Below are 238,927 nucleotides of genomic sequence, written 5' to 3'. Positions count from 1 at the left end.
TCCCTGTGAAGTGAGAGGAGGGACCAAAGTCAGGGCATGTGTTCCCAGGTGGACACACAAGTCAGGGCAGGGGCTGCTGTCGGGGTGCTGACTGCTGGGATACCATGAAATCTGTCCCGCTTCCACTCTGATGCTTCCAGTTTTCACTTGGGAGTGAAAACACTTCCCTTGTCCTGGCAGAGAGGCCCCCCAGAGCAGCAGCGGCCGACCTGAACGCCCCCAAAGGGGCTGCTCTGGGAGAGGGCCTGAGCCCTGAATGCCTTGGGGCACCATACAGCATAGAGCACCCAGGAGCCCCGCTGGGCTCCGGGCAGGCCCTGCACGCTGTCCACGGGGTCCTTATCACAGAGGGGCAGGCGGGGGTCTTCCGACTCAGTGCTGGTGGGGAGCCTCAGCCCAGCGTCACCACCTCAAAGCCTGAAGCCAGCGTAGCCCTCACTTCGGGGGCCTGGAAGTGAGGGGCAGAGCTTTGCCCCCCAAGCCCCGGTCTGGCTTGACATCCAGGCCTCAGAACCCAGCAGAGGCCCCAGTTCTGGAGATACAAGTCATCCCAGGCACCCGCAGCCCCAGAGTGACTTTGCCGGTGGGGAAACTGAGGCACGGAACAGCCACCACCACCCCCCAGGACCTCCGCTAGCTTCCCTGCAGGTACCCCTACCCTTGACTCTGGTCTGAGCACGGAGAGAGGCCTGGATTGGCCCCCAGCCCCATGCCGGCGCTCACAGGTCCCTCCTCCGAGCCAGCCAAGCCTCCGGGGGGCTTCAGGGAAGGCTGGGTGGTCGGCCCCAGCCCAGCCCCGGCTCGCCTCCAGGAGCCCCGCTGGGCTCTGAGCAGTCCCTGAACCAGAGCAGGGAAGGCTGAGCCAGGGCCAGGGCAGCGCCCTGGGGACCGGACAGGCCGGGGGCGGTCGGGGGGGGGGGGGACTCTGAGCCCCGCTGGAGGGGCTGCAGGCAGACCCCGGCCTGGCTGGAAATTCTCTCTCATTTCTGAAAAACCCATCTAAATGCTTTTGCTTTGCCTCCCCCACCCCCCCCCCCACCCCCCAGCGGCCTTGCTTAAAATCTATTTTACAGTTTTCTTTCTTTCAATAGGTAAAACCGGCTCAGACCACGGAATTTACAATATGCCAAAGGGTGTTCCGAAAAAATCCCTCCCTCCGCAGCCGCCCCCCACCCCGGCCGCCTCCCCAGAGGCCGCCAGCCCGGTGTCTTGTTTCTCCTTCCAGCAATGTTCCACGCCGAAGCAAACACATCTGTATGTTTTCTTTTCCTCCTACAGAAAATCTGCGGCGCTGTCCCTGCTGTTTCCATAGGCCTGAGTCTGCCCGACACCACATCTGGGGCCCCTTCCTGCACAAGCGAAGCCCCGTCCCTTGCTTTTAACGGCCGCATAATATTCCAGCCCGTGGCTGCTGCGCCCCTGTCCCCGTGAAAGCACCCCTCTTTGTCCCCCGTGCTTGGCTACTCGCGAGGGCGAAGCGATGACGAAGCGATGACGAAGAGCCTGTTGTAAATGCCATTTCGCGTGTGGGTGAGTAACGCCCACGCGCTCCCTGAACTTCTTCCTAATTAACAATTAACAACTTGTGGGTTTTTTTTTTTTTTTAGAGCGGCTCTGGGTATACAGAAGAACTGAGAAGAGTCCAGAGTTCCTCTGTACCAACTTAGCCCCGCACACAGCACCCTCATTCCTTAGCAGCTTGCATCGCTGCGCTGCATTTGTTCCAACTGGTGAACCCCGACACTATAAAGTTCATCGATCCGACACTATAAAGTTCATCGTTGACAGTAGGGTTCACCCCTGCCAGTGGCGCCCATTCGGTGGGTTTGGACAGATGTGGCATGCCGGGTACCCACCTCCAGAGGATCGGAGTAGCCTCGCGGCCCTACATCTCCCCTGGGCTCTGGCCATCCATCCCTCCCCACCCACCCCAACCACCCTGGGGAGCCGCTGATCCTTTTACCGTCTCCAGATTTGCTTTTCCAGAATGTCACGGAGTTGGAATCCCATGGCGTGCGTGGCCTCTTCAGGTTGGCTTCTTTCACTCGGTCATGTGCGTGTAAGGATCCTCCGTGTCTTTTTGTGGCTTGATGGCTCATTTCTTTTTAGCGCCGAATAACATTCCATTGTCTGGATGTCTCACAGTTTATCCATCACCCACTGAAGGGTGTCTGGATTGCTTCCAAGTTTTGACAATTAGGAAAAAAAGCTGCCATAAACATCCGTGGGCAGGTTTTTGTGCGGACATAAGCTTTCAACTCGTTTGGGTAAATACCAAGGGGGTGCGATTGCTGGATCATACGGGAAGAGTATGTTTAGTTTTGCAAGAAGCCTCCAGAAGTGCCTTCCAGGGTGGCGGGACCATTTCGCATCCCCACAAGCAGGGACTGAGGGCCCCGTTGCTCTACATGGTCCCCAGCATCTGGTGCTGTCAGAGCTCCAGATTACAGCCGTTCCAGTAGGTGCATAGTGGTATCTATCTCGCGGTGGCTTTAATTTGTCTAAATGTTTAAATAACCATCTGTTGAGCCCCCACCTGGGATACAAGCATGGTTCCAATATCTTTTTTTTTTTTTTTTTTTGTAGATTTTATTTATTTGAGAGAGAGAGAAAGAGAGAACCAGTGTTGCGGGGCAGGGGGTGTTGCAGGGGGAGAGGGAGAAGCAGACGGCCCACTGACCAGGGAGCCTGTTACGGGGCTCAATCCCTAAGACCAACTGAGCTGAGGGCAGACGCTTAACTGACTGAGCCATGCAGGCGCCCCACACCACCCCCACCCCCACCCCCATATCTTTAATATGACATGATTTCTTTGCAATTCAGGCTAGGAAAGAGGTGACATAGTACCCCATTTTGGGACACCTGGGGGGCTCAGTGGTTAAGCATATGCCTTTGGCTCAAGGTGTGATCCCAGGATCCAGGGATCGAGTCCTGCAAAGGGCTCCCTGCAGGGAGGCTGCTTCTCCCTCTGCCTGTGTCTCTGCCTCTCTCTGTGTGTCTTTTATGAATAAATAAATAAATAAAATCTTTAAAAAAAAAAGAAAGAAAGAAAGAAAGAAAGAAAGAAAGAAAGAAAGAAAGAAAGAAAGAGGGATGCCTGGGTGGCTCAGCGGTTAGGCGTCTGCCTTCAGCTCAGTGGCGTAATCCTAGGATCCGGGATCGAGTCCCACATCGGGCTCCCTGCGGGCAGCCTGCTTCTCCCTCTGCCTGTATCTCTGCCTCTCTCTGTCTGTCTCTCATAAATAAATTTTAAAAATCTTAAAAAGGGGATCCCTGGGTGGCTCAGCAATTTAGCGCCTGCCTTTGGCCCAGGGCACGACCCTGGAGTCCCAGGATCGAGTCCCACGTCAGGCTCCCGGCATGGAGCCTGCTTCTCCCTCCTCCTGTGTCTCTGCTCCCCACCTCTCTCTCTCTCTGTCTATCATAAATAAATAAATAAATAAATAAATAAATAAATAAATAAATATTAAAAAAAAGAAATAGTACCCCATTTTACAGATGGAGAAACCAAGGCTCAGAGGGGGACAGCTTCTTGCCCAGGGTCATACAGCCAATGACGGTAGAGCCAGGGCCTGTGACTGACTCCAGAGCACTTCCACCTGCAGTGTCCCGGGTCCGGGGCACTGGGGACACAGTGGTGAGCAAGGTAGATTCAGTCTGGGGGATCTGGACCCTCCTGAGGCTCCCAGTCCAGTGGGGGAGACAGACACGTGACCAGGCATTAGAACTCAGCCTGCGTAGGACTGATGCCAACTAGAACCGTAATGGGGTTGAATGGGCAGAGAGGGACCCAGAGGACTCACCGGGCCCGGGCGTTGAAGGAGGCTTCCTGGAGGAGGGGGTGCTGAAGCATGTGGAGGGGCTTCCCAGGAGCAGGAGGAAAAGAGTGAGCCAGGCGGAGGAACAGCATGGAGGATGGCTCAGAAGAAAGAATGGGCTGTAGCCAAGAGCCCGGGCTCCGGCGTGGGAGTCCTGGTGTCCGATCCCAGCTGTCAGCCCCTTCCCTGGGCCTCGGGTTCCACTCCTCAGGGTGGCTGTGTGGATTCAGGAAAGTCCCACAGTGACACGCTTAGCTGAGGCTGGCATGTGGGGAGCCAGAGGGTGGGAGGGCGCCAGGAGAGCCGGGTGGCCCTGCACCCCTGGCCTGGGAGGACCCTGCCCGGGAAGGGGAGTCGCTACCAGGGGATGGGGGGGCAACAGGTAAAGGCATCCAGAGATGAAAGGAAATGGCAGAGTGTGGGTGAGCGTCTGCTTCCTGCCCCAGGCTGGCCCCTGGTGGGCCAGGACCCCCACCTTGCCCCCACTCACTCTCTAGCCCCCCTTTAGCGAGGCCACCTGCCGCGGGGCCTCAGTCCCAGGTGTTCCCTGCCCACATGCCACCCCAGTGACCACCATTAAAAATGAATAATGAGCCAGAGGGCCTGGACTGGGGGCTGAGAGGTCCCCGGGGCCCCCCCGCCCATCTGGCTCCCTCCCGCCCTCCACTCCAGCCCCTGGGAAACTCATCAGGAGTCACCTTGCTGAAAGGCCCTCTGAGCACCTTCTGTGGCTTAGTCACCCGCCCGCCCTCCCCAAGGAAGTCCCCCTTCCTTGCCAGGGAAAGTTGTCAGGTTCAGCAAACAAAAATGCAGATGGCCAGTTGAGTTCGAACCTTGGGTAAACCATGAAGCACGATTCAGTGTTTGTTAGCACGTGTCCCATCCAGTGTGGGGACACACTTCTCCGAAAACACGATCTATTGTTTATCCGAAGTTCAGATTCGGCTGGATGCTGTCTGGCGGCTGTTCCTAATCCCACCTGGACGGATCGTGGGCCTCAGTTGTCCTTTCTGTGTTACGGGTGAGTACCCAGGTGGTGATCAACACTGACCGGTCAGAGGGACCCTGCCCCTCAGAAAATGCTGGGGGGCTCCCATCAGGTGTATCCCCCCCAACTTGGAGCTCCGGGGTGGACCAGACTAGGGGCCCAGGTAGGATGGGAGAGGCTGAGGCCACAGCTGTCTGCCAACCGCAACGGTCGTGCTGAAATTGTGACTCCGGAGAAGAAAGCAGGGGCCCCGCGCCGCCTCCCCCAAGTATCCCCTGCATGAGGTCTGTTAGCTCCCTGACCCTCCGCACAGCCCCGATGGCGAGGGCACAGTCCCCAAATGCCACGTTTGAATCTCCGCTCTGCCCCTTGCGAGTTGTACAACCTAGAACCAAGTGTTCTTGCTCGGCCTCAGTCTCCTCGTCTGTGATATGGGGCTAACACTACTACTGAGAACAGTACCCAAGTCTCGAGGCCGTCGGGAGGCTTAGGTGCATTCATATATTCAAGGAGCTCGGCCTGGCACAAAGTTAGCCCTCACTTAAGCGATGGCCTATCCTGGCCTCTCTCCCGGCCCGGGAGGGAGGGACTGAGCGGGAATCAGAGGCTAATTTTAGCCCTGATGACACCCCTGGCCGCCTGCCTTGTCCAAACATCCTCAGCCAAGCGTGAGGTTCAAAGCACCCCCCCCCCCAACCTCTGACATCCAAGGAGCCTGTTTATTCATTCCTGTTGGCGAGGCATTCCTTGCCTGCCCGCGCCTGCCGCCCGGGGCCCCCTGTCGCCTGCCCTGTGTCACCCAGGGCAGCCACGTCTCACCTGTAGGCCACTCAGAGACAGGCACGGGCAGGGCGGTCAGGGTGGGGGCAAGGAAGAGGGTGGGCGAGCGTCCCTTCTGCCCCAGAGCCCGGAGTCCCCCCGAAGTCTTCATTAATCATTTCCCAAGTCGGATCCCAAGCTTCTGTCTGTGTTGAATCACAGATGCTGTAAATCATGCAGCACCTGCTCACCGAGCAGCGACAGGGTGTCAGGTCCTACTGGGATCCAGGCACCGTCCCACGGGGCGCCCAGCCTTGGGAGAAGGCAATGACAAGCCAGGAGACAGACTTTTCCAGCTGTGCTTAGTACTTTCACTCATTCATTCATTCATTCATTCAGGGCATGTTTATTCAGGCCCTCTTGTGTGTCCGGCAGGGTTCAAGGTGCTGGGGCTCAGCAGGAAACAAAGGGGCCCGGGATCCCTCATGGGGCTGACTTTCCGGTGGGAGAGAGGCAAGAGCAGATGAGGCCAATAAGTCGAACACGCGGTCTCGATGAATGGTAGTAGTGCTGTGGGCAGAAATAAAGCAGGGGGGTGGGGGGTACGGGCGGGGCGCAGGTAGACAACGAGTCAAGAGAGCGATACCTGAGGCAGCCATGTGGGTATCAGGGGGAGGGTGCCACGCCAAGGGAACAGTACATGTGCAAAGGTCCTGGGGTGTGAATAGTAGAGGCACGCGGGGAGACGGGGCCGGACCTGGGGGCTTTGCCCCTGAGACTGATGACAGCCACGGGAAGGTCTTGAGCAGAGGGCACATGAGATGGGCCCCCAAATTCCACCATCTGGCTCAACCCTTGTTCCCAGGCCAACCCCCAGTGCCCTCGGGGTTGAGGGCCGGGCAAGGGGCGGCAGCTGGGCCGGGAACCGAGTGGCTGCAGGTGGATTCCGACCGTGAAGGAGGACTTCCTGGGTAGGGGAGATCGCTGCTTGCCGGGGCGTGCGGGGGGGGGGGGGGGGGCGCAATCCTGGGCACATCTGCACGTGGCCTCTCCATCTGCTCCCTGCAGGCCCAGGCCCGGTGCCCAGGTCGCTGGCATTCCTGGCCCAGACTTTTGCCAGCGGAGGGACAGGTGTCAGAACTCTGGAAAACGTCCTCCAAAAACAAACCAACGAATTCTCTGCTTTTCTGTTTCCTTGTCCCAACAGATCTCGGAACCGCTCTCTGTCTTGCAAAACACCCCCATTGGCTTTCCTGATCCCAAAAGCGCCACACGCGCGCTCCACCAAAACCTGTCCCGGGTGAGAGGAGAAAGGGCCCTTTGTTCCCCGGCCCCTCGTCCCCCCTGGAACCTTCTGGCTCCCTGCGCCAGGCAGCGGCAGCGGCGCACCTCGGCACTGTGGTTTCTTCACGCAGAGTTTTGCAACAGCTTTTTTCCACTCGACAATAGAGGGCCCCACAGCTTTTATTTCCAGAAATTGGAAAATGAAGCGTGTCCGGCCCCCGCCGGCTCACCCACCTTGGGCTGAAATTTCAGCCACGTGAAGCGGCCGGGCTGGGGTGCCAGGGGGGCAGACCCCAACATGCCCGGGGCCAGGGCTGCCAGGTTCCCATCACCTGGCGCCTGCCCCTCCCTCCACGCAGCAGCCCCCAGCACCCTGATGATGGGCACGAAGAGGCTCTTAAAGATGACCTGGCAGGGGAAACTGAGGCCCAGCAAGGGGGGGTGGCCCAGGCCTGAGGGTGTCCAGCCCCTGCTCACAGTCCTGCCCCGCAGGGACCCTCCAGCGTTGCTGGGAGGATGATGGTGAGGCGCCGGGTCACCTGAAGAGGGCGCCAGCCCTGGCTTCCTTCTGCAGAGGAGGTGACCAGGACTGTGCGTGACAGGTACATAGGGAACTCACCTGACGGATGTCACACAGCTGTCAGAGCTCAAAGTCCGTTCTCCGAAGGCCTTTCGGTCAGGTTCCAGCCCAGCCTACCATCAGGGGCTGCAGGTGGATTCTGACTTTAAGAATTTTTATTTTATAAAAAAAAAAAAAAAAAAAAAGGGATCCCTGGGTGGCGCAGCGGTTTGGCGCCTGCCTTTGGCCCAGGGCGCGATCCTGGAGGCCCGGGATCGAATCCCACATCGGGCTCCCGGTGCATGGAGCCTGCTTCTCCCTCTGCCTGTGTCTCTGCCTCTCTCTCTCTCTCTGTGTGACTATCATAAATAAATAAATAAATAAATAAATTTAATAAATAAATAAATAAATAAATTTAAAAAAAAAAGAATTTTTATTTTAGGGCCGCCTGCCTCTTCTCCCTCTGCCTCTCTCTCTGTGTCTGTGTCTCTCATGAATAAATCAATAAAATCTTCAAAAAAATAATTTTTATTTTATGTATTTATTCATGAGAGACACAGAGACACAGGCAGAGGGAGAAGCAAGCTCCCTGCAGGAAGCCCGATGCGGGATTCGATCCCAGGACCCCGGGGTCACACCTGGGCCAAAGGCAGACGCTCAACCACTGAGCCATCCAGGCATCCTGGATTCTGACTTTAAATGAGGCCTTCCAGAACATTCTGGGGTCAGGGGAAATTGCTGTTCTCTGCAGAGAGCAAGAGCCCAGGGAGACTGAAGGGTCTTCTTGGTGGGGGGAGGAGATGGAGGAAGGTGAATTGCAGACACTCAGTGAGCCTCAGTTTCCCTGTCTGCACTGTGGACACTCGGTAATCCCTGCTATGCCTTCAACTGGGGGCCTAGGGGAGGACGGAGGCCCACCAGTGGGTGAGGGTGTGGGAGGCCTGGGGGACCCCTGCCAAGCCCGCCAGTAACCCCGGGGCTGAGCCAGCCGCACTGGGCCCATCGCTCACCTGCCACCCACATTACACACCTGGGGCCGCTCTCCCCCTGGCTGGCTGCAAGCCAGGGGTCCTGGGAGCCCAGGCCGGGGCGGCCTTGCAGGCTGGGGCAGGGCCAGTCCCGGGGTGGGGGGGAAGGTAAGGGTGGAGCTTAGGGACCCTTGGTCCCTAGGGCCACTGCCTCCCATTGAACATGATGTCTGAGAGCTGAACATTTCCCTCTTCCCGGAAGTTTCTCTGAGGCTCAGAGGGGAACCTTCCTTGGACCCCCAGCCACCTGGGCCAACATCGGGGGATGCTAGGGTGACCTCATCATGCCTGCACCCCCATCACCTTTTCACGTGCCTCAGATCACCCATGTGGTTCATTTCTTACCCCTCGCAGGCCAAGGGGCCCCCTGCCTGCCTCCTGAGCCGCCAGCCACCCTTGGCTCACAGCCCTGAGGCCCCAGGGGGAAAGAAATTTCCGGGAGGCTGGCATCTCCATCACTCACCCAGCCCAGGGAGCAAGGCACTGGGGGTCCGATGCAGGCAGAGACCCCAGGTAGGGCAATGAGGCCCTGCCTCATCCTGAACCCAGGGGAGGGGGTGCCCCCAATCTGGGCTCTGGGACCAGCTTCCTTCCAGGGAGGCCTGCCTGGCACTGGCTGGGCAAGCCTTGCCCAGAGAGGGTCAGGAAATCTCTCAGGTCACACAGCAAATTCAGGATAAGCACCGGGTCCCTCTGGCTTTAGGCAGGAGAGGTCCTCGGACCCCCAAAGCCCGGACCTTAGAGCTTGACTGCAGGTCCACTTGCACATCCTAAGGCCAGTAGGTTCCAATCCCAACCCCCCATCCCACTTGCCAGGTGTTTGAAGCAAACAATAAAAATAGCAATAGAGCCTGAAATAAAATTTTAGTAGTATGAGGCCATAACACTAAACGAAGGGAGGGGAGGCCCAATGGGTGAAGGCTCCCCGGGGCAGGTGGCATGTTGAGAAGGAAGAGAGAAAGGGAGGGGAGTGGAAGGTTCCAGGTGGAGGGAAGCAGCACGGAGGGCAGGAGGGAGGAGCCAGGGTGGGCCCTGGGCCGGATGTGCAAGCTGGCTGGGGGTGGGGGTGTTGAGCACTGTGCCAATCACGCAATGACCTGCCCCCCTGATACCCACGGGGGTCGTTGTTCTCAGTCCCTTCAAGTGGCGGATCGGGGTGGGGAGGGAGCGAGCAGAAGCAGAGTGACCAGGAGCCCTACTGAACCCATGAACCCCAATCACCAGCTTCCCCTTCCCTGTGGTTGGGGCAGCCTGACGTCAGGGGCTCAGCCTGGCTTCGGTCAGTGACCCCAGGAGCACCTCCAGCCTGCAGCCCTCGGACAGACAGCTTTGGGGGTACTGGTACAAGGGAAATCCGCGTCGGAGCCCCCCCAGCCTAGCGGCTCCTGCTTGAATCCCTGCCCCAGTCGTGACTCAGGGGGTTGGGGTACTGAGGTACTGTCGTGGGGTGGGGGGTGGGGCTCTGTGGACGGCACCACCTCTATCACCTGTCTGGCCACGGTGACAAGTGGATCCGAACCAGGGGGCCCAGAAGCAGGTTGGAGAGGAGCAACCCATTGGTTCATTGGTTCTTCAGCCCCCCCATCCGGCTGCAGTCCCAGCCCACCCAGAGCTTCAGGATGAAGCCTCTTGGAACCTTCCCGGCCCGGCCCAAGGGTCCTTCTGGGCTCCTCTGAGGCATCTCAAAGTGGTGACTTCTGCAGAAGAGCCATCCTGCTTGGATGCTCCCCTAGATGGGCTGCTCGCTCCCTCTGGAGACAGCAGCAGCGAGCACGGCCAGCGGCGCCCATACCTGCCCATGCATCCACTGCGGGAGAGAAGGGACCTGCTCTGGCCTTGTCCGAGGCTCAGCAGGGAACCTTCTGTGGACGCCAGCCGCCTGGGCCAACATCAGGGGACGTTAGGGTGACCCTGTCATGCCCAGGCGCTGGGCATTGAGAGTCCCAGGTCCCTCAGGGAGTGGAAGGCAGGACGGGGCTCCGACCCAACACACCTGAAGACACAGCCAGCCAAACTTTGATCACCCATGTGGAATAGGTAGAAACTTCTGGCCCCCCCACTAAACGCCTGCTTTGGGGTTTGTCGATTTGTTTGTTCGGCATTTTTTTGTTTGTTAAGATTTTATTTCTAAGTCCTCTCTGCCCCCAGTGTGGGGCTCGAACTCACAACCCCGAGATCACCGACGGAGCCAGCCAGGTCCTCCCCATGGGTCAAAATCCTTGACCCGCGACCTGATCTCTTATTCCCTCTTGCTCTTCCGCTTTCGCTTTCGTGTCCTGTGTCCTCGCAGGGCTGTGAGTGCAGCAGAAAAAGTGAGTGTGGTCCAAGCTCCCCGGGAGGTGGGGTGGGGACACTTCTCTGCACTGAACCAGGTGGACAAAAGGGGCAAGGGGCAAACAGTGTCTCCGGCAGAGCAGGCGCATCACCAGAGGCTCCTTAGTGTGCTTGGGAGTCCAGGTGACCTGCCGGAGGGAATCCCCTTTGGCCTGGTCTCCATTATCAGCAGGGTGGCTGTGGGAAGGCTCCAGTGTCGCCCTGGCCATGGGCCCGGTGACACTAAGATGGACAGCTCATGAGTTATAATTTAATAAGTCACCAGATAATCCCCCCCACACACAGCAGAGAGCGAGCCGCGAGCCAGGAGCAGATCTGGGGCAGCCTCCCATGCCCGGAGGTGCCCTGCCCTAGGAGACCGTCAGCCTCCCAGAACCTCCCAGAACCTCCAGTGGCCGGGACTGGCTACACGCTCAGATGCTGCAGCTCCGGGCAGCGTGAAGCAGCCTCCCGGAAGTGATGTCCTTCCCATCTGGGGACGGGGAAGGGTGACTCCCAGGAACTGGACTTCAGACTCTCAGCAGCCTGTACCAGCCTCCTCCTTCATGGTCTCCCTGCCTCTGCTCTGTCCCCAGGGGCCTGTCCCCTACATGGTGGCCTGAGAGAGTCTCAAAGCAGGAGTGGATGCCGTGACTGCTCTGTGGGAAGCCACATGTGGCTCCCTATCCGGCCACCGACTCCCTAATTATTAGTGCTGTTGAACATCTTTTTTGTGGTTATTTCCATATCTGTATATCTTCTTTGGAAAAATGTATATTCAAGTTCTTCACTCTTTTTTTTTTGAGTGGGCTTCAGACAGACAGATGTTCATTTTTTAATAAAGCTTTTTATTGGTCTGCCCGCCCCAGCACAGACCATAGTCAGGCCCCCCTCCTTGTGGCCTGGCCTCTGCTCCAGCTGTGACCTCAGCTCCAGCTCAGGAAGGCCCAGTCCTACTGAATTCCCCCATCCCTCCGTACCTTTGCTACCTCAGGGCCTTTGCACAGGTTGTTCACCTGCCCGGAAAGCCCTTCCCACCCTTTTGCAAAAGGAGTTCCTATGGCTTGAGCTCGCAGCTCACACAACCAGGAAGGCCAGACCAGGTCCCACCCTCCTCGCTCGTTAAAAAAGAAAATCTTCTGCTTACTTAGGAGTTCCGTGTGTTCTTTTTTTACCCACTTGCTTCCTGCAGTATCCCTGAGGCCCACCCAGCGCACAGCCTGTGGTCAAGAAATGTCTGTTGACTGACTATACACGAGAGTGGGATGTGGTGAAAGGGGAGGTTCGTAGCTGGAAATTGCTCGCCTCCCCCTTCCAAGGACCCCTGCCCACCCCTCGGCAGAACCCACTTCCAGAACCAGCGGCTTAGGTCACCCCTTCATGGATGGGTCAACAGTATGCCCACAGCCTCATAAGCCTTAGCGGCGGGAGGTGGGGGGTGGGGGGTCACTCTAGTCCCCCCCTTCCGGTACCACCCGTGATAGGACCATCGGGTCCCATGAAGTTAGGGTCTCACTCCTACTAGCCTGCCCTCTGCCCCCACCGCAGAAGCTGGCTGTAAGCCTAGGCGATCCCCTGTACTTTTTTTTTTTAAGATTTTATTTATTTATTTGAAAGAGAGAGAGAGGGGGGATCCCTGGGTGGCTCAGCGGTTTAGCGCCTGCCTTTGGCCCAGGGCGTGATCCTGGAGTCCAGGGATCGAGTCCCGCGTCGGGCTCCCTACATGGGGCCTGCTTCTCCCTCTGCCTGTGTCTCTGCCTCTCTCTCTCTCTCTCTCTCTCTGTCTCTCATTAATAAATAAATAAAATCTTTTAAAAAATTTTAAAGAGAGAGCCTGTGTGCACGGGGCCGGGGGGGGGCAGAGAGAAGCAGACTCCCCACTGAGCAGGGTGCCCCAGCGGGCCTCCATCCCAGGGCTTATGTTTATTAGATTATTAAAGGACCTGATAAACGACCCGAATCGATAGCGACACGGAGAGAGGCATGGGGCAGGGTACGGGCTTCCTCGCCTTTCCAGGCAAGTGAGTCCTGCCAGTCGCCAGCTGCTCACCAACCAGGGAGCTCCCAGGCCTGTCCTTCTGGGGGGTTCTGGAGGCTTCACACATAATGATGGCCTTACTCATCGGACGGGTGCTAATTCACCCTCCTGGCAACCAGCCCCAACTTGGGTAGGTCCAGACGTCACCTCCACTCACAAGACACCCATTTCACGGTTATGGCTCCCATGGCTGAAGGCTAAATCCATCCAAGAACTAGGTTTGGGTAATTTGGATGACCAGACACCCGGGCGCTTCTTATAAAGCCCTGTATCACAGAGGACACTGGGGGAGTCCCGCCGCTGGCTTTTCGGTGACGGCCGGGCTCCCGGGGCAGGGCACCTTGGGTCACCTGATGGCAGGCGTGGGGGTTGGACTGCACCTGAGCCGCCCCACCGCGGTAGCTCCATTTCCTTTTCCTCCCTGGTGTCTAATCCACACCCTGAGAAATCTGCTGCACCTCTGTGTTAAACCCCCTGGTCACCTGGCAGCTGCCCCTGCCCACCGCCGCCCCAGGTAAGGCCTCTTGGGAAGAACTCACCTCCCCCCCCAGAATGCAACAGAAGCCCCCCTGGGCGAGGCCTCGGGACTGTGCTCCTGGGGTCTTTCTAGGCCCAGGGGCCCCGAGGTGGAGTCGGGGGGAGTGGCAGGTTCCAATTAAGGGGCCAGACCACAGGTGTAGAGCCCCCAGGGGCCGGGACCCCATCGGCACCCCAGAGCCCTTGAGAGTTCTTGACCTTGGACTCTCTCCTGAATAAAGGGAGGTTTTGTGTTTGGTTTTGGTTTAGTTTCTTTCTTTCTCTGTTCCTTCCTTCCTTCCTTTCTTTCTTTTGTAAGATTTTTTTTTTTTTCTTTTGTAAGATTTTATTTATTTATTTGAGAGAGCGAGGAGGCAGAGGGAAAAGCAGGCTCCCCGCTGAGCAGGGAGCCCGATGCTGGATCCTGGGATCATGACCTGAGCCGAAGGCAGACGCTTTTTCACCGACTGAGCTACCCAGGTGCCCCAGTTTCTTTTGTTCTTTCTTTTTTTGTTTTGTTTTTTTCCTGATTTTTGGGGCATCCCAGCACAGCAGCATTTTTCATTCTATTTCTGAGAAAAATGTGTCTCAGGTTCAACTTGGCAGGGATTCCCCCATCCCCGGTAAATCTGTGGTTGCATTATTTTAAAATGTAGCATCCAGGGGATGCCTGGGTGGCTCAGTGGGTTAAGCTTCCAAATCTCCATGAATTCAAGGTCATGCACTGGGTGGGGGGCTGACTCTCCACTGCTCCCTCTGCCCTCCCAGTGCTCAGCGGCTCTCTCTCTCTCTCTCTCAAAAACTAAAAAAGTAAAGTAAATATAATAAAATGTAACCTTTCATGGGCCCTCCGGTGATTCAGTCAGTTAAGCACCTGCCTTCAGCTCAGGTCATGATCTCAGGGTCCTGGGTTCAAGGCCCGAGTCGGGCTCGGGCTCCCTGCTCAGCAGAGAGTCTGCTTCTCCCTCTCCCTCTGCCCCGTCCCCTTCCCACTCGTGTGTTCTCTCTCAAATAAGTAAATAAAATATTTTATAATAAATAAATATAAATAAATAAAATATAACATTTAAATTTTAAAATGTGTTATTGGGGCACGTGGCTGGCTCCAGGACAGGCAGGGTGGGAGGCGGTGAGGGGGACCCACGTTGGGTGTGGAGCCTACTTAAAAATAAATAAATAAATAAAATGTTGCATTATTTTAGAACTTGTGGCAAAATACATGTGACATACAATTTGCCCTTTTACCCATTATTTAGTGTACAATTCAGCGGTATTCAGTGCATTCTCGATGGGGGGCAGCCATCCCCACTGGTTCCGAAACTTCCTCATCACCCCACACGTGAGCTCTGGTCCCAATAGCAGAAACTTCCCATTCCCCGTCCACCCTCCCAGGCCCCTGATAATCTACCCCCCCCCCCCACCGCGGTAACATTTAAATGACCTCCCGTCCCTTTGAATTTACCTCTGCTAGATGTTTGGTGGAAGTGGACTCCAATAAGTCGGGTCCAACTGTCTTTTCCTCCTGCGCGCAGGCCCTCCAGGTTCCTCTTATTAGAGCCACTGTGAGGATGTCCTTCCTTCTAAAGCTCAGATTATTCCAGCATGTGGATGGACACCCTTCTGTTTATCCAGTCCCAACCTCAACGGGCATCTGGGCTGTTGCCAAATTTTGGCAGTTGAGAACTGTGCGATTATGAGAACAGCAGAGGTGTTTTGTGCAGAAGCGTACAAATATTTGAGCCCTTGCTTTCAGCTCCTTTGGGTGGAACTCGGGAAGTGGAATTGCTGGGGGCGATGGTAACTCTCAGTCCAGGATTCTTTCTTTAAAAAAAAAAAAAAGATTTATTTATGTATTTATTCGTGAGAGACACAGACACACACACAGAGAGAGAGAGAGAGAGAGAGAGAGGCAGAGACACAGGCAGAGGGAGAAGCAGGCTCCATGCAGGGAACCCAATGGGGGCCTCGATCCCAGGACCCCGGGATCACAGCCTGAACCCAAGGCAGATGCTCAGCCACTAACCCACTGACGCATCCAGGTGCCCCTACACTGTTCAGTTTTTAAATAACTGTTGAAATTAAATAATATTTATCTTTTCCAAAAAAAAAATATTTATCTTTTCCTCAGTTGCATTAGCCACATAACAAGTGTCACAACCATTGTGGGGCCACCATGCTTGTGTGCTTGGTTGCTTGCTCCCTCAAAAAAAAAAAAAAGAAGAAGAAGAAAAAGAAGAAGTATTGGTTTCTGGAAAACCTAGATCTACCCTGAGGCTCTGTGCTGATACGATGATTTTTTTTTTTTTAAGATTTATTTATTTATCCATGAGAGACACAGGCAGAGGGAGTAGCAGGCTCCATGCAGGGCGCCCGATTCGGGACTCCATGCAGGGACTTCCTGTGCTCTCCTCACAAAAGGGCCAGGCTCTCCTGCACCCCAGGCCTCTGCATGGGCTGTTCCCTTATGGGAACAACTTGTCCCTCAAGCTCTCCGGTACCTGGTGAGCACTTGCCTAACCTACAAGGCCCAAGACCACTGTAGCCTTCCCAGACAGAGACCTGGGTTCAAGCCTCCACTCCGGGGCAGTGGGGAAGAGTCTGGCAAAGGCTGGGAGGGGCAAGGGCAAGGGCAAGGTGGGACGTGAGAGCCCTGGGGGGCTTACTCCACCTCCCTGGGACCCCTCCCCGGATTCAGAGGCTGCAGAGCCTGGGCTCTGGGGCCAGACTCCACTGCTGGGATTCCAGCTATGCCTTGGTCTCCCACCGAGTCACCTGGCCTCAGGTGGCTCATCTGTAAACTTGCAAAGAGCAACAGTGCTCACCTCAGGACTCAAGAATGTCACTTGGGAAACCCAGGTTTGTGGGCAGGCGTGGGCTTCACGGTTCCTATCACTGATGCTGTCCCTGCTCCCCCCCACCCCACCCCCCAGCTGCACTGATCCATGGATCCACACAACCTGGCCAAGATCCGATGTCCCTGGCGCCACTATCTCTTCGGGGTGCTGTTCCAACTGCTTTTGGCTCTGTGTTTCTTCTCTTACATGCGTTGGTCCCAGGAAGAGCCCGTGTGGTCCTTCATGTCCAGGACCAACACAGCAGAGTCTCCCACCACGGCTCCCAACGGGTCGGCAGGCCCAGTGACCTCCCAAGGGGCACCCTGCCAAGCCACCGGTGGGTCCTCTGCCCGCGGGCCCCTGCTGCTCCTGCTGTGGACATGGCCATTCCACAACCCTGTGGCTCTGTCCCCCTGCTCAGATATGTGGCCGGGCACGACCGACTGCCGGCTGACTGCCAACCGCAGCGTGTACCCTGAGGCAGACGCAGTCCTGGTGCATCACCGAGAGGTCAGCTACAGGCCGAAGGAGCAGCTCCCGACGTCGCCCCGGCCACCTGGCCAGCGCTGGGTCTGGTTCAGCATGGAATCGCCCAGCCACTGCGCTCAGCTGAAGGCCTTGGATGGATATTTCAATCTCACCATGTCCTACCGCAGAGACTCGGACATCTTCACGCCCTACGGCTGGCTGGAGCCATGGCCGGGCCAGCCAGCCGCGCCCCCGGTCAACGTCTCGGCCAAGACAGAGCTGGTGGCCTGGGTGGTGTCCAACTGGAGGGAGGACTCGGTAAGGGTGCGGTACTACCACGGGCTGCAAGCTCACGTCCCAGTGGATGTGTACGGACAGCGCCACAAGCCTCTGCCGCAGAGGGACATGATGCAGACGCTGTCCCGATACAAGTTCTACCTGGCTTTCGAGAACTCCTTGCATCGCGACTACATCACGGAGAAGCTGTGGAGGAATGCCCTGGACGCCTGGGCCGTGCCCGTGGTGCTGGGCCCCAGCAGGAAGAGCTATGAACAATTCCTGCCTGCCGACGCCTTCATCCACGTCGACGACTTCCAGAGCCCCAAGGACCTGGCCCAGTATCTGCTGTCCCTGGACAAGGACGACGCCCGCTACCTCGCCTATTTCCGCTGGCGGGAGACACTGCGGCCTCGAACCTTCAGCTGGTCCCTGATGTTCTGCAAAGCCTGCTGGCGGCTGCAACAGGACTCCGCCTACCAGACGGTGCCCAGCATAGCTTCCTGGTTCACCTGACGGGCAGCTTGGGCCCGGGCTGCTCCGCACCACACCTGCTGGGCACCTCACCTGCCTGGGACTCATCCCCTGCGGGAGGGGCGTCTTCACCTCCTGGGAATGACACCTGCCAGGAATCCCACCTGCCTGGGACCTGGGTGGCTGGAGAGCTCACTGGCCTGGGACTTCAGCTACCACACTCTGAGCCAGGAGATGGGCTCCTTACCTGGATGGGGACCTTACCTGCTGGGGCCTCAATCCTGGGGGTCTCAGCTGCTGGGGACTTTGGCTGTCGGTGAGCACATGGCTGGGGATCGGCACCCAGACACCTAGCCTCACTGGGACTAGGGCTCCTCACCTGCGAGGAGCCCCACCAGCTGCGGTGCCCCTGCTACACACCTCGCCCACTAACGCCTCACCCCAGGCAACTGGCCGTGGGGTCCCGCTCCCCGGTGATGGGTCTGCTGGGTCTGGGAGTGGTCACCTTGCTGTTGTGGACTGCCCGGGGGGCACGCCGATGGGCAATACTGGCACCATTCTCCATATGGGAATGCTCTGGTAAACCCAGTGTCTTCTCCCTGATTCCAGAACAGCCGTTCTCACCCCAGGGTGACTCTGCCTTCCAGGGCGCCCTCGGCAAAGTGTTGGGAGGCTTGTGGTGGTCACAGCTGCACATGGCCTGATAGCACCCAGTGGGTGGGGGCCGGGGATGCCGATCCACAGCTCACAGGCCCCCCAGTGCCCCGACAACCAAGAGTGGCTTGGTTGCCAATGTCAAGAGGTGGAAAAACCCTGAGGTCAAGCCCCACAGTGGGGTGGGGGTGAAGACCAGGCAGTCTGGGTTCAGGGGGGCAGGCCCTGCCAGCAAAGGTGAGGGGGAAGACCGTGGGAGCCGTGAGAGTGTCTGACAAGTGGTGACCCATGAGTCTGCGAGTGAGACCACTGGCTCCAGTACCCCACGGGGTGCCGGCAAACACCTGACCCCTGTGATTTTGCCCACGAGAGCTGTGTCCCTTCTAGTGTGACGGTGAGTGACGACTCAGCATACGCATATGGACTGCATGAGCACATGTGATCCAATGGGCTCAGCCCCACGGAGCTCCACACTGTGCTGCCTGTGTGTGTGTGCGTGTGTGTGTGTTGTGCAAGGGAGTGCTGTGCACCACAGAGAATCCCAGGCCTGGGGTCCGTGGGGGCAGCTGAGTTCTGCTCCAATTCCCTGGTGGGCTGGGCCAGCGCCCTGTGGTTGGGCTGTTGGAACTGACTGGGAGACCAGGAGGCTGAGGTGCCAGGGGGCCTTGAGAGGGTGAGCACACAGCCGTCTCACACCCGCGTCCACACACACACACACACACACACTGGCCTCAGGGGCAGCCAACCTGCGTTCCAAGGTCACTTTCCCACTAGTGCATCAGGGGCTCAGTAACTTCCACCTCTGTGGCTCAGGATCATCTGGGATGGGGAAACTGAGGCTTGGCTTCTGCTCGAGCAGACGGGGACCCCGGCTTGTCTGCCACGGCTGGGCTGAGACAGCCCAAACAGAGGGGGCATCCACCACCCCAAAGCTCAGAGTCAGGAGACTGTGCAAGGCTGGGTGGGGAGCCCAGCCACCCTCAGCCCTGAACTGCCTTCCCAGCAGACCACCTATGGGCTGGGGCCTGGCTGCCAGGCCCTGCTCCCAGGAACCCCTGGAAGTCCTGCCTGTTACCTGCCTCGGGGTGTCAGCTGCAGCCGGGGACCGGGGTGGGGGGGAACTGGGGAGTGGCCTGCTGGGCTGGATCATCCTTCCCGGGGCAGCTTCTGCTTTGGGCCCTCAGGGTTGCCTATGGGGACCGGGTCTGGGAAGGGCCTGGTGCTGAGGAGGCGGCCCTGAGCTCAGTGTCAGGGAAGCAGGGGGGAGGTCATTCTAGGGGAACAGTGGGGAGGGAAGGGGCTGCTCCCTGGAGCCCCGGTGGGGGCGAGGGCAGAGGGGAAGAGCAGTGTGGGCTGCAGAGGGGCTTGTGCCCTCCAGGACCACTCTGACCCGCAGGAGCGGGGGCTCCCTGCCCACAGGTCTGCAGGGTGTCAGCCCCTGCCGCGCCCCTCCCGGGACCCACCCAGCCTCCCCTTGGTCTGGGAACCCAGCACCCCGCTGTGTCCCGGACCTGCCAAGCAGCAAGGTGACACCGCTTTTTCTGTCCTCCTCGCGGACGCGTCGTCAATCCCCCCGGAGCTGCGGCCTTGGCTTTTATGGGACCAGGACCTGGTCCCTGGGGACGGCTCCGCCCCAGCAGGCGCCGGTTTCGGCCTGGACGGGCCTGGCGGCCGCCCCAGACCTATCCCCACAGGGAGACGCGCAGCGCACATGTATTTTTAGCAAGTGAAAAGAGATAGTGGCTGTGAGTTCACGCCGGTGGGGGCGGATGGGGCCTGAGCACGCCCGTGGGGACGGAGGCCTGGTCCACCTGGACCTCTGACTCGTCATCGGCACCGGGTGCCCGTCCCATCCCGGGCCGCACCTTACGGGCGGGACCCGTCCCCTGTCCCCTGTCCCGGTGCAGCTGGTCCCCCCCCGCCACGCCCCGGGCCCCGGGACGCGGAATCACGAGCCAGGCTCCGTCTTCCACACTTTACTCGGTGCAGGTGCTGCAGACTCGCGAGGCCCCGGCGCCCCCGCCGCCCCCGCCGCGCACGCGCAGTCCCCCGCGGGGCTTGCCAGGCGGGACGCGGGGCGCCCTGGCCGCCGCCCGCCCGCCGCGGAGGTAGGGTCACACGCAGGCACACTCGCGCGCCGACAGCTCGTGCACCGTGTGGTAGCGGCTGTGCGCGTCCAGGAAGGACACCTCGTCCTCGTAGGCCGTCGGGCGGCAGCAGGGCTGCGCGCGCACCCGCTCCCGCCGCACGCGCCGCCGCTGGCGGAGCCGCCGCAGCCCCAGGTCGTAGACGCGCGCCGCCGCCTCGCAGGCGCCTGCGCAGTAGCGGAACAGCACCGTCTCGTCGGACGCGTAGCCCAGGCCCAGCTCGCTCACGCGCACCTCGAGCTCGCGCAGCCCGCACGGCCGACTCCCGGTCCGCGCGCGCCTCCGCCGGGGCCCCGCCCGCCGGCGCGGTCCTGCGGCCCCGCCGGCCCAGGGCGTCAGCTGGCGCAGCTCCACGGCGTCCGGGGCGCCCTGCAGCAGCGCTCGATCTGCGAGGACAGGGAGGGAAGGGGGTGGCTGGGGGCCGCCGGGTCCCCGACCGCAGGGCGCCCCCCCCTACAGCCCGCGCTGGGCCCGCTCGCTACCAGCAGCCCGCGCTGGACCCCGCCGACGGGGCCGCTCAGGGCCGGCGCCCCTCCCCGGGGCTCTGGCGCGCTTTGCACCTGCGCCACGGTGAGCCGAGCTGACCCTGGTGTCCCACTCCCTGTGGTCACCCCCTCCTCACTGTGACCTGTGCCTACGAAGCCTTGCACGGGGGGTTCTTCTCCGTTCACTGAGCTGCTCCCACCTCTTTGCAGAGAAGAGAGGGAAGACTCAGCTGGGGGGGTTGTGATCCCAATCCCTGTCCCTGCTTGGCCCCAGTGCCTCCCCCCACCCACCCCCCGTGCTGGGATGCCTCCCGAAACTGGTGTACCCTTTCGGACCGAATTCGGGAGCTACAGCCCATACTCCAAGCCGCTCACCCTTTGGCTGAGCTGTTGCAGTCTCTGGCTCACTATATGGGGGCCCCACCCCCAAACCCACGCAAGTCCCTCTTGCTGCACCGTGTGCAGGGATTCAGTTTCTCCAACCATAGCACCAAGTCGGGGGTTTGAGCAGGTCAGAACGTGCAGACGAGCCGCAGGCACTGAAGCCTGCATGTGAGGGTCCGGAGGGGTGGGGTCCTCGCTGAGGCAGCAGCCAATATCACCGTCCCCCCCCCCATAATACAGGACAGGTACCTGGGCATCCAATAGGGCAGAGACTTGCCCAAGGCCAAGCATTAGCAGGTGGCAGAGAGAGGGACGAGGCCAAACAGCCTTCTTCCCCATTCCAGCACGTGCCCAAGTTTGGCCCACGTCCAACCCTGTGCTCCCACGGTTGCCAGGAGGTGCCCGGAGTCACAGATTCCCAGGGCCCGGGAGCCTAAATTTATTTCCAGACAGCTGTGCTGCCCCCGTACTCTGCAGCCCTGGGACAAACGGGCAGATGTGGCAAATTCAGGGGCGCTAGGAGAGGAACTGCACTCAGGGGCTCCCAGCTGCTGAGCGGGTGGCAGGCATGCTTGCGGCTGGGAGAGGATCTTGAGTTGATCCCCCACGTCCCTAAGGTTGGCACCCCTGGCTCTCAAAGCAGAAAGCTCACATGAAGTCCCAAAGAGAGGGGACTGTGTGTGTGTGTGGGGGGGGGGGGTCTCATGAATCTGACAAACCTTGCTCTGAGCCTCGCTCTTCCACTTTAGGCCTGTATAAATTCAGGCATGTGATGGCCCTGCTCTGTGCCTCAGTTTACCTGTCTGCTCAAGGATTCTTGCAGAGTCCGATTTGGCTGAACTGGGTCAGGGGATGGCGGAGATCCACTGAGCAAGTCTCCAGTTCTTGAAGCCCAGGGGCCAGAGCTGGGTGGCCAAGCGGCCGCTCTGGGGTTAGGTTCAAGCCTGCCTCACCTTACCTAGGGTACCCTAACATCCCACCAGTAATGGCCTCACCCCTAAGGTATGCATCTACACAGTTATTCCAGGGGGCAGGGGCGGGGAGGGGGAGGCAGCCAGATACAGTACAGATGCCCAGCTGAATTTGAATTTCAGATAAACAGTGAATAATCTCTTAGTATATCTGTCCCTGCCTCCCTCCAGCAGGCCTGGCCACCTGCACAGGGTCTGGAGCACAAAGAGGAGATCAGCAGTAGCTCCCCCCACCCCCTCCCCATCCTGCGCTGCCACCCCCCGAGCCTGAAATTCCACCATCAGCGCTTTGGTCTCAGGCCCGCCCTTGAGACCCGGGGGGGGGGGGGGGGGGGGATCAGCGGCCACTCCTCCCCTTGGTTGGTAGGGCTGTGCCCAGGGACGGGATGCAGGGGGGCCAGCACCCGCCCATGGACCGAGACCCTTCCCGGTGCCTGAGTCCCGGAGGCGGTGCCCCCGGGTTCCACTCCCCGCACTGGGGTTTGGTGGCCCCACGCGGGGCTCCGGACCCGGGGTCCTGGACAGGGCTTCGGGGCCTGCAGGAGGAAGCGCGGGCGGAAGTGGAGCCCGTGCTCGAGGCCACCCTTGTCCATTGTGAGGACGAGAAAGGACTGTGTGGAGCGGCAGGGCGGGCGCCGACTCGCACGCGGGCCCCACGCACGCGCCGCGCCCTCACTTCAGGCTCCCGCGCGGACCGAGCGCGCGCGCCAGGTCCGGACCCCGCCCCGCCCCCAGGTGGGCGTGGCCTGAGCAGGGGCGGGGCCGGGCTGGGGGCGGGGCGGGGCGGCCTGGCCCCTGTGCGCCCGCACTTCCACGTGCGCGCCCCCGGCACCTCCCGCGGCGTCTCTCCCACCCTGGTGCGTGTCCCGGGCTCCGTGCGTCCCTGTCTCGGTCTCTCTCTGCATTTCTAGGTCTCTCGGGGTCTCCCCCACCCCGTCCCTGTCCACCCGCAGCGCGTTGGGCCTCGGGTCCTGCCTCCTCGTCCCCAGGCTCTGCGCTGCGCGGTGGAGGCCGCTGGGGTCTAATCTCCGGTGGCGCCCTGGCCCCGCAGCCCCGGAGCCTCGTTCCCGGTGACAGCGGAGCCCAGAGACCCAGCTCCCAGCACCCCGCCCCCCCCCGCCCGCCTTCCCCTGCCCACCCCCCCACCACCCCCGCCAGGCCGTTGCGCGGATTTGCGCCCTCCCTCCAGCCCGCTCCTCTCAGCCTGCTTGTGGCCCCTGCAGGAACTTCCACATCGGGCCGCCCCCCCGAGTCGGGGACCCGCTTACACTGGGCCAAGCGGGCGATCCGGGCGTCCAGGGTGCGAGGCGGCCGGCGCAGCGGGGCCAGCGCGGGTCCCAGGCGGTGGCTGAGGAGCAGGCCGTCGCGGCACATCCAGATGGAGAGCACCGAGCTGCAGAGTACCGAGGCCAAGGCTGCCGCCTTCCAGCGCTGCATCCTCGGCCTGCGGGCCCCGGGTGGTCAGCCACGCGGCCTCCGTCCGTCTGCCTGTAGGGAACGCACGCGAACAGGGCGCTGGGCCAGGCACCGGGGCACGGCGGGGCCCCTGATTTCCATCCACTTCTGCGTAATGATCAGTCACGACGTCCACACGATTCATCAAGAACCCGCTGCACAAGGTTGTGAAAAATGCTGCCCACGAAGAGGGCGGGTGCGGTGCGGGCGGTGCAGGGGGAGCACCCCCATGCGGGGTCCCACAGCGCTTCCCTGAATAGCCATGGAAGTTGAGACCCGAGCAAGGAGGAGGGCATCTCAGCCAGGCACAGGGCACTGGCATCGCTGCAGCGGAGAGCAGCCGGTGCAAGGGCCCGAGCCTGGACCAACGGGGGCCCATGCAGCCTGAGGCCGCGGTGGTGGAGCCCAGTAGGCTTGGGGGCAGCGTGGAGGGAGGTGTGGGCGCCCCAGCAGGGGGCACTGTGGGACCAGGGGGTGGAGCTGAGATGGTGCTTAGAGCACAGCTTGAGAGGCAGGAGCCCTGGGGTCGAGGGTGCCCCTTCCACGTTGGGGGCCTCGGGTGTGCAGCCCCGCCCCTCTCTGAGCAGGTAAAGTGACGCCCGCAAGCGGCCCCGGCACCCCGGCCTGTGCACTGTGCGGTCCTCCCAGCGGCACATCGCCCCTGCACCGCCTCGTCCCCTCTCCGCTCCCCTGCTCCGTCTCGCCTTGGACGGGGCGGGCGTCTCCCCCGAGGCCTCGCCCCCAGCCCCGGGCCCCCGGGGTGGCCTGAGCGTGCCCCATTCGGGCACCGACGCAGGGTGCCGGCCCGCAGGTCGCGGCGCGCTCGCTGCACACAGTAGGTGCCCTGACGCCTGCGCACCGGCGCCACCCCGCGGAGCCGCTCCCCGCCGCCGCCGCCGCCGCGGCCCCAGCCCGCGTTTACATTCCCGGGCGGCCGCCTGGTGTCGGGCCGCGCGGGGCCTGGCCGCCCGCCCGGTGTAAACATTTACACGGATCGCTGAGAGCCGGGCTGGACGCCGCTCAGCGCCCGCGCGGGGCTGTGGGGGGCCGGGCGCCCCCACGCGCTCCCCGGGCCACTGCGCCGAGCCCGCGCTTGCTGCGTTTGCATTTCGGTTTGCGTGGACCCCGCACGGGGGAGGGGGGTCGGCGCGTCTGGAGACGCCTGTCCCCGCCCCAGGGAAGCCCTGGAGCTGGACCGTAGCAGGGGACAGTGATTAAGCGCCTGCTGTGTACCAGCCCGGGTGCTGAGCCCCGAAGGAGGCACCCCGATCTCCGTCTTACAGCTGGGAAACTGAGGCCCCAACAGGTAGGGGCTTATCCAAGGGCGCAGCCAGTGGAGCTCTGGGATAGGAACCCGGGTTCTTGGGCAGGACGCCCGCATGGGCTCGGCCGGCTCCGGGCAGATGCTGTGGAGTCCCCCTGAGGACCGGCCAGGCTTGGGGGTGGGTCTGTGTTTGTTGGTGCAGCGAGAAGGAGCTCCCCACAGGGGGCCTGAGGGAAAGCTGGGGCCTCCTGGAGGTGCAGGCCGCTGGAGGGCGCCCGGCCTGCTGGGGGCACACTCTGGCCCATGTGGCTGGATCAGAGGGAGCAGGGGGCCGGGAGGGGCCCGGGGCAGGTCACCCAGGCCTCGCAGGCCTCGGGGAGAATATCCCATGATCAAGGTGATCCCAGCAGCCGGGACAGCCTCTCAGGTGTGGGTGCCCAAACCTGCCCCTCTGCCCTAAAGGAGGGCCTGCCCTGTGTCCCCAACCCCCTGCCCACTGTCCCAGGCGCGTCCTGCGGCGGTCTGCCTCGCTTCCCCGTTGGGCTGGATGGAGGCCCCTGCAGAGAGCCAGCCTCTGCTCCTGTGTGTGCCGAGGGCCTCCCATGGGCGGTGGTGCAGAGGCTGATGGGCCGCGGCCTAGAGCAGGCCCAGTCCAGGGCCCCCGGTGTCCTTGGAGCTGCAGCCCCCCTGGAGCTCTTGGGGGGGCAGGCAAGCGGAGGGCCCCGGGCGGAGTGGCCCCGGTAGGTGCGGCTGATAAGCGTCTCCTAACAATGGGCCTTTCAGGAAGGGGGTCACCCAACTGGTTTGTCTCTGGCAAGGGCCTGACCCAGAGGGGTACTGCGGGTGTGGGGTGTGGCATGTGACTCGGGGAGGGGGCCGCGTGTGCCCTCTGGGCTTCTCTGGGTCCTGGAGCTCCCTGGTCCTGGCTGGGGGGTGGGCGCTCACACTCCCTCACCCTTGGCCTTCATGTCCTCAGACACACACTTGGGTGCTCTCACTCCCGTGCACACCCAGACCCTCCTGGCCACACACACTGGGACAGGCTGTCCTCACTGCCCCAAATGCTGTCCCTCTTACATGCCGTGTTGTTGCTCACCAACTCCAATATGATGGGGCTTGCACACTCAGGTGTTTCACACCCACATGGACATTTTCACAAATGTGGTACGTGCATGACCCCGCTATCACACTCACACGGGTGGCTGGCTGATCTCACACTTGCATCCAAACAGGAGATCCTTTGCACAGGTGGGCATTGTCACACACATGCTCCACTATCACAAGCACATCCTGACTCGTGATTATAGGAACACACTGAAACACAATCATAGCCGCATACCTCAACAGTGTCACATCCACACATTGATGTCTTTGACTCACATACAGGAACACTCACAATTGGGCATGTTTATCCTCACACATCATGATGACAGTTGAAGATGTAGCTGTTCACACATCACTGTATTTCTTTTTTTTTTTTAATTTTTTTTTTAAATTTATTTATGATAGTCATAGAGAGAGAGAGAGAGAGAAGCAGAGACACAGGCGGAGGGAGAAGCAGGCTCCATGCACCCGGAGCCCGACGTGGGACTCGATCCCGGGTCTCCAGGATCGCGCCCCGGGCCAAAGACAGGCGCCAAACCGCTGCGCCACCCAGGGATCCCCTGTATTTCATCCTCTCACAGACTCCCACTTGAGCATTTTCCGTGATATTCACATGCTATCACTCTAGAAAAGTGGATTTTTAAAAAGATTCCAGGATAACTAACATACAGCATTCTGTTAGCTCCAGGTATACAATATTTTGATTCAACAATTTTGTAGATTTCTCACTGCTCCTCAGAATCCCCATCCCTCCTCCCCCTTCCCCTCTGGTAAGCACCGCAGTGTTCTCTATAGGCAAGAGTCTGTTTCTTTGTCTCTCTTTTTATTTGTTTTGTGTCTTAAATTCGACATATGAGTGAAATCATATGGTATCTGGCTCTCTCTGCCTGACTCATTTCACTTAGCATAATACCCTCTAGATCTATTCTTGTAGTCTGTGGCAGGAATTCATTCTTTTTTATGGTTGAGTTATATTCCACCGTATATATATATATTTGCATATATATGCATACATATATGGAAGATATATATATATATGGGAGATATATATAATGGGAGATACATATGTGAGATAAATATGGGAGATATATATATATGGGAGATATATATATGGGAGATATATAAATGTGAGTTGTATGTGAGACATATGTAAGATATATATATGTGAGATATATATAGGAGATATATATATGTGAGAGAGATATATATGGACGAGATATATATGGAGATATACATATATATGGGAGATATATAATAATGGGAGATATATATGTGAGATATATATAGGAGATATATTAATGGGAGATATAAAATGGGAATATTTATATATTGGAGATAAATATATAGGAGATATATATGGGATATATATATATACGGAAGATTATACATATGGGAGATTATATTTATATATGGGAGAGATATATATGAATATATTTTTTAAGATTTTATTTATTTATTCATGAGAGACACAGAGAGAGAGAGAGAGGCAGAGACACAGGCAGAGGGAGAAGCAGGCTCCGCGCAGGGAGCCCGATGTGGGACTCAATCCTGGGTCTCCAGGATCACACCCCAGGCTGCAGGCGGCGCCAAACCGCTGCGCCACCGGGGCTGCCCTATGGGAGAGATATATATAGGGAGAGAGATATATGGGAGAAATATATATATGGAAGAGATATATATGGAGATATACATAAATAAGGGAGATATATATAATGGGAGATATATATGTGAGATATATATATGAGATATATATGGGAGATTACATATATGGGAGATTATATTTATATATGGGAGATATATATATGGAGATATACATATATATGGGAGATACATAATAATGGGAGATATATAACAGGATATATATACATATGTGAGATATACATGTGTGAGATACATATTGAAGATATGTATATATATTGGAGATATATATTGGAGATATGTATATTGGAGATATATATATATGGGAGATATATATATATATGGGTGATATTTATATATATGTGACATATATATAGGAGATATATATATGGGATATATATATATGGGAGATATATATATATGGGAGATATATATACAAAGTATAGAAATATATAATGGGAGATATATGTGTGAGATATATATAAATGTGAGTTATATGTGAGATATATATGTGAGATGATATATATACATGTGAGACATATATGTGAGATATATATGTGTGAGTTACATATGGAGAGATATATATATGGGAGATATATATGTGATATATATGGGACATATATATATGGGATGTATATAGGAGGTATATATATGGGATATATATACACATATCATGCAGCATACATATACATATATATGCATATATATGGGATATATATATATGGGATATATACATGAGAAAGATATATATGGGAGATATATATATATACGTGAGATATATATGGGAAATATATATAGGAGATATATATATATATCGGATATATATGGGAGATGTATATATACACATATACACCATATATACAGATATATGTATATATGGGAGATATATATATGAGATATATATTGGAGATTTATATATGGAGATATATATATACAAAATGTAGATATATATATAATGGGAGATATATATAAATGTGAGTTATATGTGAGATATATATGTGAGATGATATATATACATGTGAGACATATATAGGTGAGATATATATGTGAGTTATATATGGAGATATATGTGTGTGATATATATATGGGAGATACATATGGGATATATATAGGAGATATATATGGGATATATATATATGAGATATATATACACATATCATGAAGCATAAATATACAGATATATATGCATATATATGGGAGATTATATATATGCAGATATATATATGGGAGATATATATGAGAGAGATATATATGGGAGAGATATATATGGGAGATATATAGAGACATATATATGTGAGTTATATATGGGAAACATATAGGAGATATATGGGATATAAATGGGAGATATATATATACATATACAGCATATATACAGTATATATATATGGCAGACACATATGGGAGAAATATATTATGTATGAGAGAGATATATATGGGAGATATATATTTATGGGAAATACATATATGGGACATATACAAATATGTATATATCATACATATATAGAGATATAAGGGAGATATATATATATGGAGATACATATATATATGGGAGATATATATATAACAGGAGATATATATATATGTGATATATATATATATGTAAGAGAGATATATGTATGTCCCATCTTATTTATCCATTCATCAGTGGATGGACACTTGGCTTCTTCCATAATTTGGCCATTGCAAATAATGCTGCAATAAACATAATGGTATCTTTGCAAATTAGTGTCTTCATCTTCTTTGCAAATACCTAGTAGAGGCATTCCTGGATCATATGGTACTTTCATTTTTACTTTTCTGAGGAACCTCCGTACTGTTTTCCACAGTGAACGCACCAGTTTTCATCCCCACCGACAGTACCTAAGGGTGCTTTTTCCCTACGTCCTCGCCATCAATGTTGTCTCTTGTGTTGTTGATTTTAGCCGTTCTGATGGTGTGAGCCGATATTGCATTGCCATTTGCATTTGCATTTCTCTGGTAATGTGTGACGCTGAGCACCTTTTCATGTGTCCGTTGGCCATCTGGACGTCTTCTTTGGAGAAACATCTGTTCGCGTCGTCTGCCCGTTTTTAAGTGGATTGTTGTTGTTTGGTGCTGTTTTGTGTTAGATGCTTATATATTTAGGGTGCTAACCCCTAATCAACTGTGTCACTTGCAAATACCTTCTCCCATCCCGTAGGTGTCTTGGTATGTTGGTTTGTGTCATTCATTGCACAGAAACTTTTTATTTTGATGTAGTCCCAATAGTTTATTTTTAATTTTATTTCCTTTGCCTCGGGAGTCCTATCTAGAAAAACGTTGCTATGGCTGATGTCAGAGACGTTACCGCCTGTGCTTTCTTCTAGGATTTTTATAGTTTCAGGTCTCACATTTAGGTCTTTAATCCATTTTGAGTTTATTTTGGGGCATACTGTACGAAAGTGGTCCAGTTTCATTCTTTTGCATGTAGCTGTCCAGCTTTCCCAACACCAAATGCAGAAGAGACTCTCCTTTTCCCCATTGCCTATGCTTGCCTCCTTTGTGGAAGATTAATTGACCATTTAATGATGGATTTATTTCTGGACTTGAATAAGTGGCTTTATTCACTCTTCGCAGCTGCCTAGTATTTTATTGTAACAAGAGACCCCAGTTTGACCAGTCCCACACTGACGGATGTGAAGCTCCTCCAGAACACCCTGGTAGGCACGTCTGGCATTTGGGCCAATCCCTCGACATAGGGTTGGTGCATTTTAAATTATGATATTTCCCACGAGCTATCCTTTCTTAGAAATTTTAGAGTAGCGTGTTACTTTTTTTTTTAAGACTTTATTTATTCATGAAAGACGCAGAGAGAGAGAGAGGGAGGCAGAGACACAGGCAGAGTGAGAGGGAGGCTCCCTACGGAGAGCCTGATGTGGGACTCGATCCCTGGACCCCAGGATCACCCCCTAGAGTATCACATACTTTTGATAGAAAAGTAATGGAAGCCACCCGTTGCTTAATATTTTTCTAGTAGCCACATTTGAAGAAATGCAAAACAACCAGTGAAATTAATTTTAGTAAGGTTGTCTTCAACTCAATAGATTCTAACTAGTATTATTTCCATGAGTAATTGATATAAAAATTATTAAGATATTTATATCGACTCTTTGTACACCAGGGAAAGCCGGTGGTCTTTTACACTTGGGTCATCCCGAATTTCAACACTCAGTTTTCATCGGCGATCCTCGCTGTGTATTTAGATTCCCTAAGGGGGACAGTTGAAGAAGCAGTTTGCACATCCAGGATGTTCCAAACATACTCCATTGAATTGACCATCCGAGGTGGTTTTTGGTTTTGTGTTTTCTCTTTTTATTTAAACATTTTACTTTTAAGTCATCTCTGTAACCAGCAAAAGGCTTGAACTCACAACCCCGACATCAAGACAGGCATGCTCTACCCACTGAGCCACGAGGGGACCTACTTTCTCTATTGAGGTTGTTTTAGATTCACAGAAGACAGTATCAGTTGTTAAATCTAAATCAGATTAAAATCTGCTGTTTCAAAGACCCCAGGGCCACCTGGCCCGGGCTCCACAGCCTTACGAGGCCAGCGGCCACTGACTTCCAAGGTGCGGGGACAGAGCCGTTCCCCATCCCAGAGAGCCCCGGGGTGGACGGTGCCCGCTCTATGTGGAGCTCCACCTGCAAAGTGGGAGAGGAGTTGGGGGGTTAGGTTAGGAGGGGAGACTTTGGGTCTGGATCCTAATGGCTCTAGCGGGGTGTACTTGGGCAAGAGCCGTGCACGTGTATCTGAACCTCACTATTGTCCTGTGTACAGTGGGCAATCCAGGGCGGCGGGAAGCCGGGCAGGCAGAGACAAGGTTCTAGATTTCTTACCCCAGGGGTTGGGGTCTGGATCCAGGGAGGACATTGTGACCGTCTGCGGGGTCAGCTAGGACCCAGGAAAGGAGGCACGTGGAACACCCGGGATCACCCAGGACAGGCCCAGGGGGCTCTCTCTCTGAGCACTACAGACCCAAGGCAGGTAACACATCAAGCTCACACTGGCATCCCTAACACTTCCTGCGCTCTCCCCACAAACGGGCCAGGCTCTCCTGCACCCCAGGCCTCTCACTGGGCTGTTCCCTTAGATAGGAACACCTTGTACCCCAAGCTCTCTGGTCCTGGTGAGCTCTTGCCTAACCTACAAGGCCCAAGCCCACTGTAGCCCTCCCAGACAGAGACCTGGGTTCAAGCCTCCACTCCGGGGCAGTAGGGAAGACTCTGGCAAAGGCTGGGAGGGGCAAGGGCAAGGGCAAGGTGGGACATGAGAGCCCTGGGGGCTACTCCACCTCCCTGGGACCCCTCCCCGGATTCAGAGGCTGCAGAGCCTGGGCTCTGGGGCCAGACTCCACTGCTGGGATTCCAGCTATGCCTTTGTCTCCCACCGAGTCACCTGGCCTCAGGTGGCTCATCTGTAAACTTGCAAAGAGCAACAGTGCTCACCTCAGGACTCAAGAATGTCACTTGGGAAACCCAGGTTTGTGGGCAGGCGTGGGCTTCACGGTTCCTATCACTGATGCTGTCCCTGCTCCCCCCACCCCTCCCCCAGCTGCACTGATCCATGGATCCACACAACCTGGCCAAGATCCGATGTCCCTGGCGCCACTATCTCTTCGGGGTGCTGTTCCAACTGCTTTTGGCTCTGTGTTTCTTCTCTTACATGCGTTGGTCCCAGGAAGAGCCCGTGTGGTCCTTCATGTCCAGGACCAACACAGCAGAGTCTCCCACCACGGCTCCCAACGGGTCGGCAGGCCCAGTGACCTCCCAAGGGGCACCCTGCCAAGCCACTGGTGGGTCCTCTGCCCGCGGGCCCCTGCTGCTCCTGCTGTGGACATGGCCATTCCACAACCCTGTGGCTCTGTCCCCCTGCTCAGATATGTGGCCGGGCACGACCGACTGCCGGCTGACTGCCAACCGCAGCGTGTACCCTGAGGCAGACGCAGTCCTGGTGCATCACCGAGAGGTCAGCTACAGGCCGAAGGAGCAGCTCCCGACGTCGCCCCGGCCACCTGGCCAGCGCTGGGTCTGGTTCAGCATGGAATCGCCCAGCCACTGCGCTCAGCTGAAGGCCTTGGATGGATATTTCAATCTCACCATGTCCTACCGCAGAGACTCGGACATCTTCACGCCCTACGGCTGGCTGGAGCCATGGCCGGGCCAGCCAGCCGTGCCCCCGGTCAACGTCTCGGCCAAGACAGAGCTGGTGGCCTGGGTGGTGTCCAACTGGAGGGAGGACTCGGTAAGGGTGCGGTACTACCACGGGCTGCAAGCTCACGTCCCAGTGGATGTGTACGGACAGCGCCACAAGCCTCTGCCGCAGAGGGACATGATGCAGACGCTGTCCCGATACAAGTTCTACCTGGCTTTCGAGAACTCCTTGCATCGCGACTACATCACGGAGAAGCTGTGGAGGAATGCCCTGGACGCCTGGGCCGTGCCCGTGGTGCTGGGCCCCAGCAGGAAGAGCTATGAGCAATTCCTGCCTGCCGACGCCTTCATCCACGTCGACGACTTCCAGAGCGCCAAGGACCTGGCCCAGTATCTGCTGTCCCTGGACAAGGACGACGCCCGCTACCTCGCCTACTTCCGCTGGCGGGAGACACTGCGGCCTCGAACCTTCAGCTGGTCCCTGATGTTCTGCAAAGCCTGCTGGCGGCTGCAACAGGAGTCCGCCTACCAGACGGTGCCCAGCATAGCCTCCTGGTTCACCTGACGGGCAGCTTGGGCCCGGGCTGCTCCGCACCACACCTGCTGGGCACCTCACCTGCCTGGGACTCATCCGCTGCGGGAGGGGCGTCTTCACCTCCTGGGAATGACACCTGCCAGGAATCCCACCTGCCTGGGACCTGGGTGGCTGGAGAGCTCACTGGCCTGGGACTTCAGCTACCACACTCTGAACCAGGAGATGGGCTCCTTACCTGGATTGGGGACCTTACCTGCTGGGGCCTCAATCCTGGGGGTCTCAGCTGCTGGGGACTTTGGCTGTCGGTGAGCACATGGCTGGGGATCGGCACCCAGACACCTAGCCTCACTGGGACTCACCTGCGAGGAGCCCCACCAGCTGCGGTGCCCCTGCTACACACCTCGCCCACTAACGCCTCACCCCAGGCAACTGGCCGTGGGGTCCCGCTCCCCGGTGATGGGTCAGCTGGGTCTGGGAGTGGTCACCTTGCTGTTGTGGACTGCCCGGGGGGCACGCCGATGGGCAATACTGGCACCATTCTCCAGATGGGAATGCTCTGGTAAACCCGGTGTCTTCTCCCTGATTCCAGAACAGCCGTTCTCACCCCAGGGTGACTCTGCCTTCCAGGGCGCCCTCGGCAAAGTGTTGGGAGGCTTGTGGTGGTCACAGCTGCACATGGCCTGATAGCACCCAGTGGGTGGGGGTCGGGGATGCCGATCCACAGCTCACAGGCCCCCCAGTGCCCCGACAACCAAGAGTGGCTTGGTCGCCAATGTCAAGAGGTGGAAAAACCCTGAGGTCAAGCCCGACAGTGGGGAGTGTGGGTGAAGACCAGGCAGTCTGGGTTCAGGGGGGCAGGCCCTGCCAGCAAAGGTGAGGGGGAAGACCGTGGGAGCCGTGAGAGTGTGTGACAAGTGGTGACCCATGAGTCTGCGAGTGAGACCACTGGCTCCAGTACCCCACGGGGTGCCGGCAAACACCTGACCCCTGTGATTTGCCCCCGAGGGCTGTGTCCCTTCTAGTGTGACGGTGAGTGACGACTCAGCATACGCATATGGACTGCGTGAGCGCATGTGATCCAATGGGCTCAGCCCCACGGAGCTCCACACTGTGCTGCCTGTGTGTGTGTGTGTGTGTGTGTGTGTGTTGTGCAAGGGAGTGCTGTGCACCACAGAGAATCCCAGGCCTGGGGTCCGTGGGGGCAGCTGAGTTCTGCTCCAATTCCCTGGTGGGCTGGGCCAGCGCCCTGTGGTTGGGCTGTTGGAACTGACTGGGAGACCAGGAGGCTGAGGTGCCAGGGGGCCTTGAGAGGGTGAGCACACAGCCGTCTCACACCCGCGTCCACACACGCACACACTGGCCTCAGGGGCAGCCAACCTGCGTTCCAAGGTCACTTTCCCACTAGTGCATCAGGGGCTCAGTAACTTCCACCTCTGTGGCTCAGGGCCATCTGGGATGGGGAAACTGAGGCTTGGCTTCTACTCGAGCAGACGGGGACCCCGGCTTGTCTGCCACGGCTGGGCTGAGACAGCCCAAACAGAGGGGGCATCCACCACCCCAAAGCTCAGAGTCAGGAGACTGTGCAAGGCTGGGTGGGGAGCCCAGCCACCCTCAGCCCTAAAACTGCCTTCCCAGCAGACCACCCATGGGCTGGGGCCTGGCTGCCAGGCCCTGCTCCCAGGAACCCCTGGAAGTCCTGCCTGTTACCTGCCTCGGGGTGTCAGCTGCAGCCGGGGACTGGGGTGGGGGGGAACTGGGGAGTGGCCTGCTGGGCTGGATCATCCTTCACGGGGCAGCTTCTGCTTTGGGCCCTCAGGGTTCCCAATGGGGACCGGGTCTGGGAAAGGCCTGGTGCTGAGGAGACGGCCCTGAGCTCAGTGTCAGGGAAGCAGGGGGGAGGTCATTCTAGGGGAACAGTGGGGAGGGAAGGGGCTGCTCCCGGAGCCCCGGTGGGGGCGAGGGCAGAGGGGAAGAGCAGTGTGGGCTGCAGAGGGGCTTGTGCCCTCCAGAGGCCACTCTGACCGGCAGGAGTGGGGGCTCCCTGCCCACAGGTCTGCAGGGTGTCAGCCCCTGCCGCGCCCCTCCCGGGACCCACCCAGCCTCCCCTTGGTCTGGGAACCCCAGCACCCCGCTGTGTCCCGGACCTGCCAAGCAGCAAGGTGACACCGCTTTTTCTGTCCTCCTCGCGGACGCGTCGTCAATCCCCCCGAGCTGCGGCCAGGGCTTTTATGGGACCAGGACCTGGTCCCTGGGGACGGCTCCGCCCCAGCAGGCGCCGGTTTCGGCCTGGACGGGCCTGGCGGCCGCCCCAGACCTATCCCCACAGGGAGACGCGCAGCGCACATGTATTTTTAGCAAGTGAAAAGAGATAGTGGCTGTGAGTTCACGCCGGTGGGGGCGGACGGGGCCTGAGCACGCCCGTGGGGACGGAGGCCTGGTCCACCTGGACCTCTGACTCGTCATCGGCACCGGGTGCCCGTCCCATCCCGGGCCGCACCTTACGGGCGGGACCCGTCCCCTGTCCCCTGTCCCGGTGCAGCTGGTCCCCCCCCGCCACGCCCCGGGCCCCGGGACGCGGAATCACGAGCCAGGCTCCGTCTTCCACACTTTACTCGGTGCAGGTGCTGCAGACTCGCGAGGCCCCCGCCGCCCCCGCCGCCCCCGCCGCGCACGCGCAGTCCCCCGCGGGGCTCGCCAGGCGGGACGCGGGGCGCCCTGGCCGCCGCCCGCCCGCCGCGGAGGTAGGGTCACACGCAGGCACACTCGCGCGCCGACAGCTCGTGCACCGTGTGGTAGCGGCTGTGCGCGTCCAGGAAGGACACCTCGTCCTCGTAGGCCGTCGGGCGGCAGCAGGGCTGCGCGCGCACCCGCTCCCGCCGCACGCGCCGCCGCTGGCGGAGCCGCCGCAGCCCCAGGTCGTAGACGCGCGCCGCCGCCTCGCAGGCGCCTGCGCAGTAGCGGAACAGCACCGTCTCGTCGGACGCGTAGCCCAGGCCCAGCTCGCTCACGCGCACCTCGAGCTCGCGCAGCCCGCACGGCCGACTCCCGGTCCGCGCGCGCCTCCGCCGGGGCCCCGCCCGCCGGCGCGGTCCTGCGGCCCCGCCGGCCCAGGGCGTCAGCTGGCGCAGCTCCACGGCGTCCGGGGCGCCCTGCAGCAGCGCTCGATCTGCGAGGACAGGGAGGGAAGGGGGTGGCTGGGGGCCGCCGGGTCCCCGACCGCAGGGCGCCCCCGCCTGCAGCCCGCGCTGGGCCCGCTCGCTACCAGCAGCCCGCGCTGGACCCCGCCGACGGGGCCGCTCAGGGCCGGCGCCCCTCCCCGGGGCTCTGGAGCGCTTTGCACCTGCGCCACGGTGAGCCGAGCTGACCCTGGTGTCCCACTCCCTGTGGTCACCCCCTCCTCACTGTGACCTGTGCCTACGAAGCCTTGCACGGGGGGTTCTTCTCCGTTCACTGAGCTGCTCCCACCTCTTTGCAGAGAAGAGAGGGAAGACTCAGCTGGGGGGGTTGTGATCCCAATCCCTGTCCCTGCTTGGCCCCAGTGCCTCCCCCCCCCACCCCCCGTGCTGGGATGCCTCCCGAAACTGGTGTACCCTTTCGGACCGAATTCGGGAGCTACAGCCCATGCTCCAAGCCGCTCACCCTTTGGCTGAGCTGTTGCAGTCTCTGGCTCACTATATGGGGGCCCCACCCCCAAACCCACGCAAGTCCCTCTTGCTGCACCGTGTGCAGGGATTCAGTTTCTCCAACCATAGCACCAAGTCGGGGGTTTGAGCAGGTCAGAACGTGCAGACGAGCCGCAGGCACTGAAGCCTGCATGTGAGGGTCCGGAGGGGTGGGGTCCTCGCTGAGGCAGCAGCCAATATCACCGTCCCCCCCCCCCCATAATACAGGACAGGTACCTGGGCATCCAATAGGGCAGAGACTTGCCCAAGGCCAAGCATTAGCAGGTGGCAGAGAGAGGGACGAGGCCAAACAGCCTTCTTCCCCATTCCAGCACGTGCCCAAGTTTGGCCCACGTCCAACCCTGTGCTCCCACGGTTGCCAGGAGGTGCCCGGAGTCACAGATTCCCAGGGCCCGGGAGCCTAAATTTATTTCCAGACAGCTGTGCTGCCCCCGTCCTCTGCAGCCCTGGGACAGATGGGCAGATGTGGCAAATTCAGGGGCGCTGGGAGAGGAACTGCACTCAGGGGCTCCCAGCTGCTGAGCGGGTGGCAGGCATGCTTGCGGCTGGGAGAGGATCTTGAGTTGATCCCCCACGTCCCTAAGGTTGGCACCCCTGGCTCTCAAAGCAGAAAGCTCACATGAAGTCCCAAAGAGAGGGGACTGTGTGTGTGTGTGTGTGTGGGGGGGGGGTCTCAGGAATCAGACAAACCTTGCTCTGAGCCTCGCTCTTCCACTTTAGGCCTGTATAAATTCAGGCATGTGATGGCCCTGCTCTGTGCCTCAGTTTACCTGTCTGCTCAAGGATTCTTGCAAAGTCCGATTTGGCTGAACTGGGTCAGTGGATGGCAGGGATCCACTGAGCAAGTCTCCAGTTCTTGAAGCCCAGGGGCCAGAGCTGGGTGGCCAAGCGGCCGCTCTGGGGTTAGGTTCAAGCCTGCCTCACCTTACCTAGGGTACCCTAACATCCCACCAGTAATGGCCTCACCCCTAAGGTATGCATCTACACAGTTATTCCAGGGGGCAGGGGCGGGGAGGGGGAGGCAGCCAGATACAGTACAGATGCCCAGCTGAATTTGAATTTCAGATAAACAGTGAATAATCTCTTAGTATATCTGTCCCTGCCTCCCTCCAGCAGGCCTGGCCACCTGCACAGGGTCTGGAGCACAAAGAGGAGATCAGCAGTAGCTCCCCCCACCCCCTCCCCATCCTGCGCTGCCACCCCCCGAGCCTGAAATTCCACCATCAGCGCTTTGGTCTCAGGCTCACCCTTGGGACCCCGGGGGGAGGGTGGGGGGGATCAGCGGCCACTCCTCCCCTTGGTGGGTAGGGCTGTGCCCAGGGACGGGATGCAGGGGGGCCAGCACCCGCCCATGGGCCTAGACCCTTCCTGGTGCCTGAGTCCCGGAGGCGGTGCCCCCGGGTTCCACTCCCCGCACTGGGGTTTGGTGGCCCCACGCGGGGCTCCGGACCCGGGGTCCTGGACAGGGCTTCGGGGCCTGCAGGAGGAAGCGCGGGCGGAAGTGGAGCCCGTGCCCGAGGCCACCCTTGTCCATTGTGAGGACGAGAAAGGACTGTGTGGAGCGGCAGGGCGGGCGCCGACTCGCACGCGGGCCCCACGCACGCGCTGCGCCCTCACCTCGGGCTCCCGCGCGGACCGAGCGCGCGCGCCAGGTCCGGACCCCGCCCCGCCCCCAGGTGGGCGTGGCCTGAGCAGGGGCGGGGCCGGGCTGGGGGCGGGGCGGCCTGGCCCCTGTGCGCCTGCACTTCCACGTGCGCGCCCCCGGCACCTCCCGCGGCGTCTCTCCCACCCTGGTGCGTGTCCCGGGCTCGGTGCGTCCCTGTCTCGGTCTCTCTCTGCATTTCTAGGTCTCTCGGGGTCTCCCCCCAACCCGTCCCTGTCCACCCGCAGAGCGTTGGGCCTCGGGTCCTGCCTCCTCGTCCCCACGCCCTGGGCTGCGCGGTGGAGGCCGCTGGGGTCTCATCTCCGGTGGCGCCCTGGCCCCGCAGCCCCGGAGCCTCGTTCCCGGTGACAGCGGAGCCCAGAGACCCAGCACCCAGCACCACGCCCCCACCCCGCCCGCCTTCCCCTGCCCACCCCCCCACCACCCCCGCCAGGCCGTTGCGCGGATTTGCGCCCTCCCTCCAGCCCGCTCCTCTCAGCCTGCTTGTGGCCCCTGCAGGAACTTCCACATCGGGCCGCCCCCCCGAGTCGGGGACCCGCTTACACTGGGCCAAGCGGGCGATCCGGGCGTCCAGGGTGCGAGGCGGCCGGCGCAGCGGGGCCAGCGCGGGTCCCAGGCGGTGGCTGAGGAGCAGGCCGTCGCGGCACATCCAGATGGAGAGCACCGAGCTGCAGAGTACCGAGGCCAAGGCTGCCGCCTTCCAGCGCTGCATCCTCGGCCTGCGGGCCCCGGGTGGTCAGCCACGCGGCCTCCGTCCGTCTGCCTGTAGGGAACGCACGCGAACAGGGCGCTGGGCCAGGCACCGGGGCACGGCGGGGCCCCTGATTTCCATCCACTTCTGCGTAATGATCAGTCACGACGTCCACACGATTCATCAAGAACCCGCTGCACAAGGTTGTGAAAAATGCTGCCCACGAAGAGGGCGGGTGCCGAGCGGGCCGCGGCAGGGGGAGCACCCCCATGCGGGGTCCCACAGCGCTTCCCTCAATAGCCATGGAAGTTGAGACCCGAGCAAGGAGGAGGGCATCTCAGCCAGGCACAGGGCACTGGCATCGCAGCAGCGGGGAGCAGCCGGTGCAAGGGCCCGAGCCTGGACCAACGGGGGCCCATGCAGCCTGAGGCCGCGGTGGTGGAGCCCAGTAGGCTTGGGGGCAGCGTGGAGGGAGGTGTGGGCGCCCCAGCAGGGGGCACTGTGGGACCAGGGGGTGGAGCTGAGATGGTGCTTAGAGCACAGCTTGAGAGGCAGGAGCCCTGGGGTCGAGGGTGCCCCTTCCACGTTGGGGGCCTCGGGTGTGCAGCCCCGCCCCTCTCTGAGCAGGTAAAGTGACGCCCGCAAGCGGCCCCGGCACCCCGGCCTGTGCACTGTGCGGTCCTCCCACCCGGCACATCGCCCCTGCACCGCCTCGTCCCCTCTCCGCTCCCTGCTCCGTCTCGCCTTGGACGGGGCGGGCGTCTCCCCCGAGGCCTCGCCCCCAGCCCCGGGCCCCCGGGGTGGCCTGAGCGTGCCCCATTCGGGCACCGACGCAGGGTGCCGGCCCGCAGGTCGCGGCGCGCTCGCTGCACACAGTAGGTGCCCTGACGCCTGCGCACCGGCGCCACCCCGCGGAGCCGCTCCCCGCCGCCGCCGCCGCCGCGGCCCCAGCCCGCGTTTACATTCCCGGGCGGCCGCCTGGTGTCGGGCCGCGCGGGGCCTGGCCGCCCGCCCGGTGTAAACATTTACACGGATCGCTGAGAGCCGGGCTGGACGCCGCTCAGCGCCCGCGCGGGGCTGTGGGGGGCCGGGCGCCCCCACGCGCTCCCCGGGCCACTGCGCCGAGCCCGCGCTTGCTGCGTTTGCATTTCGGTTTGCGTGGACCCTGCACGGGGGAGGGGGGTCGGCGCGTCTGGAGACGCCTGTCCCCGCCAGCCCCGCCCCCCGCCCGCCCCAGGGAAGCCCTGGAGCTGGACCGTAGCAGGGGACAGTGATTAAGCGCCTGCTGTGTACCAGCCCGGGTGCTGAGCCCCGAAGGAGGCACCCCGATCTCCGTCTTACAGCTGGGAAACTGAGGCCCCAACAGGTAGGGGCTTATCCAAGGGCGCAGCCAGAGGAGCTCTGGGATAGGAACCCGGGTTCTTGGGCAGGACGCCCGCATGGGCTCGGCCGGCTCCGGGCAGATGCTGTGGAGTCCCCCTGAGGACCGGCCAGGCTTGGGGGTGGGTCTGTGTTTGTTGGTGCAGCGAGAAGGAGCTCCCCACAGGGGGCCTGAGGGAAAGCTGGGGCCTCCTGGAGGTGCAGGCCGCTGGAGGGCGCCCGGCCTGCTGGGGGCACACTCTGGCCCGTGTGGCTGGATCAGAGGGAGCAGGGGGCCGGGAGGGGCCCGGGGCAGGTCACCCAGGCCTCGCAGGCCTCGGGGAGAATATCCCATGGTCAAGGTGATCCCGGCAGCCGGGACAGCCTCAGGTGTGGGTGCCCAAACCTGCCCCTCTGCCCTAAAGGAGGGCCTGCCCTGTGCCCCCAACCCCCTGCCCACTGTCCCAGGCGCGTCCTGCGGCGGTCTGCCTCGCTTCCCCGTTGGGCTGGATGGAGGCCCCTGCAGGGAGCCAGCCTCTGCTCCTGTGTGTGCCGAGGGCCTCCCATGGGCGGCGGTGCAGAGGCTGATGGGCCGCGGCCTAGAGCAGGCCCAGTCCAGGGCCCCCGGTGTCCTTGGAGCTGCAGCCCCCCTGGAGCTCTTGGGGGGCAGGCAAGCGGAGGGCCCCGGGCAGAGGGGGCCCAGTAGGTGCGGCTGATAAGCGTCTCCTAACAATGGGCCTTTCAGGAAGGGGGTCACCCAACTGGTTTGTCTCTGGCAAGGGCCTGACCCAGAGGGGTGCTGCGTGTGTGGGGTGTGGCACCGGCCTCGGGGAGGGGGCCACGTGTGCACTCTCAGCTTCTCTGGGTCCTGGAGCCCCCTGGTCCTGGTTGGGGGGTGGGCGCTCACACTCACCCACCCTCAGCTTTCTTGTCCTCAGACACACACTTGGGTGCTCTCACTCCCGTGCACACCCAGACCCTCCTGGCCACACACACTGGGACAGGCTGTCCTCACTGCCTCAAATGCTGTCCCTCTTACATGCCGTGTTGTTGCTCACCAACTCCAACATGATGGGGCTTGCACACTCAGGTGCTTCACATGCACCCGGGCATTTACACGTTGCAACACACACAAGCCCACTAACACACCTACATACACGGGTGGGTGTTTTCACACTTGCATCCAAACAGGAGCACACTTACACGGGAAGGCATTGTCATACACATATTCCAATATTATCACATTCCCAGAAGTTTTTACTATTCACATCTTCAAGTAATATCACGCTGACAGACTAATCACTAATTGGGTGTGTTCACAATCATATAATCAAACATGATTTTACTCCCATATTTGAACACAATCACACACTGTACCATTCTCATAACACACACCTGATCACTACTCGGCTCACATCCCAGTGTCCTGCACTCATATGCTTGAACCTCCACACACAGGCATGTTTACGCTGTCATACGTTATGACAGCCATGTTGACATGCCGGCGTATCTCACACTCACACATGCTCACATGTGAGCATTTTCCACCACACTCACAGGTTATCATATTTGAATACTACCATGCTCACAGACACTAGCATGTTTCCACACTTGTACACTCTCACACTGCACAGGCCAGCTGCCCTTGCCCTTTGGAGCTGTCACAGTCCCATTGTCTCACACTCCCGGCCACTCAGATGTTCTTAGCCTCTTGCACTCTTGGGAGCTCCCACACGAGCGTTTTCACGCTCGTGGGGAAAAATACACATTGTCTCTGGCGTGCTGGCATGGGGAAGAGGCACGGCCACACAGGTGTGCTGCTCCCGAGCCCTCCCCTGGGCCCTAGGACCTGTGCACGCTCATGCACACAAACCTGTGGGCCTGGGGTGTCCCGTATTGTTCACATGCTGGCCTGGCGCCAAACCGGGCCTGCCACCTGCTTGTCTCTGCCATTCTCACATCCTGGCCACACACCCAGACACTCGGGCACACACCTGTGAATGCCCCACTGGTGCCGTTGGGCTCTCAAGTACGGAGGTTCTAGGCACAGAGTGATGGGCACAGAGGCATGATGGGCTGTGAGGCGAAGGGAAGCAGAGGAGGCCGATGACCCAGGAGAGAACTGCCCCGTCCCGGGGACTGGTACGTGGCCCACCTCACCTGCCCGCATCTCAGGAGCCTCCGTGCTCCTGGACAGGGCCTGGCCAGTGGTCTCCTCTCACCTCCCAGAAAATGTCCAGACTCTGGAGGATTCTCACTGCCCAGGGAAGGGAGCACCCTCCTTTCCTGGGGCCGTGACAGCCTGAACTGCAGGAAGTGGTTTCAGGGAGGCCCTCACTTCTAGCTGGAGACCACAGAGTGCCTGGGGCTGAGACAAGGCTCAGACAGGGGTGATGAGTAACCCAGAGTCACACAGCCAGGCAAGCCCTTCCAATCATCCAAGGTAAAGATAGAGTGAGGGTGTGGGCATGTGGGTGTTTCTGGAAGCCTCCTTTGTAGGGCCAAGAAACTCTGCTCATTATCCTGGTGCCCAGGCAACGCCCTGAGGCTCCACCTTTCAGTGGAGCTCCCAGGAGACACAGGCCAGGCATACCTGTTCTCGAGGTCAACAGCCTCCTTCCTGCACAGCTCCTGGCCTCAGGGAGGCACCTGTTTCAGGTGAGGAAGGATGGAAGGGGACACTTCCGTCCATCCACTCATCTCTCCAGTCTGAGGGAGGCCTTGAATTGGGGTCTGCCCCCAGTTGGCAAACTCCTAGGCATCCCTCAGAGCCCTGGGTCCTATTGGTCCTCCTCCAGGAAGCCATCCTGGCTTCCCATCTTGGATCCCCGGCTGTGGGTCCCCCTCTTACCCAGCCAGGCTGGCATAGTTTCTGGGTTCACATCCATCTTCTCCGGACTGAGGGATTTTGGAGGGCTAGGCTGGGCGAGGTCCTTTCAAGGCAAGGGCTGGCTTCAATAATTCTGTTCACACAGGTGTGGGCCTGCTGCTGCTCCTCGGTCTCCACGTGGTGCCTCCCTCCATGTACACCCTCCTCCTCCTCCTCCATCGCACCCCAGGACACCTCCCTGGCCTTCCTATTGGGGATCTCCCTGAAAGGTGCCACCCAGCCCCGCGGGAACAGTAGGGGGGACCCAGAGGAGCTTGGCAGGGGTGCTCGTGGGGCTGTCGTAACTGCCCAAGGGCAGAGCGAGCCAGGCCAAGAAGCCATGAGGGCGGATGTGGGGGGGACCTGTGTCTGAACCCCACAGCGCCGGGGTTCTGGAAGGCTGTCTTCCTTGCTGGATGACACAGTGGCGGGGAGCCTCAGTTTCCCTACCCGTACAGTGAGCTGCCTGGGACACCCCTCCCTCATCTGGGGGGGCGGTGCCCAGCTAATTCAGTGAGGTCCTTTAGGCCTGGCCTCTGACGCGCTCCTGCCTCCAGCGCTGACAGCTCGGGGGCCGGCCCCGGGGCCAACTCCTGGGGCAGCTCTGCACCTCTCCTTCCCCCGACATGGGCCCTGGGGGTTCCAGGGATAGGGAAACTGAGATCGCAGGAGGGGCAGCACTTCGGCCTCTCTCAAGGCAAGACTCAATGGTCCTGCGAAACAAGAAACAAATTCCACAGCCCACAAAAATGTGCCCCCTCCCTGCGAGGCCCCAGGGCCCGGCCCCGCCCCATGGTGGAGATGGGGAGGCCAGGGCAGCCGCGAGCCGGCGACACACATCTGGGGGCAAACCAGGAACATCTGGCTAGTGCAGCTGGTTCCGATGCCGTGTCTGCAGGGGCCTCGTGGGGGGGGGGGTGCAGTCACAAACGCCCCCAGACAACCTTCCAGGCAGAGCCCAGCCTTGCTTCTTTCTCCCCCCCACCCAGAAGCTCTCTGTTGCCTGGTTGCTAGAATCATCGCTGGCTCCCTGCTATTCTGAGAATCAAGTCTGGGCTTCTGAACTTGTCCGAGGGGCTCTGCGTCTGTCTTTGCCAGAGTGAAGGTGAGGGGTGGTTAGACAGAGAGAGTGACTTCTGGGGAGGACTGTGCTGACTGCCCCATGGTAATAATAGTAGTAGTAGTAGTAGTAATAATAATAATAATAATAATAATAATAATAATAATAATAGGGACGCCTGAGCAGCTCAGTGGTTGAGCAAATGCCCGTCTGCCTTTGCTCAGGGCATGATCCCGGAGTCCTGGGATCCCCATAGGAAGCCTGCTTCTCCCTCTGCCTATGTCTCTGCCTCTCTCTGGGTGTCTCTCATGAATAAATAAGTAAAATATTTTTTAAAAATAATAATAATAGGGCAGCTCAGGTGGCTCAGCAGTTTAGTACCTGCCTTCGGCCCAGGGCGTGATCCTAAAGACCCGGGATCGAGTCCCACGTCGGGCTCCCGGCATGGAGCCTGCTTCTCCCTCTGCCTGTGTCTCTGCCTCTCTCTCTCTCTCTCTGTCTCTCAGGAATGAATAAATAAAATCTTAAAAAATAATAATAATAATAGCTAACACTAGCACTAGCACACAGCCCTATGGGTACTGTTCAAGCACTTTCTACATAATAACTCATAGCAAGGTATGGACTGTTTTCTCTCCATTTTGTAGGTCGGGAAACTGGGGTCCAAAGAAGCAAAGTGATTTGCTCCAGATCAAACGAGTGTAAGTGGCCAAGCTGGGATTTGAATACAGATAGTCAGGTGAACTCCTACTCATCCCTCAAAGTCCTGGCCCCAAGACCCCCTCCACGTTCTTCATCTCTGTACCACACAGCCTCTCTCACGGTAATAACATTAATGCCCCCACCACGTTGGCTATTACGCTTATTCAGTGGCGAGCACTGTGCTAAGTGCTTTCCACATGTTTAATGGTCCCCGCAGTCCCTGGAAAAGATGTCATTATTCCCCACGCCGGGAAACTGAGGCGCAGAGTAGAGTCACTTGCTCAAGGTGATACCAAAAATAAGAGGCACCTGGGTGGCTCAGTGGGTTAAGCGTCCAACTCTTGATTTCAGCTGAGGTCACGGTCTCAGGGTCATGGGATGGAGCCCTGCAGGGACCATGTGGAAAAAGCTTGGAAAGAAGAAAGAAGGAAAGGAAGATAGCGGCCGAGCTGAGGTTGAACTTGAGTCTGACTCCAAACTTGTTCTCTCAAATGCCTCCGCAGGCCCTGGGACCTGAGTGGCCCAGGGTAATGCTGAGGGGGACGGCAGCAGCCGGAGGGCATGGCAGGTCCTGCCGTTGGGGGAGTGAAGGGGCTGACGTCCACTGAGAGGACAGGTTTTCCCAAAGACACGCAGCAGAGCAGAACCAGCAAGTAAATAAAGTGCCCACGTGGCAGCAAGCCCAGTGTGCCAGGCCCAGCTCCGCCCCCGACACATCAGACCAAGCCTTCCTGGGCGCCTACTGTGTGCTGGGCCAGCCAGGGAGCTCAAGGGGACCTGTGCCCCACGCTTGCCAAGCTGCCTGTCCAATCAGGGTTTGGGGGGGGGGCGGGTAAGAGAGAAGACATAAATAAATAAATAAATAAATAAATAAATAAATAAATAAATAAATAAATAAAGTAATCTGGATGTCGGCAGCACGACAAAATGACAAAATAAAACAAGGTGAAGTCATAGTGACCGGAGGGGGGTGGGGTGGGTGGGGAGCCTTTTTACGTTGAGCGGCCAAGGGGGCTTCTTGTAGGAGGCAGCATTTGAGCTGAGACCAAGTGAAGATCTGGAGAGTGTTGTAGGCGGAGGGAGCTGCAGGAGCAAAGGGGGGGCAGGGGCAGCATGGGGAGATGAGGTGGGGGGACGACGGGGCCACGCGACCTGCAGGGTCAGCTCTCCATTCCCACCCCCACCCCCACCCCGATGCCCCCACGTGCCCGGGGCCCTCTTCGTGAACCTGCTGCCACGCGAGCGTGTTCTTAGGGAGGCCAGGCTGGGGAGTGTGTGTGGCTGGCCTGTAAAATTCCCACCTTGACCGCAGCAGGCCGGGCCGGGGGGGCAGGAGGGGGCTCCCTGGGGTGGGAGGGATAACAGGATCAGCCTAATCGGGCCTGGCACGGCTGAGCAGCTGCTGTGGGGCCTGGCGGGTGGCACAAGGGACATGGATCCCCGGGGGGGTGGCCAGGAGGGCACCGCACAAAGCGGGCCATGGGACAGCAGGGGGAACAGAGAGGCGCGGACCTCAGATGCCACTCGGACCCTGACATTGGCTTCCTGGGAAGGAGGGCACCCCGAGTCATCTCTTCTACCCCCGTCCCCCCAAGTTCAAAGTCCGCCTCGGGTCCCTGACGCACTGAGCTTTCCAGGCACAAACGGTGCCCTCCCTTTGGGTCTCGGTCTCCCTAACTGGGAAGCGAGACCCACTGGCTGCAGGCAGGACCCCCTTGTCTCATTTCTTCCAGAACCAGCCCGAAGCCTGGTTTCACTTGGACTTGAAGGGAAGATCTTTCCGCTCCTGAATACCTTTGCTTCCTGTCGCCCGCCGGGCTTCCTTCATAGCTGTTACCTCCCCTGAACGTAACCTCTCCCGGAAATAACCCCCCCAAAACCTTCGTGGGACAGTAGCGGTGTGGCCGTTGACGTCACGGCTGGTGGGCCTTGTTCTTCAAGGAAGATAGACTTAGACCGCAGGGCGGAGCCCAGAGTGGGGAACCAAGGGCCTACCAGCTCAGGGTAGGAGGGGTCAGAGGAGACTTCCTGGAGGAGGGACATCGGGGCTGGGGCTATGAAGGATGAGCAGGAGTTTTTGAAGACCTGGCTGGCTGGTCTGGGAGCCTCCCGTCCACTCCCTCACCCACCTCCAGGAGTACCAGGCCCCAGGCCTGTCCTATCCTGTGCGTCATCCTACCACAGAGCGTGGCACGCAGCAGCTCGTTGCTCAGGAAACACATGGGCATGAAGGAAAGATCCCTTTGGCTTGCCCAGTCTCAGTTTTCTCAGCTGCACACTGGGGAGAGCCAGCCTCCCGCCGGGCCCGCCCGATGCCTCCTTGGTGCTCGCTAGGCAGAGGGCAGACCCCAGCTGCCCCCCCCCATCTCCCCACGTGGGCCTCCCCCTGGAGGCCCAGACCGCTCGGCCCTACCTTGGGGACCAGGAAAGATGCGTCTGCAGAAGAATCTATGGTCACAGCAAAGAAGGCTGGGCCCAGGGATGCCAGATGCCTGAAAGACCCGTTCTTCCCTGCCCTGTTTCCAGCCCTAACCTCCAGGATCCGAATGCCCCAGCCCAGTTCTCCCCCTGCCCACCTCTCAGAGTGGTCTCTCCCTCCCACAGTCACCTGGACACTCTGGATTTTCTTTTTTTTTTTCTTTTTTTTTAAATTTATGATAGTCACAGAGAGAGAGAGAGAGAGAGGCAGAGACACAGGCAGAGGGAGAAGCAGGCTCCATGCACCGGGAGCCCGACGTGAGATTCGATCCTGGGTCTCCAGGATCGCGCCCTGGGCCAAAGGCAGGCGCTAAACCACTGCGCCACTCAGGGATCCCTACTCTGGATTTTCTAAAACGAGTCGTGTTATTTTCTGCCTCTGGATCTTTGTCCGTGCAGTTCCTGCTGCCTGGAAGGCCCTTTCTTTTCCCCACTTTGAAAACTCCTACTCATCCTTCACAGCCCCAGCCCCAATGCCCTCTCCTCCAGGAAGTCTCCCTCGATCCTCCTACCCTGAGGTAGGCCCTTTGCTCCCCACTCTGGGCTCCAGCCTGGGGTCTAAGTGTGTCTTCTTTAAAGGACAGGGCCTCCAAGCCCCGCCGCCAACAGTCAGCCACACCATCACCATCCAACATACATGTGGGCGAACAGTCTCTTGATTGTGTCCCTGTGCCTGGCTGCAAACTCGTTCCTTCACCTGCCCCAGACTCTTGAAAGCTGTGTCCTCTGCTTGTTTCCTGAAAGCAGTGATGGTGGAATTTCGGCCACGGTGCCCTGCCACAGAGGGGGATGTTGTGTTCGCGTCCCTGTACCTCTAGAACAATCTCTTTGCAGCTTGTCACTAGGACTAGGCTAGAAGGCCTGAAGGGGTAGGGGGGTTGGGTGGGCTTCGGAACCCTGAACCTCAGAAGATGAAGGGAATGGGGATTGGTGTCCAAAGGGCCCCGAGGCAAGGGGCTGGGGGTGAGGGGAAACGGGCAAAGCTGGGAGTCTTCCCTTGCCGACATCCGCCTAGACCAGTCACGCCCCATCGGGGCTTCCTCAGCCTGGGGCACTTGAAGACAAAGAGTGTCATGGAACACAGAGAGAAGGATTGAGCAGAGACAGGACAGGGCAGGCAGGCAGGAGTGAGTTAAAGTCAGGGGTCGGCCTCCAGCTCCCCCCTCCCAGGACCCTGGCCCTGCCCTTCGGATCTGGGCTGGGGTCCCAGCCTTGCAGGGAACCACAGGCCCAGAGCCCAGCCAGTGACACCACAGTATACGCTGTTGCTTCTTTGGGGACGCGGTCATGGTGCCACCCGGCCTTGCCAGTGGCCTTTTCTTCCTCCAGTCGCACCCCCCAAATCTGCCCAACTGTCTGCACCCGCCCCTGCCTAGTGACTCCTGACCCCACATGCACCTTCTGGGGGAATTCTGCGGCCACCCCGGGGAAGAGATGCCCTTTTTAAAAAAGCCGGGAAGGCACAGCCCCCTCGCCTTCAAAGCCCGTCTTTGCCCTTAAGGGACTACCCTCCCCCCAAAAAGGGTTTCGCGCCCTCTTGTGGCTGCACAGGCGGCTCCCGGAGCCGAGAGAGCCGGGCCCTTACCGGAGGACACCGTGTCCCCGGAGGCGGCGGGGGGAACGCGCCACTGACAGATGTTTACTTCTGCGGCAGCTGGGCCGACGGCGGCTCCCGGCTGGGGTCTGCGGGCCCGACGCCCCCCACGGCCCCCGCGCACCGCGAGGCAGCGCGGGCGCCTGGGGCTCGCCCTCCAGAGGCTGCGGAGGGGGTTCCGGCTGCCCCGCTCCAGCCCGCGTCCAGCCCGCTCCAGCCCGCTCCAGCCCGCTCCAGCCCGCTCCAGACGCACACTTGGAGGTCCGAGGGCGCAGAGGCGCGCCCGCCCCGTCGCACCGGGCCCGGGCCGCCCTGCCCACCTCGCCCCCCCGCCGTGCGCGGACCCGTGGCCCCCAGACCCCGCGCTCATCCACACGCCGGGGCGCGCCAGAGGAGGGAGCTACCGGCCTACCCCGGGCCCTGCAAGCCCCCCACCCCGTGCACCGGGCCGGGCTCCCCCAGCGCCGGCCCCCCCGGGGCCCCGCCTGCCCTTGCTTACCTGCTCGGGGTGCCCGACTGCCCGTCAGTGGTGGCCGCGCCTGCCGCCCGCGCCGGCCCCAGCCCCTGCCCCTGCCGCCGCCACCGCCATCCGGGCCGCCTGGGCCCGCGGCGCCCGGGGGGGCCCGGGCCGGAGGGGGCGGCCGCGGGGGGGACGCGGCGCGGGCCGGCCCATGGGGCCCCCCCGGGCTCGATCAGCCGCGGGCTGCGGCCATCCCGGCCGGGCTGGGGCGGGGGCTGGGGGTGCCCTGGACGGCGGGCGGCGCGGGGCGCGGGGCGCGGGGCGGGGCGGGGCGGGGGGCGCACGGACGGCGCGGGCGGCCTGGGGCGCGGCGCTGGGCTCGGGGCTGCGGCGCGGGGGGCCCGGGCTCTCGGAGCGGCTCCGCGGCGCGCTCTCCCGCCGCCTCCGCCGCTCCCGCCGCGGACGGCGGGGCCGGCTCGGGCCCGGGGGCGGGGCCGGGGGCGGGGCCAGGGGCGGTGGCTCGGGTTTCCCGGGACGGGAGCCGCCCCCGCCCGAGGGGGGGCGGGCGGCGCGCAGGTGGCGGCGGTGCGGGGGCCACGGCGCCCGGGGCAGGGGATGTCCCTGGGCCCCGCGGCCCCGCGGCGCCCCTCCCCAGGGGCTCCCTTCTGGGATAGGAGGCGCAGCGCCCCGACGCCAGGGCCGGCGGCCTTCGGCGCCCCACTCTGCCGGGATCCGGGCTCACCGTCAGACACCGGGCTCCTGCCGGGTCCCCTTCCGGAGGGCAGGGCCCCAGAAGTTCGCTCACCGAGGAGCCCTCCAGGGACCCTCCGGAGTCAGCGGCTGCCCCGCATCCACGGGCCAAGACGATCCGCCGGGGGGTGGGGGTGGGGGCATCCGAGGGCATCTCGGGCATCTTCCCTGAATCCCGGGTCTCCTCGGAGGATTAAGTCACAGCACGACCCAGACGGCGGTCACAGCGGCCGGAGCCCCCTCCTGCCCCGCTGAAGACGGTGGCGTCCTCCCGGTCCCGCCCCAGGCCCTCCTTCCAGAAATCCAGAGAAGCCCCCACGACAGAGCCGTCCTGGAGGGCTGAGACCCAAAGTCTTTCCCTAAGACAGCAAGTGGGACCCTAAGACTGAGGCCGGCCGCTGCCCACAGGGCCCCTCACGACGCGGCCGTTCTGCCCAGGCTGCACCCGGAGCCCCGCAGGGGCGCCCACTCCACCGCCGGCTCCCCCCGCGCTCTCTGCGCACCAGGACCCCGCGCGGCGCCCCCACCCGCGCGCCCAGACCCGCCGCGCCCCCGCCCCGACGGCTCCGCGTTCCTGCAGCGCCCCCTGGCGGCGCCAGGCGGCTCGGGGCGGGCGGGGTGGGCGGGGCTGGAGCCGCGCGGCCCCGCCCCGCCCCGCCGTGGCCTAGTTACCGAAAACACCCCCCGCCGCCCCGCCCTCGGGCCCCCGCAGCGGCCGTTTCCCGCGCGCTCCCGGCCGCCGCCGCCTGTGTTCCCGGGGCCCGGTGCTCTGGTTTCTCTCTCCTGCCGCCTGATTTCTTGGGGCCTCCTCGCTCCGGCTCCGGCCCAGGCCGCCTGCATTCCTCTGATCCCAGCAGCCCTGGGATTGGTCTGGGAAGGGACCTTCCTAGGGGCTCCCCCCTCCCCTCCCCTCCCTCCCCTCCCTCCCCTCCCCTCCCCTCCCCGCCAACACACACGCACACACACCCCAAGGGGCCTGTACAGCTTGCACTACTATGCCGCCTACGCGGTGATAGGAGACACAGTCTCACCCCCCGCACTGGGGCGCACCCGGGTGGGCGACGCCTGGGGCTGCGCACAGCCACCCAGGAGTAGGCCAGGATGTGAGCTTGCAGGTAGGGTGGGGGCACAAGAATGAGCAGGTGTCACGGAAGTGGCGGCGTTGGAGCCGCCGGTCGTGGTCCAGGATGGGAAGGACAGGTGTCTGCTCTGTGCGGCCTTGGGCGGGTACATCTTGAATGTGGCTCAGCTTCTCCGCCTGTAACACAGGGTATTATTAATAGACCCTAATAGGGTTGTAGTAAAGATTGAGTGAGTAAATATGAGTAACTGTCCCTGGCTGGTGTTGAGCAATAATGTCTGCCATCATCGGTGTCACCCCGTGCTCACTCCCAGTGACACGCACGTCCTGGCGTGACGAGAACGGTCTGACCTCCCCCGTGGCCACTCACACACAGACCCCCAAATGTTCCATCTGGCTGGGGTCACACCCTGGGCCATCCTTGTTCTCACACATCCTGGGACACCCTTTATGAGAACAGCACCACCCCTGTCCTTGCCCGAGGACATGCATGGACACACACACACAGGTGTCCTTGCTTCACTTCCAGCCAGACACACTTCTGCACATGGACACGAAGCTCACACTACCCTAACACACACACACACACATACACACATACACACACAGTGCCCAGTAGAGACACAGACACACCCAATATTGACATCCAAAGGACCCTCAGCCCATTGGCCCTCAAAGGATCTTCTTGGTTGCTCATGCACATTCATGCACACTCGGTGGATCGTTACACACTCCCATGCTACCTGGTGCCAATACACGTGTCACACGTTAATACGCACATTGGCACACAGTGTGACCCACTCCACGCTCGCTACTGGTACCCATGGCCACAGTGCAGGAGTACGCACTACCTATCCCACAGCCACACAGCGCAGGAGAGTCCGAGACACTGTCGTGCGTGTCCACACATGCACACGCACGTGCTAGGCCAGTCTGGGAGGCACAGCCCCCTCGCACACATGCAGCCCAGCCAGGAGCCTACCCCCACCCGACCAGCCACCATTAAGCTGTCACCAGCTGCCCCCTGGCCACCTCCTGCTCACCCCACACCGCCGATATCCCCCGCCCCGCCCTGGCTGGAGGCCCTGGCGGTGGGCGCCTGCAGACACATGGGGCGCGGGACACACACATGTGCCCACCATGTGGACGCTCGTAAAATGGTTGCCCTGGCAACAGTGACTTGAAAAACTCGGTTCTTCCTCTGGGGTGGGCAGGGGCAGGGGCAGGGGCGCCAGGGTGAGGCTGTGGGGGGCCAGCCCGGAGGCGGGACACCAGGACACACGCCCACCTTCCCCCCGCGGGTGGAGACCCCAGCACACTCGGGCCCCCGGGGAACCCTGTTCTGCTCGGGGCCAGCCCCACGGGGCCCCCGGTGGCTCACGTTCATTCCGTCCTGACAGCCTCACACACCGGTGTGTCGCCTCCCGCGACCCAGCACCTCTGGACACTGTCTGTTACCAGCCCACACACCCTGTCACCCCCTGGACAGACGGTGACAGACACCCTGTCGCACTGGCTGACTCACACGGCAGCTGGGAACTGGGGCGCACAGACACGCCCTCCCTGTGGCCCCCACCCCCCTCAGAGGAGCTGTCTGGGCCCGGCTGCCCGGGAGGCCAAGGGGATCCAGGGGCTGGTTCTATTTGCAGGAAACACGGGTATTTACAATGCTTTATTTTTAAACCTTCCTTCTCCCAGACTGTGGCTGCTGTGGGGCGGGGGTGGGTGGAACCGAGCCTTGAGCCACCCTGGCTTCCAGAGCAGCCCGGGGGTTGCGTGGGGTTGGGTCCCCCCAGAGCGCAAGTAGGTGTAGAGACAGGCTGGGCGAGGAGCGGGGGGCATGTGGGGGCGCGTAGCCCCTGCGGCTGGGGTCAAGGCCAAGGCAGGGGCGGGACAGTACAGGTGCACCCAGAACCCAGGCCCTGTCACCTGCCCGCCCTCCGCGGTGTTTGCCTGGCAATTAGTTCCGCTCCCTCCTTGCCTCCTCGGATGCCCCCCACCCCCACCCCCCGCCAAGGTAGCTCTGGGCGATGCCCCCGCCCCCGAGTGGCACTGTGCTCACTTGGCAGTTGTGAAACCTGGAGATCAGAGAAGCCCAGACGCTGGCCCGAGGTCACACAGTAGGGAAGAGGCTCAAATCTGGGGCTGGATGATTCTGGAACATTCAGCCACTGCCTTGGCCGCTCCCCCCACCCCTGACCCCCGAGGCTGGCCCCCTGCCCTTCCTGCACGGTCACTGCTCCCAAGGGGAATGCTCCGTTCACTGGTGGAGGCCCAGGCCGAGGTTCTGGGAGGCCAGCGGCTGCTGGCCAAGGCATGGACTTGGCTGGTGGAGAAGTTTCCATCTTAGCACCAGGAGCTGGTCCAGGCCCTGCTGGCCCAGGGCTGTACCTCACGACCCCCGGGAACCAGCGCTGCAGGGGTGGAGGTGGCCCGGAGCCCTCCGTGGCTTCTCTCTCCCGCCACCCCCAGCTGGAGCAGCTCTGGACCCTCAGCGTGCCCCCTCTTTCGTGAGCTGGTAACGGAGATTGCCGGGCCTCAGTTTACTCATCTGTGAAATTGCTCCCACATTCTTTCTGTGCCCAGTGCAGACCCTCAGGGAGTGGCAGTGTCGCTGTCACTGAAGTGAGAGGGCTTGCCGGGGGGGTCCCTGGGACAGTGCAGAGCCGCCCACGGCTAGCCAAGAGGCTCCCCGAAACTAGACTTCGGGGTTCTTAATGTGACAGTAGTCATCCTTGCCCCCAAGCTGGACCACGCTGAATGGAGAGGGGCCTCAGCCCTGACAGGGGACACAGCCCAGGGGCAGAGCAAGGGCCCTGGGGGCCAGGAGGAGCTGGTGGCCTTGGCCAGAAAGGGCCTCTGAGGCCCGTGGGCGGCAGGAAGATGCTGGCCAGTTCCAGGCAAGGGAGGATGGGAAAAGCAGGGCTGGCGGCCGTCCCTGTAGGGCCATTTGCAGCCACAGGCCACAGGCCAGGGGCGTTGTCCCCAAGGGCCACAGGTCAGCAAGGCGGGAAAGCCATCAGGCCAGCCCAAGGGAGCCAGGGCAGGCGGCCGGGTGGGGCCTGGGCCTGGGGTTGCACGGGCACCCGTGGGGCAGGGCCGAGGCTCACAGAGGCACAGGCTCACACACGTGCACAAAAAGCCACAAATGTGTACACACCGTCACAAACGAGAAACACAGACACGCACACAGACACACACACTCCCCCACACTCAGAAGCGACCGTATTCACCGACACCCCCAGTCACACACACTCTCCAGGCACAGCTGCAGATGTGTGTACACCATCACACAGGCAAAAGCCATAAATGGCACAAAGTGTCACACGAACACATCCGCTCACATGTGCAGCAGCCCCAGCTGCCAAGGCTTGAGGGTGCCCTGCGGCACACACACCCCCCAGCACCCTGGCTCTTGCCACCCGGCCGCCCAACCCTGCTGTCTCGCGTCCTTGGCCTGGGCTGCCCTAATCCCTGTCTCGTGTCCTGAAGCCAGAAGATAAGGGGCAGCTGCAGCCCCAGATAAAGGAGGCGCAGCCGCAAATCCGGGGTGGCCCCAGCTGAAACGGGCACTGAGCCCGGGGCCGCACCTGCCCTGCTGCTGCCACCCCATCCGGCCTGGCTAAGAGGGACAGGGAAAGGGTGAGGGAGAGACACAGGGAGGGAGCAGGGAGCCAGGGAAGAGGAACTCAGAGAGAGAGAGAGAGAGAGAGAGAGAGAGAGAGAGGTAGAGAAAAGCAGAAGAAGAGAGGGAGATGGAGACCAACAGACAGAGGGGGAGAGCGAGTGCACGCAGCGCACACAGCGACCCCGAGAAGGCCAGCTCCGCCTTCGCCAGGCCCTGCCTCCCCCCATCTGAGTGCCTCAGTGTCCCCATCCGTAAGAGGCCCCTGTGCCACCTGCCTCCTTTCTGCTTCTCTAAATAGGTCAAGGCAGGGGATTCAGAGTTCGACTCAGGTCTGGTTCAGGGTAGGAGGGACATCTTCCTGAGTGTCCCCCGCACTCTCCAGGGTGACACCGGGGAAGGTCTCATCCCCCCGCCACAGCCTCAGTGAAGGCAGGACCCTCTAGAGCAGGTCTCGGCCCCTCTGTGCCTCAGTCTCCCAGCCACAAGAAGATTCACTCACTCAGCAAATGTTCTTTGGGCACCTACTGTGTGCTGGGCCTGGTGCTGGGTGCTGGGGACACGGAGTGACTGCGGTGGACCCAATTCCCACCCTCTCTGAGCTCATAGTACAGTGGGGAAGATGGCATGTGGCCAGGTGGCACCAGGATGCTGAGGGCCATGATTCCCCGGGGAGGGGGGGGGGGATGCTCAGATAGCTGCAGAGCCTGAAGGGGGCAGTATCCCCAGCGGGGGCAGTTAGAGAGGCTTCTGGAGGAGGGGGGAGGAGGGACAGGGAGGGGGAAAGGAGGAGAGAACTAGAGGGTGAGTGGAATGAACAAGGTGATTGGGAGCAGGGAAGAGACTTCCTGCAAAAGGGAACAGCACATGCAGAGGCTGAGAGGTCCCACTGGCTCACGGGAGGTCTGGAATGAAATTGGTGCTTGAGTTTAGGGAGTCAGGGGGTGATGAGGAATGAAACTGGGGAAGGCAGCAGGGCTGGGTCCTGTAGGAACTTGGGGGCTCTGGGACAGGGCTGGGGCAGTAGGGAGACATGGAAGGATTGGGAGCAGGGGAATGCCCTGGTCAGATTTGTGGCTGGGAGGTGGGGCTTTGGGGGTAAGATGGAAGAATGAGGCCCTGAAGTGGGGGGGGGGGCAGTGATGGGAGAGGGGATGGACTAGAGAGAGACTCTGGAGGACAGGGGGCAGGACACAGGAACCCACGGCTATGTAGGGAGAGGCAGGGGGGACGCTGATTTCCTGGTCTCTGGCTCAGGGCGGTGGGGTGGTCCCTGGCCAGGGACCTCTGGGACCCATGGATTCAGGTGGATTTGGGATGAATGCCTGTTCCCTCTGCACAAGGTCAGAGAGTAGAATAAGTGAGTTAATGCCAGAAAAGGGCTTAGGGGGGACGCCTGGGTGGCTCAGCCATTGTGCGTCTGCCTTTGGCTCAGGGTGTGACCCTGGAGACCCAGAATCGAGTCCCAATCGGGCTCCCTGCATGGAGCCTGCTTCTCCCTCCGCCTATGCCTCTGCCTCTCTGTGTCTCATGCATAAATAAAAAATCTTTAAAAAGGAGGGGGGGTGCTTAGGGGATGCCTGGTTGGCTCAGCGGTTGAGCATCTGCCTTCGGATCAGAGCGCGACCCTGGGGTCCCAGGATGGAGTCCCACATTGGGCTCCCTGCATGGGGCCTGCTTCTCCCTCTGCCTCTCTCTCTGACTCTCATGAATAAAATCTTTATTTACAAAAAAAGGGCTTAGAAGTAAATGCTGAGTAATTGTCGAGCTACTGGCAAACGATTAAAACCATATCGTTACACTGAGCAGTTAACATTACATTATTAATTTTAATTTTGTTGTCAACGGCCAGTCCACACACACGCCCACCCCCGCTTACAGGAAGCCCTCCTTGATTGCCGCACACAGAAAGCGCAGGCCATTGCAAGGCAGAGAGCGGGGGAGCCCTTGGAGGCCCAGAGAGGGGAGGCTATGTTCAGACAGCCCTCTGTGGGCCTCAGTTTCCCCACCTATCCCACTGCCTCCCCCAGAGTGGCCTGGGATGCCTGTGGGACGGTGGGAGGAGACCCCTGGTGGAACCTCCGAGGGCTGCGGGGCGGGCACCTTGGGAGGGGGCCTCTGGGGAGGGACGAGCGAGCTCCGTGGGTGGAGGTGCCGGAGCACAGCTGGCCAGCGGGGCCTCAACCCCGGGCCGTCCCGCAGAGGGCAGCCGAGGCCCGCGACGGGAGCCGCCCCGCCCCCGCCCCTCGCGACCTCTCAGGGGCACGACTCGTCCGCTGCAGTCACAGCTGCACGTCTGGCCTAGAGCGCGGCCTCTGGCACGCAGACAGACGCTCAACTAGTTATCTGCCCTCAAGGCCTCGCGTCCGGTCGTCGGGGGGGAGGGGGGGGGTCCGTTTTTTTAAAGCTTGTAGAATACTCTCGTGGGCCGGCGGCGGCCGGTAGGGGAGCCACTGAGCACCTACGCGGCCCGCGGGCAGCTCCGCAGCGCTACCCTAGGTGCGACCCCCCCGCTCCATTCCCGTAGGTAGGAGGGAGCTCAGCAGCGCTACCCTAAGCGGGACCCGAGGCTGCACCCCGCAGACCGCTCAACCCCGCTACCCTAAGCGGGACCCGAGGCTGCACCCCGCAGGCCGCTCAGCAGCGCTACCCTAAGTGGAACCCGAGGCTGCACCCCGCAGGCCGCTCAACCCCGCTACCCTAAGCGGGACCTGAGGCTGCACCCCGCAGACCGCTCAACCCCGCTACCCTAAGCGGGACCCGAGGCTGCACCCCGCAGGCCGCTCAGCAGCGCTACCCTAAGTGGAACCCGAGGCTGCACCCCGCAGGCCGCTCAGCAGCGCTACCCTAAGTGGGACCCGAGGCTGCACCCCGCAGGCCGCTCAACCCCGCTACCCTAAGCGGGACCCGAGGCTGCACCCGCAGCCGCTCAACCCCGCTACCCTAAGCGGGACCCGAGGCTGCACCCCGCAGGCCGCTCAGCAGCGCTACCCTAAGTGGAACCCGAGGCTGCACCCCGCAGGCCGCTCAGCAGCGCTACCCTAAGTGGAACCCGAGGCTGCACCCCGCGGGCCGCTCAGCAGCGCTACCCTAAGTGGAACCCGAGGCTGCACCCCGCAGGCCGCTCAGCAGCGCTACCCTAAGCGGGACCCAAGGCTGCACCCTGCAGACCGCTCAGCAGCGCTACCCTAAGCGGGACCCGAGACTCCGCCCCGTACCCTAAGCGGGACCCGAGGCTGCACCCCGCAGGCCGCTCAGCAGCGCTACCCTAAGCGGGACCCGAGGCTCCGCCCCGTACCCTAAGCGGGACCCGAGGCTGCACCCCGCAGGCCGCTCAGCAGCGCTACCCTAAGCGGGACCCGAGGCTCCGCCCCGTACCCTAAGCGGGACCCGAGGCTGCACCCCGCAGGCCGCTCAGCCCCGCTACCCTAAACGGGACCCGAGGCTGCACCCCGCAGACCGCTCAGCCGCGCTACCCTAAGCGGGACCCGAGGCTCCGCCCCCCGCAGGCTCCGCCCCCTCACGTCGACGCGCGTACAATGGCGTCAGCTGGAGCGCCCCAGGCATGCGCGTTTCCCCGGCACGACCGGGAAGACGCACTCGCGACCCGGAAGCCCTTCCCGCCGCACTCCAGAGCGGGCGAGAGGGGGGCTGATGGCGGAGGGAGCGGCGGAGGCCCCGGCAGAAAGTGGTGGCGGCGGCGACACGGCGGCTGGCGCGCCGGAACGGGGCGTGGCGCCCATTAAGCCTCAGTGAGTCGCCGAGGCCGGGGACCCTCACGAGGCCTTCCCGGCACCTACAGGCAGTGCATGAGGGGCGGCGGGGCGGCGGCTCGGCGGGCAGCTCGCGGGCTCTTCAGTCCGGGCCGTTCCTGCGTCCGCGGGGTCGGGGCGGACCGCGCACGTTGGGGGCTGTCACGTGTGCGAAGGACACCGCGGTGTCCGCGGGGGCGGGCATGTTGGAGGCTTGGGCCGCAGTGCATGCTGGGGACTGTAGTCTCCGCCGTGGCGGGAGTAGCCTTGTGCACCTGCAGCCAGCCTCAGCGGCGGGCGGGGACTTGTGACCGAAGCGAGGGCCGTGGGGCATGCTGGGGAATGTGGCGGCCGTGGCCCCATTGCAAGGCACGCCGGGACATGTAGTTTTCTGTAGTTGGATGTGTCCAGGAATGTTCATGCCTGTTTGTAGCTTGGCTCAACCCCCTGGGCAGGGGGACACAGGGACAAAATAGGCTCTGCCTGTGGCCTTGAGGTGTGCCCTGGCTGGAGCTGGCCGTTCTCAGTAGTGCGGTACCCATCAGCCGAGGCACGGAAGCAGGGCCGGTGTTCTCAGCCCCTTCCCCCAGCATCCGTTGCATCTGAGCTGGAAAAAGGACTCTCTCCTCCAGCCCGTCTCCTTCTGCCTCTGTGCCGGCAGGTACCTCACCACCAAGGAGCAGTTCCACGAATTCCTGGAAGCCAAAGGGCAGGAGAAACCCAGCCAGGAAATCAAGGAGGGAGAGCCCGGTGGCAATGACCTGGCTGAGCCTGAGGCCAAGCGGATCCGACTGGAAGATGGGCAGGCGGGGGAGGCGGCTGAACTGGGGGAGCGGCCACAGGTTCAGAAGAGAGCCCGGGGCCAGAACAAGGGCCGACCCCACATGAAACCCACCCACTACGACAAGAATAGGCTCTGCCCCTCCCTGGTCCAGGTGAGTGGAACTGCCCCTTGGAAGTCCTAGAGTCGGAGTCTCTGCGCCCCCGGACTCAGTGCTCAGGAAGCTTTGATGTGTTATTGTTCCCCTCTCCCAGATGAAGACACTCAGACTTGCTGGGTGTCTGACCTGCACACGCAGGACACAGAGGAGGCGGGGAGGGGTTTGAGGTTCACACGCAGGCTGCCTGGCCTCTCCCTGCCCCCCCCTCACGGCCCCGTGGTTCCCTCGCAGGAATCAGCTGCAAAGTGTTTCTTTGGCGACCGCTGCCGTTTCCTGCACGACGTGGGCCGCTACCTGGAGACCAAGCCGTCGGACCTGGGCCCCCACTGTGTGCTTTTCGAGACTTTTGGCAGATGCCCCTACGGCGTGACCTGCCGCTTTGCTGGGGCCCACCTGGGGCCTGAAGGGCAGAACCTGGTGCGGGAAGAGCGGGTGCAGGCCCCGCCAGTCCGCAACGGCCTGGACAGAGCCCTGCAGCAGCAGCTGCGGAAGCGCCAGGTCCGCTTCGAGCGTGCTGAGCAGGCCCTACGCCAGCTGAGCAGGGGCCCCCACGCAGGCCCTTCCCCTGATGCTGCCACCCCTGAGGTGTCAGGGACTGAAGGGGCCCCGGGGCAGGATGGTGGTGACACCCAGCAGGCCCTCCCGGAGCCAGGCTCTGGTGCCCTTGCCAGCAGCTCGGTGCAGACCTGTGGGCCCCTGACGGATGAGGATATAGTGAGGCTGCGGCCTTGTGAGAAGAGAAAGGTACGTGGTCAGGGCTCCTTGCTGAGGCCACTGAGATTATGGGGGCAGAAGAACTACATGGGGATACCTGGGTGGCTCAGTCGGTTTAGCGTCTGCCTTTGGCTCAGGGCAGGATCCCGGCATCCTGGGATTGAGTCCCACGTCAGGCTCCCTGCTCAGTGGGGACCCTGCTTTCTTCTTCTGTCTGCTGGTCTTTCTGCTTGTGCTTTATCTCTGTCTGACAAATAAGGTCTTTTAGAAAAGAAAGAGCTGGACACCGCCTCCCCCAGCCCCAGGGAGTCAGGGCGGCGGGTGGAGAGGGTGAAGGAGGGGCACCGGGACTGTGGTTTTGCCTGTTGGGTGGAAGCTGTGCTGCAGAGGAGAGCACGGGGAATAGAACAGTCCTTACACGGGGAGTCGCCGCCTGGTGCGGAGGCCCGAGGTGCGGGAGGCTGGAGAGGCCGGGCAGGACGGGACAAAGCGTGACCTGGCCTGGGGCGAGGGGAGGCCCGTGAGCCAGGGCTGAAGGGCGAGCCTCACTGGGTTTTATCTTCCTCCAGCTGGACATCGGTGGCAAGCTGTACCTGGCCCCCCTCACCACGGTAGGTCGGCCTGGTGCCCAGTGTCTTCCCCTGCCCGGTGGGTGGTGCCGGGGGTCCCTGCCTGCTGCACCCTCACATGTGCGTGTCCCCTGCTGCCCCCAGTGCGGGAACCTGCCCTTCCGGCGGATCTGTAAACGCTTCGGGGCCGATGTGACGTGCGGGGAGATGGCCGTGTGCACCAATCTGCTGCAGGGCCAGACGTCTGAGTGGGCCCTGCTCCGACGCCACCCATGCGAGGACGTCTTTGGTGTCCAGGTTGGTGCCACCCCGAGGGAGGGAGGTGGGAAGGGCAGAGGGGTCTTGGCTGCCTGGCTTTGGGCCACGTTCAGGGTCGGATCTCCTCAACCCCAGGCCTGACTCAGTCACTCCCAGACCCCTCTTGCCTCAGCCGTGGGCCCGAGGGCTGAACCGATGCCCCCTTGAGGGCTGCTGGCCTTGGCGCAGGGCCACTTGGGGGAGGCAGGGCCACCAGCTTGATCCCCATAGTGGGCCGGGGCGGTCTGGACCAGCCCCTCAGCCCCTGCCCACCACCTGCCGCAGCTCGAGGGCGCCTTCCCTGACACCATGACCAAGTGTGCCGAGCTGCTCAACCGTACCATCGAGGTGGATTTCGTGGACATCAACGTCGGGTGCCCCATTGACCTCGTGTACAAGAAGGTAGTGGCCACGTGGCCCTGGGCCTCCACACTGTGGGAGGGACAGAAGCCTGGGACCTGGCGTTGCTCCCGCTTGTGGCTCTGGGACCTGTGGGAGCCACTGTGCCTTGGTTTCCCCATCTGGACAGCGAAGGCAGAGAAGGGGGTCAGGGCCAGCCTGCGTCCTGCCCTCTGTTGCTCCAGCCTACCCCACCTCACCCCCGTTTTTCCCAGGGTGGGGGCTGTGCCCTCATGAACCGCTCGGCCAAGTTCCAGCAGATTGTCCGCGGCATGAACCAGGTACGTGCTTGGACGCCCTCCCCGACCCCGCCCCCTACGCCCTCCCCACCTGGCCCCGGGCCCACTGACCCCAGTCACCACCGCAGGTGCTGGACGTGCCGCTGACAGTGAAGATCCGCACGGGTGTCCAGGAGCGCGTGAACCTGGCACACCGCTTGCTCCCCGAGCTGCGAGAGTGGGGTGCAGCCCTGGTCACGGTGGGTCTCGGGGCACCGAGGGTGTGGGGGCCTCGGGGGTGCTCGGCAGCCCTCCCTAACGGTGTCTCTCCCCCGGCCCCTCCCTCCTGCTCTCTTGGCTCCCCCTCTGTCTCTTTCTGTCTCTTTGTCTCCCTGTCTCTCCCTCTCAGCCTGTCCCTCTTGATCTCTCTGGGTCTCTCTCTCTGTGTCTGATCCTCCGCCTCCTGGATCCTCTCTCCCTCCCCATGCGTGGCTTCCCCTTCAGCTCCACGGTCGCTCTCGGGAGCAGCGCTACACCAAGCTGGCCGACTGGCAGTACATCGAGCAGTGTGTGACGGCAGCCAGTCCCATGCCCCTGTTCGGTGGGTCCCCAGCCGCTCCACTCCAACCTCCCACCGGCCCTGCTCTCAGGGGCCGCGTGCCTCGGCCACCCTCCCCCTGCCCTGGGACCCTGCCCTGCACTGCCCCACTGGGAGCCACTGGGCTGGCGAGAACTCCCCTGGAGCTCCTGCCTGCACACGGCTCCCTGAGACCCCAGCCTCTGTCCCTCAGGAAACGGGGACATCTTGTCGTACGAGGATGCCAACCGTGCCATGCAGACTGGCGTCGCCGGGGTGATGATTGCCCGGTAAGTGTGCTCTGTGCCGTGGGGGGTGGCTACAGAGAACCAGCCGGAGCCACCGCCGAGCACCCGGCCTGCGGTGTGGGCAAAGGTGAGGGTGCATCTGAGTCTTGTCCCAGCAGCCGCTGCTGAGCCCCAGCCTGTCTGCTTCCCTCTCCCTTGCACTTTGTCCCTAGCAGGTGGCTCTGCCAGGATGGGGGGCAGAGAGACAGTCATAGCCACTGGAGGAGAGGGGACTGGACACACGTGCACTTGTGGGTTGGAACTCTTGGGGTTAGAAGGTTGGCTGAGCGCAGTGGGGAGGCAGGGACCCAGGCTCCAACTGCCAGGCCGCTGATGTCACCCTGCCCTGCCCTCCTAGGGGTGCCCTGCTGAAGCCGTGGCTGTTCACGGAGATCAAGGAGCAGCGCCACTGGGACATCTCGTCGTCCGAGCGCCTGGCCATCCTGCAGGACTTCACCCGATACGGCCTGGAGCACTGGGGCTCCGACACGCAGGGCGTGGAGAAGACCCGCCGTTTCCTCCTCGAGTGGCTTTCCTTCCTGTGCAGGTGGCTGCTGGAGACCATGCGGGCGGAGGTGGAGGGTGGGGGCAGCTTGGCCTGACCCCATGCCCGCCCTCCCGCAGGTACGTGCCTGTGGGCCTCCTGGAGAGGCTCCCGCAGAGAATCAACGAGCGGCCGCCCTACTACCTGGGCCGAGACTATCTGGAGACGCTCATGGCCAGCCAGAAGGCGGCCGACTGGATCCGGATCAGGTGCCAGGAAACCGAGGTCTGCGGGTGTGGGAGGCCGAGGGGCCGGTGGGCCTGACCCCAGGCCTGACCCTGTCCCCTGCCCTCTTCACAGTGAGATGCTGCTGGGACCTGTGCCGCCCAACTTCGTCTTTCTGCCAAAGCACAAGGCCAACGCGTACAAGTAGTCACGGGGCGGGAGGGGGCGTCCGAGGGCCAGCAGGGCCTCTTGCTGCACGAGAAGACAATAAATTTTATTCTTTTAAAACCCTGGCCTTTCTGTGACCCCTGAGCCGTCCCCTTCCTGCTCTGGGGAGCCTGGTCTCCACACTGGGCTGGCCCTGTCCCCGGCAGTTACTTTTCCTTTCTTGTTGACAAGAGTCTCCCAGCTGCTCCCATGGGCCCAACCCTGTGCCTCCACTACTGTGGCCCAGAGAGGTTTTAGCCACTAAGAAACCACTAGGGCTCACGAGGCAGGGGCCTTGGCCTACGTGGGTGTGGATCAGGGCAGGCTACCGGGAGGAAGCAGCCCTGGAGCTGTCCAGAGCACTGCTGGCAAGGGCGGGAGGGAGCAGACTGAGTCCGGGGTCTGCCCCGCCCTGTGTGAGGCCTATCCATGGCTGCCTTGGTTTCTCCATCTGCTGTCTGCCCACCCCGCCCCACCCCCACCTCCTGATCCTCGGAATCCCGACCAGTGGGTGGGCCGCAGCCTGGAACCCGCCGCCCAGAGTAACCAGGCAAACAGAACTCTGTAGGACTCGGAACCTGTTGTCCGGGTGGGCCGCCTGTGCTCCCTCCTGCTGCCCTCCTGGCCTCCCCAGGCCGGGCCCCCTGCCTCCCCATGCAGCACCCCAAACCCTTCTATGCGCCTACAGCTCCCCAAGAAGGCTTCAGCCCCCAGGGCCTGGATGGCACCGAGGGGCGAGGCAGCCAGCCCGCTCCCGCCTGCACGGAGCCTCTTCCTACTGTGGGTACGCGTTGGAGGGTGTCGGTGTGAGGCGGGTGGGGGGTGCCTGACAGCGTGGGGGCCCAGGGCTCAGGACCCCCACCCACCCACCTGCTTTCATCCACAGGTTCCTCCAACCTGTATCAGCCCCCAAACCTGGATAAAGAGATCTTTCCAGCCCCTCCGGCAGGTACCAGCCTCCCCTCAACCCTTGATGCGACTCGGGTGGCTTAGAGGGATCTGGGCCTCTCTTGCCCGTGCACCTGGCCCTAGGAGGCCCCAAGCGGGTAAGGGCTGTGTCTCCTGTCCCTTAAACAGGCCTTCAAGGGCCAAGCTTGTACCCCCCATTCACTAGAAAGGTCCCCCAAATGATGCCGAGGGCCTCTGACACCCAGATGGGTCCCCAAAGGCAGAATTTCTGTCCCCATCCCACAGATGGGTCCCGGAGGTTTGGGCTGTGCCCCTCACCCCCTCCACCCTGTACTCCTTCCCCCAGGTGGGTCCCAGAGCTCCTCTCAGGGCTGCCCCTCCCTGGCCTGCAGGTTTCCAGATGGCACCCTGCGGGTGCTTCTTTGACCCTCGCATCTACCGAATCGAGTGGGCCACCACCGACTTCGGCCAATCGTCCCTGTACAAGCTGACAGCAGTGGGCGGTGGGGGACCGCCCGGGGCTCCGGCTGGGGGCCCCGCCTCGCCAGGCACCTACCTCCTAGAGCCCCAGCACTACCTCAAGGCCCCCGTGGCAGCGCCCCCACCCCCACCGTACCCCCACTACCAGCCGGTGCCCGGGGGCCCCCAGTACTTCCTGCCCTACTTCCCACCTGAGGGGCCTGGGCCAGAGGCCCTGGGCTTTGTGGGGGATGGGGGGCCCCCTGCCTACATGGAGCTGCCTCCACCCCTGCTCAAGGAAGGCCTGGGGCCGCCACCCCCACCACCTGTCCCCAAGGATAACAAGTTACCTTCCCTGCTCATCACACTCCCCACTGAGGCCACGCTGCCCCCCGGCGCCTATGGCCACCTCAAGGGCCGCCTCAGTCAGTTCCACGGGCCCAGTGAGCCCCTGGCCTTCCCCTCCAAGGAGCTGCAGGGTGGTGGGGCCGGGTCGGCCCTGCTGTACCCGCAGGGTGCCGCGGAGCCCAAGGTGGCTGAGGCAGAGGCAGCCCCACTGGGGGCGGGCGAGGCCAGGACCCCCGAGGCAGCCAGGGCCTTCGTGCTGCCTGAGAAGGTGCTTCTGGAAGATGCCATGAAGCTCTTCGACTGCTTGCCGGGCAACGCCGAGCCCGAGGGGTTCCCGCGCAAGGCCCCGGGGCCTGCCCTGCCGGACAGCAGGGGCGGCGGGGACGACTCATCCAGCGACATCCGCTCGCTGCACCTGCCGGACGAGCTGCTGTCCTTTGACTACAGCGTGCCCGAGATCCTGGACACCGTGTCCAACGTGGACTGCTTTTTCAACTTCAAAGCCCTCGATGAGGAGCCGCCGCCCCGCCCGGGGCCCCCAGCTGCCAACGTGGTGGCCCCCGTGGTGCGACCTGAGCTTCCCAAGAGGAAGGCCGGCTCCTCATCCAGCAAGAAGGGGAGGCAGGGAGGCAAGGGCAAGCAGGCTGTGGGCCTGGCCGGCGCCACCCCCTCGGGGCCCAGGCAGGACCTGGGAGCCACCCCCCATTAAAATGGATTTCACCTCTCAGCTCACTGTCCACTTGGTGGCATCAGGGCCCGGGGACCAGGGACAGTGGGCTGAGGCTGGACATGGAGGACGATCCCCTCCTCCGCCCCGGCACGGTGGGCCGGGGTCACGGGGTAAGGCCCAGCAGGGTAAAGCCCTCCTGGGGGATGGACTTCCAGAGCTGAGCTGGGGAGCCCGGCCGTCACAGGGAGTTCTGCATCCCTCTCCCAGCCCTAGAAAATTGGGAGTCAGCCGGCAGGGGTGGGGGTGGGGGCTGCTTCTGGAAGGTGGGGAGTCGCCATCCGGACTGCACTGTAAGGATCTCTTGCCCAAGTGTTTGGTGGGGAAAGGGCTGCCGGGAGAGGGACAGGAAATTTCCTGGAGATGAGGCCTACCCTCCCCCAGCCCCCAACCCCCACCCGTACTGCCACCTGCTTCTTTCCCCTGCAGAGGAGGAAGGGCCTCCTGCCCCGGGCCCTGGGCTGGGTCTCCAGGGCCCTGGTGGTTGGTCAGTCCATCGGGCTCTGCTGGGGCAGCCCGGGGGGTGTGGGGGGGTGGCTGGTGTGGGGAGGCGGGCTTGGTAGCTGAACCATGAGCCCGCTGGGCTCACCTCCCCGAACCCTCACTCCAGAGCTCCCTAGAGAGACGGGCAGAGCCTGCCCTGACCCGCACCCGGTCCCCTGATCTGTGCCCAGAGAAGCCTGGAGCCCACTTCCCTCAGCTTGCTCCTGAGCCCCCTCTACCCGCAGCCACATTTGGGGTATTTTTGAGACTAAAGCCAAGTGCACACGTGGTTTCCTTGAAGGTTAATGTGAGGGTCTGCCTCGAGGGGAGGCTGGATGGGGCAGGATGCGCTCCGGGAGGGCGGGAGGGTGGGGTAAGTGTCCCGGCACTGCCTGCGCCTAGAGGTTCTCCAGTCGGTTGGGATGACATCGGACCACTGAAGAGGACTGTGGCGTATACTTGATAGCCTAAGACTAATCGGGAAAGTCACAGGATCACCCCAGGCCTCACCTAAGGTGAGGCGGCCGTCCCGTGCCACCTGGGATTCAGAGGGAGCTGGTTGGTGGCGAGGGAACCCACCGAAAGCATGGGTAGGGTATACATATCCGTGTAAGCTGTATATACACGCACACGTGTGTGCATGCACTCAAATGTGCGCACGTATGCACACGTATGTACAAGCTAGTTGTGTTGCGTACCTAGGTATGCATATCTATAGGCGTGTATATGTGTGTGCACCTGCTCGTGTGTTCACGTCATAGGTAAATACACATGATGGGTGTGCATACGTTAGGAGAATGCATGCACCTGCGTGTATACACACACCTGTGCGTGTGCATCCATACTGTGCTTGCATGCATACGTGTGTGTGGGCACGCGTACTTGTGCCTGTGTGTAGCTATGGCCACACGTATGGACATGTGCATACACGTCTGCATGCCTCCACGTGTTTCTCCGTGTCTGTAGCAGAACATGCATGTACGTGCGTGTGTGTACACGTGAGGGTTTGTACCCCAGAAATGGAATCCCGCTGCAGACCCCTCCCTGCTTCTCTAACAGGACACGTTGCGGGGTCTTAGGCTTTTCAGAGGCTCGCCTCCTACCCCACGGGCTGCCCTGCACCCCGTCTCAGCCGGCGTGGATGCTGCAGTGCCAAGGAGCTCTGATGTGATGAGGTCGCGGGAGGCGGAGGCCGGAGGACAGAACACGCTGCACGCGGCCACTGGCTGTTTGACCGAACGCTTTACGACCGCCCTGCGCTCCCCTGGTGCGCTCAGTTTCCGCCTCGGAAACACGCCTTTCTGCACCTCCTGCACAGGTGAGCCCAGAAGCTCTTGAACCTGAGGCCCTTCTCAGTGTGCAGCAGTTTGGGGATCGCGTAGACCAGCCACACGGACAGCAGCATGACCACGAGCGGGATGATGATGACCGCCGTGGGGATGACGGACAGTGGGAAGGCCCCATAGACGTAGACGCTGAAGGTCGTTTCCAAGTGGCAGTAGCTGCAAAGGGGCATTTGGTGAGAGGCCATGGGGCACTGCCTTTGGGGCCCTACCCTCCACCCCAGTAAGTGTGTTAAAACCTAGAGAAAGGAGAGCCGGCCCCCGGGGGGGTGAGTTGGGACACCAAGTCCCAGTTCCATCTGCTTCAATTCCTACCCTGTCTGAGTCTGCTGTCCTGTCTTCTGGCAACAGTCCTGTTCCCCCCCAAGCCCCCCCCATGTTCCCCATGGTACCCTCCTCTGGGAACAGGGTGTCCCCCTGACTCCATACCCAGGCTCAATCTAGAAGGCAAACAAACCATCCCATTGCCGAGTGGAAGCAGAGGGCTGGCATCCATGAGGTGGGCAGGAAGCGGCAGGTGTAGCAAGCCGCTACATCCCAGGAGAGGGGACCAGGGTATAGGGGAACTTGCTGGGGCTCTGCTGGAAGCCGTGCAGAGAAAGAGGCTGATGGGCCCTCCCCCAGGGGGTGCCACCCCATGCCTTCCACCCATGGCCATCCCAGAGCTGGCCCCCTTAGGGTGCGGGGTCTCAAGGGCAGGCAGGGTCTCCATGTGCTTTTGGGGTGAACTTTGGAGGGAATAGATGATGGGGGGGGAAGGACATTGTCCTGTGTTCCCCCTTCCAGGGGGAGACCTTCGTAATGTAGGCCAGCACACCTAGAAACCTCTTCGAGCACGGGGGTAACTATTCCACAACCAGCTCTAAGGGGAAAGGCCGAATTTGTAGGCCGTGCCAACTCCCAGGGTGTAAAGTCTCCCGCCGTGGCTGATTTTAAGCTACCAGTGGAAAGACGGCTTGCAAAATCCCTGGAAATGGAAGAGTCGCTCGTGCACACCACCAATGAGATGCGGCTTGGGAGGGTGATTCTGGTCCCCGAGGGCAGGGACGTGGCTGCTGCTCATGGCTATTTCCCCAGCAACCAGCACGGGCTCTGAATCAGGACTTATTTTAGTGAGTGAACAAATGTCATCTAGAACTTAAATAGCACCCTTCCCAGGGACAGTCTGGGCCGCTGGGAAAATTGATGTTTATCCAGCACCTGCCAAGGGGAGGGAGAAAAGTGGGGGCCCCTCCCATGCATGTGACCTGCCCCAGGAGGCCCATCCATCCCCCCGAGGCCTCTGGCACAGGGCGATGCCCCCCTGCTCACCTGTAGTACGGGTCCACGATAGAAATGTAGAAGATGTAGATTCCGTTCCTCTGCTCGAAAATAACCTTGTTTGCCGTCGGGCCTCCCAAGATCTGATAGGGGACATCTGGCCACATCAAGGGCGCTTCGTTGTCGGGGTCATGGCAGCTGACGTAGTTCTGGGGAGAAGGACAGAAGCATGTCCGGGGGCTGGGGAGGCCGTGCCGGCGCCCACAGATGCACCCCCACTGTGTGCACGACCCCACCTGCAACACCCACAGGTGTGCGTCCAGGGCCAAGTGCCTGGGGGGCCGGTGGTTCATGACCTTCATGGGGGACACTGGACGGCTGCTCAGCCTTTACCCTGCCCTCCTGCGCCCGGGCCTTCCCACACGTCGGGTTAGTGGGCTTAGCCGCTCTGCTCGCCAGGATCCCTTACAGCCCCGCGTCCTGGGTGTGAATCCCACGCTGATGGTTTCTTGTACGCTTGGTGGTGTGGGCTGAGGCATCCCCACTGCCAGTCAGAGGCTGGAGTCCTAATCCTCAGAATGTGACTTTATTCAGGGAGAGGGTCTTTTTCAGTTAAAATGAGGTCTTTAGGGTGAGTCCTGATCCAATATGTCTGGTGTCCTTATAAAAAGGGGGAGATTTGGGGCACCTGGGTGGCTCAGTGGCTGAGTGTCTGTCTTTGGCTCAGGGTGTGATCCCGGGATCCTGAGATCGAGTCCCGCATCGGGCTCCCTGCAGGGAGCCTGCTTCTCCCTCTGCCTGTCTCTGCCTCTCTTCTCTGTATAAAATCTTTAAATAATTAATTAATTAGTTAATATATAAATATATAAAATAAATAAAATCATTATTAAAGGGGGAGGGTAGGGATCCCTGGGTGGCGCAGCAGTTTGGCGCCTGCCTTTGGCCCAGGGCGCGATCCTGGAGACCCGGGATTGAATCCCACGTCGGGCTCCTGGTGCATGGAGCCTGCTTCTCCCTCTGCCTGTGTCTCTGCCTCTCTCTCTCTCTGTGTGACTATCATAAATAATAAAAACAAAAATTAAAAGGGGAGGGGATCTGGACAAAGACACACACAGAACGTCCTGTGATGACATGGGCAGAGATTGGGGTGTAGGTCTACAAACAAAGAACACCAGAGATGGCCAGCAAACCTCCAGAAGCTGGGACAGCCTGGAACAGATCCACGCTCACTCTCAGAAGGAACCAACTTGGGACGCCTGGGTGGCTCAGTGGTGGAGCATCTGCCTTTGGCTCAGGGCATGACCCCAGAGTCCTGGGATGGAGTCCTGCATCAGGCTCCCTGCAGGAAGCCCGCTTCTCCCTCTGCCTGTGTCTCTGTGCCTCTCTCTCTCTCTCTCTCTTTCTCTCTCTCTGTCTCTCATGAATAAATAATAATCTTTAAAAAATGCCAACACTTTGATCTCAGACTTCTGGCTTCCAGAACCGGGAACAGAGAAATCTCAGGCATTTAAGCTGCCTGGTGTGTGGTGGTCTTGTGACGACAGCCCTAGCTAATCGACACGCCCGAGAAATTCGAAGGCGTAAATGAAACAGAGCCACCTTCCTCATTGGCGCTGCCACCAACCATGGTCGTGGCGTCAAGAGGGTGTCAGGTGGTGGCAGCAGCTTTTCCGGCCCACCTCCGGATCCCAGGATTTCATACAAAGGGAGAACATCCTTGGCCTCAACCACTTGCCCTGAACCAGACCATCATGCTGCTACCCTGAGCCGAGTACTTTGCCCTTCTGAGCTATTTGCTGGGGGACCTAGAAGGGGAGGCGATGTAAAAGCAAGAAAGTCAAAATGATGGTGAACCCAGCAACATAAAAAAGTGAAGGGCTTCTTGTGCATGGTGTAAGCCAAAGCCCAAAAGACCCAACCAACCACCTGAGGGAGGTATTTGCAAACTGTCTTGCAATAAAGGATTAATCTCTCAGCTCTACGGAGAGTTCTAGAAGAGCGAGGACATCTGAAACCCCAGGAGAAATGTGGGCATGGGCCATGAATGTGAACCCCAGGATAAAGGAGTGAAAGTGGCCCTCAAACAGGAAAAAGACTCAGCTTGGCCCATAGCAGAAGACAGGCACACGGACAATTTTGTCCCGGGGTGGTACACCTAGCTGGTGTGCCGTGGACATGGGCACGTGGTGGGAGGCACATGGTGCCCTCCCATGGAGGAGACCCTAGTGGCATCTCCCCAAACTGTGCATGCGTTGGCCTAGAACCCAGCCATCTCTTCCCTGCCTGCTGGCAGCCCCGCAGAACAAAGTGCCTCACACAGATGGATGGAAGTGAGGGACTGGGAATGGCCCAGGCCCATCAGGGGGGCAGCTGAACAACCCCGGAGCACCCACTCAGTCAAAGGAAGAATCTCTCCATGCCTCCACCCTGTGTGGAGCTGTGCCTCCTCCCCCTGTGTGGACACAGTTCTTTCCATCAGGAGGTGGGGTCTAGGTGGGTCCTGCAATCTGCTTCTGGCCAGTAGAATCTGGGGATGGGTGGCCTGAGCCTGGGCCTCCTGGGATCTGGAAGCTTCCACTCTTGGAACCCTGAGACCATGCTGTAAGGGAGCCCAAGCTACCCTGCTGGGGAGAGAGGCACATAGACAGCCCAGCTCCTGGCTACCAGAAACCCCACATAAAAAAGCCTTCTCTGACCTCCCAGCTGAGTGCCCCTGCGGGGGCGGCCCCGGCCTAGGCCTCCGGTCTGACGTGCTGAACCATGAGAAACAACCCTGCTGAGTTGGGGGTGATGGTTCTGCAGCACTCGGGAATGGCTAGCCTTCCATCTTACTGCTCTTTTGGCTTTTCTGGGGGTTCTAAAGTTCTCAGAATTAAAAAACAACAAAAATGCAGAAGCAATGTCCACAGTGAGGATGGCCACCTGGGCGCACACTGCCCATCCCCAGGCCCTGCCTCCGGGTCGAGGGATGGAGTGACGGCAGACACCTGATTTCAGCTGCGCCCTGACGCCAAGCTGCCCCTCAGATCTCAGCCCCCTGGGTGTTGGCCACAACAGGGCTTCCCGCTTGTCAGCGGCTCCCCATGGGGTGGATCTACACAGTGTCCCACAAAGCACCCCTTCTCTGGTCTCCCCAGCACAGTCCTCCAGTCACCCTGGTCCTTCCCCTGGCTTCACTGGCAGATGCATCCTTAAGTTAGCACCTCAACAGAGCTGGTTCTCAAACTCATGCCAGCCCTGACTTGTCCTCGGTGGCCCGTGTTTCACTAGCCATGGGGCTCCTCCATGCACCTCGAGTCTCCCATGTGCAAACAGAGCTCTGCATTTCCTTCCGCTGCCTGCTTCAGCCCTATGATGTAAGTGGCCCAAGCATCCACCTGCCTCCTGTTTCCGCGTGTTCAAGCTGGAAACAAGGGCAATGCTGGACTCTGCTCCTCTCACGTCATCTAGTCCCTCACCATGCCCTGTTGGTTGTTTTATTTTTTTTATCTTTTAAAAAAATTATTTATTCATGAGAGACACACAGAGGCAGAGACATAGGCAGAGGGAGAACCAGGCTCCCCTCAGAGAGCCCGATGTGGGACCCGATCCCCGAACTCCAGGATCACGCCCTGAGCTGAAAGCAGAGCCCAACCACTGAGCCATCCAGGCGTCCCGGCCCTGTTGGTTGTGTCCCTGTTAGGCGCTGATGTGTCCCACCCCAAATTCATATGTTGGAGCCCTAGCCCACAATGGGTGGGTCCTCTAGGAGGTCATTAGGTTTAGATGAGGTCCCGAGGGTGGAGACCCTAGGAAGAGATTAGTGCTCTTCAAAGAAGAGACACCAGAGAACTGAAAGCAGAGTCTCAAGGCCGTATTCGTATATCTGTGTTCATAGCAGCATTAGCCACGACGCCCAGAAGGTAGAATGACCCATGTCCATTGGCAGGTGAATGAGTGGTGTCCATCCACACGCTGGAATATTATCCAGCCTTAGAAAGGAAGGACATCCTGACACCTGCCCCCATGTGGATGGACCCCGAGGACCCTGGGCTCAGGGAGGGGACCCAGACCCAGAAGGACACCTCCTGCAGGACCCCACTCCCAGGAGGTCCCCAGAGGAGGCCCGTCCACAGAGACAGAGAGGAGGTGGTGGGAGCCAGGGGTGGGGCAGGGGGCGGGGGTCAGTGCTTTCTGGGGATGGGGTCTCTGTGTGGGGAGATAGATGGAAGGTTCTGGAGATGGAATGTGGGGGTGAGTGCATGACGATGTAAGTGTGCTCCATGCCACCGAGCTGTGCACTTAAAAATAATTACGAGGGTAGATTTTATGTTGCATATTTTACTACAATTGAAAAAACTTTTAAGAATCCTTAATTTAAAAAAAAAGAATCCGGGATCCCTGGGTGGCTCAGCGGTTTCGTGCCTGCCTTTGGCCCAGGGCGTGATCCTGGAGTCCCGGGATCGAGTCCCACATCAGGCTCCTGGCATGGAGCCTGCCTGTGTCTCTGCCCCACCCCCCCCTCTCTCTCTCATGTCTATCATAAGTAAAAATAAATCTTTAAAAAAAAAAAAGATCAGGGATGTGATGCTTGCACAGCATTGTGAATGCACGAAAGGCGTGAGTTTTGCATTTTAAAAGGGTTGCATTATACGTTAGGTGAATTTCTCCTCAGATTGGAAAAAAAATCGTCAGCTAACAAAATAAATGATCAAACTCAGGAGGAGTGTGAGAAAGCTTTGAAGGTGCCGACTAAGACAGGAAGCCCCAAAAAAGGAGCCAAGGGTCCGCACTTGGGAATGGGCTTCAGGTGTGGGGAGCGAGCGCCACCTGTTGGCGGCATCGCTGTGCTGCGCTGCGCTCGCGCCCCTGACACTGGGAGACGGAGGAGCCGCACCCAGTGAGCCCCATGGCTCGCAGCAGGACCAGCGGCTTCCCTTCCTTACACGGACACCACCACACCACCGTGCCCTGGTTTCTCCATGGTGCGCGAACCCGGGTGCACGATAGGAACGTGCTCGCGGGAGGAAAGACCATGACTTTTATCAGCCCCAAGAGGATAGGCATTTGGATGCTTCTGGAATTTTGCACATTGTGAGAATGCACCACCATCCACCCCGGATGCCTCGGTGCCGACATCCCCCGTCACTTGGCCACTTCCTGTGGGAGAGATTCCCGAAGGACTTGCTCGCCTCCCATGCCCAGATGCACCCTTCGGCCCCAGGTGTCCCCCTTGCTCTGGACTGAGCCTTCATGTCCCCCCAAATCCATATGCTGAAACTTACCCCCTAAAAGAGATGGTAGGGGAGGTGGGGCCTTAGGTAATGAGCGGGGGAGCCCCATGAATGGGATGAGCACCCTCTGAGAGGCCCCAGAAGGCTCCCTGCTGCCCCGCCCTGTGAGCACCCGGGCACAGGACAGTGGGCAGTGACCCAGGAAGAGGCCCTCACCAGACACTGAGTCAGCCAGTGCTTTGACCCTGGACTCCCAGCCTCCAGAGCCATGAGAAATAAATGTCCTTTGTCCTAAGCCATCCAGCATGTGCTGTGTTCTAGCAGCCACCGCCCCCCAAGCACTGAGACAACCCCCAAGCCCCCACCCCGGCGTGGCCGGTCTGACCGGTGACCCCCAGCGTGTTGCTCGCACCTGTTTGGGAAAAAGAGTAAGCGCTACCTCTCGGTTCCAGGAGAAGAGCCCTTTGTCGCCGGCGTCACTCATGATGGTGGTCCAGTTCTGTGGCTGCGACCTGCAGAGCGCTGTGTTTGCGGTCAGCGAGTACGTGTATGTGAACAGCCCGTTCACCTCCAGCAGGACGAACTCCGCCTGGATCACCTCCTGGAACTTCCCTTCCCGCCACCTGGAGGGCCACAGGCGCAGGGCTTGGCTGCAGGGGCCGCAGCCGTGCTGGGGGCAGCGGGGCGGGGAGCAAGGCGGGGGTCCCCCTTGTGTGGCCTCAGCAGGCCGACACTTCACAGACGGCCCACCCCCGGATTATTAATCAGTTGCCATTAAGTAAAACAGAAAAGCCACTTCCTCGGCAGGAAGGATGGAACGTTTCCGTAACTCAGAAAGTTCTACTGGGCAGTGCTGGGCTGGGGCTATAAGGAGGTAGCTGCTCCCCAGGGTGGCATGGTTTGGCCCCATGGGCCAGTGCTTCAGGCCTCCCCCCCACCCATGGAAGAGTAGAAACCACATGCACAGTGGGGTGCGGGGGGCTGTGATGAAGAAGGCAGTAGAATCCCTGAAGGGGGCAAAGTGAGCGTTCTGGGCTGTGTCCCCCGACTGGTGCATGTGGAAGCCCTAGGCTCCCAGTGTGACTGTGTTGGGGCATGCAGCCTTTAAAGAGGTGGCTGAGGTTGAGTGAGGTCGTAAGGGTGGCCCCGATCCCACAGGAGGGGATGAGAAGGATGGGTGTCCTCCCTCCGCCACGGCCACCCAAGCACCCAGGGGGAAGGGGGCCACCCATAAGCCAAGCAGGGAGCCCCACCTTGCCGGCACTCTGACCTTGGACCCCGGGCCCCAGGACTGTGAGAAAACCAGCGTCTGTTAGTTAAGCCCCTTGTGGGGGGAATCGTTATGGCCGAGTCAGGTGAGACTTCACGAAAGAAGGAGCGCTGGGTGGGTGACTGACTCTTGGTTTCAGCTCAGGTCATGATCTTAGAGCGGTGAGATCGAGCCCTGCATCGGGCTCCATGCTCAGTGGGAAGTCTGCCTCTCTCTCTCTCTCTCTCTCTCTCTGTCCCTCCCCCCACTCACACTCTCTAAAATTTAAAAGAAAGAAAGAAAGAAAGAAAGAAAGAAAGAAAGAAAGAAAGAAAGAAAGAAAGAAAGAAAGAAAGAAAGAAAGAAAGAAAGACATTGCAGGGAGAGGGCACAGCATGGGCAAGGCCCAGAGTGAGGGGCGGCTGGGGGGTCCAGGGTGTGCAGAGAGGGGTGGTGAGGGCGGCGGGGAGGAGGGAGCGCGTTCGGAGGCAATGGGGTGCTAAAGGGCCCGGCTGGGGACTTACAGCTCCACCACGGGCTTCCACGGGGTGTTGTAGTAGACGAGGTGGGGGCAGCCCAGCTTCTCGTAGTGGTAATGCACCACCAGGTCCTCACTGGCCTTCTGCCCCTGGAAGTTGGGGTCGTAGGCTTCCCTGGGGCAGAGATGGGGGTGGGCAGCGGGAGAGTGGTTGTGTTCAGAGCGGGGGTCAGCACGACCCAGGGCCCCCTGTGATGGGTCACGTCACGGGCCCGCCGTGTGGTCAGCCGCGACTCTGGATGTCACTGTGTGGGCACCGGTGGGTGAGACTGACATTCGAATCCGTGGGCTTGGAGTAGAGCGGAGGGTCCTCCCCGACGTGGGCGCGTTTGAAGGCCGCACGGAACGAGGACCGACTCCGGCAGGCCAGAAGGCCAGCACACGGCCTCTGGACCGGAACGGCGACGCCCCGCTGCGCCCCAGCCTCCCCCATCAGACGGCAGATGTGCCAAACCTGTGCAGTTCTGTGAACCAATTCCTTACGATCTCTGCCTCTCTCTCTGTCTCTCTGTCCCTTGTTCTCTGTCTCTGTGTATCTCTCCACGTGCATCCTGTCACTCCTCTTTCCCGGAGGCCCCGGCTCTTGCCCCCACGCGGTCTGACTGCAGGCCTACAGGTCAGCAGGCCCAGCAGCCCCAGGTTGGGCCTTGGCCGTGAGTGTGGACAGGGGGCCGACCCCTGCCTGGTATCCGAGGGGCTGTGGTGTGTAAAACACACATGTGTCTTCCCGTGCTGGGGGTCGGGGGCTCCCTGTGCCCAGGGTGCCAAGACAGGCCAAGTCCCAATCACCCCATGGCACCTCAGTGGCCCTCGGGACCAGCCACCCTGCACAGAGGGCCGCCCTAGCCCTCACCCCCTCCTGCCGGGGCTGGCAGTGTCTGGCTAACTCTGCTAGCCCAGGTGAGCAGGTGCCCAGGCTCCAAGAGCTGGTGGCAGGCTGGCAAGATGGCAGAAGGGTGGCCTGGTAGGGGGCAGACCTGGGCCAGGGGCCCAGCCATGTCACAGTGGCTCCCTGCAGACCCAGTACCAACCCTATCTGTCCTCTCCCTGCCTTCAGAATCCCCACTGTCCGGATATCAATTTAAAAATGATTTTTGGGGGCACCTGGGGGGCACGGTCGGTGAAGCATCTGCCTTCAGCTCAGGTCATGACCCTGGGGTCCCAGGATTGAGCCCCACAAGCTCAGCAGGGAGTCTGCTTCTCCCTCTCCCTCCCTCTGCTCCTCCCCCTGCTTGTGCTCCCTCTCTCTCCTTCCCTCTCAAATAAATAAAAAGAATAAAAATTATTTCTGATTCGCCTTTGGGGCTCAGGGGCCGTCATGGAGGGAGGGCGTGAAGGGAAATCCAGGCTCACCTCTCAATGACGTAGCTATAATTGTCCTGTAGGCCCACGGGGTCCAGGATGCCATTGTAACAGGCTGAGATTTCGCTGCAAGTGACAAAAGGTGGTGAGAAGCCCCCCCGCCCCGATGTGGCACCAAAGAACCGTGAATTCTTCCCTTGGACACGTATACCCCGCGCCGGTTTCATTTTTGAGAACTTTCCTACTTCCGGGCTCACCTTCCATCTTCCCCGCCAGGCCCAGAATCTCCCAGGAGCCCGAGTTCATGGGGGAGAATGATGATCAGAGGCCCAGACCTGGGCGCTGGGTGTCCTGACTCCTGAGACCATCATTTCCTGGATTTTCTTTGTAGGGTTAAATCTGTGCATGCTTCCTTAGGCGACGTGGTTCCTCTCTGCATGATTTGGGGTTTTAAAGACTAGAATGGGGGCACCCGGTGGCTCAGTGGTTGAGCATCTGCCTTTGGCTCAGGGCGTGATCCCAGGGTCCTGGGATTGAGTCCCGCATTGGGCTCCCTGCAGGAAGCCTGCTTCTCCCTTTGCCTGTGTCTCTGCCTCTCTGATAGTCGGATGCATCTGGCCACCGCACCTGTTTGTCCATCCTCCTGTCAATGGATTCGAGCTGGCTTGCTTCCAGCCAGGAGCTATTAGGAATAATACCGCCGAGAACATTCTGGAACCCTCGCCAATGTCCATGTGCGTGATTGGAATTGCTGAGTCAAAAGATGCGTTCTCTAGAGCAGCTGAAAAACATACAGTCCCACTCGTGAAGTCTGTGCGCCCCGGAGGCCTCCAGGGGCTCCCCGTACTTCCCAGTACTTGCCACTGGCCAGGCTTTGTCAATGTTACCACGCTGGTGGCAGAATAATGGCCTCTAAGGAAAGTTTTCGTTTTCCCTGTTAAATAAGTGAGGTTGGCCACGTTTTCAGCACTTTTTCACTGTTACCAGCCATGGGAGTTTCTTTCTTTTTTTCTTTTTTAGAAATGCCTCTTCAAGACTTTTGCCCTTTTCTAAAAAAAAAAAAAAAAAAAAAAAAAAAAAATTGTCCTAGGACACATGGGACAATTGAGGCAGTGGTTGAACATCTGCCTTTGGCTCAGGTTGTGATCCTGGAGTCCTGGAATCGAATCCTGCATTGGGCTCCCCACAGGGAACCTACTTCTCCCTCCACCTGTGTCTCTGCCTCTCTGTGTCTCTCATGAATAAATAAATAAAATCTTAAAAAAATAAAATTAAAATAAACATTTTAAAATTGTCAAAAAATTCTTAATTTGTAGGGATTCTTGATAAAGTCTGGACACGAGTCCTTTGTTGGTTGCACATGTGGCCAATTGGCCCACTCTCTTTGTGGCCAGAGCTATTTGTATATTGTTTAGAAAATGTTCCCCCCACACATGTCCTAAATATATAATTTATTGACTCAACAAAATGTTTCCATTTGGAGGGAAATGCGGTAAAATCGCCTGAGTTTATTATTGCCCTTGAGCAGTGGAGCGATAGCTGGCCCCAGCCAGCTCCCTAGAGCCAAGCCTTAAATCTTCCAGAATTTTGTGGGCCAGCGGATCATCACGTTGGTGCTTGACATGGGCAGGGAGGGCGAATTCACACCACAGGAACTGGCACGTGCGAGGACCCAGGCCTCCCCGTCCAAGGGTGGGAGATACATTTACCAGCACGCCACTGCCAGAAGGGGAAAAGTATGGCAATTTGGCCAGTCTCCTGGATTTTTTCTTTTTTGATTTGGATTCTCATGGCTGCATTCCCTGGAGGGTAACTAACTGGATACCAGCGGCAAAGCTGCCCCCAAATGTCAGCAGCCAATTAAAAGCAGAAACCCTAAGCAATTTCAATCAAAACGAGGAATTTGGGGACTCATAAAAGAAAGAGAACAAAGAAACAATTGGGGAAGAAGAGAAAAAGTGTAAACGTCACCAAATTGGTAAAGGAGGGGAGGTTCACTGTGCCAGGAACACAAACTTAACCTATTAGTATTTGTTATTTAAATATTTAAATATATGCACAAGTAGACAGGATGATGTCACTTGATTCTAACGGTCGTGAAGCAATTGTGACCAGGCTTGGCCCGTCCCCAGCCCCCACCCCGACATCAACACACTTACTTCTGAATGACGATCTTTTTCTCCTGGTCACAACCCACTGAAATGAGCGCCGTCTGTGGAGGAGAGAGGCAGGGATGCTGACCTGGGCCGGTGAGGGCCACTGATGGCTCAGCCACAGCAAAAATCCACATGGGGACACTCATACCCAGGAGAGACTGGACACGGTGCGCCCGGATTGTGACACGGTGACCTGGGTTCCTGGGGTTTCCTGTTGCCGAGCCTGGCCCCAAAGAGCTCAAGCCCTAAGAGCCCACCTCAGCTATAGGGTGCAGCTAAGTGTCCCCCATCACTGGCCTATGTCTTAGCTCCAACCTGAAACCAATTTAGAAATGCAGAACCAGGGGCACCTGGGGGGCTCAGTGGTTGAGCATCTGCCTTTGGCTCAGGGTGTGATCCCCGGGTCCTGGGATCGAGTCTTGCATCAGGCTCCCTACAGGGAGCCTGCTTCTCCCTCTGCCTGTGTCTCTGCCTCCCTCTGTGCGTCTCTCATGAATAAATAAATCTTTAAAAAAAGGAAATGCAGAACAATACTTGGCATATAGAAGGCAGAGGAAGAGAATCAATGAGTGGGCGGGCTTCAATAAATAAACAGAAAGGAGAAAAGAGAAAAAGCGATTTGGGGTTAGCCTGACAGTCTCGGGACATTCTTCTCAAACTGGAATATGGGGGCACCCTCAGGGATATAAAAGGGAGTCTAGGGGCACCTGGATGGTCCCATTGGTTAAGGGTCTGCCTTTGGCTTGGATCGTGATCTGGGGTCCTGGGATGGAGCCCCCCACATGGGGCTCTCTGCTCATGAGGAGCTTGCTTCTCCCTCTCCCTCTACCCCTCCCCCTGCTTGTCCACTCTCGAAAATAAATAAAACTTTTAAAATATAAAATAAAATGAAAAGAAGTCAAAAAAGCATAAGACAGGCTTTTGGTGTTGGAAAAAGAGCTTTAGGAATCCCCAGGTGGCTCAGCGGTCTAGCGCCTGCCTTTGGCCCAGGGCGTGATCCTAGAGTCCCGGATAGAGTCCTGCATTGGGCTCTCTGCAGGGAGCCTGTTTCTCCCTCTGCCTCTCTCTCTCTCTCTATGTCTCTCATGAATAAATAAAATCTTTTTATTTATTATTTATTTAATAAAATCTTTTTATTTATTTATTATTTATTTAATAAAATCTTTTTATTTATTTATTATTTATTTAATAAAATATTTTTATTTATTTATTATTTATTTAATAAAATCTTTTTATTTATTTATTATTTATTTAATAAAATATTTTTATTTATTTATTATTTATTTAATAAAATCTTTTTATTTATTATTTATTTAATAAAATATTTTATTTATTATTTATTTAATAAATATTTTTATTTATTTATTATTTATTTAATAAAATATTTTTATTTATTTATTATTTATTTAAGATTTAATTTATTTATTCATGAGAGACATAGAGAGAGAGAGAGAGAGGCAGAGACACAGACAGGGGGAGAAGCAGGCATCATACAGAGAGCCTGATGTGGGACTTGATCCAGGGTCTCCAGGATCACGCCCTGGGCTGCCGGTGGCGCTAAACTGCTGCACCACCGGGGCTGCCCTAAAATCTTTTTTAAAAAAAGGAAAAAGAGCTTTACATTAAGACAACACAGATTTACCGTGGCACAGAATGCAAGATTTGTATCAATTTTACAATTGTAGTAGAATATGCATAACATAAAATTCACCACCTTAACTGTCTCTAGGCGCACAGCTCAGGGCGCGGAACACACTCACCCCACCGTGTACCCCCCTACCGTCTCCAGAACCTTCCATCTCCCCACACGGAGACCCTGTCCCCAGGAAGCACTGACCCCCCTACCCCCTGCCCCACCCCTGGCTCCCACCACCTCCTCTGTCTCTGCGGACGGGCTTCCTCTGGGGACCTCCTGGGAGTGGGGTCCTGCAGAAGGTGTCCTTCTGGGTCTGGGTCCCCTCCCTGAGCCCAGTGTCCTCGGGGTCCGTCCATGTGGGGGCAGGTGTCAGGGTGTCCCTTCCCCCCCCTTTTTTTTTTTAAGATTTTATATTTTTATTCATGAGAGACACAGAGAGAGGCAGAGACACGCAGAGGGAGAAGCAGGCTCCATGCAGGGAGCCTGACGCGGGATTCAATCCCAGGACCCCAGGACCACGCCCTGGGCCAAAGGCAGGCACCAATCCGCTGAGCCACCCAGGGATCCCATCACACCACTACTCTTAACACTAACAACAACGAATATGGGACAGCAAAAATTAGGGACTTACCAGTGGCTTGAGGTCCACACACGAAATTTCTTTGTTGGCTATGTCCAGAGTGATGGTAGAGCCTGTGGGTCTCTTTATGCTGCAAGGCAATGGGAATGTGTGTTATCCCACACTTGTGTCACAAGTAATGTCAGTGTTAAAAATAATCACTGACCCATCGATTTATTTATCCATCCATCCATCCATCCATCCATCCATCTCTCCATTTGTCCATCTGTCCATCCATCTGTGTCTGTGTCTGCTCATCCATCCTTTTTTTTTTTTTTTTTTTTAGAGAAAGAGAGAATGAGTAGTGGGCAGGGGCAGAGGGAGAGAGAGAGAGAGAAACAGACTCCCTGCTGAGCAGGAAGCCCGATGTGGGGCTCGATCCCAGGGTCCAGGGTGTGATCAGGCCGTGATCCCGGGGTGCAGGACTGAGTCCCACATCGGGCTCCCTGCAGGGAGCCTGCTTCTCCCTCTGCCTGTGTCTCTGCCTCTCTCTCTCTCGCCTTTTCATTTTGCTGGTGGTTTCCTTCACCGGGCGGGAGCTTTTTGGTTTAAGGAAGTCCCTCCCACTATTCTTTCCATCCCTCCGATGTCCATACTTTTCATTTTCCATTCCCATTGTTCATTTCAATTCTCTCTCTCTCCTCTGTCACAATTGCGGGGTCTCATCTAGTGAACTGCTCTTCTGAAGAACCAGCCTTACGCCTTACTGTGACTTTTTTATTTTTAATATTTTTTATTTGTCAAACAGAGAGAGAGAGAGAGCACAAGCAGGGGGAGCTTGTCAAACAGGCAGAGGGAGAGGGAGAGGGAGAAGCAGACCCCCCGCTGAGCAGAGAGACCGATGTGGGGCTCGATCCCAGGCCCTCAAGATCATGACCTGAGCCAAAGGCACATGCTTAACCCACTGAGCCACCCAGGCGCCCATCACTGTGACTTTATACCACCTTTTGCTTTCTGTTTAATACATTTCGGATTGTACCATTGTTAATTCCCTTCTTTTTTTTTTTTTTTTTTAAAGATTTGTTTATTTATTCAGAGAGAGCGAAGAGAGAGGCAGAGACACAGGCAGAGGGAGAAGCAGGCTCCAGGCAGGAAGCCCGATGTGGGACTCAATCCTGGGTCCCCAGGATCACACCCCGGGCCTCAGGCGGCGCTAAACCGCTGCGCCACCGGGGCTGCCCTGTTAATTCCCTTCTTTTTGTGGTTTCTGTTAGTCCTTTAAGTTAAATATTTAGTTCGTGCATCTTTAGTTCCTGTCTCCCCTTAATAATAAAAGTGCTCAGGGTACATATTTTCCTCTGAGTATCCTCTAGCTGTCTTCCATGGATTCTAAGATTCAAGGACTATTTAGAAAAATGTTTCTCAATTTCCAAGGGGCTTTTTGTTATTGGTTTTGCTTTTCTGGGTGTTCAATTCTAGTTTTGTTGGATTAAAGTCTGAGCATATGGTCTCAAAACCTCTCCTGGGAGATCTGATGATCCTAATGGCCAAGTACAAAGAAAAAAAAATTGAGTGATTTTTAAATAAATTCAACATAAGTGTGAGAGAGGAGCACATATTCTGTATTAATAACATACAACGTACTTCTTTTTTAACCTTCCATTTACACTTTTCAGCTTTACTGAGGTATAGCTGATAAATTGTAAGGCCATTAAAGTATACAACGTAATTATTTGGTGTATGTACATATTGTAAAAGGATCTCCCTCCATGGAGTTAATTAACACATCCATCCCCTCACATATTTGCCTTTGGGGGGGGGAGGCTGAGAATATTTAGGTTCTACTTTTTTTTTTTAGATTTTATTTATTTATTCATGAGAGAGAGAGAGGCAGAGACACAGGCAGAGGGAGAAGCAGGCTCCCCGCAGGGAACCCGATGTAGGACTTGATCCTAGGACCCTAGGATGACACCCTAAGCCAAAGGCAGATGCTCAACCACTGAGCCACCCAGTGTCCCTAAGTTCTACTTTCTTTTAAAAAGATTTTTATTTATTTATTTGAGAGGGAGAGAGAGTGAAAGAGAGGGAGAATGAGCAAGGGGAGGGGCAGAGGGAGAAGCGGACTCCCCTCTGAGCAGGGAGCCCAATGTGGGGCTGGATCCCGGGACTCCAGGATCATGACCTGAGCTGAAAGCAGATGCTTGACCAACTGAGCCACCCAAGTGCCCCTCAAGTTCTACTTTCTTAGCAAATTTCAATTATATGATACAGTGGCGCAAAACTCTGTATCTAGAACTAAAATTTGTTGCTGAAATATATATACCCTGGGGACCTCCTGGGAGTGGGGTCCTGGAGGAGGTGTCCTTCTGGGTCTGGCTCCTCTCCCTGAGCTCAGTGTCCTCAACTGGTTTGTCCATGTGGTGGCAGGTGGCAGGATGTGTTGCTTTCTAAGGCTGAATCATATCCCAGTGTGTGGACGGACCACGTTGTGTTCATGCACTCGTCTGGGCACACGGGGGTGGCTGCCGTGTGTTGGTGATTATAAATCATGCTGCTGTGGACACGGTGGTGCAAGTACCTGAGTCCCTCCTTTCCATTCTCTCGAGTGTAGATAGGAAGCAGGATTGCTTGATCTGATAATAATTCTATGTTAAATTTTTTTGAGGAACCCACTGCTTAGAAAGTGTTTTCAATTGTTCTGACCTCACCGAACTTGGAGGGAGGGAGTCTGGATCCGTGCCCCATGTTCCCAGACCCTGTTAAGGGAACCCCATAGACAGCCTGGGCTGCCCCCTCCCCAACTCCGGTAGAGGCGACCACGGACCTGGAGGTGAAGTTGGGGTCGGCTCTGCCCCAATGGTGCTGCTGCCTCAGGGAAATGTTCTGTGGAATCAAGAGCAAACAGAGGGCCGAGCCCAGTCAGGGCTCAGGGGAGATGGAGGCAGGGCTTATGGGCATAGGGAGGATGACCCTGGAAAGTATCCAGGCCTCTCCTGATTCTAATTGTACCACCACCACCGGCGACCAAAGACTTCTAGAAGCTCATGGAAATGACCACCCCAAGCTCCTTCATTTCCTTGCTGCCATTGTCTGGGGGACCTGGAGTGAGGGGTGACTTTGTTTCCCCTCTTCTTTCAGAGGTGGCAGGGACTGGTCCACAGACCCTGTTGTGGTGGACTGATGCCTTGTCCCTGTCTGTCTCCCAACCCCGCCCTAGGCTTCTGGGATCAAGTGTAAACCTTATAGTGCGGCCGTGAGGCCTGGCTTCACCCTACGGATCCCCCAGACTCCTGTTTGGCCAAGCCCCTCCTGGTCTCCCTAGTTCACCTCCATCCTGATGCCTCGGTTTACCCAACCACCCCCATTTCCTTAGAGCCGTCTTGGGCTCTCTGCCGTGGCCTCTGTGCTTATCCCCTGTGACACTGTAATGACCTCACTTGTCTGGGTGACAGCTACCTGCCTGGGGGAGGGCCAGGGCCATGTCCTCTCTGGATTCTCCAGCACCTGAGGCTGCAGCTGCCAGGTGCAAGAAAGGAAAGGAGGGAGGAAGGTCAGGTCGAGGAGGACTCTAAGGTGGCCAGACCCAGTCAAGGCTGTGCCCTACATCCTGCAGACCTGGGCCTGGGGCAGGGGTGGGGGTGGGGGGCGCAGCTCACCAGTCTGTGTCTGGTGTTCCCGTCATAAGTGTAGCCATCCTCGTAGATGACGGCCTGCAGCCCCAGGGAGTGCGGGTTGCTCACCATTGCCTGGGGGGGCGGGGAGGAGAAGCACACGATGTACTGGGCCAGCAGACATAAAGGGAAGCCACTGGGGTCTCACCCATAGGTGACCCCCATGCACCTTCACACTGAAACCCGAGCTTGCTCTGCAAAGGCAGGGACCCCTCCAATCCCCAAACGTGCCCCCCAGCCCTCACCCACCCTCAGCTGTGGCCTCTGAGCCCCGTGCTGCAAGGCAGCCTGGAGCTGCACAGCTGAAGGACCCAGACCCATCCCTGGTTGCATGGGGAGGCTCAGAGGAGAGCCCGGGATAAGAGGGAGCCAGCCTGGCTGCCCCCCTTGCAGGTGCAGGTCCCTGCTGGCTGGACTTCATCCCCTGGCCTTATATCAGTCACGCCCCAAGTCATTTTCAGATGGGGTCTGGCTGGGCTAAGGGGAGGAGGAGCTTGTGGGGAGCATAGGGCAGCCCGGCAGAAGAGTGGAGAAGGAGGCCCACGGGCTGTGGGAAAGGAGACCAGACAGGCAGAAGCTCACCAAAGAGCAGGACCTGGTGTGTCTATGAAGCATCAGGGGCGAGGTTTCTCCCCAGGGGATCCCAGGGGACTCTCCGAGCCTGGCACACAAGGCAGTGCCCCATATCAGGAGTGCCTGTCAAACGCAGGAGGTGGCCTTACCAGCGGGACCAGGGACATGCCCGGCCGTGGTATCATCAGGGCGGTCAGCTCCAACTCGCTGTTCATGTCAATGGTGTACATTTTGTTGTCAAATTCTCCTTGCAGAAGCTCTACCTAGGTAGAAACACCAAACCATCGATTAATTAAATCAGGCTCCTGTTCCCAAAACAGAATGGGGGCAAGCAGGTGGGAGGCCTTCAGGGGTCTCCCCTAGGGATGGAACTTGTCAGTCTTTAGCTCACCCCTTGGTCTTTCCTGCTAGATCCTGCAGCCCCCAGAAGACCCTTGAGGTCCACCCATCACCCCATCGCAGGCCCTCCTCTCTCCAGAAGTGCACCCCTGACACCCACCCACCTGACTTTTACTATCATTGCTTCTTTGCCCCGTGGACATCCCTAGGTGATGAGACTTTAGCCCTGTCCATTTTAAAATGTTGTTCTGATTAAATCTTTCAATTCCCAGGCTCCCCCTTCATCCATTTATTTTTTTTTCATCCCTTTCTTTTAGATTCTCTTTATCTTTGAAGCACCCAGGTCACTGGACCTATAGTTCCCTTCAGTTTGGATTTTCCTGGTGCAGGTGGGTGCATTCCTCCATGCCCTGAGTTTCTGGCAGGTCAATGGCAGCTGGATGCATCAGTTTGGGTTGGGTCATGGGTGGTTGATCTACCATCAGCAGCACCTAGGGCTGGCTATCCCTCCTTTTTGACATTGGGGTTGTCACATGGCCATATTCTATCATTCTGTTTTCACACTTTGCTGGGATAATCTCATAGACACTTTCCCTCTTCTATGTTTTTGCTCGTAGAACAGTTGGAAGGGATGATGGGATAAACGAAGCCCAGCCTGCCCTGATGCCTGACATGGTGCCTGCCAGGTCTCTCCACGACCAAGTGGCTACTTCCCCTTTCCAGACTGTTCTTTGTGTGTGACTAAGTGACTAAGATCAGCCCACCCTCAGGCAGGGTGTTAAACTTCTCCTTCGGGAGGGAGAGTATCAAGGTACATCACTCGGAGTCCTTCTGTAGGGGGGACATGTCTCCGCTCCCTTTATTGATTCAATCACTTATTTATATCCCAGTGGACTCGTATTATCCAATCAATTGTCCCAGCTTTTATCTATGGGTATTTTTGTGTATGTTTGTTTGTTTGTTTGTTTTATAGTAGACCGTGTGTCCAACACCGGGCTTGAACTCACAATCCCGAGATCAAGAGTTCCAGGCTCTTCTACTATCCTGACTGAGCTGGCCAAGTGTTCCATCATTCATGGGTTTTTGTTATGCTATGTAGTTGCTGTTTTGGTGTTTTTTGTTTTTTGTTTTTGTTTTTGTTTGCTTTGCTTTGTTTTAGGTGGGATTTTGGAAAACTACTCGCTAGTAGCTCAACCATCTTCCTCAGAAGAGTTCAAGGGGCCAAACATTTGCACAAAAGCCTTATTCCTGCTCACTCTCACTCTCTCTCTTTTTCTGCTCCAAGTGTGCCTAAGTCAGGAATTTCCAGACATGTGATTTCAAGGGCACACAAGAAGATCCCCACGGTGGGAGATGGATATTTTACCACGGCAAGTCAAGAAAATAAATTAAAACACTACCATTTATTGGCACCATTGTTTCATAAAAAGGTATCTTAATAAACCAATATACTCATGTACGGCACAGATACTTTTATTTTCTCATATCACTAAATGCCATGGATCCAAAGGCTATTTGGCAATGGACACCCTAAAATCTTTTATTTTTTTGTAGCCCTCCAGAAGGGTAGTGGCCCAGCAGACACATAGCATTGAGTCTGCCTGGACTCCGTGGAGCATAGCACTGAGCTTATTTCAGATTTCATCGATTTCAGAGCATTGAGAGATAAGCTTCTCCCTCTGCCTATGTCTCTGCCTCTATCTCTGTCTCTCATTAATAAATAAAATTTTTTAAAAATTAAAAATATAGCTACCGTATGACCTAGCAATCCCACTTCCGGGTGTGTATCTATAGGAAATGAGAATCACCATCTTAAAGAGATATTTGTACTCCGGTGTTTACTACAGCATTATTCACAGTGTCCATGAATGGGCCGATGGATTAAAATATGTGATATATATCATGGAATATTATTCAGCCATAAAAAAATAAGGAAATCCTGCAATTGTGACAATATGGGTGGATTTGAAGACATCGTGCTACATGAGATAAGCCAGACGGGGAGAGATACATAACATATGAGCTCACTTTTTAAAAAGGTTTTTATTTATTTATTCATGAGAGACACACACACACAGAGGCAGAGACATAGGCAGAGGGAGAAGCAGGCTCCCTGCAGGGAGCCCGATATGGGACTCGATCCCAGAACCCTGGGATCATGCCCTGGGCCAAAGGCAGACTCTAAACCACTGAGCCACCCAGGTGCCCCCAAATGAGCTCACTTATATGTGGAATCTAGAAAAGCCAGACTCATAGATACTGAGAACAGACTGGTGGTTGCCAGGAGCAGGGGTGGACTGGGTGGGGGTGGAGGTGGGCAAAATGGGTGAAGTTGTTCAAAAGGTACAAACATTCAATTATAAATCAGTCCTGGGAGTGTCAAGTCCAGCATGGTGATTACAACTAAATAACACCGTCTGTGTATTTGGAAGTGCTAAGAGAGGAGGTCATAAAAGTTCTTTTTTTTTTTTAAGTTTTTCTTATAGGGGATCCCTGGGTGGCGCAGCGGTTTGGCACCTGCCTTTGGCCCAGGGCGCGATCCTGGAGACCCCGGATCGAATCCCACATCAGGCTCCCGGTGCATGGAGCCTGCTTCTCCCTCTGCCTGTGTCTCTGCCTCTCTCTCTCTCTCTCTCTGTGGCTATCATAAATAAAATTTTTTTTCATAAATAAATTTTTTAAAAAAAAGTTTTTCTTATTTATTCATGAGAGACACAGAGAGAGACACAAGCAGAGGGAGAAGCAGGCTCCATGCAGGGAGCCCGACGTGGGACTCGATTCCAGGGAATCCAGGATCACGTCGTGAGCAGAAGGCAGACGCTAAACCACTGAGCCACCCAGGCATCCCTAAAAGTTCCTATCACTAGAAAGAACCAATCTGTAATTACGGAAAGTGATGGATGTTAACGAGATCGATTGTGGTGATCATTTTGCAATACTATACATCAAATCATTACACTATACACCTTAAGCGAATGCATTCTTATATGTTAATAAACATACTTCCAGAAATTAGTTACAACTCAAGAAAACTGGGAACAATTTCAAAATAGGAAATAAGGGTGCCTGGGTGGCTCAGTTGGTTAAGCGTCTGCCTTCTGCTCAGGTCATGATATCAGGGTCCCAGGATCAAGCCCCACGTTGGGCTCCCTGCTCAGTGGGTAGTTTGCTTCTCCCTCTGCCTCTGCCTCTCCCCCTGCTCTGTGGTCTCTCTCTCTCTCTAAATAAATAAATAAATAAATAAATAAATAAATAAATAAATAAATAAACAAATAATTTTTTAAAATAAAAGGAATGGTGTTCTTTTGCACTTCTGATCATGTGATTGCCAGGGCCTGCGGGAGTGGACTGTGGACCGGCCCAGAGAAGATATTTTACTGCGTCTGTCCAGCAGCTGGTCCCCTTTCCCAAGGGTATCCTCGATCTCCTTTGGCCTATCAGCCCCTTTGCACATCCTTGGGCAGATGGCCTGGTGGGTCGACCTGATGACTCTTGAAGGACTGGACTCTGATCTGCTCAACTCCAGCCATGCGATTGGTGCAGGCGTGGATAAGGTGGATGACATCATCCCCTCTGAGCCAATGAGATGCAGAAGACCCTGCGGGAGGAGGGATTCCTCTTGGCTTCTGCAGAACCGTGATGAGAGACCCTCTCTCTTGCCTGGGACACTGGGGAGGATGCCAGTCTGCACAGGTGGCTGCCAGCTCGCTGCCAAGATACCAGAACCCAGAGCTTCGCAGAGGCATCTAGATGGCTCTTCAAGGATGAAGCATGGAGCACCCCAGCAGGCAGAGCATGGAGCACCCCAGCAGGCAGAGTGGACAGACGGACAGAAGCCAGCTCCTTGCTGGCATGACCTGAGTCACTAAATCAAGCCTCACCTGAGGGCACTCAAGACTTGTTGGCTGCATGAGTCAACAGTTGTTTATCCGGCTGAAGCTCATTCGAGTTGAACTTTCTGTTACTCACAAAACGACGAATCAAAATTGGTGCACATGCGTGTTTCCATCCTCTCTCTAGGCTGACCCCCAAGGCTCAGGAGAAAACTTGAGCCCAATCGACTCTCTCTCTCCAGAGCTCTCCAGGTAAGATTTTTTTTTTTAAGATTTTATTTGAGAGAGATGGAGAGTGGGGGGAGGGGCAGAGGACGGGGAGAGAGAGAATCTCAAGCAGACACAACACTGAGTGTGGAGCCTGATGTGGGGCTTGATCTCATGGTCCTGAGATCATGACCTGAGCCAAAGAGCCCAGCACTTAACCAGCTGAGCCAGCCAGGCAGCCCGTCTCTGGGTGATTGTGTAGAATGCTCGCTGACGGTTCGCTTGACTGCTTGAGGAGGGAGCAGTCCTGGCCAGCACACCCTTTGCTTTATTCTCCCCCAAACCATGGCAAGGATTGACCGGCTTCCTTGTTACAAAGAGAGTCTAACAATGTGATATATGTTTCTGTCTGAAATAAGGGGCAGGAAACCATCTGAGGGTACCAGCCTTTGGGGCAGTTGGTGGCTGGGTGTCAGATTGAGCCAATTACATGCAATTCAAGTATAGCTGCTCATCCCTTATTTTGCCCGACAACCCCCCCTTGGAGCCCGACAACCCCCCTTGGAGCCCTCATGCCTGGTTGTTGGTGACAAATTCCCAGCACTGGATCTGTGTGATTTGTCTTTTTTAGAAAGAATGCCCGGAACGTTGACCGAAACAGTGACGATCACATACTTTGCAAACGTCAACTTGGAGTTGAGGATCCATGAGAATCTCCTGGATGTTGATGGGGCACTTCTCGAAATCGAATGCTGGAAACACCGGGTCGGACAGCGGGACCAGTATCTCCACCCTCCCCACGTCAGTGAACATCAGGGCTGCCTCTTGGGACCAGATGTTTTGGCCTGTAAACTAAAGGGAAAGCGGTTTCGGAGATCAGGTCGTTCTTTTTTTTTTTTTTTTTTAAGATTTTATTTATATATTCATGAGAAATACAGAGAGAGGCAGAGACACAGGCAGAGGGAGAAGCAGGCTCCCCTCAGGGAGCCCAATGTGGGACTCGATCCTAGGACCCCGGGATCACTCCCTGAGCTGAAGGCAGATGCTCAACCACTGAGCCACCCAGGCGCCCCGAGATCAGGTTTTGGGGATGTCAGTTTTATCTCACGCTTCAGGTTGAATGAAGGTAGGCCAAACAATCAGAGGCACCAGTACACTGGCGGAGATACCTACCCTTCAGCTGCATTCACTCGTTGGTGATCAGTAATGGAAGCTCCATCTTTCCTCATCAGAGAGGATACGCAGGAAGTAGTCTAGACTTATGCACGGGTCCTGGACCGCCCTGGAGACTCCGACCAAGACTACAGACCCTCACCCAGAAAACGCCCTGGTCGCCAGAATGTCAGGGTGAAGCCTTCAACGATATGGTCCTGTTCCTCATGCTACCCTATTTCCATGCCAGGCAGCCTTCCAGAACATTGGCAGCTGCAGATCTAGCAGCAAAAGCACGGAGAGAGCGATCGGCACGCCTGGGGGGCTTTTCGGGCTCAGCTGCTAGTGAGTTATTGGGCCTTGGGAAAGAGGCAGATTTGAACTTCAGTTTTTCCTCCCTTGTAAAAGTTGGATGCTATGATCTCCTTCCTGGGGCTTTGTGAGGATGAAATAAGATCAGAAATGACCTCTACCTACCACCACTTCTTACCTCTCCATGCCTCAGCTTTTCTGTCTGTCCAATGGGGACAATATAAGACTCTACTTCTCTTGTTTTGGGTGGTTTTTTTTTTAAGAGATTTTATTTATTTATTTGACAGAGATAGGGGGTGAGAGAACAGAAGTAGGAGGGAGGGGCAGAGGGAGAGGAAGAAGCAGACTCCCTACTGAGCAGGGAGCCCAACATGGGGCTTAATCCCAGGACCCCAAGATCACGACCTAAGCCCTTCTTTCTGTTTTTTTTCTTAAGTTTATTTATTTATTTGGGGCGCCTGGGTGGTTCAGAGGTTGAGCACCAGCCTTTGGCTCAGGGTTTGATCCCCGGGTCCAGGATCGAGTCCCACATCAGGGAGCCTGCTTCTTCCTCTGCCTCTGTCTCTGCCTCTCTGTGTGCCTCTCATGAATAAATATTTTTTAAAAGTTTGTTTTATTTATTTTTAGTAATCTCTATGCTCAACGTGGGGCTCAAACTCATGACCCTGAGATCAAGAGTCACAAGCTCTTCCGACTGAGCCAGCTAGCCCCCCCAAAGTTCCACTTCTGAAGGTGGTGGTCGGGATTAAATGAGGTGACAGATGGAAAACACTCAGACCAGAACCTGCCATATTCTGAGTGCTCAGTAAATTTTAGCAGCTGTTGTCATAGCTTTCATAACTACTAAAATCACTTATTTTTTCCAAAATTAATTAATTCAATAGTAATTAAAATTAACATTAAATTATTACTATTGTTGGAATGCCTGGGTGGCTTGGCGGTTTAACCCCTGCCTTCAGCCCAGGATGTGATCCTGGAGACCTGGGATCAAGTCCTGCGTCGGGCTCCCTGCATTGGCCAGCTTCTCCCCTCTCTGACTGTGTCTCTGCCTCTCTCTCTCTCTGTGTCTCTTGTGAATAAATAACATATTAAAAATTATTACTATTGTTATTGAAGTACTACTATTATTTTAATAACCAAAGCAATTTCTAGCCTTCAGATAAAGGATCAGAAGTTTGAGAACAGGGATCCCTGGGTGGCTCAGCAGTTTAGCACCTGCCTTTGGCCCAGGGCATGATACTGGAGTCCCAGGATCGAGTCCCACATCGGGCTCCCTGTGTGGAGCCTGCTTCTCCCTCTCCCTATGTCTCTGCCTCTCTCTCTGTGTGTCTCTGATGAATAAATTAAAAAAAATTTTTTTAAAGATTTTATTTATTCATAGAGATGCAGAGAGAAAGAGAGAGGCAGAGACACAGGCAGAGGGAGAAGCAGACTCCATGCAGAGAGCCCAACATGGGACTCGATCCAGGGTCTCCAGGATCATGCCCTGGGCTGTAGGCGACGCTAAACTGCTGCACCACTGGGGCTACACCCCCCCTTTTTTTAAAGAAAGTTTGAGAACAATGCGGCGTCTGGTGGCTCAGTTTGTTAAGTGTCCAACTCTTGACTTGGGCTCAGGTCATGATCTCAGGGTTGGGGAATTAAGTCCTGTGTTGGGCTCCAAGTTGAGTGTGGAGCCTCCTCAAAATTCTTCCTCTCCCTCTGCCCTGTCTCCTGCTTGCTCTCTCTCTCTCAAAAAAAAAAAAAAAAAAAAAGTTTGAGAACAAGACCATTATACCTTACCAACAGGGTAATGACGCTACTTCAAATTTACCTACTTTGATTAGAGAACTTGACAGGATTCCCAGGCTGCCATAATACAAATTGTTCTCCTGAGTTAAAACTGCCAGTTCATATTCATCTAGGAAAAAAGCCGAACAAGACAGAACAACATTGAAATGAGGGTCATTTCAATGGACAAAAGTATAAAAAGTATAGAAAGCTTAACAAAAAATTACCCCAGATTCCACCATATGGACCAGGGGTCAGCAAACATCTTCTGTAAAGGACCAGATGGTAAATATTTTCTGCTCTTCTGGTCATGTGATATGTTTATAATGTTTAACTCTGTGAAAACAGCTAGAGACAGCTTGTAAATGAATGGGTGTGATTTTGTTCCAATAAAACTTTATTTACAAAAACAGGTGGTGGGCCACATTTGGCCCTTGGGCCATGGTTTGCTGACCTCTGACTTAGATAACCCCGGTTAAATGTTTTAGGAAACATCTTTTCTGGTAGTCTTGTATTCGTGGCATCATATTCTGGAACTCTCTCAAGCTTTCTAAGAAAAAAACTTAATTGTCTTCTTTCATGTGTATGAATGTACCCCAACGGGACTATAACGGACTTAACCAGTCCTCCATGGATGGACATTGAAGTTGTTTTTGGTCTTTGGGGACACAAAGTTTCAAGGAACATGGGACACCATTAAAAGTTTCTGTGAAAGGGTCAACCGAATCCAGTGCATATTTTAATTCTTTAAAAAAAAAGAAGGGAAGCTTTCAGAAAAAGCAAGGCTTAAGTTGAAACTTGGGGAAAGCATCTGGTGTAGAAAAGCAGAAGTGTGTTTGCAGAGCAAGGAGCTAATGAACCCAGCTCAGGGCTTCCCAACCTTGGCCTGAGGTTTGGGGCCAGATTCTGCTTTCGGGGGTGTTGGGGGGCGCCCCGTGTATTGTAGGATGCTGGGCAGCATCCTGGGCCGCCACCCAGTGGCTGCTGATAGCATATCCCCAGATCACACAACCACAGTTGTCCCAGGTTGAGGAAATGTGGGGTTGCTATTCAACAGGTATAACGTTCCAGGGGCGCAGGATGAGTCCGTTCCAGAGCTCGGCTGTGTGTCATACCTGTAGTTAATACTGCACCGGACACTTCACGATTTGTTAAGAAGGCAGATCTGTTACCTGTTCTCACCACAGTGGAATAGAACATGAGGTGTAGTGGAAGAGGTGGGTGGCAGAGGGAGTCACACTGTGACAGGACGCCACTTACGTACAAGCAAACGATCTGTGCGATGCTATGTTCTCAGCAGATCCATATTTAGTACACGCTGTGTGTCTTTCAACGGGGTGTCTTTCTCCCCGAATTCCTAACCAGGGTTACCTCCAGGGAGCCAAAGAGGACCTGGGTTTAGGGAGCCACTCCAAGGGACTTTATTTTTTCTATTTTTATTATATATTTTTTTAAGAGACAGAGAGCGAGCTGGGTCGGGGGGACAGAGGGAGAGGGAGAGAATGAATCTCAAGCAGATAGTGGAGTCTGATGTGGGTCTCGATCTCACGTCCCCGAGATCACGACCTAAGCCAAAATCAAGAGGCAGGTGCATAACTGACTAAACCACCCAGGAGTCCCAAGGGATTTTAACTGTACTTGTGATATTAAATAATAATAATAATAATAATTTAAAGGACCATGCACTACTAGTTTTAATTATAAGAACATTTTATATCATGAATTTCTGTAACTCTAAGTTCATTTTATTTTAAGATTTTTTAAAAAATTTATTCATGAGAGACACAGAGAGAGAGAGAGAGAGAGAGAGAGAGAGAGACAGAGACAGAGACAGGTAGAGGGAGAAGCAGGTTTCACGCAGGGAGCCCGACGTGGGACTTGATCCAGGGTCCCCAGGATCACACCCTGGGCTGAAGGCAGCACTAAACCGCTGAGCCACCCAGGCTGCCCTCTAAGTTCATTTTAAACAGCTACAGGGACATAGTTGGGAGGATATAACAAGATGATCACCAACAAGGGAGATACTGACTTAGCACCCAAGTGACACCCCCCGCCCCTGCCCTCAGCGTGTCTCACTATTTGCCTCTAAGTTTCCAACTTGGGAGCTGTCAGGGGAGAAATATTAGTCTGGTGAAGTTCATCTTTCAGGACGGCAGCAGGACATTTTAGTACCAAAGAAAGCCTGAGATGCCGGCACCTGTGGGGGCTCAGTCAGTTAAACATCTGCTTTCAGCTCAGGTCATGATCGTGTGGTCCTGGTACTGAGCCCCATGTTGGGCTCCCTGTTCCCCGGGGAGCCTGCTTCTCCCTCTCCCTTTGCCTCTCCCCTGCTTATGCTCGCTCTCTCTGTCAACTATTTATTTATCTAAATAAAATATTAAAAAAAAAAAGAAATCCTGAGATGCCATCTGTTATAGGTTGAAATGTGTCCTCTCCAAAAAAGATACAGCATAGTCCTAACCCCCAGGACCTCAGAAGGTGACTGTATTTGGAGATCAGCTCTTTACAGAGATGATTCAGTTAAAACGAGGCCATCAGAGTAGGTCCTAACCCAGGATGACTGGTGTCTTTGTAAAAAAGGGGGTGGTTTGGACACAGCCGTGCACAGAGGGAGCACATGGTGGTGAGGACAGCCGCCTGGAAGCCAGAGAAACAGGCCTGGGGCAGATCCTTCCCTGGAGCCTATGCAGGGAGCACAGCCCTGCTGACAACCTTGACTTCAGACTTCTGGCTTCCAGAACCATAACAGTTTGGGGGCATTTGTTGTAGTGGCCCCAGAAAGCCAACACCCAATTCATATTTCACTTCATGGTGAAAGGGTACAAAAGTTTATGCCAAGAGTTTTCCTCAAATGTGAGACAATCACATTTTGGTTCAGGTCTTGTTTGGTGTGGTTTGGTTTTGGCCGGACTGGATCTAGCAGGTCAGTGGTTAGTAAGGCCGGTATAAGGCACTTCTAGAAAGCTACCCATAGGTTGGGCACGCACTGGCGGCCACGCTGTAGATGGTGACGTTGGCCTCAGAAATGGAAGAGAGCAAGGTGTGGGGTCCTTCTTTCACCTGGAGAGGGTAAACCAGCTGACCTGTGAGACAATAGGGTAGAGTTGTGAGCAAAGGGACCCTCACTGCTGAAAGGCTGAGCGATCCCTGCCGCCTGCCCCAACCCTTAGTGCGTGACTCACACGATGCAGAATGGAGGGAAACACAGCACCAAGGTGCTCGGCTGTAAGAGCATCGTGTAGAATGAGCTTGGGTTCGAGAAAACCAACCCTGTGTGCCCCAAGGGACAGGAATGCAGCACATCGTTGGCTGCAGGGTTCACAGAAAATGCTGTCTTGCATGCTGGAATGCCTTTTGCTATATGGGCATATAGCTGGGGCATATGGGCTGTCTTGCACAGCATGGAATGCCTTTTGCTATATGGGCAGCGTGTAAGGAATAAGAGCTTCCCTTCTCGAATGAGCTCCCCAAATGGAGGGGAGCCCTGAGCCCTTCTCTTGCATGGGGTATGGGGCATGGTGTTCAAGTGGCCTGGCTGGTGCTCTTGCAGCCACACCTGTGTCCCAGGGCCTCCCTGGTGGTATCCCTTCCCCGGGCAGGGTGGAGGGCCTGCTGTTTGCTTCTCATCTCGTGCTGGCTGGCGGGCAGGGGCTCATGCAGTGTGGGCATTGCCCCGATTCGTCAGCGAGGCAGCCAGAGGTGCTGTGCCATTTCCCAAGTTCTCTCTGGCCAGGGGAAGTCCAACTGGACAGCCCCGAGCAACGTCCCAGAGTTGCTAACCTTGGCACCCAAACAAGACCTGTGGTTCCTGGAGGGGAGACTTGGGGCTCTGCCCTGGGTGACTGGAGGGTGACTTTCAGAACCTGCCCACGCGGCCCTAAAGACTCCAGGAAGTGGAAACTGGGGCAGGGAGAGAGATGGATGCAGTGAGGGCCCCGAGAGTGAGAATGGGCTGGTCCCCATCTGCTCGAGGCAGGGGAGAGACAAACCAGCTGTGCTCTCCCCGCCCAGAGGGGGACCTGGGCTTGGGTCTCACTCACCTGAGTTTCTGGAAAGCAACAGGCTCCTCTCAAACCAGAAGATCAGGATGCCCTTCTGGCCGGGGGTGATGAGGATGTTAAGGGTCCCGTTGTAGTCAAAAGGCAGCCCAAAACTGAAGTTCAGGGGGTGTTCCGAGTAGCTGAACCTAGCCTAAGAGGAAAAGCCCCCTGCATCTGGGCCTGAGAAAGAATCTGGGCTCAGCAGTAGCAGGGGGCTGTGTGCTTTGCTACTGGATTTCCTGCAAACATTATCTGGGCCAGTGGGTCTCAGTTTGGGGCGATGCTGCCCCCAGGGGATGCTGGGCAGTGTCCAGGGACATGTGGGGCCATCAGGACTGGCGGTGCTCCTGGCAGGGAGTGGGTGAGGCCAGGGGTGCTGCTCTATACCCTGCGGTGCCCAGGATGGCCCCAAAGAACTATTCCTCCCACAATGTGCACAGTTCCCCGGGCTGGGGAGCCAGAGACCCAGCACCCAGGGCAGGATGGATGGTGCTCCCAGCTCAGGCTGTGTCATGCACCTGCTGCCTCCAGTTCCCTGTCTTGAGGGGCTGAGCCACCTGGTGGCAGAGTAGCCAACTGAGGTGACACGCCCAACATGAAGGAGGGCAGCCTTGGATCGCTGACAGGTGAGGCCAGAGAAAGCGCTGAGCCGGAGAAAGCGTCCCTCCTCAACGCTGCTGGGTCAGATGAGGGGTGCAGCTCACTGCAGAGGGAGCCCCAAACCAAAGGCTCCACCAGTTTCAGGCACTAGGGGGCTGAAGTGAAGGGAGACTGGGAGTGGAAAAGTACTGGGTACTGAGCTCCACACAGAGAAACCTGCCCTGCAGCTCTCCTCCTCTGTGAGAAGGCGGAGGCACCTCAACGGGCCCTAAGAATGCAAACGTGCAGGGAGTGAGCCCCGAGGGACACTGCAGCGCATCGACACCCACCCCATCCCTGGAGTATGGAGACCTGCCAGCCAAAGCCTGTGGGCAGGCTGGGAAATCATGCATAGCCTGCAACCCTGGACACTGCGGTCACTCCGGAGCAGGGCAAGGCCCCGGGCACTTCAGGCAAATGAGGGCACTCTGGGCAGGGACAGGACCTAGCAGAGGGTGGGGGCTTCAGCCATGCAGGTCAGCGTCTTCCTAACTGCAGGGCTCCCCGAAACTCCAGAGCTGCACATCCTACCTGGGTGCTGACCGTACTTAATCTTTTTCTGCCTTAATCGTTTTTCTTCAAATGTGGTTTACATGGACTGACTCGTCTTCTTAACTCAGTCTTATTCTAAATGATATCTGTGAGGTCACAAGTTTCATGTACTGATTTTCTGAATACACATGAAAATAATCACTAAACAAAGACTTCAACACGAAGCATTTACAGCCATCTTGTCAGCGATATGTGCATCAAACTTTGTATTTTATCCCTAGTGTTCAGCGCAGTGCTTAGCACCTCCTAGACACTACATAAATATTGCCAAGTGCATGACTGTATCAGCAAATGAGAGGGGGAGGGGAGTGGTGGTGTGATGGATGGATGGATGGATGGATGGATGGATGGATGGATGGATGGATGGATGGATGGATGGATGGATGGATGGATGGATGGATGGATGGATGGATGGATGGATGGATGGATGGATGGATGGATGGATGGATGGATGGATGGATGGATGGATGGATGGATGGATGGATGGATGGATGGATGGATGGATGGATGGATGGATGGATGGATGGATGGATGGATGGATGGATGGATGGATGGATGGATGGATGGATGGATGGATGGATGGATGGATGGATGGATGGATGGATGGATGGATGGATGGATGGATGGATGGATGGATGGATGGATGGATGGATGGATGGATGGATGGATGGATGGATGGATGGATGGATGGATGGATGGATGGATGGATGGATGGATGGATGGATGGATGGATGGATGGATGGATGGATGGATGGATGGATGGATGGATGGATGGATGGATGGATGGATGGATGGATGGATGGATGGATGGAAGGATGAAGGATGGATGGATGGATGGATGGATAAGAAGGTAGGATATATGGATGAGTGGATGGATGGATGGATGGATGGATGGATAAGTAGCTAAGATATATGGATGGGTGGATGGATGGTAGGATGGATAGATGGATGAATAGATGGATACATGAATGGATAGATGAATGAAAACCTAGATGGATTTCAGGTATGAAAATCCAAGGGTATAACATAAAGACTCCTAACTCTGGGAAACGAACTAGGGGTGGTGGAAGGGGAGGAGGGCGGGGGGTGGGGGTGAATGGGTGACGGGCACTGAGGGGGGCACTTGACGGGATGAGCACTGGGTGTTATTCTGTATGTTGGCAAATTGAACACCAATAAAAAATAAATTTATTATAAATAAAAGAAAAGAAAATCCAAGTGTGTGACTCTTAACAAAAACCTGGCTTGGGGCAAAGGTCACTTAAACCTTTCTTCCCAGTCCAAAGCTACTCACCTTCCCTTGATCAATGAGAAGCAGCCCAACCTGTGACAAGGAGTGAAAGTAGAAGATCCCACCCAAAGACCCGACTAGTTCTGCCTGTGAAACAAACAAAAAACATCACATATGAATAAACCATTAAGGTGTTTGATTTAAACTCCAAATTACCTCATAAGCCAGAATGAGGGAAAGTCTTTTTAGTTACGATCTATTTCCCCTCTACGGAAATGTAGCATGTAGGACAGAACCTTGAATGAAAATACCTTGGTTTGGGGATGTTGGGAGGAAGTGGTGTGACCTCAGACTGCTAGACGCCTGCTTAAAGCCTTCACTCCTGCTGAGATTCCTTATTTTTGGTGGGTCTGCAAAGTGCCCAGAAGCCAAGTTGGAGCATGAGGCCACGGGCCCTATTCTAGGGACAGTGGGCTAACCCAGCTGGCTGTCTCCAGACATCTTTCAGGTAAGAGGGAGAAAGACTGCTGTTTCATTTAAGCCTCTTGGGTTCCTAGGGGGAGTTTTCCATCATAAACAGTGTTGTGGACTGAATTGTGTCTTCCCCCAATGTTCATATGTTCAAGTCCTAACACCTGCCTTAGTCCATGTTGGCTGCTCTCACAAAGTGCCACAGACAGAGTAGCTTAGAGACAATACAAGTTCGTTGCTCACAGTTGTGGAGGGCTGGAAATCTGAGATCAAGGTGCCAGCACAGCCAAGAGAGGGCCTGCTTCTGGGTTATGTTCTTCTTACTGTGTTCCCACATGGCAGAAGGAGGCTAGCAAACTCTCCATGGCTCCCTCTTTCAGAAGGGCACCGATCCCATTCACTGGGACTCCATCTTCATACTCTAAACACTCCTGGGGCACCTGGATGGCTCAGTGGTTGAGCTTCTGCCTTCAGCTCAGGGCGTGATCCCAGGGTCCTAGGACTGAGTCCGACATCAGGGTCCCCTCAGGGAGTCTGCTTCTCCCTCTGCCTATGTCTCTGCCTCTCTGTCTCTCATGAATAAATTAATAAAATCTTTAAAAAATAAACAAACATGCCCAAAGGCCCCAACTCCTAATACAATCACATCAGGCATTAGAATGGCAACATATAAATTTGAGGGGGGGAGACAAACATTCAAATTAGCCCCCCGTGGGATGGCCCTTGGGGGTGGGGCCTGTGGGAACTACGTAGGTTTAGATGAAGTCATGAGGGTGGGGCCCCAATGATGAGGTTAGTGCCTTTATAAGAAGAGACACCTGGAGCCCCTGGGTGGCTCAGTGGCTGAGTGTCTGCTTTCAGCTCAGATCACGAGCCGGGGTCCTGGGATCGAGCCCTGTATCAGGCTCCCTGCTCAGTGGGGAGTCTTCTTCTCCCTCTCTCTCTGTCCCTCCATCTGCTCGAGCTATCTCTCTCAAATAAAGAAAATATATTAAAAGGAAGACGAGATACCAAGCGTTCTCTCTTTGTTAGGTGAGGACACAGTAAGAAGGTGGCCATTTGCAAGCCAGGAAGACAGCCCTTACCAGGAGCTAAATCCCCTATTGTCTTGATCTTGGACTCTCCAGCCTCCAGAACTGTGAGAAATAAATTTCCATTGTTTAAGTCACCCAGATTGTGGCATCTGTTACGGTGGCACAAGCTGACCAAGACATATGGTCAATCCATCCCAGCTGGCATGGGTTGCTGGGCTTCCCAGTGGCCTGCTCATCACCTCCCCAGCAGATACCCCAACTCCTTCCCTGCTGGTGGAACTCCAAGGGATGAATCATGACTGCTCAGGAGTCTCAACCCTCTGGCCTCGAAAACAACAATAACACACACGTACACACTCGCACACACAGCAGATAGACTGTTGTATTTATAACTGGTGTTTGAGTGAGAGGACATCAAGAAGAGTAAACTTCACACAGGAGGAATCCCTTTTCAGTTGTACTGAGGACGGTTGGATTGTGTTGGGTGGAATTATGGCCTTGTTAGTGTCTTCATTTGGAGAGTAAGTATGGTTGAAGGAGATGCGGATGGCCGCCACGGCCACAAGGGGTGGACTTGTGTTGGTTCATTTTGTGTGTCAGCTGGACTGAGCTAAGGGATGCCCAGGTAGCTGGTAAGACATTATTTCTGTGTGTGTTTGTGAGGGTGATTCTGGAAGAATCATTTGATTCAGTAGACCCAGTGAAGATCACTCTCACCGGTGTGGGCAGGCATCACTCAATCCATTGGGGTCCTGCATAGAAGGAAGAAGGGGAGGTAAGGTGTGAATCTGAGATCTCTCACATTGAGCTGGGATGCCCATGTCCTCCTGCCCTCAGACATCAGAGCTTCTGTTCTTGGGCCTTCAGATGCCAGGACTTACACCAGTGGTTCCCTGGTCCTTCAGCTTTTGCACTTAAAGGGAACTATGGAACCAGACTTTCTGGTTCTCCAGCCCACAGATGGCAGATTGTGGGGCTTCTCTGTCCCTTAACCACGTGAATCAATTCCTATCACCTATTTGTCTATCTACCTACCTACCACCTATCAGGTTTTTTAGCCATGATTGTTTTCAACTAAGCGCACATGTTAATTCTGAGTCCTAGGCCTAATTTGGATGAAAATATGTGGTCACTTAGGTTCTAGGCTCCCTTGGGCCTCTTGGGCAGGGCAGAGAACCTGCATTTGGGACACTATGAATGCTCAAGAGCAGAGCAGACTCTTTCTGCTTTCCTTTACACATCCCTCCCAAGTGTTTGGGGACTCGGGACTCTCTCTGCATCAGAATAAAACTTTTTCATCTCTTAGAGCTCCCAAGGATCCCGTCCACTTCAGCATGTCCTCTCCCTCTTCTAAGGATACCAGTTGTTGGATTTAGGACCTACATTGATCCAGTATGATCTCCAGTATGATCAACGCAGTATGATCTCTGCATTGGGCATGCAACCCACTATAAACCCACTTTGTCAATCTGCAAAGACCCTATTTCCAAGTAAGGTTACACTCTGTGCTTCTGGATGAGTATAATTCGGGGAGGGTGGGAACTGACCCAGGACAGTTCTCTCATCTGTGTAATTAGAATGATGATGGCACCTGATGGTACTATGGTACTGATCTTCGGCTGGGCCTGGGGTTAAGTGCAGACTTTACCGTGGCACCAGGTTTATTTACATAAGTACTCCTTTTTTTTTTTTTTTTTTTTACATAAGTACTCCTAAAAAACCTCCTATGACCTAGAATTTTCCCTACTCTCCCAGCGCCTTAGGCTCCTAAAGAGAGAAAAGCTCTTGTTCACACAGTGATAGCTAATTATTCCTACCATGCAGATTACTCCTACCATGCAGAAGATAAACATATATTTTTGTTGTTCACTTTTTTATCAAATTGAACATACCTGTTTTTCATAGGCAAACTTCTGATATCTGAATCCCCCATTGTTTGAGAAATATATGTTGGTCTGAGATATTTGATCTCCATGCAAATAAGCAAAAACTGAGTTACTTATATCCTGGAATAACACACACAGAGAACAGTCTCTTTAAAAGGGGATACAGGGTTAGAGGGGTTGGGGAAATATTATTGAAGGGTACAAGCTCGCAACTGGTAGATAAATAAGTTCGAGAGATCTAATGCACAGCATAGTGATTACAGATAACAATACCATATTATACATTTCAAAGTTGCTAAGAGATTCATCTTAACTGTTCTCATCACAAAAAGGCAATGATGATCATGTGATGGAGGTTTAGGTAATACTATGGTGGTCATCATATTGTGGCCTATAAATGTATCAAATCAACACACCGTACACCTTAAATTTATACATGGTTGTATCTCAATTATATCTCAACTGAAAATAAAGGAGATAGAGGCCCATGATCACACTCCCGGGCATTTATCCCAGAGATGAAAACTTATGTGGAGACAAAAATGAATGTTCATAGCAGCTTTATTAGTAATAACCAAAAAGTGGGAACAACCAAACCCACTCCATGGAATATTATTTGATAAGAAGAGGGAATGGATTAGTTACACGCTATTGGTGGGTTGAGTCTCCAGAGCATTTTGTGAGAAAAGCTAATCCCCAGAGTTCGATATTGTACGATCCCATGTATAGATAGAACATTCTTGAAATGATGAGATTATAGAGATGGAAAATAGATTAGTATATGCCAGGGGTAGGGACAGCAAGGCAGGGATGTAAGGAGAGCTTTGGGGTCATTGAACAGTCTAGTGTTTTGAGGGCAGTAGTACTTCTGTGACTTCACACATGTGATAAATAACACAGAATTAGATCCACCCATTATTTCCAGGTCAGCTTCCCAGTTTCAGTTTTTTTTATTATAGTTACATAAGACAGAACCATTAGTGAAGGGGGTGTGGGACTTCCTATAGGGTCTATAAATATTTCATAATAACAAGTTTTAAAAAGGAAGGTTGGTGGATATATTCCTAATGTGTCAGCTAGGTGATCCCATTATCTCAGGTCCTCTTCTGAACCCTGAGGAAGGGACACTGCCCAGGTCCATCAAGGAACCTGATGCCCCAGCCTTCATGGATTACTCTGTCCATGTTTTAATTCATTACCTATGTTTAAAATAGAGTAAAAAATTGACGGTCTACTCACCACGCAAAAGGGATGTCCACTATAACAACAGTTGTCACCAGAAACATGTGAAACAGGGTGTTCTATACCTAAAAGGACAAGACCATTGTAAAAAACATGAGTTTCCAGGACGCCTGGCTGGCTCAGTCAGTGGGTCATGTGACTTTTCATCTTGGGGTCATGAGTGCAAGCCCTTTGTTGGGCATGCAACCCACTATAAACAAACCAACCAACCAGCCAACAAACCATGAGTTCCCTAAATTTCAGGGGAAAATATAAAGCAGGGTTTCTCGACCCTGACACTACTGACATTTGAGTCCAGATTGTTGTTGGTTGAGGGGCTGTCCTGTGTGCACTATACTATGTCTCTGCTAACTGGATGCCAGAAGCACCCTCCCCCAGTCTTAACAACTAAAGATATCTCCAGATATTGCCAGGTATCATCTGGAGGGCATTCCTGTCACAGTTGAGATCCAATGGTTTTGTGGGAACTCTTAGGACTCTGCCAAAATGGCTCCTTTCTCTTAGGGAGGCATTCTTTTTTAATTCTATTGTAAAAGCAGAAGCTTCAGCTCCAAATAAAATATACACGTGGCCAACAAGACAGGAGAAGATGCTCTCAACATCACTGATCATCTCTGATCAGTCACCCATCTCTGTGGGTGGCCCCCCACAGAGAATGACCTGGCCCTACATGTCAGCAGTGGTGGGGTTGAGAAACCTTGAACTGACTCCTTTTATTTTTTAGGTTTTTTTAAATTATGATTTTATTTATTTAAGAAGGAGGGGGCCTTAAAAAGGAACGAGCTGCTGACACACACTAAAATGGGAAGGAAGCTCCAAAACACGATGCTCAGCAAGAGAAGCCAGCACAAAAAAAGTCACAGAGTGTGTGATTCCACGTGTCTGATGTCCAGAACAGGCTCATCCAGAAAGACAGGAAGAGGGTATGTGGTTGTCAGGGGCTGGGGAGGGGGTGGGATATGACTGTTGATGGGGACGGTCTTTCTTCTTGGGGTGATGGAACGTTCTGAAACTAGATAGTGGTGATAGTTGCACAACACTGTGAATGTACTAAATGCCACTGAATTGTACACTTTAAAATGGTTAAAATGGTCAGTTTTATGTTAGTGTTATACCCCCCCCAAAAAAAGGAAAAAGAGGCATGAAGTGTGAGAGAGAAAAGAACTGACGTGGAGGTCAGGAGGGGGATGGAGGACTGGACAGCAAAGCAAGAACAAGCTCATGGGTGAATTTTGGAGGGAGGAAAGAGAGGGAGGAAGTTGGGAGGGCTTGGAGGCAGTTTGGCTGAGGGTGGTCGGTTCTGCTGAGAATGGATGGACTTGAGGTTTGGAGGCAGCTGCACGTTTGGTGTGGATGTGACAATTGAAGACATGGCCCCCAGATCAGTCAGAGCAGGTGTCTGTGGCTTGTTACTACAGACCCCAACAGAAGCCCTGGGGGCCCACTCCACCTGGGTTAGGTACCTTCTCTACCTGCCCACCTGACACTGCACTTGTGCCCAGTTCCCTCACCCCCTACCCCCCACCCCAGGCACCATTCACTCAGCATCATCCGGTCACCTGGTTGTTGAGGGTCCTGTCCAAACTAAGGTGTGGCTCCTCCGCTGTGCTCTCTGTCCCTCCTGGGGACTGTCAGCCCCTCACCTGCCAGGGTTCAGCAAGCACCTGGCAGGCAGGGCACTGGCTGGGCAAGGTTCCCCTTCCTGGGATCCACAATCCTTCACCAAAACCAATGTAAGTGAAGCAAAAGAATAAGGAACGAATTGCCAGATGGTGATTGACTAACCCTTGTGGCTCTCGACTGAGGAGATTTTGGCTCCCAGTGAACACTGGGTGACATCTGGGCACATTTGTGGGGTCAGGATGTGGTGGGAGAGAGGTGCTCCTGGCCGGGGGGGTGGATGGGGCCAGGGCTGCTGCCCCACATCCCTACAGTGACCAGGGAGGCCCCCCCCAGAGAATGACCTAGCCCTAAATGTCAGGGCTGGGGTTGAGAAACCTTGAACTGACCCCTTTCTTTTCTTTTCTGGTTTAAAACAATTTTTTAGGATTTTATTTATTTAAGAAGGAGGGGGCAGGAACAGAGGGAGAGAAATAGGCAGACTCCACTGACAGCAGAACCTTGTGGGGGGCTCAATCTCATGACCCTGAAATCACAACCAGGGCTGAAATCAAGAGTCAGACGCCCAAACGTCTGAGCCCCCCTCAGGTGCCCCAAACTGACCCCTTTCTCATCACAATGGGTACCCGAACATCCTTCTTTTCTAAAGAATGGCACCTCCCTTGTCTTCATTCTTGACCTCATCCCCTTGCCTCCTAGTGAGGGTCCTCTTCTTTCACTCTCTTCATGCGGCTTATCTTCTCTCCTATCCCCTGTCCCTAACGGGCAGTAGGTGAGACCGAATATTCTTATCTCTCAGCCTTGTCACCAAGCTTGTATGAGTCATTCCCAGCCTTCCTCCGTCCTCTCTGGCATCCACTCCAACGCAATTCCCATCAATGTCCTTGACTTACTCCAGTCACATCAGAGAAGGCTTTTGTGGTTTGTAACTACAATCCCTGACACTAGGTTCCCTACAACCCTATATTCATTTGAGCCCTACATTCAGCCCTACAACCAATATTCATTTGAATGAATATTGAATTCATATTGAATTCATTCAATATTCATTTTGAATTTTAAAGGACGAGGCAGTGTCTTGGGGCACGACATCCAAGTAGTGGCACTGTTTGCATTTCGAAAATGAATAACCTGTTCTTGGATGTTGGCGGGTTGCAAAAAATATTTTTAAAAATACAAAACACATGTACCTATAGATGTGTTCCAGTAATTGGCTTCATAATTGTAAATATAGACTTTTCGACTGACTACTAACAGCAGTACTGAGCCAGCGATGTGTGCCGATGTTACTTCCGGTAGGCCAGCCTAGAAATAATGACACACAGAGTATCAGCAAGTGCATCCTTTCAGACAATTCGGGAAGTAAGACATTGAGATGCAATTTAAGAAACCTGTGTGCCAGCAAGAGCTGTTTGGTTCCTAGGTGTTGGGAACTGAATATTTGGGGTCAGCTGGAACAGAAACTGAGAGCCTGGAATTGGTATTTGGTGCCTTGGATACCTCCTCCTTCCTTATCGATTCTCCTTCTTCCTTATCAAAACTTTCTCTGAGGATAAAGCCTAAAGTGTAAATCATGGACGATGAAAATACATGATAAGCGTGTTGCTTATAAGAGAAACCTTGGCATTTGAATAGATGGCAAAGCCTTCTTTAGTTGTAGGGGCCAGTGGTAGAATTTTTCAAGATGTTACCAAGAGAGTAAATAAAGGTTTTTCTGTTTTTGTTTAGGACAATTTAGGGAGGCCCTGAGATTAGTGCACCTAATCTATCCATTCACAACACACAAACCATTACAAGGAGCATTTCCAACAACTGTTCTTTGGGGGGAGGGGGGAGCCTATCTTAGTAATAAGAGCAGAATAGAATCAACCCTTCTGGCTTAGAAATTGCTCTCAATGTCTTTACTTTGTAATGTAATATACTTTACATTGTAATATAAGCCCTCAAACTAACAAAAATGGACTAGTGTGATATTTCCAAACTGTATCTTCCACCAAATGTTACTTATGTTGAGAATCCTTCAGATGATCCAGTAAAATAACTACCTTCATTGATGTAGGGATGGAAAGCGGAAGGAGACTACTTCTGAAATTATCTCTCGTGAAAAAAAGTCGTCTTCTGAAACAGACAACAAAAGAGTTAAATTAGAACAATTTCACACAAGAAAAAAAGATGACATCAGGCACGCTAAAAATGGTCTACTCAAACAAAATTCCTTTTTTAAAAACATTTATTTTAGGAGGGGTGCACATAGGAGCAGGAGGGAGAGGCAGAGGGAGAGAGAGCCCCATGTTTGGCTCCCCACTGAGCACGGAGCCAGACATGGGGTTCAATCTCATTACCCTGAGATCAAAACCTGAGCCGAAATCAAGAGTCAGATGCCCAACTGAATGAACCACTCACGTGCCCTCCCTCCACCTTTTTAAAAATGAAATTTAGGGGAACGCCTGGGTGGCTCAGCAGTTGAGCATCTGCCTTTAGCTTAGGGTGTGATCTCAGGATCTGGGATCGAGTCCCACATCAGGCTCCTTGCATGGAGCCTGCTTCTCCCTCTGCCTATGTCTCTGCCTCGTTCTCTGTGTCTCTCATGAATAAGTAAATAAAATATTTTTAAAAAATGACATTTAGGGCAGCCCCAGTGGCACAGTGGTTTAGCACCACCTGCAGCTCAGGGTGTGATCTTGGAGACCTGGGATCGAGTCCCATGTCAGGTTCCCTGCATGGAGCCTGCTTCTCCCTCTGCCTGTGTCTCTCTCTGTCTCTCATGAATAAATAAATAAAATCTTTAAAAAATAAAATAAATAAAATAAATAAAAAATGAGATTAGGTTAGGTTCTATCTATGTATTCAACTATCTATCATCTTTCATCTTTGCATGAGTAAACCTCTATAGACTGGGTGTTTGACTTTTTGAAATAACATTTTTAAAAAGTCATGTCACTTGACCACGTCAAATATAAAATTACATAAAATGTACATTAAGTGACAGCTTGCCTTACATAGGATGCACTCCACTTTTGTCACTTATATGGTTCTGATCCCACTAAAGTAAAAGGTTTCAGACCAGGAATGTGTATGCATGAAAGAAACAATGTGTTCCCTCAGGCAGAAAACGTTTAAGAAGTGAAAGGCCATCCATGAACATGGTATATCGCTTCCTTTTCCAGATCTCTTTCTCCTGCTCCCTCCAGCAGAGTTTTATGGTTTTAGACAGAAAGGAATTGCTGAGTTAATTCTTATGCGTCTTAAAGCTTTTGTTGCTATTCAGAATGATGTTTTTTTCCTAACTGCCTTTTCTGAGCATCCATGGCTAGTTTATAAGAGAGGTGTTGATGTTTTCAATGTCCGTGTTGTATTTGGCCATCTTGCTACACTCAGTTGTTCCTTCTGGTAGCTGATACTCTTGGATTTGGCAAATGTTGTCTCTTCCTTTCCAATGTGTTTTACATTTCAAGTTTTTCTCCTGTCATATTGCACTGGCTGGGACCTTTGATACAAAGTTGAATGAAAATGATATAATTCTCTGTTATTTTTACCTTTATATTGTCTCTTTTACAGGGTTGAACGCCTTCAGCAAGTATCCAGTTGACATCAAAATCAATAACACATTGGAGGCAAAAGGAACACTGAAGCATAAACTGTGGAATATTATTTTACCTGTTTACTTATTTTGGGGTTTTGTTTCTTTTTCTTTCTCTCTCTCTTTTTTTTTAACAGGCACTCTGTCCCACATGGAGCCCAATGTGGAGCTTGAACTCATGACCCTGAGATTGAGACTTGAGCTGAAATCAAGAGTCAGATGCTTAATGGCCTGAGCCAGCCAGGTGCCCTTGGGTTTTGTTTCTGTTTTAGAATCTGTCATTGAGGTGAGCTTTTTCCTCCTCCTCCTCTTCTTCTTCTTCTCTTCTTCTTCTTTTCTTCTTCTTCTTCTTCTTCTTCTTCTTCTTCTTCTTCTTCTTCTTCTTCTTCTTCTCTCTCTCCTCCTCTCCTCCTCCTCCTCCTCCTCCTCCTCCTCCTCCTCCTCCTCTTCTTCTTCTTCTTCCTCCTCCTCCTCCTCCTCCTCTTCTTCTTCTTCTTCCTTCTTCCTTCTCTTCTTCTTCTTCTTCTTCTTTTCTTTTCTTTTTTTAAAGAGAGAAAGAGAGCATGTGTGTGCACAAGCTAGGGATATGGGGGTTGGTGGGATGGAGGGGCAGAGGGAGAGGAAGACAGAGAATCTCAAACAAGCTCCACGCCCAGCATGGAGCCCAATGCAGGGCTCCATCTTATGATCCTGAGATATGACCTGAGCCAAAATCTAGAGTCAGGTGTTTAACCAACTGAACCACCTAGGCACCCCTGAGGTGAGTATTCTGAACAAGAGTTTTCTGAACTACTACAAGGTTTTCACCTATTTTGATCTTTAAAAAAAGAACTAATTCATTCATGCATCTGGCACACGTTTATTGGATACCAGGCTCTGGGGACATAAAGATGACCAAGCATTGCTTCTGCCCTACAAGACCTTCTTTAGTTCACTAGGAAAAAAAAATACAAAGAAACAAGTTTGGGGTTGAAATCAATATATAGTGGCTCAGTTTTCCAGGAACTAGAGCTATTAGAAACCTAGTTAAGAATCCAGAAGTAGGGAAAAAAAAAAAAAGATCCAGAAGTAGGGATCCCTGGGTGGCACAGTGGTTTAGCGCCTGCCTTTGGCCCGGGCGCGATCCTGGAGACCCGGGATCGAATCCCACATCGGGCTCCCGGTGCATGGAGCCTGCTTCTCCCTCTGCCTGTGTCTCTGCCTCTCTCTCTCTGTGTGACTATCATAATAATATAATAATAATAATAATAATAATAAAATCCAGAAGTAAAAAAAATAAAAGAATCCAAAAGTAAGTAATGACAAACTTTAGAACACGCAAAACCAACACTATGTTGTTCGCAGGCTAAAGGTCAAATGCCTCATTAATATGCTTTCCTCCAAGGTTTATGTGGTCTGGATTTAGACACAACTTTAAAACAGTAAATTAGAGGGGCACCTGGGTGGCTCAGCTGGTTAAGCATCTGACTCTTGGTTTTGACTCTGGTCAGGATGTCAGAGTTGTAAGATTGACCCCTGTGTCTGTGCTTCTCTCTCTGTCATATAAATAAATTAATTAATAAAATTAATTAATTTAAAAATGTTTGAAACAGTGAATTAGAAAGTAGGGGACTCTCGTGCCAGTCTTGCAGAAGATGGCATGCTGGCAGCAAAATAGGATGTCTATAAACAAGGGAAAGAAAACGGGAAACATATTTAAATTAGACATATTATAGCAAAAAATAACTGTCAACTCCAAAGGCAGTGGCTGCTGGCATCAATCAGAAATCAGAAATGCTCCCACTCAGAAATCTTGAGGGGCTACCTATATCCTGTAGGATCGCAGGCAAGACATCTTAACTGGTCTACAGGGTGGTCCATGATCTGAACTCTGTGTCCCTACCCCAGGGCTCCCTGGCCTTGGCACTGCTGACATTGGGGCCACATGACTCTCTCAGGGGGCAGTTCTTTGCACTGTAGGAGGCTGAGCAGCATCCCTGGCCTCTGCCCACCAGATGCCAGTAGCACCCCCAGTTGTGACAACCACCAATGCTTCCTGCTGTTGTGCAACCTCCCCTGGGAGGGGGGGGCAGGCCCAGAATCCTCCCCTCTCACTACCTTAGACTTCAGTTTTACACTCCAGCCTCACACATAGGGCGTCCCTCTTTCACGCCACCTGACGTGGCCTGTGCCCCCTCAAAGCCAACTCATATTCATCCCGGGAGGCACTCAGTCCTTACACTGAAAGAGAGGAGGCCAACTCTTAGCCAAGTAGAGCTCCGTGTCCTTCTCTGGGCTGATGCCCCACTGTTTCTCCCCAGCCAAGGTTCCACAACTCAATTCATTGCGTAACTGATGCCCTTTCCTCCATGCAGCCTTCCTTGATTCCCTTCCAGACCCTTCCTCCTCTGAACCACTAGATTTCATGTACTACTTTCCTACCACTGTCTCCCTCCAACACTGCCTCCCTGGTTTCTCACTGGACCACAGCCTCAGCCCCTCACTTGCGTCCTTCTGCCATCTCCCCTCTCTGCTTCCTCTTTGTCACCCAACAATCAGTGGCCCTCTAGAAGAGACATCAGATTGCGCCACTCCCCTCCATACCCTCTGGTGGCTTCCCCCTGAAATTCAAATTTGTCACCACACCTTACAAAGTCCCATGTGATCTGATACTGTTGACATCTCCTTTTGCTCCTCCCCCAATCACTGCACTTGAGCTGTTCCTCCCAACAATTCAAGCCAGGTCCTGCCTTGGAGGCCTTAGCACACGTTGCCCCTGCCACCTGGGATGCTCTTCCCCCTGACTGCAAGAAGGAAGGACATTCTAGGGAAAGGTTCCAGGTGGGACAAAGGTCTCAGGAAGCATACACATGAGCAACATAAACAAGTTACAAATTTAGGTTAACTGCCAAGAAATGGGATTTTTGTGTCTGAGAACGTGTTCAACATTTTGACAGATTCTCCAAAACTGCCCAGATACACTTAGCCTCATCCCCGTTTGCCCTCATCCTCACCAACACTGTAGGTGAAAAGTGACATTTTCACCATTTTATCTATTTTTTTTTCATTTTCACCATTTTATCGGGCATTATAGAATGTCTCATTTCCAGAAGCTGTTGGAATCAGAATTTGTCTCACTCCAATGTGTTCTTGGTATCTCATTTAAGGATGTTATGCTCTAAGCAGGGGGTCTGGCAAACTTTTTCTGTAAAAGGATAGATAGGAAATATTTTAGGGGCCACATCGCCTCTGTCTCGACCACTCAACTCTGCTATTGTAGCACAAAAGCTGCCATGGACAATATGCAACCCCGTGGATGTGGCTGCGTACCAATAAAACTTTACTATGGACATTGGGATTTGAATTTTTTTGTTTGTTTAAAGATTTTATTTATTTATTCATGAGAGCCAGAGAGAGAGAGAGAGAGAGAGGTAGAGACACAGGCAGAGGAAGAAGCAGGTTCCATGCAGGGAGCCCGACATGGGACTTGATCCCAGGACCCCAGGATCACATTCTGGACTAAAGGCAGGTGCCAAACTGCTGAGCTACCCAGGGATCCTGGGATTTGAGTTTCACATCATTTCACATGCCGCAGAATATGGTTTTATTTTTGATTTTTTTTCAATGTAAAGTGTAAAGACTATTCTTAACTCAGCAGCCATACAAAATCAGGTGGCAGGCTGAATTTGGCCCAGTGGGGGGGAGGGCATCATCTGTGACCCCTGCTCTAAAGCAGGTGTGATGATGGAAACACTCTGCTTCTGAACTGTCCGAGGTGGCTGCCGCTAGCTACACTGAGTGCTTGAAACATGGTTAGTTTGTGTGGATTTTTCACTGTATTTAATTTTAATTAATTAAAAATGTTTAAAATTGCAATAAAACTACACAACATAAAATGTGTATTTCACAATTTGTGAAAAAACAATACATAAAATACATCATTATAATCATTTTTTTAAGTGTCCATTTGGTGACATGAAACACCTGTCATGCACCCACCCCCACCACTGTCTCCAGAACCTTCCACCTCCCTACACAGAGACCCTGTCTCCAGGAAGTACTCACCCTTTGCCCCCTGCCCCACCCCCGGCTCCCACCATCTCCTCTCTTGTCTCTGTGGACGGGCCTCCTCTGGGGACTTCCTGGGATTGGAGTCACATAGGAGGTGTCCTTCTGGGTCTGGCTTATTTCAAATGAGCATAATATCCTCCAGGTTCATCCACATTGTGGCAGGAACTGGAATGTCTTGGCTTCTGGAGAGAGTGACATAAGCCTTGGGACCTCCGTGTCCCTGCTCTCTCTCCCATCTGCCCCACTGCTTTGTTGGCTGCTTCCCCACCCACGTGTCCTGCCTTTTCTGTGACATCCCTCCCCCAGGCTCCTGCTCTCCTTAGCTTCTAGGTCTCCTGCTTTCCAATTTCTCTTTCTCTTCTCCCACCTGCTGTATAAAAATCAAGATTCACCAGAACCTCTGGCTGCTGAACATGTGATCCCTGTGTGACTGCCCACAGCCAGAACCACCACTGACATACAGATGACGAACTTGTGTTCCTGTCTCTGGCCTCCTGTGTCCTTGGTGTCTTGCAGGCACCAAGCCATCCCAAGCTGCCATCTCTTGCCCCCCTCCCTCCCACGTTCCTTCCACCAGAAATTTGAGAGCCATCGTAAACTGCTTGCTCACCTCCATCCTCCACACCTCAGGAGGATTGACGAGTCCCGCTAAGCTCCCTCCTGCTCTTCTGTATGGCCTTGCCTTCTCTTTAGGCTTTTTCTTTGGGGGGGGGGGTTGGTTTTTTGTTGTTCTTGTTTAGGTTTTAGCATGTTGTTTTGCTTTGTTTTGGCCTGGGCTTTTGAAATCCTCCTGAACACAAACTGTGTGGCCCCAAACCCTCCACTGCTCTTAGGTTAAAGGGTGAACGTTTCAGTATGGTTTGCACACCTGTTGTTCTACCCCTTGCACAGTGATGATCCCAAGTGCACCCTGGGCATGGTGTTCCCAGTCCTTTGAATGCCCCCCCCCACTTCCACGATGATTAATTATATCCAGGATCTGTGACAGGTGGTACCATACTATTCACTCGTGATTCTATTTGCAGGTTTCTTCATTTCCCTTCCTTTGACCCCCACCTTGACTATGAACTCCCTACAGGCCAAGAAGCAGCAACCCAGGACAGAGCCACCTTCCTTAATGTCTGTTGAATGAATGAGGGCAAATATAATGCTTTAATAAAAGGGAAGGTAACAGTACATAAAATGGTCACTTACCCTAGATACAGGGCTATGTTTTTCTTGCAAGGATGCTTAATCAAGTGGGATGTCATAGATGAAAAATACAGTTGGTCCTAGAGAGAGAGAGACAAATCTTAATTTCCATAATAACGAACAGCTGAGAAAGACAATTTCCTAACATATAATACTGAAAATGTAAAGATGAAATTGAGGTAGGTGGATAAGAGGAATGTAATGTGATTTTTCTGTTTTCCTAGTATACTCTGGTGGCATCAGAGGTCAAAGGGGTGGGAGAAGCTGGGTGAAGGGTACCTGAGACACCTCTGTGCTATATTTGCAACTTGCTGTGTATCTAGAATTACATCAAAATTTAAAAATGAAGATTCACAAGATAATTATTGATATCACATTCATTCCTTGTACAGGTTACTGCTTATTTGCAAATCATTAGTTATTTGAAAGAGACGCCAGAGGACGAGGAATTGTAAAGCTAACATGTTAGGGACCAGGCGCTTGGAGGGGATTTAGAAATGCAGATATCACTTCTGAAATAATGCCATGTCAACGGAAATACATTTTAAAAGGTGAAATATTCCTCCCTGCATTTTAGACACACATGGAGTGGGGAAGAAAAAAAAAAAACACGTTCCCTCTTGCAGGATGTCATGTGAGCAAAGGAACTCATGTGCTTCATGTTACTCCAGAGCTACAATGCAGCAAATGAACGCTGGAAAAGGGGAGCTGCGTTCTAAACCCACTTCCATCTCCTGGCTTCCTTCATGTTATGTGATCACTTCCCATTAGTTTTTTAGTGAAGTGGGAAAGATTAAGCCTGCTTCAAAGTGCAATGGTAGGGATTAGATAATGTTCTATGCCTGACACAAAACTGACACCTGAGAAATACTGGCAAGTGTTAGTTTCGAAAGCGAAGAGCGAGAGGGAGGTATGGAGCCACGTACCCCTTGAATTTGCTGTCTGACATGAAACACCTTTCCTGTCCTCACCATGTGAGTACTAGAGGTAAGTGATGAGAGAGACCATCTGTCATTTTTTATTGAATATTCAACATGACTCCTACCAGGGTACCCCTGGGTTAATGCTCAAGTACCTGTTTTGATGCTTTAGGGTAACGGGAGCCCCGGGAAAATCTGATGACACTGTGGGCCTTCCTCTCCCTCTCACACACACGCAAATATGCAAAAATGGAGATTTAATTCCTGAGAGCTCATAAAGGCTCATTTGCAGACCCCAGATTAGGAACGCTTACTCCAAGGATTTTTCTTTCTCTCTTTAGCTGTGGCCAGGCACAGGGAGATGGATGGTATTGGTGGCTAGAGAGTGTTGGTACAGTTTATAGCTTAGAGCAGAGATTCTCCATCTTGACATGTGTCAGAAGCACCTGGAGGCTTGATAAACTGTTGATCGCTGGGCCCCACCTCCAAGTCTCTGATACAGTAGATCCGAGGATCGCAAGTCTAGCAAATTCCCAGGTGCTGCTGCTGGCGGTGGTCTAGCACCATGCTTGGAGAACCCATGTGAGGATATGGGATAATTGGATATCACCACCAATATTTCCAAACTTTGAAACAAATCTCATTGGTAAATCTTACTGGAAAACTTTTTGCTTACTAGCTAGGTCTTTAAGCCAGTGAGTAATTCCACTGGGTCTGTTTTCACATCTATAAGATACGGTTAAGGAATCACAGAACTGTTGTAAAGATCAAATTAGGCCATGCACCCCAAGTGCACATATACTATTTCATTGGCAAACAGGGGCCCTGCTGAGTATGACAGCTTACTCCAGGCAGCAGTTCCCCGAGGGATAAACCCTGTTAGCATTTATCTGTTTACCCCCCCTTGGCACCTATTATACAGTATTCACTAATATTTACTGAGATTCAAAATGTTCTGTACACAGAGATAAATACTCCACATCCTCGTGTAGCTAATCTACTGACAGCACTAGACAAAAAAAGGGGGGGGGTGTCAAAACAGTAACAGAAGTCAGTGACAGGAAAAAGCCATTATGGGGATTGGAGCCCTTTAAATAAAGAAATGTGCTATTTAAGTCAAGATCAGAATGACTTAAACCAGGATCGGGAACCAGCCATGGAGAAATCTGGAAGCAAAGTGTGCCAGGCAGAGGGTGTAGCAAGCGCCGTCTCCCCTGTCCCCAAGGCTGGCCGGAGTTGGGCTTGTTCAAGGGATGGGGTGACTGGAGCATTGACTCAGGGGTGGGCAGGTGCCAGATCCGTGCTTCTCAAATTTCCAAGGGGCAGTTGGCAGTGCCTAACTAGAGACATTTCTGATGGATTTTCAAGCCTGGGGGAGGAAGGACTACTGGCATCTATAGCGACTGGAGGCCAGGGATGCTGCTCAACCTCTCAAGGGCACAGGAAGGCCCCACCCCAGAGTGTCCTGAGTGCCAGACCGTGTGGGGAAATGCAGGCTGCACCAGGAGCTTGGGTTTTATCCCTGGCGCCACACAAACAGGGCCGGGGCATGTCCCATCGGATTCGTTTACGCACGATCCCTCCGGCTGCAGGAGTGGGTCGAAGAGCCCTCGGCTAGGGTGGCGGCGGCGCACGAGGCTCCGAGGGCGGGAATCGGGGCCAAGCTCTGAACGGCAATGGGGGACCTGGCGATGGGCTGGAGCAGTTGGGGTGAAAGAACGGGAAACACCGAGTGCGACTTCCCCAACAAGAAGCTAAGAAGCCTTAACGAGGCTGCGGAGGCTCAGCTCACGGTCGGGCCGGCGCCCGCTCCCCGACCCCGGGCAGCCCCCCTCCCCGGGGAGGCAGCCCCACCGGCACAGCTGCCGAGCGCTGGCCAGCAAGCAGGGCTGCAGGGTCGTCGCCGCCACCAGCATCGCCACCAGCATCAACACCAGCATCTTGTCCGAAGAACCAACGCCACCCAAGCGCTTCAACCGCCGCTGGGCGCCGCCTCACCGTCTGAGCATGCGCAGACTGGAACCTGAGCACGTGGCCCGCCCGCGGGAGGCCTGGCATCTGCGCATGCGCACCTAGTCTCCTGGGGACCCCGCTCCTCGAGCGCCTGACTGTGCGCGCGGTGACGCTCGCGCTCTCTCCATTCGGAGCATGCGTTGCGTTCACCGTCTCGCGAACCCTCCAGCAGGCCTCCGACTGGCGCACACGGCCACCCGTGGACGGGCTAGGTTGGGCATGTGCACAGGGTCTCCCGGGAAACGCTGCTCAACCAACCGGGAGCGTGAGCGCACGTCGCCCGCGCGCCTAAGCCCAAGTGCACGCACCGGGATGCTTATGCGTCCTCGCAACTGCGCTCGCAGCACCAGCGGTTCGCTTTCCAGGAGCCCTGGAGCCCGCGCACAGCCCTCCACGTGAGCCAGAGGCGCTTCCGGCCCCGCCCCCACGCTCCTGTAAGCCCCACCCCCGCCGCGTTCCGTTCCGGGTCACGCCCCCCGCGGGCCCCGGGGTACGCGCGGGGCCTCACGTGCGCACCAGCCCGGCGAGGGGAAGTGACGCAAGTCCTGTGCGTCGCCAGGATGGCCGGGCCATGGCGGCGGGCACAGGCTACGTGCGGCTGTGGGGTGCTGCGCGGTGTTGGGCGCTGCGGCGGCCGCTGCTGGCCGCTGCCTGGGGGCGGGTTCCGACTGCCGCCGAAGCGTGGTTGCCCCGCGGCCGGCGGGCCTGCGACGCCTCCCCTCCCTGGGCGCTGTGGGGCCGAGGCCCGGTTGCCGCGGGCCAGTGGCGGGGACTTTGGGAGGCGAACAGCCGCGGCGGCAGTGGTGCGTTCTCCAGCGGCGAGGATGCCTCCGAGGGCGGCGCGGAGGATGGGTCCGCGGGCGCGGGGGGCAGCGCGGGGGGCGGGGAGGGCCCCATCATAACGGCGCTGACGCCTATGACTATTCCGGACGTATTCCCGCACCTGCCGCTCATCGCCGTCACCCGCAACCCGGTGTTTCCGCGCTTCATCAAGATCATCGAGGTAATGCGCGCCCCCGCCGCGGCCGCCAGTTTCCCCGGCTCTGCAGGCAGCGGGTTGGACCGAGGGATCCTTGAGCGCTCTCGTGTCACGACGTTTTCCAGGCATGAAGCTTCTTAAAAGTTGGATTTCGAGTTCCTGTCTTCTCACTAATTCGGTGCACTGGAGCCGGATCCCTCCCCCTTTCAGATCCCTGTTGAACCCAGTGAGCTTCGGACTGCCCAGTTAGAGTCCTGGTCATAGACCTCTCCGATGCTGGGAAGGACCATAACGGTCTTGAGGCCCAGTTACTTTTTTTTTTTTTTTTAAGATTTTATTTATTCATTCATAGAGACACACACACACAGAGAGGCAGAGACACAGGCAGAGGGAGAAGCAGGCTTCATGCACCGGGAGCCTGACGTGGGACTTGATCCCGGGTCTCCAGGATCGCGCCCTGGGCCGAAGGCGGGGCTAAACCGCTGAGCCACCGGGGCTGCCCCCAGTTACTTTTTATGTGGGTTTTGGTAGATGTTTCATAACACTGTCACCCGGGGCGGTCTGCAGTCTGATGGCGAGCCCGTTTGGAATCAGGATGCATTCCTTCCCTAAACATTTCTTGACTGCTTACCAGGTGCCAGGTACAGTTCTTAGGGACACAGCAATAGCGAACAAGACTGATAAAAATTCCTGCCTTTGGAGCTTACATCCCAGCAGGTTATGAGAAGCCGTGAGCAAGATTAGTAAGTCAGTTATGCGTTGGAAGGCCGTGACTACTATAGGGATAATAGAGTCAGAAACTAGAGTACAGCAGACTTAGGAGGAAGGTAGGGGGGAAAGGATGTTCTCAGAGGGCTGCAACCGTGGTCTATTCAGAGTGTTCTTGACCTCCTGCCACATATGTAGCAGGCACTGGGGATTGATTTAGCAGCAAATAAGTCACATGCACTCCCTGTGCCTAAGAAACTTGTATGTTGGTGGAAGAGACAGGAAGCAAGATCGTTTCAGACTAAGAGCCAAGGGGTGGAGAGATGGACCCGGGTGATGTAATAGAAAGCAACGTGAGCAACATGAGTGCAAGGAACTTGAGGGTTTTTTTTTTTTTTCTTTTTTGAGACTTTATTTATTTATTAATGAGAGACAGAGAGCGGCAGAGACATAGGCAGAGGGAGAAGCAGGCTCCATGCAGGGAGCCCGATGTGGGACTCGATCCCGGGTCTCCAGGGTCGGGCCCTGAGCTGAAGGCAGATGCCCAACCGCTGAGCCACCCAGGCTGCCCAAACTTGAGTTTTTAGAGTAGGAAAGACCCAAATGCCTGCCTTCTTCCCTGCATGTCCTTTTTTTTTTTTTTTCTTTTTCTTTTTAATGATGTGGAAATGAGAGGCCATGGTGAAAGGTTATCTGTTAACTGAGCAAGGTCATATGATGAGTCAGCCTCTGCATTCACTGCCTCTCACTCATACTCTAGTCTCTGCTAAACAAATCTGAGGCCTGAAGGATTTCCTTCCGTCTCCTTGCCCACCTGCTGATTGTATGTGTCTGGGCTACCCTTCCAAGGGCCTTCCTTGGTTTGGAGTAGTGGTTACTTAGAGGCCCGAGAGCCTGTAGGTTCCTATCTTGGCTCCACCACCCATACATAGCTTCTTCACCTTCAGAAAGCTGTTCCTCTGGGCCTCCATTTTCTCATCAGCAAAATGGGCATCATAATCATACGTCAGTTCTTAGAGCTGGTCAGAGAGGTGAGTTCCCCTGTGTCAGGGATATAGCCTCCTACCTCAATCGGAAGCTGCTGCTGTTTCCTATGTGGTGGCTCTTGATGTTTCAGAAGCTTGCCCTGGAGCCTTTTTCCTGTCTTTGACCCCAGCCAGCCTCTGGGGTCAGGAGTGCTCAGGCAAGGTCCCCTCAGCCCTGCAAAGTGGCAGGTGCCTCTTGTCCCCCGTGCCCAGAGAGATTATTGCTCCAGCAAATTCTGTCTGCCTACCCAGAGTTGGGAGAGTGAAATGAATCACTGTGGAAAGCGTGAGACTGGCACACGGTACGCATTTTGTTTCTGTTGTTACCACGTAAATGATGACAAGGAATCCTGCCAAAGAGAGGGGACAAGTGCAGGGATGGCAGCAGTCAGCTGTTCTCAGAGAGGAATTAGGGAAACTTCCATGGCACCGGGTAAAGGTTTCTGAACCTGTTAGCAAAGCTCTCTTGACTGGATCCTGTGGTGGACATTGCTTGCGGCTAATTTGCCCCAGTAGTTTCTCCCCTTGAGTGGCCTCTCAGTATAGATCAGTAGCTCTTAATTTTTGGTGGTCTTATAGCACTCCTGGTGGCTGTGTTGGACCTTTTCTCTGGGAAAGATACGTCTGTGGGGTCAGAAATACCTGGACCATAAGTTAAGAGCCCCTCTTAAGGGAAGAGTTAGAACACTGGTTCTCAGAAGTGGTGCCGAACCCTGGGAGCATCACTTGGGAGCTCGTTTGAAATGCAGATTCTCAGGCCCACTCCAGACCGCCTCTGTCAGGAAATTCCAGGGCTGGAACCCAGCCATCTACGTTAGCAAGTCCTCCAGGTTAATTCCAATGCTTGCTGAAGTTTGAGGGCCCTGAAGTGTAATTAGGGCCTGGGGTGGGAATGAATGCCTGCTGGAAGGAAACCAGTGGAGCCTTATGTACATCTGTGCTCCTGCCCCCATCACAGGTTCCCTAGAAGATGTTAGCTGTCTCCCTGCCATTGAAATGACATCAGGATAATAGTTGTCATCCCAGGGCTTTCAGTCCTTGATGTATAGATGTGATTGGGAAATACTTTCAACGCAAGTTGGAGCAAGTTTCCAGCCTGTGAGATGGGCCACTGTTGAATTACGCACATTTGTGTTGTCGTCCTGACATTGATAAATTAGAATAGCCTAGATTTTCAAATAGGATATTTCACCTCTGAAACAGCTCTTGAAATTAGCTGTTACGAAAGATTTCTTGGTTCTGACCTTTGGTCTACTACTTTGAGTTTTCTTTCGGAAGGGGGGAAACCACCAAGGAATGCAGCCCTGTCAACCTGCCCCACTACATTCTCTACATCTGTTGGGGGCGGGGGCCAGTGAGGGCTTGCTTCCTGGGCTGTGTTGATTAGTGTCCTGGATCAGGTTAGCATATCCTCCAGCATCATAATAGAAAATGTTAGAGCTCTTGTCAAAACGTCAGCTAGAAAACCTGCCTTGTGTTTCACTTTGGGGTCCTTGTCATGCTAGGTTAAAAATAAGAAGTTGGTTGAGCTGCTAAGAAGGAAAGTCCGTCTTGCCCAGCCCTATGCTGGCGTCTTTCTGAAGAGAGATGACAAGTAAGTGTAACTTTACCTTCACTCCTTCGTTGAAGTTGCCCTGGAGTGTAGCTCACCACAAGTCCTGCCCCGTAGAGTAGCCTGGACCTTCGACCCGAAATCAAGCAAAACCTGCTGAGCACAGGCCAAGAACTGAGCATGCTTTTTTAGTCTGGGCTGAAGACTTGGCTCAGTTTCGTGTGTTTTTAGGTTGTGGCGGGGGCGGGAGGTGGGGCAGATATTAACCTCCAATGTTAGACCCACCTGGGAGACCACTTCAGAGCAGAGCTTGGTAGGCAGATAGTACAGCTTCAGGTACACCCACCTTGACTGCAGGGAGGAATCAGTCTGAGCAGGAAGGTACATTCTGAGCAGGCTCTGTAGTGGGAGGCGCGGATGAAATCCATTCTGTCCAATCAGGTCCTTACAGCTGACTTAGCCAGGAGCTTCTCACCTGTGGGAGCAAGGAGGTTGCCCTCGGTTTTCATTGGAGGTTGGCAGGGGTGTTTCTCTTCTCTTCCTCCTCCTCCTTCACCTGAGACATCCCACTGAGAATCAGGGCCTGTGATGATGTGCCTTTGTGTCCCTGTCCCTCAGCAACGAGTCTGACGTGGTTGAGAGCCTGGATGAGGTCTACCACACGGGCACGTTTGTCCAGATCCACGAGATGCAAGACCTTGGGGACAAGCTGCGCATGATCGTCATGGGACACAGAAGGTGCGGGGCCCCGAGTGTGTGGGATGGGGCAGGAGGAGAGCCCCTGAGTGTCCCCAGGTTCTGGTACTGACCATCCTTCTTGGTCAGCTGTCCTGCCTTGTCACTGCAGGGGCTAGCCCGAAGCTGGAGGTGGCTGAGACAGGCCACCTCTGGGTCCTTGTTAGAGTGGCAGTATGGGTGGTCAGTGACCGGTTGTACTTCTTAAGCACGCTATTCACAAAAGCAATCACAAATATAGTGGGTTGCCTTATATCCCAAGTTTAGGTGTGTCTAGATGTCAGCTGTTCCAAGTGCCCTTATCTGTGTCTGCCAGCAGACCGTGCTGGATATCCTGCTTGGCACCGCAGTTTTTCACTCAACTGGACACATTCCTTGTTGGTCTGTGTAGTTTCTATCTCCACTCCGCCAAAGGGCTCCATGCAGCCTGTGAGCTCAGTTGAAATACTTATCCTTTCACACTTATGAAAAATTTGCAGGAACAGCTGGGTTGAAGCTCTCCAGCTTTTCATGTGTGTTCCAAGAAATGTTGGTCCTCAGGGTGCTTGTCAAGAGTGCCACGGTCACATCCACATGGGAAGCATTTCTGAGTCCTGAGCCGTAACATAGTAGATGTTGTGAATAGCCCCTCATCAGACACGCTCGTTGGCACTCACTGAGGCTAGAGTTCTCTGTCCTTCCCTTCCTGGAGCTCCATTCTGGTATCAGCAGGCAGCACCCCCAGAACACAGGGGAAATGGGGTAGGCCGGGCATTGGTTCTCTGAAACCCCAGGGCCTTCCCACTCCATGAATCCCCCACACCCATCTTCCTCTATTTGCATTAGAGGCTGTTTGTAGGAAAGATGCTGCTGCTCTGCCTCCTGGGGGTGCCTCATGGGCTTGAGGGACTGGAAGGTGCAGCCCAAAGAATGAAAACATCAGTGGCTACCAAGTGTTGGTCTAGCCTCCGAGGTGCTTTATGGAAGGAGTTCTGGCTTCCAGATGCCAGGCCTACTTTTTCTGTGCAGCTTGCTTGTCATGGCCAGGCACTGGGTCCTAGTCCCTCTGGGGAGGGTGGCAGGCCGTTACCCTGTGGGGCGGGAGCCAGGTGATATGGCATGTTTGCAATCACTTGGCCCCTTGTGTCTGCTGGGTACTTGGGTAAGGGCAGAGAAACAGGCCAGGGGCCCGCACCCCACCCCAAGGAGGGGAGGACATAAGCCTCAAAACAGGTCACAAGCTGAATTCTGACGGTGGTGGGAGCTTTGGGGGGAAGCCAGGATGGACAGGGTGATGAGTAGGCATAGATGGGGGCAGGACCTCACATCAGAGGTCTGAGAGGAGTGGTCAGAGAGGGCCTCTTTGTGGAGGTGCCCTTCATTTGAGGCCTGAACAACACAAAGGAGCTACAGTCTGGTGAGCCCGAGGCTGAGGGAGGGACAGATGGAGTCCTCAAGTCAGGCTGTGCTTGGTTGAGCCCGCAGCTTGTGATGGGCCCCAGAGCTGGTTACTACTGACTTACCCATCACACTTCAGATGTTTCTGGGGGACAGTGGGGTGTTGGCTTGGAACATGGAATGGCTGGGTCAGCTGGAGGCCAACAGTGCTGGGGGAGAATGTGCTAGTCATGGGGTCCTGAGCAGCAGCTCGGTCTCCAGTTCCCAGACCTGTGGCCCCGGTGCCTAGCGAGACCCTTTGTCATCAGCACCAGAAGCCCTGGCAGCTTCACCTCTGTGTTTCTGCCTTCAGGATTCACATCAGCAGGCAGCTGGAGGTGGAGCTGGAGGAGGCCGAAGCCGAAAACAAGCAGAAGCCCCGCAGGAAGACGAAGCGGGGCAAGAAGGAGGTGGAGGAGGACCTGGGTGCTGGGCACCCGATGGAAGTGGTGGTGGAGCCTGCTTCGGGGTCCCCCGGCGAGGTGCTCATGGTGGAAGTTGAGAATGTTGTCCATGAGGACTTCCAGGTCACGGAAGAAGTGAAAGTAAGTCTCTGCAGCTGCCCAGGGAGCTCCCTGGGTACGGGTACGGGTTCACAGAAGCTCTAGCCTGTTATGGCTGTCAGGTTCTTGTGGAATGCAAAATGTGCTTTCACCCCAAAAGTCCTAGGAAGAAACGGGCATCCAGAAGGCCAAGGAAACGTGCTGGGCCCCTTAGCTCCTGTGAAGGAGGCAGGGTTTGAACCTGGGTCCAGCCCCAGCCTGTGGCCACTGCACAGGAGCCCCCTGCCTTCTTTCCTTGCTGGCTCCTTCCCCTCCAGCCCGGGGAGGATGGGAGCAGGGCCTGCTCACCATTACCAGTGGCATCGAGGCCACAAAGCCTTCTGGCCGCCTGGACCCCAGATGCAGGCTTGCCTGCCGCCTTCACAGCTTGCGAGCCACCTGTCAAGGTGGTGGGAGATGCCCTTTGCCCATTCTCCTAGTGTAAGTTAGAGGCAGGGGCCCTGCTTCCAATGGGTAGGGGTGAAGTCAGGCAAAGGTGATGGAAAGCTCCTTGCTTGAGCACCGACCGGCATTGTAGGCCTTCCTGAGGCCAGTGAGTGGCTGCAGCTCGATCCGATCCTGTGGCGCTGTGCTGAACGGAGTTCTGGGGCTTCTGAGCTTGGTGGGCAGGAGTCCTGCAGTCTGTTATAACATCTGCCCCGGGCGCTGGGAGGGGCTTGGCTGCATTTGCCACGGGCCCAGGCCAGCAGCCACACCCATGGGACTACGCTGTCCAGGAGGACTGCTGCGCTGGTGGAAATGTTCTCTGGTTCTGCACCATTAGCCCCGCCGGTTATCAAGCACTCGATCTCTGGCTGCTACAACTGAGGAACAAAATATTTGATTTTGTCACGGTTCTAATTTATTTGTGCATAGCTGCCAATGGCTGCTGGATGGGGCAGCAGAGCTTTAGAGTTTCCTGTGAGGATCACGTAGTGGGAGAAAGACCAGTGAAATTCATAAATGGTGCAGGGAAAAGAGTAGGGAGACTTGAGGAGGCTGTATGCTCAGGCTGGTCTGTGCAAGCACCATGGGGTCTCTACAGATTCCTTCTGGAAGATCAGCCCTGTCATTTCAGGGATGAACCCGCTAACCAGAGGCTGGGTGCTTGCGGTGAAGGAATGCATGGCAGTTGCTTTCTCTGCCCACCGGTGCCCTCACTGGGGTGTGGTATGCGGGGAGCTGCCTTCTGGAAATCATGAGGTTCCGGTGGTTATGCCATAAACTCTCCGTGGTCCCACCAGCATTACTGTCCTTGCTGTGGCCATGATACCCATGGTAGCTACAGCAGAGGGGGTCCTCCACTCCTCAGGGAGCCTGGGCCTGAGGTTCTGGAAGGGGACAGGCTGAAAGCCTGCTGACTCGTAGGCCTATCCCCAGAGGAGAATTCAAACCAGGGTGTGCTGAGGTTGAGACAGTGTCGGTTGTGAGACACATGTTTGAAATAAAGGAGCCCCCTGTACCCCCCTTGTCCTGGAAATGGCTCATTCTGAGGTCAAGTTTCAGAGTGGTATAGGGAGGTAGGTGTTGGTTTTCGTTTTTACTGTCTTGATCCTGAGTCCCCATGACTGGTGGATTTGACCTGTGCTCCTGGGCGTCTGACACCAGGCCAGAGGGGCTCCTCAGGCCCCAGGGACTGACAGCATCCTCCTTGTTTGCCAGGCCCTGACCGCTGAGATCGTGAAGACCATCCGTGACATCATTGCCTTGAACCCGCTCTACAGGTTGGTCCCTGGCGCCACACCCCAGTCCCAGTGTGTGGTCCACCCTCTGTGAGGCCAGGCTGGGGTCTGTCTGCCTCTTTCTGCAACTGGGTTGGTGGGAGGCTTTCTCATAGCGTCATCCTGATGGAAAACCTTGCCGGGGCAGATATCCAGGGTCCAGGGCCCAGCCCTGTGAGTAGACCCTGTTTCTGTTGTGGCAGAGGGGCCCTGTGGTGGGAGGTTGGAGGGACATAGCTTGCCCAGTGCAGGTTCTTTGCCCAGTTCATACTAACATGGGCTTGGGTTTGGCCGGAAGCCTTTTTGTCATCAGCTGGGGTGGAAGGAGGGAATCTCACAGAGGGGGGCACTGGAGGGGGTTTGTGTGTGGCCCTGGGGTCGTTAGTTTTGTGGCTCTAGGATGGGTGTCCCCACTGGCCCTGCACCTGGCTCTCTGCGGGCATCCCAGGGCCTGGACCCTCACTGCTGGGGAAAGACATAAGCCAGTGCTCCTGCCGGTGCCCAGCCCCTGCTGCTGCAGCACCCCTGCGCCTCTGGCAGCATCGCTCTGTCCCTTCCAGGGAGTCTGTGCTGCAAATGATGCAGGCGGGCCAGAGGGTGGTGGACAACCCCATCTACTTGAGTGACATGGGCGCTGCCCTGACCGGAGCCGAGTCCCACGAGCTGCAGGACGTCCTGGAGGAAACCAATGTGAGTGTGCCCCAGCCCCGGTGCTGATCTGCGTGGCGGGCAGCCTCCCAGCCTGGCTGCTTGTCCGCCACTCCTTTTTGTGATTTCACTTCACATTAGCCCTGGCCCGTCAGGCCGCGCATAGCTCCCTGTTCTCTGTCGAGGCTGCATGGCATTCCTCCAGGAGGTGACTTTTGGTTAATGGGTGGTGTATTTGGCTTGGGAGCAGCCTTTTGCTGTTATAAACACCACCACTCAGAATGTCCTCGACTATGGCTTGCAGACGTCCAGGAGTTTATCTGTGGGAGGTGTTTGTAGAACTGGGCTTGCTGGTCAGAGGCGGTGGCGTGCCTCCAGTGGTGACGCATGGCCAGGTCGATCTGCCCTGTTTGTGCTCCCCGACACCGAGAGATGCCGACTTCTGACTGACCGTTCGCATCTTCCCTTTCTTGGCAGATTCCCAAGCGGCTGTATAAGGCCCTCTCCCTCCTCAAGAAGGAGTTTGAGCTGAGCAAGCTGCAGCAGCGCCTGGGGCGTGAGGTGAGCCTGGGCTGAGGATACGCCTCTGTAGGGAGGGTGGCTTGCAGGTGTCACTCTCATTTGGGGCTGGGAAGCTCTGCACCACAACACTTAGAGCTGGTCCCAGCGCTGAGCCCAGAGCCCACGGTCTGGGGATGGCCTCCATTGGGGCAGAGCTTGCTCTGCCTTCGGCGTCCTGGGGAAATGCTGCACGTTGTGAACCAGCCCTATAGGGTTGAAAAGACTCCTCTTTGTGGTCTGCCTTCCTGATTGTGGGCAAAGCCATGGGCTACCTGGATTGTCAGTCGATTACCAGTCATGTTTTTCAAATTTACTCAGTTTTTCCATTTAGCTTTATTTTATTTTAAGATTTTATTTATTTATTTGTGAGAGACACAGAGAGAGGCAGAGACATAGGCCGAGGGAGAAGCAGGCTCCATGCAGGGAGCCCAATGTGAGACTCGATCCTGGATCCCGGGATCACTCCCTGAGCCAAAGGCAGATGCTCAACCACTGAGCCACCCAGGTGTCCATTTAGCTTTATTTTATTTTACTTTATTTTTTTTTAAGATTTATTTTTATTTATTTATGAGAGAGAGAGAGAGAGAGTGAGAGAGGCAGAGACACAGGCAGAGGGAGAAGCAGGCTCCATGCCGGGAGCCCCACGCGGGACTCGATCCCGGGACTCCAGGATCGCACCCTGGGCCAAAGGCAGGCGCTAAATCGCTGAGCCACCCAGGGATCCCCCATTTAGCTTTATTTTAAAAAGAAGTTTCACATTACATTTTTAACTGGAAAATATTTAATGCTTAGTTATTAGCTCAAGGCAACTCTTTTTTTTAACTTAAGAAATAGCACTAGGTGGGGAAGACAAAGGGAAGGGGACAAGCAGACTCCTTGCTGAATGGGGAGCCCAACGTGGGGCTTGATCCCAGGATCCTGGGATCATGACCTGAGCTGAAGGCAGATACTTAACTGATTGAGCCAGCCAGGCACACTGCTCCTCATTTTTAGTATTTATGTTATGTCTCCTCACAATGTGGGGCTCTGACTCATAACGCCAAGATCAGGAGTCGCATGCTGCAGTGACTGAGCCCTGCAGGGGCCCCAGCACAAGGTACTTCTTTCTTAATGCACCCCGGACGGGACGCAAGAGTGGGGGTGTAGGCGGCAATGGTCTTGGCTGGCCTCTGAGCCCTTGCCTGCGGCCTTGTCAGTCCAGGGGAGCTCCGTGCCCATGGGAGGCACACTGGTGTCAGGCGAGCTTCACCTGGCTGAGGTCAGGACCAAGAGCGAATCCCCTCCTCACCTGGAACTCTGCATGGTTTGTTTCCAGGCCCCACTGCTTGGGGAACCAGGGTCAGAGGGGAGGGAGCTGGAGGTGGCCACACGGTCTCTCCTCCCCCTATGTCTGCAGGAGGCCACTCCCTGTGTGACCCCCTGTGACCCTGTGTGACCATGGCCTCATGACCCTACAGGTGGAGGAGAAGATCAAGCAGACGCATCGCAAGTACCTCCTGCAGGAGCAGCTGAAAATCATCAAGAAGGAGTTGGGCCTAGAAAAGGACGACAAGGACGCCATTGAGGAGAAGTTCCGTGAGCGGCTCAAAGAGCTTGTGGTCCCCAAGCATGTCATGGACGTGGTGGACGAGGAGCTGAGCAAGCTGGGGCTGCTGGACAACCACTCATCAGAGTTCAAGTAAGCACCCTGGAGGCTGTGCCGGGTGGCCCCCCTCTCTCTCGTGCCCGGCCTCAGCCAAGCCTAGCGGGGTCTGGGAGGCTGGGTCTCCTGGCCACTCTGGTCACACTGGGGCCCTGAGAAGCACCTGGCCTGGGACGGTCCTCTCTGGGCGCCCCTGTGCAGAACACATTTTTCTTTGTCACCCATTTCCCAGGGAGTGTGTGTGTCACCCATTGCCTCGGTGTGGAGGGTTCAGAGAAGTCAAGTCAGGGACCAGGGTCTCCAAGCTGGGACAGGGATTTGAACCCAGGGATGTCTGGCTTTAAGCAGTGCTTCCAGCCGGGATGCCTGCCCTGCCTTCTTTGCGTGGCTTTGAGAGCCTGGAAGTCAACACGTCTTCCTGGGGGCCCATACTTGCCCAGCGAGTGTGCGGCTCCCTCTCTGGGGTCGCTTGGGGCAGTGCTGACCTGTCACCAGCCAGGCTGGTTTCGCATGTGCCCTGGGGAGGTCATCTCCCGTCTGCACCCCTGCCACCCCCGTGGTATAGGATTTGAGCAGTTCCTGTGTTCACCACATCTGATCCTGGAAATAGGCTGAACACCTGTGCTGGGAGCTGTGCCAGTTCCCACAGTGTGGCCTTTACCCAGATGGCTGATCGAGGCAGTTCCCAGCTCCTCCAGCCGCGATGTGGTTCGTGCTTCAGGCTCAGTGGGTGTCGGCAACGTGAGTTTGTAACAGCAGCACTGGGCAGCAGGCTGGGCCCCACTCACTGGCTCCTGTCTGTCCTGTGGCAGTGTCACGCGTAACTACCTGGACTGGCTGACGTCCATCCCGTGGGGCAAGTACAGCAACGAGAACCTGGACCTGGCCCGGGCCCAGGCGGTGCTGGAGGAGGACCACTATGGGATGGAGGATGTCAAGAAGCGCATCCTGGTGCGGCCCTTGCACCCCTCCCCTGGGTCCCAGGCCTCCCCAGGCCTCCCCCCACCCCCCCCCCGCCGCCATCCCATTGAGGCTCCCTGCACCCTTCCTGTAGGTCCTTGGGCACAGGCTGCTCTAAGCCTCCTCTGGTCACTTGTTCCATGCTCCCAAGGTGGGCAGAGAGAGGCAAGGTTTGTCATTTGGATTTGGGCACAGGTGGTGGGTGCCCCAGAGCCTGGCACCCAGGCTTCCCCCATACTGGGGGGTTCCTAGAGGAGCCCCTTGGGGAATTTCTGGTTTAGGGTGTGGTTTAGGGGAGGGCCTTGGCTGAGACAGGGCTGTGGGGATCAGCAGAGGCTGAGGAAGGAGAGGGGAAGGGTATCCGGTGGGGGGACTGGCATTGGAGCAGCTCAGGGGTGGTGGCAAGGGCAGCCTGGGCCAACCTGCCTTCTCCGGGGGCCTCAGGTTTCCAAGGATTATCGATACGGCCCAGCACGTGGGAGGAAGGGGTTACCACAGCTTGGGGTCATGGTCACCCACAGTCGGCCACTGCCCTTCTTGGTGCCAGTGACCCTTCTAGTCAGCGCAGGCCCTCTGGGATATACCTTGTCCCTTCCATGCCCCCAGAAACCTGAAAGGCAGCGTGCCAGTGGCGAGCCTTGCATCAGGCCGGGCCCTGGCCCCACAGAAAGGGTGGCGCGTGTCTCATGGGAACCCACCTCGGTCCGCAGGAGTTCATCGCTGTCAGCCAGCTCCGAGGCTCCACCCAGGGCAAGATCCTCTGCTTCTACGGTCCCCCTGGTGTGGGCAAGACCAGCATTGCCCGCTCCATTGCCCGTGCCCTGAACCGAGAGTACTTCCGCTTCAGCGTCGGGGGCATGACTGATGTGGCTGAGATCAAAGGGCACAGGTAGGCTTGGCCTGTCTCGCCCCGTGGTTCACCCACCTTCTGTCAGGCTTCATTCCGGCTCCGTTCTATGCTCATTAGAGGGGTGTCCCCAGTGCGCGGTGATCTGTGCTCACTCTGGGGTTCGTGACTGACAAGCCCCGGTATCCACGGACTCCAGGCCCGACTGCATCTAGCACTCAAACGTTGGCTCAGAACCTTGGCCTTTCAACCAGCAGGAACATTTCTTCGCCAGGCCATTGGCGGATGGTCTCCACTACTTTAATTCCCATCTCCCCAGCTCAGCTCCCCCAGCGCTGTGGCCAGGGTTCCGGGCCAAGGCGGTCTCCCCACTGAGAACGGGGTGGCGCGCCGTTGAAGCCCTCAGCAGCTCTCCTGGTTCTTCACGCTCTCGCCAGGCCCAAGCAAAGGCTGCTGCCCTGTGTCCAGGGCCTGAAAACCGCCTGGCTGTGCGTATGGCACCCTGACGTTGGGGCATTCATAATGGGCTCTCTTGGGGCTTCTTGCCACACGGCCCCTGCTTGGGGTGCTGCTTTGGGTAGCGTTGGTGAGACACAAGTGTAACAGGCACGCAGGTGTCTTGTGAGCTCCAGATCAGAGGCGGCACCTGGAGTGTGGCAGGGCCATGGGGCCAGAGGTGGACGAGGCTTCCATGGTGTCGGGTGAGGAGCCTCCAGGCTGGAGTGGTGCCAGGCACCCAGGCGGTGTGGGGCCTGCTCAGAGGGCAGCGGGGCAGGACAGGCGTGTGGGTTCTTGGCTCCCGGCTAGAGGATGAAGGCGGGGAAAGCAGAGGCAGGTTCTAGCGACCTCCGGGCCCCTGGCTCAGAGAATGCCCAAGAGTGTGGCCAAACCCCACTCATCCAGGCCAAGAAGAGGCATTGGGTGAGTTTGTTAACAAGTACACGTCTGTGACTTTGGAGGCTGTCCTCAAGGAAGAGGGGCCCAGGAGGGCAGGGGCAGGTGTTCTGTGCTGATGTTGCGCTGGGCTCCCCGACAAGGATAAGAACAGGGAACTTCCTGCTCTTACCCTGTTGGTAACAGTGAAACCCTCCTCTGCCCACAGCCCTCAGGGCTCCCTCCTTCCTTGGGGTAAAAGCCCAGATCCACACTGAGGCCTGCAAGGCCTGGCATACTCCACCCTTTTTACTCCTTCCCCTTTTCTCTCCTCGTTACTCCCTCTGCTCCAGCCATATGGGCTTCCAGCACACCAGGCCTGGTCCTGCCCCTGCCCCAGGACCTTTGCATAGGCTGTTCCCCTGACTCAGAAAACCCTCTTCCTTTGCATACCCACACGGTTGCCTCTTCACTTGTTTTGCTCAGGGCCTCTCCCCAAGACATTCCCTGTCCTCCCACTTATTGCCCCGGAAATGGCATTTTAAATCCCCCATCCTTATTTTTATAGCATATAAAGTTTATCTTATAATTTTCTCCCCCATTTGACATACTGTCTGTCTGTCCACCCCGCTGGGCCTTAGCTCAGGGGCACAGCACTGGTGTCTGCTTTATGCTCTGTGAGTGCTAGACACCCGCAGCTGAGCTGGGACAGTAGAACAGGGTCATCAAGAAACACTCCAGCAAGTGCCAGCCGGGTCCAGGCCCTGGGCCCAGTGGCCCCAAGGCCTGGTAGGCCACACTGTGCCTGGGAGGACCTGGTTGGGGGGAGCATTTCTGCTGCCAGCCCCGGGCTGCTCCTGAGTTTCCTTGTTCTGTTAGGTTGGGCAGTGCGGGCTGGGCTTCACCGTCTGGGTAGGAGGTGCTGGCTCGGGGGACAGGTCTGAGTGAGACCTGGTTCTGCATCTGCTCCCCTGCCCCGAGTCTGAGCGGGGGGACAATGCCCACATTCCCATTGTCGGAGAGCACAGGCCACCGGGGTAATGGTGCCCCGCGGACTCGCACAGTCGGCAGCTACCAGCATCTGTGCCGCCTGCACCAGGGCCGCTCTGTGTGCGTCTCGCCATTGCCACCCCTTGGCAGCCCTGGAGGGTGTGCGTGGATTCCCTGGGGTCCTGGTGCTGCCTGCGAGCTGGGCCTGTGGGTGCTGGGGTGCTGGCATGGCCAGCCGCAGACAGGTGAGGAGCTGCCGCTCCTGCTGTGCTCTGCCCCCCCCCAGGCGGACATATGTGGGTGCTATGCCAGGAAAGATCATCCAGTGCCTGAAGAAGACCAAGACGGAGAACCCCTTGATCCTGATAGATGAGGTGCGCATGGACGGAGGGCTGGGCGTGGGGCCGGCCTCGGAGCTGACAAGGCAGCACGGCTCTGTCCCTAGCATCCTTCCCCAAGGTCAGACACGGTCCCTTGGGCCTTCCTAGGTCAGAGCTTTGGCAGATTATGTATCCAAGATCAGACCTGTGTTCCCTGCCATTTTGATTGTCCCCAGTCACTGGGTGGCCTCACTGCAGCGTCTCTCCTGCCTCAGCAGATCCCCTGTGTGCCCTTGCACCCCTCACTCAGGGCTTGCCTGGTCCCCCTTCCCATCCCCGCACCCCACCACCCTGGTGCTGGTGAAATCTGGTCCCACCCAGCCACCTCCCACCAGGAGTGTCTGGCAGGCAGACGCGAGGAGCGGGCAAGGTACCCAAACTACCTGCCTTCTGCTGCCCCTTCAGGTGGACAAGATTGGCCGAGGCTACCAGGGGGACCCCTCGTCGGCACTGCTCGAGCTGCTGGACCCCGAGCAGAACGCCAACTTTCTGGATCATTACCTGGACGTGCCTGTGGACTTGTCCAAGGTGTGTGTCCTGCCGGGGAGCTGGGCCCAGTGGGGAGGGGCAGGGTGGCCAGGCATCCATACCTCCCTGCCGCCTTCCCCAGGTGCTGTTCATCTGCACGGCCAATGTCACCGAGACCATCCCAGAGCCACTGAGGGACCGGATGGAGATGATCAACGTGTCTGGCTATGTGGCCCAGGAGAAGCTCGCCATCGCAGAGGTGAGGGCAGGACCCTCACCCCAGCTCTAGACAGAAGAGGGTACCCCTAGCAGTGGGGGCTGGAGGCATGTTTGAGCACCCCCACGTGCCCAGGCTCCTAAGCAGAGCTGGGGTTTGGGGGGGGACAGTCCACAGTGGCCCTGCTCGGAGAGGGGATGGCCAGGCTCTGCCCACTTCTGTAGCCTGAGCATCACCAAGAGCAGAGGTGAGGCCTGCTGTGAACCATGTACCAGCACAGCTCTGACACCAGCGCAGGTGTCCCACCCCGCCCACCTCTCTGCCTGGGTGTCCAGGAGCTCAGAGTCCGGTTCTGCCTGGAGTTGGCGTCAGACCCCGCAGGCGGACTGCTCAGGACCACCGGCTGCCCCTGCCTCAGATGCCAGTTGCGCATCCCGGGGCTTCCTTTCCTCTGCCCTGCTGGCTGTGGGTGGGGCTTTCCCACAACCTGCTCTTGGGGTTTGATGGCTTACTGTAACAGCTCCTGGAACTTAGGTCATGTAGTTACTAGTTTATCATGAAGGCTACAACTAGGGAACAGCTGAAAAAGCTGCATCAAGCCCAGCAAGGGGGCAGGGGCTTCTGTGCGCTCCCTGGGTGCGCCACCCAGCACCTCCCAGCACCTCCGCTTTCTCCCAGCTCCATGGCCTACGATGTTTATAGAGGCTTCATTCCATGTGCATTGTTGAGTAAACTCTAGGCACTGGTGACTGGCTCCCCCTCCAGCCCTCCTCTCTCCCTGGGGGTCAGGGCTGAGGCTGAAGATTCCATCCCTTTGACCATCGAAGCCCTGCTCCAGGAGCTGCCTCACTGCGCAGGCTCAGGTGTGGTGGGGAGGGGCCGTAGCTACCAGCAGCCGCCCCGCTCACTCTGCCTCTCAGAGAAATCCAGGGTCTCAGGGCTCTGGTGTCAGGACCTGGGGTCAAAGTCCCACCTGGTACAGATTTCTGCTACCCCATTCTCCCGGGGCCCAGAACAGGAACAAGGGAGAGACTGCCCCCAAACGTGACAGAGAGAACAGTCTCTCCTGGGCTTTCAGGGTTCAGGCCTACCTGTGCACTGCTGGGGACTGTGTGCTCAGCCCTGATCATCACCTGCCCCATCAGCACGTCACCCCCATCCTGCAGCACACCTGTCGCTGGGGTGGCCCTGGGGCTGGGTGGCCGGGTTCAGTGCAGGTACACCTGCCCCCATTTTCCCACCAGCCGTGGGTGCCTGAGTTCTGTGACCGCATAACACGTGTCCTAGGCTGAGGCTCACCCGGGATTCTGCGTTTCCTAGACATCCGTGATCTCCCTAGGCTGGGGGCTGGATTTCTACCCTGAAGGATGCTAAGCAGAGCAGAGCAGATTCCGTCCAGAGGAAAGGGAAAGTGTTTTAACCCAGTGTTTCTGTTCTGTAAAGGGTTGAGCACTTTCTCCCTGAGCTCGGGTGCTGGGTCCCAGCCCTTAGGGCTTGTCTCCTGGGTTGGGTGGGGAGCCAGGTGAGCTCTAGGTAGATGTAGTTACAGGGGTTCTGGGACCTCCCCACCTGGCCAAGGAGGGGCGGGCTTGGGGACCTGGACAGGGGACTTTTAAACCTTTAAAATGATGACAAGAAGAACACGGACTCCCAGAGGCTTCAGGGCCAGGCCATGTCAGCCACCCCACGTACTGGCGTGCATGGTCGTGCCCTTCGTGTCTCAGGTGCCCTCCACCCCCAGTTAGTGCTCAGGACTGTCTGTCCCTAGAGTGTCCCTTGACTGCCGTGTGGCAGGAGTTGGGCTGGACTGTGGGTGTGACCTTGGAGCCTCTAGTGACCTTCCCATTCTTGTCTGCCCGGGGTGGCAGCCACTTACCCTGACTCGGATCCTCAGTGGGAATGGGCTGAGCCCAGGGATCAGGGGAGACCTTCCTGGAGGGGGGGTGTCTCAGGAAGGGCAGGAATGGAATCTGGGCAGACGATGCAGCAGGAGCAGAGGCCTGGGAGCTTCTGGAAGAGGCAGGCTGGGCACGTGTGCACTCACTATGGGGCATCCTGGCACCTGCCGTGCTCTCTGCCCAGACCCCCTGCCTCCCTCCTTGCCTTGCTGGTTCCTTACCCTTGGGTCTCAGCTTTGATGTCACCTCCTGGGGCAGCCTTCCCCTGGCTCACCCCCACCCTGGGGGCTGAGTCGAGCTCCCTGCAGGCAGGTGCTGGGCCCACCTCCATGGTCTTAGCCAGCCAGTCTTGGGAAGGTGTGATGGTAAGTGGGAGCCATGGAAGAGGCCCTGGGGTCCCAATGGCAGCATTCTCCTCCCTGCCAGCGGTACCTGGTGCCTCAGGCCCGTGCCCTGTGTGGCTTGGATGAGAGCAAAGCCAAGCTGTCATCAGACGTGCTGACCCTCCTCATCAAGCAGTACTGCCGGGAGAGTGGTGTGCGCAACCTGCAGAAGCAGGTGGAGAAGGTGAGCTGGGCAGACAGACCAGGAGGGCAGGGTCTGCAGCCTGTGCGGCGGAAGGAGGGCCTGGAAGACAGGATGCCACCCCAGGCAGGACACATCCTGCAGATCCCACCTTGGGGGGTCCCTAGAGGCATCCTGTCCACAGAGACAGGCGGTGGGAGCCAGGGGTGGAGCAGGAAGCCGGTGCTTCCTGGGGACAGGGTCTTAGTTTGGGGAGGTGGAAAGTTCTACAGCTGGACGGTAGAGATGGCTGCACGACCATGTGAATGCGCTTCATGCCGTGAAGCTGTAAGCTTACAAAGGGGTGAAATGATCATGTTTTGTATTTTACCACAATGTTAAAAATTAACTGGGGTGAGGGCCCATGCCCACTCGGCTGCCTTGCCTGCTCCAGGTGTTACGGAAGTCCGCCTACAAGATTGTCAGTGGGGAGGCGGACCTCGTAGAGGTGACGCCAGAGAATCTGCAGGACTTTGTGGGGAAGCCCGTGTTCACTGTGGAGCGCATGTACGACGTGACGCCCCCTGGCGTGGTCATGGGACTGGCCTGGACTGCCATGGGTGAGCAGCCTGGGCCAGGAGGTGGCCTGGGGCTGGGCGGGGTCGGGGGGATGGTGCCGCACTTCCTCCCTGGGAGCCACAGGAGGGCTGACAACTGCAGACCCCGAGTCCTGCACCCCTTCCCCCCTCCCCCCCACTCAGTGAAGTGAGTTGAGACACCAGGGGCTGATCAAGAAGGGTTATTTGCATTGAGGGAAATCCCTTTTGCCTTGTGGGGGGAAATGACACCCAGCAGGGGGCTTCCTTGTCCAGGTGACCTCACTCAGCAGGGAGGCTGGTCTCTCAGCTCCAGGGTGGCGGCAGGGTGGTGCTGTTGGGGGGGCTATGGGAAGCGCGCAGGCTCTGAAGGGTGCAGGGTCTGCTTACTTGGACTGGATTTCAAGGAATCAGGGTTTGGAGCTGGCAGGCTGCGCACTCGCGGTGTCCGTGTACACGGGGGCAGGCCGAAGCAGAGGCCAGCGGCAGTCTGACTGCAGGCCAGTGCAGGGGCCGGGACGGGCCAGTGCAGGGGCCGGGACGTGGAGGATGAGCGGGCAGTAGGCCAGGGAGAGCTAGGGGAGGGACAGTGTTGCAGGTGGGGGAGGGGTTCCTAGTGGCCCCACTGAGGGTCTGAGGGGTCCCACTGTTCAGTCTCTGCCTGCTGGTCTCCCAGGGGGCTCCACGCTGTTTGTTGAGACCTCCCCTCGGAGGCCAAGAGACAAGGATAGCAAGGGGGACAAGGATGGAAGCCTGGAGGTGACAGGCCAGCTGGGGGATGTGATGAAGGAGAGTGCTCGCATCGCCTACACCTTCGCCAGGGCCTTCCTTATGCAACACGACCCCACCAACGACTACCTGGTGACCTCCCACATCCACCTGCACGTCCCTGAGGTGAGGCCTCACCTCCCATCTCTAACCCCCAGCCCCCTGGCCTGGGCCCAGCCCCTATGCAGCCTGCCCACCCCCCACCTGCATCTCCCCACCAGGGCGCCACCCCCAAGGATGGCCCAAGTGCCGGCTGCACCATTGTCACGGCCCTGCTCTCCCTGGCCATGGACCGGCCAGTACGGCCCAACCTGGCCATGACGGGCGAGGTCTCCCTCACGGGCAAGATTCTGCCGGTGGGTGGCATCAAGGAGAAGACCATCGCAGTGAGTGTCACCCCTTCCCCCTGGGGTTGGGAACCCCAGCCCCTTGGAGAGAATCTGGACCAGAGACCCCACGTTGTGGCACTGTCCTGTCACTTTGCACCTGTGCTGTTGGTCTCAAGTGGCAGGAGGTGGCCGTAGCCCCAGGTGGAGCGGAGTGTCCCAGCTGACCCCACCCTGTAGTGGTCCTGAGCTTAGGGCTCCTGCTTCCCCCTCAACGAAGCACTGAGAGTGAGGGGTGCAGAAAGCAGGACGGGCTGGCATATGGGGCTGTAAGGAGAGGTCTACCCTGACCAGTTGACCCTCTGTTGGACTCCCCCCCCCGTCCCCCTTCGTTGACCCCTGCCATCTGAAACCTGGCCCTCCTGTGTCCCCTGCCCCTTGGACAAGGCAGGGTCTGTGGCTGGGACATGCACAGGCCCTCCACCCTGAGCCTTGCTTTCCTCCCTTGGGGGGGGGGTCAGAGGCAGCCATACAGCCCCTCACAGGTGAGTCAGCTCTACCCCCACAGCAGCCGTGGGGTCGCTGGCCTTGGTCCAGAGACTGGGCCCTTCCTAGGCCAGCTTCTCGGTTAGGGGAGCTCAGGAGCTCACAGGTGCTGGCAGGACGTGCACAAAGCCTCCCGGGGCCCTGGGAGAGCAGGTTCCAGGACCAGAGGCCAGGCGTGGGGTCCAGCTGCTGCTGCTGGGAGCCCCCGAGCGGGGGGAGCCAGGCTGGGGTCCTTCCCGCCAGGCCGACCTGCCGCACCTCCCTTCCAGGCAAAGCGTGCTGGAGTGACGTGCATCGTGCTGCCAGCCGAGAACAAGAAGGACTTCTACGACCTGGCGGCCTTCATCACCGAGGGCCTGGAGGTCCACTTCGTGGAGCACTACCGCGAGATCTTCAGCATCGCCTTCCCCGAGGAGCCCGCGGAGGCCCTGGCCGTGGAGCGGTGACGGCAGCCCGGGCTCCGCTGGCACGGGCGGCCCGGTGGGGCCACAGGGCACCGGGGCCGGAGCTCTGGGCAGCTGCGCCGCCAGGAGGCTCAGAGGCCCGCGCGCAAGGACTTGGCTTAATCACGGAGTCCGGCACAGATGAACTATTTAATGATGATTAAAACCCTTTCCAGTACTGCCGGCTGCCGCGTGTCTGTGCAGCGCCCCGATCCCGGCCCCGACACCCCCCCCCCGGTGCGCCGGACCAGCACAGGACCGCGAGGTTCCGAGAAGGCTTTATTATTACGGGGCTGGGGAGGGGCTCAGTCCTTCTTGGCGGCCGCTTTCCGCATGGCCGCCAGCACGTTGCTCAGCTCCTCTCTCTTCCTCTTGGCGCGGATGTGCGTCCCGACCTGCGGCGCGGGGAGAGCGGTCGGCGCGGGCCCGGGGTCGGGGTCCGGCTGCCCCGCCCCCCCCCGACCCCCACCTACCCGCTTCTTGATGAACTTGAGGGCGCGCTTGTCCTTGGACACCTTGAGCAGCTCCATGGCCCGCCGCTCGTACGGGGCGAAGCCGCACACCTCCCGGATCATGTCCCGCACGAACTTGGTGTGCTTGGTGAGGCGCTGCGGGGACGGGGCGCCGCCGGGCCGCGGTCAGGGGTCAGGGCTCGGGGCTCGGCGCTCGGGGCTCGGCGCGCGGGGCCCCGGTCCGCGCCCGCCCCCCGCCCCCCACCCCCGTCCCCGCCCGCACTCACCCCGCGGCGGCGGCTGTGCCTCGGCTTGCTCACGTTCTTCGTCACCTTGTGGCCCTTGTTGAGGCCCACGGCCATGGGGTAGCGCAGAGCCATGGCTGCAGACGGCTGGGGGGACGGACGCGGAGGTGAGTCCGGGCTCGGGCCCCCGCCGCCCGGAACCCCGCGTCCCGACTCCCCCGGACTCGCTCGCTGCGCCCGGCCACGGCCCTGAGCCGCCCCGGGGCCCCCGACAGGGGATGGCGGCGGATCCTACTCGGCCGGCGCCCACTGACCTGCTGCTGCTCGCGGCTCCGGCGGCGGAAGGGCCGTGGGCCCGCGGAACTCTGGGATATCTAGCTCCCGCGGGGCGGGCGGGCCAGAGGGCCGGGAGGCCGCGCGCTCCCCCTGGCGGCTGGAGGCCGCGCGGCCCCTGCGCGTGCGCGCTTGCACCCGCCGGCCCAAACCACGCTTCAGCCCCGGCTGCGCGTCCTTCCCCGGCGGTTGGGAGTTCGAATCCTCCTTCCGCAGCTGGCTGGCTGGAATCCCACCTCGGCCGCTGGCTTGCTGACCCTGCGCCAGGGGCTTCACCTCCCAGGACCTGACTTGCTTCATGTATAGGCTCAGGACAAAAAGAGCACCCACCCATTCCAAACTGTTCGGCTACGATACGATGGCACTGGCACAAAATAAAACTCATAAACAGGTATTGGTTTCATTCGATATGACGCCAAACTCTGACGCATTAGAACTCAAGAGGGCGATTTGGTATAGTGCCCTTTAATACATTTGATATCATTTGATGTAATTTCAGATGGTGCAGGGACCGGAGGCCCGGTAGAACCATAAAAAAAATTTTTTTTCCTGGTTTTTATCTTTCAGTCCTACTTATCCCCCAAACGATGGTCTGCCATTTGGAGCTAGTCTGTTTGGGGTTAACCCTCCTGACACTTGCTCGTTCTAGACCCTTGCACAGCCAACAGTAGCCAGCATTTTGTAATATTGCATTCATTCTACAGTTTTTATCCGGACAGCTGCTTTTTCTTTATGCAAACCACGCTGATTCGTCATTTTAGGGAGAGGATGTGTCGATTTTTCACTAGTTAATGTAAACATCAGTGATGTGCAGATAGATACAGCCCACACTTGGTTTAAAGTCCCATGTCAGAATCCCAGCTCCTATGCGGACTGCCTCTCTCCCTCTAAGCACGTGTCCTTACTTATAAAATGGAAACAACAGTAGCACCAACTTCCGGTTGTGAAGATGCCGCAAGATCACCGAAGTCAAGTGCTTGGTGTCTGATACACATGATCATTATTGGCGCCCAAACCACCACCCTTCATACCGCAAACAAGGCCTTCAGCCCGTCAGTACCCTTCCTTCCCCCCGACTTCCCCAGTGAGGTCTCCACTGTGAAATGGAGAAATGGAGGCTGGAGGAGTCTGCTCCCCGCACACACATCCCTCTTTACCTGCTCTCCACCAGCAAAATGGAAAAACTAAGCAATCTGAACCTATGTGCAAAAGAAGGGTTTTTATTGTGAAACAGAAGGCTGGGTCCAGCCCAGAGCACATCCTTTCCCTCCTCCACGCCCCGGACCCCATCCGCGGAGGGGCGGCCTCAAGGCTGTCACCTACGGGGGCAAGGGTAGGGGGCCGCTCCAAGGTTGAGCGAGCAGAAAGAGACCAGGGATGCGGTGGTTCCAAGAAATGGCCAGGGTTCCCCGGGTGCCCTGATGGATGCAGCCCGGGGCCTGGGGAGGGTCACGCCCCCTCTCTCAGCCTCAGCTTTCTCATCTGCAAAATGGAAGCAGCAACCACGTCACCCACGGTGGCCCGGACGACTGGAAACGCCTTCCAAGTCGCTGACCAGGTGCCTGGCACACGATCAGCGCTTGCAAACTCGGAGCTGCGGCTCTTTCCAGGGGCTGGCAAGTTTTTCTCGGTTTTCCTTTTCTGTCTTGATGACTCTGTCTCGGGCCTCGGCCACCCGCTCAGAGGTGTCTCGATGGGTGTCGCCGCTCTGGGACGGCTGGATGGAGGGCTCCCCTCTGGGAAGACGAAGGAGCGCCGCCCCGGGAGCTCAGGCAGCGGCAGCGGCGACAGCGGTGACGTTGAGCTCCTGGCGGATGAACCAGGCCCTCGGGTGCGGCAGCCATCCCCGGAGCAGGCCCAGCAGGTGGAAGCGCCACGGGTAGAAGACGCTGGGGGCGCGGGTGGCACCGCCGCGGATCACCGCCAGGGCCGCCTTGGGCCCCGGGGCCGCCTTGGCCCTCGTGACTCCCCTGGGGACGGGAGGGTGCGCTGGGGACTGCGGCGGGGCCGCCCCCCACAGCCCCCTGCCCCTGACGGCCCGGGCCTCACCTGACTGCCTCGGCGGCCGAGGCGCGGTCCCGGAGGCCCAGGACACACACGGTGATGGCCACGTTCACGTCCTGCACGTCCAGCTCCCGCCGCAGGGAGCCGAAGAAGCCGTCCAGCGCGAACTTGGCCGCCGAGTACGGGCTGGAGAAGGACGTGGGCACGCGGCCTAGGAGCGCGGGGGCGCAGCCGCTCGTGACCACACGGCGCTCCCCCTCCTCCGGAGCCTCCCTGCCCTCTCCAGGTCCGCCCGCCTCCCCGGCCGCGGGCACGCACCGAGCAGCGAGGACACGACCACCAGGGAGCCTCTGCTGTCGGTCAGGCTGGGCAGCGCCAGCGAGGTCAGCTGCACGTAACTCAGCAAGTTCACCTGCAGGTGGCGACGGCGAGTCACCGCAACGCGAGGCACGCCAGCCCGGGAGGGGCGGAGCCTCGCCGCGGGTGGCGGGGCCCGGAGGGGCGGGGCCTTGGCGCTGTGGGAGGGGCCCGGGAGGGGGCGGGGCCGGTGGGGAGTGGCCTTGGTGCTATAGGCGGGACCTGCGAGGGGCTAGACCTGAGGGGCGGGGCCTTGGAGCTGTGGGCGCGGCCACGGAGGGGCGGGGCCGGGGCCTGGAAGGGGCGGGACTTGAGGGGCGGAGCCTTGGCGCGGTGGGCGGGGCTCAGGAGGGGCAGGCCCTGACGTGGGATCGGAGGGACAGGGCGCTGGGCGCCGCACCTGCAGGAGCCAGCGTGTCCCCTGGACGCTCCGGGACCGCGTGCCTGCCGGGGTGGCGCCGAGGTGGTTCAGCACGAGGTAGTCCAGCCCTCCTGGCCCGGAGAGGCCCATCAGCAAGGAGCCAGTCCTCGAAGAGACCCCTCCCCTGGGCCCCGTCACCTTGAACTGGGGAAGCCGCGGCCGGAGCACTGACCCAGTGCGTTCCGCCCCGGGAAGCTCCCGCCTCCTACCGAAGAGACCGGACCCTATTCCCTGGCCCTGCCAGGCTTGGTCCCCGATCCAGTGAGACCCAGTCCAGAGTTCCGCCCCCTGGAGGCAGTGAGTGAGGCTCCACCCTGGCCAAGCCCCAGACCCCTAAGCTCCGCCCACCGAGACCACGGCCCCACCCCCTCCGAGTCCTGCCCAAGGCCTAGGCCCCCGCCCCAGACGCCAGGCCCCGCCCCTCACCCAGCTTGTCCAGCGCAAACTGCACCACGCGCCCGGGCACCTCGGGGGAGGCCATGTCCGCAGCGATGTAGAAGACCTCGGGAGCGCCCAGCTTCCGGCAGTTCCCTACCACCTGGGGGGCCAGAGCTGCCCGTGGGCCGGTCCACCCCGGCGGGCCCCCCTCCACCCGCTAGGCCTCTGGGGCCCCAGCCCAAAGCCCCCCTCCCCCCACCAACCCCGTGCTTCGGGTTACATTCCGCATTATTCCCAAAGCTCTGCCACGGGGGGCACACTGGCAGCCCGGGGGCTACAATAAGGGCTCTTCTCTTTGCTCAACACCCACATTTAAAACTCAGATTTCAGGTCAATCTCGAGATGTCTGGCCCCTCTGGACATCCTGCAAAGTCCCTCGCAAACACTGTACGTTTTCTTGGAGCCACCATGGGCTAAGAAGTGTCCACCCATCACCCCTCCCTGGAGTTTGGCACAGGCTCTGGACACCACCACCAATCCCATTTTTTGAGGAACACTCTCTGTCTTTCACTGTCTCACTGTATTAACCCAACACCAGAACCCAGGAGAAGGTACTTTTATTGTCTCTGGGCAGCGAATGAGGAACCTAGGCTCAGGGTTAACCTACTTGCTACAGGTCACAGAGGAAGCCTGGATCTTTGGGAGTATTTGAACCCAGGCCTGGTTTTCCAGCAGCTCCTGCCCCCACCATTCCACCGGAAATCGGCGTCTCACCTTCTGCAGAAAAGCCTCGGTGTGGGCCGTGAGCACCAGGTGGGAGCCCAGGCGAGCGTAGTGATAGGCCAGCTCCTCCCCGACGCCTGCGCTGGCCCCGGTCAGCAGCACCCGGGCTCCCTGGAGGCTGGCTAGCAGTGTGCACAGTGGTCAACGCCGGGGATGCCCCGGATGGCGGGCCCAATTCGTCCCTCCCCCACCTCCGGGCATTCACCAGGGTCGAAGTTGTCATCCCAGTAGTAGGAGAAGAACAGGGCTCCCAGCCCCGTGAGGAGCAGAACCTTCATGGCCAGCTCTGAGTCTGCAGGGTCTGCAGCAGGAGAGAGGATGGCAGGCACAGCCTGGCCCACAGCCACCCCCATTTCCCCAGCTGGGCCTTTGTTTGCTGACGGTGCTCCCTCCAGGCCCTGCCCTCTCTCCTCCATCTCCGCAGCCAGCACCTGGTCCAGGTCATATAGCTTCCCCTGGCCTCTTTGGGTTGTTCTCCCTCCTAGAAGCAGCCAAATTAAATCTTACCTCCCCCTGCTGAAAACCCTCCCCATCTCATTTAGGACAAAAGCCAGGCTCCTTGATGCTCAAAAAGGCCCCACGAGGACCAGCCCCTCTTGCTCTGTTTGCCAAACAGCGCCTCTTCACCATTCCTTAGAAGGAGCCAGTCTCCATCCTGCCTCAGGGCCTTTGCATTGGCTACTCCCTCTGCCCGGAATGCTCTTCCCAAATATAACCCAATGAGTTGCTCTCTCACTTCTCTGAAGTCAGCACAAAACTGACCTTCTCCAAGGGAAACCCCCTGGCCTCCTTTTCTAAAGTACCTCCTGGTCCCTCTCCCTCCTCTTGCCTCTAGAACTTCCACACTCTCAGCACTTGCCATGATCTGAAATCATCCTGATGATCTGTTACATGCTCCCTGTCCCTCTCTCCTCTTAGAGCGTCAGCTCCAGGAGGCAGGAAGGAAACGGAAACTTGCTTCTGCTTTGTTCGCTGTTGGGTCCTCAGTGGCCCCCAAACTGCCAGACATGGAGCAGATGCTCAACAGACACGAGACTGGCCCTGAGTGATGTGAGGAACATTGGAAGTGACAGCTGGAGGGGACCCGGAGAGATGACTCTGGAGACACCAGGAAGGAGCCTGTGTCGTCAGGGTTAAGATGTGACTTGAGCTGTGGGAGTGGATTTACTTGTTCCGGGGAGAAGGTGAAAGAGAGAAACAGGCCAAGGACTTCACGATTCAGGGGGGCACGAATCTTCCCCCAAGAAAGGCACAGGCCCGTCACATCCTGGGGTTTCTGTCCTCTGAGCGCAGTAGGGGTAGAACCGTAGAACTGAGAGATGGTGGGGCTGGGGCGCCCTCAGCTCTGAGATGTCTAGATCCTTCGACCTACTGCCAACTTCCAGCTGCCTCCCCCTGCCTCCCCCACCCTCCCACTCCCTCCTCCGCACCCTATGCTCTCCGGGCAGCCCAAGACATATTTACCCAAAGAAATGTGACTGCCCCTTGCTGCTGCAAACCCTCTCAGGGCTCGCCACTGCCCCTCATGGAGACCGAGCTCCTCACCCCGGCCCACAATGCGCCGCGGGCCCGGCCCTGGCCCACCTGTCCCTTCTCATCTTGCCCGGTTCCTGTCTGTGACTCTTTCTCAGCTCTCCGAAGAGTGAAGTCCTCGCCCTTCCCCAGTCACGGCAGCCATCCCACCTCTCCCCGCTCTCCAGGGGACGCCCGTGAAGTCCCGCAACTTCCACCCTGACCACAGCAGCCACGCAGCGGGGGCGGGGGCGGCGGCGGGCGGCTGGCTGGCCGTCTGGGTGGGTGGGTGGGTGGGTGGATGGATGGAGCAGCCGGCGGCGTCCCATGGGGACGGAATTGGGAGAACCAGACCCTCGCAGAACGCACTGGTCCCCTGACCTCACAGAGCCTCAGTTTCCCCTCCGGACAAAAGGGGCGTGCGACGTGCCGCGCGCTCCCAACCTCGTACTCACCCACTCGGGCCTCAGTTTCTCCCGCCGTCCAGCGGGGCTGGGGTCCGGGCCTGGGAGCCCGGCGCGCACCCCTCGGACTCGGACCTCCCTACGCTGCCGGCTCCGCCGGGCCCCCGACCGCGCCCCCTCCCGTAGGGTGCGGGTCACGTGACACCGAGCCCACCTCCGCGGGGGCGGGGCCTGGCGGGGGAGCGCGGCGCCCGGGCGTTGCCCGGCAACGGCCTTTCCGCCCGGCTCGCCCTCTCCCCGCCGTGGTCCTGGGCCCGCCCCCTGGACGAAAGCCCCGCCCCCGAGGCAGGCACGTGACCGAGGGCCCGCCTCCCACGCACAATTCCGACCTCGCGTTGTCGTGACAACCAACCATCTTATTGGCACACTCTCCCTGGGCCGGGACCCTCGGTCCCCCTCACGGGCGCGGGTGGATCTTCCGGACTCCGACGCCCTCTTGGGCCACTGTCGGGCCTCAGTCTAGACGCCCGACTCCTCTTTTCCTCGCACGCCGCCGGAGCCGCTCCAGGCCGGACTACATCTCCCAGCAGTCTCGGCGGCTGGGCGAGCCGTCCGGCGCCTCACGGGGGTTGGTGCTGACTCCATTTCCCAGGCAGCTTTGCGGCGTCCGGGCTCTGAAGATTACACTTCTCAGAATCCTTTCGCTGGAGGGCTGCGGAGCCTCTCCGGCGTTTTGCGGCCGCCGCGCGACTTCGACTCCCACAGGCCTTTGCGGCTGAGTCGGGCGACTACGTTTCCCAGAGGCCTCTGCGGCGCAGTCACCGGAAGCGGCGGGCGAGTCGAGTGTCCTTGCGCGCGGAGCCGAGCGACCATGGTGCCCCGAGTGTGGTCGCTGATGAGGTGCGTGGGGCGGCGGGGCGGGCTCCGAGCCCCCGAGAAAGCCCCTCCCGTGGGCACCTCCCCCCCGGGATTGCTTCCGGCTGGGTCTTGGAGTTCCGTGGTGTCGGGTCCCGCCTCGGCCTGACCTGCCCGGGGCGACGCGCGAGGCTCAAGGCCGGGGGTCTAGGCCTCCCTGCCGCCGCGCCGTGTGCGGATCACGAGTGGGCCTCAGTTTACCTGTTAAACGGGGCCGAGGGGCTGTGCTCTGTGCGGTGAGGGGAGCGTTGTGCCAGGCGGTGCCCGGCCGCCTCCTTGTTCTTCCGTGTCCGCTGCCCGGCCTCGCTGTGTCACTCCTCGGACCCAGGCGCCCCGCGTGGGCCCGGAGCCCGGGGCTGCCGGCAGTGCCGGGGAGCTGCTGAGCCGCCGCCCTGCACCCCCCCCTCCCCGACCGCAGGTTCCTCATCAAGGGCAGCGTGGCCGGGGGTGCCGTCTACCTGGTGTACGACCAGGAGCTGCTGGGGCCAAGCGACAAGAGCCAGGCTGTGCTCCAGAGGGCCGAGGAGGTGGTGCCCCCAGCCATGTACCAGCTCAGCCAGTACGTGTGCGAGCAGACCGGCCTGAAGATGCCCCAGGTAGCCTGGGGTGGCGTGTCCGTGTCCGCGTCCGCGTCCTCCCGCGGGCTGGGTGCTGCGAGGCTGGGGCCGCTGGGCCCTTCGCCTTCTCACCTGCTCCTTCTCCCCTCTCTTCCCAGCTCCCAGCCCCTCCAAAATTTAACTTTCACTTCCGTGACACCTGGAACTCAGGTAGGCCCTGGTCCCCGTGCTGAGGGGTGACCCCTGATGCCGCAGCCTCGCACCCCTGCACCCCTGCCACCGCTTGCTTCCTGGTCACTCCTTCCCGTGGCTCCCCGTGCTGCCCTGCGCCCCTGCCACGGATCTAAAGGATCTAAAGGGGGTGGAGATTTCAGGGAGGGGTGAGCCAGAGGGAGCCTACTTTGAGGACAGGTGATCTCAGACAACGTGAGGCCATGCTCCCCACCGCCTCAGTTTCCCCATGTGGGACCGATGGTGCTGGAACTGGTGCCTCTCAAAGCCTTGCGGAGCTCGGGTTTCCAGGGGGCTGGTGTGGGTGGGCAAGACGCGGTGGCTGAAGGCGCTGGGCCCTCCCTCTCCACAGGCATCCTCACGGTGATGTCAGCTCTGTCGGTGGCCCCCTCCAAGGCCCGCGAGTACTCCAGGGACGGCTGGGAATACCTGAAGGAGCGGATCAAGTAGCCTGCCAGAGGCCACCTGCCCCAGTCAGGAACGGGGGCAGGGGCGCCAGCGACCTGGAGACTCCAGACTGGGACTGGGACCCCACTCGAGGGCAGCTCCCGGCCTTGCCGGCCCAATAAAGGACTTTGGACATGCTCCCCGACCCATGTGCTGGCCCTGGGGGCTGGGGACAGCCCGGCTGGTGCCCAGAGCGAGGGGCCTGACCTGGACCACAGGTGTTGGTTCACCCCTTTGCCGTCCGGACCCCCCCTGCTGAGTCTCCAACCTGGTGCGGGGCTGGGGGCAGACATTGACCCTGGAGCTCCACGGACAGTGCTCAGGGGCCCAGGAATGGTTTGAGAAAGTGCCGGCCCTCCTGGAGGGCTGAGCCCAGGATGAGGGCTTTGCGGGGCTGGGGGCCTGGGGAGGGGCATGTTCATCTCCCCGCTGTCTGCATGGCCAGGAGTTCCCGGGGCCGCTCAGTGATCACCGTGTGTAGAGCTGCTCACGAGAGTGACTGCAGTCCCCGCAGGACGGGCCTGTGTCCCCAGGGAGGGGGTCATGACGTGGGGGCTGCAAAAAAGCAGGGATGGCCAGGTGTGGCCCAGGGGCGCCGGGCAGGCAGGCAGGGCTTCAGGAAGCACTTGGCCACCCCCAAGGCAGCCGCACAGTGAGGACGAGGGTGGGCCGTGCGGTTTCCAGGTGAGGAAACAGGTGGAGATGGAGGCACTGGTCTGAGGGCACAGGGCAGGCAGGGCTGCGTCTCTTACAGAGGACACACGTACCCCGAGGGCTGCTGGGGCCTCAGGCTGCTCCAGGCCCTGCGGGTCCCTCAGCAGCTCTGAGGAGATGCCTTCTCCAAGCCCTAGGTCTGTTTGCACTGACCACCCCCCCCTCGGCCTCGTGTGTGTCTGTGCGTGTGTCCATGAAACAACAGAAGCTCTGGTGTGTAGCCATGGCCCACAACCTGGCTGCTCACCTGCTGCCACCCTGGACCCAGCAGCAGCCACGACGGGTGCCATGCTGACGCCTCCATCCCGTCGTGCAGTCAGCCCCAATTCTTCTGTCCACTTGAGTCCGTCACCAGGGCCACGACCACCTCCCAGGCCCTCCCGCCCGTGCCCTTCTATCCACTTCCCCAGGTCCAAGTCTGACATGTCCCTGTCCTCGGAAACCCTCTATGGCTCCCTGCTGCCTTCCCCTTGAGCCCGGACTCCTCCAAGGGGCCCATTCCCAGAACGCAGCTGGTCTTCACCACTGGCCTTGGCACCCACTCAGGCCATCCTCCCTTCTGACTGGCTCATCCTGCCTGCGGCTTAGCATTGGCCTCCTCTGGAAAGCCTCCCGACCCCTTCCTCCCAGCCTGAAGTCAGGCACTCGGCCCAGGCCACCCGACTGCCCTATGGGTGTCCTATCAGGGCCTTAGCACTGCGAGGCAAGGTCACCCTACCTCAGCCTGGGCACAGTAGGTGTTGAACAGCATCCCTGCCTCCACCCCCCAAATGCCAGTGGCACTCTGTCCCCTGGTCCTGACAGCTGCAGACGTCTCCAGTTGCTGCCAGGTGTCTCCTGGGCAGTCATCCCAGCAGACGAGCACTGCCTTGGGAGTTTGCTAGTCTCCCGTGACAAATGACCAGATTCAGGGGCTTGAAACCACACGTCGACCGGTTCACAGATCTGGAGGCCGGAAGCCCACCACGGGTCTCACTGAGCTAGGACAGGGCTGGCTCTTTCTGGGGACAGTCCGTTTCTGGCCTTTTCCAGCTTCTAGAGGCCACCACAGTCAGCAGGAGTGCCCCCCCCATCTTCAAAGCCAGCTGTGGAGCGTGTGGGTCCCCAGCCACCCCCCCACCCCCCCGGCTCTCCTGCCTCCCTATTCCCCTTATAGGACCCCAGTGAAGACACTGGGCCCCAGAAGGGGCTTCTGGCCCTTTAGGCTACCATGCACACAGGCTTGGGGATGAGGGTGGATGGGGTCATCTGTGGCCCAGGTGGGAGGGGGTTTTATTTGCTGCCCCTGCCCCCCCCACCCCCATCTGAAGGCTTGTTCACGTATCTCTCCTCACACACACACCCATACCCTGTTGTGGATCCTGCGGGAACAGGGGGCCCAGGCTGCCTTGGTGGTTAGTGTGTTCCCAGCCCCAGACAGGCTTGGGACTCCGCAGTGATGTGTCAGGGAGGCAGCCGGCCTGTCACCACTGCTCCGCTGGACGGGTGGACCCCAACATGAACACAGACCAGGGCCCACAGAGACGGAGCCTGGTGGACCTGAGGAGCAGCATGGCCCCACGTACGGGCCTTAGCACCACGCTGCTGTCACACCTTACCCCATGGGCATGCTGCTCCACTCAGGAGATGCTAGGAGCTACAGACACAGGAAATAGATGGTGGTGTGGTGGGCGCAGGGCAGTTGGCGTTTGGGAGGATGAAAGGTTCTGCAGGCGGCGGAGGTCAGTGATGGTGGCACAACACTGTACGATACTAATGCCACCAAGCTGTACACCTGAAGTGCTTAAAATGGGAAACTGTGTGTTATGTGTATTTTGCCACATCAAAAAAAAAGGCCCAGCAGCCTGTTCAGCTAGGCTGGGCCTGTCCTGGACACGGAGGCAGAGTGTGGAGGACAAAGGGCCCAGGAGGGGGAACAGGACAAAACGGCCACGACGCAAAACGCAGACGATCCCACAAAACCCTGGTCCAGGTTCAGGCAGGCCAGGAGCGTGTGCTGTCAGTAAAAGGCTTCCGGGAACCCGGACGGCCCCTTAAAGCTGCCCCTTCTGCCCTGAAGAGCCATGGCTCAGCTATGCCAAGTATAATTTACACAAATATGTGAAATAAAAAAGAGAAAACACTTTAAGTAAAGGGTATGTGAACAGAAACACATTTATTACAAAAAACAAAAACCAAAAAAAAACAGAAAAAAAAAAAAAACACAAAACATTCACATTGTATTGAGCTACAATATGGCAGCAGATAAAAAAAAATTATTGTACACAGTTGAAGAGAACTCCTAACAGAACATACTCTTGTTGCCACGGGACAGAACACAGGAATCCAAGCACTTAGTAGCGGCGAGTGAAGCGGGTGTCGTTGGGTCGGCTCCCCCGGTTCTGTCCCCCGAAGCCACCCTGCATTCCGCCGCGCGGGATGACGTGGCCCCGTGAGGCCCCGCCAGGGGCGAAGCTGCCACGCCTAGGACCGACACAGATCCCATGTCAGAGAAGTCCGGCCGGCACGCCCCCCGTGCACGCCCCCCTGTGCACACCCCCAGCTGCCGGCCCTCTTCTGGGAGCAGAGCCTCCATCCAGCAGAGAGGCGGTGAGGGGGGCAGACTCAACATTCTAAACCTCCCAGGCGAGCCAACACGTAAAGATGGACAAGCAGCGCCAGACACCTTACCCTGACATCCCTCCCCGGTTCATCATGTGACCTGGCCCAGAGTGACCAGACATACTTCTTTCGCCACCTGTAAGACAAGAGATACTTTTCAAACAGCTTGTCTGAGCACAGCGGGCGGAGTTCCGAGGACACCAACACAAGGCTCATGGGACTCCAGTCCCGTTCCTGAGCCACGCAGTCAGCCCAGAACCCACAGGTCCCAGTGGTGCATCAGCACGCAAGCTGCACGCACCTGACGTCCTGGCTAAGTCGAGGCAGAGTATTAACCAAAGCCCACAGCAGTCTTCTGTGCCAGACCTCATCTGTTCCCTCCCTCCCCACATCCGGTCAGTGACAAGCAAGACCCCGTGGTCTTAGAGCAGAGACAGCTCTTCCTGCCCTCAAGACAAGGCAGACAGGCTGTGAAGCAGGTGCAGCTTGAGCTTTCCAGATGCTTCTCCAAAATAAGAGACCTTGCCAGCTGAGAGTCAGCCCTTACCTTGCCACCTCTTGTGGTCCCTGTCTATCATGCCTCCATCAGCAGCACCCTGCCACGCACGGTCATCCTCTATTCTTCGGCCATGGTCCCCCCAGTCACGTCTGCCCCTTGGAAAAAGACATCTCTGATTTGGATTGCTCCCCTCTCTGCCTTTCAGAGTAGGAGGGGTGGTGGGCTCTGGAAAGTGGGTTTAGCATTCTGTGTGCCCAGTCCCCATCCCATTGGGTGGTGGGGGTCTACGGGAATGTTGCTCAAAGCTCCAAGGAGGCCTGAGGTGTGGCCAGTGCTCTGGGTCATGGGGTCAGCACTCATCTTGCCCTGAGACCCAGGGTCCTCAGTTGGGACACATTCAATACTGCCTGCGGTGCATGAGGCCCCAGCAAGCAGTGTGGGGTGCATGACACAAACCTGGGTGGAGGAGGCAGCCCCCGGCCCTCGCTCATCCTCTTGTCAGAGCCGTATCCGCCCCACCCGTCGCGAGAGTCCCGCCCATGGCGCTCTGGTCCTCCATGGCGTTCGGGGTAATGCTGGGTGTTAAAGAGCCAGAATAAGAAGGTTTCAGTGTCAAGCCTGGATCCCAAGGCCTTTGGGGCAACAAACTAATAACAACAAGAATAACAACAAGTGCTGGCAAGCGTTCAACACGTGGCCTTGTGCCACACAGCCCTTTTAGCTTGAACGACAGCCAGGCCCCCAAAGTCTGCTGGTTGTCTAGTGAGGAAAGTCAAAGAATGGAGTCACAGAACAGAGGACAGAAGCCGAGGCCTGAGATGCACCCTAATCCAAACAGAGCGAATTCAGGCACCAAAGGAGAGAAGAGTACTGGGCCTGGTGACTGCCCTGCACCAACAACAGACAACAGTAGACCAGGTGCCTGCTGTACTCCAGCCCCACAAGGGATCCTTTATCGCAACTCAGCCTGGACCTGGCACCTCTGGCGCAGGCCACACGAATGCTGGACCCTGTTCAATGCACTACCTGAAGGAAGGATGGAAGAGAAAGCCTCCCATTCTAGGAAAAGCTGTTCTGTTTCAAAGATGTATTTATTTAAGAGAGACCAAGGACATGAGGGGCAAAGAAAGAGGCAGTGAGAATCTTTTTTAAACACTGAGCCCAGGGCAGCCCCGGTGGCTCAGCGGTTTAGCGCCACCTGCAGCCCAGGGCGTGATCCTGGGGACCCTGGATCGAGTCCCGCGTCAGGCTCTCTGTATGATGCCTGCTTCTCCCTCTGCCTGTGTCTCTGCCTCTCTCTGTCTCTATGAATAAACAAACAAAAATAAATAAATAAACAAACAAATCTTAAAATAAATAAATAAATAAATAAAATAAACACTGAGCTCAACGCAAGGCTCAATCTTAGGACCCTGAAATCACAACCTGAGCCGAAATCAATAGTTGGATGCTCAACCAACTGTGCCACCAAGGCACCCCCCTAGGAAAAGCTGTCTGAAATGCCCACTCATCTTTCACCTGAGCCCTTCCCCTGCTTGCTGGAAGAACGCCCAAAGCTCTTAGGGAGCTGACCAAGTGCTTTTGGTTCCACTATCCCACAAATCCAACCTGTGGCCCTGGGGTCTATTGCTCCAGGATCACATCTAAGTAAGAACACCTAAGAAAGGGAGCCCTGGTGATGAAGCCCCTCAGCTGAAGGCGCCAGCTGCCCTGTTGCTGCTCACGCCCAGACTTACCTTACCCATTAAACCAGGGTGGGCGCGTGCTTACACAGGGAGTCCTAAACACAAATGCCTCCACAACCTGCTTCCTCTGGCCTCTCATTCCCAGATGTGTGCAGATATTCCCTCAACAAAGGGGCAGGGGCAATTGAACAAGACGGACAAAACCCAGCCTCATTCCTTCTAGGAGCAAAATAAAAAGTCAGAGGGCCCCAGAAAGTCCTTCCAAATGGAGCAAGAGCTGCTTAAATGAGACCCCAGAATAACGTTTCCATAAAAACCTTCAAAACAAAACAAAACATCCTTCAAAACATACCAGCTTTTAGAAAAATTACAGCCTGTGATTTAGACCGCTTCCTATACTTTTAGACAAACACAAATATTTAATAAGGAGTATCTGGGGCGCCTGGGTGGCTCAGTCAGTGTAGTGTCTGCCTTTAGCACAGGTCATGATCCCAGGGTGCTGGGATCCAGCCCCACATTGGGCTCCCTGCTTCTCCCTCTGCCCCTCCCTGCTTGTGGTCTCACTTGCTCTGTAATGTAAATTAATTCTTTATAAAAAAAAAATCAGCCTTCTAAAAACACAAAACTGACAGAGAACGCTTTGTACAAGGGCCACATCTAGCTCTTCCTGCTATTTCATAATGTAGCCACGCTCTTCTATCCAACTGACCAACCCACGTAACAGTTCAGCAAGACCCAGGAAGCCTGTGCCAGTGCTTCCCGTCTGTGTCCCCTGTCACACCACCTGCCATCTAGGACAGCACTGATATCAATATTACTGAGGACACTGTATGTGAAGAAAACAGTCTTTCAGGTTTCCAGAGTGTTTTAGCTACCAACGGTGGGCAAAGGAACCCGAGGGACTGTACTAGACACAGCTAGCAGCACCTTCGGCCCAGCTCCTCATGCAGAAGGAAGCACCCTCAATTTCACACACAAGCTCCACACAAGTGCTGGACCAAGATGCGACCCTCTGGCCCTGTAGCCTGGAATTTAACCACCGCTCTCAACTTTACCAAAGAGGAACAGAAGACAAGGTGCACATTTAGCTAACATCTCAGATTTACCTCTAGGAGTAGAGAAAAAGGAATCACGCGAAGATTCCTTCAGAGGTAGCAGAGAAAACCCCTCAATGTGGCCAAGGAATACCACCCCCCCCCCAGTCTTGCACTCAGTCTGTACTAGATGCAAGGAAAGGAAACTCACAGGGCGGCAATTCTGGCCAACAATGCCCTGACCACATCCTCCCTTCATTCCCCCCATTCTTCCAAGTAAACCCATGAAAGAATCAATGCTCTTGGCAGAAGTTCTCAAGCTAAAGCTAGGACAGGAAAAGGGAGCACATCAAGCATATTCTCTAACGCGGTCATCCTGCAGAGTGTGGGTGTGGACCAGAGACTGAGTGGCTTTCCGACACTCGGGGGGCAGGTGGACCCAGAGAGCACAGCACTGCTTGCTTTAGGTGCCCCTGGACTTGCAGGTGCTCAGCTGGGCAGGTTACGATTGTCCAGCAGAGCCTAAGAGACGCAGCACCCAAGGCTCTTGAGTCATCAGTACAGGATGTTAGTTACTCTCATTTAGAGGCGGACAGAACCTCAGGGTCAAGGCCGGAAGAGGCTCAGGATACACTACTCTTTGTTTACCTCGGCTGAGAAGGGAGAAAGCATGCTGAGGAGAGAGTCAATCCCATGGCAAAAACTGAATAAAACTGGAGTTTTCGGACTTACCTGTCCTTCTCTTTCTCCCATCATGGATCTGGAACCTTCTCTCCTGTAAAAGTCAATTTAAGTAAAAGCATTAAGGAAAGAAAGATTGGTTAGGCATCCTCAAATAAAACATTTCCCAAATGGAACCCAAGTAATTCATGCTCTGATGGTTCGAATGAGCCCACAAAGCCAAGAAAGGCCAACCCTATTTCTTCAGGATTCAGAAAAAGAAGAGAACTGAGAGCAAGCAGGCAAGGTCGGGGGTGGGGGCAGCTGGCTGACCTGTCAACAGAGTGGTCGGGGTAGCGGCCCCGGTCCCTGTGGTCAAAGTCGTGGAAGCGGTCCTGGCGGTTGAAGTCAGAATGGTAGCGCTCATCCAGGGCAGCCCGCTTTGCTTCTGGCCAGTAGGCATCATCTCGCCTAGAAGAGGAAAGGAGTACGTGCAATTTCTCCCTCAACTTCATAACTTTTGTGGAGATGATGAACTGAACCCCCTCCCCCCTTTTAAAAAGATTTTATTCATGACAGAGAGAGAGAGAGAGAGAGAAAGAGAGAGAGAGAGAGAGAGAGAGGCAAGAGGGAGAAGCAGGCTCCATGCAGGGGAGCCCGACACGGGACTCGATCCCAGGTCTTCAGGATCGGCCCTGGGCTGAAGCTGGTGCTAAACCACTGAGCCACCTGGGCTGCCCGTGAACTGAACCCTTAAACGGTCCTTGGCTCCTATCACGTCACAAAATGAGAACGGACTTTAGCAACAAGGTCTTCTTTGCTCCATGAGCTGGCAGGGTGATGTGGGATCCAAATGAAAGACTTCCGTTCTACTCTGACATGCCCTGCTTCCCCTAAACAGAATAGCTTTGGTTTCCCTAATAGGAGGGCAAGAGGGCACACATGCACACCTGCAGGTCGCCTCTACCATATGCACATGGCCTTGATCTATCAGGACAGCAAGTGAGAGCCGTGACCCTGAGTTCTCCTCCATTGTGGACTAGACCCAGCAAAGACACAGGTGGGGGGGCGGGACTCTGAGAAGCACGTGAAACATACTGTTTCCAAACATTTATGACCATAAGGGACTCGCAGCATCAGTATTTTGCACAGAGGCAAAAAGTACTAAAATTAAATAAAATACTAAAGAAGTGCTGGGTATTATCACGGGGACCTCTTTAACCTGTGCTGGAGAAAGATGATGAATATAAAATGTTTTTTTTTCCCAAGTGATGCATGCGGAAAAGCTTTACTAGGACCAATGCTGGCCCTATCACTCCAGACTCCCAATAAGCAAGGTCTGAAATTAGGTCTAACACTTTAGTATTCACACATCATGCACTGGCATGTCCAGGAAATAAAATTGTTACCGGAGTAAACCAGAACAAATCACTACAGTTGACTACAAAGCCTAGAACAGGGGCCTGAAGATGTTTTTTGATCTCTGGCCACCTGCTTAGCACTCGTGCTTCATGTGCAGCTCTGGGTGTCCGCGCCAAGACTTGAACAAGACACTACTAGGCACTGCTCTGCATAACCATTTTTCCACCGACCCCTAACCATCTGGTTCCTGATGAAGTAAAGGACATCAAATTCGGATGTAGCATGTACTTGTGCTGCCTTTGAAACAAAAATCTCACATTAACATGATTCAGGGACCTAGAACCCAATTCTAAATGCCATGAGCCACCTAGAGGGTGGGCTAAGAACTGGACTTACCGGCCATCCACGTCGTAGGGCCTCCGCACCGCGGGCCGCCGCTCCTGCTCGTAGCGCAGCTCCTGCTGGCGCCGCAGCTCCTCGCGCTCTCGGTGGATGCGCTCCTGCTCCCGCCTGCGCTCATGCTCCACGTGCATGCGCTCCCGCTCCAGCCGCTCACGCTCCATGCGCTCACGCTCCAGGCGGTGTCGGTGGAAAGCCAGCCTCTCGCGGGCAATCTCCAGCCGCTCACGCTCCTCACGCTCCCACTGCGCCTGCATGCGCTGCTCCCACTCACTGCGCTCACGTACCCTGCAAGAGAAGGGGCCACAGAGCTGGCGCCACCCAGCTGGCTCTACAGCTCTCACCTTGGGGAATGCAGATCAGCCCAAGCACAACAGAAAGTTGGACTCAGGGCTGTGCCCGCCCCTAAGGAACTATAGCTCTAGCCAACCCACTGATGAGAGGGAGAGCACAGCAGCAGCCCCGGAATGCCAGCATGGGCTCTGCTTCCAGCTTGGTTCCTGCCCGGCAGGTACTCGGAGCATGAAGGCGTGTGCATGTCAACGGTCAGCTGAAGTATGAGCTGAACCTCACTCCCTGAAACTTTTTCTGGAGCTCAACATAATATTCCACAAATACCTCATTAAAAATAAGACTAAGAAACAACATTCTTTTCACTGCAAATTAGGTCTCAATGAAAATCTCTGCTCCCTAAGGCATGGGCTTCAATTAGTCACCACGGAATGGGGCTACTGCTCTCACATCGAAAACTTACGCGAGTTTTTTCTAAAAACATCTTATGATGTTTTTTCTAAGCTCAGATGAGCGTACCAACAAGCTGGGGACTGCAGCTACTGAGTGAAGGATGGGCAAGGCTGTAGGACCCTCTGCTCAGCCCAGAAGGGCTGCCAGCCACTCTCCTGATAGTGATACCAGCCGTACCTCAGCATGTTTCCTGCCCATCTCTATGCATGTGCCTCACTGTGCCTGTGGCTTGGAGAACAACAGCTACTCTTGGGGCGCCTGGGCGGCTCAGCTGGCTAAGCATCTGCCTTTGGCTCAGGTCATGATTCCCGTGACCTGGGACTGAGCCCTGCATGGGCCTCCCTGTCCTCCCCACTCGTGCTCTATCTCCCATTCATACATACATACATACATACATAAAACCTTAAAGCTACTCTTTTCACGTGCACTCCTGATGCCTTATAAAGCGGAGCCACGTTGCATGACTTGTGGCAGGGGCATGACCTGTCCCTTCTGGTGACTGTCTTCTGTTTTCCTGTCAGGTTACTTTTCCCTTATTATATTTATTTCAAATCACATTTATTCCCCTCTCTCACGTGTCTTTCACATACAAAAGTTACATTTAAATTTAGTCATCTTCTCCTTCGTGACATTTTGGGCCCTCCAACCTGAACTCATGAATATACTTACTTTCATTTTGTCACAGATGTGAGCTGGAGCCCCAGAGCGCTATCTAAAGAACAGCCAAGAGACTTAAAGCTTTTTGGGGAGAGTCCACCCTTTTGTCACTAGTTAGAAATGTCAGTTTTGACATATTAAATTCCCACACACGGGACAGTTCACTGTTCTATTTGCCAGTTACTTCAACAAAGTGTCTCCTGCCCACTGCCTCTCCCTTGGAAGCAGGAAGTCATGAGCAGGCACTAGAAAAAGCAATACCTCGCACCCTTTACTCATTCTTACTCTAGCAATTTTACTGATTTTTATTTATTAAGCTTAGGGGTGAGGTGAATGGCTCAGATGTTGAGCACCTGAGTCTTGGTTTCAGCTCAGGTCATCACCTCTGGTTCGTGAGATCAGGGCCCACATTCAGCAGGGAGTCTGCCTGAGATTCTCTCTCTCTCTTTTTACACCCTGCCCACCCACGTGCCACTAAAATAATTAAATCTTAAAATAAAATTTTAAACTACCATTCAACGTGCTCAATATAACTTGTGTTTAGTTTTTAAAATTTAGGGAGACATTTTCTTCAGCTATCTTAAGGATGAGGATCTCTCAATTCTCTCCCTGCACACGTTCCACTGTTTCTCTATTTCCCTTTCCACAGCTTCTGGAGCACATTTGGTATGTTTGTTAACTAGCCCTACTGCACCAGGAAGGCATTCCAACTCCCTGCTGTTATCTTCCAAAATCTTCAAGAAGTGACAGGCCTATTTGTATGAGATGATCAATTGGAAAAAAAACAAAAACTACATGATCAAAGCCAAAGGCACCAAGAAATTTAAAGCAGTATTCCACACATGGGGGACTTTGAAAATATCCCCCTAGAACACAGCTTTCAGCAGTACAGAGATAGAACCAAACCAGTAACATTCCTGGACACGGACTCACCTACGGGACTCTGAGTCTCTTGACTTCCGAGGCTCTTTGACTTTATCAAAGGACACAACAGATCGCTTCTCTCTGCTGGCTGATTTGCGATCCTGGCTCTTAGAAACCTGGTTCACCAAGAAACATCCATAAATTAAGGCAGAAATGACAACAGGAAGAATCAGGCATGTCCAGGTCCAAGCATCCGAAGTAAAGGTTGGAAAAGGACCATCCATGTTTAATGGAATAACCAGGTAACAAGGTGTTCCCTCCTAAGAAACAGGTTTTCGTTATCCTAAGTCACAACCTCATCACGATGCTAAACTATATACTAAGTATTTCCAATAGGGTCAAAATGGAAGTAGTCCCTCCACTAAAACTTTTTAAATGATCACAAGCATGCTTTTATACTTTGTTTTCTGTATCCAAAAGAAATCCCTCACTCTTGTTCTTTTCCTTCCTAATTAAACATGCAGCGGGTACCTAACCACAGTTACTTACGGTGTCACTGGGGATTCCTAATTTGTGCAGCTGCATGATTTTTATGAGATCTACTCATCTTATGCCTGGAGCTCGTACTTTAGTTTTGCCATTTTCCAATTGTTTTATATAAAATAAATGTAAAAGGTCACAGGTCTAACATGTGCACACAGAGTGAAACCTGCCGTCACTGAAATGTTGGCTTGCAAGAGCTTCACTGTCTGTCCCCTCGCAGCACGAGGTAACACGGTAGGCCTAACGCTGGTGCCCAGAATATCTCCACTTGACCGTTCATGCTAAGGGTGGTTCACTATGCCTAGACCGTGGCAAAATGTGCTTTGTGCTGACCACCTGCCCTCCTCCTGGGAGTCAGGAGTCTCAATATGCCTCTGGGAGAAAGCCATGTAACCAGTCCCTGATAGAACCCTTGGGTGCTGAGGCTCTAATGGGCTGATGGGCTTCCCTGGGCAGGAGCATCACCAAGTGTTGCTGCATTTTCATTGCTGCATGAGCTCACAGGCAGGACACAGCACAGGTGAGCCTGCATGGGTCTCGCGCACACTCTGTGTCTCTTTCCCCACGACCTCATCTGGCTGTGTGTCCTTACTGCACCACTGGGGCCAATCTTTGCTGTGACTACCACCACAGGCTCTCTAAGCCCAGTGGTCCTTAGAATGAATCACTGAACGTGGGTGGTCTTGGGGACCCTGGACCCACACCTACTGAAGTTGCAAGACTGCCAAAATTTGAACTTATGGACAGCGACAGCTGCCTAAGACCAGAAGAGCAGGCAGCGTGAAGCGGTAAGAGCCTAAGATGCATCCTCCGTGAATTCCGTGTTCTGTGGAACATCCCTGAAGAGAAAGAGTATCGGGCTGAGCCAAAGTGGAGACCTGACTTAGAAAGGCAGGAGAGGCTGGCAGGGCTGCATGTGAGCTTAGGAATGCACGATGGAGAGCTGCTGAAACTTTCAGGGGAGGTAATGAAAACAGCCAGCTACAGGATGATTCGGGAAAAAGAAAAGAAGCCAACCAGTCCCATATTTGAATTTCCTAAGACCAGTGCTCTAACCCCTGAGCTAATATGGAACATTCAACACATCTGAATTTTAAAAGTAGCTTTAGGAAATTAAAAAAAAAAAAAAAAAAAAAAATTCTCATCAGAAAAAATTAACTGTAAATTAAAGCTTTTAAACTCAGTTTTTTAGAATGTCAAGATCTCTACATTTTGAAAAGATATACCACCCTTCTTAAACTCAAGAACTCCCTTAAAATATACAGAAAAATAAATGAAAGAATATGGAAAAACACTACACTCTACTTAGAAAATCAATACTCACTCTCTCTTTGGATCCTGATGTTTTGACACTAATAACAGGCACACCTTTAGATTTATCCATCACTACAGTTCGCTCCGTTCCTCGACTTCCTACAGGAAGTAAAGGAGTCATGTTAAGGTAAGAAACCGGAAACATCCAAATTAGAAAAAGTACCCAACTCTATGGATAAGAGATCTAGTTTGTGTTGCTGACTACAGCAAACCACGAACCACACCTACTAGGAAGAGAACCCAGCTGGCATCTCTGGTGACAGTACCTGATTTTGTAGTTCGGGATCGCTCTGAGGGGCCAGGTTTCTGATCGTCCTGATCTTTACCCTTTTCTCCACTTCCATCTTCACCCTTCTTAATGTCCTCTTTTCTATCAGCTTTATCTTCCCTCTTAAGGTTCGCAGACCTAGAAATAACATCCCAGGACACACAGCCTGTTAGATGCAGTATTTAGGGAAGCAAAGCAGCCCTGACCAGGCCTCTTGCACTGAGCACCCCAGGACCAGGAGGCTGCCTGGGCTGGCATCGATGGGACGATCAACAATAGGGAGTCCCATATGCTCTTCCCAAGCACCCCTGAAAGAGGGACTGCAGGAAGAACCATCTCAGCTACCGGAGGTGAAACCCTTCAACCAAACGTAAATGAAAGGATGAGGGGCCTTACAGTCTCCCCTAGCTATGGAAAACGTGCAGAACGGGAACTATAGAAAAGGACAATCTTGGCCGCAGCTCCCTCAGAGAACAGCAATACCTGTCACTGGTGCTGGACTTCTCCTTTTTTCCCTCACCCTCTCTCTTCTCAGAGGCTTTCTTCCCAGTAGGCTCATTTTTCGCCTGAAAAAGAGAATCAAATTCAAGTATTACCTTATTTCCTTAAACAGTCATATCCCTGGGGGGGGGGAAAAGCCACTTACTTTTTCCACTGAGATCATCTTCCCGTGGAGCTCTGTTTTGTGCAAGTGGTTAATGCATTTTGTGGCCTCTTCTGCTGTGGACATTGTAACAAAGCCGTAGCAGCGAGCTCCAGGACTCCGGGCATTTGTTACAACCTTGGCACCCACCACCTCAAAGGAAAATACAAAAGTATGGCTCAGATAGGAGCCCCCTCAACCCCGCCCTGACTGCACATAAAATGCACAGGGCATCACAGGTTCATGCTGTTCCTCAGATCCGCGAGTCCTGGTGCCCTCCTAGGGTGAGAGGACCATGGGGAATGCCCTGTCACCAGGTGCCTGACAAGTGGCACCTGACAACTAGGAAAGCTAATACTACTGCCTCACTCTGACTACTCAAAGGCTGTGCCCCACTTCCGGCCCCTCCCCCTGGGAACCAGGATTGCAGGGTGGAGGGGCAGAGAGGAAAGTGGAATGAAGGCAGGCCTCTTTGAGCATTCTGTGAGCCATGCAGGCAGTGAAGCAGGAAGACAGCTCTGCAGATGGAGACTGACAGCCCACACTTACTCAGAGCAGTAACAAAATTCAGTGAGAGGTTTCTGGCGCTACAGGCACTTTACACAGCACTTGCTTTTCCTAATGACCTTGGCAAGCTGACATTAGATATCCTGGCTCAGGAGAAGTACCACATAAGCCAGTATTCATTCCTAACTATGCTCCACAGAGACTCAGACCCAAGGGTGTTTCTGAATGGGCTGGTCCCCTACCCAAACACCCGAAGCCTACAATATGCACCCAAGACACTGGAGGCTCTAGGTGACACATCCCTGCTGAGAGCGCCCATCTGCTCTGAGGGCCACAGTGGAATCATGAAAGGGGCCCACTTCATATACTGAAGCTCAGGGAATCACCAGTTATTTCTACAACCATGTCATATTTAATTTTGCTTGTTAGTTCTCTAACATCAATAACCAAGATAAATACTATTGGTCTTTTCTGTTGTGATTTGTTGAACCCTTACTACAAAGGCCTATGCCTTTGGCTTGCCCCAAAAAGCTACTTCGGAGACAAGGAGCCCAGAATGCTGCAGCAGCTGATTTGGGAGGGAACTCTAGAAAACACATGGTAGGGGTGGTGAAAAAGAGAAGAGAAGAGACCTGATACAGGTGCTCTGAAACACACAGGGAACTGCAACAGGCCTTGGGAGTGGGGGGGTGCAGGTGAATCTATCTATCCCTGCCACAGTGTGTGGGCTGAGCAGGCAGGGAAGACAGGCAGGTGTTGCAGAAGAACAAAGGCCAGAGCTGCCCCAGCTGTGGGTGAGAACAGGTGAGCTGAGAGTGATGGGGCAGAGGCACCAACAGCTCTATTACAGCTACACACACCATCTTCAGGAGGCAGCCATTCTGAGGGCCCTAGGCATAGAGGTGAGATTCACATGACCGAAGTATCCAGCTCCTGGCCACACAAGTGTGAGCGGCATAGCTGTGGCCTCCAGCTACCCAGACCAGTCTGACTCTACAGGCCCTGTTGACGAGCCCTTCCCATGGCCACACTCGTCGTCTGTCATCACCACCACTCCACAGAAGTGAAGCATCTCCCCACCCTACCCTCTGCTACAATCCCCAAAGCCCTCCCTGGTGGCTTCTGGCTGGGGAAGGGGAGAAAAAAGCTGACGAAGGCTGACGTGGGCTCTGGGAGTTTCCATCTCTCTCACATCTAGCCAGGGAGAGAGAGACCCTCCAAGTCCAATGTGAGCTGAAAGAACAGCATGATGTCATTCAAAGCAGTTACCAAGAGGACAAACACCTGTATGTAAAGGCTATACTACATTGGCTTCAAAACATTTTCTTCTCCAAAAAACCCCTGGTCTTACCTTCCCATATTTGCTGAAAAGATTCTTCAAATCTGTAGCTCTGGTGGTAGAAGAAAGTCCACTAACCCAGAAATTTCTACCACAACTGCTACGACCTATTTCAAAAGAAAAGTCTGGTCAAAAACATCATACTCACAAGATCCTGAATCTTAAGAGATTGAAGTCATCCCAAACCAGATACTTTCCCCACTTCTCCCAGATGTCAGCACCACCCAAGTCAGCTAAGGCAGGAGGGCCTCATACCTGTCCTTACACAACCTGTGCAAATGCACACCAGGCCCATCAGGGCTTCGAGCAATGCCACTTACAATAGTCAGTCAGGGGCTATTGGGACCAGGGGAAATTTGTTCCCTTAAAACGTCACCAAATGGCAGCCCAGTGGGTTGGCTTCTGAACATAAAACAGCTGCTATTCGGATGAACTCAATTCAGATGCTTCTCTTTCTTGTCACATGCACCTTCCCACCTATCCTCTGTTTGTATTCTAGGCTGCTAAGGAGGAATCTAAACCAACAAAATGTCTTCTCCATTAGCGATTTTAATTAAGAGATATGGTGTTCATAAATCTGAAGTACCAGGTAACCCCAAGATTTCTGAAATCAGAAAAAAAATTTCGATTTACAAGTATCACTGAGGCTAAGGAATCTGCAAATCAGAGGTTCAGTCAGGATCAACAAGCTCAAAGTGCTCTAGTGAAAGCAAGAGTACTTCAGATCAATACCTTAACTCTGAGGACCTGGCTCGCTCCCTATAACCCAGAACCTGCAGAGTGAATAGCAGAGGAGTGGAGAAAGGCTTCATGAAAGGCTCAGAGGCAAATCTGGGTAAGAAACGCAGTATGCAGTGAACTAGAACCAGAAATCCCACTGTTGCCAAGGCCAAACATGCTCCAAGAGACCAGTGTTGCCCCAGTCACCTACCCTTTTCCTCTTTGGAAAGCCTTTTTGTATCCGAGTCATCTTCGACAGAACTAGAGACAAAAGATAATGTCACTCCAGAAGGAAGAAGCAGAGAGGAAACAAACTCAAAATTATAAAACACGTGCTGAGGTTGCATACCTACCCGAAATTTAGTTCTGAAAAAATGATACCCCGACAAACTTGTATTGGAAATCTGACCTAACCATAAGATTTCAGACCCATAGGAGTTAATTAATTCTGCTGGGCTAAAGATAATTAGGAAGAATTAAAGAAAACAACCATGATAGGTTGAGAAAAGAAAAAAGATTATATAATCAGTTTAAAATAAACAAAGAGAAATAAAACATTGTTTAGAAGTAAACTACAATTGCATCAGTCTGGCTGGCCAATTGCAGAAAAAACAGCTTATGTGTGTCATTAAATGACCAATGAAAAGGAGATAGCGTCTGGTCTAAAACTGAGAAAAAACAAACCTCATTTTCTGATCAGCGCCCTCACTGGCTGAGGACTCTTTAGGAGCCGGAGGGACTTCATTACAAGCTTCAAAAGCAAACTTCTTCACGTCTTCTTTGCTATCTCTGGGGTCTGGGCTTGAGGCTTCCTGGGGCGCTTCCGTGGCCTCCTCGCTAGAGGCTTCCGTGTGCTCTGAGGCTTTACTACTCTGCTCAACTGGCTTCTCTAGCCCTACAGGCTCACAGTCCGTCCGCGCGCCATCGCCTGGCTGCTCCACGGGCTCCCTTTTCACTACCGCTAACAGGGTGTCTGCCCTGCTCGACTGAGCTTGTGCTGTTGACTCGCTGGCCAAATCTAAATCACCCTCCTCCGGATGGGCGCTGCCAAAAAGGTCCTCTTCCTCCGCAAGCTTTCTGTCTGGCCCCACGCTACTTGTATCCTGTGCCAAGGGCTGCTCCAGCTCGGAACCTTCTTCTTTTACTGGCTCAGATTTACAAGTTTCCCCCAAAATGTCGAGTATTTTCTCATTTTCTACGGATTTAACAGGAATAGAATGGCACAAGGTTTAATTACCAGGGAAATAAAGCAATCACAAATGCGGAACTGGCACGGCTGCCATACTAACACGAAGAGAACCGCTAGCTACACAGAGATTGGAAAACCCGCGGGTACACAAAGTGACAGTGGTTACACTACCTGCGCTCCGACTGCTACGGTAAGCCGCTACGCTACATGGAAGAGAAAAGCATCCCAGAGATTTAACCCCCAAAACCTTCTGGCTGATTCTTGACAGTCTTCATTCTGTCGTCGTTTACATAGGACTCTTCCGAATTTAGCTTCCAAAGTCCAAGGTGCTTAACTGAATGTATCACCATTCACTGAACAGCTCAATTTCCAAATTTCTTTGAATTTCTTTTAACAGAACAGTCCAACATGAAAACCAGAATCTCTTCCATCGGTGCTCTGAGATATTTGCAGTCCAGAAAGTGAATAGTATTTGTTTGGAATTCTCATGAAGAAACTCTTTCCTCTTCTGGAATCCAGTTATGTCTCAATGTTTTAAAATGCATCTCCCTACAACTACCTGCACTGCCTGAATTAAAAACCACAAAGTTAAGACACTGCCCAATATCACAAGATCTGTTTTGTGGGGTGCAGAGGTATTAGCTCATGAGAAGCATCATGCAAACTCTTTCTACATATGTTTAAGTGCCATTTATGTTTAAAAAGGCATGAGATCGTTTCATCTCATTAATACATTCTGTAACGTGAGAAGTTAGCCACTTTCACAGATCTGGTGATATGGCTGGGTTTCCAATCTCTATGATCCTGGTATGTTCTGGATCGTAAACCTTTAGAACAATGTATACTACAGTAAGGCAACTTTTTAAAATTAAAGAATTTAAATTAGAGAAGGTGGAAAGCTAGAATAGTTCCAAACCCCCGCTGGTAAGTTTTTCATTTAACAGTACCTGGCTCCAAGGATGGCTCTTCAATTTCCTGCAACAAAAAACATAAATAAGATGGTGCCAGATGAATGAAACCTACAGTTTCTTTACACCAAAACTGTCACTAAAAAGGTGATTTCTAAAACATGTACTAGGAAACTCACAAATCCAACAGGTAGAGTATCTGCTCACATTCAGGACAGAGCCCACACATGGACACGGCATGTCACCTGCCTCCACTCCCCACCCCCCCGCCCGCCCAACTCTGCCCGAGCTACTCTCAAAGGGCCTAGGACCTGGTTGCTGCTTTTGTTTGTGCTGCCTCGTTTCCCCAGCTCCTGGCAACATTATCACTTCCCATGGTAATGACATCACATGCTCAACCGTCCCCCTGGACTGAACTCTTAAAAGCCAAGAGAGCAGTGTTTTTGTCTACTTGTAATGTGTAACACAGCACCTGACATTTATCATTTCTTCACTTAACATAGATTAATTTCTGAAAATTTCAAGGAGTGAGGGAACATAGGCACAGGTGGTTTGACCCCTGTTCTGGGTTCCTATGGTCCTACCATGTCTGCACCTGGTCGCCTGAGCACTCTCCAGGAGGACACAGTACTCCTCCCTGATCTCTTCCACTGACGTTCCCACTGGGCCACCTCTAAGTACTAGATATCCCCCAAACCCTTCCCAGGAAGCCCTGCCGATCCAGAACACTGCTATTCCTCACCTCCAAGAGCACCTGATTTTACTGTCCCTTCCCTATCTATCTGCCACCATAGTGAGCACAAAGTTCCTCTGTGGCCTACAGCCTTCGGGCAATGGCCCCTCACACCACCTCTCTCCTGACAGCTACGTCTGTACTTTCCCTCATCCCCAGCTGAGTCCTACACATCCCCCAGCACTTAGCTCAGGGGCCATCTCCTCATGGAAAGGCTTCTCCTAATGGCTTCAGAGGCTGCCCCACTAAGGAAGAACCTTTCTCTCACCATGGGGTCCTTCAGTGCTCTACACCCTCTGCCTAAGGCATGTTATCCTGGAATTCCAGTCAATACTGATGAGCACGGACTAGGTCCCAGGCACAAATTTAAGCCTTTTACATACATGCGTTAATCACCAGCCCACCCTAACAGGTTGGTACTATTTGTATTAGTATCATCCTTCCTTTCAGACTGGGAGACTGGCACAGAGTGGCTGACAAACTGCCCCAAGGACACACAGCAGAGCCATGTTCTGTGCTATGGCAGTGTGAATGGGAGTGGGCATCAGCCCAGTCTCTTCCCAACATTGCTACTGTGTCTTCACACAGGGATAAAGGGCCCTGTGAAAATGGTGACCACCCTTCCTTCTCATTCACATCTGCAAGTATACCTGACACATCACAGGCACTAACACACACCTGGGACGTGAATGTGGTGGTGGTGAGGGGAGTCTGCACCTTCCACCATTCTGAAAAGCCCCAGGAAACTCTACACATTCTTCATACTTTCATCCTACATATTTTCTTTCCATGAAACATACCCCACTGTGGGACTTAATCCTACAACTAAAGCCAAAGAGCATTCTAGGCAGAAGAATCCTCTCCTTAACCTTCTCTGGAGAGAATTGAATCTATCCCCACTTATTTCTGCAAGGGTTTATATATGTTCCACTTTAACACAGGAATCTTGCACCTAGAAGGACTCAAGAAAATGATAAGACCCAGTTCCCCCTATCCTTTCGGAGCCAGGAATGGGTGGTGTCACTTTGCAGCTGGAAAGACATCAGCCCTAAAGGTAGGGTGGGTTCCAGCACAATTTCTTGATGTTTGCACCCTCCTTGAAACTGGGATTCCGGCTTGCCAAAAAACCAGCCTTGTCCCTGCCTGGCAGAAGCACATGGGGATTGTGTCTCAAAGATGATTTCTAATTAATTCAGTAGTACAGGTGAATGAAATAGGACCAAAATAACCCCAAAACAAAAATAAAGACTGGCAAAAGCTGACAGTATTTTCATTTCCTCATAAACTTTCCATGAAAATCAGACCGCTACGCAAGTAAGTTTATTCCAACAGTTTATGTATCTAGGCAGGCTGGCAGAAAAATTAAAAGGAAACTCAAGACCCACATTTATGTAAATCCTACCTGAAAGTTAGTCCACATCTCATTTGTTCTCATCTAAGATTTAATATTTACACAGATGATATGGTCAAGATGATAAAGTTATCAAAAGAAATCTGTGCATTTTCTGTGAGAAAAATTCCCCAAAGCAGAACCAGGCCTGAGATCCCACCTTTCCCAGCTGTGATGTCAGTGCTCTGGCCACCCCACCCTCCTGTGTTCTCATCTGGACCCCATTAATATCTCTTGGGGAGGCAGTGCTCCCCCAACCCTCGCCACCATCTCCCCTTAGTGTCTCTCTGCAGAGGATGCCACCCAGAACAGATCAGACAGGCAATCTCTGCCCCAGCTATCAGATCAACAAGAACATTCCCTCCTCTCAGTTATAGATAAGTCACAGTGCTTGTAGGGGAAGCCAAGACGATGAGTAATAGGCACGTTGTATTTGGGGAAAAGTGGAAAGCAAAGCCCTCTGAAGATACCAACAGGGCAAACAAACCTTGCAATGACTTTTACTTGGGAATGTCATACAATATCTGAAGTGGTTTCCAGAAATGGTAGTCTAACCTTTGATTTTAAAGTTATTTACCTGTAATATAGTGAAGTCAGATGATGAAGTATCTAAATTGTTTAGAGTTTCCTTGTCCTCTATCTGTAAAATAAATAAAAATACAGTTTAAAACATCAATAAAAGGTAACACAATGGTGCAGCTGTATAATGAAAAGGAATAGCCATGAAAATCAGTTACGATTGAATTCTAAACACAGTGCAGCAATCCAAACAGCAATATTAGTTTCACTTCACCTTGATTTAAAGAAATGTTATAAATATATAAAATAGCTGCAAATAGATTGGGGAAACCCACTAAAATGGTACCACTGAAGGTTTTAAGATACAAGCCAAACGAAGAAAGAAAAACAAAGTTTAAGTTAAGCCGAAAAGAGATCAAAATTAGGTAGTATGATCTCCCCCAAGTCAACTGAACACCAGGTTTAGGGACTGCTCTTCCGTGAACAACATCCAGAATCAGACTGCAGAATGGATTTTTGGATTTCAGGGGCCACCACATCTCCCAAGTCTGAATGCTACTGAGCCCGCTGCCCCAAGGTGACTCTGGCCCAGACGAGCATGGCATCTCGGAGTACTAAGCCTCCTAGCCTCATCAATTTCCAAACTGGAGTGCAGAGAGAGGAACACAGGACTGCCAAGTCAGGTGATCCACTGAGGCGCCTCTGTTGGGGACAAATGACTGGTATGTTGACCTTCTATTCCAAGAAAATATCCCCAAAATCTATCCCCAAATAAGATGGAGGTTCCCCAAACATATAAGGGAGGTTCATAAAATTATTGTTGTGAGAACCAAAATAATTTTAATTGCTTGCTGTAAAGCCCTAAGGTTGTTATATTTTAGGGAGGGGGATCATTTTTCAAATATTTTATCAACAATATGTATGGCTGTTACGTTTCTGACTAGGAAACCACCCTTGCACCACTCCTTCCTTCCCCTGATGCAATCGCCTTCAGAGAGTCCACGCATGCTCATGACAGTGCGGCACGCATGTATGCAAGACCACCTCTCCCATGTCTCCTTTCTTTGTCCACATGAGTGGCAGCACATTCTGTCCCCTGCCATATTTACACTTTCTTCTTGAAGACTGATTTAATAAGTTCATATGAGTCTACTTACTAGTTCATTTACATGGTGGTATAACAGTAGTAACTATTACTGGAACTAATAATAAAACTTTACAGTAACAGCAGCAACAGCCCTATTGTGTTGCTATATGCTAGGCATGGCTCTAAACTAGGGTCAGCAAAACCTTTTCCTATCAAGGGCCAGATAGCGAATATTTGAGACTTTGCAGGCCAGATGGTTTCTGTCATGATTATGTGGAGAGATCAGCTACCGCAGATGATTGCCACCAACAGGTATGGCTATGTGCCAACAGATCTCTGGCCAGTTTGAGGACTTTAGATAGTAACAAATGTTCATCTACTCAATCCTCCCCAAACCTACTATTTTTATAAATGAGGTCCAGAGAGGTTAAGTAATTTGCTCAAGGTCACACAGCAAACTGTCAGATGGCTAGTGAATGGTCCTAATTCTTAACCTAACCTACTTCCATTAATTATAATTATTTTAACCATCACTGGAAGATATTAGGATGTTTCCAGGATTTTACGGCTGAACATATTATTTTCTAATCGGGGGGGGGGGGGGGAGCGCCTTTAGAAAAATCAGCTAATAAGGATGGGTTTGTACTTTGTGTCACTGCTCAAGTGTTTCTGGGTACTTTCTACAAAACCAGTGAATGAGACTCACACCAAAACATAAAATTACACATCCTATTTTTATCAAAATGACATTCATTTCTCAAAATCAAACACCCCATTCAGAGATGACAGTCTGCTACCTCTAAGGATACTCAGAATCAGTTCCAAGAAATGCAAAAATATTTTGAGGAATGGCAAAAGTGGATCCAGTAGCAGAGAACAGGGCTTCCTTCCCTTGGGGCAACTCGGGACCCTCACTGCAAGAGATCTGAAAGCCGCTATGAAAACAAGGTACCTCCCAGGAATCAACACATAAGGATTTCTAACGAGATGCCTAATGGCTTCTAATTTTCACTGCCTTTTCAGTCTACCCAACAAACGCTGATCCTCACAGAAATAAAATAATCTAATAAATTATTCACACCAAATCAACACAATATGTGAGTTAAGCACACAGACTCTGGAATTAGTTTGGTCTTAATTCTTCTCTTCTGAGCTGTGTGCTGCCTGGAAATGTTTCTTTACAGCCTGATTTCCTCAAGCAGAAAATGGGCAAAATATCTATATACATCTCATTCTTATTAAAAGTACCAAAAGACATCCGCATAATGCCAGACAGAATTCAATAGTACCCATTATTATTATAATTAAATTTGTTTCTAAAATGAAAAAACAAAACAAAAAAAAACAAAAAAAACTAAAGCTTTTGGATGCCTGGATGGCTCAGCGGTTGAGCGCCTGCCTTCGTCGGCCCAGGGCATAATCCTGGGGTCCTGGGATCGAGACCCATTTCGGGCTCCCTGCGTGGAGCCTGCTTCTCTCTCTGTGTCTCTCATGAAAAAAAATAAATAAAATCTTTTAAAAAAACAAAAACAGGGCAGCCCGGGTGGCTGAGCGGTTTAGTGCCACCTTCAGCCCAGGGCCTGATCCTAGAGACCGGGGATCGAGTCCCATGTTGGGCTCCCTGCGGGGAGCCTGCTCCTCCCTCTGCCCCTCTCCCCCCGCCCACCCTGTATCTCTCATAAATAAAATCTTGAAACAAAAACAAAAAACTAAAGCTTTAAAGACAATGTCAAAGCCTATTTTATGAAAGGCTGACTAGGAAGGCACGATTGGTTATCAGGAAAAAAAATCAACTTCAACCTCTCTTTTGGTATTTTTCTTTCTTTTTTTTTTTTTAAATTTTTATTTATTTATGATAGGAACACAGTGAGAGAGAGAGGCAGAGACACAGGCAGAGGGAGAAGCAGGCTCCATGCACCGGGAGCCCGACGTGGGATTCGATCCCGGGTCTCCAGGATCGGGCCCTGGGCCAAAGGCAGGCGCCAAACCGCTGCGCCACCCAGGGATCCCTCTTTTGGTATTTTTCAAGGCATGCGAACCATTACCACCACAGACCAAGCTCCTGTAATTGGAGAGTTTCTGATAGTATCCCTGGAATGTTTAATGCTGCATTATGAAAACAGCACATATTCCTGGATCTCATCAAGACACTTATCAATAAAGCAAAGTGTATTTTCAAAATTGTCTAGATTTTACACATTAACAGATTAAGTGCAGTGAACTTAATCCCACTGAACTAGCATTAAAAGACCTCAACTCCAAACATAAATTTTATCTCTCACGACATTTAAGGAACTGATACATTCATGATGCATCCTAGAGAGATGCTGCCGAGTTACCTACAGCATGTTCTTGAAGCTGCTCAGGAAGCTCTTTCATCTCTCCCTCGACTAGCTCTCTACTATCAGACAGGGACTCTGGGAGGTTATCCGCATCATCGTCTTCTACACAGTCTGCAACACTTCCGTTATCGATTTCTGCTTCATCCAATACACTGATATCCATCATATCGATGTCCTGCAAGTTCTCCAAACTGGTTTCAACATCCTCCTGTGACAAAACAAAATAACAACCATCACATACTGCCATAGGTCGATCCAAGTTGATTCACTGACAAGGCTGCACATACCTGTCCATCCCCAGAGTTTTCCTCCAGACCATTATCTTCCACACCCTCTTCTTCTGGCTTACGCCCTGAAGAGAGAATAGTTTACAGCATCAGATCAATGACCTGCATCTTCCAAAAGCAGTGACTTTTATAGGCCCTAAGCATGGCAGAAGCTGACACCAACACCCGTGGTACTTCCCAACTTAAGAATGGTAATCCTGGAAGAGTAAGGCCATTCGTGACAGGGCAGCCTGCTCCCACCCCAAGCAGAAGAGGTTCTATTCTCATCAAGTGGCTGTGCGGGTATAAGGAGCTGGAAATGAGTACTTAATGAGGTCAAGGCAGATAAAGACCCGTTTTAAGGCCTGGCCTTTTTGTCAAGTAGCTTTGGCTGTGGGGGAAAGAATATTTCATACAGCATGCTGCTTTTTAGTTAAGAAACATGGAATATATCTTCCCATAGAAGATGACACACACACACAAAAAAAAAAAAAAGAAAGAAAAAAAAATGACACAAAACAACATATAAATAAAATAAACAATAAGAAAAGCCATTCATAATTTTACCACTAGAATCAGCCCCTCTGTTACACTGACATACAGACATCCTCCTCTGTTCTGTTATACATACACCTGCACTATATTTACAAAAATGACACTGTACCATCATTTTGTGATCTTGTCACGATGTTATGAACTTATTTCCATATTCTTTAATAGCATTATGTAGAGATACCATCACTGATCTAATTTATACTCATGCATGGGAATCCAAGAAAATGCTAAGAAACATCCTGGCAATTCTTTGCATACACAGGCAATTACCATTTTAGAAGATACTTCTAGAAATGCCAATTCTAAGACAAAGGGTATGCGTATTTTTCAGGCTTTTATTAAAAACAAAGAACCCACATATTATGAAGATGCCCCAGAGGAAGGGTTGTTCCAATTCATACAGTTCCATCAACAAATAAAAGTGCCAATCTTTCTGAATCTTTGTTAAAACCAGCTATTATTTCTTATACTTGCCAATGTTCTAGACAAAAAAGGAATAAGTTTTCAACCTGAATTTATCCTTAGATTGAATATTTTTTGTTCAGGAGGTTAGACTCATTTTCTGGCTCACATTTCAGTTTTTACACAAATCTGACTCTGTGCTTTGAAAATGAGGAAATCATTTCCCCTTAACTCCCTTCACTCAACCTTAGTATTTCTTACAAATAGATTATTTTAGAACATTCACAATCTGTTCTGAAGACGACAGTTCAAAGTGGGCAGGCACGTTGTTGGCACACCCATTTAAATAGCATTTATGTGGCCATTTGCCTTTATTTTTTTTGGTACAAATGATATGGATGAATAATAAAAAAAAAAAAACAGAAAATGTAAATGATAATAGAAATGACAGGGCTGAAGAGAAAATGGAAATCATTACCCCTAATAATGAAATATGTAGGGGAAAAGTGATATGTTTGGTCTCAGAATAGGCTTGCTAAAATTAAATTCTTTTCAGTGTGAAGAATAAAATCCCATGTATGAAATATGAAAGCAGGCTCAAAAGCAGACTGCAGTGTAGTAAGGCTCTGTGCTCTGGAGCTCTAGCTCCGTATCACGAAGGCGCTGCTCCACCTCTCAGAGGCTGCAGGGCCGGCCAACTGATAGCAGCCCTCCCTCAGTCACCAAACAGAAAACCTCACTTCCTACAAGACCCTTCTCCCAACATGAAAATGAACTTCTTAAGGTCAAGTGTTTTTTCAAAGAATGTAAGAGAAATAGACATTAAACTTGCTTATACTTAAGGATTAAGCTTATTAAGTGTATGAAATGTGTAACATTCAGGGGGGGAAAGGGGGGGGTGGTGGAGGAAAAACTCAAACCATTTATACCAGAACTGAGTTTCTTAAAAAGAGAAAAAAAAATCCTCTCTCAGGGATAAGAATTTTTTTTATTACATGTGTTACCTGATTCTAATTTCATTCAAGAATATCTAACAGGAAATCTGAAGGGTTTTTCAGGAATACATTATTTAAAAACATAGAATTTCATGATACTAACAGTAAAATTCGATACATTATGTGCAAATAGCCTTAGTGGCTGGCTGGGAAAACCACTGCCATTTTGTAATATCTCTGACAAAATATGCCTTGAGCTTCAAAAAATGTCTGGAACTCAACACAATGGTCTTTATATATATATAACTATACCAGGAAGATGCACCAGCAGCATTTCCACAGATTTATTATACTTGATAAAACTGGTATCATTCTAGAATATATATACTGGGTTTTGTCCAATTCTATCCTAGTTACTAGGAAAAATCTAAGTAGGTCACCACAAACTTGCAACCCTTTTCTCTCTCAGAAAAGGAGAGGCAGCAGGCTTCCAAAGAGCAAAATCAATTTTCCACTTTCACAACCATCTTTGCTCCAGAGCAATAGCACAGGCCCGCTGCAGCCCAAACCCCTTCTGGGACTGGGGGGAGAGGGGTGAACTCTCTCAAAAAATGACCAAAAATGTAAGAAAAAAATGTGTGCTAAGAACATTTAGTCGTCAGTATAGAAAGTACAACCCTGGATGGGAAGCTTATCAAGAAGCGGTATTTAGGAAAAGGAACCATACTTTCTCAAAAGAAGGAAAAAAATGTGTTTACACCAATGCAGGAATGATGTAAATGAAAAATATAGCTCTCTGGAATAAATCAGAGTACTGGGAAAAGGTGCTCATCAAAATCTTCATCCAGAGTAAACATCATGCCTCCAAACTCAAGGCATTGCTCTACTTGCTTTTGCTCGGACATCCCTAACCTGTTCCTTCCTAGTTCCCTTGCCTGGGATTCCATCTCCTCTTCCTCTCTGCTCAGTTTCTGCCTCAGGGATCATGTCCAAACTCACTGGTTAGACTACCTCCTCTGACTTCTGCTGGGATTCCGCCACTGCACCCCGAGTGGCCTGATGCGTGTGGGCAGGTCACTGCTTTTAAAATGTATTCGATTATACAACCACATTTATGTTTAAAGAGTCACACTCATTTCACTGTCAATTTTACTCCACTAATAAAAGATTCACACTCTTATTTTCTTGCACCACATATTAATCCACTTCCATCTTTAATACTGTGAATGTTCCTTAGTTTAGTGGCCCTAATGCAGAGAGGCTTTATTAACTTACCATGTCCAACAACTGCCTATTTCCTCACATCCCACCTATACAGGATTATTAGGAATGGTTTAAGTTCTTACCAGAGTGAGAGATAAAAATGGTAATTCTATTTTTATTTGCTTTCCTTCAATTACTAGCAAGAAAATCTTTCTTTTGTATACAGGTCATGTTTGTTTTTCCTTTGATCTGTGAACTGCGTATTCATAGTTTCTACTCTGACAACCAGAAACTGCATGTTTTCCTTCTTGATACGTAGAAATAGTTAGCGTTTTCTGGATATTTACGTTCTATAATACTTTTTTTCTCAGTCTGTTGCATCTGAATTATTTATGATGTCTTTTGCTGAAAAGATTAAACCTTTTGTGCAGCAGAGTTTATTTGCCTGTCTTGCCTTAAATGTCATTTCAGGTCTCCCTCACCACAGTGACTATGAAAGTACTATCCTAGCCAGAATTCCTATTTGCCATGGAACGAGGAAGAACAGACCTTTTCCCACCGTCAGACAGTCAACTGTTCCAACATCATCTACTGAAAATTCCTTAAAGCCATCTACTTTTTTAAAAATTATTTTAAGTAGGCTCCACACCTGACACAGGGCTGAATTTGAACTCACAACCCTGAGATTAAGAGCTGCTCGCTCCAATGACTGAGCCAGCCAGGCAACCATAGTACCACCTTTAAGATGGACAGATCTGGGGATCCCTGGGTGGCTCAGCAGTTTGGCACCTGCCTTTGGCCCGGGGCGTGATCCTGGGGTCCCGGGATCAAGTCCCGCATCGGGCTTCCTGCGTGGAGCCTGCTTTTCCCTCTGCCTCTGCCTCTCTCTGTCTCCAATGAATAAATAAAATCTTAAAAAAAAAAAAGAAAAAAAAAAAAAAAAAGGAAAGAAAGAAAGAAAATCTTCACACTTCCCCCTGTTTCTGGTATCTTCCTATTAAAATTAGAACTCTACATGACTGATTCTTCACAATTTTATTCTTATACACTTTCTTTTTAGATTACACTGGGGGTAACTGACAACTTTCTAATATGAAATCATCACATCTAGGAAACTTTCTCAAGATTAGCCATGTCATAGGTCTTGAATAGTTCCTTTTATTTTTATTTGTCATCTAAGAACACTAAACTGTTTTTTTAATATCTACCTTGCTTAAGTCTTTGACTCACAAGTATCACTGCTACCTCTTAAATTCAAAAGAATAAAAAAAAAAAAAAGAAAAAAAAGAAAATTCAAAAGAATCAATTAATAAACAATTTTAACTGGCTGGCAGATTTGGTTGGTGCACTGCTCACATTAGCCAGAGCTTTACTTTTTCACATTTCTGAAGCTGTCCTTGGCTAATTTGATTGCTTCATCAGGATTTAATTTTATGAGGCATATTCTATCCAACAGACCTTATAAACCTAGCACTGGCCTACAAGGTACCACTCTTCACAAGTACAACCAAGGGATCTAGAAGAAATGACTGATTCCCAAGGTACAGCAGCAAAGTACAAGAGACTGGAATACCTTCTTCTGCCAGAAAGTGCTCGAAGAGTGATATGGATATGTCAAAAAGACACGTAAGCCAGCTTGAAGAGTTCTTACTGGAACAATCTGAACATCAAAATAACTACCAGAAAGTTTATAACCACCAATAAGTTTATACCTTACTTAACAAAATAAGAATATCTAAGTTCACAACGCTTAAGGGAGAAGGGCAAGCCATCCTCCCTCATGGCAGAAAAGCAACTAATAAACGTATATAGGATAAAAAATTTAGAAAATCACCAATGGATAACAACCAATGGGTGCTTAAAACTAGTGGAGGAGGAACAAGGTATTTACAGAAGTCTCAAAGTACCTTCCTCATAAGATACAATTACAAAGGGTAAGATAGTAACTTTCCAGAGAAGAAACCTGACCAACTTAGCACTTAAAGTCAGTTACTCAAATAGACAACATGTGCCTCCAGAGAAGACATGCTGAGGAAGAGTAACATTTCTGGTGGTACTGCTGACAAAAGTGAAGGATTTGAACCTAATGAGAGAGAAAAATAAAATGATCAAACCGACCAACCCTAATTTGAAAAACAGCTTTCAAAACAAATGGTCTGTCCACTTCCAAAATGATAATACAGGAATACAATATAAGTCTTAGAAACTGCCCCAGATAAAAGAAAACCAGAGAGACATGACAATTCAGTATAATGCATGACCTTGGATTATTTTTCCTTTTGAGCTATGAAGAACCTAATAACTAAAGAAGGTCTCATTTTAGGCAACTATATCCATGTTAATGTCTCAATTTTGACAACTAGGGCTCTGTAATACCGGCTGCTGTCAGGCAATACTGTAGTAGGTGGGCCAAAGGGGTCCCTTGCCAGCCATCCCTTCTGAAGTAGTTCAAAAATTTAGTAAAATGCCAATATCTGGGGGGTCTGAATGAAGGACACATGAAAATTTCTTTTTTTTATTTATTTTTTATTTTTTTTTTTGAAAATTTCTTCTGATTCTTTCATCTGTTCTCTAATCTTAACCTGTGTCAAAACAACCCAGCGCATAGTTAAGAACTAAAATGCAAACACATCAACTTTTCTTTTCCAGTTAAGTTTACTTTTCTGATTAACTATTTTAAAAGATTTTGCTTAACAGATTGCTGGTATCAAACTATTCTGGAGAAGTGCTGATATTGCCTGACACAGTCTAGGATTGTGATTAAAATAATTTGTATGCAGATTTAAAAGCATTTTCAGTTTGTTCACTAAAAGGGGGCAGGAAAAAGAAACTTACTTTCATTGAACCCTTGCTAAAATGTAGTAAGGTTGTTGAGAGTTTGTACTGAATGGTTGGTTCCATTTTACATGAAGTTCTAGAACAGGCAAAACTAATCCATCATGGAAGTAATCACAACAAACTGTTTTCTGGGGAGTGGGGGGTGGGTGTTAGGGGGCTTAAGAGAATATGATTGGGGAAGGGCATAAAGAATCAAACATGGGACGCTGGGTTGCTCAGCGGTTGAGTGAGTCTGCCTTCAGCTAAGGGTGTGATCCCAGAGTACCGGGATCAAGTCCCACATCAGGTTCCCTGCATGGAGCCTGCTTCTCCCTCTGCCTCTCTCTTTCTGTGTCTCTCATGAGTAAATAAAATCTTTAAAAAAAAAAAATTTTTTTTTTTTACCTATTCAGAGAAAAAAAAGATTGCACAAATGCACATGAGTGGATGGGAGGAATGGAGGGAGAATGACAGGAAGGGACAGAATCTTTTTTAAAAAGATTTTATTTATTCATGAGACAGAGAGAGAGAGAGAGAGAGAGAGAAAGAGAGGCAGAGACACACACAAGCAGAAGGAGAAGCAGGCTCCATGCGGGGAGCCCGATGCAGGACTCGATCCTAGGACTCCAGGATCATGCTCTGGGCCAAAGACAGGCACTAAACCACTGAGATACCCAGGGATCCCCATGAAGGGAGAGAATCTCAAGCAGAATCTACAGAGAGCCCCAGGCGGAGGAGTTCCCTCCCAGAACCCCAAGATCACGACCTGAGCTAAAACCAAGAGTGGGATGCTTAACCACCCAGATGCCCATGAGGGCCTTTTAAAGCCAACAAAGTCTAGAATCTATAGGTGGACAATGCAGCCTGTATTAAAGATTAAAACTTGAACGACCAAAACATCACGAACAAGTCAAATGACAAACTAGAAAAAGCAATTGCGACATTTGATAGAGAGCAAGCCCTCAAGTCAGTAAGACAAACTCAGCAGAAAAGTGGGCAAAGGGCATGAAAAGGCAGTTCAGAAAATACAGAGGGCCAATAACCAGAAGCTGTTTAACCTGTAAAGAGATGTAAATGAAAACTTTACCTGGGCAGAAATGTAGATAAATGTAATACTTCTCTCCTACGTATGAGGGAACATATAATATAAATAATCCTCAACATTCAGTTAGAATTTAAATAGGCACCCCCTCCCAGTTGTACAGCACAACCTGTTGAAAAGCTACTTGTCAGCAGCTACTTCAAAATAAAATGCACATATCCTTGACCCCAGAATTCTACTTCTAATTATGTTATCAGAAAATATATTTGTTTACACAGACATATTTCTGGTTCATGGCAGCACCGAAAACTGGAAAGGCCAAGCGAAAACTGGAAAATGGGCGGCTGCGTGGCTCAGTCAGTTAAGTGTCTGCCTTTGGTCATTAATTCCAGAATCCCAGAACTGAGCCCCACGTTGCACTTCCTGCTCACCAGGGAATCTCCTTCTCCCTCTGCCCTTTACCACACTTGTGCACTGGTGCTCACACTCAAAAAACTGAAAACTGGAAAAAAAAATTCTTAACATCTAATAACAAGGAGACCAATGAGCTAAACTGTGGTACATTGATAAGAAACATTACAATTAAGCTCTCTGAAAAGGCTAAGGTTACAAAAAAAGGACTAAGGTCTTTCTATACTTGTAAGCACTATGAAAGTATGTCCTTGACATGGTAAGTGAAAGAAAAAAAAAAAAACCTAAAAAATATTTTGTGAGCTAGGATTTTCCTAAAAAAAAAAAAAGAAAGTAAGAAAAATACATTCACACCTGTATATGTATCTCTATAAACCCCTGGGTGGCTCAGTGGTGTAGCCCCTGCCTTCAGCTCAGGGCCTGATCCTGGAGTCTTAGGATTGAGCCCGCATCGGGCTCCCAGCATGGAGCCTACTTCTCCCTCTGACTATGTCTCTGTCCCCTCCCATCTCTCTCATTAATAAATAAATAAAATCTAAAAAAAAAAAAAAAAAAAAAAAAAAAAAAAAAAAAGATCATATACATACAGAAAAGTCTGGAAAGTATGCCCAACCTTTAATAATGGGTGCCTCCTTACTGTGGAAAAAAGAGCATCTACAGTTTACTTAATACCTGTTTAAAACACACACAAACAACAACAAAACACCTACAATAAGTATTCCTTTGTTTTTTATCTAAAAGAAAAGGAAGGGCAGCCCAAGAAGGTCAGCAGTTTAGCACGGCCTTCAGCCCAGGGCATGATCCTGGGGACCTGGGATCAAGTCCCGCGGGCTCCCTGAATGGAGCCTGCCTCTCTCTGTATCTCTCATGGATAAATAAAATCTTGAAGAAAAAAAAAAAAAAAAAAAAAAAGGAAAACATAAAAGGAGGTCCAACAGGCTCTATTTTCCCCAGAATGACTGTGATTTTCCAGGACTCTACTTGGGCAAAGCCAAAAATGCACAATGTACTATGGACCACAGAAGTGACTTCATTACAAAGTTAGGTCGCCTGACTGCTGTCGTCCAAGAGCTTACACCACACAGCCACACAGTGGCTGACTTTGGTCCCTGTCTCTTACATTCCAAACCCAATTTTTCACCACTGGCCAGGTAATACGAATATTTAATTTTGTTTTGGGGCCTGAGCAAGAAAGCCACCAAGTGAAGTTTTAGAACAGTTCAAATGCCCAGTTTTAGCTGATTCTTTCTTCAAACAGTAGTTGAAGATTACTAAATGAAATTACTGAGTAAATACTAAAGAAAACAAGAAGATAGAGCCTACATGGGGCAGGGTAACATAAGTATTCAAGCAAGGTCTAAGGAACCAGGTCATCACAGTGCAGAGGGCTGAAGATAGAAGGAGTTGCTGTTGACAGGATCACAAATCCTGTTGATCATCAAGGACTTGAATGCAGACACATGAGGAGAGGAGTAGGCAGAGCACAAAAGTTTAAGCAAAAGGACCAAGAGAGGGAAGCACATGTTCAGGGCCTGATTAAAACCCCAAGATGTAGTAGAGGAAGGCTGTAGGGGAGAAGAGAGAAATGGAAATTGGAGTCAGATGGTGGAGATCACTAATACCACGTGGAGCATGGCATTTATGCAGCAGGCAATTTTAAAAGCAACGTCTGTGAAAAAGACAACTCTGTTTTGGCCAGGTGATATTTAAAAGAGAAGTTATATTTTGCAAGTCAGAGAAATAGGAGACCCAAGCAGTCCTAAATACTCTATGTAAAGAAGGATAAGAGTCTAGATAAACAAGGGCTGCTGAGAGGCCTAAAGATCAATATGTAAATATCCCTTTCATCCGGTCTGAATTCCTAAGTACAAGAGAAACAAAATACACTAGAAAAGATTTTTTTTTTTTTAAGATTTTATTTATTCATGAGAGAGAGAGAGAGAGAGAGAAAGACAGGCAGAGACACAGGCAGAGGGAGCAGCAGGCTCCATGCAGGGAGCCCGACGTGGGATTCGATCCCGGGTCTCCAGGATCATACCCCGGGCCTAAGGCAGCGCTAAACCACTGGGCCACCGGGGCTGCCCTTGAAGGGATCTTAAAGGAAATGCACAACTTCATTCTAGGCCTTTTGGAGTCACAGGGTAGTCCACAGCTCCCAAACACAGCCAAGTAAACAGGCTCATTAGCAAAAGAAGCAATTGTGAAGAAAGTCCTCAACATTTGCACCATTTATAAAATCCTTCATACCTTTGCTGGATCTCTTTGAGGTCTTCTTGTTTCCTTCTGAGGTAATTTCAATTTCATCAGGATTGCCCCCTTCATCTTCAATTGCCTGAAGGGAAGGGTAAAAAAGTTCACCAAAAGAGGCAGCATACAGACTTAACTTTCACAGAAACTTCAGATTGCTGATCTGGAAAGGGCCTCCCCCACCCACTTGTCCTGCTCTATCTTGGAACAAAGGCTCTGAAATCAACTTATTTCTTAATGCTAACATCACCACAATCTAGTTCATCCTATTCCTGGACCCAAGGAAAGTCAAAAAGCACAGTCTTCCATTTCCTATGATTTCACCCAGCAATATGCTGCTTCGACCCTCTGTGACATCCTCTCTATCCCCATGCCTACTCTTGGCACTGTCTGGACAGAACGCTTACTAACTTGGCTGAGATGTACTGTGTGTGCCATGAGACTGGACATGACCCATACCACCTCGTCAGATCACCCACATCTATGACTGACTCCAAAGGTCTTGCTCTTAACCACTAGGGGACCTACCTGAAAGGATAGGGAATTATAACCACCTCTTGGCAAGCCCCACCTCCCACCCAAGAGCTCATCATTCCCTTGAACAGTCTGCACCCACGCTCAGCACAGCGCGTAGCACCAAGGAGGTGAGCAGCAAGTGTTTACTGAGCACGACATCAGTGATATCCTTGAATACTGGGCTTTGCTTTTAGGTTTTACTGATAAGCCTTTCTCTTGTTACTGTACTATTCTATAAACACAAGTTCTGTTTAAACCCACTTCAGGGCAGCCCTGGTGGCCCAGCGGTTTAGGGTCGCCTTCGGCCAGGGGTGTAATCCTGGTGACCCGGGATAGAGTCCCACACTGGGCTCCCTGCATGGAGCCTGCTTCTCCCTCTGCCTGTGTCTCTGCCTCTCTCTCTATGTCTGTCATGAATAAATAAAATAAAATCTTAAAAAAACACTTCAAACAGCATGTTTAATCTGTAGATAGTTTTCAGATCCTCAGCAGTTTCTTAGTGTGAAAGTCTCAATTTGCAATGGGGCTTAGGGGCTCCACATCTAATCTGTACCAGGAACAGAGAAAATCTCTCCCTTTTCTCCAAAGCCAGCATGAGGAAAAGGAATTGGGAGTTCTGCTCTGGAATCAAGGAAAGCACAACCAGAAAGTCCCTCCCATTCTTGCTGGCAAAAGAGGACTATGGAATACCCCTAGGAGAAGAGAGAACTGCCCCAGACAAAAGCTGTACCATTTTGCCCCTCAATAGGTCTTCTCTGGGTGCAGTGTTTACAGGATCATCCCTAGGGACGCTGTGGGCTATGAGTCATCTTTACAGAGCTTGGGAAACTACACTCTTTGTGTTCCTTCAGCCTTTTCCTCATTTGCCCTTCCTGGAAAAATGACCAGAAAAAGGACCCTAACTATATGCCAGAAGTAGAAAAAGAAAAAATGACCAACAATTCCAGATGCACTCGATAAGAGAGCAGATAAACGTACAGAGCAATGATATTTACGTACTACGACCATACCTCTGAGAAAATAAACAGAAAAAAAAAAGTAAAATGCCTCAGAAACGATAGAGAGGATCCTTGAAGTCACAGGCCCGTTTCCACTACCAATCCGACGGGAAGGTTCTCAATGCCATCCTACCAGCCTCGCAGACTGCGAGTAGAGGAGATAAAGGTTCCACTTTGGCTTTGCTGACCGGGGGCCCTGGTGGCATTCTTTCTAGAACACCTTAGTTGATGAACTACCTGCCGCAACCCGAGTAGTAAAGAAAGTTGGTATCCACGGTGAAACAAACACAAGCTCAAGCCAGAAAAAGCCCAACTGACTCTGAACTTAACCAACCCACCGTTCTGAGCCCCAGCTTTCTCCTCCAGGAAAACGGAAACAATCCCTACTTCCCCTTAACAGTCACCAGTAATAATTAATACCCTGCCTGGGTCCTCAGATCAGGAGCCAGGAGGGTGGAAGGAGTCGCAAATCACACTGCCTGCAGGGGTTGGGGGTGGTGAGCCTGAGATTGCACGGGAGAAGGCTCAAAAAGAGGAAAAAAAAAAACCGGAGGGGGTGAACGGCAGAAAAAGCAAAGAAGCCAACAAGAATATGGAAAAAAAAAAAAGGGGGGGAAGCAGGGCGACCCGAACATTGAACTGCTCGTGCTTTTCACCCCACCCCCACCCCCAGGATAGGGATGAGGACCCCGGTTTTGCAGATAAACGGTGGCACTGAGGAGGGCGGCCAATGGGGACAGGGATCCTCTCCGTCCTGTGCCAGGCAGCACGCCAGGCCCGTTTCATGCAATCTCGCCTAATCCTATAGCACGGAAGCGCGCTCTCCCCTTTTCCCTGCAAGATACACGGGCCGGAAGGGCGCCAGGCGCCCTGGGAGCGCTGGTTGCCCAGGGAGCCCAGGGCCAGGCCGCGGAGAGCCGCAGGGGCCGGAGCCCAGGCGCGGGGACGGGCACGGGGACGGGGACGGGCCGCTCCGCCCGCCAGCGTCTGTTCCGTTCCCACTCGCCATCGCAGACAGCACTTCCCTTTCCGCGCCACTTCCCCGACCCACGGCTGCAGCATTCACATTTAAAAAAAAAAAAAAAAAACCACCTCCGAGCGTGGGCCGGCGCGTCGACCCTGCCGGGCCCGGAGGGAGCCCCGCGGCCGGCCCGGGTCCCAGTCCCGCCGCCCCGTCCGCACGGCCGCGTGACCTTGGCCGAGGCGCCCCCACCTCGCCCGGGAAGCCGGGGCGCGGGGGCTCCCCGTCATTTTCGGAGGCGGCCGAGAGCCAGGCCCTCCGCGGGCGCCCCCGCCCGCCAGGCCCCGCCGCCCGCGCCGGTTCGCGCCCGGACTCTCCTCCCTCCCCCGGGGCCTGGCAGGAGCCGGGGCAGCAGCCCGGAGCGCCCCCCGTCCCGGCCGCGGCCGCCCCCGCAGGGCCCCCGCTCCACCTTTTTGAGCCGCTCCATCAAAACGCTCTTGTTGCCGCTCGAGTCCAGGTTCCGTTTCTTCAGCTCCGCCCGCAGATCGATCACCCGCAGGTCGCTGAGACGCCGCGTCCCGGTCTCCGACGAGGCAGAGCTCAGAGCCGCTGCGCCCGCCGCACCCGAATCGCCTAGGCCTGAGAGAGTCTCCGCCATTCCAGGGACCCTGGCTCCGCCGCCCACTTCACACAGAACCGGGCCGGTTTTATCTCGGCACCCAGCACAAAATGGCGCCGCCTGCGAGGGAACCGCTCCAGCCGCCCTGGCGCGCCTCTCTTGTGCGCAGGCGCACCCGGCGCGGAGCCGACGCTGCCGGTCGCGTGTGCACATGCGTGGTGAGCGCTCAAAGGGCTGTGCGCAGGCGCGTTGCATGTCGACAGCCTCCCGCCGCGCACGGCCGTCACACATGCGTGCTGCAGTTACGGCGCTTGCGCATTGCGGCGGGGAACGTGCGGTTGGTCGACGCGCGAGGGCGCGTGCTGTTAAGAAAGCTGGCGTGTGCGGCACGCATGCGCGGCCGGAAAGCGGGGCGGGAGGAAGCGAGTGCGTTTTCCTCTTAGGCGGCGCCATTTTGTGCTCAGAGCCGCTACAGCCGCCGGCGGTGTGGGAAGTGGGTGGCGGGGGACGCGGAACCTGGGATGGCGGAGACTCTGGCAGGGTCCGGCGAGTCGGGTTCTGGCACAGCCGCTGTGGGATCGGGCGCCTCTGAGGCCGGGACGCGGCGGCTGAGCGACCTGCGGGTGATCGACCTGCGGGCGGAGCTGAAGAAGCGGAACCTGGACACGGGCGGCAACAAGAGCGTCTTGATGGAGCGGCTCAAGAAGGTGAGGCGGCCCGACGTCCCAGGGCGCTGCGGGGGGCCGGGGCACGCCCCCGCGCGGGCCTGTCACCTCGGCGCCCGGACGCGAACGCTTCCCCTCCACCGTCCCCGCCGGGGACTGAGCCCGCGGGGCCCCGGGGGCCGGGCCGGCCGGGCTGTGTGACCTTGGCCCGTCACCGCCCCTCTCTGTGCCTCGCCTATGATCCCGCTCCCAGCTGGTCGCCTCGGCAGTGCTGGCAGCGCGTCCTTCGGGCCACCGGGCGGCCCCTGGGCTCCTTCCGGGCCCCAGCGGGGGGGACCCGGGTCCGTGACCTTGGGTAGGTGCCTTCTGCTCCCCGCGCCTCAGTTTCCTCCCGTGGAGAACAGAGGAGTGACGAGGCTTTGGGATCTTCCCGGAGAGGGAGTCGTGCTTGTTCCCTCTGCAGGAGCTCTGCTCCGGTCGTGCCCTCCGCTCCGCTGCTCTTCTCCTGCTCGGCGCCCTGAGGTCCTAGCGGGTCTCCCCAGGGCGCTTCCTAAAGGGTGCGCCTTCCCTCGCCTCCCGCCCTGCACCGTCCTGCGTTGATGCCCCGCTTGGCCGCCCTCAGCCCCAGGTTGAGTGTGGAGGGATGGTCTTGCCCGACCCAGACGAGCTCCTTGCAGAGCTGGAGTTGACCCCGGAGTGCCCAGGCGGGCGGCAGTCCTGGGGAAGAGGCACTGAGCCGCCTCCCTCCCTCCCCACCTCCGCCAGGCACACACCCCCTACCCCATTTGTCTGGTGGGTTTTCTCCCCAAGTGTCAGACCGAGCTGGTGGAAGGAACACCACTCAGCCCTCCGTAGGTGGTAGACCCAGTGCCACGCCCCTTCCTGTTCACCTTACTGAAGCGGAAGGTGGGGCAGTTTCTAGCTAAAGGGCCAGCTTGGACCTGGTCATTGACCCGCACCTTGGAGCCCCCACTCACATCCCTTTGTCTTCTGCGCCTAGGGCCCGGAGAGAACCAGGTTGTGCCGGGTTCATCCCGTGAACCCGTGCCTGTTGGGCTTGCCGCCCAGATACCAGACCCAGAGTTGCTCTTTGCGAGGGAGCGCGTTTGACTTTGTCTGCTGGACGTTGTTGCTTAATAAGAGAACAATGCGTGCCCCGCAGCTCTCCACGAGTTGTAAAGTTCCATCTCTCCCTAACAGGCGGTTAAGGAAGAAGGGCAGGATCCTGATGAAATTGGTGTTGCACTGGAAGCCACAAGCAAGAGGACAGCAAAGAGGTGTATTAAAGGTATTTGCTTGTACTTAACTGTTGCTGGAGGCCTAAGCGTGTAGACAACTTACTTACATGGAATCGAGTTTTTTTTTAACACCGCTTCTGTCCTCTAGGCCAGGAGGATGTCATTGCCCTTCGTTGTTCCCATTTAACAAGTAGGCTTCATTTTCACTACCCTGCAAGTAGTTCTTTGGGTGCTGGGAGGAGTAGAGAGATGTGCAGGTGCCAAGTAAAATTGAAGTGTGTGTTAAAGACATCTCAACGCTTGTCCTGGGATTCAGAAAGAACCGGAGTGAGGCACATTCTTAAAGCTGCTCTGAGCAACCAAGTTCGCTACGTGGCTTCCTTCCTGGTTCAAAAACAGGACTTTAAACGAAAGAAGATGACACCAATCTGAGATGGACTAGAAGCCAGTATCTCTAAAGATCCAAAATAGATTGTTGGAGTATTTGCACCCACCCTATTTTTTACCAATGAGGTTTTGTGGTTTTTTTGTTTTTTTTTTTTAAAGATCTTATTTTTAAGTCCTTTCTCCACCCAACATGTGGCTCAAACTTACAACCTTGGATCAGGACTTAAAAATCACAGAATCAGGAGTCATATGCTTTACCCACTGACGCAGCCAGGTGCCCTGCAGCGAGGTTTGTTGTTTTTTTAATTAAGGTATTGTTTACAATACTATACAATTTGCCCATTTACAGCATATAGCTTGTTGCTTTTGGTGTATTTACAAAGCTATGTGATTGTCAACACTATCAAATTCTAGGTTTTCATCACCCCAAAAACAAGCCCCTATGCCTGTTATCACTTGCTCCCCATGTGCCCCTCCCGCAGCCCCTGGCACTACATAGTTGACACTTCTGTGTCATGTAAATAGAACTCTATAACATGTGGTTTTTTGTGTCTGCCTTATTCTACTGAGCGCATTTTCAAGGTTCCTTCACTTTGTGACATCGATTAGTGCCTTGTTTCTTTTTGTGGGTGGTACTAGCTATTTTTGGAAGCATTTAATTTCATGAAACTTTGAAACCTTGTTACCCGCACTGGCGTTCATCCTCATTAGGTTTTATATGAGTAGGGACAATGTAATTAGGAACTTCTGGGGGATGAGGATTATTTTCTTGAGAAGTGCCAACACAAAAATTGTCATGGCTGGACATAAACCCATGTATTTAGGCCTTGGAGGATAGATGCTTAGAAAGGGAAAAGAAATTACGTTGTAGCATTTTCAACGTGTTTTTTTTTACCTTTTTATAAGCACTTTTCTAGAAGAACTTTCACATGACTTGTCTGTTTAAAACCTTGTATGAAAAAAAAACCTTGTATGTGTGTTCTGAAAGGCTAAACTGTTTAGATTTTAAAAGAGATTTATTTTTAAGTTGAATTTTAACGCAATGTGATTTTGCTGCACCTAGAGTGGTCAGGTATAAATGCTGACTAGCGGAGTGAGCACAGAGTGAGGGATGCGTATGTGTTCATTCGAAAGTTCTTAATGTAGGTGCTCATTTAAAACCCGAGAGGTTCAAGGCTTACTGATCAGTGTTCTTAGCTCTTAACAGGGATCTTTGCATCCTTAGACAAACCAAACCTTAACCAAGTGCTTCCAGCAAGTGTCCAAATGTCTGGATTACAATTTAGGTGACGGTAAAAGTGCTTGGACTTACCGTTTTGTCAAAAAAAGCTTTGGTAGTACTCTGTAGATGAAAAGAAATGTTGGTGGCAGTAGAGCTAGCTGTAGCTGGGAGGAGAAGGACACCAGTCCCTTCGCCTTCCTTTTTTTCTGAGAGGTCGCCAGAGGCTCAGAGGAAAGGGGTGGCCTGGGCCCTGGGGCAGAGGACAGCCCCGGTGGGCTGTTGAGACAGTGTCATTCTCTGTAGGTGTCTGCACACATGGTTAGTTATATGAAGCATTGGGCCCTCACGGTGTCCTGGTCAAAATTAGGTCTCCAAGGTTGCTTAAAAGTAAAAAGTTGTGAAGCTTTCTGAGAAAAAACATCATCATGAGTTAGAACGAGAAACCTCCTTCTAACTAATTCATATTTAAATAGGCAAAATTTTTGAATTTTGTGGGTGTGTTTTGAAAGGTGACAATTTTGAATCAGGGTTTCTAGCATCTTTGTCCCACATGCCTTCAGCTTTTAGGTAGCTGAAGCCAGGCCCTTAGGATCGGTGTCCAGCCTCTCTGCCCAGTGTTTGTCAATCTCCCTCTCCTTGAGGGGACTTTTTGGTCTGCATCCCTCCTGCCAACATCCTTTGTGGGTATTGCTGGATACTGTTTAGAGGCCCTGAAAGTGGGTGCTGCTACCAAACATTTTTAGAGTGCTTTTAAGAGCTGAACCAATTTCTCCTGTGTCAAGTGCAGCTGATAAACCTGCTGGTGTTGTGGAGAATATTAACTTACAGAGTACAGAGCCATTGCTCATAACGATGGTGCAGAAGATGCTTCAGGGGTACACACTACAGTTGGCATCTGTACTCAAAGACTGATATCTCTTCTATTTAGCTTTCTCATTTCCAAAATCTATAGAAAGTGTACCTTTGGATACTTTAGAAAATGTAAGAAGTATGCACGTGAAAGTAGAATCATCTCTAATGTTGCTGCCGTGTATTTTAACCCCTTTTGGTGACTGCCTGAGTCATTCTCGTGTGTATATTTTATAAATGCATCTTTACACTTGGTTGCATACAAACAAAAATTAGGTCTGCTCTGTATGTTTTTTTTTTTCCTGGTGGGCATTTTCCAATATCGTTAAATATTGTTTAGAAGCATAAGTTGTTTTAAAGTTGTAAGACACTCTTTGGTGGGCCGCAGTGTTTTGCAAACCTGGCACTGTTGGCAGTTTGGGGTAAGTAATTCTTTCTGGCAGGGCACTATCCTGTGCACCATCTTATGTTGGATAGCATCCGTGGTCACTACCCGCTAGATGCCAGTGGCATCCGTGAGTTGTGACACCAGAAATGTTTCCAGTCATTGCTAAATTCCACCCCACTTCCCCTGTTGAGAACAACTGGCATCCCACATAAGAGCAGACTGTTGTGATTTGTTTCCCTTTTGAATGTTTGGGCTACGTGTAGTTTCTAGATAGATGACTTATGTTCTTAATTCCTTGTCAGACATTTTAGCACATGCCCTTCCTGGGGCGGGGGGGGGGGTTCTAGAATAAAAGATTTGCACGTTTTTAAGGCCAGAACCTGAGTATTATGTGACTGAAAATTTATTTTGTAATTAGGACAAAAGATGGAAGAAGAAGGTACAGAAGACAACGGCCTGGAAGAAGATTCCAGAGACGGGCAGGTATATGGCATCCACAGTAGAGACCCCAGCAGTTCTGTGATCAGCCACCTGGTTGTTGACACCTTGCCTTCTCTTTACAGGAGGATATGGAGGCAGGTTTAGAGAGCTTGCAGAACATCGATATGATGGATGTTGGCGTGTTGGAAGAAAGTGAAGTTGAGAATAGCAGTGCTCCCGACTTTGGGGAGGACGGTGCTGACAACATTCTCGGTTCCCTTTGTGATAGCAAAGACTACGTGGCAGCACAACTGCAAGAGCTCCCAGCGCAGCTCACAGAGCATGCTGTAGGTAACTTGAAAACATAGTGGAATATGCTGGTAGCCCTGAGGGAAAACACGCTGGTGGTTAATTAAATAGTGCACTGCCAAGTCAGCCATCACCATAAACACGGAGTCCTGTGTCTAAAGCTTCATGGTAAATTATATCTATTTAAACTCAACGTAAGTCAGATGTTAACTAACGGTTCACTTTTCTACGATGCTGGGGAGTTTTATTTATTTGACAGAGCACACATGCATAAGCAGGGGGAGGAGCAGAGGGAGAGGGAGAAACAGGCTTTCTGCTGAGCAGGGAACCCGATGCGGAACTCAATCCCTGGGACCATGAAGTCAGTTGAAGGCAGAGACTTTGAGCCACCTAGGCGCTCCTTCAGTACTTTTACAGAAGGGTCGGAGGCTCTTTCTAAGCATAAGTCATAAAAGGTTGACCCCATAGGTGAGAGTGTTTTCTTTTGGAAAACATCTTAAAAGAAAGTGTGGAAAAAGAAACAAAAACAGTTCAGAATCTCATCAGTGGGTTCATCCCGTTTTGTTTTGTTTTTAAGATTCATTGTATGCAAAGGGTGGTTATAGTAAAAGACAAAAGAGTAAAGGAGAGTATTCATGCCCTCAGAAGTACCCCTCCCATGAAAGGAAAACATCCTTGTATGTAAAAGAGGCCTTGAATTCTGTTAGCAATGTTGCTTTCTCAAGCTTTCACTTCTAGCATTTGGTGGAGAATTCTGGTGGCCGTCCAAAAACCGATTGCCATTTTGATCCTACTTCCTGGCATACTCAGCCCCCTTAGTTTGGGTGGTATTCTTTGTATTTTGGTTTGGTTTTCTGTTATTTCTCTTTTTTAAAGGCATTCTAGCTTTGAATTGGAAGGAGAAAAAAGTGCTCTCGTAGGACTGGACTTTAAACCTTAAAGGTCAAAAGTCACAAACTCCAAATATCACTGCCCCTCGGCCTAGCATGTCATTGAGCAGCTGACTTGCTGGCCTCTCTCAGAGTGATCTTATGTGTTAATTATTTCCAGAGCACAGATTTGGTTTCTTACCTCATAGTTTTGTTTTGTTTTTAAAGATTTTATTTATTTATTCATAGAGACACAGCTAGAGAGAGAGAGGCAGAGACACAGGCAGAGGGAGAAGCAGGCACCATGCAGGGAGCCTGATGTGGGACTCATCCCAGGTCTCCAGGATCACGCCTGGGCTGCAGGCGGCGCTAAACCGCTGCACCACCGGGGCTGCCCTTCTTACCTCATAGTTAATCAAAGCATCCGAGTCATAAACTTCAAACGTGGAAAGGGAAAAAAAAAAAGTCTGGGAAGGCATGTTTTTGTATTTCACTTAAGGTAAAAAGCTTTCCAGTTGAGCGACGTTTAAGATACCAGCTCAGTGAAAAAAAAAAAAAAAAAAAGATACCAGCTCAGTGGGGTTTTTTTCTTGTTTATTTTCTTTATTTATTTATTTTATTTTAGATTTTATTTATTTAGATTTTACTTATTTAGATTATATTATTTATTTAGATTATTTAGATTTTATTTATTTATTTATTTATTTATTTATTTATTTATTTATGAGAGAGACAGAGTGGGGCAGAGACATCAGCAGAGGGAGAAGCAGGCTCCTTGAGGGGAACCTGATGCAGGACTTGATCCCAGGACCTCAGGATCACAACCTGAGCTGAAAGAAGATGCTCAGTCACTGGATCACCCAGGTGCCCCTCAGTTAAACGTTTTAAATAAAGCACTCTAGGAGAAAGTGCCCAAGTATTATTTTTAAAAAGTATTGTTACCAAGTGAAATCAGAGAAGTATGAAGTTCTTCATTTTCCTTTTGAGTCCTGCCCTGAAATCGTCTGGTTCACGAATGTGGACGACTAGGAAATAGTCGCTGCTTAGGAACTGAATATGTACCTTCCTGGGCCAGTACTGACCGAGCACCTGGTGTCTGTGAGACCCTCGCAGAGGTGCGGTACCACCCAGTCCTGGAAAAGGCAGGAGGCTGGCAAGATACTGAATAATCCGACAGTGAACTTGCAGGTGGTGGGTGGGCATTTGAGGGAAGTAGACACGTAGGCCACTTAGAAAGTAGTGAGTTGCAGGCCTTGGCACAACTCTGTCTCCACTAAGTGGTCTTCCATTTGCCTTTCAGGTGGATGGGGAGGGCTTCGAGAACACTTTGGATGCTTCATCATTGGACTTCAAAGTACCTCCGGTAAGAAACTGTTGTTTGGTGTTACGTGGTTGGAAATGTGACGAGAGTGGTTGATTTTCTGTAGTGAAAAAGGATATGTATCTGTGTGTAAAAATGATTCGTTGAGTGCTGATTCTGAGCTGAGTGCCTGGGGTAAGAGGTCCATCCAAACAAGTACGGTCCTATTTGCCTTTTAGTGGGAGTGGTGTAATAACCAACAAGAAGGTAACTGGAAGGGGAAAAAAATTCAAGGGAGAAGTTCAGGTCGTTGGGCTGTAAATGCTTCCTCTGGGAGGAAGTTCCCCAGAGGAACCCCTACCCAAATTGAGGTCAGACACATGGGTCAGGAGTTAGCCTGGTGAAGGGGAGTACCTTGGGCCAGGAGGGAGAGGGGCTGAATGTAGGCATGCAGGACACAAGGTAGGGGCAGAGAGGCAGGGGTGAGGCTGTAGATGGGGGTGTGTGTGGGCCAGACTATCCAAGTCTGTGGGTCAGGGAAGGTATTTGGCCTATTGTCTTAAGTACAGTGGGAAGTCAGGGGAAGGTTTTGAGAGGAGGAAATTACAGGGTCTTGTTGGCAGGTTCTAGTTATAAATAACAGCTCATTTGGGGAGAAATAGATCTTAAGTCAAGCATGGATCTAGAAGGCAGTCGCCATCTCTGCAACCTCTCACTGTGGCTATCTTTGCCCTCTCCAGAGGCTGCTAGGTCAGCTCAGACTTGAGGTGGGGTGGCCAGACCCTCAAGAGAGGGAGAGGCCAACAACATGGGCTGGTCCTCACTGAATCATCTCAGAATGGAACATGTTCTAAGTGGAGAAAGTTGTTTGAGACAGGTATTTGTTCACACGTGATTGAAGCTATATCTACCAGGGACGTGTATTTGCCCAGTTCTTAAGTGCCCTGTGGATTTTTTTCTTTTCTCTTTTACAATAGGATATTGAAGAACCTCTATTGGAGCCAGGTACTGATAAGAGAAACACAACAGTTAATGGTTTGAAAGTTTTCCCACTCTTTTTTTTTTTCAATCTATATATTCTAAACTATGTATGGTGGTGTAAATTATTTTAATGGTGGACAATCCAGATCGTACAAGGATCAGAGATTGGAAACCCACTCGTATCACCAGATCTGTGGAAGTGCCGTTCTGGTTTCTGGAGGTCAAATATATTTGGTGAGATGTAGCGATTATTTTCATCTCTCTGACCACGTAGAGTGGCATTTAAGTAATCCCCCCTGTGATTCTTCCATGTGTTTCTACACATGAAACAGATCTTGTGATATTTTGCCGCAGTCGTTTTGATTAACACAGTTAAGGCAGGGTAAAGCGGTTGTCAGGGCACTTATGACCCGAGAAGTGACTGGATACCAGAAGAGGAAACGGAGCTTCTTCAGGAAAACTTGCAACGTGTTCTTCCCCTTATGGACTGCGTTGCCCTCCTGCCGTCAGAAGAGTTTCTGGTTTGCGTTTTGGACCGTTGCGTTAAAAGAAATGCAAGGAAATTGGGAAATTGAGCTGTTCAGTGAATGGCGACTGCGTTCGATTCAGCACCTTGGACATTGGAAAACTAAGCCTGAAGACCCACACTTGAAGACAAACATGAAGAAGACTGTCGAGAAGCAGCCACATGGTTGTAGGTGTCTGAGTCTGTGGGGGCCTTTTCTCTTCCATGTAGCGTAGCGGCTTACCGTAGCAGTCGGAGCGCAGGTAGTGTAACCACTGTCACTTTGTGTACCCGCGGGTTTTCCAATCTCTGTGTAGCTAGCGGTTCTCTTCGTGTTAGTATGGCAGCCGTGCCAGTTCCGCATTTGTGATTGCTTTATTTCCCTGGTAATTAAACCTTGTGCCATTCTATTCCTGTTAAATCCGTAGAAAATGAGAAAATACTCGACATTTTGGGGGAAACTTGTAAATCTGAGCCAGTAAAAGAAGAAGGTTCCGAGCTGGAGCAGCCCTTGGCACAGGATACAAGTAGCGTGGGGCCAGACAGAAAGCTTGCGGAGGAAGAGGACCTTTTTGGCAGCGCCCATCCGGAGGAGGGTGATTTAGATTTGGCCAGCGAGTCAACAGCACAAGCTCAGTCGAGCAGGGCAGACACCCTGTTAGCGGTAGTGAAAAGGGAGCCCGTGGAGCAGCCAGGCGATGGCGCGCGGACGGACTGTGAGCCTGTAGGGCTAGAGAAGCCAGTTGAGCAGAGTAGTAAAGCCTCAGAGCACACGGAAGCCTCTAGCGAGGAGGCCACGGAAGCGCCCCAGGAAGCCTCAAGCCCAGACCCCAGAGATAGCAAAGAAGACGTGAAGAAGTTTGCTTTTGAAGCTTGTAATGAAGTCCCTCCGGCTCCTAAAGAGTCCTCAGCCAGTGAGGGCGCTGATCAGAAAATGAGGTTTGTTTTTTCTCAGTTTTAGACCAGACGCTATCTCCTTTTCATTGGTCATTTAATGACACACATAAGCTGTTTTTTCTGCAATTGGCCAGCCAGACTGATGCAATTGTAGTTTACTTCTAAACACTGTTTTATTTCTCATTGTGTATTTTTAATGGGCGAATCTATTCCTTTTCTTTTTCTCAACCTACTATGGTTGTGTTCTTAAATTGTTAACTGCTATCTTCAGCTAAATCCAATTGACTTTTAAGAATCTGACGTTGTATCTTGGGGGTCAGATTTCCTATAGAAGCTTGCTGAGGTGTCTTAAAATTTTATTTCAGACTAATTTTCTGGTAGGTATTCAGTTTTAGCACATACCATACTTTTAATTTAGTTCTCTTTCGTTTTCTTCCCATGTGAGTAACATTCACTTTTGTCTCTAGCTCTTTTAAGGAAGAAAAAGATATAAAGCCAATCATTAAAGACGAAAAAGGTATGATTTAACTTAATGTGGCAGGGAGCTGCCTACGGATCCCTTATTTGGGGAGGGAGGGGCCCACAGGTACCCACACTGGGGATCCTTGATTTCGTTGAGGATTACCGAAGTAACCACCTAGCGGTATCTTGAGAGACTAGATTGAAATGTTGGTGAGCTTCTGTGGTTTATGTCTCGTTGTGGTTGTCATTTATGGGATAGTGAAAATCCTAGTGCACTACATCCCATTACGGCCCCATTCTGCCCATTATATTAACGGAACAAGATTGTAGAAACTGCCCCCCCGGTTGAAAATTGGTCATCCAAATTCATTTCCTTTAGTAACCCATGAGGACCTTGATGATTCCTTGGGTGAGGGAACAGTTTCTGCAACACAATTTTTTTGTTTTCCATTCTATAAATGCTTAGACTGGAAGAGGCAAAGTTGGATGTAGTTGGGGTTGAAGGGTGGGCTGCGTGTGTTCTGAGGCAGGGCGCGCTTCCCATGAGGTCTGGGGATAAAGCCTGATCCTCTCCCTTCTGCAGCAGGTCGCACCAGCAGCAGTTCCGGCAGGAACCTGTGGGTCAGTGGACTGTCGTCCACCACTCGAGCCACCGATCTGAAGAACCTCTTCAACAAATATGGGAAGGTGTGTACCCCCCCCCCCCCCCGCCGCCCCCAGCATCTGCCTCCCAGCCTCTATTGGGTGATCAATAACAAACTCAGGAATTGGCAGAGTTCTTTCTTCTGTTAATTTCTTTGGTGGTCCTTTCTGTGTGTTTTGGAGGGTTTTTTTGGTGGTGGTTTTATTTTTTTATTTTTTATTTGTTATTTTGGTGCTGGTTTTTAAAGGAAAAAACAACCACGAAGGAGAAAAGGCCCACCTGGTCTGGGGTAGTGTGCCTTGTTTTCTCCTTGAGAGTGGATAATAAGCAACAGGTAGTTCATTGTGTTACAGAAAACGTATGGAAACGGCTGCAGTCTAAACAGTCTTATGCTTCATTTTAACTTCTCTTAAAGAAACTGCTTGGTCTTTAGCCCATCCAAAACTTAAAGCTGGCTTGCTGAATTTTTTTCCTAAACAGTAAAGTAAAGAGTTGACCTTAAATATTCCCACATTTTTAAATATACAGTCCAAGAAGTGGAACAGGATAGTGATTTAAAAATAAATTGACGAATAGGCAGTCCATAGGGGCAGAAAGAAAATAACAGAATTCAGAAGCTTTGCAGGGACTTGGATGTTTAAAACCAATTTTCATTGTCCTGGAATTAGATCTTGAAGCAGTCTGACCTTAAGCTGGGGGGAGTGCCTTGATCTTCTGGGTGCTGGGGCGAGGGGTTGGGGATGTGGCGACCCTTGGCAGGGAGTCCAGGCAGAGCTTCGGCAGGATGTCCTGCCTGCCCTAGGCATTTCTTTGCTCAGATCTGTGTCCCCGAGTAGGAGTTGGCAAATGCTTTCGTGACTTGAGTGGACAGGACCCAGAAGCAGTATTCACAAAACGAGTCTTCACAGAGAAGGTCTTTGAGGAGGGCTGTGAAGCCCGTAATGCGGTCATCAGTTATTTTGTTGACTGACTTCTGGATTTGGCCACCAGTTACGAAGCAGAGCAGCAGCTCTAAGGGCTCTGTCCTAGATCTTAACAAGCTGCTGGAGAGATCACTTACGTAAATGCAGTGCGTTGCGGTGGATTTACTCAGGAAAGTTACAGCCACCATCAGTGTGTGAGAGGGAGACCAAATCTAGTGAGGGGTCTTGGGTTCAGTGCACCTTGCTGAATAAGTGCTGTTTAAGCCGAGGCCTGAGCGATTATAGAGGTGGCCTTGCCACTGATCTCAGCACTGGACCAATGCCGTGGGATTTGGGCCCTGTTGGGGGACAAGTCTGTCATTTGGATGAACTACTCAAAGGCTGCCGTGAAGGTAGAGGGCAAGGCCAGGGGGCAGGGACAGGCAAGGTGGTCTTGGATTCTCTTCTCAGGGCTGTCAGAAGTGATGTCCTTGCAAGGATAATTAGTTTGATGGAAAAATTATGTGACCCTGTAATTGGCTCAGCCCCCAGCCCTCTGACCTTGAAGAGAGGGGAGAAGGGGAAGCTTCATCTCTGAGAGGCAAGGCATCTGTGTGTCTCAGGAGGGTCTGTCCCCTTGGGCCCTGGATGAGGTGCTATGAATAGATGGGGGGCTTTCCTCTGCAGGGAGACAGCACGCCTTCAACTCTACAAGTGGAAACATGGACCCCAGGGTCTGCTGGGAAGGTGGAGATGATGGATACTGTCCCCACCTGAACCTCCTGCCCCTGTCCAGTCATCCCATAGTCAGGGATTCTGAGGTCTGGAGAGAGGAGGGGACTTGCTCACATTGAGCTACTGAATCAGAGGTGGTCAGAGCCAGATCCAGGGCTCTTGTGTCCTGATCAGGGGCTCTGTACTTACGTAGGTGCTGGCTTGTACCTTCAGTTCTCCAGAGTATCCGATGAGTTTACGTTTAATGCGAGCATTCGTTTTTGTTTTTTGGGGTTTTTTTTAAAGATTTTATTTATTCATAAGAGAGAGAGGAGGCAGAGACACGGGCAAGAGGGAGAAGCAGGTTCCCCACAGGAAGCTCCATGAGGGACTCAATCCTAGGACCCCAGGATCACAACCTGAGGCAAAGGTAGATGCCCAACCACTAAGCCACTCAGGTGTCCCTAACGCAAGCACTGGTGTAGTGGGGTTTCAATTTGCCATCTGGTTCTGTTGCTTGGATCCCTTCTCTGTATTTACTGCTTTTTGCATTGAGTATTTTGATGATTTGTCACCGGAACTAGTATACATAACCAGTGTTGCTGTATCTTGATTTCTTGAAGTGTAAAGTTAGCTCGTTTGAGCTGTTTTCTTGTTTCTTGATGTGGGCCTCAGTCACTGTGAACTTTGCCATTTACTGTTTTTGCTGCATCCGTACGTTTTGCTGGGTTGTATTTCCTTTCCGTTTGTGTCAAGATATTTTGTCTTTTGGTTTCTTCCTTGAGCCGTTGGTCGAACTAGAACATTTTTCTTTGGTGACTGTGCTTATTAGGAATTCTGTTACAAGACTCAGCACAGTCTGTCCTTCAGTAAGATTCTCGTTCCCGAGAGGGCGTGTGAACCTGCTAACAGTTCCCCACCATCCCTCCCTCCCAGCCTTTGTGGTGGTGCCATCACAGCTTTACTTCTGATTCATAAGCAACACAGTACATTCTTGGCTTATTAATATGTTTGTTTGGCTTATTGGGTTTGACGTTTTTGGGTTGGGGGAGGCCTTCTTATTTTTTTGCATTGAACAGTTTTGTTTTTGTTTTTTGTTTTTTGTTTTTTTAAGATTTATTTTTAGAGAAAAAGAGGGAGAGGGGCAGCGACACACACAGGCAGAGGGAGAAGCAGGTTCCATTCAGGGAGCCTGATGTGGGACTCGATCCCAGGTCTCTAGGATCACGCCCTGGGCCAAACGTGGTGCTAAACCGCTAAGCCACCAGGGCTGCCCTGAACTTTTTTTTTTTTTTTTTTAAGATTTTATTTATTTATTCATGAGAGATACAGAGAGAGAGAGAGGCAGAGACACAGGCAGTGAGAGAAACAGGCTCCATGCAAGGAGCCTGATGTGGGACTCAATCCCGGGTCTCCAGGATCACGTCCTGGGCTGAAGGTGGCACTAAGCAGTTATTTTTTATTTTTTTAATTTTTTAAAAAGATTTTATTTATTTATAGACACAGAGAGAGAGAGGCAGAAACACAGAGAGGGAAGCAGGCTCCATGCATGGAACCCAACATGGGACTTGATCTCGGGTCTTCAGGACCACACCCCGGGCTGCAGGCGGCACCAAACTGCTGCACCACCGGGGCTGTCCTAAACAGTTATTTTTTAAAGAGTTACATAAATAAGAAGGGCTTTTAGTTATCTCTGTGTTCATCTTTTGGGGCGCTCTCTATTCTCTTGTTGACATCCAGGTTCCCATTGGGTATTGTTTTCCTCCCTCTTTTAACGTTGCCAAGGATGAATTCCTGCTGCTTCTGTAGGTCTGAAAATTGTCATCCTTTTGCTTTCGTTTTGAAAGCTGTTTTTGCTGGGGCAGAATTGGGTGGGGGAAGCAGACAGCAGTGCCACCTCCATGTTGCTGGCTCATGTCGTCTCACTAGTTGGCTATGGGTCTCACTTTGTTCCTTAGGACACAGGTGTCTTTCCCGTCTAGCTTACCTGAAGGGTCTCTTTGTCACTGGTTTGGAGCAGTTCGTGCTGCAAGTGTGCTGTGGTTTTATCCACTAAGTTTTTCCTGTGCTTCTTGCTTTTAATGATGCCACAGGTGGTCCTGCAGTCCGCTGTTGCTCTGGTTCTGTTTTGGCTTATTTCGTCTTTCTCCTCTTTCATTTTGGGTAGCTTCTGTTGCTACGTCTCCAGGTTCCCTCATCCTTTTTTTTTTTTTTTTTTCCCTCATCCTTTTTTTTGTAATACCTGCTGGCTGTCGTATTTCCAAAATTTCAGGTTGGCCATTTTTAAATATTTCCTATGTGTTTACCTAACATGCTCAGTGGTTTCTCCAGTTTCTTGAATGTTTAGGATATAGAGGAAGTAACTTTAATGTCATAGTACCTTAATCCTATTATTGGAATCTGTTCCTGGTCTCTGTTTATTGGTTGGTTGGTTTTCTTCACTAGAGTCATTTTCCCGTTTCTTGGCCTGCCTGGTCTTTTTTATTATTTATTTATGATAGTCATTCAGAGAGAGAGAGAGGCAGAGACATAGGCAGAGGGAGAAGCAGGCTCCATGCACCGGGAGCCTGATGTGGGATTCAATCCCGGGTCTCCAGGATCGTGCCCTGGACCAAAGGCAGGCGCCAAACCGCTGCGCCACCCAGGGATCCCCCTGCCTGGTCATTTTTGATAGGACACCAGACATTGTGCTTTACGTGTTGTGTTCTAGTTATTTATGTGTCCCGGTAAACATTCTTGAGCTTTTGCTGGGACATAGTTCAGTTACTTATTCCTCCTTGGGTTTGCTGTTAGGCTTCATTAGGTTTGAGCAGCCTGAGTTCGGGGCTACCTTTGTCTCCTCCCCGGGCAGCACCCTTCTGAGGTCTCAGCCTAATGCCCTGTGAATTGCAAGCTCTTTCATCCTGGCTGTCAAGTTCACTCTGGAAAATGAATTCTTTGAGGCGTTGAGCCTGGGGATTGTTTGCTCTGCTCTTACAGGCAGTTTTCTCCCTAACCTCCAGGGGGTACTTCATCTGGGTGCTACTTTGGGGGCCCTTTGCAGTTCTCTGGAGCTGTTTTTATGCAGCACTTCTTCTCCAGTACTATGATTTTTTGCTGCCTTGATTTCTTTAGATGCTGACTTATGCTCAGCTTGCAGATCCCACACCCTGCCCTTACCTCAGGTCCTTCTTTCCCCGCCTATGGCCTTGGAACCTCTAGGAAGTAAACTGGGGCAACCATATGGCTCAGTTTACATGTCGTCGTCCGTTCCCCTCCACCCCCCGCCACAAGAATCACGTCCCATCCATCTGGCCTGGTTTACGGTGTCTGAAAGCCCTGGTTGACCATGTTTCCTTTAGTTTGCAAGGTTCTTTCAGGCAGCAGGAAGGATACATGCTTGGAGCACCAATCTGTCTTGAAGTCGAAGTCTAGTTGGAGAAAATGATCCAAGTGGGAAGGACTTTTAATTAATGAATGAGTTGTGGTTTGTGAAGTTTTATTTTTTTTTTTAATTTTTTTTAATTTTTATTTATTTATGATAGTCACAGAGAGAGAGAGAGAGGCAGAGACACAGGCAGAGGGAGAAGCAGGCTCCATGCACCGGGAGCCCGACGTGGGATTCGATCCCGGGTCTCCAGGATCGCGCCCTGGGCCAAAGGCAGGCGCCAAACCGCTGCGCCACCCAGGGGGATCCCCAGTTTGTGAAGTTTTAAATGTCTCTAGCTTTCCCAGTTCAGCTGATCTTGTATCAAAACCAATTTCATTTTGATAGTGAGGATGAGTTAGAACCACTTTAATAACTAATTCTGGAGAACCATTTGTGAAGAAGTAAAAACTAGAGAAAAGAATTGTGACAATTAGTTAACCATTAGTCATTTTTGACAAATTGTATGGTGATGGATATGGGAAAATGAGAGTGTCCTTTCTCATAAAGGTTGTCGGGGCCAAAGTGGTGACCAACGCCCGCAGTCCCGGCGCTCGGTGCTATGGATTTGTTACCATGTCAACATCTGATGAGGCCACAAAGTGCATCAGCCACCTCCACAGAACTGAGCTTCATGGGAGAATGATCTCCGTAGAGAAGGTGAGGTGATTCTTGCCTGTTGTAACCCATCGAGTTCACGTGCAAGAATATCTGGGCCAGGAGCTATTTCTATCTGTGTTGTATTTTAGGCAAAAAATGAACCTGCTGGAAAGAAGTTGTCTGACAGAAAGGAGTGTGAAGTGAAGAAGGAAAAATTATCTAGTGTTGACAGACATCATCCCGTGGAGATCAAAATTGAAAAGTAAAGTGATTATTTAAAACTTTTCTCTTAAGCAGGGGAGAGGGGAGGGGAGGGTCAGGAAGAGTGCAGGTGGCAGCCACAGGGTCACTCAGGAGGCAAGCACATGACCTCCTCTCGCCACAGGCAGCCTCACCAGCCTCTCACTTAAGTATCACGTTTGTGCATCTTGCTTCCACTTCCGTGTTCAGGTTTCAGTAAGGGCACCTAGTGACTGTACTCCCAGGAGCCTTAGTGTTTATGCCCAAATGACTTAGTGGGTTGGTGAAAGAAAATGACACACGCAAGAGGGAAGAGTAATAATTTTCCTCCTCTCACTGTTCTGGGTCCTTGCACAACCATTCAAACTGTGGAATTGTTTTCTCATCCAGACTGGTGTGTATGCAGTGCTTGCTTTCTATCACAACTTTTTTTTTTTTTTTTTTTTTTTGAGATTTACTTATTTATTTATGATAGACGGCGGGGGGCGGGGCGGGGCAAAGACACAGCAGAGGGAGAAGCAGGCTCCATGCCAGGAGCCTGATGCAGGACTCGATCCCGGGACTCCAGGATCGCACCCTGGGCCAAAGGCAGGCGCCAAACCACTGAGCCACCTAGGGATCCCCTATCACAACTTTTTATTTATTTTATATTTTATTTTATTTTATTTTATTTTATTTTATTTTATTTATTTATTTTATTTATTTATTTTATTTTATTTATTTTATTTTATTTTATTATTTTATTTTATTTTATTTTATTTTATTTTATTTATTTTATTTTATTTATTTTATTTTATTTTATTTTATTTTATTTATTTTATTTTATTATTTTATTTTATTTTATTTTATTTTATTTATTTTATTTTATTTTATTTTATTTTATTTTATTTATTTTCCTATCACGACTTTTTAAAACTATAGAAACGTTCACAGGAACTTAACATGATCTAATATCAAAAAGAATGAGCTTGGGATCCCTGGGTGGCGCAGCGGTTTGGCACCTGCCTTTGGCCCAGGGCGCGATCCTGGAGACCCGGGATCGAATCCCACATCAGGCTCCCGGTGCATGGAGCCTGCTTCTCCCTCCGCCTGTGTCTCTGCCTCTCTCTCTCTCTCTGTGACTATCATAAATAGGTAAAAATTAAAAAAAAAAAAAAATTCAAAAAGAATGAGCTCAAGCAAGTAGTTGGTGCAGCATCTGACAGTTGTCGAGTATTGAATTTCACTCAGAAACATGAAGTATCCCGGGTACCTGTGAATTCACTGTCGCACATTGGGGGTACCTTGGCATAGAACTTTGGGATCTATGGGTCTGAGTTACTGTCTGTAAAGGAAGGAACCAGGGACGGGTCTTTTAGAGCAGGCGTTTCTCACAATTTTCTCAAAGTTGAGTGTGTTCTGGAGAAGGTAGATTTTGGTGGTGTTCCTCATGGTGGTGCTGAGCACTCTCAGTGCTGAGTACAGTAAGTGTATCTTGTCAGAACAATTTACTTGCACTTTTAGGGGCACACTCACTGTAGTTGGAGAAAATGATCCAACTAGAGCCAACTAAATCACTAGAAAATGATGTAGTGCAAAGATCGAACCCTTTGCTGAGAATCTGTCATAGTGATTCCAGTTTGTCCATTTTGCCATTGTTGTTTACATTAAAATTTGTAGTTGAGTGGATGTGTGGACTTCATTGATATTCCTAAATTAACAGCTCCATTTTGGAAGGTTTAATTGCTGGTCTTCATTTCAAACTGGAACCCATAGGCCAGTGAGCAATGGATGTCAGATTAGCTTTTGCATATTTACAAGCAAGACCTCTAATTTTATCAGCAGCTTCTCCAGAGAAGTGTTCTATCACCAGTGCTTAAAAATAAACAAAAAACACACCTATATTTGTCATCAGGTGGTTCCTTTGGTCCCTGGAAGAGTCCTAGGTTGCAGAGGGAACAGACTCCAAAAAGGGAAGTGTCCAGCTAAAGAGCACTCAGCCCAGCTAGGAAGTGGCAAGGCCAGGATTCAGTCCGAGCTGGCTGCCCCAGCAGTGGGACACATAACCAGGCGATGAACTTGGGATATTTATTTTATTTTTTTAGGATTTTTTTTTAATTCATGAGACATAGAGGGCCAGAGACATAGGCAGAGGGAGAAGCAGGCTCCCTGTGTGGAACCCAACGTGGGATTTGATCCCAGGACCCCGAAATCATGACATGAGCCTAAGGCAGATGCTCAACCACTGAGCCACCCCCAAATTTGGGATGTTTAAAACCAAACTGCTTTCAAATGGTTTGGCTAGGAGGTTGAGCAATTCAAAACGTTTGAACCATATTTTTTTCCTTCCAGTAAACACCCTTGTTTAACTTTTCTTTAATTTTAAGAATATCTAGGTTCAGTAGTCCCCCCTAAGTGAAATAGAAACATCTTTCCAAAGAAGCAGCTAGTCTTCCTAGGGTTGTATTGGTGGTGATTTTTATGGAGTTGCCATTTGGAATGCCATTGGAATGTTTACGTATATTGCCATTTGGAAAGGCTCCAGCCTTTATTCCTACTCCTATGTTTGTATTTTAGAAATTACTTTGTAACTTAGTGTTGAGAAGTTCCTAAAAAAAATTAAAAAAAAGGGGGGGATCCCTGGGTGGCGCAGCGGTTTGGCGCCTGCCTTTGGCCCAGGGCGCGATCCTGGAAACCCAGGATCGAATCCCACGTCGGGCTCCCGGTGTATGGAGCCTGCTTCTCCCTCTGCCTGTGTCTCTGCCTCTCTCTCTCTCTCTCTATCATAAATAAATAAAAAAAATTAAAAAAAAAAAAAGAGAGAAGTTCCTTTGTCTAGGAGGTGCCATGAGTACAAAACAAGTAGGGGGGGTCTCCTTGGGGAGAGAAGGTGCCACCCCAGAGCAGCTGGGAGAGGCACATCAGATGTGATTCATTGTGGCTTTATTTGCAGTCATGTAGTCACTAGAAGTGATCTCTGTCCCTGTTAGAAGGGGCATGAACTGCTATAGCTGCTGAGGGGAACCAGATCTGTGTGTATTACCTGCAACAGTCTGGAGGTGAGAAGTGTTGGAGGGCAGCGTGTCCAGTGCTGTCCCAGTCTATAAAGCAACAGAAGCCTCACAAAGCATCGTCACAGGCAGTGGAACCCAGTGATTAAGAGTAAAGGCCCTTTGGTTGTTGTCACAGGGAAATTTTTTGTTTGAATAAGTTGGTATATACACACAATGTTTGGGGTTTTGTATTTTGGTTTTGTGTTCTTGTTTTTTTTTTTTTTCTTTTAATTAAGCAAAAACAATATGCTAAAAATAACAATTCTTAATCTTGGTATACATCATCATTCATTATGGTGCGTGTTTATATTTAAAAAAATTTTAAGGCTGCCTGGTGGCAACTCTTGGTTTCAGCTCAGGTCATGATCTTAGGGTTGTGAAATCAAGCCCTGCGTTGGGCTCTGCGTTCAGCAAAGTCTGTTAGGGATGCTTTTCTTCTGCCCATTCTCATTCTCTCTCTCTCTCTCTCTCTCTCTCTCAAGTCTTTTTTAAAAAAAATTTAAAGTTTTTCTCAGGGCACTTGACTGGCTCTGTCAGTGGAACATTTAACTCTTGATCTCAGGGTTGTGTGTTGGGCCCCACATTGGGTGTAGACAAAAAAAAAGTTTTTCTCCAAGTGAATATGTTTTAAAAATTTAAAGGTTTAATTTATCCATTTGAGAGAGAGCAAGAGAACATGAGCATGAGGGAGAAGAAGAAGCAGACTGCGCTGAGTGCAGAGTCCAACATGGGGCTCGATTCCAGGACCCTGAGATCGTGACTTGAGCCAAAGACAAACACTTAACCAACTGAGCCACCCAGGCACCTCAAAGTGAATATTATTTTTTTAGAATTAGATTTATTTATTTATTCATGATAGAGAGGCAGAGACAACAGGCAGAGGGAGAAGCACGCTCCATCCAGGGAGCCCAACACGGGACTCCATCCTGGGACTCCAGGATCGCACCCTGGGCCAAAGGCAGGCGCCAAACCGCTGAGCCACCCAGGGATCCCCTGAATATTATTTTAAAGATGACAGCTCTGGGGTGCCTGGGTGGCTCAGTTGGTTAAGCATTTGATTCTCTCTCTCTCTTTTTTTTTTTTTTTTTTTTTAAAGATTTTATTTATTTATTAGAGACACAGAGAGGCAGAGACACAGGCAGAGGGAGAAGCAGGCTCCATGCAGGGAGCCTGACATGGGACTCGATCCCGGGTCTCCAGAATCACGCCCTGGGCTGAAGGTGGCGCCAAACCACTGAGCCACCTGGGCTGCCCAGCATTTGACTCTTAATTTGGCTCAGATCATGATCTCTGGGTTTGTGAGATTGAGCCCCAGGTCAGGCTCTGCCTTAGGCATGGAGTCTGCTTAATAAGATTCTCCCTCTCCCTCTGCCCCCCCCCCCATCCAATCCCTACCCCCCAAAAGAAAGAAAGATGACACCTTTGTACTGTGGAAGTTGAGAGGGGAAGAGTGAGCTAGGAGAGGTTTCCTTGAGCAACCTGAGCTCTGCCTGCATTATAGGGAAGAGAGGGCAGGGAGCGCTGGTTAGGGAACTCAGAGGGGCCTGGCTTTCCCATCCTGGACCCTGGCCTGCGGTGGGCATTTAATAAGTGCCATTTAATTACCTGAGACAAACAACATTAGGGAATATGGGAGACCTGTGTGAGTGGCAGTGATTTAGTTCCCTGCTTAGAATAAAGTTGTCTTCGGTTGAAATGTTACTAACAGCTTACATGTGAGCTGGAATGGAGCATGGTTTTGGTTCCCCCAGGGGATGCAGAAATTACCAGGTGCGGTGTTGAGGGCGGATGGCCCACTGCTTCGTGTAGCAGGTACCTCACATCCGATTCATGCTGTGTCCCCGTCCTATGTTTATACTGTACTTTGAAAAAATGTTTTCTTCTACATAAACTTAAAAATTCCACACAGAGTGTAGCGCAGAAAATCTGTTTTTCCCAAGCACCCTTAGATCATAGAGAGTGTGTCTCACGTATGGCCGTGAGCCGGTCTCGCAGAGCAGTGCATCCAGCAGTTTGGAACAATATCCCCGAGCCCACAGCTTTGTGCTGCGTATTTGCAGGTGTAGCAGAGGACTCCAGGGGAGTGAGGCCTGGGTCTCATGAGGGTGTCATTATCACCACGGTTTCCCCATAAGTCTCCCCAACTGCCTGCTGCCCAGCTGGTTGGTTTTGTGTGGAAGTCTGAGTGTGAACTGCCGCCAGAGTCCCAGGAACTCAAGTTTGATGACCGTGTTTCTAAATAGAACCGTGATTAAGAAGGAAGAGAAGATGGAGAAAAAGGAGGAAAAAAAGCCTGAAGACATTAAGAAGGAAGAAAAAGATGAGGATGAGCCGAAACCAGGACCTACAAATCGGTCCAGAGTCACCAAATCTGGTGAGCTGAGCCTACCAGGTGCTCCCAGGGAGGGTAGAGGGCGGGGGTGGGCCAGGGGAGGTGTGCTCTGGGCTGGGCTGAGCTGTTAAAGCAGCAGGGCCGGGGGCTGAAGTGGCTTGGGGGAGTTTCTGGTGACATCACACGCCTGAGGGTTCCACTGTGACTGTAATTGATGGTCACTGGCGGCTCAGGGACTGGGCTTCTTGCTCTTCCTGCATAACTTTGGCAGAACAGCGTCCAGATGTGCCAGGGAGAGGTGTCCTGGTTCTTGTCACGGGTTTGATGCCGTTCTGCACCTTCAGATTTGCATGAGGCTCCACAGAATGTTTTGTGGAAAAAAAACAAAACCAGTTCTCCCTGCCCATGTTCCCCCCACCCTTTAAAACAAACAAAACTCAGCCATCTGGAGCATTGGAATTTTGTACAGCGCATTACAAATTAGATCTTAAGTGTTTGGGATAATTTACCGGCGGTCTCATGAGGAACGTGTTTTTAAAATGTTCCTCGAGTATTGCAAATCTCCCCAAATCAGTAATCCTCGCGGTGGTTAGAGTCTGGTTATTGTGTCATCGAGGGGAAGAATCCACTTGGAAGCCTTTATTGCCATAGATGAAGGAAGGGAAGCCCAACCATCCGATTCAGAACACAAGGGCTTGAATTCTGCAGAGCTTTCCAGAATGTGGAGGAGGATTAAAAAATGGAAATTGGTTATCCCGGAGCCCCTAGGATTTAGCCTGCGGGTAAAGGCAGCTTGTGGGTGGGAAGTCTTTATGTTGCAGAACGCACCTTGACTTAGATTTACATTGTGAAATGCGAGGAAATCACAGCCACTTTATTCCAGGTGAGCAAAGACCTGTCAAGGTACTCCACCTGCTTCATGTTGGTAGTGCTCTCTTCAGGCCACAACGAGGAGAGAGAGGAGGTGTGGGGGCTCCAGGGCTTAGCACGTGTCACTCGAGGGAGCATTGAGAGCCTGCTGTCGGGAAGCGGGGGGTACCCACAGGTGTTCACAGATGGCTGTTTTTTTCCTGAAGGAAGCAGAGGAATGGAACGGACGGTCGTAATGGATAAATCAAAAGGAGAGCCTGTCATTAGCGTGAAAACCACAAGCAGGTCAAAAGAGAGAGTAAGTGTTGCTCCTGCTGCCTCAAGTCCCGCTGATTCGAAGGCGGGTTAATGACCACTTTGGTTTGTATTATGAAAACAACATTTTGCCTTTAAAAGTTCAATAAGAGTTGTTTGAAGTACTTAGAAGGCGTGTGATTAACTGTCAGATTGTATACACACACACAAAGTTGGGTGCTACAACTTATTTCAAGACGGCACTTAATATTTTTACTTTCCATGATGTGTTGTTGACCCTTTCCTGATTCTTTGTCAGGTTATACCATCTTGTAGAAGGAAACTGGTTCACAGAAAGCCCACTATTGGGTAGGATGGGCAGGACCCAGGCTATCCCAAGTCAGAATGCAGGTTCTGCTCTTTGGTTAACCTAGTGCTAGTTGATTTGTTCATCTTCTGTTACATTAACCGGAGAGAAAAGCAGGGTCTGCTGCAATATTGACTTTCACGTTTCTTCTGTTTCTTAAGTGTTACACAGCTGGACAAAGTAGTGTCTTCTCCTTTTGTTTTTTTCTACTCTGGAAAACACAACCCTCTGCTTACCAGCTGAAGGTTCTAGCTAAAATGTACCTGAGGAGAGCTATTCTCTTAGAGTGTACGTAGAACTACTAGCATTCATCCAAGAACACTGTTGTGGAGGACCTAGTTTTCAAATAAATATTTGCATTTTCTTATACGGTCATTCATAATGGCATTTTTCTTATGGGGTAAGTGGAAACTGTTAAAAAAAAAAAACAATTATAAAATAGAGAAACCTAAAGAAAAACAAAAACACAATCCATAATCTTACCACCTAAGTAATTCTGATGTTAAAAAAATAAATAGTAGTAACATCTGCCTGACTAGAACCTTGAGGTCGTATAGGAGGATGACAGCAGAAGTGGAGCAGCAGCCTCTTTGTTTTCACGTGGACTCCTCACACTTCCTTTCCAAAGGCATTGCACACACAAACACGGTGTGTACGCCTTATTTCCAAATACTTGCAGATTCGCAGGAAGTTGCCAAAACAGTATGGAGATCTATGTACCCTTCACCCCACTTCCCCCAGTGGTTACATGTTACTAACTGCAGTCCAGTTTCAAAGCCACAGCAGTCCCATTGGTCTGTAGGGTGTGCGTACGGGTGTGCGTACATGGAGTGCTAGGACTTTCTGTTACTGGTGAAGTCTCGTGAGCACCGCCACCGTCAGGATCCAGGGCCAGCCTGTCACTTCAGAGATCTGCTTGTTACCCCATCATTGTCAGATCCACCGCACCGGCCCAGCCCCAGGAAACTGGTCATCTGCTTTCCATCTCTAGAATGTTGTCACAGTGGGAACATAGCACAGGACCTCTGCATGGTGCCCTTGAGAGCCATCCAGGTGGCATGTGTACACTGTTTCTGTCGTGAAAGCTGTATTTATGCCTGCACTATAGTCCTCTTACCCAGTCCCTTGCTCAGGGACACTCCCTCGTGTCCCATACCCTATTGAGGGTAGAGCAGCATTTGCACACGCTGTGGCAGACTCCGGGTTTCCAGGTGCCAAGGAGCACATGCATTACTCTGACAGATGTTCTCAGAGTGCCCTTCAGAAAGGGCACAGGATATTACAGTTGCTGGGTGTGTCCAGTGCCCAGGGCCTCACTGGCCTCTACCATGCTGCACCCTTGCCTGGCCAGGTAGGGTGGCAGTCCTTCCGCCTTCCAGCTAGCAGTGTGTGTGAACAAACTCAAAACTCTGTCCATCTCATAGGCAAAGAGTGTTGTCATGGTGTTTGGGCTTCTGGACCTTTCTCTGTGATGAGATTGTTCTCTCTGTGCTTCCCTCTTTATTTTGCAAAACAATCTGTTTGTAACTATTGCTTGTTTTTCTATTGAGTTGATCTTCCACCCCCACCACCTATGAGGTGATTAAGAAAATAACCTGAGGACATTTTTAAAATGTCACCCAGGCCCCTGTCCTGGAGACTCTGATGTGGTGGGTCTTCAGGAGACCCTGTGTCCCAAGCTGTAGAAGTTCTTGGGAGACTGATCATGGCCAGCTTAGGTGTCCTTGCCCCTGAGAGCCTCAGAAATGAGTCAGCGATTAATATTTCATGCCTTATCCTGGAAACGGAGTGGCTCAGTGGTTGCGTGTTTATACTTTGTAGCTGGTTAGGATGCTCTTTTACAGCAAAGTTTTGGCCTCTTGGATTTGAAGGCCACCTGCCTGAGGCTTAAGTCAACAGGGAGAAGTGAGAAGTGCAGTCCATCATCCCTTGTGCACGAGCCCCGTGGCTCTGTGAGGCCTTGTTCTAGATGACACAGCTATCCTTTGCACTAGGGTATCTGCTTGTAGGTCTTGTGGGGGTCATCCCTCCTTCCTCTTCCAGGACTCCCTTTATTTGCAATGTGTGAAAGCAGCTCTCTAGAGTGAGCAGCGTCTCTGGGCTGTGGTGGAGCTGACCTGTCCACTGGGCCTTCGTGGAAACCGTGTGGGATGGAAGAATTTTAGTCTACCCCAGATACGCCTATCTGACTTTCACCATGCAATGGTTGCGTTTTTCTGATGTTAATAAACCAAATTTGGTAAACAGAGCTCCAAGAGTCAAGATCGCAAATCAGAAAGCAAAGAGAAGAGAGACATCCTGTCATTTGATAAAATCAAAGAGCAGAGAGAGCGTGAGCGCCAGAGGCAGCGGGAACGGGAGATCCGAGAGACGGAGAGGCGGCGGTGAGTGGGGCCCGGCAGGCTGGCAGGTGGGTGGTCTCCTGTGGCGGCGCAGCCTTTCTCCCCAAGCAAGTGTCCTGCCCAGCCCAGGCTTGCTGACTGCCTGTTTCCCAAGGCAAAAGGCAAGAATCCTGAGGGGTCATGGCCAGCCTTGGCATGATATTCATCAGAGCTGGATTCTTTAGAGACCTAAGTTGATATCAAGAATCTGACGCTCAATCCATTGAGGCCCCCCAGGCGCCCTGGTCATGACGTGGTTTCTGCCACTGGCCCTTGTAGCAAGCTTACCCACATTTGGCTCTAATGAAAGGGTCCCCAGTTTTGAGGCCTTTGTCTTCCCTGCTGAAACCTCCCATAAATAAGATCAAGAATGCAGCCAAGGGATGTGGCACTTTTATTAGAGATGTTATTCACGCGAGTGGCGTCTTCACTCCTGAAATGTCTCACACTTAGTGGTGATTTCAGGTGGCCTTCGTCACACGCCACATCCTTTGCCACGCCTACCTTTTGTTAAGGAGACAGTTTATGGAAGTAAGCCTGTCATTCCTAGTTTCACCTGCCATTTCCTGTCTAGAGTGCCCTTGTCATTTTCGTTTATCTACCACTGCAAAACGAAAGCTTTACATCATAGTGTTTGGAGAACTTGGTTGAGCAAAATTGGGTCTTATAGAAACTTCTCCAGTTATCCTGTGTTTGCTTTCTCATGTAGTGGGATTCCAGCATGCCTACTTATGTAGCTTTCAAAAAGCAAAAGCACCATTCGCTGTCTTTTGTTCTCACTGGCTTATGCTGGCTTTGGAGGCTCTCTGGTCACTGAGGGCAGGTGCAGGGAGTGACAGATGCAGAGGGGGCGTCCCCAGCCCTGCTCAGCTCCTAGTGTGTGATGGCTGGTGATGTGAGCTCCAGCACCCTTGGCTCAGGCCTAGCCTTCTGTGCCCACAACTTCCCTGGTCAGCTGGAAACCGTACTGTGATTAGAAAATATAGGCTTCTTTGGAAGGACGGTGTGGAGAAAGAAGGCCCATCACACTACATTATGCCAGCATTCCTCCGGGGTTTTCTCTGTGTTAGTAGTAGCAGTTACCCTTGGCTTCTCTAACTTCTCTCCCCATTAACGTGTGGCTTCACTTTGGTGCCTCTGAGCCAAGTTCTGGCCCCCCAGACCCCAGGCTGTGTCTCCTGACCCATGCCCCCCCATCTCCCTGCTTACCCCTGCAGAGTCTGGAGGTGGGGGTTCAGGGGCAAGGCAAGTGCAGCGGCCCCAGCCCTGACCCATTGGGAAGACAATGCCCAGGTGCCTAGTGCCAGCATGGAGAAGTCAGGGAGGCCTTCCCATGTTCCCACAGGGAGCGCGAGCAGCGGGAGCGGGAACAGCGCCTGGAGGCCTTCCACGAGCGGAAGGAGAAGGCGCGCCTGCAGCGGGAACGCCTGCAGCTTGAGTGCCAGCGGCAGCGCCTAGAGCGGGAGCGCATGGAGCGGGAGCGGCTGGAGCGCGAGCGCATGCGTGTGGAGCGGGAGCGCCGCAAGGAGCAGGAGCGCATCCACCGTGAGCGCGAGGAGCTGCGGCGCCAGCAGGAGCAGCTGCGCTATGAGCAGGAGCGGCGGCCGGTGCTGCGGAGGCCATATGACGACGGGCGGTAAGGACCCGGTCCAAGGTCGTGGAAGTCATGCCGCTTCAGTTGCCTAATTGCTCTGCCCCGTCCTTCCCTGGGGAGCTGGGGACGTTGACAGGCCGAATCTAATGCCTCCTGTATGGGACTCAACAGTTGCCACCACCTGAAGTTTATGCAGTTTCTCCATCTGGGGGCTCCACAGCCTTGTCCCTGAGTCATGCTGCAGAGAATCTGGTTAGTTGCCACTCGCTGAGCAGTTTGTGGTCCTCTTGCTTAGGCTGCCCCATTATTCACACTGTGGTTCCTGGTGGAGCATGACTGCCTGCCAGGTACCTGTCATGGGGCCTGCCAAGCCCGTAGTTAGGCCCGTGGGCACCACAGCCGCCAGTCTGCCTGGTAGAGGGAGAGGCACAGAATTGCAGTGTAGAAAAGGAAATTGCCTTCCCGTCCACAAAGTAGGTTTATTGGTCTCCAGCCCCTCTGAGCTGTTTAATTGACGGTCACCCATCACCCCACCACCCATGAGCCCAGTGTTCTGGTAAAAAATCAGGAAGAAGATAATTAGATGCCATCCTGAGCTGTATGTAGTTCACTATCACCCAATCTAATTCCCTTTGCTTTTGCAAAAAACTCAGAGGGAGGTTCAGGTTACCGTAGAAGACAGGAAGGTGGAAATGTGGCAGCTCGGAATGGCATTCCAGAGGAATCAAATATTTCATTTCACTTGAATCTGGGCTCATGCAGGGATCAAGGTATTAACAGCCTTGTGATACAATTAGCTCCCAGCAGCCCTCCTTTCAGGACTGTCAGATGAGAATACCGGCGTGCCTCTTGGCAGTTTGGGGGATTTTAATTTATCAAATCAAAGCAGTAATGATTGAATGTTTAGAGATTAGCCCTGCAGGACATTTTAAATGATACTGGGTCTGGAGAGAGCTCCCCTCCCCACTTCCACTTCTACTTCCTTTCCTTTTTTTCTCATTTTCTGTCATAAATGAAATTCACGTCCTTTTGAAAATAAAAAATAGGCGAGATGATGCTTATTGGCCAGAAGGCAAGCGTGTGGCAATGGAGGACAGATACCGCCCAGACTTCCCTCGGCCTGATCACCGCTTCCATGACTTTGACCATCGAGACCGGGGCCAGTACCAGGATCATGTGGCTGACAGGTCAGCACCCATCGTGTCCTGCAGCCATGGATGAAGCCACCTCAGCCTGATGCAGGGATAGATCTCCCATCTGTTCTCTGACGTCTGATCTACTTGTGAGGCTCCCAGTGTCTGGCTGACCCACTGCATGTGGGATTTAGAAGCTCACGGCCTTGATTGACCAGGATGTTGGACTCGGGACATCCTCATCTTGTGGGGCGGGAGGGCCCTCAACTCCGTTCAACGCACTGCCCTCTTCACAGATGAGTGGGGGCTTAGGGGTGATTCCTGAGTCTCAGCAGCCCCCTGCTCAGCTCTCTAGGGCCCACACTGTGGGCCTTACAGCTCCCCAGGGCTCTCTTCCAGCCATGCTTCTTCCACCTCATCCCTCCACCAGCACAAGCCCCTTGGGAAGCAGAGGGTTTCGAGAAGGGCATGCCCAGCCTCCTTGTTTATACGGAGAGGAGGCCATTTAGAAAAGGGGTGTGATCCTCTGCAGGCAGAGCGGGCCAGAGTCCATGTCCAGGGGGTTCACTGACCAACATAAGTTTCTGTACCAGCACACCAGGGAGAATAGACCGTAGCACTCGGGAAAGTTACTATTAGGCTTACTGGCTTGGTGTTTTGAAGGTTTGAGGTTTTTTTTTTTTACCCAGGCCCTTTTGGGGTCGGGGGGGGGGGGAATGTATTTATTTATTTTAAGATTTTATTTATTCATGAGAGACACACAGAGAGAGAGAGAGAGAGACAGAGACACAAGCAGAGAGAGAAGCAGGCTCCATGTAGGAAGCCCAATGTGAGACTTGATCCCAGGACTCCAGGATCATGCCCCGGGCTGAAGGCAGATGCTCAACTGCTGAGCCACCCAGGCGTCCCAATTTTTTATTTTTCATTTTTTTTAAAGATTTTATTTATTTATTCATAGAGACAGAGAGAAGCAGAGACACAGGCAGGGGGAGAAGCACGCATCATACAGAGAGCCTGATGTGGGACTCAATCCAGGGTCTCCAGGATCACGCTCCGGGCTGTAGGCGGCGCTAAACCGCTGTGCCACCGGGGCTGCCCTATTTTTCATTTTTTTTCTTGCCAATGTCTTTTTTTTTTTTTTTTTTTTGCCAATGTCTTTTTAAAAGAGGAAATATGTATCTGTATAGTTTATTAGAAAGGCAGCCCTCAATTTTCTAGTTTAAGAGTTTGCCATCTGGGTTTCTCATCATGCTCCCCTGGGTTGCATATTCCTGAGCCATTTCACTGTTCGTTAACTCTTCTGTAAGGAAGGGAGAGATGAGCTGAGCAGCCACTCATTTAATGAATGGTGGCTAGAAGTGGTTTGATTTGGTGTGAGTCATGTGTTGGGTTAAACCAGAGGTTAGGAACCCTCTAAGTCTTCCCTGGCAGACCCTGGATTTTGTCACCAGGCCATAGATCAATTAGGCATTGGCTTCCTGGTGCGGGTCTCTACCTCTGAGATCACTCCAAGGGATTTTAGTTCAGTAAAATCTTTATTCCCACCTTCTTAGGATCCAGCTTCACTCCAACCCTCAGAGAGAAGGCTTTAGATGCAAGCCAGCTTTTTTCCACAGGCCAGTAAATTACAGTTCTTACTGGGTGAAATAGCATAAGTACCCCAATTGTGGAACTCTTGTGTGTGGCCTGTTGTAATGTTGTCTGGTGCCGTCAGCTGCCATTGGAATGAGATATTTCCCTTTTGCAGGAGGGAAGGTTCAAGGTCAGTGATGGGAGAGCGAGATGGGCAAGTAAGTAAAACCCAGAGCCCAAGCGTGGGGCACACCTACTTCTGTTGGGGCGGGCGGGGGTTTTTGGAAGTGTCCATTCTGCCCGGTGAGTGGAAGTATACATCATTGTTTTCTGATTGGTGAGTCTTTGTGTCTTTCAAATATGTAGAATTTTTGTTTAATTGCATTCAGTAGAAACTGCAAGTATCTCAGCGTTGCCCGCTTCCTTAGATTGTCTTTGAGTTTTGGTACCTTGGTATGTGAATATGCCCCATGATACCCCACTTGGGGGCTTAGCCTGTTAGATGTTTTGCCCATATTGGGGGGGGGGCTCCTTATGTCTCTGGTACTCTGCAGGCACCCTATGAGGGATGCTCAGAGCAAAGGGGAGGCTCCAGGAGAAAGGTAGGGAGTGGGCATCAGAATCCTGGCCTTTTAAAACAGTGGTGTATTTCTTTTTTTTTTAAGATTTTATTTATTTGTTCATGAAAGACACACAGAGAGAGGCAGAGACAGAGGCAGAGGGAGAAGCAGGCTTCCTGCAGGGAGTGCGATGTGGGACTTGATCCCAGAACTCCGGGATCATGCCCTGAGCCAAAGGCAGATGTTCAACTGCTGAGCCACCCAGGCGTCCCCAGTGGTGTATTTCTTGAGGGAATGTGATAGAATTCTGTCTTGGTAAGAAGATGTGCCGGGTCCTTGAGCACAGGATTGGTTGGCCAGGGGCACAGAATGACTCCCACCTGCAGTACTGCCTCCAGTGTCCCATAAAGAGGCCTGTGCTGCCTCCAGAGAATGATGCTTAAGGGGATCAGCAGGCGCTGACCGCCCCAGGGGGTGTGTGAGGGACCCTCCTATCCTCAGCAAGGAGGAGGTGTCCTATTCTTCCAGTGAAGACGCTCAGTGACTCCTCTCAGAGGACCCTTCAGAGCTGTCAAGCGCAATAAAGTGAGGGGCTCTTCATGCTCACAGGCCAGAGAGGCCTCCACTGGCACTTGGTGGTGGTGCCAGAGATGGAGCTTTAGGGGTGCTCAAGAGTACTTAAAACAAGGAGGGGATCAGGAAGCAAGGGTCGCTGCTAGGGTTCGTATGGTGTTGTCAGGATTGGGAGAGCGCACCTGGCGAGGTGAGGGCCAGAAGGGGCCTGGGCAGGTCCTCTTGGAGCCACACTCTGGCCGGCTGCAGCAGGTTCACTGCCTGTCCCAGAGTGACGTGGCTAGAGTCACCCTGTCTCTTGTGCCTTCCAGCACTACTCAGACGACCGCCATGGCCATGGAGGACTGCCAGAGCGCCACAGCCGGGACTCCCGGGACGGCTGGGGGGGCTACGCCTCCGACAAGAGGATGAGTGAGGGCCGGGGGCCGCCTCCTCCACCCAGGTTAGCAGCGGCCCGGCTGTGTGCACCTTGCTCATTTGCCTGACACAGCCCCTGCCTGCTGAAGGAGACTGCCCTAGAGCCTTTCTTACACTTGCCTTGGGGACCTAGAGAAGCTTTATGCACCCTCCCCTTTCCCCTAGTCACTTTTAGGCTTTTTTTTTTTTTTTAAAGAACTTTTTTGTACAATTGAAGCTGAGTTATCAGTTTTATTTTTTTTTAATTTTTTTTATTATTATTTATTTATGATAGTCACAGAGAGAGAGAGAGAGAGGCAGAGACATAGGCAGAGGGAGAAGCAGGCTCCATGCACCGGGAGCCCGATGTGGGACTCGATCCCGGGTCTCCAGGATCGCGCCCTGGGCCAAAGGCAGGCGCCGAACCGCTGCGCCACCCAGGGATCCCCAACTTTTAGGCGTATTTAAGGTGGGTGTGGTGCACATCAGAAGGTTCTACCTCCTAAGTGGGTTTTCAGGTGTGGAGCGAAGAAGCACCACTCAGAGACATGAATGTAAAGCCGCCTTTCCAGAGGGGCCTACTTTGCACTCGGTTCTTGCATACCATTTAGTCCATTTTGCCTTAAATACCTGTGGGAAATATAACCAGGAGAGCACATCTGAGGACAAAAGATAGCCCTGAGCCCTGTCACCGTCCGGCTGGGCGGCTGTCACCCAGGGCCAGGCAGTCGTGCATTTGTCCTGGAGGACATGTGTTGGAGGGCTCTGATGGGCCTCTGGTCCCAGGCCTCGGAGCACTGGTCAGCCTGGCAGCCGGTGTGCTGGCCGTTTTCAGCCTGGACAGCTTTCCTGGTCCCCGCTGGTGGCTACTGGTGCCCATGTGTTGAAACCCGGTTTGGATTTGTGTACCTGGAGTTTCTCTCTAACTTTTACTTTTAAACAACTTTTTCAAGCCATATTCACGTGCCGTAGAGTTCACCCATTTGAAGTGTGCCATTCGATGGCTTATAGTTTGTTCAGAGCTATATATTCATCAATGTCATCCATTGTAGGACATTGTTATCACCCCAAAAGAAGCCCCTTTTAGCAGTTGCTCCCCTATCTGCCTCTCCCGACCCCTGGCACCGCTGACCCACTCTCTGCCTGTTCTGGGCATTGCACACAAATGAAATCACATTATGTGGCCTCTTGTGTCCAGCTACTCAGCATCGTGTTTGCAAGATGCATCCACGTGCTCACGTGTCAGAGCTGCATTCCTTTTTATAGCTCAGTAATGTGCACATGTGGAGAGGCCACGTCTTGTTTCTCCATCAGCTGGTGGACAACAGGGGTTGTTTCCACTTTGGGGCTGTCACAGAGTTGTGCTAAGAATGTTCGTGCGCAGGTTTTCCCGTGAACACATTTCCCATTCCTTTGTGTGGATAAGTGAGGGTGGACTTGCTGGGTCCCCTGGTCACTGTGCTGTATTGTTTTGCATTCTCACCAGCCGCGTGTGAGGATCCCTGTTTGTCCACATCGACATCGCTAAACCGTCTTGTCAGTCTGCCATGGGTCAGCCGCGTGCGTCTTGAGAGGGGTCTCCCCACCTGACACATGTGGCTGTGCTGAGCTGCTCCTGTGCTTGCTGGCCTCCTGTGTGTCTTTGGGGGCATATCTGTCCTCATTCTCTCCCTCTTCTCCCAGAAGCCCTCGACCTGGGGCAGGATCAGCTGTGCCATGGCCTCACTGTAGAGACACACCAGGACACTTACGTATCTGCTTTTTGTTTTGACGAAGGGGTGGACGTGACTGGACAGAGCATAGTCAGAGGCTAGAGGAGCATCAGGAGCGTGCATGGCCAGGCTCAGTGGACACAGGCACGGCGGGCCGGGAGCACGCGCGGTGGCAAGGTACGGGCCGACTCGCACCCACAAGTTAAAGGAAGGCCACACATTTCCAAGAGATTCCAGGGGCCGATCCCTCCACAGTCACAGAGGTTTCCAGGAACTTCCAAAAAGGGAGTGTGTGCAACCCTTTTCTTCTCTTCTAGGTGGTGAGAGGGGCCTGTCTGGGCCCTCGGGGCCAGGACACCTGGCAAATCGGGGCGGGATGTCGGGGTAAGAAGTTTTGTCTTTGGATAAAATTAATTTGCTCCTGCCCCTCATTTCCTCTCCCCCTTTTTGCATGTTTGATCAACTTGCTGGGTTGGATGTTTTGAAAACGAGCCCCCAAAGTGGCTCTTGGCAGCTTCTGCAAGTTGCACTCCTCAATTACCCGGAATGCAGTCTGTGATTATGATTTTTCTCACCTGGAAAAAGCCAAACGGGCTCTAAAGGCTGCAGAGCCATATGCTGCACCACATAAGGAGGAAAACTTAAAGCACTTCAAGGGGACAAAACATGTGCCTTTGTTCCTAGGCGAGGCGGCTTTGCACAAGGTGGGCATTCCCAGGGTCACATGGTGCCCGGTGGCGGACTGGAAGGTGGAGGACTGGCCGGCCAGGACCGGGGCAGCAGAGTCCCGCACCCACACCCACACCCCCACCCGTACCCCCACTTCACCCGCCGCTACTAAACCCCACTCACTCCGAGTGTCCAGGTAGGAAGATGCACTGTTGAATCTCAGCCAGAGTTACCTTGAACTTGTGGAACCTTTTAAGAAACAAAAGCAAATCCTGCCACCATGTTGTAGCTCAATACAATGTGAATTCACTTTTTTTTTTTTTAAATAAATGTGTTCTCTGCCATTTTTAAGACAAGATTTCTGTTAACGAGGCATTCCATTTTCCATTAATAAAAATTTATGGTTCGCATTCGTGTGTGTCGCAGTGATTCCAGAGCAGAGAGCAGTACCCATGCCAGCAGCAGCTGGTGCATCTTGGGTAGAGGCTGTAAGCCCATGTGAGCGAGTCCTCCCAACCACCAACCACCCCGCACATTCCCCTTCTTACGACGATGAGGAAATGAGTGCCTGAGTGCCAGTCACCTGCCCAAGGTCACAGGGCTTGGCAGTAGGTGGCAGAGCTGGGATCCAAATTAGGAATTCTTTATTGGGGGAGGGGAGTGTGCATCGTGGGGGCCTCAGACCAGTTGCTTCACCCCTTTGCTGGTGTGCCTGGGGTGGGGGACGTCCAGTGATGGTGTGCAGGGTTTGGGGGTCTGGCTAAGGGCAGGTGCTGCTTGGTACAGGACGGGTGGTGCCTGACCCACCCGTTTCCCTGGAAATGCAAATTAATACATGTAATTTCCTCTTTTGTGATTATAAAGGATTCTAATTTTCTTCATTAAAGACTGCCAGACAAGGCACCCAGCTGGCCCTAAGTGCTGCACTTGAGCCCTCTATTCAGACTCCTCTAGTATGGCACCACAGCAAGGTGCTTCTCCCAGAGAACAGCTGAGCTGCCAACAGGGAGCTTGGGTGACCGCAGCCACCTTGGGGCGTCCCAAGGATCAAGCATGCCCCCCCCCACCTCCATGAATGGGGTAGGCCTGGGGACAAGCAAGAGGGCCCGTGTCCCACAAGTCCTGGCCCTGATCCGGAGTAGTGAGAGTTAATCCCCCAGTGTCCCCTGCTGGGAACCTGGATTCCCTCCCTCCATAACTAGGACAACCACCCCACAGGCTACCGAACAATTGCCAATTCTCCCAGAGTAGCCTGTGTTCCCGCTGGGGTGTTTAGTTTTAAAAGAGCAATCTGAAAATCCTACCCAGCTTGCCGTGGAAGCTGGAGCATTAAAGGCAGGTCGGCTCTGGCCCTTGGTGTCCTCTTTGAATTGCAGTGAGTAAATACCTCATGAGCTTCCCCCACCACAGGGGCTTTCAGAGTCATTTCCCAATGACAGGTTGACAGGATGTCATCTCCATGTTTCCTCCTGCACGGGGCCTGTCTCTTCTCCGCAAGCCAGAGTCTAGAAATCGGGGTTTGGGCTTAACCATGTTTGGTGATAAAGGCCGTCCTGGGCCCGGGGTGTGGGTGAGACCCGTTTTGAGATCTTGTCACCTAGCTGCAGTGGAAGGATCACCCTCCAGGAGGTGGAGTGACGTCCAGGAGTGAGACTGAGCTTTGGGCAGCCTGTGGGTGTGAGAACAGCCCCTTCCTGACAGCTGGGCCTGTTTTACTATAGGTACATAAAATCCGTTTGCTGGGGCTGCCGTAATACAGTACTGGGAACAAATTTTTGCTCTCAGGGTCCTGGAGGCCAAAAGCCTGGGGCAAGTTTCCTTCCGAGGCTGTAACAATCTGTTCCATGTTCTCCCAGCTTTGGGGGATCACTGACAATCTGTGGTGGCATCCTTTGGCTTGTTGACGCATAACCTTGGGCTCTGCCTCCGTCACCGAGCCTCCCTGTGTGCATGTCTGTGGCCACATTTCCCCTTTCTGTAAGTACACTGGTCATGTGGGTTGGGACCCACCCGAATGACCTCATTTTAACTTAAACGCCTGTGGAAAGGCCTTGCCTCAAATACAGCCACCTCCGAGGTCCTGGGACCAGCACCTCAACATAGGAATCTTGCCAGGATCACACCCTGGGCTGAAGGTGGCGCTAAACCGGTGAGCCACCCGGGCTGCCCTATAACAACCATCTTAATGGTGTATGGTGGTGCAGATAAATAGTGTTGTCCGTCCATACATTGAACACCTGCCCTGACATGGACAGACCCTGAAGACACTAGGCTCAGGGAGGGGACCCAGACCCAGAAGGTCACCTCCTGCTTGACCCCAGTTCAAGGAGATCCCCAGAGGAGTCCCACCCACAGAGACAGGAGATGGTTGAGCCAGGGGTGGAGCAGGGGGCAGGGAGTCTGTGCTTCCTGGGGACAGGGTCTCTGCATGGGAAGATGGAAGGTTCTGTTTTGTTTTTTATTTTTAAAGATTTTATTTATTCATGAGAGACACAGAGAAAGAGAGGCAGAGACGCAGGCAGAGGGAGAAGCAGGCTCCATACAGGGAGCCCCATGTGGAACTCGATCCCAGGTCTCCAGGATCATGCCCTGGGCTGAAGGCAGCGCTACAACCACTGAGCCATCCGGGCCGCCCGAGATGGAAGGTTCTGGAGACAGATGGGGTGGATGCATGGCTGGGTGAGTGTGCTTCATGCCACTGAGCTGCATAGTTAGAAATGGTTATATTTTACATGTATTTTATCATAATTAAAATTTTGTTTTAGGGACGCCTGGCTCAGTGGTTGAGCATCTACCTTCGGCTCAGGGCATGATCCCGGGGTCCTGGGATCGAGTCCTGCATCGAGCTCCCTGCAGGGAGCCTGCTTCTCCCTCTGCCTGTGTCTCTGCCTCTCTCTGTGTAGCTCATGAATAAATAGATTCTAAAAAATCTTAAAAAAAAATTGTTTTGAAGACTCTGGGTTCTATAGGATACCATCGGAATGAGAGGCGCTGGGTAGAGGCTGGGAGGACAGGCTCGGGAGTTAGTTAGACCCTCTCTGCCTCGGCTCCCTTAACCAGTGGAAGGAAACAATATAGTATTTACCACAAAGGGTCTTGGTAAAGATGAAATCAGTCAAATACGTGAAAAACTCAGAACTGTTACTTGCATACAGTAAGTGCTTAATGTTGTCAGGCGCTGGGAGGCCTGCAGGGAAAGGTCCTGGGGCCCTTGTGCTGTACAGGGAAACAGCAAGACATCATGAGGCCTGGAGAATAGGAAGGAAGAAATCCTCAGCTCCAAAAATAAAGAAAACTGCAAAATCAGAATTAATACCTTATCAAATGTCTCCACATCGACCAAAATGTGTCAACTTCATCAATTGCTAAATTTTGTACTCATACAGATTTCATTACATTTCAAAACAGTTGCTAGGTTAAATTTTCTCACTTTGCAGGAATTCCCAAGTCTGCATGATGATTGCCAGTCTTAAATTGCGTGTGACTCCTAGTCAGAAAATCTCAAACACAAAGTTATAAAAAGCCCGTTTGATTTAAAAAAAAAAAAAAAAAAAAGGAAAAGAAAAATAACAGCCGTAAAAGTTGTCAGCTAGCAGGGACAGGGTGCCTCTTTAAACTGACTTGCCAGGCTGAGGGGCAGGGTCCCCAATGACACTCATGGTGTTCACACCCCCTGCCTCCCCACCCCGCAGGTAAGACCACCTCTCCCTGGGGCGCGCCGTCACAGGATGGTGAGCCAGGGTTTGGACTCGGGCTCCCACCTGCCAGGTGGGTTCGCACCTCAGTTCCACCCCTTTTATCAGCTGTGTGTCCTTGGTAAAGTGACTCACCCCCTCTGGAGCCCACTGCTTTCCTGTTTCTCAGAGGGATGTGATACCCTCTTCATCCTGGGAGGATTTGTTGGGGGACCAGGGCAGGTCCACCGTGAGTGCTGGAAGCCTCTTTTGCTCAGTGGGGCGCTGGGTCCTCAGGACAGTGATTTCCTCCTCCCCAGAGTGCTGCGCTCATTCTAGGATCGGAGTGTTTCACAGGACACTTGCTGGATAATGGGGTGTGTGCATATCCTGTGGCTGCCCCCAACAAATTACACAAACTTAAGGCTCAAAACAAACTTACTCTCTTGGTTTGGGCGGCCACAAGTCCTACAATCCAGTGTCCCCAGGGCTGGATCCTTGTGGAGGCTGCAGGGGAGGAATCGAATTCCCTGCCTTTGCAGGTTCCCAGGCTTCCAGCCCCTCCCCCCACCTGCAGATCCCCGCATCTTTCTCGAGTGCCATCTCTGACCACAGGCGGTAAAGAGCTTCCAATTTTAAGAATTAATGTGAAGGGGATCCCTGGGTGGCTCAGTGGTTTAGCACCTGCCATCAGCCCAGGGCGTGATCCTGGAATCCTGGGATCAAGTCCCTCATCAGGCTCCCTGCATGGAGCCTGCTTCTCTCTCTGCCTGTGTCTCTGCCCCTCTCTCTCTCTCTCTCTGTGTGTCTCTCATGAATAAATAAATAAATAAAATCTTAAAAAAAAAATAATTTGCGTGAAGGGAGCACTTGATGGGACGAGCACTGGGTGTTACACTGTATGCTGGCAAATCGAACTCCAATAAAAAAATATACCAAAAAAAAAAAAAGAATTTGTGCGATCATGGGGCACCTGGGTGGCTCGGTTGGTTAAGCGTCTGCTTTCGGTCCAGGTCATGATCCCAGGATCTTGAGATCGAGCCCCGCATCAGGCTCCCTGCTCGGCGAGGAGTCTGCTTCTTCCTTTCCCTCTGCCCCTCCCTCCTGCTTGTGCTCTCTCTCTCTCAAATGAATGAAATCTTTTTTTTTTTTTTCAAACGAATAAAATCTAAAAAAAAAAAAGTGTGTGTGACCAGATTGGACCTATCTGGGAATCTAGAATCTTCTTCCCATCCCGGGGTCCAGGAGCTCAATAACATCTGGCAAAGTCCATCTTGCCACGTTAGGGATCATTGTCACGGGCAGCAGGGATTGGGATGTGGACACCCATGGATGGGTGGGGGGGTTAGTTTGCCTATCACGCTGGGACATGACACAATCTGCTTTGGGGGAGGAGGTCACAGCTGTGAAGACTGGCCAAAGAAGGGGGGGCCTACTCGTGTCCTGTGGCCATGAAGACATCCCCAAGGCCAGACGTGCTCAGTCCCAGCTTCCCTGCGAACCAGAGAAGTGACGGTTCCTCTGGGCACCAATGAACAGGCTGGACTCCACGGTTACCGTCCACGCTATTCCGTGTGTGTGACCTTTCGAGTTGACCTCCAGGGTAGCTTGCTGTGTCCCTGATGCCATCAGAGACTGAAGCGGCCCCAGCAAAGGTTGAAAGCAGTACCCGGCGGCAGGTGGGGGCGCCCAGGTCGCCCCCTGACAGGCAGGAGCGCCCAGGAGCAGCAGGGTGGCCCCGGGGCCGTAGGCTTGTTGCTGCCCGACCTCGAACCCACAGCAAACCCACAGCAGGCTCAGCCGCCGTGTCACCGCCGACAGCAAACACCGACACAGCACACACCGCGTCCTACTACACCGAAGGTACTCGGCTCGATGACGTGGGACCCGGTGAATTAAGGGTGGTGGTGTGGCCGGGCCCTGGGGGACAGTGGCCGCGAGACAGCTGCAGTGTGGGCTCCGTGTCGGTGAGTGTGCTTGTGAAAGGCCCACCAGGGTGAGTGGCTAGCGACCTCGGGGGATTAGCTAGCCTGGGTGGGGGTGGGGGTGGGGGCTGCCCTCCAGGCTGAGGGAGGCTCCCTGATGTCAAAGCATCAACCCTCAAACTGGGGTTGGGGGTGGGAAATCTAATTTGGTGTCTGTCGGGGGTGGGGGTGTGTGTGGGGGGTGTGGACGGGCGCAAATCCTCGTGTCTTGGGGCGCCTTCAGGAAACACCAGTGGCAGGCAGTCCCTCCTGAGATTGGGAGGGAGCCCTGCAAACCCCGTTGGGACGGAAGCAGGAGTAAGGCTGCTGCCCTGGGAAAGGACAGAGGAACCCCTCCAGCCAGAGTCCCCCGGGGCGGAGGCAGGTGCTAGTGAAAATGCAGGCTCCCGGGCCCCCAACTCAGAACTGCTGCCCCTGTGACTCAGGCCTTGCCTCCTGTCACCCCTGGGGTCCTGCCCAGTGACAAGTGCCATGTGGTTGGCTTCTGGGGTATCCTCACGGCGGGCCCTGCCAGGGGGACCTCCAGGAGGGTTGGGTGACTCCCTGGAGCCCAAGCCCTGTGAGGAGGTCGGGATCACAGCCCTGCCCTTCGCCAGCCGGATGACCTTTAAGCCAGAGAGTCACCTTGAACCCCCCTGACTTTTCCCCTTGTCAGCTGGGCTGGGTGCTTTCTGAGGACACAAGGGGATGCGTTGAAGGTGCTGTGCACACCGCTCAGCATACAGTTGGTGCTTAGTCCTTTAGACGACCCGTGTCTACACCGGGGCCTTGCACCTCCCTGCCAGAAATCCCTCGCCCCTAAGGATTCAGTGTGTCCTTCGGACTTGGGAAGGGAGTGGGCTCCGTCTCCTGTTTCAGTTCCGGCTGTGATCTCTAATGTTCCATGAGCAATTTTTAAAACAAGAGGCCCAGGGACACCTGGGCGGCTCAGCGGCGGAGTGTCTGCCTTCAGCTCAGGGCGTGATCCTGGCTGGGGTCCTGGGATCAAGTCCCTCATCGGGCTCCCTGCAGGGACCTGCTTCTCTCTCTCTGCCTGGGTCTCTGCCTTTCTGTGTCTCTCATGGATAAATAAATAAAACCTTTTAAATAAATAAATAAATAAATAAATAAATAAATAAATAAATAAATAAATAAATAAATAAAATAAAATAAAATAATAAAACAAGAGGCCCGGTTGTGGCCTCGGGATGCCACACGCTGCAGGGTTAAAGGCGCCTGGTGGCTCCTCGCGGCCCCAAAGTCTTCCCCACCTTGTGCCAACCAGCTGGGAAACTGCCCGGGCGCCCCACATACCCAGCCACAGAAACCTCGCCTTGGGCCCCCACGAGGAGGCTCGTAAAAGGCACTGAAGCTTCCCCCCGCGTGGACGCCGCTGGCCACAGCGGACCGGGTATTTACACACGCGGCTGAAATGAGACCCAGCAGGGCGGATTTCTGCAGCGGCCCAGAAAAATGTCCCCTTAGCCCCTGTCCCCAGGAAACAGGGCACAGAGCAGGAAGCCGGCCACTCGGCTGGGGGTCACCAGCAAGGCAGAAGATCTGGGCCTAAGAGCACCCCCTGAGCCTTTTCTCCCGTGCTCACGTGTCTAGCACACGCTTCCCGGACACTTGCTGTGTGCCAGGCTCTATGCCAGGGACACAGCCACGACCATGACTGAGACACACCTGCTCTCAGCACCCAACGGATGGCTCCAGGTTGGAGGGATGGGGAGAGGCTGGCTTCCTGGAGGAGGTGAGTGGAAGGGCATCTGGAGAGCGAACAGAATGTGCAACCCCCAATCCCCCGCCCCAGGAAGGAAAGGGTGCGGCACCTTGAAGGAACCAAGTGGGTGGAAGCGTGGGAGGCTTGGGGTCAGACTGGGCTCTGAGGCTTGGGCTGGCGAGGGATAGGCCGCCAGCCTGTAGGCGATGAGGGGCTCACAGGGGGTTTTCAGCAGGCTTCGAGGGGGACCGTCGGTGTCTCTCTCTAGGTCCTTCCTTGCGTGGGCGCCCAAATCCTCATCCTCTACCCCTGCGGCCAGCGCTTCCCGCCTTCAGGGAGCCCGCATCAGCCAGCCCAGGAAAGGGTGAGCCAAGCTGGGCTCAGGCACCCGGCGCAGCAGGGGGGACTCTGTCGGCCTCCGGGCATGAGGTCCCCTCCCCAAGGACCAGAACGTCTAGGCTGTGGGAGCGATGCCCACAAGGTCATCGTGCCCCACCCGGACTGAGTCACACCCACAGCCCACAGCGCAGGAAATGCCAAGATGCCATCGTGGGACAGGACACAGGCGGGTGACCCTGCTGATAAGGGGGGTGGGCAGGGCGGGGTCATCAGAGGCGCTCAGGAGGAGGTCTCGGGGCTCCAGAGGTAGGGGGAGGGGAGGGGGGCGGAGGAGGGGGGGAAGAAAGAGAGACACAGAAGACACAGAGCAGCAGAGAGGGACAGAGACTTACAGAGAGGGGACACGGAGGCTGAGACCCAGAGAGCTAGAGACACAGACTCAGAGACGCAGGCACACATGCGGCCCCAGAGAGACCCACAGACCCGCACACGTGCCCCGCTGAGGGGGCTGCCGAGCCCCCTGCCCCCCGTGCCCGCCGGGTGGCGCCCGAGAGCCGTGCTCTGGGCCCTGGGCCCCGCCTGCCTCACCCGCAGCCCGCAGCCCAGCGAGTCCCTTTCTCTCTGCCTCCGCCTCCTGCCCCCCTTTAGTGGGAGGCCCTGGGCCCCAGGGTGATGGGACAGACGGGGTGGTGGGGCTGAGGCTGGGGTCCAGGCGGTCCAGAGCCTCCCTACCTCGCCCTACCAGGCCGGGGCCCCGGGTTGCATGTGTGTCTCTCCTGTGTCTGTCTGTCTGTCTGTCTTGGGGGTGTTTGCATCTGGTCAGGATATATGTGTGTCATTTTTGTTTTAAAGATTTTATTTACTTATTCCTGGGAGACACACAGAGAGGCAGAGACACAGGTAGAGGGAGAAGCAGGCTCCATGTGGGGAGCCCGATGCAGGACTCGATCCCAGGACCCCGGGATCATGCTCTGAGCCGAAGGCAGACGCTCCACTGCAGGCCCCCCCATGTGTCTCGGATATGTGTGTGTCTATGTGTCTGCTTTGACTGGGTGCAACCAGCAGGTCTCTGCCTGGGTCTTGTTTTGTCTCCAGGGGTGTGTGTGTGTGTGTGTGTGTGTGTGTGTGTGTGTGTCTCAGCAGCTACGGTGTCTCTGCGTTTGTCTTCGGGGTGTGTTCATGTGTGCCCCCGTGTGGGTCTGGGGAGAAGGGGCGACTGTGTCGTGTGTCTCCACACCCCCAGAAACAGGCTCTGCTCACTTTCCCTGGCAGCTCTGCTTCGAGTCCCCCGAGGAATTTAAGAAACGAAACAGGAAGCATTTACTGGGGCGCCACGGCAGGACCACAGTAGGGCCCCAGAGGAAACACTTCCCGTGGAGACAAGAACCGGCGTTCACACACTCACTGACTAAGATTTAGGTTGTAGTAAACCCAAGCACTTAGTATGCGCCAGGCCCTGCCCGGGGCCACGCCGGGGACTCAGTTTCCTCATCTGTGAAATGGGCCTAACATCAGCACCTAAGTCATAGCTTTGCTATTAAGTGATCGAGCTGAGTTTGGTAAAGCTCTTTGCACACTGTCTGGCACAGACGAAGGGCTAGCGTCAGAAATCGTCTCAATCCTCAGAATTATACGCACATCCATTGAAGTGTGGGTCAGGGGGGAGCCCCTGAGAATCCTCTCCGCACTGCTGGGGACTCGATGGTGGTCTTAAAGACCTAACTAAGTTGGATGCTCAGGTATCTATCTGCACCCAAACTTCCCTTTTGGTCTAATCTGGCTCAGTGGTTCTGTAATTTTAGCGCATAGGAAAATGAGCAGATGAGACGGTGCCGGGTATATAAATCAGATCCAGGCGCTGTTCCTGGCGCCAGGGACCCAGCAGTGAACAAAACACACCAGAATCCCTGCCCTGGGGGATTCTGTTCAAATGGGGAAAAACATCACAAGTGAAGCTGATTTGTTACTCAGCAAAGGTGAGTTATTATAATTGCTTATTATCATCAAAGGCTTTCAATACACCTCACTTGCCATGTCGCCTTCTGGAAAGATGGTACTAACTTCTACCGGCAATGGACATGAGTACCCATTGTCTTGAATCCTCAAAAAAAATCTAATATTATCAGATATCAGGTATCTTTCTCAACTGTGAAAGTGAGGAAATTCTAGGATGGTTAAACACTTTTTGCATAGGATCCCCCCCCTTTTTTTAAATTGTAGTTTCCCACCAATGTCTTCTGTGTATCCAAGATAGCATCCATGTTCTTTGCATAGGCTGCTCTATTCTTATTTATTTCTAATGACTCTTTATATATGAAGAATGTCGTTCTTGAACATGTCGGTGACAAATAGCTTTTGTTTTTTTTTTTTCAATTTTTGTTTTCAATAACTTTTGTGGTTGTTTTTTTTAAAAAATATTTATTTATTTATTCATGATAGACACAGAGAGAGAGCGAGAGAGAGGCAGAGACACAGGTAGAGGGAGAAACAGGCTTCATGTCAGGAGCCTGACATGGGACTCGATCCCAGGACTCCAGGATCGCACCCTGGGCCAAAGGCAGGTGCGAAACGGCTGAGCCATCCAAGGATCCCCTGGGTTTTTTTTTTTTTTTTTTTTTTTTTATTTATGATAGGCACACAGTGAGAGAGAGAGAGAGGCAGAGACACAGGCAGAGGGAGAAGCAGGCTCCATGCACCGGGAGCCTGACGTGGGATTCGATCCCGGGTCTCCAGGATCGCGCCCTGGGCCAAAGGCAGGTGTGAAATGGCTGAGCCATCCAAGGATCCCCTGTTTTTTTTTTTAATATATATATTTTATTTATTTATTCATGAGAGAGGCAGAGATACAGGCAGAGGGAGAAGCCAGCTCCTTGCAAGGAACCCGATGCTCCTTGAGATAGACTTGAGTAACACAGTTTACCAGCAGGGACCACCATGAGCCCTCATTGGCCATACAACTTTGCAATGAATTCCTTATGGAATTTCATTGGAGGGGGACAGGGGCCCCAGAAGTAGTAGCTATGAAGAGAGTCACCTGACACAAGGCCTTTCTTGGCTAAGGATCAATGTATCCCTCTTGTGAGGTAGACTCAGCACAGAGGGACTTTTCTAACAAAAAATAGATCTTGCCACTCCCTTGCTTCAAACCCTTCCAATAGCTCCCCATTGCTCTAAGTAGAAAATCTGAACTCCTTTCCATCCCCATCTCAAAGCTATTCCAATCCCTACACCACATTTTCCTTTTTGCTTACCCCCCAGGTCCAGAGGGACCCGAGTGCTCCCCTTAGTTCACTCCTGCCCTGTCCCAGGGGGGTCTGCCCCTGTCTCCTGGTGGGGCTTGGGGGACAGGTTTTCCCTCTCTGAGCCATTCTCATCTGAGAAATGGGATAACAACAGTATCCCACTGCATAGAATTGGGGACAGGGACCCAGTGGGATAAAGCAGGGAGGCAGTGTCCATTTGGTCCCCCCCCCATCTCTCCTGGGGGCGGAGTGGGGGATCTTGGCAAACAGCAAGCAGCTGCCACCAGGACTCACTTTCTTGGTCATAAAACAGGGATACAAAAGTTAGTACTGGGGCGCCTGGGTGGCTCAGTGGTTGAGCATCTGCCTTTGGCTCCGCGTGATCCCGGGGTCCTGGGATCGAGACCTGGCATTGGGCTCCTCGCAGGGAGCTGGCTTCTCCCTCTGCCTGTGTCTCTGCCTCTTTCATGAATAAATAATTAAAATATATAAAAAAAAAACAACAACCACAAAAGTTAGTACTACCACGGGTCCAGTAAGAGCAAGCGCACCCTTCAGGGGTCAAGGCATGAATGGGAGCAGGTGGGGACTGTGGAGAACTCGCGTCGCAGCCACAGAGCGCCCACAACCGCTACGTGGATGAAGGCTCCAATGGAGCTCTGACTTCTTCTTTTTTTAAAGATTTTATTTATTTATTTGACAGAGAGAGAGAGAGAGGGAGAGAGAGAGAGCACAAGCAGGGGAGCTGCAGGCAGATGGAGAGGGAGAAGCAGACCCCCCACGTGGGGCTTGATCCCAGGACCCCGGGATCACGACCTGAGCCCAAGGCAGAGGCTTCACCGACTGAGCCCCCCAAGCACCCCGGAGCTCCACTTCTTACCTGGAAACACTCACACGCCAATTCTTTTTTCACACGCGGGTCACGCGGCCCAACAAGCCGGATTCAGCCTCTGCGCTGCGGTGCGAGAGACCTCTGATCCGAGGGGATAAAACTAGATAAGAAATCTTTTCCGCATCACGAGAGCGTCTGTGATTCCAGAGTTTTGCGATGTCAAGGTCAGCGCCAGCTGGGCGCCCGCCCAGTCTTCCCACGGCCCGCGGCGTCGGTGGGACACAGGCCCCCTCGTCGGGTGCCCCCTCTGCCTCTGACCACCCGCCCTTCCCGCTTCCCGCCCGTTCTCCGAATTCCCTGCGGGGCCTTCTGTCCCAAGACGGCCAGAAGTGACATGTGCTGTTCTCCGTCCTAAACCCTGGCTCTCCGACTCTAGAACGTTCGGAGGGGGACATGCCCCGAGAGTCCAGAACGCCGGGCATGCGGAGGCGCCCACAATGTTGGCGATCCCAGGACTCTGAGGCTTCCCCGGATTCCGGAGCTCAGGGACTCGCCGAGCTTGTCACCACCAGCCTGGGTCTCCATAATTGCCCGCGACAGATAATATAGTGTCTGGAGGCAGAAACCATGATCCCTCTAATCCTGTGGCCCAGGCGGAGGGCGACCGCCCGCGGCCACCTGGCTTTCCTAACCGCTTAATGAGAAAGTCCGAATTAATTGGAACTGGCACCCAGCACTCACCGGGCTCGGCGTGGCCGGCTCGGCCTCGGTGTGCTGAAGCCCGGCGTCCCCGGGCCTTGCTCGGACCCGTTCCAGACACCAGCGGGTGTGATGCACGAGGCCTGCCTTGGGCTGACAAGGGAGGCGGCCGGGACCTGGATCTGCAGGTAGAACCAGCCCGTGCACCTGCCCTGGAAAGAGTACACCCCAGCCCGCCCTCATTCTGGCGCTTCCCCTCCCCGGGCCTTAGTTTCCCAACTCTGTTCCACGCACTCGGCCTCGTAGTTCGCTGGGGATGACGTGCAAGAGGCTCAGCACTTGCGCCATCGTCCACCCCTGGGCGCGTGGATAGCCTCCCGGGAGGGATACAGCTGGCTTCTCGTGTCACTAGCTCTTCTCGGAGAGATCACGCCATTTCACAACCCTGAACCCCGATGCCTGAGACTGCCCCTTCCCCCAGAACGGGGGCCCCGCAGCATGGTGAATTACCCAACTTTTCATCTCAGGCAACCTGCTGGATTTAGTTTTTAAGAAGGGTGTTTTACGGTGGTTTGATTTTATATTTAGCTTAGCACGAGTGAGAATAAGCTCCTTTCATGTGTTTAGGAGACATTTGTATTTCCATTTCCCCAAGCCGTATGTGCTTTTGGCTGCTTTTTCTACTGGGTCGTTGGTCCTTATTGATTTCTGGAAGCTTTTCACATATTAAGGAAATCAGCTTTTTGTCTAGCATGTCTTGGAAAAAGTTTCCCTAACTTTGTCTATTGACCTTCTAGCATTTGTGTATCTGTGTGTGTGTGTGTGCAGGAATTTTATACTTGTACCCAGTTAATTACTAATCTCTTAATTAAAGGCTTTAGGGCTTAATGTCATGCTTCAACACACTGGGATTGTTATTTTGAACTCCCATGTTTTATTCTAGTAGTTTTATAGTTTCTGTCTTTTTTTTTTTTTTATGGGGGAGGAAGCTTCGGTCAGGGGGTGGGGAACCATCTAAAATTTATTTTGCTTTTAGTTACTTTTTTTTTTTTTTTTTAAGAGAGAGAGAGGGAGCACCAGCAGGGGTGGAGGAGAGAGAGAATCCTAAGCAGGCTCTATGCTCAGCGCAGAGCCTGACTCGGGGCTCATTGTCACCACCCTGACATCATGACCTGAGATGATGACATCAAGGGCCCAATGCTTAACCAACTGAGCCACCCAGGCTCCTGGCTTTTAGTCACTTCTAAAATCCGCATCTGAAATCTGATGATGGCTGGGGTCTGGCTCTGTCATTTTTCATGGCGTATCCTTAGGGAAGTCACTCATCTTCTGTGCCTCAGTTTACTCATTTGGAAAATGGGAGAGAAAAGTGTCAGTGCCTTTTGTTTGTTTTTATCTGCTTTCCTTTGTGGAGTCAAATTGCACTTCTCTGTGACTACTCAGCATCACCAATTAATGAGTGACTCCACTTTAGGAACATTCTAAGTGCTTCGCCTGCAGCAACTTGTCCTCCTAACAATCCCACTGGCAAGAGGGGGACCTCGAGGACTAGGGAGGGTGGTTCCTTCATCAGGGACTGTCAAGGGTCGGGGTCAGGATTGGAGCCACTCTCTCGTCCTGCTCTGGCCTCCCTCCCTCCCTCCGTTCTACCCTCCCGGCCAGTGCGGGAGCAGGAGGAGGAGGAGGAGGAGGAGGAGGAGGAGGAGGACTTCCCAGTGGGCCCAGTGGCTTTTAAGTACAGACTTAGGGTCGTTGAGGTCAAGCAAGAATCCTAGATACACAGAACTGGTCAGTCCTGTTCTGGCAGGTATGACAGTGAGTAGGAACAGGCAGCAATCAGGGAAGGCTTCTTGGGTAAGTGTGACTGGAGAGGCTGGCTGGGCCCAAGAAAGGGTGGGAGAGGACAAGCAAGGAATTGGGGTGGAAGGAGATCCCCTGATCACAACCTCCCGTGGCTGCTACTAGTAAGTCTTCATTCCTGCTTTTCCCCATTAGGCACACCCTGGGCTGAGCTGGTGATCGTGGGCAGGTGCCTCCTTGGTGGGAGTGTTGAACTCCTACTCATCTGCCAAACCCAAGCTCCAGTGCCCACCCATCTGGGAAGCCATCCCCACCTACCGGCCTTTCCCAGCCTGGGATCTCCTACTTCTCAAGCCTTGAGCATGTAAGGCTGGGAGTGTCCCTGTCCTGCTCTCTGACCTGACCTCCCCAACTAGGACTCCTGTGAGGGCGTGGCCTTCGACTGACATTTCTCCGTGCACAGTGCACAGCACTGCCCAGCCGGGCGCAGCCACAGAGCGGGAGCTTGCTGAATGTGTCCTGAAGGAAATAAGGAGCAACAAATATAAACTTCAGCCTGCTTCCCTCCTCTGCCCACAGCCTTGGAGGGCTCCCACCTCCCTCGGGGTGAAAGCCCGCGTCTCTCTCCCTGCCTCCAACCTGCCTTTGTAACCTCCCGCCCTCCCCTGCTCCCTCTCGGGCGGCCACCGGCCTCCAGCAGGCCTGGCGGGGGGCCTGCCCCGGGGCCTTTGCACTGGCCGCGCCCGCTCGCCTGCAGTTCTGTTCCGGGGCTGGCGCACGCACTGGGCGTCCTTCCCTCGTCCAAACGCCACCTCCCGGGAGAGGCCGCCCCTGGCCCTCCTCTGGGTCTAAAATAGCCCGCCAGTCTCCTCCCTTCCGCCTCGCCCGCCCGGCCCTTCCCACCGGCCGCTGCACCGCGCGCGTCCCTATCCCGACCCATCGCGTCCTTCCCGGGCGCAGGAGGGGAGGCTCCGCCGCGTCCCGCCCTCCGGGGAGGGAGGCAGGGCCGGGCCGGGCGCGGAGGCAGGGCCGCGGGGCCATGGAGGGGCTGCGGCGGGGCCTGTCGCGCTGGAAGCGCTACCACATCAAGGTGCACCTGGCGGACGAGGCGCTGCTGCTGCCGCTCACCGTGCGGCCGCGGGACACGCTCAGCGACCTGCGCGCGCAGCTCGTGGGCCAGGGCGTGAGCTCCTGGAAGCGCACCTTCTACTACAACGCGCGGCGGCTGGACGACCACCAGACGGTGCGCGACGTGCGCCTGCAGGACGGCTCGGTGCTGCTGCTGGTCAGCGACCCCAGGTGGGCGCCGGCCGGCCGGGGCGAGGGGCAGTGGGGCCCGGCTGGGGTGGGGTGGGGAGTGCGGCAGGCTGGGGGAAGGCGCCCCTGGGGCCCGGCTGGGGTCTGGGGTGGGCAGTGGGGCCCGGCTGGGGTGGGGTGGGGAGTGCGGCAGCCTGGGGGAAGGCGCCCCTGGGGTCCGGGGTGGGGGCTGGGGTGGGCAGTGGGGCCCGGCTGGGGTCCGGGTGGGGAGTGCGACAGCCTGGGGGAAGGCGCCCCTGGGGTCCGGGGTGGGGGCTGGGGTGGGCAGTGGGGCCCGGCTGGGGTCCGGGGTGGGGAGTGCGGCAGCCTGGGGGAAGGCGCCCCTGGGGTCCGGGGTGGGGGCTGGGGTGGGCAGTGGGGCCCGGCTGGGGTTTGGGGTGAAGACGGGCCTGGGCTGGGATCCTGGGTAGGGAGTGGGGCCCGGTTGGGGTCCCAGGTGGAGAATAGGGCAGGCTGGGGGAAGGCGCCCCTGGGGCCAGGCGTGGGGTCTGGGGTGGGCAGTGGGGCCCGGCTGGGGTCCGGGGTGAAGACTGGGGCCTAGGCTGGGATCCTGGGTGGGGAGTGGGGCCCGGTTGGGGTCCCGGGTGGAGAATAGGGCAGGTTGGGGGAAGGTTTGAAGGCCCCCCTGGGGTCCGGGGTGGGATCTGGGTGGGGAGTGGGGCCAGGTTGGGGTCCCGGGTGGAGAATAGGGCAGGCTGGGGGAAGGTTTGAAGGCCCCCCTGGGGTCCAGGGCGGGGTCTGGGGTGGGGAGTGGGCCCCCGCTGGGAGAAAGCAGGAGGGCCCTCCTGGGATCCAGGGTGGAGAGTGGAACCTGGCCCGGGGTCCAGGGTGTGGTCCGAGGTGGGAATGCGGCCCACTTGGGGCCCGTGGTCCCTGGTGGGAAGTGGGGCCGAGCTGAAGGGAGGTTGGAGGTCCTGGAAATGGGGTGACATGGGGGCAGGAGGGTGGACCAGGGCGTCCCCAGGGCTTGAGCTCAGGCTATTCTGGGAAGCAGCTGACAGAAGACAGCCAGGTGCTGAGAGGCCTGGGCAGGGGCTCCCCTGCCTGATTCCTTTTCCTTGCTCTGTCCCCCCCCCGACCTGCCCAGTCCCTTCTACGGTCCCTCTGTCTCAGTCCCCCTGTCTCGGTGCCTTCCTCTGTCAGGGGTGCGCTGCCGGTCGCTTCCTGTCTCTCCATCTCTGCCCGTAGCGTCCCTGTGGCTTCTCCGTGCACGGACCCCTGTGTCTGAGTCTCTTGGCCTTCCCATCCCTTCATCCCTTCTGTCTCCTTCGCCACCGCTCCCATCCTCACAGTCCTGCCCTGATGCTTGTTGCCCGCACTCTGACCTGGCCGTGTGACCTTTCCAGAGAGGCTCCTAGCCCTGGCGGAGGTGACACATGAGGGGACACCTCTCTGCCCCAGGAGGGCTCTGCAGAGAGCTCGTGGGGAGGCCCGGAGAGCTCTGCGAAGTGGTGGAGGCCGGTAGGTGGCCACAGGGACAGTGAGCTGGTGGAGATGGGCAGGGGGCAGTCCCAGAGCCACAGATGCCACCTTGGAGGTGTAGGGCAGGGGCTGGACCCTAGCCAGGATGTGTAACCCCAGAGCTTCTGGGGGTCACTCTCTCTGGGCTTGGCCCTTAAGGTCTGATCTGGCAAGCTTGGGGTGACGTTGAGAGTGGGAGCCTCGGAAACCCGTCCTGGGGGCTGGGGGTGGGGTGGGAGAGCTGCCTCCCCAGGCCCTCAGGGATGATTTGGGAGTGGTGGGGTGAGAGTTGTCATTTTTTTTTTTTTAAAGATCTATCTATTTATTTGTTCCTTTGAGAGAGAGCGCAGCAGGGGGCAGAGGGAGGGGGAGAAGCAGGCTCCCCACTGAGCAGAGAGCCTGGCCTGGGCTGGATCCCAGGACCCTGGGATCCCTGACCTGAGCCGAAGGCAGATGCTTAACCGACTGAGCCACCCAGGTGTCCCCGAGAGTTGTCTTTTTTTTTTTTTTTTTAAGATTTATTCATTTATTTTAGAAAGAGAGAGAGAGCAGCGCGTGTGCACGTGGGGTGGGGTGGTGGGGAGGAGCAGAGGGAGAGGGAATGGGAGTCCCAAGTGGATTCCACACTGAACACGGAGCCCGCTGCAGGGCTTAGTCCCAAGATCCCAAGACCATGATCCCAGCTGAAACCAAGAGTCCAATGGTTAACCAACCACTGAGCCACCCGGGTGCCCTGAGAGGTGTCATTTTAAACAGGGTTGTAGGGACAGCTTCACTGACAAGGTGACAGTTTGAGCAAAGTCCTACTGTACGTGAGGCAGGGAACCAAGTGGTTATGTGGGGGAAGAATGGTCTGGGCAGAGGGCACCGTCTGTGCAAAGGCCCTGGGGCAGGACCAAGCCTGGTGTATTAGGGGTAGTGAGGAGGGGTGTGTGACCCGAGCAGAGTGAGTGAGGGGGAGAGAGGGAGGAGAGGAGGGTGGGTCTTGGGGGCCAAAAGGAGGATTTGGGTTTTTACCCTG

General features: G+C 53.9%; 14 protein-coding genes and 1 long non-coding RNA gene across 27 annotated transcripts in view; 9 read left to right on the top strand and 6 right to left on the bottom strand.

Moving 5' to 3' along the window:
* Positions 1 to 16,245: 16,245 nt before the first annotated feature.
* Positions 16,246 to 17,397, top strand: LOC121495871 (3-galactosyl-N-acetylglucosaminide 4-alpha-L-fucosyltransferase FUT3-like). The gene has a single exon (XM_041763924.1). The coding sequence runs from the start codon at positions 16,246 to 16,248 to the stop codon at positions 17,395 to 17,397; it is 1,152 nt and encodes a 383-aa protein (XP_041619858.1).
* Positions 17,398 to 20,080: 2,683 nt separating this feature from the next.
* Positions 20,081 to 23,539, bottom strand: LOC121495413 (neurturin). Its single transcript, XM_041762842.1, has 2 exons — positions 23,265 to 23,539; positions 20,081 to 20,542 (listed from the first exon to the last, which is right to left on the bottom strand). The coding sequence occupies exons 1-2, from the start codon at positions 23,431 to 23,433 to the stop codon at positions 20,124 to 20,126; spliced, it is 588 nt and encodes a 195-aa protein (XP_041618776.1). The 5' UTR covers positions 23,434 to 23,539; the 3' UTR covers positions 20,081 to 20,123.
* An 8,071-nt stretch (positions 23,540 to 31,610) lies between these two features.
* LOC121495997 (3-galactosyl-N-acetylglucosaminide 4-alpha-L-fucosyltransferase FUT3-like) lies at positions 31,611 to 33,193 on the top strand. The gene has a single exon (XM_041764164.1). It carries the CDS (start codon positions 32,042 to 32,044, stop codon positions 33,191 to 33,193), a length of 1,152 nt encoding a protein of 383 aa, XP_041620098.1. The 5' UTR covers positions 31,611 to 32,041.
* A 2,563-nt stretch (positions 33,194 to 35,756) lies between these two features.
* On the bottom strand, positions 35,757 to 49,876 carry NRTN (neurturin). The gene is made up of 3 exons (XM_041764579.1): positions 49,762 to 49,876; positions 39,053 to 39,272; positions 35,757 to 36,329 (listed from the first exon to the last, which is right to left on the bottom strand). The coding sequence occupies exons 2-3, from the start codon at positions 39,219 to 39,221 to the stop codon at positions 35,911 to 35,913; spliced, it is 588 nt and encodes a 195-aa protein (XP_041620513.1). The 5' UTR covers positions 39,222 to 39,272; positions 49,762 to 49,876; the 3' UTR covers positions 35,757 to 35,910.
* On the top strand, positions 43,147 to 46,028 carry LOC121496217. Its single transcript, XR_005989128.1, has 3 exons — positions 43,147 to 44,533; positions 45,136 to 45,189; positions 45,542 to 46,028. It is a non-coding gene; the product is annotated as an uncharacterized LOC121496217 (long non-coding RNA).
* Positions 49,877 to 58,762: 8,886 nt separating the features above from the next.
* Positions 58,763 to 63,929, top strand: DUS3L (dihydrouridine synthase 3 like). The gene is made up of 13 exons (XM_041761782.1): positions 58,763 to 58,930; positions 59,592 to 59,865; positions 60,103 to 60,615; positions 61,155 to 61,196; positions 61,299 to 61,451; positions 61,737 to 61,853; positions 62,066 to 62,131; positions 62,218 to 62,328; positions 62,573 to 62,669; positions 62,860 to 62,935; positions 63,291 to 63,479; positions 63,557 to 63,685; positions 63,777 to 63,929. The coding sequence occupies exons 1-13, from the start codon at positions 58,833 to 58,835 to the stop codon at positions 63,847 to 63,849; spliced, it is 1,938 nt and encodes a 645-aa protein (XP_041617716.1). The 5' UTR covers positions 58,763 to 58,832; the 3' UTR covers positions 63,850 to 63,929.
* A 144-nt stretch (positions 63,930 to 64,073) lies between these two features.
* PRR22 (proline rich 22) lies at positions 64,074 to 67,955 on the top strand. 2 transcript variants are annotated; one of them, XM_041761785.1, is made up of 4 exons: positions 64,074 to 64,632; positions 64,735 to 64,797; positions 65,150 to 67,364; positions 67,834 to 67,955. In XM_041761785.1, exons 1-3 carry the CDS (start codon positions 64,503 to 64,505, stop codon positions 66,271 to 66,273), a joined length of 1,317 nt encoding a protein of 438 aa, XP_041617719.1. In that variant the 5' UTR covers positions 64,074 to 64,502; the 3' UTR covers positions 66,274 to 67,364; positions 67,834 to 67,955. The 2 variants fall into 2 exon arrangements, with proteins under 2 accessions (XP_041617719.1, XP_041617717.1); XM_041761783.1 differs by having other exon boundaries at positions 65,104 to 67,364.
* A 42-nt stretch (positions 67,956 to 67,997) lies between these two features.
* On the bottom strand, positions 67,998 to 118,329 carry CATSPERD (cation channel sperm associated auxiliary subunit delta). The gene is made up of 22 exons (XM_041761787.1): positions 118,198 to 118,329; positions 116,350 to 116,404; positions 115,427 to 115,503; positions 108,648 to 108,720; positions 107,793 to 107,907; positions 104,980 to 105,047; positions 103,747 to 103,860; positions 100,413 to 100,496; positions 97,928 to 98,078; positions 96,875 to 96,970; positions 93,935 to 94,017; positions 91,329 to 91,505; positions 86,424 to 86,537; positions 85,687 to 85,776; positions 84,855 to 84,913; positions 82,103 to 82,181; positions 79,839 to 79,891; positions 77,731 to 77,805; positions 76,364 to 76,492; positions 75,030 to 75,213; positions 69,429 to 69,586; positions 67,998 to 68,276 (listed from the first exon to the last, which is right to left on the bottom strand). Exons 1-22 carry the CDS (start codon positions 118,281 to 118,283, stop codon positions 68,048 to 68,050), a joined length of 2,349 nt encoding a protein of 782 aa, XP_041617721.1. The 5' UTR covers positions 118,284 to 118,329; the 3' UTR covers positions 67,998 to 68,047.
* Positions 118,330 to 118,904: 575 nt separating this feature from the next.
* On the top strand, positions 118,905 to 139,879 carry LONP1 (lon peptidase 1, mitochondrial). The gene is made up of 18 exons (XM_041761781.1): positions 118,905 to 119,359; positions 122,574 to 122,662; positions 123,239 to 123,358; positions 125,085 to 125,316; positions 126,976 to 127,037; positions 127,595 to 127,724; positions 128,160 to 128,243; positions 129,701 to 129,921; positions 130,698 to 130,836; positions 131,556 to 131,734; positions 133,842 to 133,929; positions 134,341 to 134,463; positions 134,546 to 134,662; positions 136,945 to 137,085; positions 137,477 to 137,642; positions 138,295 to 138,512; positions 138,608 to 138,772; positions 139,528 to 139,879. Exons 1-18 carry the CDS (start codon positions 118,928 to 118,930, stop codon positions 139,702 to 139,704), a joined length of 2,883 nt encoding a protein of 960 aa, XP_041617715.1. The 5' UTR covers positions 118,905 to 118,927; the 3' UTR covers positions 139,705 to 139,879.
* Positions 139,880 to 139,967: 88 nt separating this feature from the next.
* On the bottom strand, positions 139,968 to 140,782 carry RPL36 (ribosomal protein L36). Its single transcript, XM_041761786.1, has 4 exons — positions 140,713 to 140,782; positions 140,441 to 140,545; positions 140,175 to 140,309; positions 139,968 to 140,096 (listed from the first exon to the last, which is right to left on the bottom strand). Exons 2-4 carry the CDS (start codon positions 140,531 to 140,533, stop codon positions 140,007 to 140,009), a joined length of 318 nt encoding a protein of 105 aa, XP_041617720.1. The 5' UTR covers positions 140,534 to 140,545; positions 140,713 to 140,782; the 3' UTR covers positions 139,968 to 140,006.
* A 1,153-nt stretch (positions 140,783 to 141,935) lies between these two features.
* On the bottom strand, positions 141,936 to 146,922 carry HSD11B1L (hydroxysteroid 11-beta dehydrogenase 1 like). 9 transcript variants are annotated; one of them, XM_041763727.1, is made up of 8 exons: positions 146,642 to 146,915; positions 144,880 to 144,975; positions 144,666 to 144,796; positions 143,940 to 144,051; positions 143,493 to 143,584; positions 143,054 to 143,147; positions 142,781 to 142,946; positions 141,936 to 142,538 (listed from the first exon to the last, which is right to left on the bottom strand). In XM_041763727.1, the coding sequence occupies exons 2-8, from the start codon at positions 144,950 to 144,952 to the stop codon at positions 142,181 to 142,183; spliced, it is 1,026 nt and encodes a 341-aa protein (XP_041619661.1). In that variant the 5' UTR covers positions 144,953 to 144,975; positions 146,642 to 146,915; the 3' UTR covers positions 141,936 to 142,180. The 9 variants fall into 9 exon arrangements, with proteins under 9 accessions (XP_041619661.1, XP_041619665.1, XP_041619669.1 ...); XM_041763728.1 differs by having other exon boundaries at positions 142,264 to 142,620; positions 143,493 to 143,657; positions 146,642 to 146,921; XM_041763729.1 differs by having other exon boundaries at positions 142,264 to 142,701; positions 144,666 to 144,792; positions 146,642 to 146,921.
* Positions 146,923 to 147,339: 417 nt separating this feature from the next.
* On the top strand, positions 147,340 to 148,878 carry MICOS13 (mitochondrial contact site and cristae organizing system subunit 13). The gene is made up of 4 exons (XM_041763736.1): positions 147,340 to 147,490; positions 147,924 to 148,101; positions 148,221 to 148,272; positions 148,646 to 148,878. Exons 1-4 carry the CDS (start codon positions 147,462 to 147,464, stop codon positions 148,741 to 148,743), a joined length of 357 nt encoding a protein of 118 aa, XP_041619670.1. The 5' UTR covers positions 147,340 to 147,461; the 3' UTR covers positions 148,744 to 148,878.
* A 2,705-nt stretch (positions 148,879 to 151,583) lies between these two features.
* Positions 151,584 to 186,603, bottom strand: SAFB (scaffold attachment factor B). 2 transcript variants are annotated; one of them, XM_041763721.1, is made up of 21 exons: positions 186,284 to 186,603; positions 183,340 to 183,424; positions 173,749 to 173,813; positions 173,463 to 173,669; positions 170,091 to 170,153; positions 167,430 to 167,457; positions 165,978 to 166,488; positions 165,505 to 165,554; positions 164,586 to 164,680; positions 162,731 to 162,880; positions 162,568 to 162,650; positions 162,083 to 162,222; positions 161,827 to 161,915; positions 160,029 to 160,135; positions 157,692 to 157,982; positions 156,267 to 156,404; positions 156,006 to 156,048; positions 153,011 to 153,129; positions 152,603 to 152,709; positions 152,125 to 152,191; positions 151,584 to 151,917 (listed from the first exon to the last, which is right to left on the bottom strand). In XM_041763721.1, the coding sequence occupies exons 1-21, from the start codon at positions 186,470 to 186,472 to the stop codon at positions 151,788 to 151,790; spliced, it is 2,757 nt and encodes a 918-aa protein (XP_041619655.1). In that variant the 5' UTR covers positions 186,473 to 186,603; the 3' UTR covers positions 151,584 to 151,787. The 2 variants fall into 2 exon arrangements, with proteins under 2 accessions (XP_041619655.1, XP_041619656.1); XM_041763722.1 differs by having other exon boundaries at positions 152,603 to 152,703.
* A 260-nt stretch (positions 186,604 to 186,863) lies between these two features.
* Positions 186,864 to 221,265, top strand: SAFB2 (scaffold attachment factor B2). 2 transcript variants are annotated; one of them, XM_041763725.1, is made up of 21 exons: positions 186,864 to 187,140; positions 188,299 to 188,386; positions 191,601 to 191,665; positions 191,746 to 191,949; positions 194,081 to 194,143; positions 195,058 to 195,085; positions 195,995 to 196,505; positions 196,931 to 196,980; positions 197,512 to 197,612; positions 203,101 to 203,250; positions 203,340 to 203,452; positions 208,706 to 208,836; positions 209,871 to 209,962; positions 212,513 to 212,649; positions 213,992 to 214,282; positions 215,287 to 215,427; positions 217,121 to 217,163; positions 218,390 to 218,520; positions 220,251 to 220,363; positions 220,504 to 220,570; positions 220,871 to 221,265. In XM_041763725.1, the coding sequence occupies exons 1-21, from the start codon at positions 186,955 to 186,957 to the stop codon at positions 221,025 to 221,027; spliced, it is 2,862 nt and encodes a 953-aa protein (XP_041619659.1). In that variant the 5' UTR covers positions 186,864 to 186,954; the 3' UTR covers positions 221,028 to 221,265. The 2 variants fall into 2 exon arrangements, with proteins under 2 accessions (XP_041619659.1, XP_041619658.1); XM_041763724.1 differs by having other exon boundaries at positions 197,509 to 197,612.
* A 14,774-nt stretch (positions 221,266 to 236,039) lies between these two features.
* LOC121494171 (putative ubiquitin domain-containing protein TINCR) overlaps positions 236,040 to 238,927 on the top strand; it is a 7,429-nt gene continuing 4,541 nt past the window's right edge. The window contains exons 1-2 of one of the 2 annotated variants that reach the window (XM_041760360.1): positions 236,040 to 236,427; positions 237,792 to 238,102. In XM_041760360.1, the coding sequence (XP_041616294.1) occupies positions 236,168 to 236,427; positions 237,792 to 237,825 (294 nt within the window). In that variant the 5' untranslated portion in view covers positions 236,040 to 236,167 and the 3' untranslated portion in view covers positions 237,826 to 238,102. Of the gene's footprint in view, positions 236,428 to 237,791; positions 238,103 to 238,927 lie in introns of those variants that run through there. The other variant, XR_005988760.1, reaches the window with a different exon arrangement.

The sequence above is a fragment of the Vulpes lagopus genome, chromosome 7 (assembly GCF_018345385.1).
Source record: "Vulpes lagopus strain Blue_001 chromosome 7, ASM1834538v1, whole genome shotgun sequence".
Lineage (NCBI taxonomy): Eukaryota > Metazoa > Chordata > Mammalia > Carnivora > Canidae > Vulpes > Vulpes lagopus.
The sequence above is the reverse complement of the archived record's forward strand: the minus strand, read 5'-3'. Positions and strand labels throughout refer to the sequence as shown.

Excerpts from the sequence above, each read along its gene's own strand:
- DUS3L (XM_041761782.1), top strand. The coding sequence starts at position 58,833 with ATGGCGGAGGGAGCGGCGGAGGCCCCGGCAGAAAGTGGTGGCGGCGGC. Across the intron at positions 60,616-61,154 it reads GGCCTTGTGAGAAGAGAAAG|CTGGACATCGGTGGCAAGCT; the intron begins GTACGTGGTCAG and ends ATCTTCCTCCAG. Across the intron at positions 61,452-61,736 it reads AGGACGTCTTTGGTGTCCAG|CTCGAGGGCGCCTTCCCTGA; the intron begins GTTGGTGCCACC and ends CACCTGCCGCAG.
- HSD11B1L (XM_041763726.1), bottom strand. The coding sequence starts at position 144,952 with ATGAAGGTTCTGCTCCTCACGGGGCTGGGAGCCCTGTTCTTCTCCTAC. Across the intron at positions 143,148-143,492 it reads GGACACGCTGGCTCCTGCAG|GTGAACTTGCTGAGTTACGT; the intron begins GTGCGGCGCCCA and ends CGCCACCTGCAG. Across the intron at positions 142,947-143,053 it reads GGTCGTGTCCTCGCTGCTCG|GCCGCGTGCCCACGTCCTTC; the intron begins GTGCGTGCCCGC and ends CCGCGCTCCTAG.
- MICOS13 (XM_041763736.1), top strand. The coding sequence starts at position 147,462 with ATGGTGCCCCGAGTGTGGTCGCTGATGAG. Across the intron at positions 147,491-147,923 it reads CGAGTGTGGTCGCTGATGAG|GTTCCTCATCAAGGGCAGCG; the intron begins GTGCGTGGGGCG and ends CCCCGACCGCAG. Across the intron at positions 148,273-148,645 it reads CCGTGACACCTGGAACTCAG|GCATCCTCACGGTGATGTCA; the intron begins GTAGGCCCTGGT and ends CCCTCTCCACAG.
- SAFB2 (XM_041763724.1), top strand. The coding sequence starts at position 186,955 with ATGGCGGAGACTCTGGCAGGGTCCGGCGAGTCGGGTTCTGGCACAGCC. Across the intron at positions 188,387-191,600 it reads AGCAAAGAGGTGTATTAAAG|GACAAAAGATGGAAGAAGAA; the intron begins GTATTTGCTTGT and ends TTTTGTAATTAG. Across the intron at positions 197,613-203,100 it reads TCTTCAACAAATATGGGAAG|GTTGTCGGGGCCAAAGTGGT; the intron begins GTGTGTACCCCC and ends TTTCTCATAAAG.
- PRR22 (XM_041761783.1), top strand. The coding sequence starts at position 64,525 with ATGCGCCTACAGCTCCCCAAGAAGGCTTCAGCCCCCAGGGCCTGGATG. Across the intron at positions 64,633-64,734 it reads GGAGCCTCTTCCTACTGTGG|GTTCCTCCAACCTGTATCAG; the intron begins GTACGCGTTGGA and ends TTTCATCCACAG. Across the intron at positions 64,798-65,103 it reads CTTTCCAGCCCCTCCGGCAG|GTGGGTCCCAGAGCTCCTCT; the intron begins GTACCAGCCTCC and ends TCCTTCCCCCAG.
- LOC121495871 (XM_041763924.1), top strand. The coding sequence starts at position 16,246 with ATGGATCCACACAACCTGGCCAAGATCCGATGTCCCTGGCGCCACTAT.
- RPL36 (XM_041761786.1), bottom strand. The coding sequence starts at position 140,533 with ATGGCTCTGCGCTACCCCATGGCCGTGGGCCTCAACAAGGGCCACAAG. Across the intron at positions 140,310-140,440 it reads GGCACAGCCGCCGCCGCGGG|CGCCTCACCAAGCACACCAA; the intron begins GTGAGTGCGGGC and ends CCGTCCCCGCAG. Across the intron at positions 140,097-140,174 it reads TCAAGTTCATCAAGAAGCGG|GTCGGGACGCACATCCGCGC; the intron begins GTAGGTGGGGGT and ends CCCGCGCCGCAG.
- LOC121495997 (XM_041764164.1), top strand. The coding sequence starts at position 32,042 with ATGGATCCACACAACCTGGCCAAGATCCGATGTCCCTGGCGCCACTAT.
- CATSPERD (XM_041761787.1), bottom strand. The coding sequence starts at position 118,283 with ATGCTGGTGTTGATGCTGGTGGCGATGCTGGTGGCGGCGACGACCCTG. Across the intron at positions 94,018-96,874 it reads CATCTACAGCGTGGCCGCCA|ATGAATATGAACTGGCAGTT; the intron begins GTGCGTGCCCAA and ends CTTTTTTCCTAG. Across the intron at positions 69,587-75,029 it reads TCTTCTCCTGGAACCGAGAG|AACTACGTCAGCTGCCATGA; the intron begins GTAGCGCTTACT and ends CCTTCTCCCCAG.
- LOC121495413 (XM_041762842.1), bottom strand. The coding sequence starts at position 23,433 with ATGCAGCGCTGGAAGGCGGCAGCCTTGGCCTCGGTACTCTGCAGCTCG. Across the intron at positions 20,543-23,264 it reads GATCGCCCGCTTGGCCCAGT|ATCGAGCGCTGCTGCAGGGC; the intron begins GTAAGCGGGTCC and ends CTGTCCTCGCAG.
- NRTN (XM_041764579.1), bottom strand. The coding sequence starts at position 39,221 with ATGCAGCGCTGGAAGGCGGCAGCCTTGGCCTCGGTACTCTGCAGCTCG. Across the intron at positions 36,330-39,052 it reads GATCGCCCGCTTGGCCCAGT|ATCGAGCGCTGCTGCAGGGC; the intron begins GTAAGCGGGTCC and ends CTGTCCTCGCAG.
- LONP1 (XM_041761781.1), top strand. The coding sequence starts at position 118,928 with ATGGCGGCGGGCACAGGCTACGTGCGGCTGTGGGGTGCTGCGCGGTGT. Across the intron at positions 134,464-134,545 it reads TGCCTGTGGACTTGTCCAAG|GTGCTGTTCATCTGCACGGC; the intron begins GTGTGTGTCCTG and ends CGCCTTCCCCAG. Across the intron at positions 137,086-137,476 it reads TGCAGAAGCAGGTGGAGAAG|GTGTTACGGAAGTCCGCCTA; the intron begins GTGAGCTGGGCA and ends TGCCTGCTCCAG.
- SAFB (XM_041763721.1), bottom strand. The coding sequence starts at position 186,472 with ATGGCGGAGACTCTCTCAGGCCTAGGCGATTCGGGTGCGGCGGGCGCA. Across the intron at positions 162,223-162,567 it reads AAGTCCAGCACCAGTGACAG|GTCTGCGAACCTTAAGAGGG; the intron begins GTATTGCTGTTC and ends TGTTATTTCTAG. Across the intron at positions 157,983-160,028 it reads AGAGACTCAGAGTCCCGTAG|GGTACGTGAGCGCAGTGAGT; the intron begins GTGAGTCCGTGT and ends CTTCTCTTGCAG.